General features: G+C 46.6%; 1 protein-coding gene across 1 annotated transcript; it reads right to left on the reverse strand.

The window, feature by feature from the left end:
* Positions 1-110,267: 110,267 nt before the first annotated feature.
* On the reverse strand, positions 110,268-226,129 carry EFNB1 (ephrin B1). Its single transcript, XM_065411156.1, has 5 exons — positions 226,002-226,129; positions 154,022-154,299; positions 120,291-120,383; positions 112,956-113,084; positions 110,268-110,656 (listed from the first exon to the last, which is right to left on the reverse strand). The coding sequence occupies exons 1-5, from the start codon at positions 226,127-226,129 to the stop codon at positions 110,268-110,270; spliced, it is 1,017 nt and encodes a 338-aa protein (XP_065267228.1).
* Positions 226,130-288,358: the final 62,229 nt, after the last annotated feature.

Genomic DNA, 288,358 nt, shown 5'->3' on the forward strand with positions numbered 1-288,358 from the left:
TTGAATTCAGAAGGAGGGAACATGGCTGGATTTTATCATCTATTAGTCCCCATCTCCCACATGCCATCTCATACCACGTGCTCACATGACTGCTTAAAGGGAGCCCTTCCCCTTCAGTGATTCAGCTCCTTTACTAGATGAATTGGGATGATTTGATGGGGGTGAACCATCAAATCAACAAGAAGGGAGGCCATTTACGTATTCCAGGAAAATCTCCTTGGATGCAATTCATTTTCAGATTCAATCAGCTACATTAAGGGATCTGAGCTGGTGTTTTCCTCTATCGGGCTACCCTCCTGCAATGCAAAGGTTCAGAAAAATGGTTCAGTGTCCTACATGAAGCCATCAACTTAGTGTGTCGATGGGAGAAAAGGGGTGCTGGGGCATGTTAGTAGAAAGAGCACAAAACATACAGGCTGCTTAGTAGACTCCATCTGGGATGCTGGCCAGCAATGGTCACCATCTCACAGGGGAGGGAGAGATTGTTGCATCAGTACCACAGCTACAAACACTGGACCCAAGTGGTCTGCACAGCAATGACCATTTGATACAGCTGCCGGACCCTGCTCCCCACTAGGCTATTTCCCGTGCCCCTTACCCTTCACGCTGAGGTTACACTCAGCGCTAGGCCTCGACAGTGAGGCTAGAAAGATGATATACAAATATCCATCTAATCTCCTGCCGAGAAGAGAGAGGCCTTGATACCCAAACTGAAATACCTCACATTTCCTAGCTGCTGTTATCTCCAGGCACTTGAGCAGAAGGAAAGGGGGGAAGTTTGGGAAACCGGTGACCCTGCCAGAGCCTGCGGTATCCCATGAAAGTCAATTTAAACTACTCAAGGAACCATCTGTGAAATCAACACCGTATAGCGGCTCTGCCTTTTAACAATGCTCCACTACGTAGCCCTGTGATAACCTGCCCTGTGCCAGAGACACATGGCCCTGGGAGCATAGCCCCGCTCCATGGCATTCATCTCTAAGACATTGCTCACTCACACCTTAGCCTAGAGTGCCATCAGCAGCTGGAGCAATTGCAAACAGCTAGATAAAATCCCAGATGCCTTCCATGCCCAAATGACCAGGGAAATGTCACGCCCCATGCCTCTCTCTTGTTTTCTTATAGCAGGGACACGAGTCTCATCCTTTATCAGTTGGTGTCACATGGGCACCATGAAACATTCTTTCTATAGAGTTCCGAAAGGCCAGTCTGACCAAGCACAACCATCTTGCAAAGGCTCTCAGTAAGGGACACTGACCCCTCATGCTGGCCGTTGCCAGGGCTCCATCCTCCTGGCAGCACAGTGTAACAAAAGGGGGGTAACTTGATGAAACACCCTGTATTTCTCTCAGAGGAGCTCCCAGTGAATTGGACCAAATGCTGTGAAGGTGACACTTCAACTCCCTTTCTTCCTGCCCTGAATTAATCACCAGTGGGCAGCCATCACAAGTGGGGAGGGCAGCCATGTAAACAAATCCTTGGTTGCGGGGAGGGGAGGGAGGGATTAAATTATTCTTCCGAGGGGACTAGAGAGGTGATCGGAGAGGCAGCCAAGAGCAGCCCATGGAGTTCTACAGTATGCTCTGCAGTTGGTCTCCTCTTGAACACCAGAATGTGGCCTGTGGAGATGACATCTCCCATCAGACAATGCTCCATCTTAGAGCTCTGCATGCTGGATCCTGTAGTCTCTGCGGGCCACACCGCTATGTTAGAGATGATGGTGGCTGTGTTCAGATTGATTTGATGCTTCTGACAAGTTGCCAACACAACCCTCAACTGACCACTACTTAGGGCCCCCAGTCTGGGCGAACGGGAATATGACATAGCCATTCAGTAACCTGTGGGGGTCACTAGCCATCAAGAGCTGCCCACTTTACCTCAGTCAGGAAGAAGGACTTGGGTAGGAGAAATAGTTGTGAGGTAGATTATCTCCCTAAGCAGAGGAAAGGGTTTGAGGAAAAGGTCATTGTCCAAAGGAACATTTCCAGAGAGGGCTGCCAGCAACCAGCATGTTGGAAAGCTTCTGACCAAGGATGCATCTGCCCTACTGAGAGTCAAGTGGAGACAGTTTATTTTTTGCAGAGCTAACAGAAACCTACCAGGCTAATTGGGGTGAGTAGGAGAATGACATCACTCTCTCCTGGAGAACGGAGACCTACTAATGGGAACCAGGTGGCAATGCCCCCTCCAGGCCTGATCCCAACTCTCTCTGGAGTATGACCTTGTCTGTGGGATGAAAGGAGCTATCCACTGTCTCTGCGTCACCCCAAACAGCTCTGTCTAATGCAAACAGGTGTGGGTTAGATCCATCCCACACTAGTGCAACCCCCCTACAGGCCAGGCCCTGGCGTAAAAAGCATCTGTGTCCTGAGGCCAGGGCACACTTCCCTAATGGATTCCAGGACAAGCAAAATTGCCAAAAGGTCATGGCCGGAGACAGGCTGAATGGTTGTGCTGGAATTTCAAGGACAGGGTGGGCAGATGGTCTGTGTCAGTCAAAGAACAATCTCGGACCTTGGCCTCTCCCCCCAACACCGGGTACAGAGATTTTCTTTCCACCCAGATAGCTGCTGTATGAACTGCAAACAGCTTCAGAGCTGAGAAATAGCTACTCACCACAGCATGGATGGGCTCACCCCTGCTCCTAATGGACAGGTGGTCACATCTCAAATCCCATTATGATCATTAGATCCCTCGTTGTCAGTCTCAGCAGAAAAATCAAGGACTGAATAGATCATACAATACAGACAGAACTCCTCTCCCGCCCTGAGGGGGTATCAGGGGACACCTTCCAGGGCAAACGTAACAAAACACTTCTCCCAAAGCAAGCCCTTCAAAACATCCTGCCTTACTGTAGGTGCTCAGATACCCAGGAGAGAGAGATTCTATCCCTCTATCTGTCTGAAAAACTGAGGTGGAAGCTTCAGGCAGGACAGACTTGAGTGAGGTTTGCCAGATTTCTTGTGCCAAGTCAGGCCAGGCTGGAAACACAGATGCTTTTCAACCAGCGGAGGCTTTAAGATAAGGTGGCAGGGGTCCCAGTGTATCAGTGACTAGAGGGGCGGGCATTTCCATTGAGCCCAGTGCTCCCCTTCCCAGGCCTTGGGCCTGATGTTACTGAGAAGGAGGAAGCCACCAGTGTTCTGGTTTTATTCCAATCCTTTCCCTTTGGTACGTGCTATTCAGTAGGGAAGAAGGGTTGCTATTTCCCCATGCCCTGTTGATAGGCACCAGTGTGCTGTTTCTGCAGTTGCCCGGAGTATCCTGTCAGTCAGTGCAATAAATATGGGCCCAATCTGAAGTCCATTGAAGTCATTGAGAATCTTTCCATTGACTGCAAGGCTTTGGATGTAGCTTTTGCATCTTCCTGTGTCTGGAGACCTGAGGTCCATGCTCTATACCAAAAGGAATTATTTCTGTTTCTTTCTGGAGACTCACTGTTTGGTTTAAAGCTCTTACCCTCACGCTCCCTCTTCCTCTAGAATGACGGCTCTGGCTGCTGAGTGAAGGGAACTCCCTCCAGGCATCAGAGACTGTGAGATGGCATTGAACCAGACTCCGTTCCGCTCCTGGCCCCCGGAGCTGTGGGTAACTGAAAAGTGCTTTTCTTACCACTATTCCTGCAGGTATAATGCTCCAAGAATAGCATTTATGCATAAAATTGGAATCCTTAATATGGGCTATATAATACCAGACCAGCAACCAGCACCATAAATCGGGCCTCGTAAATCTCTGAGAATGCATGACCTGCACTCCGGCTGCAGAGCAGCTACAGGTAACTCAGCTCTGAGAGGAACCAAACTTGGTGACAGCAGAGAAATTAGCGATGGAAAAGACCTAATAGGGCCAGCCCCAGGAGCCAATGTAGGCTTGTTCCCTCCCATTATTCCCAGCCAGGGCTTTGTACAGACTAGTCTTTTACCTCCTCATGAGCAATGGGTCTTCCACCCCTTCCATGGGGAGACTGCTCCACAGCCTAACAGTCCTCACTGTTAGGAAATATTTCTTGCTATGCAGCCTAAATTTTCCTTGGCTCAATGCCACCCCATTTCTCATGATCCACCCTAACTAACTCCCCTCCCTCCTTGGTGTGAATTCTAGGGAAGAACTCTGTATCTGCTGTGTGTCAATTTCCCTCGCTCACACAACTGTCACATCCTTCATATATCTGCAGATGGTTACCACATCCCTCTTAGTCATTTTTCAGCCGACTGGGCATACTTAGCTCGTTCACTCTTTATTACTCCTAAATCCAGTCTCTTGGCCCCTTAATCATATTTGTTGCTCTTCTCTAAATTACTCTAAATCTGTTGGTCTCTTTCTGGTGCAGAGGTGCACAGAAGTGAGCTCTGTATTCTGTGTAGCCTCACCAGAGCTCTACTGAGATGCACTAACCTCGATGCCTCTGCAGCCCCAAATTCTCTCTCTCTGCGCTCAGATCTAATTTCATATTGTACCAACCTTCCAGTTTTGTACTGTCTAAAAGACTAATAAAAAAAGAAGACAACGCTAACAAGATCCAGCTATAACAACAGCTTAGCTCATGATCTTTCACCAGAGGATCATTCACCCATACCTCTCCCCCTCCCCTTTGCTCAGTGTCATCCCTTCCTCAGTTATTGCTCAGGCACAAGCTCCATAAAGCAGGGGGCTCTCATATTTTGGTCTGGAAAGCACCATGCACATGTAAGGCACAATATAGTTTGCTGTTAAGTATCAGATTGGGTCAGAGAACAGCCGCAGATGGAACCTCTGAACTTTCTCTGAGTTTTAGTTTTGATACTGGTGTCCTGGCCAACTCTAGGTTGGAATTCTACTTCCCTAGATTGCCCCTGCAGTCTCAGTTGGAGATGAGTCTTCTTTACTCCTTTCCCTAAGCTGCTGTGTAGTGATGTTGAGCACTGTTAAACAGCCATTGTTCTGCCCCCTAGAGGCAGCTGCATTTCCCAGGTGGCCAAGGGGGGGCTCACAGTATGCAAAGTGCTTCAGGAGAAAGATACATCAGATTCATTACTCAGGACACAGGTCTGTGGAGTGAAATCAGGAGCAGTGAGGAGGGCTGTATAGAATCCTATCCCCTGGCTCCGCTCTCTCAGGGCTTGAAGAAGAGATTGTAATGGCTCTGTTGAGCTTTTGTTTTTTGGATTATCAGTGCACTCCTGTGTAATTCCTCTTTACTTGCTTGGCTACTATAGTCCCCATCCTTCAGTAGTAAGGCACATCTAGCCTCGCTATTATTATTATTATTATGGTTCCGATTTTATTTCTGGAAATCCTTCCTGCAGCTCTTGGCAGTCCCTGCAGCAGCCTGGCTCTGGAACTTGGCTCCCTGTATTTCCACAGGGGGCTCGCAGGGCTGCTGTTGTTTGCCCTCTTCACACGTGCTTGCCTGTTACTTTAATGAAGGCTGAAGGTGCAGGAGGGACATTGGAGGGGAGGGCTGGTTTTATGGTGCCGTTGGAGCCTGTAAGCAAGAGGCTGCTGTTGCTATTGGCCTGGCTATTGGTGTGCTGCTGCTATTCCCATGAGGTAGGGTGACCATATTTTCCCAAAGGGAAAACGGGACACGCCACAGGCCGGCCCGAAGCCCCCTTCCCTCTTCCCCGCATGCGAGCCTGGTCCCAGGCCTCCCTGCCTCCCACCTGCATGGGGCCAGCCTGAGCCCTCCCCTCCCCCCCCCTGCAGCTACCCTCCCCCTCATGCGCAGGACTGGTCCGAGCCCACCCGAGCTGCCCCACCACCTGTCCATGCATGGGGCCGGCCTGAGCCCCCCGCCACCCGCCCGCACATAGGGCCAGCCTGCCCGAGCTGCTCTCCCTAGCCCTCCCTCCAGCACGTTGCCACTCGCCCCTCCCGCCACATTCCTCCATGCCCCACTGGGGTCGCACCCCACTTTTTGGCTAAACTGTGCATTTGTCCAGTTTGCTCTTGCCCATTGATGATCAGTTGGCAAGAACAAATGGGCCAAATGCACAGTTTTGCCAAAAAATGTCAGGACAGCTGGGACAGGGCCTAAAAATGTGAATGTCCTGGCCAAAACGGGGCATATGGTCACCCTACCATGAGGCAGCCAGTCATGAGCAGGCTGCAGAAACAAACGCTGAGGAGGAGAATGGAGGAAGGGCAGGTACGAGAGAGGAGGGCTGAGATATGGAGGGAGAACAAAAGATATTGAAAGGAAAAGCGGTTGCAGTGGCTCCATGGGATGCTAGAACTGTTAGGCTCTAAGGGGAAGGAGGGTGCTGACCTCAGCATGACTCTTTACAAACCACTGCCAACTGAGCAATGGATCTAATTCTTGGCCACTCGCCTCTCCCCCTTCCCCAGCTGGATAGGGTCTCGGGTTTCTCTGTGGTTCTACCAATAAGGATGTTTCTCATAAAAGAGAATTGGGAGCCCTTGGAATGGGGGCTTGTCAGGGACGAGAGAGAAGACTCATTTTTATTTCCATTCACTTCTGATTCCTACTCCGGCCCCAGCACCATATATGTCTCTGGCTATGCGCAAGATGCTGCAGACCTTCGTTTCATTTGCCTGCATAGTGGTCTTGCCCTTTATTAATAAAATGTCATGGGAACAAGGACATGCTGGTGAGTGCCAAAAGCAGGAGGTCTGGGTGAAGATGCTAAGCTTACAGGCCCTGAATCAATGAGGGGTTCACCATTCCTGCTTGTACAGTAATTCCAGAGCACTGGCACTTCCACATGGCCCTCTCAGAGGGAAAGATGAGGGGAGCTTTCAAAGGTTCAATACAGAGACGCATCCAAAATCTCAGGGGCCCATTCAGAGCTTCCTCTGAACCGATTTGGTCTGGAAATTGTGCTTGGAACCCTGTGATACTTCCAGCCATATCAGAAATACCATGAGCAAAACCTCCCCCAGGACATTTCAGCTTCCAATCAGAGCCAGGAAACATAGGAGAGGGGATAAATGAAATGCTCTTCTCCAGACCTCAGGGAAAGACTCAGGTTGAGTTCTGAGCAAGGGTTCTGACCAGTTTTAATCTTTCCTGGCCTCAGCATAGCATGCAAATGATTCTTAGAATCATAGTATCATAGTATATCAGGGTTGGAAGGGACCTCAGGAGGTCATCTAGTCCAACCCCCTGCTCAAAGCAGGACCAATTCCCAACTAAATCATCCCAGCCAGGGCTTTGTCAAGCCGGGCCTTAAAAACCTCCAAGGAAGGAGACTCCACCACCTCCCTAGGTAACGCATTCCAGTGCTTCACCACCCTCCTAGTGAAATAGTGTTTCCTAATATCCAACCTAGACCTCCCCCACTGCAACTTGAGACCATTGCTCCTTGTTCTGTCATCTGCCACCATTGAGAACAGCCGAGTTCCATCCTCTTTGGAACCCCCCTTCAGGTAGTTGAAGGCTGCTATCAAATCCCCCCTCATTCTTCTCTTCTGGAGACTAAACAATCCCAGTTCCCTCAGCCTCTCCTCATAAGTCATGCGCTCCAGACCCCTAATCATTTTTGTTGCCCTCCGCTGGACTCTTTCCAATTTTTCCACATCCTTCTTGTAGTGTGGGGCCCAAAACTGGACACAGTACTCCAGATGAGGCCTCACCAATGTCGAATAAAGGGGAACGATCACATCCCTCGATCTGCTGGCAATGCCCCTACTTATACAGCCCAAAATGCCGTTAGCCTTCTTGGCAACAAGAGCACACTGTTGACTCATATCCAGCTTCTCGTCCACTGTGACCCCTAGGTCCTTTTCTGCAGAACTGCTACCTAGCCATTCGGTCCCTAGTCTGTAGCTGTGCATGGGATTCTTCCGTCCTAAGTGCAGGACTCTGCACTTGTCCTTGTTGAACCTCATCAGGTTTCTTTTGGCCCAATCCTCTAATTTGTCTAGGTCCCTCTGTATCCGATCCCTACCCTCTAGTGTATCTACCACGCCTCCTAGTTTAGTGTCATCGGCAAACTTGCTGAGAGTGCAGTCCACACCATCCTCCAGATCATTAATAAAGATATTAAACAAAACCGGCCCCAGGACCGACCCTTGGGGCACTCCGCTTGAAACTGGCTGCCAACTAGACATGGAGCCATTGATCACTACCCGTTGAGCCCGACGATCTAGCCAGCTTTCTATCCACCTTACAGTCCATTCATCCAGCCCATACTTTTTTAACTTGGCAGCAAGAATACTGTGGGAGACCGTATCAAAAGCTTTGCTAAAGTCAAGGAATAACACATCCACTGCTTTCCCCTCATCCACAGAGCCAGTTATCTCATCATAGAAGGCAATTAGGTTAGTCAGGCACGACTTCCCCTTGGTGAATGCATGCTGACTGTTCCTGATCACTTTCCTCTCCTCTAAGTGTTTCATAATTGATTCCTTGAGGACCTGCTCCATGATTTTTCCAGGGACTGAGGTGAGGCTGACTGGCCTGTAGTTCCCCGGATCCTCCTTCTTCCCTTTTTTAAAGATGGGCACTACATTAGCCTTTTTCCAGTCATCCGGGACCTCCCCCGATCGCCATGAGTTTTCAAAAATAATGGCTAATGGCTCTGCAATCTCATCCGCCAACTCCTTTAGCACCCTCGGATGCAGCGCATCCGGCCCCATGGACTTGTGCGCGTCCAGTTTTTCTAAATAGTCCCGAACCACTTCTTTCTCCACAGAGGGCTGGTCACCTTCTCCCCATATTGTGCTGCCCAGTGCAGCAGTCTGGGAGCTGACCTTGTTTGTGAAGACAGAGGCAAAAAAATCATTGAGTACATTAGCTTTTTCCACATCCTCGGTCACTAGGTTGCCTCCCTCATTCAGTAAGGGGCCCACACTTTCCTTGACTTTCTTCTTGTTGCTAACATACCTGAAGAAACCCTTCTTGTTACTCTTAACATCTCTTGCTAGCTGCAACTCCAAGTGTGATTTGGCCTTCCTGATTTCACTCCTGCATGCCTGAGCAATATTTTTATACTCCTCCCTGGTCATTTGTCCAATCTTCCACTTCTTGTAAGCTTCTTTTTTGCGTTTAAGATCAGCAAGGATTTCACTGTTTAGCGAAGCTGGTCGCCTGCCATATTTACTATTCTTTCTACACATCGGGATGGTTTGTTCCTGCAACCGCAATAAGGATTCTTTAAAATACAGCCAGCTCTCCTGGACCCCTTTGCCCTTCATGTTATTCTCCCAGGGGATCCTGCCCATCTGTTCCCTGAGGGAGTCAAAGTCTGCTTTTCTGAAGTCCAGGGTCCGTATTCTGCTGCTCTCCTTTCTTCCTTGTGTCAGGATCCTGAACTCGACCATCTCATGGTCACTGCCTCCCAGGTTCCCATCCACTTTTGCTTCCCCTACTAATTCTTCCCTGTTTGTGAGCAGCAGGTCAAGAAAAGCTCTGCCCCTAGTTGGTTCCTCCAGCACTTGCACCAGGAAATTGTCCCCTACACTTTCCAAAAACTTCCTGGATTGTCTGTGCACCGCTGTATTGCTCTCCCAGCAGATATCAGGGTGATTAAAGTCTCCCATGAGAACCAGGGCCTGCGATCTAGTAACTTGTGCTAGTTGCCAGAAGAAAGCCTCGTCCACCTCATCCCCCTGGTCTGGTGGTCTATAGCAGACTCCGACCACGACATCACCCTTGTTGCTCACACTTCTCAACTTTATCCAGAGACACTCAGGTTTTTCTGCAGTTTCATACCGGAGCTCTGAGCAGTCATACTCCTCTCTTACATACAACGCAACTCCCGCACCTTTTCTGCCCTGCCTGTCCTTCCTGAACAGTTTATATCCATCCATGATAGTACTCCAGTCATGTGAGTTATCCCACCAAGTCTCTGTTATTCCAATCGCATCATAGTTCCCTGACTGTGCCAGGACTTCCAGTTCTCCCTGCTTGTTTCCCAGGCTTCTTGCATTTGTGTATAGGCACTTAAGATAACTCACTGATCGTCCCTCTTTCTCAGTATGAGACAGGAGTCCTCCCCTCTTGCGCTCTCCTGCTTGTGCTTCCTCCCAGGATCCCATTTCCCCAGTTACCTCAGGGCTTTGGTCTCCTTCCCCCGGTGAACCTAGTTTAAAGCCCTCCTCACTAGATTAGCCAGCCTGCTGGCGAAGATGCTCTTCCCTCTCTTCGTTAGGTGGAGCCCGTCCCTGCCCAGCACTCCTCCTTCTTGGAACACCATCCCATGGTCGAAGAATCCAAAGCCTTCTCTCCGACACCAACTGCGTAGCCATTCGTTGACTTCCACGATTCGACGGTCTCTACCCAGGCCTCTTGTTCACTGTTCCTTTTTACTCCTCATTCTTCCTTGTTCACTGCCCGTTTTACTCTCCTTATGGAGCCTGCTCCTGCAGCTGTTCTTGAGGAAACTCACTCACTGACGGCTGGAGAGTTTGGCTTGGGTAAGGACTACAAGGCCAGATTGTTTGTAAAATGAAGAAGAATCACACATTATTCCCGCCTGATTTCTCTTTTCCTGTTTGTCTATCACAGATTATTTTCTCCCATGTTGTTCTTATGGGTACAAAATGGACACGGACAGATTCTCTTCTTTTTTTTATATCCTTGTTGGTGCCCCAGCATAGTCAGTGATCAGTTTTTTCCAGTAGGGCATGTTGCAGAACTGCTCCTACAGGCCGGTAGGAAAAATATCAGAGCACAATGATTTGCTTTTGTCTAGGTCCTACATATAAACACTGGGTATTATTTTTATTAGTTTCTCAATACAGTAAAACCTCAGAGTTACGAACACCAGAATTACAAACTGACCAGTCAACCAGGGTGAAAATAGGGTGACCAGACAACAAATGTGAAAAATCGGGACAGGGGGTGGGGGGTAATAGGAGCCTATATAAGAAAAAGACCCAAAAATTGGGACTGTCCCTATACAATCGGGACCCTGGTCACCCTAACCACACACCTCATTTGGAACCAAAAGTATGCAATCAGGCAGCAGCAGAAACAAAAAACCCACAAATAAACAAAAAAAGCAAATACAGTACAGTACTGTGTTAAACATAAACTATGAAAAAAATAAAGGGAAGGCAGCATTTTTCTTCTGCATAGTAAAGTTTCAAAGCTGTAGTAAGTCACTGTTCAGTTGTAAACTTTTGAAAGAACAATCATAATGTTGTTCAGAGTTACGAACATTTCAGAGTTACAAACACCTCGGGAATGGAGGTTCTGCTCTGAGGTTCTATTGTAACCCAGTAGTGGGATTTTGTATTAGCTATGAGGAGTCCAGAGGCCATTCCCTAGCACAGGGGTTCTCAACCTTTTCCTTTCTGAGACCCTGCAACATGCTATAAAAACTTCACGGTCTACCTGTGCCACAACAACTGGTTTTCTGTATATAAAAATCAGGGCCGGCATTAGGGTGTAGCAAGCAGGGCAGTTGCCTGGGGCCCCATGCCTTAGGGCCCCCCATGAAGCTACTTTGCTCAGACTTCGGTGTATGCCCTGGGACCCAGTGAGTCTAATGCTGGCCCTGCTTGACGGACCCCCTGAAACCTGCTCACAGCCCTCCATGGGGCTCCGGACCCCAGGTTGAGAACCACTGCCACAGCAGACCAGAATAATTTGAAGGTAGGTCAATTTTTCAATCTTACCTTCCTGACAATACACCCTTTCAAGAAGAAAAATGTATCTCCCAGTGATGTATGTAATCGCATTAACAATTCATTTTGATCACACATTTTGGCCCCAAAATCTGCCACACATACAGAATAACGAAGAAGAGGGCTTTGCGAGCAATCCCTGGGGCTGGCAAATGTCCCCCTTCCCCTCAGCGGTCACATTCAGACAAGAGCCAGCCACAGGCATTTAGTATGGTAATATGGTAATAAGACTAATCGATAAACAGCCCCGTAATACAAATCGATGGTTGCAACTGGACCAAGTGTCTCCGGTGACATCATAAAGCAGGAGAGCGGAGCTCAAGGCACCAAAAGCCCTGGCTGGAATTTCCTTGCATTGCACTGTTGCGCATATTTGTTATTTTTTATAATATGAGGTTAGAATGTTTCCATTCTGGCTTCCAAAAAAATCACATTAGCATCGGCAGAATGTCGCGGTGGGGCTAAGGGGGCTGCTCAAGCCGTTCAATGGGAATTTCCCGAAACTGGAGAGCCTGTAAATATATTCTGTACATACGCGTGTAATCGAGTTGCACTCACAACGCTCCAGGTAAAGTCCTGTCAGCTCTCCAAGAATAAAGACCCAGTGGCAGCATGCTTCCTCTCAGACTGGAGGTTGAGATAAGGGTTACCAGGAGCTCAGGCTTTGGATTCTTCGGGTACAGCCTCCCCTCAGCAACATTTTCCCTGTACCCCATCCGGTACCTTCCTACTGGGGAGCATGTGTTACAGCTCCCCCCCCCCCCAATGAATTTCATTGTGCTTCCTTTCACAAACATATTTTGATTAGCTGGATGGAATACAGGTATGACAGCTGTTTGGTGACCAATGTGAAACGAGATGGGGGGTTTTTCAATCCACTGCCCCATGCACGTGTCAGCCCCAAAACAGCATCCAAATGGTCCTCTTTGTTGGTGGCCTCCTCAGCGAGACCAAAGGCTGATGGGGCTGCTGCCCTCTCCCTCCTTTTGGGAAGCCCTCCTGGTCAGAGACACATCCTCAGGTGGAGATAGGCCTGTGCTGCCACTGCTTGTGCTGTAGCTGGTAGCTAGTCTTTGGATAACAAGAGGATCCAGTCTCCAGCTCAGTTAATCTGGTGCCTTCCATCAACACCGAATACATTTTCCTGCCCAGCTGAGCTCTCTAGATGCAGGACATTCTGCTCCTGTCTAATGTGTACATAAAGCACAGAGATGGAATGGGAGAGTAACACCCTTCAGACAGACCTGCCAGCTTCCTAAGAGAGGAAACACACAATCGTGGGGTGTTGGGGAGTCTGGGATGGGGGCCGTTACGTTTATTATTCTTCCTCCAGGCAAATAAACGGACACTCAGTGTGGAAAATTCTTGGCTTCTTTGCCAGATGTGCCCCATTCCTGTTATCATGTAATATTAATCAGCAGGCCTGTGTGTAATTTTGGAGTTTTGATTAGAGAAATCTCCCTTACAATAATAATCACACTGGGGCCTGTATAAATACCAACGGCTCCAGGTTTGTTGGCTGGATAAAGTGGCATGTTGATTGCTGCGCTCGCCTGTTCATCAATCATTCAACGTTGCCCCTATGGTAGTCATCCTCCCGGAAAACTCCCTTCTTCCACACTCCCTCAGTGCTTGTCCTTTCATTAATAGCCTTCTTCCTCCTTCCCCTCCACCTCCATCCCTGCCTTCCTTTCCTTGCACTTTCTTCCCCGTTCCCCCCGCCTCCCCCGATCCCTGCATTCATCTCAGATTATATAGTTTGGCTGCCTGGAGTAAAATAAATTGCAGGTTTTTGAAGGGCTGGGGCCATGTATATTTTTACGGTTAATGAATCTTCCTGTTTGAGTTGGGAAGATGGGAACATTTCTTTCTAGCTGCCATGTTCAGCTCAGGCCAATTAAATCCATGGGGGGGCATGGGGGCGGAAACATACTTCCCCCACTAGCTCAGAAAATCATTGGCTGACTACAGCCACCCTGTTTCTACAAGGGGCCATTAGCAACATACTTGTCACACAAACTTCCCAACCACAGAAGAACAGTTCTGATGCTCCACAGCAAACTCTCCATTGCAATAAAATGAGATCAATGAATAAACAGATTTCTTCTGCTGCAACCTATTTTTTCCTATCCTGCCACATGGAACATGGATCAAAAAAGTGCTTGCAGATATTCAGCCAATTGCTGAATTGTATGAATTCAGAATATACATCATTCACCTGTATATCAGGTGTATCCAATGGCCTGCAGTAGGGGACCTAAGTTACAGTTACTGAGTCAGCACGTTCGCAGCACAAACATGATGGTGTCTGTGTGCACACGCACACACACACACACACACCAGTGTATGGAATCACACCTGCTCTAGCATTTGTAATAATGTCACCCACTAATGGGTAGAGTTTCACTGAGGGTAAATGTAAAATAATTCACAGTGACTCATTTATTTGATGAATTTTACCTTTTTTTCCATTTTTGACTGGTCTGTGGACAGATTGCAATTTTCTCTAATTTATTTAACATTCAAATTGATTCACCACCTACTTTTTATGACTGATTTCTTGGCCTATAGATTGTTCACCTGCAGTCTGTTGAGTATAGTTGACATTTAAAAGTCAAGCTATGCTGGTTAGTTTTGATTGGACAGCTGCCATACGTCACATGGTATTGTTTCTGTTCCCTGACTGGCTGAGCGTAATTCAGGTTTCTGGTGTGAATGCTCACACTTCTGAATTCAAAATTCGCTGTCTGGAAATATTTCCCACTGTTCTCTTAGAATTCACTCTGTTTCTGTGAGCATTCTGCTCACTGCAATATTCATGGAGAGTGACAGTCTAAGTGAATTTATTTAAAAATGCTAATGGCTAACCACATAAAACTAGGGCAGGGGGTTGGGAATGAAGATGGGAAGAACTTGCCAGTCCTGCAAATTGGAACTGCTTCCTTCCCCCAAATGTCTGAACTGTAGTGAACAGCGGGGAGTCTCCTAATGCAAACTTCACCCTTTCTGCATATACAGTCTGTGTCCCATTGCTGGGCTCCCAGAGAGGGACACCAAGAAGACCCTTGGGGTATATTGAACTGGCAGTGAGTCCATAGCCAGACCTGTAGCTACTTGGAGTCAGTGCAAACTGGCCTCTGCCATGTGACATATTGGATTGTGTAACCCTGATGCAGACCAGGGAACAGAATTCATTCTCCTATCAGCACTTCTGTGTCTCACACCCTTGTTACATTAACCCCATTAACACATACCAGGGACAGACAAACACAAACACAGAAAAAGAGCGAGAGGGTGATATGTTCACAAAATATGTATTTGTTTTTCAGATTCTAAACCAGAATTGCATCCAGATGGGATTGGGGTCATACACTCTGACATTGGCTTCCCATTACACTGGTATTCAATGCAGATAGTTTTGCAATTATCTATATAAAATATAACACATAGTTGTTTGGGGTTTTTTTTTAAATCCATTTCCTTAGTTGCTCTCCATTGTGATGTACTTCCTATGTCTCAAGTTCCCTGCTCCTTTTCTCCCTCTTAGTCTGTTGTTCCCGCATCTGGCTCCCTGCATTTTCCCCAGATGGACAGTTTAATTTGAGAATGATTTCCTTCCCCCCAAATGCCTGGTCAGGTTATTAGATGCTGCTGACTCTTCTAATTGCTGTGTCAGTGACAGTATGTTTCGCAGCCTTGTTGTGTTGTTTTCGGACATCGGAAATGTTCATAATGATAATTGTCAGGGAAAGAACATTATTTAAAAAGCAAACCAGACTTCTTCGCCTCCGGCATTATTTGTCAGTCTTGAGGGATAAAAAACAAAACAAGAATAATTTAATAATATGGCCAGATTTGTAGGGTTTAAGTACGATATGAAAGTGTGGCAATAAAAATGTACAGCTATTAATGGTGTCATTCCTCCTCCAGGGGCTTCTGGTGAGTCAAGCCTTGCTCTTGTGTTTTATGGCTTCACCACGACACCTCAATGAAATTACTGGCACATTATAATAATAATAATAATAATAATAATAATGAATTTTATTTCTATCGTATTTCTTCTGACAGTCCCAGGGTGCTTAACAATTAGATACACGGAAAAGCAACATCAAACAAATGGCTCTGCAGTTTGATATACTCTTGAAAAGAGGAGCCATCCATTAGGTACTGCACCGGGAAAGGAGTCATCATCCCTATCTTATGGAGTTCCCTGACATCTCTTTCTTGTGACTATATCCTGGGTGCAATGTCATAAGGCTATAAACCCTCTTTTGCATAAACTGTTTACAGTCCGCTGTGGATTATAGAATTTGCTCTCCAGCGCACCACCATATAGGGCACCAACAGGTTTCTTTATCATCCCATAATTCTGGGCACAGGAATTCTATGTAGTAAACATTGTTATTTTAGCATTTGGAGACAGACCAATGCTATGGACAGGACATCTGGGTGATCCAAGTTCATCTCCCTGGCCTGTCTCTAGGACACCTATCAAAGTTTCTTAGGGCAGGGTGTCTCAGACTGTAATCCATGGATCACTAATGCAGAACCTTTCCTGGTGCCCTAGAGAATGAAGTGCCAAGAAACAAGGAGGATTGGGGAGCTGGAAGAGGATGCGGGTATGTGTACAAATCTCTTATTGGCTTGAAGAAAGGAAACAGTGACAATCATTGCTTGCTATTGGACTTCTGGAAATGCCCGAAAATGTCACATCTTAATGATTTTAAAGTGGAAGCAATGCTGAAACTATATCCCACCTCACTGCTTTTTACCAAGGCTTTGGAGCTGTGCTCTGGCTCCGCACCAGCTCCAGGCAAAAACCTGCAGCTCCACTCTGCGCTCCGCTCCGAAGCCCAGCTTTCTACCTCATCCTAATCCAGCTGCTTCGGGACTTGTGGAGTTCCCAGCCTCTCTTAATTGAAATAGTGTCTTTCAATGGTCTCGTGCTTCAGGATGCCCCTGTTTAAACCAGCATTTTCCCAAACCACCAAGTCATAGGAAACCAGCTGCAGAAGGAATCAACGGTCTCCCCCATCACTGCAAGACACCAAACTCCAGGGAGAAGGGAGGAGCTCTGCTTTCTAAATTTACTGATGTGTTTTCAGTTCTTGTGAGAAGTTCAGATACAATGGAGATGAGCACAGCTAAGCAAGGTACTTGTAGCACATAACTTATTCAATGGAATTTGCCTCCTTTTCTGTTTGTGAATTGGCTATGACCAGAACAGTGTTCTCAAATGTATTCATTATCCAAAATGATTTGGGGGCCTAATGCAGAGGTACCTTTCTGTTGACTTAAATGGACCCTTAATAATTTCTGCAAATAATTCTTGGCCTGTGTCTTATTCACAAGCAGATCCCTGCAAGTATTCAAAATTCAAGCTGTTTTATTAGCTACATAGGTCACAGAATGCTGCTTCTGATACCTGGCTGATGAGCCTCTTAGCATTGGGTTTCTGATGCAAACACTTCTGACTACAAATTCAAAATTTGCTTTCCATTAACATTCTGTGAGATTTACTTAAAATTCACTGTTTCCACAACCCTTCCTGCCAGTAGCTCATTGCACTTGTTAGAACAGTAGTCAAAGGCAAACACGAAAGGGGCACAAACACAGTCCGAGTGAGTTTGTTTAAAAATCGGAATGATATGTGTGGGAAAGGTTTTGCAGCAGTTGACCAACTCTAGTGATGAGTGCTTTAGCAATGTTTAGGAAAACGCTCCCCATTTCTACCCCATTTCCCTACCCCAACTACAAACCATCTGTCAACATTTTATTCCAGGAAAAAGAAACAGTAAATTATTTTCAACTGTTAACATGCTCCATCCTTCTTAACCAGAACAGACAAAGTTGTGGTTTACAATACTGGCAAACTATGTAAATCTGAGTCACTAGGGAGTTGTGGTCCTCTTGTTTACCTTGCAAATAATCTGCTATTAACACTATACCCATTGAATATACTAATATGCACCACCTACACTCACATTACACATGCATTGCAGAGTATGGATGTACATGTATTGTCAATCATCTTCCGTGTACAATGTCAAGTGTACAATGCAAGACAGTTATTTCCATATGTATGCACCCCTCATCTCCATCCCTCTGACTTTTCCACTGATGGATGCATGAAAAATAGAGAGCTAACAGTAACTCTTGTATATTGGACTCACCTCTGTTGAGAGGGTCTGTAGTTGAATTCAAAGCCATCTAAAGCCACCCCAGATTTCTACCACTTTCCATATTCTAGAAAGGACACTGATTGAAGGGAATGGGACCAGAGAGGCAGAGACACCATCCCAATCCCAACAGCCAGTGTAGGAGACAGAATCCATGGGAATGTTACCCCATAGCCACTTTTGGCTTTGTCTTGATGACCTTAGCACGGACCTTATTGGCTTTTGAGCTGGAAGAGCTGCCCCAGAGCAATATTCCCAAGGACTCTGTCCCTTATGCTGGGGGTTTAGATTGGGAGTGCAGTGGGAGGGGAATCTAGTGGAACAAATGTCCAAGTTGCTCCTAGACCCTGGGACTGGTATTAAAAGTCCTCTAGGCCTTCCCCAACATGACCATGTTGGTAATCTTACCTAGGAGAACAGGAATTGAACTGAAAAGAGACTTTTTCTTGAATTCCCCTCCTGATCAGGGGAAGGCTAATTGGCAGGGGCAGCGTGGTGTACATGTAGGAAGCTTGTATTGTTGCTTCCTGTCCTGTAACTGTTCTGGGATTCCACTGTTAGTTATAGCAGGGCAAATCCAGAATAACCCCATTAACGTCAGTGGATTTACTCCAGATTTACACCAGTACATGAGAGGAATCTAGACCACAGCGTCCAGGGCTGTCAAATACATCACCTTCCCAAGAACTACAATTCACTTTATAAAGCAAACAAAACAAGAAAACACATGTTTCTTCCATGTCATTTAGTAAGGAGCTGAGAAACGGCACAGCTCTCTGATTGATTAAATGTGTACTACATTTGGACTAAAGATTCTAATAGATTCTGATGTGATTCTTTGATTCATACCAGGCCATCTGGATTTGTTTCTATGAGATGCTGTTTTAATACACTTAAAATTTCCCATTGCGTCTCATGCACCAAAAAGAGAGAGAGAGAGGCAAAAAGGCAAATTTAATATCAGAAAGACCTGAAATCTATTAAATATACATTAAAATACATTTGGCTTCCCAATGGGTGCAAAATGCCATAACATTTTCCTGGGTTTATGATGCTGGCAGAGGCTCTGAATGAAAATGGAGCAGAAAGCCCAGATCCCTGCTCAGTAGTTCATGGTAGGGAGAGAGAGTCATCTGCAGTTTGCTAATGCAGCAAAAATGGGAAAGGCTTCTCAGCTAGGGCCACGGAGGACACATTTCACATGTGTTTCTCTTAAAGATGTGCACAAAACCCGAACAGCAAGAGACATCCATATTCTCAAATTATTCAGGTTTCTCTCACCTACTCTCCTTCTCTACATCCTCAACCTAGGCCCCCAACCTTGTCTCTAGGGGTACGTCTACACTGCAATTAAAAACCCATGGCTGGCCCATGCCAGCAGATGGGCTCGCGAGGTTAAGGCTAACGGGCCGTTTAATTGTGATGTAGACATTCAGGCTCAGGTTGGATCCTGAAAGGTGGGAGGGTCCCAGTGCTTGTGCTGCAGCCCAAGCCGGAATGTCTGCATGACAGTTAAACAGCCCCTTAGCCCAAACCTTGCGAGCCCGAGTCAGCTGGCACTGGCCAGCCATGGGCCATCACACCCCTCCTTCATACACCTCTCTCTTTAAGAAAGGCTGTATTGCAGCACCATTTCCTTAACTAGACAGTGTTATCTACTGGTTAGAGCAAGGGAAGGACTCCTGGGTTCTGTTCTCAGCTCCACGAGTGAATGGGTTTGTGGTAGAGAAAGGGACTAGAAATCAGCACTACTAGATTTTATCCCTGACTCTGCCACTGACTTGTGGTATCATCTTGGGCAAGTCAGTTACTTTCTCCAGGCCTCAATTTCCCTATCTATAAAACAGATTCTGAACATTCAGAGAACGTGCTACAGTTATCACTGGACATGCTTGTGTCTTAATCCCTCTGCCCACTCTGTGTCTGTCCAGTCTGTTTAGACTGTAAGCTCTTTGGGGCAGGGATCATCTACTCTTCTGTGTTTGTACAGTGCCTAGCACAACGGGCCCCATTCTCGGCCGGACCTGAGGCACTACCATAATAAACATGTTTACTAATAGTATTATTAAGCGATTATATGTTTCCTGCTTTAATAATAAGACAATCTAAGATCTTTGTATGACAAAGCATTCTCAGTGCTAGGTTTGGTTACCAGTCATTTGTGATTCACGTTGCATTGCATATCTGTCATGACAAGGAAGGAGACAAGGTGGCCACCCAGCTGTGCCAATGCCCTTCTGTCCTGCCCTGCAGCTGTTCCCCCTGGCCCTCCCCACGTTACTCCAGCCTTGGGCTCGCACACAGCTCTGCCAATGTGTCTCAGTCCTGAACTGCAGCCGCCAAAGCTGCAACTCTTCATAATTTGGCAGGTCTACACTATGAGGTTAAGTCAACCTAAGTTATGCAACTCCAGCTATGTGAATAATGTAGCTGGAGTCGACGTAGCTTAGGTCTACTTATTGCAGTGTCTACACCGCGCTGGGTCAACGGAAGAAACTCTCCCGTCAACTTACCTTACGCTTCTCATTCCGGTGGAGTACCGGAGTCGACGGGAGAGCGATCTAACGTTGATTTAGCAGGTCTTCACTAGACCCGCTAAATCGACCCCCGGTGGATCGATTACCGCAGCATCGATCCGCGGTAAGTGTAGACATCTGAATATCTGAAACCGTTGGTCTAATGCTCCTTTCCCAATCTCGCACCCTAACACACCAGGCAAGTATATACAGCAGGGTGGAGAGATGTCAGGCAAGACATCAAACTCCATCACAGCACAACAGCTGCTGCAATAGCTGCCTTTTGCCCAAGACTGTTACCTTGGTCCATTGCCAATGTTTGGGTTTAATTTATATTTGCACATCAGATGCCAGTGATCCTTCACCTCCTCTCCATGTAGGGATTTCACTTCTGAAGTGGTTGCCAAAGGTTAAGAAGTGCAGCAGCTTCATTTTTCCTGCACACTTTGGTATTAATCTGTGAGCTCCTTATGGGCAGGGACAGGGTCTTACCCCATGTCTGTGCAGTGCCACGCACACTGTTGGTGCTTATGAAATAGCAAATAATTATAATAATAATCAGCTCACTGGGCCCAATTCATACTTGGTGAAACTCCATTAACTTCAGTGGTATGCCAAAGATTAGTTTGGCCTGTTGATTTTGGCCTTGGGGCTTGGATTCTCAGTGTGCCAGGGGCAAATAATTGCTTTCTCTAGAACAATTCTGAGAATCACTGGAAGTTTTGGAGAGTGGATCTTGTGTCCTGTATTTGCATCCAGGCCGGGGCAAGGTACTGGCGGTAGCGATGGTGAACCACAGCATGGAGTTGCCATGTGCATAAGCTCCTCCCAATATTGAATTTTAATTGAACTATCCTGAGCTTTGGAAGCACCAACACTAGGTTGGGATCTCAAGAGAGCAGACTTATGGTATTTCAGCCCTTCTGCTTCTTGTCCAAGTCACAACTGGAACATGCAAATGTGCACAGTGAGAATTAAAGTAATGAGAGGAAAATTTTGCCTAAGCTAATTAGGACCTCAAAGAAAAAAAAAAGATTGGTTTGGGTTAATTTCAAGCTTGAGTCACTAGTTATTTTATCTGAACCATCCAGTTCATCCATCCAGAAACTAAAGGAGATCAACTCCACATTGTGCTCCAGAAAAACAGTACACGTGTGTGTGTTCATGCGCAAGTCTGTGTGTGACTCAGTGAGTGTGCATGTGAATATATTTGTGCATGTTAGTTCAGTGAGTGTATGTGGATTTTTGAGTGTGCTAACTGTGTGTGTTCTTCTTTTTGAACGTCTCCAAAAGTCATAGCTGGTATGCAGTTTACACTCCCACTGAACGGCAGATGTTCAGGGTAGACTGAGCCAGCATCAGGCCAGCTTTCCATGCTGTGAGAGTCTCTTCATCTGCTACAGTCAGGGGAAAGCTTCCCCAAAGATAGAGTCAGCCAGCAGCCTGGAGATAATGGGAAGATGTTAAGGCAACACAGCTGGCAGCCATCAGTGCACTGCTAATAGCTGCTGAAGTCCATCGCGTCATTGTTCTGAGAGGAAGAGAAATGCCGACCTCTGGCCACCTTCAGATCCAACTTTCACTTGATGGGTAAAGAGTGCAGGAAGCCAGAACTGCACAGGAACCGGATGGGCTTCAGAAACAAGACCAAATGCAGCCCTGATTGGTCACAGATGGCTAAGCACACTGGGAGCAGTTCTCCCAATTTCAACACCTACAAGAATCCCAATACTAATGAGCTGGTGGATGAATCCCACCACATTTGAACCCTAGTGAAAGTCTGGATAAGAACCATACAAATCTTTTGCGTTTCCAGAGCCACATTCCTTATAAACTCCACCTAATTTCACCATTGTCTTATGGATTTTTTTTTTTTTTGCAAGATCACAACTTTCTGGGGCATTGTGGGGAGGGGGTAGAAATTAATTTCCAGGATTCACCCTCTTTATCTTCCCTTCTTGCACAAGTCTTACTTCAAGCTGACCCACAGCTCTAACAAGGCACCTCACCTCACCTGCAACACTCGCTGTTTTTCCAGTGCTCTACGAGTGAACCCAGACCTAAACAGAAACTTACAGTCATGCTAAAGCTTTACCCATGATCTGAAGAAAATATAAAATCATTGCTGGTAAAACTTGAAGATGATATAAAAATTGGTGGAGTGGTAAATAACGAGGGAGGCAAATCAGCTAAGCAGGCCGATCTGGATCGTTGGGTAAGATGGGCTCATTTGAATAACATGCATTTTAGAACAGCCAAATGCAAGGTCATACATGTAGGAACAAAGAATATAGGCCATACTTACAATATCCAGTATCCTGGAATGCAGTGACATTGAAAAGGACTTAGGGGTCATAATCAACAACCAATTGAACATGAGCCCCCAACATGATGCTGTAACTAATAGGGCAAATGTGAGCATTGCATGCATAAGCAGGGAAATAGCAAGTAGGAGTCCGGAAGTGGTATTACCCCTGCACATGGCATTATTGAGACAAAACTGGAATAAGTGTGTCCAGTTCTGGTTCCCACACTTCAAGCAGGTTTTTGAAAAATTACAAAGGGTTCAGAGAAAAGCAAGAAGAATCGTTCAAGTAATGGAAATATGTATTGTCATGACAGACTAAAGAAGCTCAATCTATTTTGTTTGTCAAGGAGAAGTTTAAGAGATGACTTGATCAGAGCCCACAAGTACCTACATGGGGAAGAGATTTCTGATAGTAGGTGGTTCTTTAATCTAGCAGAAAAAGGCATAATGGGCTCCCGTAGGTTTAAGCTGAAGGTAAACAAATTCAGATGAGCAACAACAGACCTATTTCTAACAGTGAGGGTAATTAACCACTGGAACATCATCTCTAGGAATGTGGTGGATTCTCCATCACTATAAGCCTTTAAATTGAGTCTGGACATTTTTCTAAACGAGATGTTCTAAGCTCAAACAGAAGTTATGGGCTGATGTAGAATTTACTAGGTGAGAGTATAGGGCCTGTATAATTCAGGAGGTAAGACCACATGGTCAGAATTCTCCCTTCTGGCTTTAAAATCTATGAATTGTGCCATGATTTTATGATGTGGACAAAAATTAGCTAAGGACTAGGCTGAGACACACTTAATCCATTTGCATTTGTCACATTCAGCAACAAGATTTGCATTCAGGTTTCCAGAAGGCCAAGATTACTTCTGTAGCCTACTGCGCTGCTGAGCCCCTGCCAGACTGCACTGACCTGTGTCCCATGGAAAACTAGGACAGTTAACTAACAGGGCAGGTAAGAGGTCCAACAGGTACTATGCCCAGGAACCAGTTGGATGTTCCATGGACTCCACAGAAGACTCAAAGGGCTCAATTGTGGCCTCACAGTTCCCTGCCAAGAGAAAGAGACCCAGGTGTTTAAAGCCCGTCATGGGCTGGGGAAAGCAGCCACTATCTCAGTCAGGCTTTTTATACAAGCTGGACTATCTGAGGAGGAGGAAGAGGGAGTCTGAAGGAGGCTGGTAGTCCAGGTCTAAGAGAAAGGACCTTGTGATACAGTCGCCTGCCCAAAGTGAGGTAAACCCAGATGGAAAACCTGCCAGGGCTGGAAAAAACAACTTTGAAAGGCTCTTTTTAAATTAATTTAATTCCATTTTAAATAGTAGTTTAAAGGCAGCCTTTAGCCAGTAACAAAAGGAGCTTTAAAGTGTCTAGGAACACTAAATGCTATGAAAGAAGCTGGGGAGCCCAAGGGACTTCATTAGGAATGCCAAAGACAATCATAAACCAGCTGCCAAATACAGCTTGCTGGCCTGTAGGGAACAGAGCTTTACAATGAATGTTGACCCACCAGAATCCCTCCTTATTCCTGTACCTGCCTCTGTCGCACCAGAGTAATAGACACTGTGTGAGAATCCACGACATGAGAACTGACAGTCCTCAGTGAAGGCTTCAGCTCAGTTTTGCTTCTACTGTTAAAACTGAATCCTGTGTTTGTGACAGCGAGACCATTGTTGTTTGGAGCAGTGGTTCCGCAGACTACGTCTAAGATTTCCAAAGGGGTCTGCACCTCGTTTGAAATTTTGTAGGGGTCTGCAAATGAAAAAAAAAAAAAAAAGTTGAAAACCACTGGTTTAGAGCCAGGCACAGCACAGGATGGTGCTAATGCTGCCCTTCTCCCCACAGCTCTATCAACACACCTCACTCCAAAGCTCCAGATAATTAATATCCCAAACCCACCTCCACTAGTCCAATCCTGGTTGCCTACAGAACTCTGCCAAGCCCCTCACTCCTGCCCTGTAGCACCCCTCCTTCTACTCCAGCCCTCAGCTCCCCACCCAGCTCTTCCAATGCACCTCATGCCTGCCCTGCAGCACCTCACCTGCAGCCTGGGTTTCTCCTGAGCTGCCTGTAGATCCAGGCAGTTGGTGGAGCAGTTTTGTGCCAGACCAGAGATAATGTATAACTGAACTGCTCTCCCATTGAGAAGCTTGTCTTCAGACAAATCTCTCTAAATACATTCCAGTGCCCTCGGGTCACATGTCTGACAGGTTTGCATTGTACAATGAGATCACGTGACCATTTTTACAGCATTAAGTTCCAGACACATCAGCAAAATATGAAAACAGCTGAATCTAATAAACAATCTCAAGGCTGGGGATAACATGCAGCTACAGATAAGGAGACTCTCAGATAAACACACAGCATATGTATACATAATGCTGCTGCACAGAAAAAGAGCATTCCTGCTCTTGGCAGCTCCCCCAGACTCAGTAAGATCCAAAGAGCTCTGAGCACTAGCTGCCAAGCCCACAGCCATCTTGATAAGAACAGGTCATTTACATTCAAGAGCCCACTAGAGCTCCAACTAGCCCCTGGTGTGGGTAGCCTCTTAGAACCCCACTCAGAGATGTTTGGCCACTGATATCACTAGGCCTGATGGATAGATGACTCCACTCTGGGGCTCAGTAAAGGCTGAGCTATTAAAACACCAGGGCAGAGCACTAGTGAAAACCACCCTACAGCAGGGCACTGTCTATGGCTTGTTCCTAGAAGCCGCGCTACGGGCTTTGCTGGACAGTTGCTAGGATCACTGCAATTGGCTTATCCTAGATAGAAAACATGATCTAAAGGGCAGGCTCTCAATATTCTTCCTCTCTAGGTTGGAAGTTTGAGTGGATTTCTCTGTGTAAAGTGTCCACATCTGGGCTTAGATACATGCTGCAATTTCTACGGTATTATCCTGTGACAGTCTTTGAAAAGGAAAGGGATCGATGTCAGAATCACCGAGTCCACACTACCGTGCCTAATCAGACAGAAAGATAGATTTGCAACCATAATATATGGAGCCAAATTCAGAGCTGCTTTAACACCATTGATTATGGAAAGACAAGAGATGGATCTGGTCCCATCAGCTAAGGGTCTCTAGACATTGGATACATTATTACATTTTTTGGCTGATCTCCATAGTCTTTAACTGCATTCATTATAATTAAAATGTCTACAAAGGAATCTGGCTGTAGGCCAGGTTCACTAGTGATATCAATGACTTTCCAATACATTTGATAGCTTTAGCCAATGCCAGCTCTAAGGTCTCCCCAGGTCTGTTTTCAGAGGGCAGAACTGAACAGCGGTGAGATCAGAGACAAAAAATACGAGATTGTCAAAGTGGACAGGACCAGGAGAAATAAAATAACTTTAACAACTCTTTAACCAATAGGCTGGCAGCGTGCAAATTACTGAATGCAAACTGTGTGCCAATTGGCTGACGCACCTCGATGTCATAAATCCATCTGTAACATGGATGGCAATACTCAGCATTTATCTAGCCACTTTTTCCTTCAAAGCATTTTATAAATATTAATTAAGCCTTACAATCCCACTGGGAGATAGGTATTATTCCCAGTTTACAAATGGTGAAACTAAGTGACAAAGAGGGAAAGGCATTTGCTTAAAATCACAGTCAGTGTCAGAGCTTGGAAGAGAACTGGGGAGTAAAGCTCCATAAAACATTTTTTGGACAAAATATATTTTTTCAGTGAAAAATTCAGATTTGCGTTGACTGAAACATTTCACAAATTAATATTGAATTTGTCAAATCGTTTCAGCTGAAAACACACAAAAAGTCCAAAAAGACTAAATGACTTGTTTTGAATTTTACTTCCATTTTATTTTTTTAAAGGTAAAAACACTGAAAACTGAACAAACTGTTTTGTCTTATGGTGAAATGATTTTTTTTTCATTTGGCCACTGAACCAAAAAAATTGGTTATTGGCACAGCTCTGCTCAGGAGTCCTTAAAACCATTTCCCCCTCAAGGCCGGAACAATGGCTGTTCCAAAATCATGTGTCAGAAAACAAATCTTAAAATAGTTTTCTTCTGTAGCAGGAAATTTCTGGTGAGTAGAAGCCAAGAAAACATGCCTAACGATGAGGTGAAGTGCATGATGAGGCCCAAGGGCTGTGGGAAGAAATGGGCCCAGGGCATTTTTTTGTCCAACATTTGTTCACTGACATAATGACAAGGACATTATAATAACATATATCTGCAGCACATCTCACCATCTCACAAGCTACGGTGGTGCTGCCCCCTCTGGAAGGAGGCAGTCAGATAACCAGTCTTTAATGGATCTTAAATGTTTAGGCAGAGCTAATGATGTTATGGTCTCTACTTGCATAGCACTAAGTTAATTTAAATCAGAAGGACAAAAAGCTGAACTGCCAGTCCCTGTCAATGTGCCAACAAATCTATAAAATTTAGGGAAACTGACTAGGGCTTTGAGCATATCAGAGAGTTCTAGGCTTGCAGTTTTACTGATCACTATATTGTGCAGAGGTGTGCATACCTGAATGCAGGTGGTGTTTGTGTATATAATCCAAAACACTAATATTTAGAACTTCTATGGCACTTTGCATGCACAGATCTCAAAGCAGTTTACAATGGACTGTTACTATCATTGTCCCCATTTTACAGATTGGATGCACCTGTGCATGGGGAAGTCTATATGCATGTCATTTTCTTTTGTGCACCCAAATACATGCCAGGCACCTTCACAATATAAGTGAGAAAGCAATCCCAGTCCCACAGAGCTTACAAAATAAATGCCCCCTGACACACAAACAAAGATTACAAGAAGACAAAAAAAGAAAGGAAAGGAAGGTAAGTAAACAGGGGTAATTAATATCAGATGGTTAATCAGTGAGGCATGGATACATCTGGAAGTTTCCATTAATTAACTTTTAAATGTGTGTGTGGGGGGGAGGGGGTAGTTATTATCTGTATCAGACCCTAAAGTGTTCCAGGTGCCTGCACATAAAAAAATATGTGGTTCCCCCCCCCCATACAAAATTGGGGAGGAGGGGAATAAGTGATGTCAACAAACAATGGAGTGGTGAAAGGGAGAACAAGGATAAATAAGATAATAATGTTACTCAGTCTGTTACGAGCGCATACCACAGATTCACCTTTCTCTCCTCCCGAACCCTAGCACTGTATTCTCTTTAACCCATTGCATCAGCTCTGAATCCTCATTCTCCTTTTTTGCCCCCTGAGTTGCACTGAGGTTTGATACTTGTATCATTTGCTAAAGAGCAGTAGAAAGACATAGCAAAAGCAGATCTGCAAACACTGGGGTCTGCTTAGGAACCCATGGTACCACTGGGCTCTGTGCAAGAGGGGCCATTGCAGTAATGAACAGCTAGGGATGGAACTTTTGGATTTATAATGACAAAATACAAAGTGATTTAGAATGTTTGGGAAGGCTAATGCAAACCGGTCATAATTCCCATCCCTGGGAGGGCATCGATCAGCTCCGCCTGACATTGCAAATGCACTCAGAAGCTCTTTTGTTACTCTGGGGCACCAGTTCTCCAAGGATATGAAATGCACAACCAACTAGCCAGTGTGTGAGTCATGCAGCCTCCTTGGTTATGGATGTGGAAAGTGCCTGTGCCTCATTGGGGGAAGTCTGCAGAGGCCTTTGACACTCAAAGGTTGCTCAGTAACAATGTCAGCACTGCGATCAGTCTCCCCTCCCTTCAGACAATTCTTTTATTTCCTCCAAATTATTACTCAGTGGTTAATTTCACTCTGCCCTTCAACAACAAAGAGGTTTCACCTCACGAGTATACAAATCCTGTCCCAGTGTGGTACTGTTAACCTGAAAGCAAGAGGCATAAAACTACTTTCAGATCCAAATACAGAAGCAAAGCCAGACAAATTTACACAAGAACATTTTTGTGGTCTCGGGAGAGGCAGAAAATGTCTCTCAATTGAGTTTTGTGGTTTCATTTGGGCTTTGTGATGAAATGTGTGGCATGGTGGGTTTTCTCTAACAAAACTCAAGGAAGTCCTCACAAAGCTCACAGGACCTCTGGTACACCTTCACCCTGCAGAGAGCTTCGCAAAACTCGCTGCTTTCACTTCAGTTTCACCTTGACCATGGTGGTTTCAAACAAACCCTATATTTAAAGTGAAACACCTGGACTGAACCTGATGCAATGTTTGCAGAAATGAAGATGAGCTGAAAACAGAAATTTTCCCATGGCCTTAAACACTGCATTTGAGGTGTAGTATGCCCAGAGGGAATATCTGACCCATATGAAGTATTCACATTTCAGGGAGGGTTTGGGGAAAGACATATTTAAAGTTCCCATCACTTGTCCCCAAAAGGAGACATTGCTAACCCCAATTTCTTGACCAGATTCCAGCTCAGATATTTACACTGTCCCCTTCCTTACTCCCACACTCTCCTTTTCAGTTTCCTCTGAGTAAAAATCTCCTCTTTTAGCCTGGCATTTCTCAGCAATACTGCTGGTGACTGCCTGGTGTTTCACCAGGGTGAGGGAGGCATTTCACTGCAGGAGGTGAAGTGATTCCTTCATGAGGCATATTCTGCCAGCATTTTACAAAGCAGACTCCCATTGAACTAGGGGTGGGATGTGGGCGTGACCCCATAATTCAGAGCCTGCTTCAGTTCATTGAATAGCCTTAGATTATGGTGTTTGTCTCCACTGTGTCTTCAAATCCCTTTATTCCTGTTTCTAAAAGAAGGGCTTTCTGGTTTCTGCACTAGTGCTATTTTTCTAGTCAGATCCCCTCCAGAGAGCTCCTTTCGGGGAAGTCAGATTCTCTCATTCCTGGCTAACCTTTCCAGTCCCCGTGTGTGCTCAGCCATGCCTTTTATTGCTCATGTGTGTGGAAACAACACAGCCCACATCCGAGCAAAGTCAAGTCTCCTGTGAGAGTGCTCACAGGAGAATAGGAGTAGATGGGACTTCTCACCTCACCCACAGAGAGGAGAATGGAGACTTGTCACATGCTTCATTCCATTTATTGCACATGAATGGGACAGAGATCTGGCCATGTCAAAATGATCTTATTTAAAATACACAGCAGGGCACTAGAGGAAATGGCATCTCTGTTCCAAGCTACAGCTGCATCTCATCCAAAGGGGATTCAGTTGATGTTTCTGAGCCATCTCCCAGAAGCACTGGATAGAAAAGCAATATTAGGGTTTGGGGGGAGCAGTTATTGGTGGGCATTTATCATAGTTTTGCCAAAGGAGCCTCAAACATCCGGGGGTTTAATTCAGCTGACTCAGCTGCACAGCATCAGCACATCACCTTGAGACCCAGGGCGATAGCATTTGGAGCCTGGTGTCATCACACTGTGATGCAGCCCTGCAGGCGTCATCCCGCCCCCCCCCCCCCCCTGCCGGAGTGTGGGTGACAGCTGAGGATTATCCACGGCTTCCACCCAGATGGCAAGCCAAGCAAGAAGTGCCCTGGGTGCTGAGTCCTACACTGCCTTGTACCTTGTGCATCATTTTTACCTGTTCAAAGTAAGTGCCCAGCAGCTGTAAAATGCTGCCAAAAGACAAGGTGCAAGGCAGTGGAGAATGAGACTACGAATTCTCAGAGTCTATTCCAGCAGCATGGGGAAGGAGAGGTCCAGGCACTTCTTCATGGGCACAGCCCCACCAGCACTTCATTCCTGGTATTGTCCTCACCCTTTCCTTACAGACCCTTAGTACATTGTTGGGACTGGGGATACTGCCCATTACTTAGGGGGGAGGGAGAGGAGACGAAAGGCTAAGGATCAACTGCTCCAGATCTAAATGAAGAAGCAAACTTTTCAATAATTCAGGCCTCCTTGCATCTAGGAAGGACCTAATGTAGCGCTCACTTGCTGTGCCCTTTGCAGTGTGGCACAATGGAGCAGGAAGAGCAGCACAAAAATTAGTGGAGCAGGAAATTCCAAATGATGTGGAAATGATTGTGGGGAGGGAGAAATCCTGGACTTCAGTGACACAGGGTCTCTGTGCTCCTGATATTAAGTTAATTAGGCCAAGAAGAAGTAGAACACCTTAGAAGTCCCCATGCAAAATGGGTGAGTGGCCACTAAGAGGCAGAGAGAGTGAATGCAGAATGAAACTCAAGGTGGGGAGGTGCAATCTTAAACTGTTCAAGCAGATGCTGTGCAAGCTTCCACCACACAGCTCTGTCAATGCACCTGGTTCTGGCCCAAAGCACCCTCTGCTTTTTCAGTCCACGCAGCTCGGTCAATACACCTCATCCTGCTTTCCAGCAGGGATACCTGCACAGCTCTGTGTCCTGCTTTTCCCGGTGTGGGCCTCTCCTGTGCAGGGACTGTCATCCATGCTCACTTGTGCTATAGGTTGGTTTGTTTACCATCCAGGGACGATGAGTGTCCTTTTAACATGAATGCTAGTCAGCCATCTGACAAATGCCCATTTTTATCTTCTGGTTGAGAAGCCACTAAGCTAATGGTGACTTTTGAATTCAGGTCTCTAGAGAGAAAATATAATGGTTATAGCCCACCCTCCTCAGCGCCCTCCCCATATCTTCCCACTCATAAAGCTGGCAGCCCCTCCTCCTTCTCATTCACATGCTTTTGCCTTTCTCAGGACATTTGTCAAATATGACGTTTGAAGGCTGTGGTTTCCCCTTGATGCACCCCCACATCTCTCTGCAGGCGGGGGTGGTAGGATATGTATTTTCACTGTAACTGCTGCAGAAAAGGAGACTTCAGCAGACACAGACACACCCCAGTTGAATTACACTGTCAGTAGCACAAAGTATGGAAAACATTGTACCAGAGCAGGGGGTGCATGCAACAGAGGCACAGGCAGCCCTTTAGCAGCCCCCAGGAGGAAACAGCCCCATGGTGCCTCATTTTCTTAATCCCTCTCTAGGTGGTAGCCAGAGATAACTAATCACCCACTAATTATTAATCAATTCCCTGTGACTTTATCTTAACTGGCCTCTTTTCCAGTCACCCTTCCCCAGGACCTTAGGCCAAGATCCACAAAGGTACTTAGACTCCTAATGTCCATTCAGGTCAACCCCACATCTGCTCATTCCCTACTAGCCTCCCAACCCCACTCTTACCCTGTAGCCTCACTCCTCCTTCCCCACATTAATGTCTCCATTTTTGACAGTGTGGCTAATTGGCCAGGCCTGGCCAACCCAACCCTCCCAAATTGCTTTCACATGGGCTGCCCACTGACTCCAGCTGCAAACAGAAGGCTGGGCGCTGCCCCAGCACTAACTATGTTTATTTAATAAGACTTAAAAAACTAATTGAGCTAAACTGAAACCTAACAGCCCGCAGCTGGGTGGCAGCAGCTGGTGGGGCTCACCCAGCGCCCCCTTTTATCTCACTTCCCTCCAACCCCACACTGGTCATCAGGAGAGGAGGAAAGTTAGCAGCCTGCCCGGCTGTGGAGAATCGTATCGGCCTGTGTAAACCCTGCTGGTGAGGCTGGTCTGCCTGCCTGCTTCTATCTCAGCCAGGCAGCCTGCACGGTCACCCTGGGTGTTCCCTGGCAAGCAGAGGAAGGGAGGCAATGAGTGGATTGCTGGGATTAACACATGCCCCATAGCCACGGAAATGAGGCGGGTGCTTGCTGGGCTCTGCCTGCTGCTGGGGCAGCACTTTTAGCTGGGAGCTCCTGGCTGGAGAGAATGGAAGAGGAAGAATGGAAAAGGAGGAGAAGAGAAAAGGGACTCTGTAAAGAGGGGAAATGAAGAATAGATGGAGTAGAGCGGGAAGGAGAGAAGAAACGAATGAAAGGGAGTGACAAGGAGCGTGGGGAAGGAGGAGCCAGGTGGATACACAGCTGGAGAGATGAGTGACAGGTCGCAAAGAAGAGTGGGAAGGGGAGAAAGCCACGACAACAGGAGAACAGAAAATAGTAGCCTAGAGAAAGACAGGAAATGGAGGAAAGAAGCGTGGGGGTGGCCTACAGCTCCTACAGCATGGCCAGAGGATCTGCTCTCACTGTTTGCTGGGCAATACTCTGGTCCCTGCGCCACAGCTCTGCACTGCTCGCTCTGAGTATGTCTACACAGCAAGCCGTGATGTGATTGCAGCCAGGCTAGCTGGCACTTTGTGCCCTTGACATGTCTGAGAGAGACGCTGCTGCCCCAGAGCAAGGCAGATAGAGAGAGCCGCTGATTATTTCCCAGCATGAGCAAGTGAAGGCAGAGTTGGATAGGCCAGCCTGTCACTGGAGATGCCAGCCTGTGTCACTTCTGTGTGCTCTACCATGAGCCCAGCTGCTGGAAAGTGATGAGCCAGTGGGAGTGATAGGAGAGAAAGAGCAGCTTCCCATTATGGAGCTGCTGTGCTGGCGAGGTGGCAATGGAGATGGGAAAAGGAACCTGTAAAACAATTAGAGCCATCAGATTCATTTATAGGCGCAAAGCTCCTCTGGGCACTGATCTGCTAAGTTTATTTGCCTATAAAATGCCCTGAGCACTTATGGTGTAGTATGAATAATAAATCCAGATGCCTAGTCGATAATAGCTACTCATATGTCCGGTCTGCCCTGGGGAATACCTGAGTGCATCTTGCCTTTCTTTGAATCCCTCCACTGGCTTTCTCTTCTTCACCACATCAGGTTCAAGCGGAACTCTGTAATTAGCTGTCCTTGCCTCTTTTTGCATTGCTCCTCATCCCCTCCATTCTGCCAGGCATGCCAGACCTGTGGCCCTATTTGTTGAATTCTTCCATGCCAATTCCTGAACATGGAATGCTGTTCCCAAGCTGCTACTCCAGGTCACCATGCTCTCACCCTTCAAATCTCTCCTCTAGACATTAATCTCCCTTGAAGCCTTCAAGAAGGAGGATATATAATTACTAAGAAGAGGCTGCAACTGAGGATAGGTCATGCAAATAAACAATCACTGTGAAACTCTTACTCCTGTGCCAGCATCGCCCCGACCACTCTGTATAATGCAGCGCTTCCTCTGTCACTCCATTTTGTCTTTAAGATGCTTGGGACGGGGACTGTCTTCATGTGAGTCTGTACAGTGCCCAGCATAACAGGGCCTCAGTGCTGAGTGGGGCCTTTGAGTATTCCTGCAATAGAAATAACACTCAAAGTAAAGATAAAGAATTGCATGGATCTGGCTAGTGAAAACTCCCTGTCATGCGTTTCAGGGCTGGGGGGCAGAGCTCCAGGCCACTAATGAAGTATCTGCTGGTCACTGGAAGCAGACAACTAGTAAGAAAGGGGAACCTGCTTCTGAATGGCTTGGTATTTACTCAGTCCTGGACACAGACCTTCAGCTAAGACTGAGTAACATAGAAAGTGTGAGATATATGGATACCTTTTACCACACACTATATCAGATATACAGCCAGTCAGGTTAGGGAGTCCCCCAGAGGAGGTCCACTATTCTGCAGTGGGGCCAGCCCAGAAAAGCATATGCTTCCTCCTAGAGAGATCACAGCCCCATACCCAGATTGATCCTTCAATACATCCTACATCAGACAAGGAAAGGAGAGGGTAGGGACATCACCTGGAAATTGCTACCTTAGGCTTAAGCTCCTTCCAAAGCCCCTACATTTGGCTGGGGATTGCATGCAATACAAGGTAAGAGGGAATCCTTGAAAAAAATCTTTTAACTGATTGATTCCTATTACAGGTATTTCAATGCATTCGCATTGAATGTTAAAGTTAAACATCTGGGGGGAAATAGGAGGAAAATCTTCCAACCACTTTAAAGGGAGGCTTTCAGTGAGGAAAAGCAATAAAGCTTGCCATGTTTAAACAAATCCTTTTTACCTTTCATCATTTCCCTCCACAGCCCTGGCTAATTATCAAAGCTATTCATGTTCCTGGGATGGGCTGACATCCCTCCTGGGCCCCTTCTCCCGTCCTTCTGTGTAATTGTAATCCAGAATCTATGGTATCCTAATCAGTGACAAGGAAATAGGAATAATGTCAAGCAGGGTTGATCTGATGATGGCTATTTGGTGGCCTTTGCAAAAAGAGTTTGCAGAGTCTCAGGCCAGTTCCTAGTGGACATATGTCCACATCACACAAACTACCAGCCCGCTTGGCCCCAACTGGCCTTTTTGTGGGCGTGTTTGACAGCCTGAACAACAACAAAATGGGTCCTGGAGAAGCAACTCCCTGCTCAGTTGCTTGAGGGGTCCCTCTTGGGAGGAGGTTTGGCATTTTGGAGAGGCAGCATGTATGGGAAACTTGCACTGCCGTTCTTTGTGCTCTCTCTCCTGTGGGCAACAGAGGCCTTTAGTCTCTGGCATTGTCAAACTGGCACTTTCCAGAAGCACAGAATTCACCCTAAAAAATGTTTTTTAAAGGAAATAAAAATGAACAAAGAAAGGAATTTGACCTTGCTGCAGGGCATAGCAGAAAGGGAAACTAGACAGAAAGGCTGAAGAGCGCTTATTCATATTTCTGTCTCTGGGACAATTCAGTGTTGAGGAAACTACAGTTGAATTAAGCTGCCCTTTTGTTGGTGTGGTCTTTTTCATGTTTATCCCATGTTGTAATGGGCTTGCTCACACACTCTTGAGTGGCTGGAGGGCTGAATGAAACTTTCCTAACATTTCCCACTGGAGCAGTTCTACCCACGGTAACAACAATGGGTGCCCAACTGTAGATGGCTACCTGTATTTTAACCACAGGTTTAGAAATCATGATACTTGAAAGACTGATAGCCACCAGCACCTTGTCTACGCTAACTCTTCCAGCATTGCTATCAATTGCAGGAAATATATCTAGTGTAGACAAGACTCACTACTGGCCAAAGGAGATTCCCATTCCCACAAGTGCTAGAGCAGATGCTCCTGGATTCAGTGGTTCCCACTTAATGGCATGAAAAAGTTTATCTTCGCCACCTGTTCAGCTCACAAACTCTACCTGCTTGTATGTTTCACACAAAACATGGCTGGAAAACTGAGGAGGGAAAAATTAGTAGCATTACTAAAATAGTGATAAAGTTAATGCAGTAGCAGGCAAAATGATTTTCAAATAGTAAAAAGTGAACAAAAAGGTCTTGTTGGGGGCCTAGGTTTTCCCTTGGAGATCCCAGATGACACACACACACACACGCACTGTATGGGTACCTCCTAGAGGCATACAAGAGCTGGAAACAGTGCTGTTTTTTTTAAAAAGAATAGTCATTTAGCAAAAAGGAGGCGATGATGGATTGAAGCTAAGGCGGGAATAGGTTGGACTATGGAATGAAGCAGCGAGGGAAGGCAGTGGTGTACTGTAAATCAATGTAAGGGGGAGCTGGAGACATTATTGGAGAGGAGGAATCTGAGGGTATGTCCATAAATGAGATTTGAGAGGGGCGAAAATGGCAGTATCTAGGCTAATTTGTGTTTCCTGGGCCCCGTGATGGGCCAGATGGTCTTTCCAAGCCTTAACTATGTTGCTGTGTTCTGATGTAATCAGCACTTTGTTCCTAATCTCTAGGGAAAAACAAAGGGTGGGGGGAGGGGGAAATGTTCTATGAAATTTCCCTTTGTTCTTAAAAACAGAAACAGCTGCTGTGATTTATGAGAGGCTGATTGGCCAAGGCAGTAGCTAGGGCGGAGACTCCATCCTCGGAAGGAGGAGTTACTGCAGCCAATGGGAATAACTGCTGAGAGTTTGGCAAGAGAGAGACACATAACTCAAGTTGTCAAAATAAAGAGTTGAAAGGGACAGGGAAGTGGAGAGAGAATGGAATTGCTATTGTAAGTGAAGGAAAATAGCTTTACCCTTTGTGTAAAACGATTCTTGAATCCATCTCTGGCTTTTGGAGCAAGAAGAGCTACCCGCAGGATGAAGACAAAGTAAGAAATTTAAAAAAAAAATAAAAAATGTAAAAATCCAAGTGCAACATTTTCAGAATCCAGCAGCAGCAGCCACCTGCCAGGCAGGGCCGGCTCCAGGCACCAGATGAGAAAGCATGTGCCTGGGGTGGCACATTGTAAGGGGCAGCATTCCGGCCAATCTTGGGGCGGCACATTCCGGCCGCCCTGCCGTGGTTCTTTTTTTTTTTTTGCTTTGCTTTTGGCCGGCTCCCCGCACTTCGCCCAGCTCAGCCCAGCCCTGCAGAGGCACGGACCCCGGCCCAGGGGGGGCAGGAACTAGCGATCCCCGCCACTCACCATGCCGCCGGGCTCCCCAGGACGTGCCACTCCCCGCTGCCTGCACCGGCCTCCGCTTCCCGCGCCGCTCTGAGCCCGGCCCAGCCGAGCCGCCTTTAAAGAAGCGGCTGAGCCAGCACCTCCTGCAGCCCCCGGGGGCTCTGCCTGCCTGGCCGGAAGAGGCACCCCAAGGCCGCCCTTCACCATCCTCCACATGCTCCCTGCAGCTGCCGGGTTTTTGGGGGGTTTTTTTTGCTCTGTCCATCTGGCCTTTTTTTTTTTTGCTTGGGGTGGCAAAAAAGCTAGAGCCGGCCCTGCTGCTAGGACTCTAGGGATTTCCCTTCCCATTTCCAGAGTCAAATGCAGGAGTTATTGATCCCAGATGAAGCTTCTGTTCCCTAGGGAAAGCTGCTTATAGTCCACTCGGGTACACGTTGGCCACAATGACCCATAGAATGGCAATGGTAGCACATGTGAAGAAGTGAGAGAATACACGACCTTTACCTATTGAGACCAGGGTTAATATTAGGGTTGGGAACATCCTTATCTCACTGTGCATGGCAGCCAGGATTGGAGTAGCAGCGGGTGCTGAGACTCAGGAGTGAAGTGCATTGACAGAACTACAGCTAAGGAACTTGCACAATGCACACTGTCTGCTTTCCCCTGTGCATCTTGCAGCTATCAGTGCTCTCAGCCCCTCACATTTGCCATAGTACCAAATTCACCTTACCATGCTAATCCAACATGCCAGGATCAAAGAGACTGAAACCCATTGGTAGCACAGAGAGGGCTGACAAACTCTCCTTCATGGAAGAAGCAAAGGAGCAAGGGAAGTATAGCTGGAGTTGGGAGGGAAGCCCATATTCAGGGACCGGGTCCCACTCCTAAAGATATTTACAAATGAAATAAAGTAAATGTAGCTTGCAAGGAGCCCCTGCTGACGTCCATGGGGTTAGAGCACAGTGTAAACTGGCCCTCTTCATGCTGCTAACTGGAGGCCTGAATTGAGACGGAGGAAAGGGAGTGCCCCTCCCTGCATGTGACTCAATTAGGGCTGATGGGAGGGGAGGACAATGTGCTGCTGCAGGCAGCATGGACACTAATCCTGCTTGCAGTCGGATGCCTTTACCCACACCTGGAATTGTCTCTCAGCGGCAAGTGCCCACTTTCAGATAGCAGCCATCTCTGCTCATTACCACAAACCCAAACTGCCAGAGGGGAGGGGCTGAACATGACTTGTCTTCTCCTCCAGTCCCACTGTCAGGAGGAAGCTGAGCCAGGTCCTTCTATCAGAGGGCAAAATGGGGCCCTCCATGGGCTACTATTGGTATTGGGTAATTAAGCACTTCTGCGGCTTTGCCTGCCCAGCACTCACCTCCTGATCCCAGTGCTGATCATGTCCCTCCAGTTCATCGCCCCTGACCTTGCCTGTTCATCCCTACGTATCATTGCTCAGACACACTCTGCCGCAGTAGCCCCACTGCTGTGCCATTCACCTCCCGCCCCCACACCAGGCCTTGCCACACACCTTCAGCTGTTCAGCCCTAAGCTAAAATTGCTCTTTCCACGGACGCCGCTCAGGGCTCCCAGGCCTGCAGCCCAAACGCACAGCGCGGAAAGGAAGGAGGAACGCTGCTCTCCAAGTCAGCACGTGTGGGTGGTTTCTCGTCTGCAGCACTAAGAGACTTTTGGCAGGTCAGATCTGTGGACGTGCCAGCACGACAAGCTGCTTGCCAGCTGTGCACTTGCCACTGGCTGCCTCCCTCCCGTGCCGTCTGGTTTGAGTTACCCAGGCTGGGCACATTCCAGTGTAAAGTGCATTCTTCATCCCTGCCCACCCCGTTGGATTTAGTGCTTCCGAACAGTTGCAGGATGCAACCTCAGAGCCTGGGGGCTGTGGCTCCGATACAGAGCCACGAAGTAGGTGTAACCCCCAAGGAGATTACCTAGATTCCTGGGGCTCTGTCTGCTGGCAGCTCAGGGAGGGGGAGCCAAGGCAAACTCAGAGTCTGCCCGGCAACCAACAGGGAGTGAGATGCCCCTCCCAGGGAGTTCAGGAAAGGGGAGAAGCCATTTTGGGTCAGTCTGGAGCCAGCCAGGGCAAGGGCAGGACTGGCTGTGTGGGGAGCTAGTAAGTCCCAGGCCTGCATGCAGGGTTCCCCCTGAAAACTGGCCTCTAGGGACCTGAAAACAAGATCCCTCAGCTGGGTTTTTCCTTCTCCACTGGTGATTCCCAGTTTGTAGAGTTTTGCTGGGAAACTTCCCCAGCCAGGCTGAGTTAGCCCTCCAGCTCCCTAGGTCTGCTAGTTCAGGTGTGTGTGTGTGTGTGTGTGTGTGGGGAAAGTCACAGGTATTAGCAGCATGGGCACTGGTGAACCTAACAATAGTGTTACCCTATAATGTTATATTTGTCTCCTGTTTAATATAACTATTGTGTTAAATATATTGTATGTATTTGTGTTATTTGTTGGAAGTCCAATTATCTGGCAAGTAAGTGGGGATTACCCTGTGGTTAGAATTTTCCTCCCAAGCTGCCCTGGTGACCCTGTCAGGAAGGAGCGAGGGGGGGTGGAGGCACCACCGAATAAATTAATTGGAAAAAATAAAGAAGATATACCCTGCTGAGTGGGTGGTGGGATCCAGAAGAACCCAGACCTGTCCATCAAAACCTGTGAGCAGATTGGCATTAAAGAAGGTAACCGGGTGGAGAGGGGGTGCTACATAGGGAGCACAGCTCTTGCTGGGCTACCCTCTCCCTGGTGACATACCTTCAGCATGAACAAGAAGCAAAGAGCTGTTTTAGGAGCAACGTGAAAGAGATCATTTTCCATGTACACTGGCACCTCCGCTTGTCTGCAGCGAACCAACTGCATCTCCTCACACTGATGCAGGTGTGCAAAGCCATGCAAAATTGCAGGGCATTTGCTTCATTCAGTGACACACTTGTCCTGTTTGTGCCCAGACGGCACAATTTGGGTGGCCAGCATGCTTTGTAAAGCAACAAATCACACTGTGAAATGCAGTGACTCTGGGGGTGAACACAGCCACTCTTCTGGGCCCAGCAGCAGCAAGCACGCGGTCTTAGGTGCTGGGTGCCATTTTATTGAGAGAGGGGGTGTTAGGCACGAAGTAGGATTATTTCCTCTAAACCTTCCAGGAAACGGCCTGGCATATTTAACCTCCACTGGAGTCAAGATGGTGCAAGCCAGCATTGAACTAAATTGATGGAGACAAGCCCACGTTCTGGTCCAGGGCTTGAACTCTCAGGCTTCAGACCACACCACGAGAGGAATCATTAATGACATTGTTTGGGGGCTAGGGGAAGATCAACCTTGTGACAACAGCTCCAATGGGAGAGGACATTGGGGGCTTCCAAAAATTCTGCAGTACCTGAGAATGTCTTTTCTGGTGGAGCCCCACCAAGCGGTTGTGGCATTTTCCTCTTCATTCCAGGCGAAAAGGCCATATGACAGCCTGGCTGGGACAAAGCCCAGTGAAGATGGGATGAGGAAACAAGCCTGCAAATAATAAAATAAACCGACTCAACTCTCTGTTGAAGCACAAACCAAAGCCATTCTCTAAAACGGGGGTCATGTGAGACTATGGACAATTATTCATGACATTTTCCACCACTTAATCTCCCCTCTTCTTGTGTATCCAACATTTTGTGATTTTTGCAAAATTGCCGCAAAACTATGGGAACTTGTCTGTAGAAATGTAAGAAATCAATAAAAATTACCTGTGCCTGCAGGGGAAAAAACTGAACTATGACCTAATTATAAAATGAAGTTTGCAAAAATGGGACCAGTTTTGAATGGGCTCTATTTTGAATTTGCAACAAAATACATCAAAGCTTACATTTGGAATGTTGCAGCAAATATTTCGCCTCCTCTGTCAGCAGCCCTTTGTGTGCTTCCAAAAAGTTTGGGTTAATGCCATCTGCCTCCACCAGGTCACTGTAGTTCCAGGGCCACAAACAGCCGTACAGAGGAGACTCTCTTTGGGCCTGCATGGAAGCAGTAAGTTCTGGCATTTTTGCTTTTCTCCCAAGTGGGCCTATTCTCATGAGATTTCCAGCTCAACTTTAAAGCCATAAGAGGTTGGCAAATTCCAGAGAAACAAACGTACGTTGGGGTGTTGCTTCGCGCTGTTTGAAATTCAATCGCCCCTAAGGAAAATATGGGGAAACTGAAAAAGAAGGACTAATGCGAAAATAATAAATTGCAAACATTCCTGTGGTGGAAGCAGATTCCCTGCCTCCTTTTATCCCTGTGTATTGTCTTCTCAGCAGTCATCTGTGAAATTATGCTGTTATTGAAGTAATTCTGGGTGTAATTAGAGTTAATAATTTGGTATTTTATTTCTGTCCTCCAATTACTGCAGGGGAAAAAAATCAAAATCCAGGAAGCAAAAGCATTTTTCTCCTTTTCCTGGTAAGAAATATCCCTGTCTGTGTCAGATCCCTCGGTATGCCTAGCACTGCATCTCCCCTGCCTCCCTCCAGTCCCTTGCTGCGCCCATCCCTGTGCTCACCACTGTATCTTCCCCTCAGGATCCCTCGCTAAGCTGACCCCTGCCTGCACGCTCACTGTGACAACCCGTGTGCCCCCAGGATCCATGTCTGTGCCCATCCCTGCAACTTTGCTGCATCCAGGCTTGGGCCCATTCCAATCCCTCGCTGTGCCGGCCCTTCACGTGCCTGGATCCCTCTCTGTGCCCAGCCCTGTGCCTGCCCAGATCCCTCGCTGTGCTCACCGCTTACCCTGCTGGTTCAAGTTGGAAGTGACGGAAAGTCATTCTCGTCTGACAGCTGGCCTGAAAGAGCTGGTGGGTTTCAGTCCAGTTCTTAGTAGACAAGTGTCCCCATCTCCTAAGGAGCGTTATGTGGCACACTAATGTGCCAATGTTGACAGTCTCGGCAGAGATGCCAGGCACCGACTGGGCCTGGAGCCTGACAGATGTCTTCTCCATGCTGGCAGGATGGCCTGTAGGGACCTTGCCCTGCTGCTGCCTGCGCAGTCTCTGTTCTGGTGATTCACAGAGGAGGTCAATCTCCAAGACTTTGCAAAGGCCGGAGGTGGGCAGAAGGTTTCAGTGATACCAGTGGGTGAGGAGCAAGGTGTGATGCTTTCTAAATTCCCCTGTTATTTGCCTGGCAAGAGCACGTCCCCCATTAATATAATCTACCAGAGTTAACCCTTTAGCAGGGCTAGCTGCGGGCGGTCTCCATCCAGCGAGTACGTGTGCGGCATGCACACTGCTGAGCTCAGCCTCCATTCTTCAGTGGCATTTCTAAAGTGCCCTTGGCTATTCTTGATTTTATTGCATTTACCTGTTTGAAACATTAAAGAACTTTTCTGTTAAATTATTTTGAATTAAGTTTGGCAGCTGAGACCCTTAGGAAATCAGTCCAATCCCGCCTGTGTGAAATGAGTTTGGAGGACTCTGTCTGGTTCCACAAGCTAATTATCCTGCACAATAATTAAGAAGTCATCAGTTTGGGGGGATGAAGCTGGGAGGAAGAAGGGAGGTGAGCCCATGCTGGGGGGAGGGGGGATCTACTCAGCCCTAAAGCTGGGCTTGGCCTTTCAAAACACGGTTAGGGCAAGAGACACGCATACAGCGCAGGAATTATTAGAGCAGGAAATTTCAAATGATATGGAAATAATCTTCTGAGTGTGAGTTTATTTTGGAACTTTAGACTTAATAATTCAGCACTTCTGGGATTTGGAAAGTGAAGTGACAAAGATTAAAGGCATATTGTGAAGTTCACAATCCTATATTTTCAAACCCCACGTTTCCTTACCTGGCTTGCACACACAGGGGGATCTCATTCGTACTTCACTAATTCCCATACTCCAAGATTCACATGGACAAAACCTCCATCTCTCCCTGCTGTGCAGCAAAGGTGGAATAGCTGGGACAGTGCTTTAGTGAGGTCTCAGATTACTAAAACTAAAATATTCTTCAGAACATGTGCTAGCACATTACGAAGTATAATCATGAATAATTAAAACTTAGCCACACTTGTCAAATAAATGAACAAAGTAAATCTTGTGATGCATTATCCTTGTTTTCTCTTGACTGTGTTTGTCGCTCGTTATTAGAACTGGGCAAACTATTTTTACCATTTTTACATGCGTCTGACGAAGTGGGCATTCACTCACGAAAGCTTATGCTTCAATACATCTGTTAGTCTTTAAGGTGCCACAGGACTCTTTGTTATTTTTACCAAACAATTTATTCAAGGCATTTTGCCCTTTCCCCCCCCCCCCCCCCGCCCTGTTTGTGAAATGTTCATGAACACACTTTGATTCCTCACTAATTTGTTCGCTCTTCATAATTGTTCAGAAACTGTTTCAAGCTGAAATTCACACGCATGTAGGTAGCTCCCAACTGTGTCCACCACATCTATTCACTCTTGTTATTCCCGCTCTGTGATTGGGCACTCTAGTCACAAGGCGTCTGGTTCTTTGCCACACTGTGCCCTCTTGGGCAACGCCTGCTGCACAAAAGGGCCATAAAGCCAGATTAACTTGCTACCTGGGATTTCCCTTAACAGAGGGGTTTCTCAAGTGGCATGGTGCCAGAGTTGATCTGTGGGAGAAGGAGCCTCCAGCACCAGTTGAGACCCATTCCTCTAAAAGCTGTATGGACAAGGAACTGACCTCTGAGGCAGCCTCCCTCAGCAGATGGGACCTGGGCTTTGTTCAATCTTGCCATGAGATGAATCTGTCCTCCCCACTCCCCCCCATTCCATTGGGCTCCATTCTAGAGAGGAGTCCCCACCTGTTTATCTTTAATTTGAAAGGGAAGTCACCTAATCCCTGCCCATTCCCTGTTATTGGGGTCTGGCTCAATTCACCCTCTCTCTCCATGCCCACCCAGTGCAGGCTAGAGAGACAAAAAACTCTGAACTCCGCCAACACTAAAGAGGCGCGTCCAGCCTGGAACACACCCAAGAAGAAAAAGCTTCCCCAAGAAGTCAAGGCGTCTGGGGCAAGGCTGCTCAGGGGCAGTTCTGACTTGGACTTTGGCCATCGGTGCAAGATTTTACATGACCAAACAGTTGTTCTTTGTGACTGGTTTTATGAGCAAATAAGTGGAACAAGCTACACAAAAGGGGATTTCAGAGCAAGTGTTTAATATTCACGTTGTTACTGTTTCAGTGGTTGGTTTCTTTGTTCATACACAATGTATTGCTTTTTTTTTTTGAAGATTCACTTTAACAGCAGCATTTCTGTTAGCCCACTGCCCACCAAGATCCTGCATGTTGTAAGCCCACTTTGCAACAGGGCAGGAGGGAGCCCTGGCTCCTCACAGATAAAGGTGAGTAAAAAAGACACCCACTAGCCCGTTGGCCTCACTGCACCATTCCCCAAAACACCCCCTCTGCCAGAAACATGACAGCACCAGAAAACTGGAGGTATCTGGCACTGAACCCATACCGTAGCTGGCAATGCACAGATTGCTGGGTTGGGATTAGCCTCCCAGAGACCGAGATGCCCATCTGAAATATATGGGAAGAATGTTAGCCTAGACACCTCATGAGAACTGGCTTCTACTCCCACCAGTGTTCTGAATTTCTTCAAGGGCCAAAGCACTACAAGAAGAGCCTTTCTATATGATGGCACCTAGGTGCAAGGGTGATGAGTATGGTTGAAACACCAGATGGACCTGCAGACCAGAACAGACTGCAGCTGGGCTTTATTTTTAGTTTTAAATTTAGTAGGTAAAAAAAAATAACCCCGAATGAATGTTTGAACTGTAACAATTTCCAGCCAGGGATCAAAGCCCAGAAGAGAAATACTGCAGGTTGGTGGTTAGAACAAATTGTAGCAATGTTCCCATGGGCACTAAGTGCATGACAGCAACTCCAGTTCCCATCTGTCTGAGGTGTGCCCAGGTAGAACGTGCCACTACTCTGTGCACCCATCACGCCACCAAAACTCCCTCCAATTCACTGAGAGTGTGCCAGCTTCCACATGGGGGATAAATAAGGCTGTAGCACTTCATAACCACACTTGTTCTGCTGGCAAAATGCTTTCCATATATTGCCCAAGAATAGGCACAAGGGAAAGAAGGAGCTACGTGATTCTAGTGTGGAACAAGCAGAGGTTTTGCTTAGACTATTCAGACACTTGGAAAAAGACACAGAAGAGCCTAGAATGGGTTTCTGTGTCCCTTGGACTCTGGGTGAAGGTCCTAGAAGGAAGAGAGAAATCTGAACCTGGCGTGAATACCAAATGGCCTCTGGGAACTCAACAAATGACTACCCAGCTTTTGGTCCAAACCCACCATTTAGAAGTTGAGTATTTAGGGAATGACTACTCCCAAAATATGATTACAAAAGTTGGCATCACTTATAGCAAGAACCAATCAAAACTCTGACATCACTTCCTGAAAATACCCCTTTCAACTGTGGAACTTCCTGGTGTGACCACACTCAACATCATCATGGGCCAGTCTAGAGATAGGCGAGACAATCAGATACCAACACTGCCCACCATGATGTTTTTCTCCAAAATCAAGTGGGCCTCTCTCCAGTCTTGATAACTGAGTAGGTCAGAAGCAGCTCACATCCAAAAATGGAAGGTGACTCAGTAAGTACTAAGGTGTCCTTGCCTCATCTTGCACCTTGGGGTGCAATGGCTGGAATCTTTCCGGCTTGGAGGCTGTGATGCAGGGGTTGTCCCATGCAGATAATCCATGAGGTAATCCACTCACCAACCTCCATTCATGAGAATGTAGCTGGAGGCAGGAGGTGACTAGACAGTAGCAGTCTGATTGAATCGACCCCAGACATCATTGAGCTGACACACCCAGACCTTGGTTTCCGGCCAACGCCGTGCCCAAACAAAGACAAAGAGACAGGGAAGGAATTTGGCTGGAGGCCGGTGTCTCGTCATGGCCCAAGCAGTCTGGCCCAGTCTGGTGCCGACAAGAGAAGCACCCAACCAGCAGGAGAAATTTCCAAACAGAATAGCAGCCAGATCACCAGAGGGCATCCAGTTCCTGGCTAGTGCTGCCTCCCACACAAGTACAGGACAGGAAGCTTTAGCTTGGGTAAGCAAGGAAATAATCTGAGTTGCTCTCCCAGCACCTCCGAGTTCTTGGCCCAGGAGCATCCCATACTGAACTCCTATATTCTTCTGCATCCCTCCTTATAACTCTGATAGCACCCTTCCCGTCCCCCACTCCCATCCCTGTATGCAGTTCCAGGATTACAGCTGTAATGCTATTGGTATCTGATGTGTTTTTTGCCCTGAAGGTTCTGGGGACCTCCCAGTTCTGTTCCAGGTGTGGTTAGTCAAGGAATTCAGTCCAGTCATCTCAGCCAGTTAATACGCTTATTAACTACACTTCAGCTGGGAATTTCCTGCTTTGGGGATGGGAGGGGGCTAGAGACATGTAGGGATGCCAGGAGGGAGGGCTGGAGGTTCCTTTCAATCCAAAACTGATGGCAGAAAAGGAGAAGTGTTTCACTATCTGGCCAAGGTTTGATTGTTTCAGCCTTGCCTGACACAAAGAGCAAGTGAAAACTAAATAAAAAGCTACTGTTAAAACATTTCAGCATTGCCAGCTCCTAGTACTCAAAAATTATTAATCAGACACCCCCTCCCCCCCCCCCAAATTACAAGATTGGCTTAAAAATCACCAGATTTTAAAAAATGAATGAGTTTCTGAGACTTTAGGGTGTCTCACTTCACATTTTCAAGTTTGTCTGCACCACAAGGGGAATTTTTTCTTTTTCGGTGGCGAAGGCTGAGATTCCCATGCAATCCCTTGGCTCCAGAAGCTGAGGCTTTAAGAGAAACATCAAATATCTCTAGTGTTGCAAGATTTGGCAACACTGCAGTTATAAAAAGATGCTAAAACAACCCAAATGGCAGGCGGAGCAGACACAAGTAGGCTTCACTGGGTAGCATCTGTTTGAGAGCACGGGTGACTCCATCATGCTTGCAATGAGCTGCTGTCTGAGCAGCCGTCCCGTTGCATCCCTGCAGACAGAGGACTGAGATACAGCATGGACAGCAACAGTCCAAGCTGTCCACACAACGTTCTCAGCCTGTGTCCCTCCACCCTATCCAGAATGGATCCCCTTGGCTCCATGGCCTGTTCAGTCATTGGCTTCTCTCCCAGATGGCCCACATGGGGGCCAATTAGTGCAGTAAGTTTTGTGATGTGGACACTGCTCGCTAGGAGATGGGCTGAGACCAACTTAATTTCACTTCCTTTCAGGCACTAGCTTCAACTTTAACTAGTAGCCTAGAGATGAAAAGCTCCATCTTTCATTCCCCATCCCTCTCAGCCATCCTTCCCTCCATCCCCCAGTGACCTCTGATTCCTTTGAGTGAGCATCAGATGGCTCTGAACCCCCTCAGTAATGCACCTCACACAGCCTTTCTCTGCCAGTTATCCTGCACTGAAATTTTAAAGGCATTTTTCAACATCTCTGGTCTAACTGAGAATTACTGAGGGACTGTCACAGACGATGCCTTGCCCTGCTAGAAATTGGAGATCAGACTAGAGAGAGAGACTCAAGCCATCCAGGAACCATCCAGATCTCAGATTCCCCAAGGTTCAGACATGGGGAATTGCATTAGCCCATTATAAAGATATGGGGCTAGTTGCAAAATTAGGCTCCAGCTTTGGGTTTGGATTCCAAACACCCCTTATGCTCAGCGATATTTGAGCCAGAGTGCTGGCTCAGGCCCATCTCTAGCTGAAAACCTGGATAGGAGGTGGGAGGTTCTTGGCATCCTAGTCCACAGGGGCTGTTTATCCACAGTACAAAACCACCACAGGCTGTAGAACACTTAGCCCATCTCTGCTCTGGGCTGGAATAATACTGAGGGCTTTTGGAGGATTTTAGACCTTTCTATGTCTTTTCCAAATGCGGAAAATGAAGAGGTACTTAAGAGCCTGCTGTTTATATTGAAAGCTAAAATCCCTTTAGAATTTAATCTCCCCGTGATGGATTTAAAACTGTTACAGACAGTCGAGTTCTTATTTCATCACTGGAGTTGTGGTAACGCTTTGAAGCAGGATTTTATTGAAAGCAGCATTTTAGTTTCCAAGCCCTTGTCAGTGCGATGTCCATGCTTGCATCTGTCTGATAGATATTAACTGGTAACTTCAGTGAGGGAAGTCCCGTTCTAGGGAATTCCTGTTCAGTGACACCATAATGAGGTGAGTGATCCCACTTTAGGGTAAGTTCCAGCCCAGGATCCTACCAGTAATAAGATTGCTACAGATACATGGCCTCTTTCATTGCAGCTCACTTTACATAATATACCTACCCAGGAATCAATTCACCCAGCTCTGCGGCCCATTCCTGTCTAACAGCACATAGCAATCAACGTAGGGAAGAAAGTAAAGAAAGGGGGACTGAAGGAGAGAGAAAGGCGTTTCCCAAACTGGCACTTGGCCTGCTCTGGGGTAAAGTTGCATGGGTTCTTTAAATGGCCACAACGAGGCAAAACCCATTTTCCACTAAATCAAAAAGCCAGCACTTCCAGCAGCATAACCCACCTAACACCGCACTGAGGCCTTGGTTTAATTCGGACTCAGAGAAGAAAGCACCACCTACTGAACCACCAGCACCAGTGCCCGCAGCTCCCTGGATGCTGCCTGCTGGCCTTCCATCCCGATGCTGGGCTGACCCAGCTCCTGCTTAGCTTGTTAGATCTGGCAAGATCACAACCCATCATCCTCTTGTAGCAGCCCTAAAACAAGCCTGTGAGGAGGGAAATACCAGGATCAAATTGCTCTAAAACAAAATAAGGGGAAGGAAGAGGTGAAACCTTGAAATGTTGGCTTATATTAGCTTCAGGAGAGCGTTTACTTGGCTCTCCCCTGTGGCTGAAGCCTTTCTTGGGCTAGCTCACCTAGAACGCCCTGTGGTGGAAATGTCCAGGCAACATGCTCTTTCACCCAACATCGCTCTGTCATTTGCTCCAGCAGCTTTTGTAACTGAAGAGATGAGCTCTCCCAAAACCATCCTTAGTGACAGCTAACAGGTGATTTGTCCCAGAGAAGTACCAGTGCCTCCAGCATTCCCTTTGCTAAGCGAGCTACCCACCTAGAGGGATCAAATCCCACAATCTCTCAGTTCCCCATGATCCTACAAGGCAACACAACGACTGCACTTCACAAATGCACAAGTCTTCCCTAGTGTCTGGCAGCAAAAGCAATGCAGTGCTGGTGAATGCAGATGGCAACTAGGTGCAGCTGGGAGTGTTGGGCTGCTGGGAACTCACACCCACAGGTTGCTGGTACCCCAGGAACTAGCTGATGTGGGTGGCAGGCCAGTGCCAATAATCTTTCCTTAAGAGAAGCCGGGAGAGTGAGTATGGAACACTTCTGTGGGAGGATTCATGCTGGAAAGGGACTCCTGGCCTCTACTTCCATCTCTGCCATTGACATGCTCCAAACCCCTGGGCAAGTCATGTAATCAAGCTTGAGTCCTTGATCCCTTCCCTGCCTAGGCCACGGATTCTGGCTTCCTACCAAGTGGAGGGGTGGGAGAGGCCAGCTATAAAGTTCCCTAGAGCTGATGTGGGTGGCAGGCCAGTGCCAATAATCTTTCCTTAAGAGAAGCCGGGAGAGTGAGTATGGAACACTTCTGTCCTGGCCAGTCAGAGAGGTTGGAGGAAGCAAGGCTGAATCATAGGACTGGAAGGGACCTTGAGAGGTCATCTAGTCCAGTCCCCTGCACTCATGGCAGGACTAAGTATTATCTAGACCATTCCTGACAGGTGTTTGTCCAACCTGCTCTTAAAAATCTCCAATGACGGAGATTCCACAACCTCCCTAGGCAATTTATTCCAGTGCTTAACCACCCTGACAGTTAGGAAGTTTCTCCTAATGTCCAACTTAAACCTCCCTTGCTGCAATTTAAGCCCATTGCTTCTTGTCCTATCCTCAGAGGTTAAGAAAAACAATTTTTCTCCCTCCTCCTTGTAACAACCTTTTACGTACTTGAAAACTGTTATCATGTCCCCTCTCAGCCTTCTCTTTTCCAGACTAAACAAATCCAATTTTTTCAGTCTTCCCTCATAGATCATGTTTTCTAGACCTTTAATCATTTTTATCACTCTTCTCTAGATTTTCTCCAATTTGTCCACATCCTTCCTGAAATGTGGCACCCAGAACTGGACACAATACTCCAGTTGAAGCCTAATCAGCGCAGAGTATAGCAGAAAAATTACTTCTCGTGTCTTGCTTACAACACTCCTGCTAATACATCCCAGAATGATGTTTGCTTTTTTTGCAACAGTGTTACACTGTTGACTCATATTTAGCTTGTGGTCCACTCTGACCCCCAGATCCCTTTCCACAGTACTCCTTCCAAGGCAGTCATTTCCCATTTTCTATGTATGCAACTGATTGTTCCTTCCTAAATGGAGTACATTGCATTTGTCCTTATTGAATTTCATCCTATTTACTTCAGACCATTTCTCCAGTTTGTCTAGATTATTTTGAATTTTAATCTTATTCTCCAAAGCACTTGCAACCCCTCCCAGCTTGGTATCTTCCGCAAACTTTATAAGTGTACTCTCTATGCCATTATCTAAATAATTGATGAAGATATTGAACTGAAGATATTGGACCCAGAACTGATCCCTGCGGGACCCCACTTGTTACGTCCTTCCAGCATGACTGTGAACCACTGATAACTACTCTCTGGGAACGGTTTCTAACCAGTTTTGCACCCACCTTATAGTAGCTCCATCTAGGTTGCATTACCCTAGTTTGTTTATGAGAAGGTCATGTGAGACAGTATCAAAAGCTTTACTAAAGTCAAGATATACCGCATCTACTGCTTCCCCCCTATCCACAAGGCTAGTTACCCTGTCAAAGAAAGCTATCAGATTGGTCTGACATGATTTGTTCTTGACAAATCCATGCTAACTGTTACTTATCACCTTATCATCTTCTAGATGTTTGCAAATTGATTGCTTAATTATTTTCTCCATTATCTTTCCAGGTACAGAAGTTAAGCTGACTGGTCTGTAATTCCCTGGGTTGTTCTTATTTCCCTTTTGATAGATTGGCACTATATTTGCCCTTTTCCAGTCCTCTGGAATCTCTCCCATCTTCCATGACTTTTCAAAGATAATCACGAATGGCTCAGATATCTCCTGTCAGCTCCTTGAGTATTCTAGAATGCATTTCATCAGGCCCTGGTGACTTGAAGACATCTAACTTATTAAAGTAAACACCTATCTTTCCAGCTCTCGAGGGAGACCTGAGGACAGGAAGGAGCTAGGTATTCAGAGAGCATGAGGAACAATGGGCAGTGGAGCAGGATGAGATATAGTCAGAGCCATGGAAGGGAGGAAGGTTCAATGGAGGTGAGACTGCATGTTGGAATCTAAGGGCAGGTCTACACTACGGGCTTAAGTACACCTAAATTATGCAACTCCAGCTACGTGAATAACTTATTAGGTTGACTTATTGCAGTGTCTACACTGCGCTGGGTCCGTCGACTTACCTTATACTTCTTGTTTCGGTGGAATACCGGAGTCAACGAGACAGTGATCTGTGGTCGATTTAGTGGGTCTAGTGAAGACCCACTAAATCAACCCCCAGTGGATCCATCACCGCAGGGTCGATCCACCGGTAAGTGGAGACAAGCCCTAAAAGGGGCAAGGAGCTGGGTGCTGCAGACAGGAGTGAGGAGTAGGAGTGATGTCATGATTACTGAAAACTAGAGGAAGGGAGACTGGCAGTACGACTCTAAGGCCAGAAGGGACCATCATGATCAGGTGAGGGGACTTAACCGCAGATGAGCCTGTCAAGCACAGTGGAAATGGGGGGTGGGGGGTGTGAAGGATTTTTACAGACCTTACTTCTGCATCCTTTATTCATCAAAGAGGAGCCCACCCTGGAGCTTGGCCTCTGAACATTCAGATCCAGATGCTAATTCTCTAGCTGGCCCCACTTTCTAACCCCAGCTCCCTAGAACCTGGGGACATTTTGGATCCCGAGTGGAACTTGGCAGCTGAGCTGCATTTCTAACTCTCAGCACGGTCAGTTAGTTTTCACTTTCTCTGCGTTCCTTCCTCAGCCAGGTAGAGGCTTAGGGAACATCCTGCACTACTGCTGAAATGTAAACCTGGAGACTAGCCTCGCTCCTCCCCATCGATAAAGCTGCCGGCAGGAGTCACTGACCTTGTCCCTGTCTTTCAACTGCAGTTTCAGGAGACTCAAAGGGGAGACACAAGGTCACTGTCTTTTGCCTGAAGCTGGCTGAGTAGCTGTTTCATCACCATGGAATAGCCTGGTGCTGAAGAATGTCTTGGCGCTGGGAGAGGAGCTGAAAGATTGGTGGTATGCAACATGCATGCAGCGTGCTGGGCAGGGACGCAAGCAGGGGGCTGGGAAAGGATGGAGGGCAAGTCAGCTTCAGAGAGAAGGATGAAAACTGAGACCCTTTTTCTTTATCAATAGGCCCCTTTACTTCCTGCCCCGTTGTTGCCCCTTTAATGACTTGGAGGGACCACCCTGTCCTAGGGTGCAAGGGGCTTCAATCTTCACAGCAGCTCAGTCCCCGCCAGGCCTCCCATGAACACAGCCAATGCCTATTCTACCAAGTCATCATGTGTCCTGAGTTTATATGTGAAAGACTGAGATGAGGCCATCAAACTCACTCACGTCAGCTTTTCCAACACAGCTCACAGGGCCAGAATTTGCAGAGACATTTTAACAGCCCACTGCTTGCTGCAAAACTTTTCTGATAGTTTTATCACTTTTAATTTTCGTTAATATCCAATGCCTTAAACCTTACTCTGTCCCAGCACCTTCTACATCATGCTGAGGAGTCACTGAGTCATAGGGCACAGCGCCTTCTGCTTGGAGATAGTTGCTATCAGGTACCCTATAAAGATTTCTTCCTGAGTAACAATTGCTGGAGTCACTAAAGAAAATGTATACACCCTTAGGAAGGAGTCCTGAGCTGGAACCCCTCACTAACTCTGACATCACGGATAGTCACGATGAGTTTTGGCCAGTGAGGTTTTCCTTGTATGCAGGGAGCAGATTTTTGAGGTCAGACAATATTGTGTGTGTTGTTGGTTTTTGACTCTAGTGCTCCTGCGAGTGACTAGAGAACACCACCTTTGTCTTCCCCTCACACTGCTCTGCCAGGGCACTTCAGTCCTGAGCTGCTGCACCCCCTGCTATTTCAGTGCTGGGCTTCTTCCGCGCAGACCCTACCGTTGTGTGCTGTTAGGGAAATGGGCAAACAGCCACCTACTGACTGAAATAAGACAGTCAAACCCCCCGCTCCCCCCGTCTCGCTGGGACCCAGTTAGGATTTGAACACTGACCTTTTGCAATGAAAAGCTAATGCGCTGATCCATTGCAACGCCAATGCCCTAGGGCAGCAGGGCTATGATGGGGACCTGTCTGAGAAAAGCACCAAAACGGGGCACAATTTACCAGAGATTGTGAGCTCTTTGGGGCAGGGACCGTGTCTTCACATACATTAGCGCAGCACCATGGTGCCCCGTTTCTTATGGGAGGCCCTGGGAGCTACTGCAAAACCAATATTCTGCAATAAAAAATAATAATTGTAAATCTCAGTTTAGGAAAAACCCAGTCTGGAATAGCAGGAGGAGGGAGCTGTGAGCCAGGCTGGGGATGCCTGGCAGAGCTGGTTCCCTGCACAAAGCCTGCTGCTCCCTGACCTGTGCTATTATCTTCCTCCATTTCAGGAGCATCAAATTCATCCCTTACTAATTTAAAAATCATAAACGCAGCCATCATTCCCATGGAAGAAGCTCCTGAAACATTTACAAAAAGAGCAGGAGCCAGAGGAATGAGCGGCACCACCTGAGCTTAGAAGTCTTTTAGCAGCTGTCATCAAGGACAGAAAGAAATGCTCAGCATAAAAGCCTGTTATTTGATAACAACCACATTAGAAGTTAACCTTCTCCCCTTCCCCCATTCATGGCAGCAGGATTTGTGGAATGCTAAAAGCCTACGACCATGCAAAGGAGAGAAGCCTCCGCTTCCTATTGTCTGGGAGCTGCATAGCGAGGCCTCAGTGTTTCTGCCCTGCCAGCATTCTTTGTGCTTACGTTCTCGCTCGCGCTCTCTTTCGTACCCCTGACTTTCGTTCTGCTCTGGTGGTGCTGCTGACAGAGTGGAGCTGTGTTACAGCGGCGCCTCCGAGGCTGGGAGCATCAGAGAATGCTGGCTGCACACTGGCCACTGAATGTGTGGGGTGCACCCTCCCTTGGAGGATTGAACCTGCCAATGCTCTGCCTCTTTAGGCACGGGTTCACAGGACACCTAACAGGCATCCAGACACCCAGGATGAGATACAAAGGGTTTGCTTTCATGGCAGATGGGGTATAACAGGGGCATGATCACAGAATTCAGAAATCCAGGGAAATCTTGCAAGTGAATTAGTTAAACTGAGCCTGACGTGCAAGAACTGCTATGACCACTGGGCCCTTTAGGTAAAGTGCTGGAAGACAGCCTGTCAGAGCCAAACCTGCACTAGACCCTAGGGTGGGGAATGGGCCCTAATTTTTACAATTTGGTATTTTGCAGATGTGTCCCCAGGGTCCTACTTAAATTAAAGATCCAGGCAGAATGTGACTTATCTGGAGTCAGTGTCTTGGCCTTTCTGAACAAGGAATGTGGATGTAACTTGCATTTTACAATGCACCCAAGAGGCACAGGAAGTAGAGCTGGGGAATAGCAGGCAGGGCTGGATTAAGGCAATCTGGGGCCCTAGACACACTCTGAAATGGAGTTCCCTAAGACTTAGCCCTGCAGATCCACCCCCACATCATACCCCACCCCCATAACACAAGCACACCCCAGAGCCATGGGTGGCACTATAGGTCTCCCTTCTAACTCCTGGAACTTCTGGCTCCTGACTCCCCTCAGGAGCAGATGGAGTCCCCTCTTTCCCCACAGAGAGGCAGGGGTCACAGCAGTGGGGCCCAGTGGGGATTTGAAGCATCCAGATTTCTGAGAGGTGAGCCAAGTGCAGCTAAAGAGGTCAAAGATTTTCCTATGTCACATTCAGGCTAATTTCATTACAGCTACTACTATACTACATCCATGAGTGCTTGCAATGTTCTAGCACCTCTCACATAGAAAACACAACCCAAGCCCTGCCCCAATGGGCTTACAGTCTAAAAGGCAATAAAACAGACAGCAGGCGTGAGGCAGGCCACAACGTAGCGGTAAAGAGGCCAAGGTGAAGATTGACCACTTTGGTGACTTATTCCATTGATAACACAGATCCAGAATGTATAGAAATCACTTTGGATTCACTTAACAACAAGGAGGGACTATTTGAAGTCCTCAGACTAAGAAAGGCTCCCAGGGCACAGCAATGCAGGGGTGACAGACTTCAAGAAAGCCAATTTGGGGAACCTAGGGAACCTACTGAACATGCAGCAGTTGGAGGAAGTATTAAAATCTATGAGTATGGAAACAGTCTGGAGAATCCTAAAAGACACCCCAGTAAAGGGATATGAAGTCCCTTTGCAAAAGAAGTAGAAATGGTCAATATGTCTTCAAAAGGAGCTGTTCCAAGGTCGGCGGGGAAGAAGACTTTATGCACAATGGGAAAAGGGTGAAGAGGAACAAAGAGCTTTGACAAGTATCTTAGAGGGAAAGGACACAGAGAGAAAGCAGATCATAAGAACTGAGGAGGGAGAATCATTTACTAATCATTCTAATATAGCTGTTATTAAAACAGCAGAGGCATGAACAATGACAGTAGCTATTTAAGAAATAGGTGTCAGCTTGCACGCCTCCTGTTGTGTGAACACATTCCATGTGCATGCACAGTTAGGGATCTGTGCATCCACATGGCCAGAGAAGTGTCTGCCTAGTCGTGTGCACACACCATAAGGTCTACTTGCACGAGCACAGGCAGTACACTGCACACTCAGAAGTAGGTGCAGTCCTCAGGCCTTGGTTTATGAAAGTCAGGAGCAGAAAATAATGAAGACCTGGTTGTCAGCACAGCTGTAGGTTGGGGCACTGGATGGCTCGTAGGCTTATTAATGGAATTTGTAGCCTTTCATCTCAAACTCAGCAGTTCAAATCCAGCCCAGATCAGTTGTGAGCAGAAGTTGCTACCATCTGGCAGTGCTTTGTAGCGAAATGAACTGGAATTTTACCCCAGTGGTTGGAGGAGAGGAGAGTTGTTTGTCATACAAACAACCATCAGCATGATCACTCACTCACCATCCTTCTTGACAGTCTCAGAGAGGTGAGTAAACTTCACTCTCACTTCTACAGCTGGTCCTTCCAAGAAAGCGTTGGGGCACATTGACAAGGGGTGATATGTAGTGTTCCTCCTGTTTGTTCTGCAACCATACTGTGGTCAGAGAATGTCAGTCGCCAAGGGGAGTCATTCTGGCATCTCTCACTTGCAGAGAAAAATCACTTAGAATATTCCAATAAACTGCATCCTAGGGTGGGATAGCTGAAAAAACTTCCAGGGGAGAGGGTAGCCTTGCAAACACTGAGCTATGGAACACGCAGCCTAGAAAGAAACACCTGTGCTGTGTGAGCTTTCACAGGAGCACAGCTCGCCATCTGCCTCCCTTCTTTAGCAGAGAGTTGAGTACAGAGGTGAGAAGCCATCAGTGACTCCACACCAACTTCACACAAATGGGAAGGGGTAATAGCAAAAGGCATGAAAGGAGCGCTCCAGCAAGGGGCCTTTGCTGGGCATGCAGTTCAGCTTCTTCGTTAGCAGCACTCTGCAGGTCTCCCTGTCACTACCCTGGCCCTGTTTCAACAGAAACAGTCACAGCTTTTTGATCTCAGCGACAGCTGCTCGCCTCTTATCTGGTTCCTGAAAGTGATTTTGAGCCAAAAGGTCAGCCAGGTACTTTTAGCCCCGTCTTCATGGCAAAGGAATGACAGGGCCTGTTAAGTCTCTGCCTGCTCACCTGGGCCCTAGCTCATTGGAGGTCTCTGCATCAGGGCAGCCGCACTTCCCTGAGATGAGGTTGTCAGTCACTTGCAAGAAGGGAGGTGGACTAACATCTCCCACTACAGCAGTAGCATTTTCCAGGGATACCTTCCCCTGCCTTCCCATTGACCAAGGCAAGTTAAAAACTATGCCAGCCCCAGAAAGGAAGTAGAGGTGTGGGGGGGTGTCAATCCATGTTAAACTGTCATCTGAGATGCAGCTAGTTCTAGTGCCTCCATGCAGGATAGGAAGTCATCAATCACATAGGGTATCGTTATTTCAGGAACATACAAACAGACCAAGCATCACTTCAGAGATCAATCGGACCTGACCACTAAATGACCTGATCTCTTCAAGGTGCATGATGCGATCACTTCAGGGTCATACTGTTATAGGATCCAACGGGGCCAGGGGCATGCAGCCATGGGGCTAATGATAGAGCCGTTTGACTCCTCAGGAGCCAGGGCCCTGGCAGCATAAAACATATGCCTGAAGCTCTTAGGGTACTGTCACTCAGGCTGCTTTTCCATGGTGGCTTTTCCCAACCTGAATGCACTGAAAGGGCAGGCAAGATTAATCTCGCTCCAGAGAGGAGCAGGTGGAGCCAAACTGAATGAGGGGACCTTCGGCATGTGCTTCAGCAGAGGAGGAGGAGGAACTGTTCCCCATTTGCTTCACGGAATAGGGGCTAGGCTTGAGTTGTCCCCTGCCCCCAGAGCAATGTACATGCATTGACCATCCCCACGGCCAGATGGATGAATACACCCAGCCCGAGGTCTGGTGACACTGCCTTGTCCTGGTACAGATCACAGCCATTTCTCGGAGACGATTTTTTGCATAGAAGTTACAGAACTAGATCATCTCCCCCTTCCCCCAGGCTCTCTGCCCTCGAGTGAGCACCCTTGGTCTCACTCCCCAGCTCTCCTCTGTACTGTTTAGTAAAGCGCTTCACAAGCATGAAGCCAGTTATGCTGCACAGCCCGCCCGGCAGGAAGGTCACTATCACTGTCCTCATTTTACAGATGGGACAACTGAGGCTATGTGAGTCAGTAGCAGAGCTGGAAACCGAACTCCCAACCCCCTGCTCTAAACGCTAAACAGTGCTGGTGATACCAGGGTAAGGGCCAGGTTTGCACTGAGGCTTTTGACGTGTGGGAGGGACAATCCCCAGAAGCCGGATTTATGACCTATTCACACTTCCATGTAGGTAGTTCCTTTATGCCTATGACTCTAGCATCAGAGAGTTGCCCCACTCCCCAGTGCATTTGTGGATGGCGAATGGCAACATACACACATTCCAGTTTCTAGATATATATCCAAGAAAGATTCCTGATACTCACTTGGAAACAGAGACACTGCAGCTAAGAAGAGACCTGAGCTAAGTCCACAGTGCTCTCTGCTCCAGCGTAGAGATGTCAGCGTGGGATCTGAATCTCCCCCAGCTCCCATTGACTTCAAGGGTAGTTATACGTTCTCTGCAGGGGTTGAATCAGGCCCGTGTTATTTACATCAAGCTGACAAAGCTGTGAATAAAGACAATTGACTGTGCCTGCTGCCTTCGGCTAGGGTCAGAGTTTAAATCACATGCAACAGGGCAGTCTCTGAGTTGTGTGAGAGAGCAACATATTCTTGCTCCATTAGGTCTGATCTGTGCAGCAGAGATGCAGATTATTCATCGCCACCTCACCAAAGATGGACACAGTTGTTAGCAGATAGTTACTGTCATTGCCAAAGGAGACCAGCAGTAGTGCCCAAGTACTATGTGATGGTGGTTGGCGTCTCAAGAACTAACCCTCCGCATTTATAACTCCTACTGCACCAGGACTACCCTGCTTACACAGAACTTGGAGGGTGAGGGGACAGCTGTCCTGCCAGCTCATATCTCTGAGCAGCTCCCAGAGAGCTCCCATCTGATCCAAACAACAGTGAGCGTACGGCTGGATCAAGGCATCACCCGGTCTGTACTGCATGAAGACACTGGTTGCAAGTGCAATTGCTCTACATTTTCCTCAGTGCTGGTTATAAGGTTTCTGCAAGTTGGGATACAGTCTGGGCTTCTTGTAGCTCCCCTAATCCAGTCTTTTACAAGCCAGAGCAGTTTGGATTAAATTGCACAATGCTTTGGGTTATGTTTACAGACTGTGATTAAAAAGCCTGCCCAGTAACTGCATGGCTCCGCACAATGGTGTCTTTGTCTCATCCAATCTGTAGATCACAGAATGAGGGCTCAGAAGAGGCTGGCCATTGTACAAGCCATACACTGAGTGAGAAGTAGCTCTCCCAGCTCCATGACAGGAGAAGAGCAAGGAGCCTTTCAATCGTTGACTAATGCTGCCTGTGCAACCCACTCACCGTGCCAAAGGTTTCCCTTTAGCCCAAACACAAGTGATCCACTGGAGCCTCAAGAACTTTGCTTCCTGCTGGATATTTTTATGAACCCTCATGTCTTTCTGCTTCTTCTGTAACGTACCTTAGCACACCACTGGGAGCAGTAACAATAATGAATAATCAGTGTGGCCCAATACTGTGTGTTGATATATTTCAGCCTATGGATGCCTCACAAATTATTCCCTTTCAAACACATCTTTGATTATTCGTTATTCAGGATGTGATCAGTAACTTAGTGCAAGTCACATGAGAATGTTTCTGTTTCCTGATTGGATGATCTAAACTTATACAACTAGGGGGGAGGAATTAGGGAAATCAATCAGACTTCAAGGTGGCCATGCAAACCCTTCACATTGCAACCATTGTGCAAATCTATGTTCACACAAGACTTCCACTCATGAACAATCCTTCCAAAACGTAAGAGATCCTTGTCAAGAATGCTCATAGAACATGAATAAAATGGGACAGAGCTGGAATGAATTCATGTTCTGTATTCAACTGAATCCTCACTAGTGCTTTTTGTACTATTCATCCTGCTTTAGCTGAAAGGATGGGATCAGCCTATGAGATGGGTCAGGATCTCAGATTTCCCCCCACAAAAAAAGAAATGCAGCACATCGTGTATTTACTCCTGTGATTAGTTTCTTTGCCAGTGCCTCATGGTCTCATTATGTACTTGCCTGTCAATAAGACTAGATCCATCCTTTGTTAGCCCTGCTCAAGGTGACCCCAAGAGGATGTGGCATGCTTCAGGTGCACACTTAATTCTGACTGGCTCTTGCAATCACACAAGCCCAAACTCACTGGTGCCACTTTCCTTCTCCTGTCAGGTCCTATGCCCGGTTCCTTTGCAAGCTGATAATTACATTGTACTAGATGTGATAGTCATAATGAGACCAGGTGCTGGTTTCCCATCTAAGCAATTTACACTGTGGATCCTCCAGCAACAGATGAATCCCACCGAAGGATCTGGGGTAATGGCTGTGTGTGAGATAAATGCACAGAGGGTCAGAGCAAGAATAACCCCTCAAGCAAGGACGAGACAAGAGAGAGGGAAGGAAAGTGGGAGAGAGGACTGCAAAGAGGAAGGAAAGGGAGCGAAAGAAAGAGACGAAGGGTGGGATGAAAAGGTAAGAGAGGCAGAGAAGAGAGATGGGAATAGAGACCTACGAGCGAGCTAGAGAAAGAGAGACATTGATAGATGTTGTTTTGTGGGCTCCTCATGCCTAAAGCCCTCTGGCGCCTTAGCAAAAGGAGCTGAAAATAGAATTCTAATAAACAGAGGCCATATGCCTATAAAAATACCAAAGCCAGAGAGTTACAATAAACATAAAAGCCCAAAACAAAGGAACACAAAAGAAAACAAAAGCATCTCAAGCTGCACCCAAAAGCTACCTCAGAGATGCCCTGATAGATGTGGAGGGGGCAGCATTCTGTAGGGAGAAGGGGTGGAGAGAGAGGGGCTATTGAGAAAAGGCACGGTGAGAGACAAAGAGAAAAGGCAGCAGATAGGAAGGGCACAAGACTTAGTGACCTAAAACAACTTTCAAAGTTCTGTTATTAGGGGAGGAAACTGACTAAAATAGTTTCTTTAAAAAAACCAGAACTTATACCAATGCTGGAAGTCACCACCATCCCTGTCAGTTCTCATACTGGCTGGCTGGGGCCCTCTCCAGTCCCATCTTTCCCCCATGCCCTTAGACCAAGCAGTTCAACTCAGCACTCAAGGGCCTGATCCTCCTGCACCACTGAAGACAACGGGAGTTTTGCCATCAACATGAATGGGTGCTGAATTGAACTGCTTGTTTCTCAAGTTGTCATCAGACGGGACTTTCTGCTGGGAAAAATCAGTAAAATGGCAGCTCCCACTGTGAGAGATGTGCACCAGTAGGGTTACCATACGTCCGGTTTTTCCTGGACATGTCCGGCTTTTCGGCAATCAAACCCCCGTCCGGGGGGAATTGCCAAAAAGCCGAACATGTCCGTGAAAATGCCGGCCGGGCACTTCCCCTCCCGCGGCTGCTCTGCTCCTCCCCTGACTCTTCGGCTCTGTTTAAGAGCCGAGCTGCCCGAGCGCTATGGGCTTCAGGCAGCCCCCTTGCCTCCGGACCCCAGCCGCCGGCCGGGCACTTCCCCTCCCTGGCTCCGGCGGCGCAGGGTCTGGAGGCATGGGGGCTGCCCGAAGCCCGAGCGCTACCGGCTTCACGGTTTGCTGGGCAGCCTCCAGACCCTGCGCCCCCGGCTGGGCGCTTCCCCTCCCGGGCTCCAGCTGCGCTGGGGAAGCGCCGGCCGGGGGCGCAGGGTCTGGGGGCTGCCCGGCAAACCGTGAAGCCGGTAGCGCTCGGGCAGCCCTTTTCGCGTGGCTGGGAGTGGGAGGGAGGAGGGGCGGAGTTAGGGCAGGGTTGGGGCGGGGAAGGGGCGGAGTTGGGGCGGGGCTGGGGGTGGGAAATGGGCGGGGCCAGGGCCCCGTGGAGGGTCCTCTTTTTTTATTTGTTAAATATGGTAACCCTATGCACCAGGCACAGTTACAAAATGCATGAAACTGCAATGGATATTCCTAAAAACTGCTTGGGGGGAAAAAGTGCTGCCCAATACCTTGCCTGACCCTGGTGCCCACCATGTGGGGGGGTCAAAACGCTTTGCACACACAAGCTAATCAAATCTCCCCTCATTACCCCATACTATACTGAGCAGAGAAAGAGGAAATCACTTGTCCAAGCTTACATCGTGAGTCTGTTGCAGAGGTAAGACTAGGTCTCAGGAGTCCAAAATCCCAGGTCTGTTCTTTAGTTGTAGTTAATATTGATTTAGCTCTCCAAGGAGTGTGGGGAGGGGAGGGGGCTTCTGGCTGAGGTTTCCTACAAAGGCAGCTTTCTTAGAAGCTGGGTTTCAAGATCATGCCTTTATCTCCAGGAGAGTGAGAGTTTACTCAGGTTGTGAGTCTCACTCAAGAGGCTTCACTTCCTGAACCGTCCTCTTTGAACACCACTCCTCTTATGCATTGGCTATAGTTATAACCACGTCAGGAGACCTGTTTACAGCACAGTTGTCCTGGGTTTTAACCTTGTTACAGAGCCATTGTAAGTTCTCATCTCCACTGCACCTTTGAACCCTGTCTTTCCTTGTCCCCGGATCGGTTATAATTGTAATGGCGACAGTGTCACAAAGGGAGCTGGCTGGGCCCCTCTCCAATCCCATCTAGGTTTCCATGACACCTACAGGCTTGCAGCTGCTGTAAACTACTAGGGAAGGATGCTAGTGGGAGAGGAAAGGAAAATAGCCCTCCCCAGCAGCAGGGAGTGGGGGGCTGATGGTGGTTACATTGCCCTACTTGGCTTGCAAAGCAATGGGGAGACCTGAGGCCACTTGCAGGTGAAGGCCTGTAAAAGCCTGCCTCCCTAGCTATCACCATGGCAACCATTCACACCTGCGCTCAGCTCTAGCTCCGCCAGTGGAAGTGGCAGCTCCCATGGTGGAGACATTTGGGGCAGGACAGAAAGCAGCAAGCAACATCCTGCTCACTCCAGAGAGACTCCGATTTGGGTTCACTGGTTATGTAGCACTAACCCCTGAACACACAGTCACTGCCCTTTATAAGGGCAAAAAGAACAGGAGTACTTGTGGCACCTTAGAGACTAACAAATGTATTAGAGCATAAGCTTTCGTGGGCTACAACCCACTTCTTCGGATGCATATAGAGTGAAACATATATTGAGGAGATATGTATACACACATACAGAGAGCATGAACAGGTGGGAGTTGTCTTACCAACTCTGAGAGGCCAATTAAGTAAGAGAAAAAAAACTTTTGAAGTGATAATCAAGATAGCTCAGTACAGACAGTTTGATAAGAAGCAAGTGTGAAAATACTTACAAGGGGAGATAGATTCAATGTTTGTAATGGCTCAGCCATTCCCAGTCTTTATTTAATCCTGAGTTGATTGTGTCTAGTTTGCATATCAATTCCAGCTCAGCAGTCTCTCGTTGGAGTCTGTTTTTGAAGTTTTTCTGTTTTAAGATAGCCACCCGCAGGTCTGTCATAGAATGGCCAGACAGGTTAAAGTGTTCTCCCACTGGTTTTTGAGTATTATGATTCCTGATGTCAGATTTGTGTCCATTAATTCTTTTGCGTAGAGACTGTCCGGTTTGGCCAATGTACATGGCAGAGGGGCATTGCTGGCACATGATGGCATATATCACATTGGTAGATGTGCAGGTGAACGAGCCCCTGATGGTATGGCTGATGTGATTAGGCCCTATGATGATGTCACTTGAATAGATATGTGGACAGAGTTGGCATCGGGCTTTGTTACAAGGATAGGTTCCTGGGTCAGTGTTTTTGTTCAGTGATGTGTGGTTGCTGGTGAGTATTTGCTTTAGGTTGGGGGGTTGTCTGTAAGCGAGGACAGGTCTGTCTCCCAAGATCTGTGAGAGTAAAGGATCATCTTTCAGGATAGGTTGTAGATCTCTGATGATGCGCTGGAGAGTTTTTAGTTGGGGGCTGAAGGTGACAGCTAGTGGTGTTCTGTTATTTTCTTTGTTGGCCCTGTCTTGTAGGAGGTGACTTCTGGGTACTCGTCTGGCTCTGTCAATCTGTTTTTTCACTTCAGCAGGTGGGTATTGTAGTTTTAAGAATGCTTGATAGAGATCTTGTAGGTGCTTGTCTCTATCTGAGGGATTGGAGCAAAGGGCAGTCCTTGTCACCAAAGCATGGCGGGAAGCACATCTAACTGCAGCCTGCTGTGAAGGTGCAGTGACTGGTGCTGTCTGTGAGCAGAGGTGATACTCCCCTTGCATGGGTCTGTGGGATTTAGCCATGTGCCTCATTATGTTCCTGATCTTTATCAGGTGCCAGATAAGAGGAGTGCTTGGTGGCTGCCCACATTCCCCAGCCTTTCTGCCCGTGCTCAGTGAGTTGTGTTGGGTGTGGGGGAGAGAGGTTCTTGCATCAGAGTTTCACAAAATCATGGCCATACAGTGAGGCACAACTGCAGTTTTCTGCTCAAGAGAAGCCCAGGACTGGAAGAGCAGGAGGGCTGCAGGGCAGGATTGGGGCCCTGGGCAGAACTCAGGGGGCTGGGAAGGATGGTATTCACAACGAGTGCTGCAGGTAGAGATTGAGGTGCAAGGCAGGGTTGTGTGAGGAGCTCTGGACAGGTGAGGGGCTGCAGGTCAGGGATGAAGGGCATCAGCAGAGTTATGTCATGTGTGCACACACGTGGGTGGGTGTATTTAGGACATTTGCTGCTTGTTAAGTTCATGCAGCAACAAGTGACAAACAAGGTTAGCATTTGTAACAGAAAATGCAGTCGGGGTGGTGAATGTGCCTTGAGCAGAGTGGGGCTTGGGCAGCTCTGAGCATCATTCTGCTCAGATTCTTCTCTTACAAGTTACCTGATTCCAGCTCTTGATTAGTGACCTGGCATTTTAGACAAAAGTTACCGTAAGCCAAATGTTCTGTTCAGCTCCCACCCTCCCCCTAGCTACTATGCTTCTAGTTCTCAGAATGGGATTGGGATCTCTGAGGAGTCAGGGAGACCCAGACAGAAATAAAATAACCAAGTGATCTAAATGTTAGGGAGGGGGGAAACATAATAAATATGAATCTATTTTTGTTACATCTGCTGAAAAGGAGCTTTATGACAGATGCTTTCTGTATCCTATTTAATCTTGATGTTACTGTAATGAGCTAAGGTCTGGGGTCTGAGCTGATTTTCTCCAGAGACAAATTCTTAAATGAGAGTGAAAATTCTGCTTCCAGCCAGACAGGCAGCTATTCCTGGTTCCCTTTCTCCCATCTGCTGGAGAGTAGGGGACTTCAGTGGGCTTCAAAGAGCACCCCCTGCTGCAGCAACTAGGACAGAGATGGAGGGAATTCATCTGTTCCTTGCACCGCTGGCAAATCCAGGAGTGTGAACTGTGCCCCCGCAGGACAAGCAGGTGGACTTTTCAAAATTTGGTTGGGTATTTAATTGCTCAGAAAAGACCTCAGACAACGATACAGAAAGGGAAAAGACAGTGACCAGGGTGAAGTTCAAGGGAGAGTTCAACGCTAAGCTCTAGGGCAGGTAAATAAACCACCCTGACTCCACTGTCATTGCCACGCTGATGAGCCTCCTAGGCTTGTTATGAAAGTGTAGAGACCAATCGTCCTCTTGCAGCTTGGTGCAATGGTGTCAGTCTAAGAACATGGCCCAATCATAGCTCATTATTCCAGAGACCCTACTACACAAGAGACACCAGCATCAGCCAGTTAGGAAAACTAGCATAAAGGTCCCACACCTGGCCTCTTTCCCAGCATTGTGCTGACACATGCATGCATGGGCCTGGCTGTGGAATCCAGAAAATGATAAAGAGAAGAGATAGGCCCAAATCATAACCCCAATCAAGCCATGCTGCTCCATCCCCTCTTCGAGCCGAACTTTCTCTCTCCCATCTGATTCTCTCCCTCAGTTGCCAGTCTTCCTCTCCCCTTTATGTCTCTACTGTTTATTGGGCATAGTTATTACTCTGACCTTCGAGGCTTTGTTTTTAATTTTGTAAATTACAGCATAATTTAGACTAATTATTGCTTTGTCCCTCTGATCTTATTAAACCTTTAATCCTCCAGAGATTCCCCACCCAGAGCTCAATCTGGTTTTTTCACATTCATTCCTGAGCTGGAGCTCGTTTTCCCATGAGGGGCGCCTCCTCCCTAAGGCAGCCTCACCTTGCACACATTACAGCCCCCCAGGATGGGCACACTCCAGCCGCTCTGCACTGGAGTACAACTGGGTGGGAAGGATGAGGGCAATATGTCCAGAAGCCTCTTCCCTTTGGCCTATGTCAGGGTGAAGTCTCCAGAGGTAGAAATGACTGACCTCTGCTGCCATTAGAGACCCTGCTCACTGTCCTTGGAAGCCCAGGGACATAGGACACAGACAGCAGAATAAATGACTCCAGAGAGACATTAGAAGCCTTCAGAACAATGTTCTGTGCCTGTTAAACTGGTGAAAGGCTTGATTCCCATTCCCAGACCCCCCAAATCAACCTGCCCTATCCCTTGCATGCTCTGCTGACTCACCACCCTGCTGGCTTTATTACCAAATATTTCCCACCATTGCAACTCCACCAGGGGGAAAGCTCATTTAGGTACCAGTGGCTGCAGGCATTTCTATGTAGCTGAAGTATCCAGCCCAGCCATACAGTGGCTCTGACTATTCCTCTCCAACAGGACTTGGAGAGAGATGAGCGACTGCTGCTGTTCAAAAGCCCGCACCTGCATAGTGGCCCAGGGATACACCCTGTTGCTTTACCTTGTCAACTCTCTCCTGTTCTTTTACCAGGCCATCTCTGTTACTGCTCTCCAGTGATGGTCTAACTCAATGAATAAAAAGCGTCATCCGTTCTGGAGTGACACGGAACCCGGGACAAGAACCAGCCTTGGCAAGCAAAGTCCCCAAGCAGCTTTGGGAATTCCTGCCTCTCTCCACCAAACACCAGTTCCTGTTTCCCTGCCTGCTGACACGCCTGGTATCCTCCCTGTGTGAACCGAGTCAAATCAAACCCAGACTCTAATTCATATTTACCCTGTCCCGAAGGCCTATGTGTGTGGGAACCCCCCACAGTGTTGTTCTGCTGGCAAGGGAAATGAATGCACTTTCCCTGCGCTCTTCAGGCTCCTGCAAAGCCCCAAGTGACCCCGTTATCCAGCTACGGCAAAACCACTTTGCATAATAAACTGTACCCCACGGCATGTTATTAGAACCCAAGTATTCATTAAGCAGCAGAAATGAGAAGGGAGCAAATCAGTGGGGAGTTCAGGGATCATTAGCCCTCCCCAGAAGGGGTGAGCAAGCAAGGAATAAGGTTCAGAGATATTGGACCAATACTGGCATGTATCCTACAGCTATCCCAGTCCTGGGCCCCACACCGCTCTACCTGTGCCCCTCAATCCCAACCGACAGCCCCCTCCACTATTCCATTCAAAATCCACCACCCAGCTCCACTGAAGCACTTCAGTCCTGACCTGCAGACCCCCTGTAATTCCAGTCCTGAGCCTTCCATCTGACATCTCTCAGTCCAGACCACAGTGCCTCCTATTGTTTCCATGCTAGGCAGCCTCCTGAGCAGAGGCTGGTGATGACCCAGCCAGGCTGCAAAGTGGGTTTTCTGATGCAGACAAATGCCTGGGGATAGAGCTGGATAAACCCATTTGCATTGTGAGATGTGAAGCTGGGGTCTCGCAGGGCAGGAGGCAAGTGCATTATCCAGCCAACTGTACCCTGTAAGAGCGAGACCCCCTTACTCAGGTGCTCACTTTAGTGCATTTCAGCAGATCCAAAAATCAATACAGCTAAGAATCCAGCTGTGAAACTCTCATGTTAATTTGCTTGGGCAAAACAGATTATAGAAATGTACTTTTTATAGCTACCAAGTTAAAGGATTTTCTGACCATCAGCTGCAAAAATCCCCTTAATGAAGCCCCGTAGCTCTCAAGGGCTTTGGGAAGAGCTCTGGCCCACGTCCGTCCCCCCCCACACACACACACTTGAAGTATTGTTTCTGTCGTCCATCTCCTGCCAAGAATCTCTTCAGCTCTGCAGCTGGATTTGATACAGGGGGGAGGGGAGCTTAATCACAACAATAAAGAGAACAGGAGAGGAGCTGTTCGGGGGAGTCTTTCAAGGAGGTGGATTTAAGAGTCCCCAAGTGCGAAGGGGGATCCCAGATGTGCTACTCAAAGCCACAAAAACAGAGAGGCTGAACAAAACCTCTCCCGGCCCTTTTCTGTCTCTAATTTATCCCAGCCCCAGGATTCAAAGTAGGTCACTAAAGCTGCTGCAGGGAAAGGGTGTGGGGAGGGGAGGGGGCACGCGGGTAGCACTGTTAGTGTCTATTAACCAACGGTAAATCATTGCCCACAGTCTATATGGAAGCTCACACTTTCTGGAATTGAGCCTAATTTACAGCGGAGTGTGAGATGTGCCACAGCAGGATGGAGTCCCAGAGCAGCAAGGGCAGAGCTAGGAGAGAGATGGGAAGAACAAGAGCAGTACGGGAGCCAGGGAGGAGGGGCGGCTATTACCTCCCTCCCTGAACCAACACGCTCCTGTTGAAATGGAACACGAAGGGCGAGACAAGCTAGAGAAACTAGGAGACATGAGACCTGGCTGCTTTAGGAGAGAGGGAGCAGAACGAGACCCCAGGAGTCATTTTTCTTAGTGGAATTTATAACAGGATCCTGCTCCTTCCCAGGCAAGTGCCTCTGAGCAAACAGCCTGTGCCCCACCATTGACTGTGTCCCTACCAGCCATGGAGTGCAGCATCTGCTATGGCCTGCATACCACTCTGACCTCCGGGCATCATGAACAACAACATTTCATGGGCATCTGATTCCAGAGAGACTGTGGCTCTGGAGCAGAACTTCCTTCATCTGCTGCAAGGTGTCAAGCCGTGGAGGCACTGAAGTACAAACGAGACCGACCTGTTTGGATAAAATAAGAGCCAACCCTAACCTCCAGTCCCGAACCATATTCATTGTGATTAATGGTCACAATTAGTATTTGGATGTGGGTAGCGCTGAGCAGAATCAGGGCTCTATTGTGCTGAGCTTTGTAGAAACTATGAGGAAGTTCTTTGGGATTCCAAATACTCGGAATGCCGTTATTGTTCATTTTTGTGCTGCTTCTGCATTTCCTGGTCCCAGCAAGCCTGAAAGTGCCAAAACAGGCCAAGAAAAGCTGCTTTCCTGGTATCTTCCGACCAGCTGAGGTAGGAAGTTGTGGAGACCTTATAAGAAAGTCCATTCTCCAGAGATTCCCAACCTAGCTCTGCAGCTCTAACCCTTCAGACATTCTCAGAATCTCCCAGAACAGCTTTTGAGCTATCTAAGGAGGCGTGACTAGGAGCACTGCACATACCCATTTCCCTCCTCACATTAGATGATAGGCCTCCAATAAAATGATTATAGATGAATCCAGGGCCCCCGCTCTAATTCTCCTCCCCTCTCAGGCTTGCGGTGCCAAACAGCTGATTGGTGCCACAAGTCTGGGAGGCGGGAGAAGTGGAGCGGCGACGGCGTGCTTGGGGAGGGGACGTAGCAGAGGTGAGCTGGGGGGGGAGCCCTGCGGCAGCTCCCCCCCCCCGCCCTGAGGCACCCCCCACTGCGGCAGCTCCCCACCCTCCCACCCCGGCCCGGGGAACCATGCGGCAGCTCCCTACCCCAGCTCACCTCTGCTCCGTCTCCTCCCCGAGCACACCGCCCCCGCTCTAATCCTCCTCCCCTCCCAGGCTTGCGGCACCAAACAGCTGATTGGCGCCGCAAGCCTGGGAGGCGGGAGAAGTGGAGCGGCCGCTGCGCTGGGAGAGGGAGTCTGAGCCGCACATGTCAGCATGCCGCCGGCAGCCCAGCCCAGGAACGCTGTAAAAAATAAATTGGGGGCACCGCTTTTTGGCACCCCCAAATCTTGGCACCCTAGGCAACCGCCTAGTTTGCCTTAATGGTAGCACCGGCCCTGGATGAATCCTAGCAGAACACCTGGATCCAAACTGTCTCCAAATGTAAGGGCGCTGGGATATGGAAATATCTCCTGACCAGAGATGTCCTTCATGTTGTGGTTTAATAAGATGTCCACTAGAGACTTATAAATTGAGGCCGCCAAACTTATTTAACTTTTGAGACCAAGACAAGATACTAACTCTTGTCTCCTGAAGGGAAAAGTTAGGCTGTGAACCCACCTCTCCATGAAGCCTCCAGCTTTCTATCCAGGTATGTAGTATATAGCATAGATACACAGAGCAGCAGTGCACGCAGGTCATGGGCTGATGATGCGAAGGGGCTGACTGGTCACCATTAGCACAAGCACTAACCTGCCTGGGGGCATTGCTTGCCAAGGCAGATGCTTGTCCCATGTGCTGAGCTATGAACCTCAAGGCAGCTTCCTGGGCCCTGCAAGCAAATAACCCAGTCAGAATGGTAAGGGAGGTAAGTAACAGGTGACGGCCCTGTAGGTTCATCTCACAGCACAGAGAAAGCTTGAGTCATCATGTGAAATTTTGCCCTATGAAACCCTTAAAGGCCCATAGAAAAACCATCCCTGGAGAATGGTAAGGAGTCAGAGAACCTCATCCATATTAGAAGTCACATTGTTTGAAGCATTTAAGTCTGGAGTAGAGAATGTTCTGTAGGAACCAATCTTGCACTGGCCGTTGGGTGACAGGAAGGGTTGGATGCAGAGAGGACTACACGGACCCTCATGCTGGAGGACTTTCCCAACTCTGATTTACAGGGTTCTAAATGTTCCTAAAAGCTCATTGTTACACATTAGTTAACAGAACCGCTTCCCAAACCAGCCCAGACATCCTTTCTCCCACACACGTACCACCTCCCCCTTCGTGATAGGCTGAACCTGCAGCCAGACCCCCCCTCAGCAACATTGGGTCTAAAAACAAAATATTGGCAGGAGGCTGAGCTGGGCTGTTGCCTGTCCCATCTCAGCTCTGGTGCCACAGAAAGCATCACAGTCCAAACCACTGACAAACAGGCAAAAGCAAGACAGCAGCTTGCTGGGATACCCTAATAGGGGCATGACAGCACTGACACACACTTCTGGACATATTGCCTTTACCCATCCCACCCAGCTGTACCCCAATGCACTCTGCCTCTGCTGGCCTCCCGATAGACTGCAGGACTGAGCCAACCTAAACCATCTCATGGTGCAAGGATCCTCCCACATGGGGAGATTTCTCCCACCCACAAAAATCTGATTTTTATTTGTGCAAAAAGGATCGAGTTGGTCATGAAAACCCTTTTCCTAGGCCCACATGCAAATAAGCACAAGGAATCATGTGTGTATGCAAGAAGCCTACAAGAAACTCTCCTGCTTTCTGCATAGTGTGAATCAGAGCGTTCACGGCAGCAAATGAAGTGAATGTTGGGACGTTGCAAATGATCCCATGCTCCTGGAGATCAGAGCAGCACAGGTCTCCCCCCCACTCCTGCAGCCATGCTGTACATGGAAGGAATCCTTGCAAGTGTTTCCAATTACCATCTCTGGAGAGTCAGAAAGCAAGATACACCTGCAATTACCAGGCAAAGCGCCTCCGAGCACGGAGGACAGCGAGCTCACATTGCTCCCGACTCAGCACAAAGAAACCCTTACATCAACTCTGCAGCCGACATGCTTTGGAGAGGGGAACAATTATATTTCTATTCTCTCATTTGGGCTCTTATTAACATTCCATAAGACAGCAGTGGAGGGCTGAGCTGGAGCAGACGGGCGTGGTTGAAAAGATAGATAGATAGATAGATAGATAGATAGATAGATAGATAGATAGATAGATAGATAGATAGATAGATACCAAAAAGCCAAACTTCTTTGACAGTCTTTCAGAAGGATTATGATCATCACTGACTCATCCTCTGCAAAATCACAGATTCCAGTCTGGGGGGAGCCCATATACCTGGCCCTTCCTTCCCCAGCTCCCTGAGTGCAAGCTCTCCTCCATCACCTGCTATCCAGCCAAGAGAAGGCCTCCATCCTCCTTCCCAGGTGCAGAGACTCGTTAGCGGTGTGGGGTCACATTCACCCAAGAGGTCAGGGGGTTTATGTATTGTCCTCACATGCTGTCACCTTCCCACAATCTCCCCTCTGTGCAGGTGAGAGCCTTCTCCTCTGCGTCTCCTGCCTTAAAGAACAGGACAACCTTATCCCCATCTGTCTCTCTGACTTATCCACTCCATCTATGTAAGGTCTCATCAGATCTTTCCTCTCTCACACATCCTGCCTGCCTTCATCTCGCTCCCTCTGATTGGCCTTAGGTCAGGATGCTGTAATTTGTTCACTGCGCACACACTCTCCTAGTTTGCACTGCAGCCTGCTGTGACTCACACCATACAGTGTCTGCCCTGTATTGTCAGACTCGAAGTTTGGATGAAAACTGCCGTTCAGAATAAAGCTCTATTGGATTGGGTAATTCAGGGTCCACTTGGATTTAAACATCTCCCAGCCCCAGCTGTACAGTACGCTATGATTAACATGCAGCTCTCCTCTGGAAGGTGACTAGAAAAACCCCTTAATAATTTCCAGGTCAAATTTGTTTCATTTACAAGGCACTCATATTGTGAGCCTCAGCCCTGCAGCTCACCCTCATATGTAATGCCTCAGGACGGGGCACAGAGATAAAATTAATGACCACTTCTTGGAGCAGCTAGTCCTGGAACCAGCAGGGGAGAGGCAATTCTTGATTTAGTCCTAAATGGAGCACAGGATTTGGTCCAAGAGTGAATACAGCTGAACAGCTCGGTAATAGCGACCATAGTGTAAGTTATTCCACTTTAAGTACATAATTGAATAATTAAGTGTGAATTGGGCCAGAGATAGCTAGAATAACTCTACACCCTAGTGCAGGGGTCGGCAACTTTTCAGAAGTGGTGTGCCGAGTCTTCATTTATTCACTCTAATTTAAGGTTTCGTGTGCCAGTAATACATTTTAACGTTTTTAGAAGGTCTCTTTCTATAAGTTTATAATATATAACTAAACTATTGTTGTATGTAAAGTAAATAAGGTTTTAAAAATGTTTAAGAAGCTTCAGTTAAAATTAAATTAAAATGCAGAGCCCCCCGGACCGGTGGCCAGGACCCAGGCAGTGTGAGTGCCACTGAAAATCAGCTCACGTGCCGCCTTTGGCACATGTTGCATAGGTTGCCTACCCCTGCCCTAGTGGTTAGGGCACTCTCCTGAGAGGTGGCCAATCACTTAGCACCATCAGGTGATGGGGAAGGGGGACTTGAACTGGGGTCTCTCACCCTGGGCGAGTGCACTAACTACTAGGTTAGAAGTTATAAGGGAGCTCCTCCTCCTGCCAACCCAGCTGTTTTGTGGAGTTAGGCAGCCTATGAGCACATCTACCAAATCAGGCCCTGCCCATCTTGGCTGCCAATCTTCCCCAGTTTGTGAATCACACACAGAGCTACACACCACCTGGAAACCCAGACTTAGGGGCCTATCTCTGGGGGAGGGGAGGTGCAGGGCTTAGCACACATCTCTGACATCAGCATCTCCCATTGGCTAGCTTCGGCTTGCACGCTGGGCTTCGTGGGCAGCAGTAAAAGGTGCATCAGTGCTCAGGAAATCTAAACTGTCCTAATGTCAATCCATGTTGTAAACAAGCAACTCGCTGCAGATCCCTGAATCAGCCGTTCCTGAGCCCGGGGTCTGTGTGCTGTCTGCAAAACCCAACTGTGTAGGAGCGGCTGTGTCCAGCCCATTGGGTCAGTCCACAACCACAAGCATTTGGGCTGGTGGCCAGCAGGCTGAACTGCTTTCCTTAAGGAAAGAGGCCAGCAGGGTCTGCGGGCAGCCACGCCTGGCACCGGGTACAGAGTTGGTTCCACTGAATTCTGCAGAATGGACTAAAAACAAACAAACAGACAGAGCACAATAGTCCCCTAAGGGCCGCTTCCCGACTGCCTCTCAGAGCATGCAGAGCTCCGGGGGTCACCAAGTGCCTCCATCTGTTCAGGGGCTCCTCTGGCAAGGGAGACTTGGCAGCACAATGCTGCAGAAGAGACCAAGGATGGGACACTAAGCAGAGCAGCTGCACAGGGCCTTTGAGCCTGCAGAGTACCAAGCTGTACATTAAGGAATGAAGCAGGCTGCAGAGGCTGTCAGGACAGGCTGCTCAGAGAAATGCCAATGAGAGGGGCAGAATGAAAAGCAGAGGCTTTGGATGGGAAAGGGCAGGTGTATGACCCTCATGGTCACTGTGGGCAGCACACCAGCAAGGGCACAGATATGCCTGGTCATATACACATGCCATACGCATATTATGGCATTGACATACAAAGCATAGCTTCATCTAGAGAGAGAGACGCATGCACACACCCTGATGCACTGAGTGACACGCACACCCAGACACTCTGACACACATATACAGCTATACACAGATACCATTTGTGTATGCACACATACTCACACACATAGCTGGACATGGTACATTATGGAGTCTCTCCATTTGTGTCTCACTTGGGGCTCTTGTGCAGGGTGACTGCACACCGTGGCCTTCAGTCTTTCTTAACCCAGGATGGAACATCATCTACCTTGTTCGGAGGCCCAGCCAGAGCCAACTAGGAGTGTGAGCATGGCCTAGGGTGACCAGACAGCAAGTGTGAAAAATCGGGACGGAGGTGGGGGGTAATAGGTGCCTATGTAAGAAAAAGCTGCAAAAATCGGGACTGTCCCTATAAAATCGGGACATCTGGTCACCCTGCCATGGCCTCACCCCTAGGGAAATAGAGGCATACTCTTGCCTGGGGTCTCCCTGGAGCTCCTTATTGTCCAGCACATGAGAGCTAACTATGGTCTTGAGTCAGAACCCTGGATCTGAATCACCGTCCTCCCAAAACTCCTGGGGAGTTCATAGCCTGCCTCCAAACAAGGTGACCTGGGCCCACTTCTGTGCCGAACTTTAACCCTAATGGGCTCTTTCCTACAGACTGGCAATGGAACAGCTCATGGATGTGTCTCATTCCAGTCATTGCCAACAGAGCTTTTGTTTTATGGGAGCAGTTTGAAATAGTGACATTTTTCAACTTGAAACACAGACAGTAGTGTACTTGCCCTTGACCACTGATGGAAAATGGCACGTTCTCTCCATGTGCACGTGGAGGACTTCAGGGCCCGTAGAAGACCAACGTTTATCAAAAGCAAGCCTTGTGGAGACAATGCTGAGCAGTGGGCACAGGCTGTGTTGGATGCACATGGATTGTCCTGCGTGTTATCATCTCTGTGCTCCTAAAGACTGAAGGGTGCAACACAAAACCCTGAAAGGAGGAAAAAGAAGTGGGGGTTCTAATGCTAGTCTCCTGCCTATAAATCATTGTAAAAGGTGGCCTTTTGCATCAGCTTTAAAAGCAAGCACAGGTTGGAAACCATCTTCTGCACACCATGTACAGTACTGCATGGGGCTTGAGAGCTACCCCAACCTTCTACAGGCCCTTCCCTTCCCTCCAATCCCCGCAGCCTTTTCACTATATGCTGTGGCTCATGGATGATTTCTCATCTAGAGCTCTCTTTGTGCTTGGAGATTTATGCTGAAGACACGTGGCTGTCACTTTCATAGTCTTACCTGTGACACTGGCAAGGGCCTGTACAGGAACCGGTCACTGAGCTGCAATATGGTGCCATCTGGTAGTTCCCATGATTTCTCTTAGGCCACCTTGCTGAAAGGTGATGTCATGTCTGACCCCAGCAGTGGACGGACAGAGAGCAGGCATGGCAGGGCTTGGGAGCCAGTCACTAGGTCAGCGCAGGAGGATCTTTCCTGTCATGTCCACACTCAGGGGGGTTTTATGTATCTACACACTCCTGCTCAATGACATGGGGGGTTGCTTTGTGACACACACACTAACATGGGGCAGAATTCACGTAACTACATTTTTCATGCATGCTCACAGATGTGCCCAATCACCTTGATGCTCAGTCATGTGCAGAAAGCTGTGATTTGTACATGATTCCCATTGCACATCACCTCCCCAGTCACGCTGCAGTGGTGGGACTGGTTTAAGAAGAAAATCTCCCATTAAAACGAAAGGTTACATTTGTAAATGCTAAGTGTTAAATAACATCATCCGACTCTTAACCCAGAATTAAAGGCAGAGTGGGGAAAAGGTTTCCAGTCTCTGACCCTGGGGGAGCCCCTTCCCCGCAAACACTGTTGGGGTCACCACTCAGGAAGGTGGAAGCCTCCAGCAGGGGACTATGAAACAGACCCTTTTCCCCCAGCCCCTCTCACAGTTTACTCCTGGTGGAAAACTCTGCCCCCTTCCTCTCCTGCCACTTTCAAGCTGCTCTGCTAAGCAGAAGGGGTGGGTTCCCTTTCAAGCGCAATTCTCAGACTTGAGCAAACTTGGAGGGACGGGGCCAGGGTTACACAAAGAGCCATTTACTGGGCTGCGAAGTCCATCCTGACTCTATTTGCTGTTATTTCTGATCTTCATATTGAGTCACTGCTGGTCTCCTTCCCTGCCTGGCTTCTCCTGCTGCCAGAGCAGGCAGTATGATCTCGCTCACCTGCCCACGTACATGGGCATGAAACAGCACGGACATGGACAGACTCAGAGAGGCATAAGACAGCATGGACATTGGTGTAGATACAAGAGCAACATGGACCTGGACATAGACACACCTTGGCACAGAACAAGCAAGAGTCCTGGAGCAGAGGCCATTGGTGTTCTGGAGGTTGCCTGCCTCTTTCAGACTTGGGGCCATGGACCCTACCTAGGGCTACGTTCCCTATCCAGCACCCACCCCTGCAGTCTCTTAGTTCCTAGGCCATGGTCTGCACCTAGAACCAATCCTCCCTGATGAACCATCTCAATTCTGCCCAGGGCCTCACTGGGCTGACGAGGAGAATCCAGTGACTCCTCCCCATGGGCTTCTTCAGGGGTGTTACTGAACGTACAAGGCTGCAAGAGTATTTAGATTTCACCCCTAGCTATGGCCATCTTTGAGTGTCACAAGGGACAATAAGTGAGGGCTCTGAATGGGGCAGGTGCCAAGCTGGGCGACCCACTGCATGTGCCAGGATCCCCAAACTTAGGGGACATTCAGCCGAGAGCAGACAGGTGGTGGGAGGGGCTGTGGGATTGGGTGGGTGACAGTCCTTTGTAAAGAACCCATTACTGCATCGCACTTGTTAAACATGCAGAGAGAGTAAATATGCCAGTTCTTTGTGCCACTTCAGGGCCTGGCTTGTCCCTGCTGGCTCCGTTTCACTGCACAGGCTTTCGGCGGGGAGAGCCAGCCGTGGCAGCGGGAGCCATGTGCCCAACCACAGCTCCATTCCAGAAGCAAGCCAGAGCCCTCTCGGTCCACAGTGGGGCTCACATTCCAGGGACCGGGTGCTAAGCTCCAGCCGCAAGATGCCATGAGGTTGCTTCATGGGAGTTTGGGGGTGGGATAAGAAAAAACTTCAGAATAAAGAAAGAGGAGACAAAGGGGGACCCTCCACCCCTGGGCTGTCCCACCGACTCCCCCTCCGCTCTCAGAATCACAGCAGACAAAGACAGTCACTATCGATGGAGCAGGCAGAGGCATTTCCTAGCCCCTGCCCTATCGCACTGCCCACAATCACCATCTCCCTTAATCTGACCTGACAGAGTCATCACATCACCACCCAGTGGCAACCCAACCACCATGATGACCAGGTGCTGTCACACAACATCCCACTGAAAGATAATGTAGGGCTCCCTGAACAGCCTGCAGGCCTGATGGGCTGGAGAGAAAGCAAAGGAGCCAGCTGGGAGGATTGGGACCATTCTGCAAATGCCAGGTCAGGTGAGAAACAGCCGCAGGTGAATTTCACAAGACTGGGTTCAGATAACCCCACCCCGGGGGGCCCTGAGGGCCCGGGACCCAGCTGCCCTGCTCTGGGAGGGAGGCCTGCAGGCCATGGGGCCAGCTGGTCATATCTGTTAGCCAGGACCCATTAAACAAGCTCCTCCCATTCACAGTGCTGGGGCAGGCAGCATAAGGACCTCCTCTTCCCCACAAGGGATGAGCACCAACCCACCCATCCCTGACCCTTTTCATTATTTAGAGCCATCAGCAGATGAATCTTTCCTGCAGCCTAGCACTGAAGAATGGGGGGAGTGGGGATGGTGAGCTCCGGCCCCCTGCACTTACCCTAAGCAGCCCCATTATATAACATGGCTGGGATGTCAGGCTGAATCACATCAGTGAGCACCACGGCTTCCCTCCAGGGAGGAGGCATCAGCAGCTGCCAAGTCACATTAGGCAGCACTGCGTGCACTTGGGGGAGCTTAGGAAGACGAAGGCAGAGAGCAGGGGGTGGGGACTTACGGAAAGGGGGACCCGTGCCCAGGGCAGGGGAGGGCTGCTCCATCTCGGTCTGAATCCTTCTCCTCTGGGGTCTTACAGCCAAGCACGGTGCCACTGACATTTCCTCTCCTTCGTTCCCAGCCAGCGAGTTGCCCCACCCGCCAATCTCCTCCCTATCCCTGGAGAGAGCATTACCCCTGCTCAGCTCCCCCCGCCCCTCCCCCACTGCATTGCTGCTCAAAAGCTGCATGGGCTTTTCTTGGCCAGGAGATGGTGCACCACTCCCAAAGCTCCTCCCTGCAGAGCCCAAGGACAGAGGTTTTCAGGTCAGTTGCCCTGCAGGTACAGTTTAGAATCAGGGAGAAAGAAGGCAACACTCTCTCTGCAGTCACAATAATGCATCAAGCCAGTGCCTTTCCCTGCTGTCTGATGCCACGCCCATTGGGAATGATGTGATAGCCCCACAGTAACACTGATTGGCTACATCCAGAAGTCCTGCCTTCCGGGGGGCAGGGCATTGGGAAATGACATCACTCTGCCTGTCTCTAGTACCTTCCATTGGAAGATCACAAAGTGCTTTACAACATTAATGATTAAAACTCACAGCCCCCTTGCGGGTTCTGTCAGTACCATTATCCCCATATTACAGATATGGAAACTGAGGCACAGAGGGATTAAGTGAAATGCCCAGGGCTCCCTAACAAGTCTGTGGAGGAGTCAGGCATGGAACCAGGAGGCCTGACTCCAAGTCCTTTGCTTCAATCACAAGATCTCTCTTGCATTGTTAAACTTGGATACAAAAACATTTTCAAAGTTTATAAAAATGTTTTGCACCAGAGTAGGCAAAATCCCCTCTCTTGCTGTAAGCTTCCAGGGTGGGGTGGTGATGTAAAAACAAACTCCCTCCTGACTCACAACAAGGCTAGTGCCCAGCACAGAAGATGCAATAAGGTCCAATCTGTGCAAACTAAGTAAGAACAAAACTATCACTAACAAATGTATGTCCAGCCTTTTTCTTAAAAAAAAAAAGAAAGAAAAAAAAAAAGAAAGAAAGAAAACTCTAGTGGAAACAACAGTTTGAACAAATAACCTTCCCGTGGCAGTGTTTGCAACCTAAATAAGGCAGCACTGCGTTAGTGCAAGAGAATCTGGGAGGCAAACTGACTAGAAACGTTCATTATCCCACCTGAGAGAAATGAAAAAAGTATGTAGACAGCATCAAGACTGGGAAGTAAATCAGCTCTTTATGCTTTACTGAGGTGGTTAGTGACACAGGGAAAGGAAACTGGTGGGATTTTTTAATATATAGGATTTATAACGTGACAGTGTCTCCTTCAAAAGCCCATAGTGATTGAAAAGGGGGTCAAACAGGATAAATTCTCAGCTGTCTGCTTTCCTGTTTGTGAGAAACAGACTACGCTGGACTCCTTTGGGTCCTCTCCACAGCTCACATGCACCCCAGTTAGACCCCTGCTCTGGAGCTCCCTCTCAACACCTGAATTTTTGCTTGAGAGAAGCACAGGAGCAGTTCTATTTCCTGGGAGACATGACTGCCCAGGAGCAGAGGATGTGTGGGTGTCAGTGTGTGACAACTGTGTGCATGTGAAAGGTGTATCTGCTGGGGGGGTGAGCAAGCTGTGTATGTGAGAGAGAGTGCGCAGTATGATTGTGTATACATGTGCTATGGTGTTTGTGTGGGAGGTGTGGGACTGGGACATCATGCTGTCTAGTCCAACTCTCCCAGGCCCATCAGAGTAGTCTGTGCTGTGTACCTCAAGGCTAGTACCCCAGAGGATTACTGTGGCAGGGAGGTAAAGCTGGCAGGATTCGCCCTGCAGCATTTTGAAACTCACTTTACAAATTAAAAGTGATTCAGAATTCACTTGGTTCAGAGCTCTGACGAGACAGTGCAAACAACAATGAAACAACCTGCTGTCTGGCCAGCGTCTTCAGTGTGTGAGACAGGCTAGGGGGGAGAGGGGGAGTCGAGGTCTTGGAGAGCCTGTGAGAACCTGCCAAAACTCCATGCCTGACTGGCCTTTACAATGGAAACCGACACTGAGCTTTGGCAGTTCACACTGGAGCCCTGTCTCTCATTTGTTCGGTTTCCAGAACCGCCCCAGAAGCTGGAGGGGAGGAGAGTCACTCAACACCCAGGCACTGGCTTTGCAGATTCAAAGAATGATGATAAGCAGAGCAGAGATGGGCCCGATCCAGAGCGCTGGAACTTTGGGAGAATACAGGTCTGGTCTGGATCCAAACTTTGTGCCTCAGGCCCTTCTCTGCTAGGTGAATCTGAACCACAACAGCAGATCCACATTCCTCAGCCTCTAGGGCTGGGCCTGTCTCTCTTTCAGCCCAAACCTCTGGTGAGTTCCCCTGGCATTTGGGGAACTTCATTTTGCCCTGGTATGTTTTTACTGTTGCGGCTGCCTCTGTGTGTCTGAGTCACAGACTGGCATGGAAGGCGAAGAGCTGAGATGCACAGAAATTCCTAGAGAAGCTCTTCCCTCCAGCCCCAACACCAGACCCTTGAAGACACTTCAGATCATCCTCCAAACTGCAAAGCCCCAAAGAACAAAGAGAGAATATCCCAGAGAAATAATCCTAGACACAGAGCAGGCTCTTCCTGACAACAGTCGGGTGTTTGACTGGGACTGGAGGGAAAAAAGTTCGTCTCACAGTGAGCTACAAATGGTCAGGGCATATGCGTTTGAGTGCTTGTGTGCTATCTGGGGGCGGGGCGGGGGGATCCTTAACTGAGAACTTCATGGCTCTCAGAGGAACGGGGAGCTGCCTGATGCCCTTAAAGAGACAGAATCAGAGAAGAACAGACCCTGCATTGTCCAGGTTTCTTTGGAGCACAGGCTTCCCCCTGGATTCGGAGATGGGATAGTAGATGATAGGGTATAAAATTTACAGTGAGAGGAACACAGCCCACACTGTACAGTAATAAAAAAAGCCACCAGTTACAATCAACTCAAATTAATTAGCTTTGATCTTACTTTATTCTGGAATTTTTATTCACTTTGGGATGAAAAAGGTTGTTTCTCTCTCTCTGCCCAGATACTATACTGCAAGGGGGAAGGATTAAAAATAAAAACAAGGGGATGGGTGCACAGCCCAAAGGATGGTTTGTATTCATCACGACAGCCTCATACTCCATTTTAGGCCCCCAGGGGCTTGGGTGTTAGAGGATCTCCTTACACCAGCCTCCCTGAGGTGGGGGAACATGCAAGTCTCCACCACACTAACGGCCTCTTCTTTCCAGCTCAGGATTGCCACACCAGGGCTCACATTGTTGCTCCACCCAACACAGGTACCAGCCTCCCTGCCCCCAAATCAGCCCAGCAGGCCTCTTCCAAAAAACAGCGAGAAAACCAAATTTGTGCCACTGTCTATTTGGGCCTGAAGTAACAGGAGTAATGGAGATGCCAGGCCACATCAGACAACTGGGGCATCTAGTTCCCATGCAGCAAGGTCTAGTGCAGTGATTAAAGCACAGGACTGGAAACCAGGAGATCTGGCTCCTGTTCCTCACTCTGACAGCTCTGACACTAATCTCTCTGCATTTTTCCCAAGCTTTAAATGGATCTAATAATACCTACCTCACAGGACGGGCGAGTGAGGATTAGTTCAAATGCTTCAGTGTCTGTAAAGCACTTTGAGATCTTTAGATTAGATGGCAGGTATTAGAGAAGAGCAATGTGTCATTAATCCAGTCTCGGCTCCGGGCCATATTGGATGGACATTGGCCCAGTGCTTCTGAAACCTGTCTCCTGCAGAGGCCAGTAGCTGATGTTGCCAAGGAAGGTGAAAAATCCCCATTAATACTTGGATACTGTAGTACACGAGGCAAAAATTTCATCCTGACCCCACAGACAATCAGCCCTGAAGCATGATATTTCATTGCCCTTATTATCTTAGTTTGCACTGTGGGCATGAAATAAATCATCCAGCAACCTTATCACCCAGTCTTAAAGAAGAACTAACCCTTCTATCCCACCAAGTCTGCAATATGTTGTAGGCTTGGCGCTTGACACAGGCAGCTCAGGGGGTTGGTTCGAGGCCCCAGCAGAACTTTAGGAAAGCCATCTCTTTGCTCCACTCAGCGAAGACTAGAGGATTCGTTTTCCCTTTTTATTAAGGGCTAATTATCCCTCTATTAGTTTGGGGAAGGATACTGCCAATGTTTGTAAAATCAGCATTCATTAACCCTTTCACCCCAGCCTGGGATTAATTTCCCCTTGACCCCATGCTAGGCGATGCACTTCCAATGGGAGAGCTGGCCATTGATGGAGACAGTGCAGGCTTTGTTCAGCTGCGCAGGCTGCGTTTGTTGACAGAGTATTGCCTTACTTGTCAAAAGTTCCAGCTCCACTCCTGGCTTCCAAGAGCAGCAAAGCCCAGCAGGCAGGAGGATTATTATTGAAAGTAATGGAGGAGAGGGCAGAGGCGTCAGGCTTTGGCAGGGTCGCTCTGATGGGTCTTCTCTAGGGGGAATGTGGGGTAGGGGCTTGAGTAGGTGTGAGGTGGGGAGAAGGGGGAAGCAAAGAGAGAGAGTGGGGCAGCGAGAGGGAGAGGAAAAGACAGAGACCATGAGAGGGATGAGGATGTGTGAAAGAGAGAACAAAAGGGAGAAGGGAGAAAGGAGAAGAGACAGATGGGCTCAGAGAGGGGTGACTTGAGGAGGGAGAGGGAGAGAATAGAGTGGGGGGAATAGAGACAGAGAGGATAAGAAATGGTGTGAGGGGAGACAGAGAGCTCCGCAGCCAACCCATCAGCCCTGTATTCCTCTCAGCCTTGTTGCCGGCAGGCTGTCCTGGGCCTGGTGAGGGGACTTTCCCTCTCACACCCAGCCAGGATCACGTTTCTCATTTCTATTTCACCCAATGGCTGGCACAGAACATTTGTGACACAGGCCCGCATTCATGCCCTGGAAATGCAGCCAATGGCACTAGATATAACACACTACATGAGCCTGACTCCAGTCCCCTTTCAATATACTGCAATTTCACTCTAGGCACAAATTCAAAGTGGGGCTGGGCTCGTTGCAATGAAAGGCCCAGGCCCATTCCTTACTCTCTGGCTCCTTTCTTCTGGGAGGAGGGGGCAGAGCTCAGAACCGTTCCCTTGTGAAGGCTTCTCCCCACCCTGCACAGTCTCCTCAGCTCGCTGTTCACACGTCTCCATTCTCCTCCTGCTGGGGAACAGGGGGAGCTCATCCCTGCTTAGCCAGCAGGTGCCTCGTACTGGAGCAAAAGGCCTGGCTGGGTAGATATTTGTCTTCTCTCTTTGTCCCTCTGGAGTATCCTGCCCTTGCTCAGCAGTTGCTCTGTTACTTGGCACCACTCATGATGCATTCATTCATTACTCAAGGTCCCTTAGCAAGTTTGCCTTTTAAGTAAATAATTACTGGAGTCCAAATTCTTTATTGAATTAAGCAGCTCTTTGCTAGGCTGATCAGAGGCTCCAAGTCATGTCTTTTTTAGACTCCTGCTACATAATATGATAACGTAATTGTGGAATTAATTCTACATGTCACTCCTGTAAGTCAGTATTTTATTTAGAACAAGTCCAAAGGTGCGGAAGGGAGTGGTGCTGACGATTCAGCAGGCGGCCCTGTTCCCTGTGAGTTACTGCTGACCCCAGTGCCCCTGCACTGTGCTGTGGAATTTGGGGAGGAGGGGAGGTGACACTTGGCTAGTGGAGATGCTGTCTTAGATATAAACCTCAGGTTCTAACTGGTCGTCATGGGAGTTGGCACTTTTTGGAAGAGCAAGTTAGTGTCTTGGGCAGATCTCATTCATTCTGCCTCCTTAAGTGCCCCCTGCAGCTTCACTTCCCACCCTAAATTCTTACTCGGTGTTACTTTGGGGCTGTTCAGAAAGGCTAAGATGCTGATGTGTATGGTTTGGTGTGTGCCCCGAGTGCACTCAGTGCCCATTTTGTTGCCATGGAACTTTGCTGAGGGCAATGGGATTATCCCCAGAACAATAGGATGTTGCACCCAGGGACCCGAGAACACAGTACACATTCGTGTGTTCCTATATTTCAGAACTACCAACAATGCTGATGGACCAGTGGTAATGTCTGCCCTCCACATGTATGGAGCCAGCCCTGAATGTGAATGATTAGTAAGTTCATGAGCAAGGAATGTGGCATCACCACTGAGCAGCTGGCTGGATTCTGTGGAGGCAGGATGAGTTTCACCTGACACCTTTGCCCTCAGATCCTTGGACACTGAAGTAATACATTTGCTGGCTGAGCCCTAGGAACAGGGCAGCTCCCTGACTGTCACTGCCAGGTCCATGTCCCAGGTCAGTTCCCAGAGTCTCCATTCACTTGCGTGCTAAGGGAAGGCCAATCATCCACAGATTGACAGGTGACTAGACACACTTTCTACATACACACAGACTCACCTTTATCCCAGATGGGGACTTCATCATTGCCCAGATACTATGGTGATGGGCACAGTAATAGTAGGCAGAAAATCCTGCCACAAACTCACCTGTCTTGCAGAAGGGACTCTTGAGCAAAGACCATCCTAAAGGAGACGGAGCTCCTGTGGCTGAGTTTGGAGGACTCTTGAGCCTTTGGAATGAAATGCACGCACACACGCACAAAATGCAGACAGTTGTTTCATGCAAGGCACTAAGAGCCACGTTCCTAGAGTGCTGGGCAGCAGGGCACTGGCATCCACACAATGACCAGGAACTGCAGGTGCTTTCCTCTCATTATTGCAAAATGAAATAAACCGCACAGCCGGCCGCCTTCGTGTTTCTGGCTATGGCTGAGCTCTCCCATCTTATCCACCGCTATCACTCCCTCCCCCTCTGATTTTTTTCCTCTCTCTATTCTGCCCCCTTCTTTCTCCCTCCCCCTCACACCCTCTTTACCTCCCAGGCACACTCATTTATTTGGTTCTTTTCTCTCCCTATTTCACTGCCATTTCTCTCTCCTTTTGCCTTTCATCTCTTCAGGCTGGATTCAATTTCTGATTTTTCCTCATCCATCTCCTCCTCTCCTTAACCACCCCACAACACACAGACGCTGCTCTTCTTTACTTCTTGATTTCCCCGCCTTGCTCTCTGCTCTGAATTTCCCTTTGTCCCCTCTTTCCTTGTACAGATGAATGGGGGATGGGTTTTTGTTTTGCAAAATCTCATCTTGATAGAATTTTGCTTTTTCTGGTCCAGGGATGGTTCTGATCTAGGTTCCATTTCATCTGAACCATGATAGGGTGCCCTGGGTGAAGGGAGAATAAGATCAAAGGTTCCAGCTTGGGCCCATTGCTTTATTCCAGGGACACGCACAGACCAAGTTTCCGAGGAGAGGAGCATCTCCGTTCCCCTCAGCACTGTTCTGGCAGCTTCTGAGGAATGGCAGCTGTCCCCTGCAGCAGTTCTTTCCCTGACACACGTTTTTGGGATGGGTTCAGACACAGTCTGAGCTCACTGTCAGGATTCGGGGCTATTTGCCCCCTGCATTAGACGCTGTCTGGACTGTTTTACAGCCCAGGGGGCTACCCCGCCTACCTCCCCCCAACCCTGATGAAAGAGACCGGAGCCTCCCCAATGCCATTTCCTTTTGAATCGCCGTCTCTCTTTTCTTTCTGGCTCAGCAATGTTGCAAAGACCCCAGAGCCACAACAAGAGCCAATTTCCAGCAAGAACCTGGCGCTCGGCTCACTCAGGAGGATTACACCAGCCTGCAAGAATTAGAAATGAAAAAAACTCGGCTGAAATCTAAGACTCCTTCAGTGCTTCCCACCAGGATTGGGGAGGGTCTGAGTCCAAAGGAAGCCAGGGTAATTACAGCTATTTGAGCCCAGCTCCCTTCTCCACCCTGCACATCAACAAAGGAGACCAGCCCCAGATGGATTTGTTTCCCCCCAGGGAATGGGCTCTGGGTGCCACTCCTGGGAGCAGAAAACCTGAGCTGGAATCTGGGTGCTGCCCAGGTAAATAACTGCCCTTCACAACGGTGCCCCAACCTCTTGATACAAGAGTGGCTGTGCCCTGGCCCCGAGGGGGTGGAGAGAGGCCATCAGAGAAGCAGTTCAGGAGAGGCTTTGCATGATGACCACCCATAGGCAAGCACATCTGGTATCCTGTCTGGGAGCTGCTGTGTGCTGGGACAACAGGCCACCCTAGCCTGTTCAGTAGAGTAGCCCCTTATCTCTCAGAGAAAAGCATGGGCACAAAGCCAAGCGGGAGACTGGCACCAGAAGGAGGGTCTAGCTGCAGCCCAGAATGAGTGACATCTATTTATGGAACTTATCTATGGAACCCCCATTGCTGTCGTATCTGAGCACCCCACAATCTCTACTGTATTTATCCTCATGACACCCCTGTGAGGTCGAGCAGTGCCATTGGTCCCATGTTACAGAGGCAGGACTGAGGCTCAGAGTGACTGAGGGCATGTCTTCACTCCAGACTTAAGTTAACAGGCCACACCAGGAACCCTTCCACCCATTGAAAAGGGGCAGTGTGGGGTGCTGACAGCCAGGGCTCTCAGCTCCACGCAGCTCCACGCCGGGAGCCCAGCTGCCCCCCGGGCTCTCGGGAGCAGGAGCTGGGTGGGGGGCAGCCACCCAGGCTTGTCGCCTCCCTGAGTGGAGAGCTGGGAGGGCGCAGGATGGCTGGGAGCGGGGACCCGGGATAGCCGGGATCTAGCTGCCCAGCTTTCTTGACAAGACAGCCAGCAGCCAGTGTAAGTAATGCCATGTCTCTGTAGACACAGTCTGTGTAGATACTGTGCCACCCTAATTACAACGACATAAGCCCTACACCTCTCAGGGAGATGGAATTATGTCGTCGGTGTAGTACGGCACTTACATCGGCAGGACAAGGCTGTAGCGTGTACACTGACATAATTAGGTCGACGTAAGCTGCCTTACATCAACCTCACTATGTAGGGTAGACCAGGCCTAAGTGACCTGCCCAAGATCACACATGAAGTCTCTGGTGCAGCAAGGAATTGAATCAGGGTCTCCTAATCCCTAGGTTAGTGTCCAATCACTGGACCATTCTTCCTCTATGGGAAATGAGACTCATGTACACCATGGCTCCCTCCACACACATACACCCCATGCCAAGTTCCTAGGCCTCCTCCCAATCCTGGCCCCAGTCCTTTTGCTTCTAGCGACACACTTCTAGCATTTGCCTGAAAGCATGAACTGCAGAGGGAATCAAACCGGATGCGAGAAGAGCTGGTAGGGAAATGGAATGTCCATCCCGCAGGGAATTCTAACATCTCAAAATTTCCTTCTATCCTGAATCAGGGTGAAAAAAAATCAAATTTAAAAATTGACCATGGAATGGAAATCCTGAAATATTTCATTTCAGAAACATTGAAACGACTATCAAAATATTTCATTTCAATAATAAGATTGAAATATTTAGATGTAAATGGGAATTGTGTGTATCTAGAGATAAATTAAAAGTCTAAAAAATTAAGATAAAGCGAAATGAAAAGGCCAATACCAAATACTCCATTTTGAACTTTTTCCCATTGAAATGGATACATTCCTGCTAAACATTGTGGAGCAGCATTTTCTGCTAGAAAACTCTTCTGTTGAAAAACTTTCGACCAGCTCTAGACAATAACAAAGGCAGAACACGGCAGCCAAGGGGAGAACCCCGCAGGGCGCAGCCTGCTGGCACCACTGACATCAGCCATCCCTCCCCTCCATGCTCGTTGCAGGTATAGGGGCTGCTAGGAGTGGGGCCCCATTGGCTCATGGGCTGGCTGCAAACACCATCTCCTGACCTCTCCACAGGTTCCTTGCCCAGCCCATATCCAAGTAGAGGTGGGGGGATTCTCACTCCAAGGAGCTGCCTTCCCAACCAACTGATTTTGGGGGGGGGGAGGGTTGGTATTAAAGGGAGTGCCGTGTTGGTGAAAGATGCCAGATTGACAGCCCTGAAGACTGGATGGACCCACAGAGCAGGTGCAGTACAGATGGTGGCATGGCCAGCCTCCCACAAACACCATCCCTCAGCAACAAACACCATCCCTCAGCAACATACCTCATCGCTAAGCCGGGTCAGTGCTGACACTGGCTCAGGCTTTGCATGACAGGATTGATTCTGAGGGTGCTCTCTTGCCTCCGGCCAGCCGTGCTTATAGGCCCTCGGCTTGAAGGTCATGCAGATACCAATGTCCATAGACAGCGTTCAACATTGGATCATGACACCACCATATAACATGTCAATAGACCATTGCATGATGACACATCTTGGTGCACGAGATGGCTCCAGAGTGAAAGCTGTTAAGGTGGCTTCCTGCCCCCTGTGGACTAGGATTGGGGAGCTCCATTCCCACAGCCCCATCAGTCCTTGGCCTGTCTGCTCAGACTGGCAGGGAGGAGGCAAGGGCTATGGCTAAAGAGATAATACTAATGTCACAGTGGATCATTACAGCACACTACATGGACACGTCTGATCTGCTGAGGGTGTCGATCTGCAAGTCTATGTACCCAGGAACAGAGTACAATCACAGCACCACATCCCATGGGGCTCCCACATCCCATACAGCGCTGGATAAAGCACTACATTTTCCTTTAGACTGGTGATAAAGAAGGGCTTTCTTCTATGCGGTGTATGTTTCACTGGGACCAGCACACCTGCTTGAAGGATGCTTCATAGGGAAACTGAGCTTGGTAACCCAGCCCCAGGCCAGCAGAGACTGCAAGGGGCATGGAGTGATATGCTCATCCCCAAAGAAAGGGAAGCACCCCACGTTGCTCAAGTGACCTTCTCTGCTCCCAATCTGAGTTGCTCTGAGACACATTCAGCCCTTCTTGATTAGATGGATAGGTTTACCTGATGCAAGACCATGAGGGCCGGGGGAGGCGGGGAAGGGGAGGGACTAAAGGGAGGACATTGTGGGGAATAAGAATATTCTCTGGGATCCCCTAAGGAGCCTGACTGACTGAGGATCCCAGAATCTGTGAGATGCACTCACCCCTGAGGTCCCATCCCTCTTTTCACCACTCCTGCATACTGCCTACACACAAAGACCTGACCGGAAAGGCCCCAGGCGCTCCAGCCCCAGCACTGCAGAAGCTGGAGTATCCATTCATCTTCCCCTCAGCTGTTCCCTGACTACTTCACACCCCACACCCCTCCGAATGGAAAGCCCATCAGAAAGAGAAACAGCCTCCACCCCAGCCTTCTCCTTACCCCAGCTAAGGCAGGCCAAGGACACACAGTGGCCTAACCACCATAGGATGCCTGATTCTGTCAGTCTCCAGCCTCACACAGTGGCTGTTCCCAGACAGCTCTCCACAGAGCAAGGAGCTTCAACAAGTAGCTGCCATCCAGCAGAAGCAGCAGCAGGGCTGGCTCTGGGGTTGGGTTACCTGGCCTTCCCCTCACAGCTGAAAGGCTAGACAGACTTGGCGCCTTATCAAGTGAACAAGTAATATAGGAAGGAAAACAAGAGACCAGCACCTGATGGTGACTCAGGAGGAACCCCTTGGGCTGGGGTCCGCTTCCATGGCTGATGTTCCCCCCTGCCTGAGGTGAATCAAAGGCAGTTCAGAAATAGTGGCAGCAATATTTCTCAGTCTCCACTCATTCCGTAAGCCATTGGTTTTCATCCTGAGGTGTAGGTGGATGGGCCTCAGTCCCGGTTGTTTCCTTCACCTCCTCAGATTAGTCTTCAGCTTCCTGAGGGCATTTTGGCTATAAAACTAAATCTAGAGGGAGAGAAAGCTGAGCAGAATCATTATTACAGAGGTTGGAGGAGATTTGGTTAAGCTGGGCCATGCTCTAGGATGTTCTGAGCCTGCCTCACAGCCTTCACCAGCACTGGAGGGCTCCACCCAGCCTGCATTTTATGGGGCAGGCCCCTTTGCCATGGCGCTGTCTGGCCTGTTGGCAGGGTGCTGAAACCCCCAATCACAGGGAAGGGGGAACGCCTCTGGTGGGCATCACGACTTTGCACAGGGGGTCAGGTTTTGTCCTCTGACAGAAATCTCTGGAAACAGCAGCTCCTCTGGGGCTTATAAATATGTGTGGAATTTACCAGTGCTGAGTCCCAAGAGAGACAGGAGTAGGGAAGGCTGAAAGGTTAAATCAAGGGTGGCCAAATACTGCTCAGGCGAGGGGTACCTGGCAAATTTTCCACGTGGCCAAGGAGCATGTCTAATTGTACTAAATGGAGCACATTGCAGCCAGGATGCCAGTAGCCTTCACTCAGCACATGATGGTGCATTTCATGCTGGGACTCGTGGTGCATGGGTCACACAAGTAGGTCATTGGGCCACATTGTAGAACACTGTTTGCTGATTTTAGCATATCCTGATCTCCTCTCCTTCTCTTCCCTACTTTCAAATGCTGTTCTGTGAATTTGGGTAGAGACCACCAACAAATCCAGTTATCAGCAGCAAGGGTCTGAGAGAGCCTGCAGGACAGCAAGGGAATCGGGCATGTAAAAGAGGTAGTGCCCTGCAGTTTTCCCTACAGCAAAGCCTGAGACACGTCATCCCATTTGAATTCAAAGGGGAAGATTCTGTCCCTTCTCTAGGCCTAGATTAACCAATGCGCACTTGGTGCACTTGCACAGGGCCCCATCTCGGGGAGGCCCCAACCACTGGATTTTGGTGGGTGGCAGTGTGATCTGGTGCCTCGGGTGAGAACACCACTCAGGTTTGACCTGGCCATTCCTTCGTCATGACCGGAGGTGGGGGAGGATCGGTGGTGCCCAGTCCAAATTTGAGTGAAGGTAGAGGGGCCCCCAATTTCCACAGTGCAGGGGCCCAAAATTCTTTAATGTGGTGGCCTCTTCTGTCCTGCCCTGCCCTTTCCTCCTTCCCCTTTCTTTACTGACTTGCCTCCATCCTCTTCTGGCCACATCCTTCTCCCACCATGCATTAGTGGAGAGCTATCCCTGATGGCAATGTCAGTGTTGTTGGGGATGGCAGGAGGTATCACAGACAGTAGCATTGGTGCTGATGGGGATGTTGGTAGATGAAGTGCTGGTGCCAGCTAACTGGGGAGGCTGGTGTTATGGGCTGAAGCGTGGATGTTTTTGCTGATAGTAGTGGAGATAGTCGGCCAAGGTGATGTTAGAGAAGGTGTTATACTTAGCAGTGCTCACTGTGGCTCCAGCATTATGGGCTGCTGGGATGTGGAGGGTCTCAAAGGCAGAGTGGGTGGAGACTGAGTTAGTGCTGGCTTTGGTGAGGGCCTTATTGGCAAAGAAGGTCTTCTTAGGTCTTCTAAGATATTCTTATTGCCATGTTGGTCCCAGAATATGAGAGAGACAAGGAGGGTGAGGTAACATCTTTTATTGGACCAACTTCTGTTGGTGAGAGAGACAAGCTTTTGAGCTCCACTAGCTCTTCTTCAGGTCCTGTGTCTTTCATTAACTGAAGCTGGTTCAATAAAAGTATTCTGAGTAATTTCCCAGGAGTTTCTTCAGCATAGATTCCCTACCACATTCCCCATTTATGCGAGGCTCCTTTCTAATCCCCTCTCCCCTGTCAGACTGTTGCTATCATAGTGCTCTTACTCCAGTTTAGAGGACAGGGAGGCAGCCTCTGTGTAGCCCAATGCCAGCAGCACTCTGGGAATTGTCACCTGTTCGACAGCCATTTGCACAGGGCATTCAATTGGCACCTTCCCTCCAGAACCCTTCAGAAATCCAGCAGCACGAAGGAGGCAGCTCCTGAGCTCTGGGTCTCTTGCAGCCACCCCTGCCTAAACAAATGAATCTTCAGATGGGCCTATGAAAAATAGCTCACCAGTGCATTGCAGTTATTACTCTAATTACTTGGCCTATGGGACTAGTTGCATACCACAGCAGGTCTAATGGATCTTCCAGGTTCTTCCTTGTGCGAGCTTGGAAACCAGGTGCAGCTTAGCTGGTGCAGGTTATAAGAGGCTTTGCATGTGGGAAAGGCACATGGCCTCAACCAGTGGAACCTGTTATTTATTCTGGAGATACCTCAGGGAAAACAAGGATAAACTTCCTAATCCCCACTGCAACAGCTGGCCCAGGCAAGATTTATTAGATGGCGTTTTTATTATATAATCTAATGTTCCTTTTTGAGCTAAAGTGGAAACATTCAAAGAGGTGGCTGGACAGGTTAGGAAAGGCAGCCGCTTTCATGGAAAAGCAGATAGTGTGTGTGTGTGTGGGGGGGGGGGTGGTAATGGGTGGAGACAGGAGGGCTAGGCTAGCTATGATGTGACTGAGGGGAGGGAAACCCTCAACACCCCAGAGGCTGGAATGAAGCAGAAAGGGGAAGAGAGAAAAGAGAGACAGAGGACATTGAACATCCCTGTTAACTAAAGATTAGAAAAGCATTTTAGGTCAGTTGCTGCACACAGGTTGCTATGGTGACTCACTCAACCTTTATGCATCCAACATCCAAGGCAACAGAGGCTGTCAGTGCCTCCCAGTGAAGCGAGAGACCTTCCCCTCAGCCCCCCAGCACCCGGAGGGAGGTGATTGTGGGACGAGCGCTGGGGGCAGTGGGGGCCTCCACCTGCTGCAGCAGAAGCCAGCTTCAGCTGGGCACACAGCCAGAATTCTGTGGCACTCCCGCCACTGGTTTGTGTTATCCAACAAAGAATCTTCACCTGCCTTTGGGGCCCTCGCCAGAGCCTGAGGAACTGAAGAATAAAACAAAGAAAGGAGAAGTCCTCAGGAGGGCTTTGTCTCTGGGACACAGCTGTCAGGAGTCATTGCTCAGAGCAGCCTCGCATACCAACACTTTCACTAAATAACCTCCGGAGATTTGCCTTCCTTCTGCCCTCTTGCTGCTGCTTCTTGAGGATCTGGTTTATCCCTGCAGACATAGACCGGCCTCCACCGCTCCCTCTGTCAGGGGAGCCGATGATCTGAGGTGTGTGAGAATTTAGATACCCTGTGTACCCAATGCCTGGCCATCATGTGGAGACAGCACGCTAGGGCTGTGTGATGGGAAGATCAAGGTGCAGGGCAGTGGATGAACATGCCAACATTTCAACTCTTGGAGGCATAAGTTCAGAGCCAAGTCAGGTGCCTGGTAGATATTTGTCAGCTGAGCTTTTCAGTATGATCAGCATCTGTGCGTCACAAGGCCTGTTACAGGTCTGGATGGAGGGGCATTGGCAGAGCTGGTCAGGAATGCCGAGCACCTGCCCACACTATGCCTGATTCCAAGCAGCACTGTCGGTCCTGGGCTAAAGCTGATCCCAGCATTTTGGAAACTGACACGAGCTAGTGGGATCTCCAAGGGAGGCCATGTTGTTGCTCAAAGCATATAGGGAAAATAGACTCTGGGTGAAGCCACACTAGAGGCTAGTGAAAAAACTCCTGGTTTCAAGATGCAGGGGACTGGACCAGGTGAGTCTGTCAGTCCCACTCTGATTGCATCACACCACATGTGAGGAGTCTGTTTCATCTACAGCATGTAGAGCTTATCCCTGCAAGTTATGGAAAGAGCAGGACTGTGAGCCCTAGCTGAAGTGGGTGCACATAGACATTTGCCAGGGCATCCCTACACCCACAAAAACAACAGTGCTGGTGATGCACAGCTACATCCCTGACTACTAGAAGCCACCCTCTCTGAGTATAGCCTCCCTGTCTGGGACCGGTAAATTACACACATGCACACACACACCTCTCTGAGTAAACTGAGTATTCCTCAGGAGGCACTTACATAAACGGAGAGATCAAAATACACCAATAACATCTGAAAAACATCAAGTCTCTCCTTGCGGTCTGCTTTCGATTCGGGGAGGTTATGGCTGGGTTACATGGATCTGCTGGTATGCAAGTGCATGGAGGCAGGGCCAAAGGTAGCCTGAGAAGGCTCTTTGCTTGGATCTGTCGCATTTATAATAACCTGACCCTTAAGGAAGCGTAGGTATGCACCCCATGTGCGGCAAGAGTGAGGGTATGCGTGCTACAGCAGCGAAATAAATGAGCTATGCATGCAACATGAATAGGTAGGCAGCGAAAAGAATGCACTCTGCATACAAAAGGCATTGTCACTCAGCTTCCTCTGTGTACTCTGCATGCAGCAGATATGGCCTGTATGCTCAGCTTGCAAGATACTGCACTTTTCCCTGCTGCTTGACACGTGTATTAATACATTATTTGTTATTCACGCACCATAGGTGAGCAGGGTTCAGTCAGTACATTTGCTGGTTCTTCCCAAGGGAGTGAAAGGTGATTTCCAATGAGTCTGACCCAGCATTATCTCTGCTGTGACAAAGAGGAGTCTCAACGAACACTTTAGGCATAATCTGGGTGTGGCCTCAAGCCACTAGAAATCTTAGCCCAGTTTCTTCTTAAATGGAAACTAGAAATGCAGATCTCCAATTCTCCCTTAACTCATCTGATAGTCTGTGGGCCATCAGGGGCTGGTTTGATGCTTGGTTGGTTGTGCGCTCATGCACCCTGCCCACCCTTATTCCCTCCCACCCCAAGTTCAACCATGAGTTAGAGTCACTGTCTGGCTACTTAGTACCATCTAATCAACCTATACAATTATTTCTCATTCTGGGCCATACCATTAACTCTGCACTGAACACTAAGTAAACCACTAAGCCCCACACTGGGACAATGCATTGAAGTTTAGAGGCTGCAAATGCAGAGGCATGTTATCACAACCTCAGCTGGACAATGGGTTCTGGGCACTTCATTACCAGAAACCTAAAGATAGAACAATATTGACAAATTAGAGTTTGAGCTACAAAAATTAACCGGGGGCTGGAGGAATTGATTTATGGAGGAAAGATTGAAAGAGCTGTAACTGTCCAGCTTGGGTACATGGGGATGTGAGAACAGTGTTATGTTTATAGCATACACAGAAAAGTTAGATAAAAACATAAAATACCCTTGCTGGAAGGTTGCAATGTAACACTACATAGTGTCTGAGAATTCAGAATACCACCATACAAGAACCCTAAAACAGAGAGAGACAAAGCAGACTGCTCCCTAAAGTATCAATGCACAACTCACCATGTTCTAGGATGGCTCTGCAGATGGGAAGCTCAAGGCCCAGATGGCGCACAGCCTCCAGGTCTGCAAGCAAGACCAGGAAACCCCTTGCAAACTTAAAGTGATAGCTTAGAATTTTAGCACACTTTTCAATACACTACAAACAGTCTGCAACTATCTGATGGGTGCAAACATGAAGGAGGGAGATGAGTCATTTGTGGTGGTACAAGGGGTTGTAACTGGAAGGAAAGGGATGGAATTTAGAACAGGAAAATTTAGGCTGAATATCAGGACTAACTTCTTGTGAGCGAGATGTATCAGCTGAGGATGGAGTTGTCTCCTAAGAAAAAGGATGGAAAGCCACATTACCTGGGATGTTGAAAATTAGTGTTGAAATCATTATTAACTATACAACCAGTAACAACACTGCATTGGCCAGGAGATGGTTTAGATGGAGCCATGTAGGACATTTCTATCCCTGACATCTATGATCAATAATTTGTGTGTTTGGTTTGGCCCGCTGTGAAGTTTTGTGGTCAAGAACAGCACTTTGGCTGCCATTGCAATACCCAAACATACACAGCGGAATGAGTTAATTCTGCCAAACTACATGTGAAGGTATGGGGGAGAAGGGGCAGTGCAGGGTGACTCCTCCAGCAGATCCCAGGTTTAGTCATGCTGGGCATAAAAAGCAACTCTTATATCAAACTCAGAGGTAAAAATATATCTGGGTCCCAGTGGTTTTCAAATGACATGAACAGCCTGAGGGAGTCCCAGCCCCATCTGACTCCCCAGTTTGATGGAGACTGCGACGTTCCCCTCTGGTTTTAGCTGGACCAGTGATCTGCTAGGTCACTCCAATCCTTGACTCTGGGAGCCAGCCTTCCCTGCTCTGCTGTGAGAACCCCCACTCCTGGGCTGTTCATGCACAGCCTCTGGCATGTAAGCTGCTCCTTGGATTGTGCAACCAAATGACACTAGCCAATACCCCCGGTCCCAGACACAACCCTAGGAACCTCCGTCTTGCAGTGTCCAGTTATGCCCACTGGACGCTGCAAGTTTATATGAGTTCATCAATTTAACAAAGAAATTTATATGTACCAGGCTTGTTATCCCAAGGGGAGCCTCTGACACACTGCAAACCAAACATACTGCTTCAGGTAGAATAAACAAACAAATTTATTAACTATAAAGATAGATTTTAAGTGATTATAAGTCAAAGCATAAGTCAGATTTGGTCAAATGAAATAAAAGCAAAATGCATTCTAAGCTGCTCTTAACACTTTCAATGTCCTTACAAACTTAGATGCTTCTCACCACAGGCTGGCTGGTTGCTCTTCAGCCAGGCTCTCCCCTTTGATCAACGCTTCAGTTGCTTGGTGTGGTGTCTGTAGATGCAGGTGGGAGAGAGAGGAAGAGCATGGCAAATGTCTCTTCCTTTTATCATGTCCTTTCCTCCCTCTTGGCTTTGCTCCCCCCCCATACTTCAGAGTCAGGTGAGCATTATTGAGGGCATGGCTACACTTGCAGATGTAGAGCACTTTGAGTTAAACCAGCCTTCGTAGAGCACAGTAGGGAAAGCGCTGCAATCTTCCACACTGACAGCTTCAAGCACACTGATGTGGCCACATTTGCGGCACTTGCAGTGGCATTGGGAGCAGTGCATTATGGGCAGCTATCCCAGCATGCAAGTGACTGCAATGTGCTTTTCAAATGGGAGGGGTGGGGTGGAATGTGACAGGGAGTGTGTTGTGTGTATGTGGGGGGAGAGAGAGTGGGTTTTTGGGGGGCTGAGAGCATGTCAGCATGCTGCCTTGTAAGTTCAGACAGCAGCAGACCCCTTCCTCCCACCCGCCTCTCTCTCACACACAGCATTCCACAGTAAGGGCTTGCATGCCGGCTGTCAGAAACGGAGCTTTGAAAGGGCATTTCCGCATTCCTACAGGAGTCCAAAACAATGACAAGAGTGGCCACTTGACTTAAGGGGATCATGGGACGTTTCCAGAGTCCGATCAGAGCGCAGTAATGCAACACCTCGTTCACACTGATGCCTGGGAATTGTAGCCAAGGTGCAGCAAACATTATTCCACTCACCGAGGTGGAATACCAGCAGCGCTGTAGCCGCGGAGACAGAGCGCTCTACGTGCCTTGCCAGTGTGGACGGGTAGTGAGCTAGGGCACCTGGGTCTCCTTTATTGCGCTGTAACTCGCAAGTGTAGCCAAGCCCTTAGTCTCTCCAAGCAAGGTTGATCAATTCCTCTGGTGTGGCCTCATGCAGGTGAGTCATTGCATTGTAGCTCCCTTGCTGGACAATGGCTATTGATGGGTTGTTTGACACCCCACCCAGGCGTTGGTTACTTTCCTTGCTGTTGCCTCTGGAGAACTAATATCTGGCTGATTCCCCCAGTTTACAGCATGTTTTAGTGACAACCATACTACACAATTCTCATAACTTCATATGTATTAATGATATACATATATGGATAGAGAAATGACTTTCAGCAGATCATAACCTTTCCCCTGATACCTTACAAGGCATGCTTTATACATAAGATCATGATTATATGAAAATGAGGAATATGGGGGTTACAGCATGCTCCCCCAAGGTATAGAATGTCACAGAGACCTTTTGACAACAGTTGTATAGCTTCTCATGCCAAATAGCATAAAGGAGACAGGTTGCTCAAGTGTTGGCTAGAGGTAGGTACAATTTACCCCAGTCAGGGCTATCATGGGGCCCTTTGTGGTCTCCCTGAGTGCACCTCCGCATGTGTCAGGCCTTGTGCCATTACCTATTAGGGGTAGAATTCTGTCTCTCTCTCAGACCAAGCCCTGGGCTTACAGTACTCTAGACCCTATATATTACTGTGCATACCCAACAGGTCCAATTGGATTCAGCATCTGCAGTTCTTCCCTTCAGTAGCCTGCGACCAGCAGTGAACAGAGTGACCAGACAGCCTTCTTAAAACTAACAGTACTTCGGTTTTAACAGCTAGAGCAAAGAATTTGGAAAGAGAGAATTTTAAACCGTCTACACACATCTATCTTACCTAACAGTGTACCATTCCCTGATGGTAACTTAGGCAGGCCTAACTTCTTCAGACATCCTACCAGGGTCCTGTGTCTCTGTCTGGTTCCCCATCCTCTTCCCTCCCAGAAACTGTTCCTGTAAAAATCTGCCACAGTCCCATTGATCTTCAGGGAATTTGGCCCTTTACCTGGTATTGTCTCTTAACAACCCTCAAGTGTTTGCTGAGAAGTGTCTTATCTTGAACCACTGTTTCTCCTTCCTGTTTGTTTTATCTTATAGCCCCCTATTAAACACATATATGCATACAGTAAACATACCAACAACCAGACTAACATACAGTATTAATAAATTATTACAGAGCTGCTTGGTTAGAGGTTAATACAACTTACCCTATACCCTCTGTGGTTGGGGGTTTGACTCCTGTGTCCATTTGTCAGCAGCATCCATCCCTGATCTGGGTGCAGATTGGTAGCATTACACACAACAAAACTTTTGTTCTCTCACTTCTTTCTCCCTGAGATCAGGCAGTTTCCCCCCCTGTTGGTTTTTGCTGAAAAGCCATTTACAATTCCAGTAATTTGGGAATGTCTCTCTCTTGCACCCCTTGTATTTTGGACATTGAGACACAAATACTTTCCACTCCAGACTCTCCATTGTCAGAGTGTCCATTGCACAGCTTCCATTAGGGAATGCTGCTCATGCAGGACAGTCCAAGGAAATCTCAGCCCCAGGAACGTCCCCTCCCTGTCTATCCCCAATGTAGATCCAACTAGCAAACACTGCTCCTGAGGGATGGTCTCAAAGGAATCTCTGCCTGGGGTCACCTCTTCCTGGACTCACACGCAGAATAAGTAAGCTCTGTTCTTAGCTCACATCCTATGACCTTAAACCCCTGCTGGCCGCTTGGCTTATCCTGTTGCTTCACAACCATGCACAGTGAATGCGCAGCAGGTTCCTCTTTTGGCTAACATCCAGCCACCATGAACCCCAAGCTGCTCCCAGGCTCCTGTCTCAGCTCACACCAAGTGCTTTGCATTCCCAGCACATACCCTGACCCTGACTCTCACTCTTCCTGCTTCTCCACATTCCTCTCTGACACTCCACAGAGCCATGCTCCTTTCAGTCAGGCCCATGTTTACCCTGGACATAGTGGGAGGTGGTTAAATTAGCAAAAGAACTGGGAAATGGCTGTTTCTTTACCCGATACAATCTCTCCCCCCCCCCCCCCCCGACCTCCCTCCCCACCTGCCATCCCTCCCTCTGCAGTTAGATCTCCAGTACATCCTGAGGATACATTCTATGAGTGGAAGAATCCCTCCCCAAGGGAGAACTATCCCAGGAAAATACAGCTCAGATTCTAAAAAGGACCCAGAGCAGATAGTGACTGCAGGCACAGCAATTCCAAGGCCAGGCCTCCCACAGGCTCCATTAGGGAGACATCATGAGGTTTCACTCTCATTTCTTTCTATAAGAGAACTCTCTGTCTGTTAATTAATCCATTCATGAATGTGTTCATGAGGACACTTTTCTGCTGAGTCAGACCTGGCCAGAGCAGAGCCACAGTGGAGTTCCTGGCCCACAGGAAAACGTGTGGTCATGATAAATGGACAATAGTGCTGATCGACTGGACAGAGTTAGCTGCCTTATTGGAATTCCGATGCTTTGTAGCAACAGCTGGTCAGAGATGGACTTCAGGAGGTCTCCCTAAGCTCTGTTTCTGTGCTGAAGGAACCTTCTGAGGTCAGTCCAACTCCTTGGCAGGGGTTCAAAGACAATTTTAGGAAATGAATCATGGCCCTCAGTGATCCAGCTGCTCAAGGAGTTTTCTTGACATACATGGATCTACAGGATGAGAGATAGATGACAAGCATGACTGGAATATATGGTTAACAACTTAATTCCTCCTGACCCTCAAAAATCAGAAAAAACTATCCACACCTCTGTTTAAACTGAAACAGGCTCCACCTAGTTCTGAACTCCACCTAGAAGCTAAAGAAAATAAGAAAATGATTCATTTTGTGTTGGACACTTTGTCTAAGGAGTCACAGATGAGATCAAGAGAAAAGTTCCATTCCCCCCAAGAATAGAAAGTGTTCACGCTTACAAGGGGGCAACTGAACAAACTTTAAACCTATATATCGATTACCTTCACCACCTACCCACCATCACGACCAGAGGTGATCACTGCAGGGAGAAGTCAGGCACATCGGTGGAGTTGGATGTAAGGGATGCTTGCATTCCACAGGCCATCTTGTACTTATGCAGTGTAAAGGGGACTTTGCAGTTCACCGTGTCATCTTTCTACAGCATGAAATTCACTTCAATCTTGTTTTAGTGAACTTCACCCTCCCCCAGCCCCTCTTTCCCATTCATTGCTAGTTAGCACGGTCAATGTATAAAGAGCAGCTCTTTCCTTTCTAACCAGCCTCCTCCTGCCTGGGTCATGCAGTGTCTCTGATCATGACATTATACTTCTCTGGCACCTTTCATCCCAGATGATCCCAAATGCTTCAGACTTCAAGTCCCATATGAACTACACTGAGGGATCCCTTCATTCACCCTGACGTCTTCTCTGCATCTTGGGAGGTTGCTAAGCCAGCAGGTTTTGCATATGGCATCTTTCCCAGTAAGAAGGGCCAACCCCAGATGTCCTGATTCCCAGTCCAAATCCCAAGAATATACAAGAGACCCTCTTCTAAGGTTTGGATTCATCCATAAAGAATCAGAAGCAAGCGCTTTCCCTTATGAGGGCTTCTGTCTTATGGAATCCCACAGGCATCTGCCTGGAGAGCATTAAACACGCCCCACCAGGAACTTCCTTCACAGGAAATGAATTCGACATTTCACATTCCCTTGGATCATTTCTGCAAAGATTCTATCTGACATAAATCACAGTCTTTGTATTTCACATGTCGAGTGGCTTTTAATTTAGCATATGGAGGCAAGTGGAGCAATGGCAGAGGGGCTCTCTGCAGAGTTGCTAGGGAGCAAGGCAGTCAAAGGTTTCCAAGTTCTCCTGAGTATACAGTCATCTCTGCAGGTTAGTGGGTGGAGGGAGATAGCAACATCCTTACACTTTCCATTCCACTTGGAGAGAGGGATCTTCCATTTCTATAGTGCCTTGCAGGTCAAAGGGTCCCAACTAATGAAGTACAGCTGCGTTCCGAGGTGGAACGTGGCTGAACAGAAAGTCCTATTAAATACATGTTCACAGTATCACACAGCAGTGCTACCCTACAGTGTAGGACAAGAACTAAAGACTACCAAAGCCAATCACTTGGGAAGTCCTGGACAGTTTTCCACTCAGGAGCAGACAGCTCATTGTGTAGCTGGTTTCCCTATTCTCCACCCGGGGGAAGGGAACAGCATGTCTTAGATTTGCCAAGATGATGCATAGGCAGTGAGTACACAGACTGGCACTTGGCAATAGACTCACACAGGAGGGGCAGTACTGGCCTCAGAACCCACCCAACTTGCAGTGAGAAGTGACCAAGCAAAGCAGAGGGGCTTCATGCTCAGTGGATCCATTTTGCTAATGCTGCTCATCTATTATTTATTGCATTTTGTGGTACTTTATAGTCATTTAAAATCCTATATTAAAGCAGGTTATAAATAGGCAGATCAACAGCTATGGTGGAGCCTGCTTCGGAGCTGGTTATGGCACCATCTGTTAAGGATTTATTACTGCCATTTCCCAGAATGACTTTTTAATAACTTATTAAATGACGTTATATGGAGGAATGATTCAATAAATATCAATAGCGAAAGGGGGCCTATGCTTCCAGCCACTGGGCAATACCCCCAGAGATTATGTACAATCTCAGGGCATTGTCTTCAGCACAGGAGCAGGGTGCTTGTGGTTCCTGCTCCTGCTGCCAACCCCCAACTTCAGGCAGATTCCACTGGCTGGGGTTTCACAAGGCTTCCCCACAGCAGCCAAGGACAATGGCCCCGGCAGAGGGTGCTGATCTCTGATAAAGTATTTGTGCTAAGGAACAAAGATCCTGATTTCACGAAAGCATCCCTAGGGTGGTGAACGAGGCACGGAGAGCCTGACTTGTTTCCAAACTGAAAAATCACTCCCAGTTCTTTGACGCGTCTGCGACTTGGTTTAATATTTAAGGGCGCTACTCAGTGCTGGTGGAAGATGCTGGGCTGACAGCCCCAGTGACTGAAGTTCTGTGTCTCTACAGAACATGAGCTTCCCCTCTGGCTGCCCTCGGCCAAGGTCCTATAGCCCTACCTCAGGGAGAGAGGAGAGTTCAGTCATGGCACATTTGCTTTCTGGCTGAGACAAAATCCACTGGCACCATTTACACTGGCCATTTGTATTATATGGATCCTTACCCCACTAGCACAGGACCAAACCTATTTACCAGAGGGCCAATTACGGATACGCAGATAGAAAAGCTTTGGTGGGTTCTAACTTGGACCTGATTCAAAGCAGTGGCAGTTTCATGTTGCAGTCAGGCTCAGAACTCCATTGTGCTTGGAGCTGTACAAACACAGAACATGAGATCTCTTCCCTGAGGAGCTGATAGTCAAACAAGACAAGTGAGAGGGGGTTACAATTGGGTATATGCAACTATATGTGTGACCTTTTTTTTTTTTTTTTACAGTCAAAATAAAGAAACTCTCTCCAAATGCTTCTCAGTCTAGCACTCAGCACCTCAAGGTGCTGCTTCGTAGCCCATTATCAATTCCCTGAGTTAACCTGTTCCTGGTTCTTTTAAAACAACATTATTTCCAAAAAGAGTCTGGGGCAGGAACAAAAACACACCGAAGACTGCTAGGTTTCCATAGGAAAAAAATCTTTTATTTAACAATATATCAGGTTCCATCATGGCTCCATGGAATTCAGATTCCATATTACTGATTATTGATGATATGATACTGGGTGAAAGCAGCTGTGTAAAAGGCAAAGGAATAAAAAAAGGAACATGACAAGAACAAAAGAATACATGGTTTGGGTGAGCATGACCAATAGGATTCCAGGACTCTGGGCCGAGGCCCAGAAGCCAAACCAAAACTTAACATATGGATGGAACATGATTAGAAACCAAGAGATGATCAACCAGCCAGTGAGATGCTTGCCCACCGACTATCTTGCTCTAGGGCAGGGAGAAATACTCTGCACCTTGCAATTCATCATGAGGGTGGGAAGGGAAAAATCATTCATGAGAAGAGGCACTCTCATTTTGGAGTGTTTCTCAGACCAAGTCATCTGTTGCCTGCCAAGGAGAGGCCTGAGTGGATGGGCTCTCTCTGGAGAGGCTGGAGAGAAGGTGAGTACTTTAATTCTGCGGCTGGAGAGCATCTGTACTCTCTGCATACAGATGAGGACATCAGTTACAGCAGTAGGGCAGCACAGCACTGGCAGCCTGACCACTAATCTAGTCCCAGAATGTGTTCGTGAATCACCCTCCTTTGTCTGGTTCACTGACACTCCAGAAATGCACGAGGATGACTTGCTACCTCCGATCTTTTACAGTTGGGAGTATCCTGCTGGCAGCATCAGCTGTAGGGGCAAGAAAGAGCCTGAGGTGCAGGAAGGAAAGGCGAGAGCATGATCCAGCCAGAATACCTGTGAGACCATAACTGACTGTTACTGCTCCAGCATAGATGGGCAAAGGTGGCCGAGGCAGCAGCGCCACTGGTTGATCACATGACTTAAGGAGGTCCCCAACTTAGGAAAATGGAAGGAAGTTTAACTTGCTGCTGAATACTGGATTGTGGTGTTTAATGAGATGACCCAAATGTGCACATGGCTGTGATGCATGGGCTCATCTGTCATGCCAGAGTGTATTTGCATACACACCGTAGGTACACCCCCACGAACGTGTACCTGTTGACATCTCTGAAATGTGGGAGCACGCCACGTTACGGGGTGTGTTTGCGCGTGCACTGCCATGGAGACAATGGGCTCCCTTGACCCTTTTCACCTCATCAACTTATCTTAACATTCCAGAGAACCTGGTACTGCAGCAACCACCTCACATGAACTCATTGTGTTGATATAATGCAGAAGGTTTTTGGCATAACTAACTGACCAGCAGCTGTAATACACAGGGCAATCACCACAGACTCAGACCTTGGAGACAGACCTACTAGTCCTCTTCCATCCCTGAACCACCTGCAATTCGTGATGTGACAGCAGAGCTGGAAATGGCTTCCATGAGGCACGTGCACATCTCCCCCCATGGCACTAACCTCTGGTGCTTCCCTACTCATTCACTTTAGTTAGGCAGAGTGCACTTCTTTGACATGAAGGCATCAGGCACAGTAAGGGGTGGGTGGGGAGAGTTTAGCTTTCACTTATCAATTAGAAAGAAGAGGGGGTGGGTTAACATCCCACCCCAGCACTGACAACTCCCACATCACGAGGTAGGCCCCCCAAATACATGAGTTTGGCTTAAAACCTTTTTTAAAAATGGGGGGGGGGGGATTTACCAACTGCTTTTAGAGCAGTGGTTCTCAAATTTTAATGGGGTCACCAGGGCTGGCTTAGACTTTCTGGGGCCCGGGGTTGAAACCGAAGACCGAGCCCTACTGTCTGGGGCTGAAGCCAAAGCCTGAGGACTTCAACCCTGGGCGGTGGGGTCATGTTACAAGCCCCCTGCCTGGGGCTGAAGCCTTTGGGCTTTGGCCCCCCACGTGGGGTGGTGGGGCTTGGGTAGGCTCAAGCTTCAGTCCCTCTTCCTGGGGTCATGTAGTAATTTTTCTTGTCAGAAGGGCGTCGCGGTGCAATGAAGACCCCATTCCCTAATTCTCCATGGCTCCACCAAAGTGCGCGCGCACACACACCCTTTAGCTGATGAGACTCCTGGATTTGATTGCGGTATGACAATGTTTTACACCCGTTCTTGCAGTTATTTTTTTTTTTTTTAGTTCTCATTTCTTTTTCTAAGAAAAAGCAACCAGAAAATAATTCAGAGTTTATACAAAACATCTTTACATTATTTCTTCCAAAAAAGACTAGTATTTACACACAAACAAAACAAAAACAAAACACCTTCAATTCTTTCAGTGAAAAGAACAAAAGGGACACTCAGTTTTAGGACCCAGCAGACTGAGGTGCGCAGCAAGATTACAGTTCAAATTTCACCCCTGGACATGGTTACAAGTTTTTCAGCTGCCCACAGCTAGAGGAGTTAGTTACGTTTATGGGGGTTACGAACAAGCAACCCACATTCTGTTGATGATGGGTGGTTTTGCCCTTTCATTAGCAGTAGACTACTAAGATTTAAAAATCCCAGAAAAGCAGGGGAGGGGCGAGCGGACAGTCACTGCATTCAGGGGGCAGTAATCACATTGGAGAGCTAACAATAAACGTTGGAATAATTGTATTTATCTACTTTTGGTATAAACATTTGGCCAGGCCCCTGGCGTCTCCTAGCCCTTCCCATCAAGCATGGCCCCAGCTTGACCATCGAAATCTCAAACCACTGCCAAGCACGCCTTTTCAGGCTGGGAGGTGAAACTCCTCGTAAACAAACGGCTCTTTAACAATGCACACAGGCTGGGCTGCTTCTCCAGCGTTAGGAATCTCGATTGTTTTAGTTGCACCTGGAAACAGGATGCTGATTTTTTGGGGAGGGGGGGGATTTCTTTAAGATTAGAATCTTTTCGCAATTTTACACAACAGACTCAGTCAATCCTCTGTGGAGTCCTGAAAAACATGGACCTTGGCCGACGACCTCAGCCGAGCAAGCCTCAAAGTGCACTCTTGTCTAAGCCCTTTAGAAACACCTTGGCAAAACACTCTGCCCAGCCTGGCAGCTATGTGGCACAGCACGGCATCCTGCACAGACCCCGCAGCGGGGAAGAAAAGGTGCATTTGGGGAGGGAGCAAAACTGAAAGGTGCAAAATGAAACCTCTTTCCATCCTGCCATCTCTCAGGGGCTGGCAGCTGACCAGTGTCCCTTCTGCTGTGCCTCAGCCCGGAGCCCGAGGGAGGGACAATGGGATCAGGTTAAGTTCCCTGTGATTCTAAGGCTCTTCTCCTCCCACTGGAAAGGCAGCCATGACTCTAGCTGGTTTATTGCCTTGCACTGTGCTGAGAAGTGGAGGGTGAGGGGCATCCTGCTTGTTGCCCTGTCTGGGATTGGAGGGGGAGAGAGAGGAGAATGCTGCTCTGCTCGACCCCGAGCTCTCATTTTTCCATTTCTAAAAAACTAAACAATTGCTCTTTGATGCAGCCCCCAGGAGGCCATTTCCACAGAGCACAGTGCCCGCTTTCCCCTCTGGAACTCAATGGGCCCCATATCCCTCCTGGTTTTACAGATGCCTTATGGAAATAAGTGCCCTGGGATAGAGGGAGAAGGCACAAGGCCAGGATTCAGGAGAGACTCCCTGTAATGAGATCAGGACAGCGAAATCCCCCACTGTATGCTGTGCTTTGTGTTCCCTCTCCCTGCTTACTGGGCTGTACCCGGAGTTGGGCCACATCTCCCCTTGCTGCCTGCAGCCACGTGCTCATCACACCCAGCCACATTGCATGGTGGTTCTCTCCAGCTGTGCACTTCCAAACAGCCAATTCTGGGGCCACCAGTAAACATGAACAGTTGGAGTCACATGAAAGAAACATGCAGGGAAAACAGAGGGAGCGCTAGGGCACTAGCCCAGCACCTAAAGCAGAACCCAGCTTGGAGGTTGACGTGGGTGCTGTGGCCCCTGCCATGTCCTGATGGCCTCTGGTTCCCATAGTGCAGGTCTCCACCATGCAACAGTTGCAGCTCCAAAGATAGTTTAAGACACTGTGCTCTAGCCAATTCCTTTCATGGATTTACAAATGGGATCCAGTAAACTAATAAAATGACTAATCCCTGCCCAGAAATGGGATTGGGAAAGGCAGATGGCAGCAGCACACATGCTCTTGGGGGCAGCCTCAGGCTGAGTCCAGTGGACTAAATGACTCCTAAGTACCATGCCCAGCAGAGCAGGACCTGCATGGGGGGAGTGATGACTCTTCCCCTGCTCCATACCTGAATCTCACAGAGAAGACAGGAGGGAGAAGGGACTTTCTGTCTCTTGGGAATACCTTCACTATTTGGTTCAAGGATAAGTTAAGGGACAGGCTTCTCACCACAAGTTCTATCCCTCACACTGTATTTCCTCCAAAGCAGCCACTTCCCAAAGGAAAAGGCAAGCAACTCTCTCACTCCCCACCCATGCTCATGCATGAGGTGGAGGCAGCATCAGAAGGGTCAGAAAACTCCCCCGTCCCAGGGACAGATGCCAAGGCAGCCACACAAGGTCACAGAAGCCCTGGCTCTCACCTTGTTATCACATCACACTCACTTAAGACAATTATTCTTTTAGGCCTCAGCTGGAGAACTGTGTCCAGTTCTGGGCACCACACTTTAAGGAAGATGTGAAAGTCCAGAGCACAGCAACAAAAATGATAAAAGGGTTAGGAGACCTGACCTATGAGGAAAGGTTAAAAAAAACTGGGCTTATTTAGTCTTGAGAAAAGACGGCTGGGGTGAGGGGGACCTGACAACAGTCTTCAAATACGTGAAAGGCTGTTATAAACGGGAGAGGGAACAATTGTTCTCCATGTCCACTGAAGTAGGACAAGCAGTAATGGGCTTAAACTGCAGCTAGGGAGATTCAGGTTAAATATTAGGAAAAATTTCTTAACGATAAGGGTAATTAAACTCTGGAATAGGCTCCCACGGGTGGTTGCGGAATCCCCATCATTGTCTAATGTGTTCCTAATAGTCTCTGAACACCTGTGAGAGATGGTCTAGGTTTACTTGGTCCTGCTTCAGCAAAGGGGGCTACACTTGCCCTCTCGAGGTCCCTTTCAACCCTACATTTTTATGAGATGTTGGGAAATCCCCCCACAGGACAGACTGGGAATGTAGCCACCCTCCCCTTGGACACAACAAGGTCAGCATGGCAGGACCTTCTCAAAGATGCTCCAAGATTCCAGTCATGGCCTCAAACACTGCCACTCAGTCATGTTACTACTAGGTCTGGGGCCATAACTGCAAGAACTGCAGTATTCCTGTGAAAGGTTCCTCTCTACTGCAGGACACAGCCATTCCCGCCCTGTGAGGTGGGACGCATGCATACACAGAAGGGAGCCAGATAGGGTGAGCTGTTACCTGGTAAATCAGGAGGATGGAGCAGGGTCTTTGACTGGTGCTCATGCCATGACAACAGCAATCAATAGGGTTTGCTGACGCCATCGAGGAGCTAAGCCCCGCTTCTAGTGCTGAATCATAGAATATCAGGGGTGGAAGGGACCTCAGGAGGTCATCTAGTCCAACCCCCTGCTCAAAGCAGGACCAATCCCCAGACAGATTTTTTACCCCAGATCCCTAAATGGCCCTCTCAAGGATTGAACTCACAACCCTGGGTTTAGCAGGCCAATACTCAAACCACTGAGCTACCCCTCCATGACTGGCTTTGCTCTTAGAGGCCAGCCAATCATAGGATTTGTTTTTCCCCCTTCTGCACAAGATTCCTGCAGTGGTAGCATGGAACAGACTGCTGCTTCCAATGCTAATAGGTAGAGGCCTCAGTACTGATGATTAAGGGCTACTCTTTCAGGGTTAGGCTACCCCTCCTACCAAAAAAGTATCTAGGAGTGACTCAGCAATGGGTGGAAAAAAGCCAGCTCCCAGAACACAAGAGGAAAGGACCCAGCTTGGATAAACCAAATCCTTGCTTTTCAGAAACGGAAGGGAAAGGAAATGAGCCAATTCAGCCATGAGGCTTGGTGTAGGATGTGCCACAGCAAGAAACTTAGCAAGTCTCTGCCTTCCCCACCCGAAGGGCCTGCACAAAGAGCATGACCAGCCAGGGTGACCGTACAATGGTTAAAACAAGCCTCATGCCTGGCAGTCACTGAAATGTGTAAGAGTTCTAGAACCAAGAGGGTCAGCGGGAGAAGAGGCCCAGCTGCTCTCTGTGGAAGGGGTGAGGCTGCTGGGGTACATGGGGGCCTAGACGGCCTATGAGCTTACTCAGAATACTGACCTCCCCAGCTCAGCCAAGGCCAGAACAGCCTAACTGCTGTGGCCACTGAACATCTGCCCCACCCCCAATATCGATGCAGTTTGCTTTCTCTTCCTCTTAGCCACCTCCTCCTGCTCTCTTCTCACTTGCTCTAGCCTCCTGAGAACATGTCAAATACGGGCTTCAGAGCAGGCATGATTCATTTCGTTCCCTGTCCAAATGGAAGCACTGTGGCCTGAACCCAAAGAGCAAACCAGCTTCAGGATCTGCTGAAACGACAGAGCCAAGAATGAACCTTGTGACTAAGTTACTCAATGCTCCCACCCTTTTCTCTCAGCCCAGTCCCAGATCCAGCCTGACTGAGGCTATCAGTGAATGCTGTCCTACTGCCCTCTCCCTGATGTTGGAGAAACTAGCTCAGCCTCTGTCCTAGGAAAAGAGATCAGGCGAGGGACATGCTATGAGGAAGACACACCTTTGGAGGAGTTCCCACAAAGGTTACTGTCTTGTGGAAGGGGAAGAGGCTCCTGGCTCTGGGTGGCTTGGGTAGAGCCCTGGATTCTCTCTCATGCACTGACCATTTGAGTTATATTTTTCCTCTTCTTCCCGCCCCGTTTAAGCAGATAAACAAGAGTCGACTGCTACACACTGAACACAAAAGTTTAAAATGGCAAGGACAGCAGAAGATGAGAGTGTGTGTCCTGGCAGAGCATGGCCAGGGGATTGGCATGGCAGAGGGAGAAGAGCATGCCAGAAGGCTGCAGGTGGTGGCTCAGAGTCCCACCAATATTTCACAAAAATAAAAACGTTACAAAAGTTAAAAAATAATTATAATAATAATAATAGTAGGTTGGGTTTGTCAGCCTCCCCCCTACACAGGGTCTACGTCCTTGGCACGCCTACGCAAAGTGCTGCCGCAAGCTGCTCATTCCTCAGGTGAGTGGAGGTTCTTCTCTAGGGCCCACAAGTTAATCCGACTCCTAGGACAATCCTGGACCAAAGCAACAACCGGCACAGCCCCAAACACAAGAATACTTAACATAATATAGATGGAAAAGCTGAAAGGGACATCTCCAAATCAAGAGGGGGCAGAGTTTTGTGGTATCGCCAGGGGCATCAGAGGAAAGGCACAGCGCCCACGCACAATGGGTGTTGCGCGCAGCTAGGGCCATATCATGGCTAGATGTGTCTAGAGCCAGGATGCAGTCTGAAGCAGGAGGAGGATGCTGAAGGCCCACCCTCGAGTCTTGGGATTACAAAAGCTGAGAACTACAAAACTAAATACAAAGGGGAAAACAGAGCGAGAGCGTGCGAGCGGGTGATCCACTATCTGGTGCGAGACCCTTGCGCTCCCCTGGTCTTGCCATGGGGTTCATTTCACTTCCTCCCTCACAGAGCGAGCACACTAGTGGGGAGAGCCAGCGGCTGCCCCCAGGGCCCTCAGCTCTCTAGTGCTCTTGCATTGGTAGGTTGCCGAGGCTGCTCCTCAGACCTTGTAGTAGATGTTGGCCGGGCTCTGAGGGGGCATCTCCTGGACAATGTAGACGGGGTGCCCATAGTCCCCGCTCACCTTCTCATAGTGAGGGCAGTAGTTATTTTCTGTAGTCCGTAAGGGGATGATGATATCGCTGGGTTCTGAACCTGCATTTCCGCTGCACTTGGGACTGGCCAAGGTGCTAAGTGACAAGGCTGCTGCCCGCTGCTGGGTGTGCTTCCGGTGCCGCTTGCGGATCTTGATCAGGAGGACAACAAGGAAGATGATGATGAGGATGAAGATGACACAGCCAGCACCAATTGCAGCAAATACTGCCACCTTAGAGCTGAAGAATCCATCATTGCTACCTTGGGTGTTCTGCCCATCTTGGTTAACGGAGCCTGGGGGAGAAAACAAGATGGATTAAAGTGAGGAAATGACCTTCCTGACCAAACATTTAGTCATTCTCCCTTCCATCTCGGGGAACCTGGGCTCTTCTCTTGCTTAAGCCACAAAAATAATTTACATGGTCTCAGCCTAATCCCCTTGCTCCACTGCAAAGCCACCACACCCAATTTAGCAAGAGTGGTGGATGGGAATAGCAGGGGGAGCTGCAAATCAGGGATGAGGTACACTAGTAGAGCTTTGGGGAAGAAGCTTGTACGCCTACCAGCACTTGGCCCAGCTCCAAATTCACCCATCTGCATAAGGAAAAGGAAACTCAGTTCACTAATGTACTGCAATGGCAACTGAAAAGTAGCTATTATAAGATGGGACAGAAGAGACGGTTAAGATACAAGACTGGGCAAGAGATAGAGGAAGAGCGTTTACCAGTTGATTTGAGGGGATAGGGGTTGAAGTTCAGTCTAAGGCTTTGTCTATACTTAAAAGTTATGTCAACGTAGCTAAAATGGTCTAGGGTGTGAAAAAAATCCCTGACCAACATAATTATGCTGACATAGCCCTCAGTGTAGACGCAGCTATGTCGACAGCAGAGTGCCTCTGTGATTATAGCTAACATCGTTCTGAGAGGTGGTTTTCTTACAACAGAAAACCCATCTGCCGGTGTAGGCTATGTCTAGCCTGGTATAGTCCCCATAGTGTAGACATACCCTATGCTGACACAGGCTATGTCTAAACTATGGAGCCTAAGTACCTGGGTTCCAGTACTACACCCAGATTTGAGGACACACCAAGGAGCTGGCAAGATCTCAAGGGCCCCCACTCTGCTGTATTTGCATCTCCAACCCTTACAGATGGTAGTCAGCAGCACAGCCCTTCCTCCGAGTGAACTGAGATAGAAGAGGCAACAGTCCGGCTAGTGGGAGCATCAGACCCATTGATTCCAGCAGGAGGAATGGGTATATTCTGGAGAGACCCCAGCACAGCAGTGTCCACAGCATATCTTCTTTTACTTTGCATGTACTGGGTTCCCCTTGTACATAACCCCTATTACTCAGTCTCAAGAAGCAATGCAATCTCAGGATATGTTTACACTGCACGTGAAGATGTGATCGTAGCACGGGTAAGAATACCCGTGTTACCCAAACTAGCTAGATTAAAGCTAACAATACCAGTGTAGACATAATGGGACAGGCTAGCAACTAGAGTAGAATATTTACCCAGGCTCCCAAGAGGGCCTGTACTCTGGTTGCTAGTTTGTGTTGAAGCCTATGCCACCATGTCTACACAGCTATTGTTAGCTTTAATCTAGCTAGCACAGGTAACGCAGGTATGCCTGCCCATGCTACAATCACAGCTTCACTGGCAGTGTAGACATACCATAAGAGAGAAACCTTGGACACTCTCAGACACTGTCGGCCCATTGTTGCCCCCTTTCCTCACCCTAATCTGACATCCTCTCCTTTCACATTTCCCTACTGGACTGGAGATAGATGGCTGTTCATATCCAGTCTGTAATCAGAATGAACCCCAGGAGTCCCTGCTCTCCCCAGAAGACTAGAGAGCTCTACTGAAAGTGGGTTCTGATGCCTGTAGACCTGCCATATCCTGTTACTGCCCCTCACCTCCCTCTAGCCACCCAGTCCAAGGCAGCTCCAGACCCCTGAGGGGAGCAGTTTGGCTGCCTGTCTATATCACAGATGGAGAAACGAGCAGCTTTCCCCCACTTCATCGGATTCCACTGCTTTCTCTCAGTAGGGACAGGAACTCAGGAAACCACCTTCAAAGGCCTTTCACCCAGGCTTGGCTCAAAAATCCAGGCAACCTCTATTCTTCCAACCCCCCCAACTCTGCCTCAATAAACCGTCAGATAACAACCAATGCAGAGGACAGCAGCAGGAGAGTGCTAAAGGAAAACTCCCCCTGCTTAAGACAATGGGGAGCTGAAAAGGCAGCTCCAGGAATTATCCTTCAGAGTCCAAGTCCATTCTGCCACTGCGCTGGACTTTGGCAGCATCTCACTGTCTATGCCCCTACCAAACAGAGGCTGAGCAGTGACATCAGGAGATGCATGGTGAGGGAACCCCAGATGATGAGTTTGCAGGAACCCGTGCAGAGAGCTTGCAGATGTCTGATCTAACTACCTGCTCTAAGATATCTCGATTTCCCTGGACTCTTAGAACTGAACTGGGCTTGGCTCCTCTGGCAATCAATAGCTGGTCCCGGCCCCACTTCCCTGGCCCCACTAAGAGCACTACTGTTTTTCCTCTCTTTCCTAAAATGCACAGGCAAACCTACCTGGCTTCCCAGGATCCTCCACCACAGGGACCTTGTGGCGTGGACTCTGTGTGGCGATTTTCACTGTATTGTCAGATTCCTTGCTGGGCCGACTGGTTGTCAGCTGCTCTGGGATCACAGCATTTGGATCTGTGAAAAAGAAAGACTGGATGAGAAATCTGCTTCCAGGTGCTAGATTACAACATCAAGAGCTGTAGCTCTTCCTCCACCGTCAATCGCTTAAACATCACTCCTTACCCTGGTATCTGAGGGCCCATGTCAAACGTTGTTCAGAAAGGTGGTGCAGCACAGCACTCTGCATGTGCCTAAGTGCATTGCGGCAGGAGTCTGGGCTGGCCCTGTGCAAGGGCTACATGCTTGTATGGGCAGGAGGAAGGAATCAGAGGCACAGGGGCAAGGGATTGATGGGTAAGAGTGGGAGGCTTGGTAAAGAGGCTTAGGAACACTGGGTACATTTCCCTACTATGTATGGAGGGGCAAGCATTCCCCTTGGTTTTAAACATGCACTCTGGTTCTTGTGTCCCCCAGCTCCAACACTGAGTGCTAGGCTAACCACATAGAAAAAGGGCCGGAGGGAACCAGAGTGATACAAGGCTTCTCTCCCTTGTTCAAACAACCAGTGTCCAGGACTCTGGGCCTGAACTGCCCCTTGTGTCCTATCGCACCAGCAAGCATGATTCCTGGAGGCAGGCACAGGTCCTGCCTTGGTTTTGCATTTGAGGCATTTCCTTTTAACTAGAGGATGTGTGATGGTTTGAGGTTAAGTCCCACATTTGAAAGTCATTCTTTAATCAGGTTTCAGAGTGATAGCTGTGTTAGTCTGTATCAGCAACCCAACCACTCCCAGTCTTTATTCAGGCCTAATCTGATGGTATCCAGTTTGCAAATTAATTCCAGTTCTGCACCTTCACGTTGGAGTCTGTTTTTGAAGTTTTTTTGTTGAAGAATTGCCAGTTTTAGGTCTGTTATTGAGTGACCAGAGACTGAAGTGTTCTCCTACTGGTTTTTGAATGTTATGATTCCTGATGTCAGATTTGTGTCCATTTATTCTTTTGCGTAGAGACTGTCTGGTTTGGCCAATGTTTATGGCAGAGGGGCATTGCTGGCACATGATGGCATATATCACATTGGTAGATGTGCAGGTGAACGAGCCCTGCATGGTGTGGCTGATGTGGTTAGGACCTATGATGGTGTCCAAAAACAGACTCCAACATGAAACTGCAGAACTGGAATTAATTTGCAAACTGGATACCATCAGACTGTAGGCCTGAATAAAGACTGGGAGTGGTTGGGTCATTACAAAACCTGAACTTAATTTCCCCAATACTAATTTCTCCCTACTGTTACTTACACCTTCTTGTCAACGGTCTGTAATGGGCCACTCTCTTAATACGTCAAAAGTTATTTTTCCTCCCTTGGTATCCTGCTGTTAATTGATTTCTCTCGTTAGACTGACCTCACACTTGGTAAAGCAACCCCCATCCTTTCATGTATTTATACCTGCTCCTGTATTTTTCACTTCATTCATCCGATGAAGTGGGTTCTAGCCCACGAAAGCTTATGCCCAAATAAATTTGTTAGTCTCTAAGGTGCCACAAGGACTCATCATTGTTTTTATTCTCGAATCAGTCTCTGTGGTTTCCTCCACACTACCCCTTTATGCAGGGAATGCCCTCCCTGAATTAATTTGTAAGGCTACTACTGTTTCCTCCTTCTAATCCCTCCACTAGACTCACCTCCGCTGTGACACCCACAAGAAACTAACCAGGCAACAATGATTTAGTTGTAAGTCGAGGAGAGTGATTTGATTGACATTTAAGACAATTGAGAACCATCAGGACCACCAAGTTGTGCAAGTCACTAACCTAATGCGAGGCATGATCTTATCTTCATTATGCTCCTCCCTCACCTCATTTCGTCCTCTGTGACATTCAGTAATTCTTTACAGGGAGGGCTCTTTGAGGCAACGCCGTATCTTCCTGTGTGCACAAGGCACCCAGCACAATGGGGCCCCAATCCCAAGTGGGGATTCTCAGTGTGACCACAATACAGCATAGTATCAGCTGCCTCCCGAATCGACAGAGGTGGGTGGAAGGTGGTTTCACACAGGCACCCCTTCCCAAGAGCAGTACATGTTAAACGGTAGGACTGCAAGCTAGGTTGCGTTTCCCGAGAACACTCAAAACCAAACATTTCTCCTGAACTCTGACCGGAACCCAGCTCTGCCTGGAGGGTTCTGCACCTCACAGGGCTGGTCCAGGAAGCCAAGGGGTTACATGCTGCAGAAGGAGGCCTGGACTGGGCCATATCTACCCCTGGGGTAACATCACTGACTTCAGAGGGCTACACCAGGCATGAAACTGGCCCAGTGTGTTGTTCTACACATGTCAAAGGTGACCAAATAGAGATGAAGAGAGGAGCAGCTCAGAGTTTTGTGGAAAGAGTGTGCATATGGGAGGGTGCGGGGAAGTAAGGAGTCAGATCCTTCCTATCTGTTGCCAGAATGCAGGCATTTCCATTAGATTAAGTGCGACCCACGGATAGCTTCCTTTCAAAAGTAATACAATTGTACAGCCTGGCCCTAGACATGTACAGTGTGCTGCAGAACACTGCAGTACTGGCAGCACAGGCCCTGCCCTGAGGAACTTACAATCTACGTGGAGAATGGCAGACACAATGCTGGGAAAACAACAGCAAGCAAAGAAGGAAGGCGCACAAAGCTGAAATGTGATCCTGGCTGCTGAAGTGACACAGGGAGCATTGCATCAGCTGCCATATTTAAAGTAATTTTGTTGGCTTGAGTAGAATCTGTTATATGGGTCACTGTCTGAGGGCCTGTGAGCAAAGCTGGGTTTGAAGGAGGGATCTGCAGGAGGGGAGTGAGGCTGCGTGTTGTAAGACTCAGAGAAAACATTCCCTGGACAGCCTTGGAAACGGCATAAAGGAATTTTTAGACCGAAACAGAATTAGCAGAGGGTCCAAATAGGAGGGCAAGCAAGTGACCAGTGACAAGACATAGGTCGGGCTAGGACCTCAAGCATAAGAGTGAGACTTTGAATCTGATATGGAGCCTGGAGAGAGAGACAGAGAGAGAGTATGGACACTGCAGATCATGGCTGGTAATGCTCCGTCCTCAGCCAAAGGCCTGTGCTGCTTTTGCATAATATCCTCAGACCTCTAATCTCAGTGGTGAGCAACAGAGACAAGCTGAAGACAAGCGCCAGCAATCTGTTTCTTTTTAAGCCCATTAGGAGTGACATTGCCTGAATAGCTTTTAGTTTGGGGGAGTTTAGGCAATACTCTTGGCTTGGTGGGTGGGAAATCCTGCCATCCCCTTCAAGGCCAGAAGTACTGGAGCACAAACAGCAGTGAGTCAGATAAACATGAAGCAGAGGTAGATTCCTGGATGAATCCTATACGCACCAGGATCTCCTCTTTGGACATTACAAACTGCATTTTACTGTAACCAGTTGGGTGAAGCTTGTGTGGGCTCATTGCCCATGGGCCTTTTGGACCATAGTAAAGCCTTAATATTAAACACTAACAATATGTGACAAGCGCCATTAGGTATTTTGTTCCCCCAAAATGTTTCCACCTAGGGTTTAGGAACAATCGCCTGAAGCTGGGGTATTTTGGCTGCCTTCTTGCCCTCCCCAGAAAGGGAGCTAATAAATGTGTCCCTCCACCCCAGTTTAACATAGTCATGGAGTTTTAAACCCTTGTGAGTATCACACAGAAATGAGCCTGTCATGGGTGCTGCTGGGAGAACCCAGAGCTCCAGACCCACCTCCTGCCATCTCCAAGGCATTTGTTGCTCATTGATGAATAATGCAAGTAGCTCCCCTGGTGGTAGCAAAATGTCACGTAGCAGGGAGGGCATTTGACAGAGCAGAACAAGATGGCTTCCTTGGTGCCTCATTGGCAAGACAATGGTCTGTTCAGCATCAGTGGAGGGCGGGCAATACAGACAAGCCAGCTTCACCCTAGATGCAGCCATATCCCCCATCCTTCCCCTTCATGTCCATCTGATTATGTGCCCAATTTTACATTGTAAAGTGACCACATCAATCACAACACAGGGAGCAAAGATGCCTCACCTACTCTGGCTGGCACTCTACTAACAAGCAGACCAAAGGCATGCATGAGACTTGACTGAGTGTGCGAAACCAGGAGCAGTCTGAGAGCCGAGCAATTCCTGTTACTGCCGCTCCCCTGGTCTGGGAAGTGTGACATGATGCAGAAAGGAAAGAGGCCAACCCACAGGAGTTACTGAAATAGCAACATCAAAGCTAGTCCTCTCCTCAAAGGAGCATTAACAAAACAGGCAACAGAACCAGACAAACTGCCAAATGAAAACCACGGAACTAACAAGCCATATGCTAACTTCAGCTTCAGTCAGTGGCCGGCTGCTGCCTCCCATCCCCTATTTTGCTGTCTTCTACTTAGAGTGTAAGCTCTTCAGGACAGGGACCTTGTCTGCCTCTTTGCCTGAAAGGCATCACTCTAGAAAGCACACACGAAAGGGCAGTCATAAAGCAGCACTGTCTTTAAGGGAGGGCAGAGGCATCGGGAGGCTGAGAGAGAGGAGTTCGGGGACATCACAGGCTTGGAACATTTCAGTACTTTGGGGGAAACAGTTTTTTGTTGGTGGGTTTTTTAAGATTCCTTCTGAGCTCCAGTGCATGGGTCTGTGCATATTTCCAACAAAGGCAGCTGGGCGAACAAAAAGGAATCTAACTTTCCAGGGCAGCAGCACTATTCCTTTTCTTTTGTTATAAATACTGCTCCAAAAACATCAAACAAAATAACGAAAAGCAGCCACTATGAGCTCTGCATCCAGGGAGTGAGCTGGAGTCAGGCCTGTGGCTTCACCGGGGCCCAGAAGAACTCCATAGATTGGGGAGAGAATATTTACAGAGAGCTTCGACCATCAGAAAAAATTACACAGCAGAGCACAGTTAAAGGATTCAGACAGGTCATGGCTGCACTACAATCCCTTATTCTGGGGGCATTTCCCAAGGAAGCATCAGATGTCAGAAAGAATTCGGTGCCTCAGCCCTGTTCCCACAGCTGCCCCTTCTCCATTCCAGGAGCCATGACCTCCTTGTAGAATCCCAGCATGCACTGGGAAAGCTCATGGAAGGCCAAGGAGGCTGGGCCATGTGGTACCTCTTGGAATTAAATTGCAGCTCCAGAAATGTCATGTAGATGAAGCTGTGATATCACTCCCAGAATATCTCACAGCACAGAAGGTGAAATTCATTAGTATTAGGGGCAAAATCGCTCTCCCCTGCACACACGGAAGGGTCCAGGACAACAAAATGACAGACTGATATTGCCTACAAATATGCAGGGGACTGCTCAAAGGAGAGTCAATGGGGGAACAGCCATCTATGCCTTGGGTGCCCAGGGCCCTATGCAATGCAGTGGGTTTTGTAACAAGACCTACAGCCACCTTCATTGTTAATATTCATGAGCATGTAGTGCACTGTGTTGGTAGATGCATTATCACCTTCAGGATCTATCCCACAGAGAAGATAAGGCTTCTGCCGGTAGTCACCTGAACTGCTGATACTGAATGCCCAGGGGTCTAGTTGAGGCTCCCTGGGTCGGCTATCTGCAGAACATGGATTCCTTGAGGGTGGCCTGCAGAAACTGCAACTGCTAGAATGTAATTCTTAGTCTGGGCAACATGGCTTCTAGGATCTGTATTCCTGACTGGTTGCAATAAATTCCATTTTATGCAAGCTAGGAGTAACTATTGGGCTACTAGCAACTTGCCAATGTGCCTTTTGCCTGCTAAGGTTGGAGGGATCCTTGCTTAGAACTATTTCAGAGGGAAAGCCCCTGAGCTCTAGCTCTCTCTTCTGATGGCCATCTCTCTCTCACTTCAATAATGGAGCAGGTGGGGAGAGATAGGAAGGCCCCATTTTAGTTTAAGAACTGGATTTTCTTGCAGAACGCAGTTTTTGCCGTCTTACTTTGGAACAGAATAGTTCAGATTTGAAAGTTGTGTTTAGTTTATATATTAGGCAGGAACTGAGAACAGGCCAGTTCAGCACAGGCTAAACAACTTCAGCTATTTCTAGAGAGACCTGCAGCATCCAACATTCAGATTTGTTCTGCCAGCAATGAGGAACACGGCAACTCCCTTTATGTACTGCACTGAGGAAGCTGGAGGACTCTGCCTTATCACAGAACAAACCAGTTTCAGTTGACCATCCATCTCAGAGTCTGAGCTAGTTTCCAGCGGAGTCATAAAACCAAGGTGGGGTGGAACTGACACTTACTGTAACTTGGGCTCATAATGCTGTGTGTGCACAAATGTTGGCCAAAAAAGGGGCCTAAAACTCAAACTCTGCTGAACAATTGGGAAACATCACTGCTCAAATAACAGTTGCCCTGCTCTCTCTAATCATCATGCCAGACTATAGCCAGTAACTGCACTTTGGGCCTAGAGAGGAAGAGGTTGCTATAAAAAGTTGCTGGAACTTTCTAAAGTGTTAGCACTAAAGGGAAAAAAAATAATTCCAAATAGATCTCTGTTTTGGAGAGACCACCCCCTTGTGGGAAAGTAATGATGGAACATTCAATTATTAGATGGAAACATCTCATTCCATCAGCAGCCAATCAGAATATCTGTTGCATGGGCTCTCCCAGACAAGGCCATGAATGCTTCACAATCTTGAACCATGACTGGCTGCTAAACTCAAATGATTTAATCCTCTTTATTATCTAAATGGCATTCTAATAATTTGGGGCAGGGGTGGGGGGTGTTCACAACCAGAGGTGTCAAGTCTGGGGCACTGGAAAATAAAGTGTAGGAAACAACTCTGCACTGCCCCTTGGATTACAGGGGACTTCATAGGTCTTCTCTCTCTCTCTGTTTCTCCAGTATGCCTGGAGCAAAGATGGGGCAACCCAAGGGCATCAACATCACCTGTATTTTACAGCATCAAGTGAGCCAAAGGCTTCTGGGAACCGTAACATTTATTATAAAATTGATCAACATAAGTTAGTGATCAAATACAAAGACATCAAACTAGCTCCTCCCTCACCCACTCCCCACAAGATGTCACAATTAGGATAAACAACTCAAGCAAAAGACACCAAGTCTTCAGTCCTGCCCAGCTCAGTCCCTTCATGAGAAGCCTCCTGTAGTGTTGAGGCTGTCCCAATGGTACTTTGTCAAGCTCCCACGAAGGGTTCACTAGCACTTCTCTCAGCAAGTCTGGACTGCAGGCTTAGGCAGCTATGTAAAACGTAGCACATTTCATTTCAATACTGATTTCATGTCCAATGGGAAAACTCTACTAGAGTACTGGAGTGACTCACCCTGCCCCACTTTCATGACAATCTTCATAGAGCGTGTCTGGCAGACTCCACCTTCTCTATTCTCCAGGCCTTCCAGAGTCCCATTGGAAGTGGCTGCAGGGAAAAAGAAGACTCGGTTAAAGAGCATTTATTAAATGGAAAGGTCTTCAAGAAGGCAAGGAAAGAGGCATAGATTAACATGGGGGTGGCACCCCAAAGAGTGGTTCAACAGTTACTCTGATCTCATGTCTGTGCTGACCTAACCTAAAGGAATGGGGAGCAGTTTAAAGATGATTGCTTGTGTCTCTGCAGAAACACAGAGGGCTCCATGTCTCTTCAGCTGTGTTCTCTTTGCTAAGCAGTGGGATGCAGTGTTTTAGACCTTTATTCAGTGGTTGGTCACCTCAGGCTAGTTGTTCAGAAAGGTCCCAAGAAAAACCTCGAGGGCTTCTCCTAACATTACCATCACAAAATTCTGTTTACAAACATCAGAGTAAGAGAATGAAACTGAACAAAGGAATTCAGGATACATATCAGGAAAACCTCCTGAGAGCAGGAGCCAGTCAGGCTACAAAATAGTATTATATATGAGTCCTAGTAAGAGTCTTTCCATCTCTCTCCTGATGTGTGCATTCATTCCACAATGTTCTCACCTCCCTCCCCACTTCTAGCCTTGGGTCAGGATATTTATGGGCTTCCTCATTCTACAGTCCTGAACACACAGTAAATGTTTAATACACCGAACTCTAGTCTTCTCCAAATCCCAGCTGCTCCGCCCCCCAATTCCATTCACTCAAACCTCCAGCCCATTAAAATAGTTATCCTGCTGCTTGAACTGGTTGCTGAGCTGCTAATTAGATTGTACTCCAAGGAAAAAAGAGAGACCGAATCTGACAAAGGCCAAGGCTCCCACTCCACAGCCACAGCACAATGGGGATAAAAGCTGCAGAGAGGCAGCCAGGGCACTGGAAGAGAGGAATGCTCTGGAAGCTGAACTTTCCAAGCCATAAACCAGAGAGATTCTCTCCATCACTTTGTCTCCCCTTAATAGGGAGCTTGTTAACCCCATGAGGACAAAACATGAAATGTTCTTTTCACCAACCTGTCGCTCTCCCCCTCTTAAGGCTGGTTAATGGCTTTCTGAGCAGCCTGGGGACTAGCCTAACACTTAAAGGGGCTGCCACGGCCCAGAAAAGCTGTGGCAGCTGATGGACAGACCCCAGCCGTCTTATGGAATAGGATCTACAGGCATCTCTCCCCTCCTTATTACGGTGTCTCCTTCTGACCCATTCCCCTGCTCCAGCCCCATAGCAGCTTCTCCTCCAAGAGGCACAGTGCAGCACTTGCTGAGCTCAGATGATGTCGAATATGGGCTGCTACAGCAGCACAGACCAGTGGTCTGTCTAGAACTTGATTATCCCTCCTCGCGACACTTGATAAGACTGGTCCATCTGTGCAGCATGGCTTCAAGGAGATGCCGCAGAGGAAGGAGACAGTTCTCGCTCATGCTCACTCACCTCTTCCCACCCATATTAAAAGGCTGAGGGGAGATTTCTTCCTGCCCCCAGCTGCTGCTGAGTTTATGCTCTGAAGCCTGAGGACTTACAGCCCTGAAAATGTTTACCTGAGAGCATGTCACAGTAGATGCTATTCTTACACCAAGTTTTTCCTTTAATTTTTTTTTTTTTTTAAGGAGGATTGGGGGAGCCACTCCACACATGAAGTGTAAGCAGAGTCAGAATGAGCTCTCCCCTGGTGGTGAGCTGTGGAAAAGAACTTCAGGGGCTGATCTCATTTGCATGGGCACACCCACCTTGCCTAGCATGATGGGACTGCTTGCCCAAATAGTCACTTTGGCTGCTGTGGGATCCCCAGTCTCTTTATTATTGGGGCAGGAGTAACAAAGTGTTGTTATCTTGGTTATGTGAATCAAGGACAGAAGAACTGTACTTGGCATTTTATGACCGAGGGACTCACCCTCAACTAAGCAGCACTTGCTAGGCAAGGGACATGGATTCCAAAGCCCAATGAAAGGAGAGAGATTCAGAACAAGTATTTGTACATAGAAGTGGGGGCCCCTTCTGAAGGCCTTAAACATCAATTTGACCCCTCCGCTCTCCACTGTGTAATAACAGAGCTAATTTTGTCTCCATTAGGAGTCTTGTTACAGGCTGCAGAGGTGAAATCGCTGGGCTGGTGGTTTTGATCAAGAGGACTGTTCAGGTGCACCAGCACTGAGGCTCCCCTCATCAAGAGCTGAAATCACTGAGAGCTGTGTTTGGGGGCCTGAAGATATATTGGTGAGTGGCTAGCGAAGAAGTGCAGCCATCTGGGTGGCTAGTGGTGAAAGACTGTAGCAGAACCCACAGAGAGGCGTGGCAATCAACCTGAACAGCCAACTATGTAAGGTGCCCCCATACCTTCCACCCACGCTGGGAGGTAAACTCTGCAGATGAACTTCTGAACTCCGGGGTTGCACTGACCAAAGGATAGAAACTGTGGGTAGGGTGACTGTTGGGTTGCTGAACTTAAGACCCTGAGGGGAAAAGGACACTGCCAAACTTACTTGGGGTGGGTCTTTTGCTCATGGTTTCTGTTATGAATCCTGTTTGTGGTGTTTCCCCAACATAATGCTGCATTGTTTCCCTCTTTTATTAAAAGGCTTTTGCTACACTCAGACAATGTGCTTGCGAGAGGGGAAGTATTGCCTCTTAGAGGCGCCCGGGGGTGGTGGTGGTGGTATATAATTGTCCCAGGTCACTGGGTGGGGGCTCGAGCCAGATTTTATTGGGTTATTGAAAAGGAACCCCTAGATACTGAACCCGGCCCTTGTTGCTGCCAACTCTGACGGGCAGAAGGGTTACATGAAGCATAAACAATTCAGCACACAGTCAGGAAGGGTGGTCTTTCAGTTAAGCACAGGACTGAGATGGAGAAGATCTGGGTTCAGAACCCAGGCTCTGCCACATAGGCTGAGAGACCCTGGCAAGTTCCTTGATCTCGCTGTAGCTCAATTCCCCGTCTGTAAAACAAGGACAATACCACCTCCTTTCTCCACCCTTTATCTGTTTTGCCTACCTAGGATGCAAGTTCTTTGGGACAGGGACTGTATCTTACTATATATCTCTTCAGTGTCTAGCACAATGAGGCCCCAATTACAGTTGGTTTCTACAGGCACTACCATAATGCAAATCATAAATAAAAGTATCTGGGAGACATTTTTATTGCCAGGAATAAAGCTTTGCTGGTTATTTTTTGTTTTGCAACCATTTCATACCAATAAAGTACAGTACACAAAGAAATTACTTTACGGACCACTTGAACACACTCATCTCTGAGCGCAGAAGAGAAAGTGGCTGTTTAACAGCACACAGCAACGTCAGGGCCACTTAAAAAGACAATGTTTCCCATGGTAAGGAAGCAGTTCTGAACCAGGCCCTTCATCACCCACACCTCATCCTTAAGGCTTATGGGCCCTTCATCGCCTCCTCTGCCCCCAGTGGATAATTCCCCTTACTCCTTGAGATGCGTGATAGGAACATGTATGTATGCACAGCGTAAATTATAAATATATAATTACACACTGTGCATCAAAGAATGTAAACTCAGAGCCCCAATGGATTCGAATGGCTATAATTTCAGGGCAGAAGTCAGTTAAACTCACATTAACTTTTTTTTGTTTTTTGGTCTATGCAGATTTTAAGTCTCTTTTGTTCCTGTGGGACTGAAGTAAGGCACACACCTCTTGCTGTTATGGAGGAGAAAATGACACACCAACATGCTCAAGAGCCCCCTCTCGTGACTAGAGCTGCTCTGATATGCCTGCCTGTGTTGTGGCTAGGACTGGGGTTCATGTGTGGTTAGGAGCTTGATTAGACTGTATACAATCCTAACAAGCACCATATAATTATCAAAAGAGAAACTGCTGTCTCTCTGAATTTAGAATGATGCCCCAGGATAATCCTGGCCCTCCAAGAGTGGGTGCTGTGGGTGGGAAGTGGAGTCCCTTGATACGGATCTTTTCACCTTTGCCTTCTGATCCCCGACCTGTCTGTTATATGGACGGCGCCATCGTAGTGCAAAACAGAATTTGGCCAGGATATCTGGGCTAATCCCCATCCCTAACTCCTGCACAGAGCACCATGGCATATTGAATAGTCAAAGAACAGGATAGGAGGTTTGGGCCTGAGCCCTTCTCTCCCTCTGTAGCACAAAGAGTCTTATTTTAAGGGGAAACACAGGAAACTGATGACATGTGGCTGACTGGAATAAATGCATCAGGAACGCAAGGGAATCTTTGGTGTTACAAATCTGATTCTGTCTCAGCTAGGATGTAATGGGTAGCAGCAAGGGCCTGAAACAAGGTCTCTTTCCTAGTGAACCAACCCAAACAAATAGGGTTCCAGGATTGTTCAGTCTGGTGCCTTGGTCAGAGGATTCCAGTGATTCACAGGAAGGTACAGGCCTTCCGTAGTGTACCTAGTTAACAGCGCAATGCTTTGCACAGAGAAGGGGAACTGCCTGATGAGCCCACAGGAATCTGCTGATGCTCTGAAGCAGGTGATCAGATACTTCCTTAATATGAAATAGCTACAAATGTTTTTAGTGATCAGAAAGTTATCCAGTCACAGGGTGCCTTGATCACCCTCCTGTGGCACCAATTTCCCAGGCCACCAACTCTGCATTGCCTGAAGTCTTATTTCACTGTGTGTTTGGGATTCACAGGCTGTTAGTTTCATTAGGGACTCTGTCACCATCAGCCCTGAGTCAACTGGATGGAAGGGCCGGGGAAGTTTCCCTTTGAGAACCATGCTAACTATTTCCATCTCTTGGTCAGGCCCTGAACTCAGACCCCTCACAGCATCATTTTAGGGAGATAATTCCTCTGTCAGGACAAAGGAGTAGCTCCAGAAGAAACACGGGTGCTGGAACTATTTTTATGGTAGGAGTGCTGAGAGCCATTGAACCGAACTGTAAACCCTGTATATAATGGAATCCACTTCAAGGCAAGGGTGCAGCAGCACCCCCAGTCCCAGCACCTATGGGGACAAGGAGAGATATGGTTCCCTCTATGCCTTCTCACCCTGCCATGTAAATTCTTCTAGAAAATGTGAAGCAGATAATCAGTGTTACTGGCCTCTAGCCCACTTTTACCAATTTACTATCCATGTTGAGAACTGTCAACTCAGTCCACCACTCAACCGCATCTGACGAAGTGGGTATTCAACCACGAAAGCTTATGCTCCAATATGTCTGTTAGTCTATAAGGTGCCACAGGACTCTTTGTCACTCAACCTTTGCGTATCAAAAATTACAGTCAACATACACAATAACATCCTGTGTTCCATACACAGGAGAGACAGGGTTCCCAATAAAACAAAGGGTCACTAGTGAGACAAGCAGGCCCATAACGAGTACTCTTCATTGAACTGACGAGCAGGCAAATGAGAGAACGGTGTTGGCGAGTTAGGGAGAGCTGTTCATTTCTCCTCAGAAACAGCAAAAAGAAGCTGGGTTCTTTGAAATCATCTGATCTACAAATCCTGAACTGCCCCTTTGTTGTGGGAAGACAGGACAATTACCCTATTTAGAGGGCTGGAGGGTCCACAGGACAAGTCAGTGGGCACCTTTATGGACTCCATGATGCCATGGGGATGGAAAGATGCCCGCACACTCATTCACCCTGCTGTGTCTAGGGTCCAGAATAAAAACAGAACTGACTATTGACCAAGAGCACAATTCTAAAACAGTTTCACATATAGGAAACTACACACACCCTAGCCTACCAATACAAGCAATGGGGCTATGGGAACGCAGCAAGTGTAAACTGTATTCCATACACCCATGGCAGTCAGTTCATCTCTGGTGGGCACAAGGCAAGATATTTTGTAAGATAAAAATCAAGGAACACTCCTTTCCCCTGCCCCCCTTGTGACTGGTTTATGGGAAGAAAGGGGGATTAGAAACAAAAGAAAATTTAAAACTGTTGGATACCTTTCTCCATCCATCGATTTCTACCCAATTACAGAGAAAACCATCCAGGTTCATAGGGTGCTCTACTCTGGTCCTTAGATCTAGGCAGTGAAAGCCCTTTAGATACAGGAGCACAATGGCCAGAGAAAGCTGCATCAGACGGCACCCACCAGAGCCAAGGCAGCGGCTCCTGACAGAGAAAGAGGCTCACGGAAAAGATGGGTGCGAGCCATCTCTCTGGAACCAAAGAGAGCATTGGCAGGCATGGTGAAGGCAGGCGCCCCACTCCAGTCCTAAGAAGCACCATCAGCAGCCAGTAAGAGGAGATCAATCTGACCTGCCAGTGTAAACCACAACAAGGAGCTAGTGCTATGGCAGAGAAGTGAAGACCACAGAATATTTCGAAGTCGTGTAAGACATTCAACTACATGGTGTGTTTGTATGGCCCTGCTGTGATGAGCATCACCACCATGCCCTCTCCACAAGAGTATCAGTGCCACATCCTCAAGCCAAAGCAGCAGCAGCTGTGATGAGGAGACTGGATTAGTATCATGCCCTACCATGTTTTTTGCTGCAATAGGAAAAGTCCCTTAATTAGGATAAGCAGGAGCTCAGCAAAGCCAGCCTTAGTGGTACTGGCCATACCAGCATTTTCTTTTAGCCACATCAATTTCTGCAGGATTTTTCCTTCATTTGCCAGGGCAGGGAGTGGGAGCCTCCACTGTGCAAACTCTCTTTTCATGGACTTAAAGGGAGTTCAGCATTTGGTTTTGAGAGTTGTTAGAGGTCTCCATTCATCTCAAGGGAGAGTTAACCCTCAGACCCAGTGATAAGAACGTAATGTCAATGCTGTTAACTACATCACTGCTAATCAATTTAGGAGAAACAATCAGCTAATACAGAACTGTGAGCAGAGCTTGGGCTGTTGGTGGAGCATGCTTATGGCTCCTAAGCATACGACAAATGGAATGTTGAGAGATGGCTGAAGCTCACCAATTGGCTCGTATGTGGGGTATTAACATACCAGGTGGAGGTGAGGAGAATCCAGATACACAGGATTCTTCCTCTGTGTTCAGGTACTAGTAGCAGGAATGTCCTCTGTGTAGGGCCTTTCCCTGGGCCCCCTCATTCCAGCTGGTTCTGTCCTGCTCTCCAGTGTAAATGCTTAAACGGTGTACAACAATTTGATTTTGGAGGATCTGAAGCCATGGAAGGCGTACCTGTTGGCAGACAGACGCAGGAGTCTTTTAACTGGTCAACTTTGGATGGAATAAGATGTTTGATTTCTCTCCTGATTCCCTTTAGCAGGTCTCTGTTATGATTTGGGCCCCAATGCACAATCAACATGCTGAGACTGTAGCAAATCCAAACAGTTTTCCTTTTATTATTCTTAAATACTCTGCCATCTGTGTACAACAGCCTGACGCTACGTGCAGCCAAACACAGCACAGATACAATATGCAATCTGGCTCTGCAATCCCTCTTCCTCTTCTCCAGAAGTGTGTCCCCAACATATATAGCCTTCAGTTAGGGCCTTTGCTTTCAGTCACAATGTTTTTCTTTTCTTTTTAAAAAGGTGATTCCCCCGTCCCTGGCAGAGTAAGATCTGATGAGCTCCCACCTCAGAGAGCTTAAGAGAAGCTCCAAGTGTAGGAACATTAGGCTCTTCAGCCACAAGTGGCCCTGCAGCTTGGGAAGGGGAGGCTGGAGCAATTACACTCCAAGAAAAGAGCCCATTATCTAGCCAGATGCTAAGAAGTAAGAAGTAGGTTCCCCAACGCTAAGCGCCTATTGATCTTATGGTTAAGGGAAAAAACAGCTGCACCACAGCAACCCCACTGCCTCCCTGCACCCTCCCCCCTCCATTGGTTGTTCTGAACAGTGCGAGAGCACGTCATGGGGAATTTCAAAAAAGAAAAAGACGTGACTCCCAACTACACCCAGACAAGGACAAAACCCTCTAGAACAACTTGGGTTGTGGTTTTGTTGTAATTACAGGGTCTTGGAGACTCAGGATTGAAATTCTGCCTATACGAGGCAGCTAATGAGCTATGGACAAGGCAACAAGACGGAGACCAGCCCTTCACCAACACCCAGAGGGAAGTGGAACCAACACATTTTGTCTAGTAATTTCTCTTTACACTTTTACTAAATTATCACAGATGGCTATTGTTTCAGCAATAGGTTCCTTCTGTCCCATTCCACCCATTAAGATTCCCCCCACCTTCCCCATCTGCCCCTGTGCCTCATCTGTACCAGTCCTGCCCATCCCTTTCCAGTCTGGGAATCTAAGGAAAAGAGCAGCCAGCCCCTCTCTCTCTCTCTGCTTCCATCTACCTAGCTTTTTACATGCCCCATATCAGTATGGTAACCAAGAGCCTCTGTCACCTTCAAGAAGGCTAATCCGGAACTGCACCAGGCAGCCTTTGTGTTACATTTAATACATCAAATTCTTCATTTCTCTCAAGATGCAATTGCCTCATTACTCACTTGGGAACCCTAAGCTTTCCATAGTCAAGGCTAGCATCAGCAGCTCAGCAAGTGACCAAGGCTTGTATCTAATGTATGTTGAACAGAGCAGACTTTTATTGTTATTTTAAATATGGAGAGGCAGGCTGGGGGTCTTCAGATCCCAGCCTGCAACATCCCATTGAGTAAGAAGCAGCCTGACAAAGGCAATGCTTGTAGATCTACCCCTTCAGAGCAAAGACAAAGGTAGTTGTCTGATCTAATCCAGGGGAGACTACAAGCATTCCACAGCATGCTAGTTCTGGACAGGATGGCACCTGAAAAGGAATAACCTGAAATTAAATTGATGCCTGCACCTAGATGAACTCTGGTGGGAGAGGGCAAGATGCTACAGACCAAACCTAGCCTATAAATCTCACTCCAAAGCATAGCTGCCAAGGTCCCCCTGGTGCTCTTTCTTCCAGTGGCATGGTGCCTCTCAAACAGAGAGGGGTCTTCACTGAGTGGCAATTAGAGATGGGCAAAACAATTTTGGATGAATATTTATTCAACAATAAAAAATGCAGTTTTGGTTGACTCAGAACTGTTTGTGAATTTGACCCAAATAAATTGGCCATTCACAAAATGGCCAGCAGTGATGGTACTGGTGGTGCTACCATCCCCTTATAGCCTTTAGCACAGTGGTTAGGGCACTCGCCTGGGATGGGGGAGACCCAGGTTCGAATCTCTGCTCTGGAACATTGACATGCCAATTACTGAAAATGCTATGGCACCTCAAAAGACAAAAGCTGTAAACTAGTCTGCACTTGTCTTGGTCGAAAAAGATTAAAAATCCCTAGATTCAAATAGTATTTCTCAGGGCCAGAAGGCTCTGGACGGGCCAGTGCACACAGACTCAGAACAGGGATGGAACAGGCCTGAGAGGTTTCTATACACTGTAACCCTTGACATTTAAGGGCTCCCTTTAGGAAGATGTAATTCCTGGATTAAAATGCCTGAACCACGGACCAAGCTTCCATGGAGTGAAAGCCGGTGCTGAGCTGGCACTGGCTCCAGGTTGAAGCAGGTAGTTGCAAGCCAGACTTGAGTTACATTCTGCACTCCCCCATTGTCCTGAGCAGACACTAAAGATGCACGATGCACACACACAGGTTCCCAGACAGTTTGTCCCTCTAGTCTCCATTGCAACAATAGCACCTGGCAGCTGCCCTTTTGGAACTGATTCCTGTCAGCTATAACAGATAGCTTTTTTGCAGATGCTAAAAGGAAACTTACTAAAGAAATGGGTCAGCAGAAACAGTCACTGCACCATCAAGTTTCAATACAGATGCTGCAGAGTGAAGAAAGTAGGATCTTCTCAACAACCAGAGACAGGAAAGACCTGGTACACTAAACTAGTTCATTCTCCTACGCAAGAAACAGGGCAAGATTGTTACCTGCAGTGTCTTCACCAATCCAGTTTTAAATATCCCCAAGTCACACTCCTTCCAACACCTCCCTTGAGAGACCCACAGTCTAAGCACTTTAGTACAAACTGGTTCCACATTGCCAACTCTGAGCATTCAGAAACCATAAGTCGCCCCCGCCCCCACCCCCACCCCCCACCCCCCAAAAAATTAGCTAATCATGTTTTTAAAATGAATACATTTTGGGTTCTTTTTGTTTGCTTCCAGGGTTCACATTTTCAGGCTTTCCTACACAGCCACGAGGAATAATGAAAACTGAGACTCTCAAAAATCAGAGGACTCCAGAAGCGAGGTCTTTAAAAACACTGACTATAAGAGTTGGCCACACTGCTATTTCCCAATATTCAATCTAACATTACCTTTGCTTGATGATATCACCATACCTCCTTATTTGTCCATGAGAGTCCTGTGTACCCTGCTTCCATATGGGCCCCACTTGGAAGATGCAGTCTTAATAAGGAGTCTTAATGCTGGAGGCTCCATCAAGTCTTTATATTGTTCAGTTTCTCTTGCAAAGGGCTAAGCAACAGCCAGTATTTTACTACCAGGACAGTAAATTTTCACTGGGAACAGACATAGCAGCATGGCTTGGGGATATACAGTTAGTGCATTAGCCATTTACCTCCAGAGACCAAGGCTCAAGTACTCCAGCACTTGAACCAATACACAGCAATTTAAAATAACCAAAATAAAGATCTCTGAATATTTCAAGAGGCTGGAGTTGAGAGGAAAGTTCTTTATACTAATTAATACTCTATGTTGTGTGGCACTGGATAATAGGCTCATTAGAAATAACCTACATACAATACAAATCCTGCTTAGGGCACATTTGAACTAAATTTGGTGGCATCTGCCTAGCTTGTTCATGGAAAACACTACAAATCACCACCACCTACTGAAAATCAATTACAGAACAAGAGAAATAGTTAGAGGTGCCTCAGCAGAGGTCTAAGGACAACACATCAAAGAATCCAGAGAGTAAATACACAGTGTGGCAGGGAAGGGCAGAACACAACAACAGTGTTGGTTCATGAGGAGCTGGGGATAGGCACCAGAGGTCCCAGGACATCTATGAAACTTGCACTTCATTGAGGGCCCCAGCAGCAGCCTCCTAGCAGAGTGTTCTGGAAAGCAGGTTGGGCTCTGCTGAGCTCCTGGTGTGCTCACCTTTGCTCCAAGTGGATATAGTTCCCTTCTTCACAAGAGGGCTAATGTTTGGAGCGTCTCCTGAACGATGCACACTGGCTGCTAGATCTCCTGACAGGCACCTCTCAAACAGGAGGTTAAACTTGCCTGCCTTTTATGACATATTGAGATGGACTGCCTCCTGGCAGTCTGGAGAAGGCCTGCAGTGCAGAGACAGCCCTATCCCTGTGCTAGGAACAAAGATGCAAGTGGCCTTCTGCTGCCTCCACTATTTCCAAATAGTTTAATTCCCTCCGGTCCCCAACTATATAGCACCAGAGCCAATTCTACAAGTGTGTATCTGAGGTGAGAGGTGTGCCACCCCAGCTTGGGTTGAAAAAGGTTCCCTTTTGTTTTCACAGAAAGCAACGAATTCTAGATGGAGATGGAAGAGACTATTAGGTTGTACCTAGTCCATTCGTCAGTAACAAGGAGACCAAGGCACGCTCATTCCTGTAGTGTAACCTTCAATGATTTGACCACATAGCCCAACAGCTAGGTTCCCACTCCTTCCATTGGGAGACTACTTCCTAACAAAATGGCATCTCTCTTGCTTAGGAAAGGCTTTGGTATGAAGGAAATGGGAATAGCCAGGGACAATCAAGAAACACATCATTTGTGTTACACCATTAAGAATCCAGGCTCTCTTTCCAGCTTGTGTTTATAGCTTCAGCAAGCTGCAAAACATCCCACAAAGTCACAGTAGCCTAACTTACAGAAAAGTTAGTTTAGATAAGTTTTGAAGACAATCCTAAAAGTACTGAAGTATACTGTGTAAAATATTATTTCACCTCCCCTTATAAAACAAAGGAATGAAATGTCAAAGTTACCATTAATGCAATGTTATTGTAAACACATGTACAAAGGAGTCAGGAAATTCAAATGCTGGAGTTCTCATACATTAACTCGGTCACATTTCTGATATGCGATATGTTCTGTTGCTGTTCTTTGTTACACGTATACCGTGGATTAGAATTTTATATCAGCCACAAACTGCACAGTCCGTACAATGTGGAAGAGTTAATTTTATACCCAAAATATTAAATTTTCTTGTTTGATTTCTTAGCCTTAACATTAGATATTCCTCACGTTCCCATTCTCCTGTGTGTGCTAAACTCCCTGGTTGGACCACATCTCCCATAATGCATCCGGGGAGTTGTACCCTAGCCAGGAGCCTGGCCCATAGAAGAAAAGAGGGACATGAGGTAATTGAATTATAGCTCCCAGGAGGCACCACAACAGCATTTCACATAAAAATATTTCTGGTTTTGGCTGTTTGTTTTTTTGGTGAAAAACTGACATTTGGTCTGAAAAGCTGACACTTCACAGAAATTCTTGTTTAACCAAAAACCCCATTTCCCATCAAAAACAGTTTAGATGGAGAATTTTTGACCAACCCTAATCAAGAGAAACAGCTACACTGCCTGTACTCTCACTAAAGCCAGAAAGGCTCTTTTTAATTGGCTCTGGGATCCTTGATCTGTTCAAACACAAGTCCTCAGCAACACTCAGTGCAGGAGAAAAGTCCATGAGGCTGGGCAAGAAAGGCCTTGAGGAGTCCCCGTAACCTTCGCCTGGCTATCCCTAGCAGCACTGCACGTACCTGTTCATTTTAAAGCACTGCTGGGAGCGGGGCAGAAAAATAAAACCTTTATTGTCTTTTTAAAAGAAAAAAACCCAACAACAACAGAAGAGACATCAACTAAAGAGAAAGGTTACTCACAAAAGCTCTGTGGTGGCCCTGAGCAGTTATATGTCAGAATAAAGTGCCATATAATCCTCCACCTGATGCTCTGCCGGAGTCATTTGCTGGCCCCACAGGGACCAGGAGAGGAGGAAAGCACTTACTGAGTTTTCACAGGGTGTAAATCTCTCCGGTTAGGTAGCAAAACATCTAAGAGAGTGAATAAGAAATTTGCTATTAAGGGAACAGAAAGATTCGTGTGGGGACACTGTCAACCCCCCCAGTTAGGCTAACGACTGCTCTTTGTGCGCTTTAATGTTAATAGCCTGCATAGAAGGAGATGCAGACATACCAACCATGAGCGACACTTTGAGACTGCCCTTTGAGACTGCAGCTGCAATACTGGGCTCGGTCTGGCCACCTCATTACCGGAAAGATACCAACAAACTGGCGGGTGTTCAGCAAACAACCACAGTTATCAGGGGGCTGGAAAAACTGATTTATGTCCAGAGATGCAAAGAGCTAAGTCTGTCTAGCTTGGCTAAGTGACAAATAAGGGGGAGAAAGTATGCAATTCTCTGAAGGGTGTAAACCATGAGAGGGGAAAGGAATTTAGGGGGGAGAGGAGACACAATAAGGAGAATTCAAATTACAATTAAAGGGAAAATTTTGCATGAATATCAAGAACCACTTAGTGACAATGATTTATTTGAAGAGTCATTGCCCAAGGGAAGGGTTGGCAATCCCCTAATTTGGGACATTTGAAACTAGACTGGATGATACATAAAAAAGCATGCTGTTGGAGCCAGTCCTGCCCTGGTCCCCTTAGCGGAGCAGGATGGGTGTATGAATCAGACAGAAGTCAACACCCATCCTATCCTCCCCACAATGCAGTGTTCCGTTTAGATCTTGATAATACGTTATACAGTAACATCCACCACAGTAACATCCACAACACTTGCGCCTGAAAAGGGGGGGAAGGGGAACAGAGGCTGAGTAAGCATGAGGAGTGTGTTTACTCCAAGGGTGAATTGGTCAGATATTTGACACCTAAAGCATCAAGGCATTATTATCTTGACTTTGAGGGGCTGTGCAAGGTGGTCCTTGGGGAACTAAATAAAAAGGCAGCTGAGAACTCTCTCCCCAGGGAGCACTCTGGGAACTCTACACTTGTATGGACTCAACAACCCACTTGCAACCTTCACCTCGTTTTGTGTGTTATGGAATTGTTTGGTTCTCTTAAATCCGCCCTAATCAAGCTCCTGGGGTGTACTTAACCTGAACAGAATTGCTCACTTGCCGTGTGTGTCTGAAAGGCAAGAGAAAATGTGGGACAGAGGAGACAGGCCGCTTCTTTCCCAAAATTAATACTTGATACCACACAAAAATCTTTCCTTCTCTCTTTTGGTCAGTCAGAAGAGCTCCAGGGCACATGGGATATCACATGGAAGAACATAACCACCCAATTCATCCTGTCTTGTGCTCACTTTATGGGAAGGAGAACCTAACCACCCAATGCACCCTGTCTTGTGCTCATTTTCAGAAGAATGTGGGGAGCCCTTCATTCGATCCCTCCATTAACCTTGCTGTTTTGCAGACAGCCATTGCTGCCATAACTAGGGCTCAATTAGCTGTGTTAATACCAGCTCTGAGCTTCAAGCCTGGATCAAAGAGCACAGTCATTACATAGCAGCAGCAGGAGAAAAAATCATCACTCCTAGGGCAAAGGAACTTCAAAAAGCAACTAGGACTAATTCTCTCAGGAAAGACAAGCTTTTAAAGGCAGAGCACACAAACTGGAGAGTCCTCAGCAGGACACACACACAGTTTGAGAGGATTTCAAAATATAGATTATAGCCTCTACCCATTTTGGTCACACACCACATTAGCATCCACATCAACCAGCCTCCAAATGTGATAAGACTCCTCAGTCCCACCCCACCCCTTCAGTTCCAACATGCAACCGCCCACAATGCACACATCCAATTTCCCTAAATCACTCACACACACACACCCTTAACACAAACCTCAGAAGGATATAGATCTCAGCAGACCAACTTATTGTAAAGCCTGACATTTCTATATAAGGAATTTTGAGGTCAGGGTTAAGGTTGGGCCTTAGAGTGAGACTCTGAGGAACTAGATGTGTGCACTGTGGGTGGTGAAACTGATCCAAGTTTGTCAAGAGAGGGTAAGAATCAGAGTGCTTGTTTGGATGTGTTGCTTTGTGAATCGAGGATGGGGAAGATCATAGAATCATAGAAGATTAGGTTTGGAAAAGACCTCAGGAGGTCATCTAGTCCAACTCCCTGCTCAAAACAGAACCAACCCCAACTAAATCCCAACTAAAGATGTTAGTCATCTTAACTGACTAGCTTTAACTGTTATGCTTATAAGAAGCACACGGGATCTTTTTCAGGGGAAAAGGCAATACGCCGCATTTATTGAAGATACAACAATTAGCATATGCAGTCAATCACAACACACACACACACACACACAATCTTGCCAGTCGATGTTATAGTTACCAGCCCAGAGTCCGGATCAATCTAGTGGCCAGCTAGGTTGATCACGGGTAGGGAGGAGCTGGGTTCTGTCGGTCGCGACACGATGCTCCGGGGAAGTCTTGGCAGGACGAACCCAAAGTTTCATGGCAAGACACCCTTTTTATATAGTGATTTTTTTCATTGGGACCAATGAGTTTTGCACTGTCATGCTGTAATTAATTGTTGTTTGACAAGTGCTTGTTTTTTTAAAATTGTCCTTCTCATACTTTATCACAGCTATTTTGTCCCCATTGATAGGTGCCGGTTTTATTTTTAGAGTCGTTAATCTGCCCTCCTCTGACATTTCAATAGGGGCATGTTGCAGCCTCCTGGCGCCCTTGCGTCTGTTTTTGGTTTCTTCCTTGTACATTTGGCTCAGCGATGGCCTTCAAACTTTTTTTTTTTTTTTTTAAACACATACATTCCTTATTCACACACAAAACAGAATTAATTTACACAGAACATTTTGAATAGGAACATCAAATTGCAATGTACAAGAAAACAATCATGGCATTCTTTTACTTATTTTAAAATGCTAAACCTACAACAAAATAGTGACCTTAAAATGTCTGTTACTGCCTTGAAATTAGCCCAGACACAGATTCCGGCTGATGCATCTTTACCAAATGGCCCATTAAGCCATTCCTTTCTGCTATTCAGAAAGGGTGGCTGGCAGGATATGATTAAGTCATACACCAATACATTTAATACATATTACATTATTATATTATTTTTTATTTTAAATTATACAAAATACAAACAAAATTCTACTACTACAACTGAACATTAGCACGTTTGTGTGGGAATGCCCCTGACTTTTTAAATTAACAAGAGTCTAAATGTATTTGGTATATAGAGAGCAGCCTTGTTCTGGTAAAGTCACCTGACAAGCAGAGACTCCTTTGCTAAGAGGGCAGCTTTTCTGACAAACTTCCTACAGAGAACAGCCTTATTCTGGGGGACCATACTAGGTACACCAAGCCAGGGCTGTCTGTGCTGACCTGTCACAGGCCTCCACAAGATGAAGGGGTGATAGTCACATAGGGCAGGAAAGGGATAGAGCCAGGAGGACTAAAGTAACTTAAGGGTCTAGGTGCTGGGAAGCCAGCACTGAAGAATGGAAGTTCTCTGTGAAGTCCAGTGTTGTCAGCCTCTGCGGCTAGAAGCAGAAGTTATGACAAACCAAGTAGCTGTCTACACTTATATTTCCCCATAAATTCCCCTTGAAGGCCTCTTCAAAACTGCAAGCTTTTATCTTGAGGCTGTAAATGTTACAGGAGCCCAAAAAACATCAGAAGCTCAGTCCAAAAGGACAAAAACAACAAGGAGTCCAGTGGCGCCTTAAAGACTAACAGATTTATTTGGGAATTAGCTTTTGTGGGTAAAAAACCCACTTCTTCAGATGCATTGTTTTTGTGGATACAGACTAACATGGCTACCTCTCTGATATTAGTCCAAAAGGAGTAATTTTTCAACCTTTCCAGTTCTACTCAGAAGGCTCTGAAGAGCATGAAAAGCACCTGGAGAATCAAATCCAGGCCTCATGAAGTAGTGAGAGTTTAAAAAGGGTTTCTGTGAATTTTCATGTTTAATTAAGGGACCACAAGCAATCATTCTGGTGACTTCAGTTTTGTCCTCATCATGAAACAGCCATGCAATTGGCAATTTCTGGTTCAGAGAGGCCCACAACTGGAATAGCAGGAGGAGCAGTGGGAGCAGAGTGAGGCGCAGAGCTGAGTCTCAGCTCAAGACTGAAATAGCAGGGGAGAGCAGATCAGAGGTAAGTGACTGAAGTTTGCATAGTGCCCTATCTGCTGCATTATGCCTAACTACAGCAAAGTGCTATGAGTCATCTCAACTGTCATAAGCACTAAAAATTATATTTTTCTACCTAATGGGATAAGTCATCAGCTCGGTCTACAGAGAGCCCCAGCTGCAAGTTGGAAGCATTCTTTCTTGGAAATATTGAGGCTTCAGAGTGAGCAGAGAAGAGTCTGCACCCATAACTGAATCTAGATAGATTTTACTTTCACTTAGAACTGCACCAAACATTGTGGCATCAGGAAGAGAGGTTTCCCCATCAGGAATTTCATGGAGTCTACAAAAATCTCACACTGAAAAAGCTTCCCCTGAGAGCAAAGGTAAGTGTAGGAAAGGGCTAGTGAAAACTCAGTCAAATCTGCCCAGCTCCTAAAGATTTAAAAATGATGGTGCCATTACCATTCACTCTGTTCTGCGCAGAAGCCTCCCCTCCTTCCCAAGCAGTAGATCAAAGTTCTGGGTATTTACCTCCTGGTTGGGTGCAGGGACACAGTCCCTTTCTGATAGGGCTTTTCATCCCTATTAGTGCTATGAAAGGCTCAGCTATGAGATCAGCTGCCAAGGACTGTACAGGGACAACTCTGAGCTGGAAAGGTCAGGAGGGAGGTGGAGAAGAGAAAAGAGGCAGAGGCTTAAGGGACAGGGCTCAATAAAATCACATTTACTCTGGTCACGGTCTTCAGACAAGCTTCCAAGACAAGTAACCATGTGTCATCTAACAGCCATTATTTGGGTTTGACACATCCACCGCATACATAGGCTTTGAAATTCTGAGACAGACACTAAACAGGCCATTTGTCTTCACGTCAGTAGATTGGGCACTCCCACGCATTCGATCACAGCACCTCCAGGGGGAGAGGAGAAGTTGCAAGCATCCTATAGCCACTGCTCCATCACTCACTCCCTATTGCAGCGCCTGATGGGACTGGAAAGGCTGCAGGTCCATCCATTCAACACCACACAGCTACTGCTCCTACCCTACTCTCTAGAGTCTTCCTGCTGGGAAAAAAGCGGGGTAGCAGCCCTCATTTGTGACTCCATAACAAGGTCCATGGTGAGAAAGTAAACAATGTCATCTCCTAGGTACCAGAACACTATAAGGGGTAGTGGATATCTTGAAGTATCTGGAGAAGCACTCAGTGGTCATAAGCCTTGTGGAAATGACCACGAATACATTAAGATTCAATTAAATCAAGAACGGTTTCAGGAACCTAGAGAAAAAACTTAAATGACTTGGAGAGATCCCTCTGGCCCCAAGCACTAGTGAAGACAAACCAATACTGGAAACCAACTGATTGTGCCACTGGTGCATAAAAGATTTTGATTCACAACATTGCAACGCCTTCGGAGAGAAGTAGTAACTTTAGATTAGTCTGCACTTCAATAGGGTGCCAACCTCCTAGGGTCAAGCTGCTTAGGGGGCTTTATTTACAGAAATCTCCATTTACAATAGACTCCAAGCACTTCAACTTTTAACTTGGAAAATGAGGAGCTTTTAACTTAATTAATCTGGCATGTACCTCCACCATAGCAAACAAGTTGTTGTGGAATTGAAAAAGGAAGAGTACTGATATATTAAGGTATGTAAACACATGTAATCAGACTGGGAAAACAAGCAAGGAGAACGGTCACTGAATGACAAACTGACACCTGCTGGGATGATTCTATGTAACTTGAATATTGATATAAACAGGTGCAATCTATTTAGGAGAGACAAAGGGAACGTAAGAACGGCCATACTGGGTTAGACCAATGATCCATCTAGCCCAGTATCCTGTCCTCCAACTGTGGCCAGTGCAAGATGCTTCAGATAAAATGAACAGAACAGGCCAATTTATCCATCCTCAGTCCCAGCTTCTGGCAGTCAGAGGTTTAGGGACACCCAGAGCATGGGGTTGTGTCCCTGATCATCTTGGCTAATAACCACTGATGGGCCTACCCTCCATGAACTTTCTAGTTCTTTTTTGAACCCAGTTATACTTTCGGCCTTCAATGCATCCTCTGGCAACAAGTTCCACAGACTGACTGTGTGTTGTGTGAAGTACGTTATGTTTGTTTTAAACCTGCTGCCTATTAATTTTATTGTGTGACCCTGGTTCTTGTGTTATGTGAAGGGGTACATTCACTTTCTCCACACCATTCATGATTTTATAGACCGTTATCATATCTTCCCGTAGCTGTTTCTTTTCTAAGCTGAACAGTCCCAGTATTTTTTTTAACCTCTCCTCATACGGAAGCTGTTCCATAGCCTTAAATTAATCATTTTTGTTGCACGTATCTGTACCTCTATCAATTCTAATGTATCTTTTTTGGAATGAGGTGACCAGAACTGCAGATGGTATTCAAGGTGTGGGAGGTACCATGAATTTATATAGTGGCATTATGATATTTTCTGTCTTATTATCTATCCCTTTCCTAATGGTTCCATAATATTTTGTATGTATAGTTGGGGATTATGTTTTCCAATGTGTATTACTTTGCATTTATCGACATTGAATTTTATCTGCCATTTTGTTGCCTACTCACCCTGTTTTGTGAGATCCCTTTGTAACTCTTTGCAATCTGCTTTGGACTTAAGTATCCTGAGTAATTTTGTATCATCTGCAAACTTTCCAAGTTTACTGTTTACCCCTTTTTTCAAGTATCAGGGGCTAGCCGTGTTAGTCTGTATCCAAAAAAACCAACAAGGAGTCCAGTGACACCTTAAAGACTAACAGATTTGGACATAAGCTTTCGTGGGTAAAAAAACCTCACTTCTTCAGACCATTTATGAATGTGTTGAACAGCACTGGTCCAAATATAGATCCTTGGGGGCACCCCATTATTTACCTCTCTCCACTGTGAAAACTGACCATTTATTCCTGCCCTTTGTTTCTTATCCCTTAACCAGTTACTGATCCATGAGAGGACCCTCTCTTATCCCATGACTGCCTACTTCGCTTAAAAGCCTTTGGTGAGGGACCCTGTCAAAGGCTTTCTGAAAATCCAAGTACACTATATCTACTGAATCACCCTTGTGCACGTTTGTTGACCCCTTCAAAGAATTCTAATAGATTGGTGAGCCATGATTTCCCTTTACAAAACTTGTGGTGACTCTTCCCCAACAGATCATGTTCATCTATCTGTCCGATGATTCTATTTTTTACTATAGCTTCAACCAATTTGACTGGTACTGAAGTTAGGCTAACTGATCTGTAATTTCCAGGATCGCCTCCGGAGTCTTTTTTTTTTTTTTTTTAAATCAGTGTTACATTAGCTATCTTCCTGTCATCCGGTACAAAGGTTGCTTTAAGCAACAGGTTATATACCACAGTTAGTAGTTCTGCAATTTCATACTTAAGTTCCTTCAGAACTGACCTAGTGTCTTATTACTGTTTCATTTATCAATTTGTTCCAAAACCACCTCTATCGAACCTCAATCTGGGACAGTTCCCCAGATCTGTCACCTAAAATAAATGGCTCAGGTGTGGCAATCTCTGCAGTGCAGAGTGATACAGAAAAATTCATTTAGCTTCTCCACAATGGCCTTGTCTTCCTTGAGGGCTCCTTTAGCAGCCTGATCATCCAGTGGCCTCACTAATTGTTTGGCAGGCCTCCTGCTTCTGATATATACTGAAAATTTTTTAAATACATCTTTTTGCCTCTAATTACCACTTTTACCCTGTTTAGCCACAGTGGCGTTTTTTTGGCCCTCTTCATGTTTTTTTTTTTTTTTTTTTTAAAGTGAATACACATAAGAGGCTCAAACTATATGGGGTTTTTAAAAAGTTTCCATGCGGCTTGATGGCATTTCACCTGTGTGACTATTCCTTTTGATTTCCATTTAACTAGCTTCCTCGGTTTTGTAGAGTTTCCCTTTTTGAAGTTAAATGCTACTATGGTGGTCGTCATTGATATTCTCCTCCCCTCTCTTCCTCCCCCCCCAAAAAAGAACGTTAAATTTAATTACATTATGGCGACTATTACTGAGCGGTTCAGCTATGTCCATCTCTTGGACCAGATTCTGTGCATCACTTAGGACTAAATCAAGAATTGCCTCTCCCCTTGAGGGTTCTAGGACTAGCTGCTCCACGAAGCCATCATTAATGGTATCTAGAAATTTCATCTCTGCACTCTGTCCTGAGGGGACATGTTCCAAATCAATATGGAGATAGTTGAAATCCCCCATTATTATTGAATTTTCTGTTTTTGTGGCCTCTCTAGTCTCTCTGAGCATTTCGCAATCACTGTCACCTTCCTTGTCAGATGGTTGGTAGTATATTCCCACAGCTATACTCTTATTATTCAAGCATATAATTTCTATTCATAGACATTCTATGCTACTGCTTGATTCATTTAAGATTTTTTACTATATTTGTTTCTATGCTTTCTTTCACACATAGAGCCACTTCCTCACCAGTGCAACCTAGTCTGTCATTCTTATAAAAATAAATTAAATAATAATAAATTAATGGAGATATCCCATCTCCTAGAACTGGAAGGGACCTTGAAAGGTCATCGAGTCCAGCCCCCTGCCTTCACTAGCAGGACCAAGTACTGATTTTGCCCCAGATCCCTAAGTGGCCCCCTCAAGGATTGAACTCTGGGTTTAGCAGGCCAATGCTCAAACCACTGAGCTATCCCTCCCCCCAATATATATATTTATATATTTTGTACCCTGGTATTACTGTGTCCCATTGATTATGATCATTCCACCAAGTTTCTGTGATGCCAATTATAACAATATCCTCATTCAATACCAAGCACTGATGTTCACCCATCTTTGTATTTAGACTTCTTGCATTTGTATACAAACACTTATAAAAGTTGTCAATATTTAGTTGTCTGCCTTCAGACTCTTGTTTGACTGCTTCTCTTCAATTCCTACCTGTACAATATCAACTTCTATCCTCACCTCTTTATTAGGATACAGAAATGTCTCCTGTAATAAATCCTCCTCGTGTCTGTCTGAAGCCTGTGCTTCTCCACACCTGCAGCTTTCCTCAAGCCCTTAGTTAAAAAACTCTGACAATTTTAATTTTATATGCGAGCAATATGGTTCCATTTTGGTTTAGATGGAGCCCATCCTTCCTGTATAGGCTTCTCCTTTCCCAAAAGGTCCCCCAGTTTCTAATAAACCTAAATCCCTCCTCCCAACACCATCGTCTCATCCACTCATTGAGACCCTGTGGTTCTACTGGCTGTGTGTGTGGAACTGGAAGCATTTCAGAGAATGCTACCATGGGGGTCCTGGACTTTAATCTCTTACCTAGCAGCCTACATTTGGCCTCCAGGACTTCTCTCCTATCCTTACCTATGTCACTGGTGCCTACCACTACCACCGGCTCCTCCCCGATATCACACATAATTCTGTCTAGATGTCTTGAACAAGGGGAAGAGGAAGCGGAGAGGACATGCTTGCGTCAAAAATACTGACGATTCAGAAACAGAATGAAATAACTGTGATGTTTTGATTATTACACAAGAAATTAAACAAAAGGCATCTGAACATCTGGGCTGTAAAAAACCAAGAACAAACATTCTTGGCCCACCTCTAGAAGTACTCAAAGTCGCAATGCGACTCTCATGGGGAATTTTAACTACCCAGATAGCTGTTTGTGATCTCCAACAGCCAAACATTCTTGAAATGTGCTTAAGGTACAAAAGACTACTTTGTACTCCAGAGACTCCAGCCACAGAAGAAACCACCCAGATCAATGCTGATAAGGAAGAACCAATTGAGAATAATACACAAGATTGATATCAATGGCTGTGAGCCACTTACATCACCACAGGAAAGAATGGATACCCCTGCATTGCTTCATTTTGTGTATTAATTTTTCAGGATAGCAAATCTGGGGTAAGTTAAACAATTTAGTGAGAGATGTGATGGGAAGTAGTATTGAAATGTGAAAGTGCAGAATATTGGGATATCTTAGGACATCATTAAAGTAGAGACTACAATTTGTCTGAAAAAAAGAAGAATGACCCAAGTGGCTTCATGAGGGGTTGGTTTAAAATTTGGAAGGAAAAAAAAACAACACACATATAGGAAATAGAAACAAGTGGAGGCAACTGAACTAGAATACAAAATTAGTTAAGTCTTATAGGGGAAAAGATTAGGGAAGCATAAAAGAAGAATGTGTTCATGGTAGCTAAAAGAATTAAGAAAAGTAAGATGTTTACAGATTAACTATTGATTAAAAACAGGTAGATAAATACCTGGGAAAATGTTAACATAATGAGTTTTTCTGGACGAACCACATCCTAATATGCTAAAGGAGCTGATTAAAATCTTTGTGAGCCAATGCAAGAGAAGGTAAAGCACATTAATTACATTTACGATTGATACTAAATTGAGAAGAGCTGTAAACATCAGTGAGGACAAATATACAACACACAAGTACTTAAGACATTCAAATATAAGGGAGAAGGCAAGAAATTTAATCTGGGGAAAGGCAGCTAATACTTCTAGAACAATATAATCCCAAACTCAAGTAAGGGGATACGGTGAGGGATAAGGAAAAACTTGGAAAGTAGCAAAGGCTGAAAGAGGCCTGCATCAGACCAAGAACTGTCTGACTCTGTTCAACACCAAGCACAATTCCTCCAGAAATCACTACACTAAAAATAAATAGATAGGGTGAAAGCGGAAAGCAAATTAAACAAATACTTCTAAAGCTAAAAGAGACATTACAGACTGAAAAGATTCAGTACATTGAAAATTATCCAAATTGTAATCTATCACTTTAAAGGCTATGGGGTTTTTCCTAGCCTCACTTGCAGACTCCGGGATCTGTAGAAAAGTGTGATCCGGGCTTAGCAGTCAATTTTGCAGGCAACCTGGCCTCGAGCAAGGTGGGGTGAGTCATGTCTCTTTGCCTAATGGAGCAGCCTGCTTTGCCCTGTCTGCTTTTGGTTACTGTGTGTTCTCGTTCTGGATTCTAAGGATGAAAACAGCATTATGTATGTTGGAACCTTCCAACGAGAATATTTGATGTTTCTATCTCACTTCTCTGAGAGCATGCCATGAACATAACAAAAGGACATCTCTAGTCCATCTCCCTACAAATGCATGTGACAACAAACGAAGCCAATGCATTTTTGGGCTGTATCCACAAAGACATTGCATCATGGGACAGAGCTAGTATTTCCTCTCTCTATACAGCTTTGGTGCCAATACACCTGAATTAGTACACTTATTTCTGGGCACCTCTTTACCAGAGATTTCCAAATTGGACCAAGTTCAGAGGAGCAGAAAAAATAATTAAGACTTGGAGTAAGTTAGTAAGATAAAAACTAAAACTGAAAAGCTGTCCTGGTGTTTACTGGAGGAGGAAACCATAAGGGTCTACAAATATTTGAAGGGTGTAAACACCGGAGAGGAAATTATTTAGGGTGACACAGGGGTGCAAGTAGGTGAGGTGGGCTGGAGTTAACAAGACACAATTTAGGCTGAATATAAAAGTTCCTGAGAGTGAGATCTCGTATGCTGCGGAATATAGTCTCCCAAACCAAGTGGTGTAATCAATGTGTAATAGTAAACCAAAGCACTAGTACTTGCCTTAGGCTCCTGCTGCAGAATCTAACCCCTCTGCTGGCTTACCAAAATGGTTTACCAAACGTTTGCATGGCAGGGGCTGTTTGCTAATCCATTATTTGGGACCTCAGCAGTAAAAATGTTATTCAGAGTCAGCTGCTGCACAGCTAGAACCAAGATGGCCATGCCCTGCTACAGCTTCCTCTGGATCCTGCACTTCCCTCCACAACTGACAGATTCCCTGTCTGGATTCTCTTACAAGTAGAAGACAGGAGTTAATCACTACTGGATTACAGGTCCTACCTTCCAGTTACAATGGAGAAAGGGGCTGGGACAGGGGAAACTAGCAAATGCCACAAGCAAATCTGCACCCATATCTTTCATTCTGCTGTTAGATGGTGTGAGTGGTGTATGCTTTACTGTAGGGCATGGCCTTTTGAGGAATTTTCTCCTCCTTCAGAGCCAAACCACCTACCATAATCGCCACACAGGACCCCAAGGAGGTCCCCTTCTTTCATTCCTACTTCCTGGTGTATCTCAGCACTGGGGCCTCTATCCCCACTGGCCACATGGAGGCGTGTTAGAACGGATGTGTTTCTTGTCTGTGCATCCTCCACCAGAAGGGGTGGGAGGGGGAAAAAATCACAGCTACCGAGGCCACACCCTTCAACTCTTCCCAAAAAGCCACCAGCTAGAAGAGTTGACCCATGACTAGAGGAGTCAGAACAGCTTCCACTCATACATTACTGCCCTGTGGAAACTAGGGTGATTTTGCATGGAGGGGACAGGACACAAGACGACAAAGGACTTCCTGCCAAGGTAGCTTCCCACACCTACACCAATTGTTGGGAACTTGCCATTTGTTTGCAGGTGTTGAAGAGCTGCATGCCCCTTTTCCACCCCCAACAGAAATCCAACATCCCATAAACTCGAGCCCCCGACATGCAGAAGTGTTGTGCCATCTGCTTACTGAAGCACTTACAGAACAAAGTGGGAATTAAAAAAAACAACCCTGGTTCATGTTTGTTCTCAAGGCTCCAGTGCTATAGGCTGGGCCCAAGATGCTCAGCTCAAGGTGCTGCTCTCCTGTTGCAGCCCCAAGGAGACTTTGGCCAAAGTGTGGACACACAGACGAGGGTTCTCATGCCTTATTCTTTCAGAAAAGGATTGGGAGAGGAATCTTCTTCTCTGCCTAACCCTTAGAGAAAAGATGCTTTTAATGAAAGCCTTAAAATGGTATTCGAGAGCTTGGCGCTGGGAGTCCAAGGGGATGGAGAGAGGTTATGTTAGCTTTCAAAGGCCTTTTTGATTGCTAAGCAGTCTAAGCTCAGGGCTAGGCAGAGCCCCCAGATGATGAAAGTGGCCCTAAACGAAGCTTGGCATATCCAATGCGGCTGTGAGGGGGGAAAAGAAGGGGGAGCAGCCACTGAATGAGGATGAACCCCAGGAAGCTATCTCGCTCCAATGGCGAGGATTTTCCAGCTGGCCTTGGGAAGCCAGTGCCTGGGCAGCCCACGTCATGCTGCTGTCCATGCTCCTTTCCGTTTGAACACAGCTTCCCTAAGGCTTAAAGCCGCCAGTAAATGAAAAGGAAGAAAAAACCTTTTGTGTCTCAAGGCAAGTTTGAAAGGAAAAAAAAAAAATGAGAACATGTGGGTGGTCTGCATGGGAGACTTTTGACTTTGTTTTTTTGGCTATTTTATTCCTTGGCAGAGTGAGTTCCTGGGGTTTCTCGGCAGAAGGTACAGCCAGATCACAGGAGCATCTTCAGCCCACCCAGGGGCCAAAGGTCAGTTCACAGCAGACACAATCCTGGAGCCGAGGAGGCTGCTTCAAAGAGTGGAGAAGTCAAGAGAAATTAAAGTCAGAAATGGTCTTAGGGCCAGAGGGGGTGTCAGGCTTAGGGCTCTCCCAGATTCCTTAACTCCCCTGTTAGGGGCCCTTGGAGCGGGGGAAATAGCATATTAAGCGAAGGCCCTTTAAACAGGATTCTGAGGCACTGGCAAAATCTCACTTCCACTGAGAGGCAAAGCCCCGATTCCCACGCTCCCCAACATTCCTCTATTGCAAGAAAGCTCTTGTATCGGATGCGAGTTACTGGGATATGCAACAACAGATCAAGAAGCCAGGAAGCTATATTTACCACTTCCACTTACAGGTAAAGCCTGATTTTATAAAGGTCTCTGAGGCCATCCCAGACATTGGTAAAAAGCGGGATATGACAGTTTTTTCTTTGATACATGATTCAAATTTTGTGTAATAGACTCCAGTTAGGTCAAAATTAAATCAGTTTAACACCTTGAGCCTAATTCCTGACTGATGTATGTGCTCAGATTATGAAAACAGCAGACTGTACGATAGCAACAGGTGATGCAACAGGTCAGGATTGAGGGATACTGGCAGAGCTGCAGAGGGGCCCAGGTCTGGAAGAACTGGAGTGATACAGATGTGTTGGCAGAGCCAAGGCAGATCCTGCCTGCATGATGGCAGACAAGCTCAAAGTCATTCCTCCTTCATGAACAGTGTTTATATTTTGCAGCACACTTTTCCATCACTGTTTGTGGAAAAAAGCCATTTAGAGCTAAAGGCAAAAGATTTAAGCAACGCGCTTCTGTGATATGAAACACCAAGTACAATTCCTTGAATTTGTGAAAGCCAGAAGCTCGAAAATCTTTGTTTTCCTCCCCCAAAAAGGAGAGGGAAAAAATATATGACCCATCCCCACTCTCTGGTTTCCTCTCATTAATCTGGGGGTGTCAAGAGCAAGAGCATTTTCCTTTGAGAGTTTGGAAAGGATCAGTAGCAGAGAATGGAAATCAAAGCATTTATCAATTCCGATTCTGGGAGTACAAGATGTTAAGCTAGTGCAGTGCTTCCCAAACTAAGACATGGCTCCCTGAGGCAGCCACGAGCATCTCAGAAAAAATGCCATCAATATGCTGTTTGTTTTTTTCTAATTAAGAGTATTAAAACTAGTCTTAAAAATCACTTGTGTCTTACCTGTGGGTCTGCGTCTTATGCTGCTGCTGGCACTGGGAACCTCTCTGCAGTCTCTGCCCCTGCAGGGGGCCTTCAGCAGGAAGACTTCCTGCTGGGGGAAGCAGCTGGTGGGAAATCTCTGTACTGAAAGCTCCCTGCTAAAGCAGAGGACACAGGGAGGCTCCTGGGCCCAGCAGCAGCACCACCTGCTCTAGCAGATAGGGGAAGGAGGCTTAGGGAGAGACAGTGCATCTTATCTTTATAATAGAACAATTTTTACCAAGTGCTAAGCCTACAGGTAACAAACGATTGACTGAAGAGGATTTTAATGAAGTTAAACAGAAAAGGAAAAAAAAATAGACAGCACAATGATAGCTGTGTTATGTTTGGATTTTCGCTTCTCAGTATTATGGCAAAAAGTCTATAACCACAATGTGTCATTTCTTTTCAAGGGTTAGTGAAAGAAAGTATGAGGCCAGAGAAATTAAGAGACATTTAGGGTACGTCTTCACTACCCGCCGTATCGCGGGTAGCAATCGATTTATCCGGGATCGATATATCGCATCTCATTAAGACACGATATATCGATCCCCGAACGCGCTCACCGTCGACTCCGGAAATCCACCAGAGTGAGCAGCGGTAGCGCAGTCGACGGGGGAGCCGCGGCCATCGATCCCGCACCGTCTGGACCCCAGGTAATTCGATCCAAGATACTTCGACTTTAGCTACGCTATTCGCGTAGCTGAAGTTGCGTATCTTGGATCGACCCCCCCTCCCCCCCAGTGTAGACCAGCCCTTAGAAACCAAACATCCAGAATTCGTAAATAAGAACTGCAGTGTTTTCCTTCAGAAAGGAAAAGAATTAAAGCAGCAAAAAAAAAAAAAAAAAAAAAAAAGAAGTCAGATCTGAAGAAGCAACTGTTCTTTTGTTCTTTAAAAGCATCTTACACGGTGGCCTTGCGAATTGCAAAATACAAATAAGTACACTCTATCTGCGAGACCCATCTACTTCCATCACCAACAGACATGTAAAATTATGACCGGGTAAGAAGCAACAATGGCACTAAATACCATTCCTGTGTCAAATAATAATTCCATTGATGCACTGATGACCTTGCAGAAAATGCCCAGGACCAGCTGATAGAGTAAGTTAAGAAGAGTAAATATTTTGCACTGAACCTTAATGAATCCATAGACTCAGCCAACATGGCTTAGCTTCTGCGTTATGTGAGATTTGTCAAAGCAGGTACAATAGCTTTAAAATGTTTATTTTGCAAAGAAAGGCCAACTGAAACACTGGTTGGGAAATATTAAAGATCTTCAAATTTGTAGTGGATGAAGGTCTTAACTATGCCACGTCTGTGGGCAGCAGTGACCAGAAAGAACAGTGAGGTTGCAGCGTGAGTAAAGAAGTGGCACCAGCAGCAATTTGGACATATTGCATGACTCATCACCAAGCTTTGGCATCGAAGAAGCTGCGGTTTGAAGTACACAAAGCCCTCAACATTGTTATAAAAATAGGGTGACCAGATGTCCCGATTTTATAGGGACAGTCCCGATTTTTTGGGTCTTTTTCTTATATAGGCTCCTGTTACCCCCCACCCCCGTCCCGATTTTTCACACTTGCTGTCTGGTCACCCTATATAAAAACTGTCAATTTTGTAAAATCCTGGGCACAGAATATGTTTTAATATGCTGTGCAAAGAGATGGACTCTGACCACACTCAGCTTTTGTTTCACAGTGAAGTCAGATGGTTGTCACATGGAAAAGTGTTACAAGGTGCCTTTGACTTGCATGACAAAAATCAGGATTTTCCTCCTAGAGAAAACAAGCTTTGAAGGTTACATATGAAGTGTGGACTTCAGGATGATGCGAGCTGGTGGACTTGACTGGCAAACCTAACATGTTCAGGTCGGAATACAAACACATTAGATATCAAAGAGAAAAATCAGGGGATTAACGAAGAAATTTTGTTTCTGGAGATGCCACACTGAAAAACGAGTTACTAAGATGTTTTCACTGTTATCAGACTTTTAAAAAAGAACAAGGTGAAAGTGATCAAAATGCTATTAAAGGCCAAATATTAAACTAATTTGCTTGGATTGTACTCCCATTTTGCTGAATATTTTCCTGGAGTTGAACATGAACCTTCAGATGCCAATTGGATTTGAAAACCATTCTTGGTAACAGCTAATTCCATTTCAAGATCAAGTATTTTGGCTCAAGTAAATCTTAGAATTACCAAATGATCACACATGGAAGACCACGTTTTCAAATTTAACAAACCAGGAATTCTGAATTTACGTTAAAGGAGAGTAAGACGAACTCAGTGATAAATCCATGAAGTGCTGCTTTCATTCACTTCCAGTTATCTCTGAGAGTCTCTACTTTCAGCAACAATTTCTGTGAAAGCGAAACTCAGAAATCATTTAAACTTGGAAAACGACTTATATCTGGCACCATTAAAAGATTCAACCAAACACTGCTCTACTGTGCAGTCCGAGACAGGCCTATTCTTCTCACTAAAAATTTTAAGCTGTGCCTGAACATGCCAAACAATTCATATTTTCAAATTATAGTTTTAGACACCTGGATTAGATTGGATTATATAATTAAATTGTATATAGTTGAATAAAGTTGAAAAATCACCAGAACTCTAATGTCCCTCTTGAATCTACTGTCCTGAACACTTGGATCTAATGTCCCAAGTCAGTTAAGTAAACAGCACTGGTTCTGGGGAGCTATCACGTTTTAAAACATCTGTAAAGGAACTGCAGTACTAAAAAGTTTGGGAAACATTGAGCAGTGATTCTCAAACTTTTGTACTGGTGACACGTCACATAGCAGGCCTCTGAGTGCGACACTCCCCTTAAATATATAAAAAAAAGTGTTTTTAATTTATAACACTTTTATAAATGCTGGAGGCAAAGCGGGGTTTGGGTTGGAGGCTGACAGCTCATGACCCACCATGTAAGAACCTCATGACCCTCTGGGGGGTTCCGACCCCCAATTTGAGAACCCCTGAGCTAGAAGGGCTTGTTCTGGTGCATGAATTGTCATCAGTCTTTCCCCCCCGCACATCCCCTCCCCAGTTACAGAGGTCGGTGGGTTTCTTGCTCAGAACTGCTGAAGTCAGCTCTGGTACAAGAATCCCTGATGTCCCATGGGGTGTAACACAGAGGCCCCGGTTGGGACCCCTGCTTTCAATCCTCATTAGTTTGAAGAGTCGACTTCTGCTTGAACTTGACCTGCAGTGACCCTTAACATGGAAAAACCAGTGACCGAGTGCTTCAAGATGTTTGCCCGGGATATGAAAGGCTGACTCGTTCCTTTGCATTTAGCCCCCTCAACTCCCCCCTCTTTTGCCCACTGCAGGGAAACTTGCAGCTCAATCAGATCTTCCTTTGGCTGAGAAGCTGTGGAAAGGACTGAGGTGTGACCTAGCTGAGATTGACAGCTGCCATGCTGGAGAGGGCAATCTGTGTTTGGGCCCTTGATAGCATGCAGCAGCAATGGCTGGCTGCACATGATGGGGGCCCCAGGAATGAGCTTCCAATTCTCCATTCAAGGTTCTAACAACATCCTGCAGAAGCAAGTGGTGGTTGGGAATTAAGAAGCATGTGAATAAAGCATATGCATGTGTGATTGGGTGGGTAGGGGAGTTAACTCAGGGTGAGACGATGGAACCACAATCCCAGCTTAGAACCTGCAACTGTGAGTGAAGATGAAGATTAGTTCGGGAGTCAAGTGGCAGGCTACTTTGCTGTTGGAAAAATTAGGAAGGACAACTCTCAATGCTGCCACCCCTATACCAAGAACACCCTGTTTTAAAGCTGTTTCTATCATTGTTGCCAAAACCCCTTGACTCCTCTTGGCACCCTTATAACAATGGAAAAGGGGTGGGAGAAACTGAGTCTCATCACTGACTCCCAAACCTTAGGCCTCACCAAACAAGTGTGGTGCTGAGCTGGGAGACATCAGCTGATCTACCCAAGAATGGGGGGTGGCAGGAGTAGATTCTTTGACTCCCCATTCTCAGGAGAGATTGAGGAAGGCAGGTCAAAAAACAACAACTGGTAACGCTGACTTGCCAACATCTGGTTTCTTCCACCCCTAACTTTGAACTGTTCTTGAAAATTAAACCATAATGAGCTGGTTGTAGATGAGTTGTTTCAGGCCCTCCCAGCACAAACCATGGCTGCAAAGACATCACACTCTGCACCTTCAGATGACCAGTTCAGTTTCTGCTTGCTAGTCACATCAACAGTGTCAACTTTCTGTAAGTTCCAACACCAGCCTCTGCTCCCACCAAGAATTAGAGATGGGCCCAAGCCAAAGTCTAGATTCATACAGTCCCAAAAGTGGGTTTGTCTGAAAATCTGTATCTGGCTCTGAATCTTGTAACCTGAGCCCATCTCTACTGCTCTCTGGGCACCAGGTTCTGTTCAGTTTAACCCAAAGCAAATGCAGACACTCCAGGAAGATTTGGATCTGGCTAGCTAAGATGAGCAGCACAGCCCCACAAAGAGCCTGTAAGCACCTACCACAAAGGCAGTCACTGTAACCAGGCAATTGCTGTACTTGTAGCATACAGTTAATGTTGCTTGGTAGACTCCGTCCCCACCCAACTGCCAAGATGAGATATGTGGGCTAGAATAGATTGCTGAATAAGATGTGCCCAATTACATGTCTCTGAGCTCGACTCTGGCACCGCAGGCTGACCTTTGGTCCAGGCTGCTGATTGGCAAGTTAGCAGCATGTGACAGCAAGCAAGCAAACGGGGAGCCAACGATGCATGAGGTGACAGATGAGTTGTGGCGGGGCCGCTGTGCCCTTTTCCTGCTTTCTTGCTATTGGGTTATAGTGCAGTGCGCCAAGTCGAGTGGAAACAGCAAAGTTCAGGAGAATCCACAGGAGAAAAGAAAGAGAAGCCTAGCTAACAGAATCCAGACACAGCACACTGAACCCCCAACATGACCAAACTGACTGCAGGAGATGAGGTGATTGCAGTGCCCTTGCATACAAAAAAAAAAAAGGTCAACATATGGAAAGAAACCCTCCCCTTCTTCAGGGCAGATCAAAAGGAGTCCTAGCTATACAGGGGTAGAGGCGTCTCCTTCTTCTAACAGCAATGAAGAGGCACGATCGGATGGGCACATCCAACATGGTCACTTTCCTGTGTCTGCGAGGACCTCCAGGCTTTGGAGAACCTCAGTCCTTCCCCCTCCTCATTTTTTATGAAGCAATGAAACAATGTCAAAACTAAGGCAGTACCAGTAATGTTGCAAATATGTTTTGTTTAAATGCCAAGATCCTTTGTCAAGGGCTGCTTCTCCAGGCAACTCTGTGGTCAATTTCAACAAGGGCAGCTCCAAGCAGCCAATGTGCTTAATTTTAACTTCTGTCCAGAAGGGAAACTGAACAGCTGTTTCCTACACTGGGCCAATTTCTCACTGTTACCCTGAGATCCATTAACTACAAAGTTCTTCCTACTTCCAGAACAAGCCCTTAAAAAAGATCTCACATACTGACCTCTTTCCTGCCCCACAGAGATCACTGAACACACATGCTCCAAGGAGGCTGCAAAGAAGTCACTGAACATGGCTCTTTCCCCTCCCTGGTCCATTTGGAATTTGAGAAAATACTCCCTGCCCCTTTAACTAAACAAGAGTATGTTGTGGTTTTTTTGAGGGGGGTGGAGGGAAGATGAGGGGTACTTAATCACACAGCACACTGGCAGGATAAGAACCATACACCAACCCAAGAGGCAGCTTACATTCCACTCCTCACCACTGTTCCCCTTCCCCTTGATCCCCCACAGGACAGGATCAAGGAGAGTTTCCATATGTGCCAGCCATGAGCAGGGCCCAAATCAGAAACACATCCCTACGCGCTAAACCTGTCTGTAAGCCTCCTCTTGATCCTCTAAGCAAGACAATGAAGTATGCCCTCTTGTGGTGAAGCGAAGACATGCCCTAGCATTGGCCCAGACAGCTACTAAAAGGGAGTTTAATGGGGGAACAAACATCAGGCCATTGAAAGGCTTTGGAAGTGCACGGAAAGACAGCTGTAAGCTGGGGTAATGAGGAAGAGGAGGAGGAGGACTCACATGTGATGAAGTAGTCCTGCTGCCTCTGGAACTCCAGGCCCATGTAGTTGGGGCTGAACTCCTGGAACTTAATGGTGAAGCGGATCTCCTTCTCTGGCCGGTTGCAAGTCACCAGCACATTGGGATCCATGACAGTGCTGCAGGACTCTGCCTGCTCCCGCTTCACCAGGTACAGCTTGTAGTATTCATAAGGTCTGGAAAGCTCCGCCTTGGGACAGATAATGTCCAGTTTGTCCCCGATCTCCGGGTAGATGACAAGCCCTTTACCAGCCATAAATCTAGAGAGGAAAGAGAGTAAGAGATTAGATTCATGTGCCCTATTTGGATGCAGCTGAGCGGGGAAGCTCCACATTGTGCACCAGGGCAGCTACAAGTTTCTGCTTGGCTGGGGCAATGTTCACAAATTTCATCCTGACCAGAACTGTGTCCCCCTCCCTCCTGGAGGGAAACCTAGAGCTTGCCCCAGGTGGAACTCCCACCATTTCCACGCCACAAAACATTTTTTATGATGAAACGAGTTTTCCTTCTCATGACAAATGCCTGCAGTGAGGGTGGCAAGTGCCGTTGTCTGAAGGTTCCCTTCTACCCCCACATTCAGACACGTATCCCCAATGCCAGGGTCACTGCCGCTTTGCTGCCTACAGTACATTATCCAGGGCTCGGGCCAGTCTATTTTTAAATGGAGACTCATTCTCCTCACTCTAACCTTCCTGAACAGTCGGCCTCACACAGCTGCCAGGGAGAAGTCTCAATCTCTCGCCACTTCCAAATCTCGAAATGCCACAATATGGGTAGCACAGTGGTTAGCCTATGAGAGAACTACGTGGTTGCTGCTGGGACCACTTGCTCTCTTCATGGAGTGGAGTACTGTAAAGACGGTGCTCTTTGCGCCCAGGAGCAGAACACAGAGAGCCTGCTGGGTGAAGGGAAGAGTACCTTGTCCAGATTTCCATGACTGGGAAACTGTGGTTCTGCCACCGGGTTTCATTTAGAGGAGGATTAATTTGGGGGGTGGGGGGCATGAGAACTGGTGAGTGTGAAGAGCTCCCTCTCACACCCTCACTGCGAACGGAATTTTTATTGCTGAATAGGGAAGGGAAGAAGAGCTCTAATTCAGCAGGGTGCCTTCTGCCAACACACAAGAGTTGCCTCAAAGTCCTAAACTCGGCAGTATGCCCAAGGGAGGATTGGACAGAAAATGGCAAGGAGGGGTAAAAGCTATTCAGGGCTGGAAGGCAGGCCATTACTAAGCAAAAGGAAGGAACGCAATGTGGCTAACACTCAGGCTCCATTATTACAGGGCAATTACTCAGCTGAATTTTAAACAGCAATTAAAGAATTGGGGCAGCAGAGAGGGGAGGGGCAGAACATCTACTTAGCATAATCTCTTCTTGATGGAAGATAACCTAGGAATATATATTAACCCAAAATTTTCTCTGCTGTGCAGCCATGACTCCACTGATGTAATCTGGGTGCTCTGAGAATTGGATGGAGCTCCCAGATGGGCTACACCTCCATTCATTTCTCCTGCCCCTCCCAGATTTAATCAATTCCTTCCCCCACCAAATTGCTAACCAGAAGACATCACTCTGAGTATATGCCCAGATTCTATTCTCCCCTCCTCCATCCCAAAGAGATTTGCACAAGTCAAAACTACAGGCGTCAAAGAAACAAGATCAGACATACAAGATCAACCTGCTCTGTGGCTCTCAAACAAGTCTCAGCAAGAAGCCAAAGGGCTGAAGCCAGAGCCAGCAGCCTGGTCTTCAAAATTCCCATCACATGAGCTCCACAGAGAGGATTTACAGGCCAAGTTTAGAGGAGGCAGGCAGGCAAGGTGGAGTCTGAGCCCACACACTCTTGGCAAAGATTCCAAGTTACATTCCAGCTGCAGTTAAGGCAAAAAGACAGCCAAAAAAGATCTCACCTGCATCTATTGCTTCAGAGACCAGAGTAGCCCTGATTCTAATTGCCATAGCCCAGATTCTAATTGCCATTGCCCTCTCCCCCCCCTCCCCCCCCCACCTCAACTAGCCCAACAAGACAGGGTGAGGCTATGGGGCAGCAGGGACATTTACTTTTGATAAGAGCCACTCCCTGTTCTAGAATTTGATTCAGATAATTTGCATTGTATCTGTATCTGCCCAAACTCTTCCCAGCAGCTAGAGCTCAGCTGGAACTTAAACCTCAGTAGCTAACAAGTTCCCAGTAGCTTAACTATAGGGCCCCCATCAGGCCCTGCCCATGGGAAGTCAGCCACCCACTGGAACTCTGACTGGGCAGGTTATCTCACCTGTCGGATTCCAATACCAATAGCACATATCAGTTTAGCTGACGCACTTTTACCATGTAAGCTGTGGGGAAGTAATGAAATCTAATAAAAGCTATGACTCCTAGAACAAAAGATACACAGTAAGCTTAAAAGGGCAAGAAACTTAACACCTAAGTGACTGAGCTCTGTTGCTGTAAACTGCAAATAATGAGAAGAAAAGAAGGTGGGGAAAATGACTATTGCACTAGAGTTTCCAGCGCCTCACAAGGCATGAAGTGAATGATGCAGCTGTGTTCCAACTCATCAGAGCTGCTGGCAGGTAAGCTAGATTTGGCACTCAGAGGGGTCACCTCACAGCTATGCCACTTGTCTGCTAGCCAGAATGCTTTTCCCAAGGTGGTGCAAGTGATAAAGGCTTGCCCACCCACCATCTGAGCTCTGAGGCAATCCCCTGAACATGCTTACATGCTTACATCTTGTACAGAACTGCCCCCTCTTTACCCACCCTGTGACAGGCCACAGGTGTGCACATTTGGTCCAACAAGTAAACACTTGTATACACACAGGTTTCCACCCCAGGAGGAAGCAGGATCTAACATCCACCTCTCCAAAGCTAGTCTGACTCACGCATTTTCTGGTGAGATAACTCCAAGTGACTCAAATTCCCTGCTTCAGCCTCTGCCAGCTCCTTCCTAACCAAAAGATTCCAAACAGGAAGCTACAGACAAAGCAAAGCAGATATCTTGAGGTTTTGGGGCAAAGGAGGAAGAACGCTACATATTTCCCACCTCAGTGGGACCCCAGCATAACTCTTTCTCCAGAGGGGTCTTTACAGTGACACAAAGCCCCTCAACAATACCCTATCTACCCAAATGGCACCATGCAATAACCATATAATTATGATTAAGGTATAACAGGGTGTGGTCTCAAATAAGATTAACCTGAGTTATGAAGACATTACCTTTGATTTTTATATTTCCTCCATGTCACTATAGGACAGAGTTAAGGTTCTTTGGGTGCCCTAACTGCATCCCATACCTCAACGTGTTTGGATTTCTAATATAGTTTGAACCTTAACTTTGAATTTCTTGAGGATAATCGCAATACCGCTGTAATGAATAATACCCTGAAGTACTTACATACACACTCAGTCTTAACATAGCTTTTAGCTAGGAATTTCTTCAGTGATATTCTCTGAGTTTCGTATTTGCTGTTCATATGTGAAATTACTAATTAAACCACGTGATATTTCCAATGATTGAAAATACACAGTATGTACCTGAACCCTTAAGATTTTCAGAGCTAGATCCAGATCCACCACTTTGCTCTAGCTCAGAGGTGCTAGAGGGCCACATCTGGGAATAGAAATTGTATGGTGGGCCATGAATGCTCACAAAATTGGGGTTGGGGTACGGGCTCTGGTTGGGGGTGCAGGCTCCAGGGTGGGGCCAGAAATGAGGAGTTCAGGGTGTGGGAGGGGGCTCTGGATTGGGGTGAGGGCTCCGGCTGGGGATGAGGAGTTTGGGGTGTATGAGGGTGTTTCAGGCTGGGACCGAGGGGTTTGGAGGGCAGGAGGGGGGATCAGGGCTGGGGCAGAGGTTTGGGGCATGGGATGAGAGGTTTGGGGTGCAGGAGGGTGCTCCAGGCTGGGATTGAGGGGTTTGGAGGGCAGGAGGGGGATCGGTGTGTGGAATGGGGGGAGGCTCAGGGGTGCAGGCTCCAGGCAGCGCTTACCTCAAGTGGCTCCCGGAAGCAGCAACATGTCCCTTCTCTGGCTCCTACGTGGAGACGTGGCCAGGAGGCTCTGCACACTGCCCTGTCTGCAGGCACCGCCCCTGCAGCTCCCATTGGCCGTGGTTCCCGGCCAATGGGAGCTTCAGGGGCAGCGCTCGGGGTAGGGGCAGTGTGCAGAGCGGAGTCCCCTGGCTGCCCCTATGCATAGGAGCCGGAGGGGGCCATGTCACTGCTTCCGGGAGCCACATGGAGCGGTCTCTGACCCTGCTCCCCAGCTGGAGCACCGGAGAGGGGCAAGCCCCAGGCCCCGCTCCCCAGCGGGAACTTGAGGGCCCGATTAAAACAGCTGGCGGGCCAGATCCGGTCCATGGGGCGTAGTTTGCCCACCCCTGCTCTAGCTGCTTTATTTCACTCAAGCAATGTAAATCAGCCAAACCATAGGGGCCACGGAAACTGGGTTTACGTCTGCTTTGCAGCATCAGACCGCCACCAAGCAGCCAGTGTGTATACCCGTTTTGCCTCATGTCCTGTCCCCCACATGCCTATATGCACATGCATTCACTTTTCCTCTCCTTCCCGTTCCCCTCATATTTCCCCAAACCTTCACCCCTCTCCATTTGCCCCTTCCACATAGCTTTGATGAGTAGATCTGGTATTTTAAATAAGTAGGAATAATGGGAATTTGTTGACTTTTTCATAACAGAATTCTCTCTCAAGCAAAGACTGACAATATCTTCAGAGAAATTCACAAAGAACTGAATCCTTTCAAAATGGCTGCCAACTTCCATTGTTCTTAAAAAAACTGAAACCACAGGTTGCAGTCAGTTAAGATGCTCTTTTCCAAAATGCCCACCAACTCTTATTGTTTCAATAGCAGTTCCCCAAGCTGCTTTCAGGGAAGATGGCGGCTCCTAATCTATAATGAGGCAGAGAAAAGCAGGCAAACTGTGGGAACTACATTTGTTAAGGGGTAGCTTGTGGTCTCCATTCTGTTGAGAATAGCAAATGGCAGACATTTTGGAAGAGGTCAGTTCTTCATGGAATTCCCTGAAATAAAGTTATTCTTCATGCTCTGCTGAAGTTTTTCAGTTGTGAACAACAGCAGAAAAAAAAAAGTACTATTAGCCCTAAAGAAATTCTTCATATGTGGCTTATACAGACTGTGGTAGTGAGTTTTAACCATGAGACATTTGAAGAGTACATTATTCTACTAAGCTCACTTGGGGGGGGGGGGTGGAGGGGATCTGACACAGGGTGCCCAGTCTCTCCAAGGACCCATTTATAAATTAATTTGATCTAAAACTAGTGACCAGATCTACTTGTAAATTATCAGAAAATTCATTCTGTGCCCTAAGAGTATGTGCTGTAACCTCAGGGAGGATCCGCTGTATTTTTCATACATAAAAAAGATTGAATTCATTTTGTTAAAATGCACAACTCAATTCAGCCTTAACTATGGAGCCATGACATACACCTCCATAATAAAGCACTTCAGGATGCAGGTAGTATGTACTAGGGTAAAGTAGATTAAGACATAGGCACCTGAGAAAACAGTAAAAGTGGCAAAGCATTGTGTAAGGAGACCATTCCCCCGCTTACAATTGGGTAGGAGGGTAGCAAGGAGAGTACAGATCAGTTGCTTGAAGTGCTAATCTACCTGCCCATCCAGGATATAGCTCAAATGGCACCAATCAGTACAGACTAGCTCCGGAAATATGACTGGGCCCACCTTATGGCCCCATGGAAAAATCGAAGACCTGGATTGTGATCTACAAATGTCTCCTCCCCACATGGTTACACTCTCGTGCCATTTGGATTGGAAGGACCTGGGAGAAGACAAGAAGCATGGAAAGCCTAAGAGCACCCTCTGGCTGCCTATCCACGCTGATGCACATTAGTGCTATCAGCCAATTGGAGAACAGTCTTGTATGTCAGCAAAGCCAGAGCAGAAAACAGGGTTCTCAGTGAGAGTGGACCCAGCACAGAGACCCAATATTTTTTAATCCAGTTTCCCAAAAAAACTGCAGCTTTTAACTCTATCGTCCCATATTTAGAATTTGCAAGCACTCTGCATTAGACTTCACAGTGAAGTCTTAAATTAGCTGGCAGCATTCCCTGCTTTGAATTACTACCTTTGGATCCCCCAAACTGACCGAAGGGCAAAAGCCAGGCACTGCCACATGCAACTGCAGCACCAAGGAGACCCAGGAGCTTGGTAGGCCCCTCACAAACAAAACCGGTAGTGAATCGGTGAGAGATAGCCTGGAATCCACTAACCCCAGCCAATGATACCGAAGAGTATTTGTAGTCTTAACCCTTTCACTGCTAATCCTTCAGTGCACCTGCTGAGCTGCTGCATTCCTTAGACAGCCCATGGAAACCAATGAACAGGCCAGCCCAGCAGGGAATTTCAGTTATTCTTGTTTTGAGGTAGAGCGCACACACACACACACACACACACACACACACACACCCCTCTGTTTTCAGTGGCCATCCAAGGGACCAGGGCTAGCAAAACAAATAAAAGTAAGTTGCCTAGAAGAGGCTGCCCTAACAAAGTTATATTCGAAACTATAGAATTCTTTAAAGAGAGGCCTTCTAAGTGGAAGTGAGGCCTTTACTGCAGTTCTTACTAACATATAGCATCTTTATCTCAAGACACTTAAAGGTACATATCCCAGTTTTGCAGATGGGGAAACAGGCTCAGAGATAAAGTGTGATTACCCTAGCTTTAGTAGAAGATCTATATTCATTCATCCCTGCAACAAAAAGGAGTCATAGAAAAATGGGGAAGGAAAGATGCAGGGTCTGTTAGCCACCCATCAAATTTCAAGGTAGTGAAGAGAAGGGCAGACACTGATTGCCCACTGCATGCAATCCCTCTACAAGAAGGGGTGGCTTTTTTATGCAGGATCCCCCTGATCAGAGAGCCTCTTTGTACCATGACCAGATTGATATTCTGACCAATCAAGCAAATTAAAGCAGAATCCACAGAAAACTGAAGAATGTCCTCAGCTACAGTCCCCCTCCTCCTCTCTTGGCACTCCACACAGCAAAGCACCAGCGGAAATCCTCTCGTTCCATTCACAACTTACTTCCCCCTTAATTTCCCCACAGCTTCCCAAATCACACTGCCCCCTTTGGCGTAGTCTGTGGCACTACATCTTGGGATGCAATGCAGAAATGCAGCAGGAACCAGGCTGGGGTGGGCAAACACTGGTGTAGAGCAGTCTCCTCTTCACGGTGTTCCTCCTCCCACTCCCACCCCACAAGTGTGTTCTGGGAGTGACTGTCAACTCTAAAGCCATGCAGTTACCAACAGCCTCCCTACAGGTCCCACCAGATCTGGTTCCATAAACCAGACTTAAAGCAATTGCTGGCCTCTAGGCCAGCTTTACTGTGAAGAGAGGGTGCACAAATAACTTAGTAGTTTTGCTTGGCTTTCAGGGGACCAGTATACTTCAGAGGAAGCAAACATTTATAGAGAAATGTAAAAGTACAGGGTGCTGCACAAAAACCTCTGTCCTGAGGGACAGTTTGAGGGCATCAGCTGGAACAATCCCAGTTACTACAAAAAGGGCCAAACACTCAACTGATGCAAATCATGAAACTGTTATCATGCTTTGCATGGCTATATCTCCTTTCGTTTGAAAAATGAAGTCCTTCATGAACTTGGAGCCTCACAACCACAAGAGATGGTTAAATAACTCCCTCATCTGCCCCCAAATACCAGTTTTTTTGTGACTGGTGTATTGGGCAATGGGCCAGTTTGTTCACTGTCAGACAGTTGCTCAGTGTGGGACCCCATTCCACTGCAGTTTATGCCACAAAGGCCGGTACATCATTGATATTAAAACCTTCCCAGTTGCCCTTAGCACCACACTGGAGATCCACCCCTCAACTCTCACATCCACAGATTCCCTTGAAGCTCCTCTCCCAGCCCAGCTTTCTCACCACACCACAAGGGATGGTGGGGAGGACGTGTAGTTTTAATTTTACAGTCAGGTAATGGAGTTAGTCATTAACTGCAGATAGCACAGACTGAAACAGCTGCTGAAGATCTTTTCTTGGCTGTGGGAAAGATGAGGCAAGTCATTTCAGTTCAAGAAATCTTTACTGGCACAGCAAGCTGCACAAGTTTTCAAAAATACATCAGGATGGGAGTATTCATGGTATTTATTTGCATTGTTAGCAGGAGGACTATTTATTCTAAGGCCCTGGAGTTGATTTTTGGATAGAACTCCTAGTACTGCCCCCCACCCTGAGACCCACAAAGCCTCTCCCGTGCTGGGCCACTGAATGTCTCAGTATGCCAGCCAGCTGGCCCTCAACGGCCAGAGTACAAAGGCAGGTTTCGCTGTGGTTCTTCTTGCAGGGCACATACAGAAGTCTGTTTGCTGAGTGAATTCCTTGCTCTGCAGGTTCCTTGGGAGCTATCAGGTGGCAGCATCCAATTTCCTCATTGTTTCGGGAGGTGTTTTCTGATGGGAAAGGTGAAAAGGGTATTTGTGAGGCTTGTAAACCGATTCCTCAGAGTTGGGTAAACAAGGAGAGCTCTGTTGGCAGCAGGCCTCAGGGAGTCAGAAAGATGCCCGAGCTGAGAAACTAAATTAAAGAGCAGTCCCCTCTCCGGGAGAGGGGGGCCTCAGTGGCCCCCAGAAATAGAGTCCAAAAATCAAAGGCTTCCATTGCAAGCAGACAGGGCTGCATAGGCCAGTCAGCATGGCAGATGGGCAGGAGGAGACCAGTCAATGCTTTCTGCCTGGCTCAGTGCACTCACCAATGCAGGGTTAATCCAGGCTCTCTATACAGAGTTTTAAAGATCCAAAAGGCTTAAGTGGAACTTGACCTTATGGCATGAGTACCAGAAATGGCCTGTTACTCCTTTGGCTCCAGTGGTGTTTTGAGTATTCTAACACCACTAAGGTAATTCGACTGAAGAGGGAAGGGGGTTGGGTGGAGAAGGGATATTCCCCCCAAACATGCTGCTGGAAGTTGTAGCTGGATTTAAATGGTAGTTTGCCCCTTGGTCCTAGCATGATGCATCTGAGCATGGATTTAAAACAGCAGTCACCCAACACAGTGAATTCATGAAGTAGAAGACTAAGATGGACTGCAGACTGCCCATTGCCCCCACCTGAAAATCCTAGGGAATGGTTTGGGACATATGCCAATCCAAGTGTGACAGATAATCCCTGCTTAGTTCTCCAAAGGAGGAGACAGGGAATCCCAGTGCACAGAGAGGCTGGTGGAAATTGTCTGGCGCACCCGTGTGGGAGAGAGTCAAAGGTAAGTATGCTCTTGCGCAAGGAGCCAGAGCAAATTATGGAGGTGGCACTCTTTAGCATGTGAGAAACATGCCCAGGAGCGATCACTACCTCTGCGACTCAAGCACACCATAGCAGCAGGTGTGACTGAGCAGATGTGGCTCCATCCAATTCACTGGTGGGATCAGCTATCCAACTACATCAGAGCAAATCTCAGACAGCATAGCTCCTAACACGAGCTCAGAGCCTAGACTCTCCCCAGCAGGTGCCCCCAAGCACAGCCCTGCTTCCTCTAAGGACAGGGAAAGTCAGTTGTTGGATACAGTCAGCTGGTTTTCCAGTCTTGCTGCAAACAGATCAGTTGTCTCCCTGGAAGAAATAATCTGCTCCTTCAGCCACAAGGTTTACTGCAGCTATGGCTCAAGCACCTAGGAGACTGCAGGAAGCTGAAACAGGAACAGCACACTAGAACAGAACGTGTGAAAACACGTCCTATCTCCAAACCCCTGCTTGGACCAGCCTTGAGTCCCTACATTTGAAATGCTAGAGCCTGCCATGGCACTTAGGCATATAACCAGACCAGGGGCCAGCCACACAATAACTTGAGTTCTTAAGCACTAAAATAATCAAGCCTAGCTAGCATGAATGGGTTCTCAGAAAGGACTTGGAAGTGATCAGTGCAAGCAGCACCATTCTGTCTGCTGCCTGGAACTTGACTTAACAAGGGTTAAACAAAGCAGCAAGGAGCTAAGAATCAAACTAAGATAATAGGTTTGCTTAACCCCAGAGTTAACTAAGGAATCTGCTGAGTGAGTGAGTCCTTCCCCCACACCCAGACCCCTTTTTATTTGGTATGGCCATGTCTAGACTAGGAACACACTACACTTTTTTAACATGACCTAGCTAGCATGTTTTAAATAGTGTTTTTAAACACTTGTGTAGCACAAAAAGGATACATCATCTTTAGAAAAATGCCAGCTGATCAGGAAATCATCCCTCAGAGGGATCCCAGAGTGACCATGACAGCTAACCTGTGTTTAATTTTAACACCCACATCGTTCGTGAGCTCTTTGGGGCAGGAACCTGTTTTTTTACAGGTCTGAAATGCAGGGCACACTCATGGATAGTGTATGTATTCCCACATTTGCACTTCTCTGAAGAAAACAGATCAGCATTTAAACATACGTCTCCTTGTATAAACTGCCGTACAGTTCTAACTGTGGCATGCACAGAAGATGCTATATGGTCTTCTAATTTCTTCAAAGAAATCCCAAACCAGTAGTATATTGCCAAAGGACATCTACTTTTAGTTCTTGTATGTATGTGCAGTTAAGGCTGCATGGTAGTTTAGGAAGTCTTGGGTGTTAATGTGTTGTGGAAGGAGGATAGTCGTAAGAGTGAATATGTTTTATGTTGCTGCAGGTAGAGAGAAGTGTGGGGCTGTTAACTGTATCTGCTAGCTTTTTAGTGTAGAGACTATAAACTGAAGAAATGCTGACATTAGACTGAATGCAGTCATTGCAACTTGGTGAATCTGCTGTCATGTGTAAGAGACATAGGATATTACCAAGGAAAGAATGTTTTGTCATTAGTTAACACAATGCTTTCAAATTGGCAATGCTGAAGTCAACATTAGAGAGAATGAGGCCACTGGAATTTGACAAATCTGCTGCAATGTACAGACACAGGTCATTGCCTAGCAATCAGTGTCATCATATTAATGTGGTGCTTTCAAATTGGCACAGCTCAAATCAGTTATGAAATAGTCTTCCCCCACTCAAATTCCAAAAGAGAAATGTAACTACTATATAGATATTCAGTAATCTAAACTGGAAGTGCAGTGCAAGATCACAATGTGTATTTATTTTTGCAAAAGGATTCTGAAAAAAGTGAAATGCTAGAGACCCAATTTCAAAAATCATCTTATTTCCAAAATATTTGTAAAATACGTTACTCTCCTACAACCTCCAACTTCACAGAAAATTAAAAAGCCTTCCTACATTATTTTGCAGGTTTCTTTTTTTCCTGGAATAAATCATTTAGCAATTATTCTTTATTATTTTCCCGTTAAACAATTATGATACAGCCATAACAACTGTGGCTTTACTATTACTCCACCATAAGTTCCCCACCTCTAGAATCACTCCCTGCTTCCCCAAGCTCACAACCACAGACTACAGGAGACTTCAGGGTTCTTCACTTCTTCCCTACTGAGGGAGGAATCCCCCAGAATCTGCATACACTGTGAGATTGTTCCTTTCTCCAGAGGACATGGGCTCCTTCTGGAGCCCACAACTGCTGCCCAGCTCTATACAGTGCAGTCATCGCAACTTTAGCAAGCATATTTATTCAGGCCTACTAAGATCAAGGGGCTGATATCAGCAGATTGTGGTACATCGGATTAGGTAGTAGCACAGTCGAGTAGAGACTGGGAATGACAGCCCCGGCAAAAACAAAAAACAAAAACAAAAAAACCCACCAGTATAACCAGATTTAGAACAAACCAGAGGGGAATGATGGGGCCAGATGGTCCATTTGTCACCCATAGTAACCTGCAGTTTGGTTTGTGACACCTGAGTTCCTTCTTTATGGAGAAAGTCACAAATTAACCAGAATCCAAAGTACAGAGCTAAATGGAAAGCCCTGCCCACCCACCTCATCTATCTTGAGGAATTACGAAGTCCATCAGTTCTGCTCACAAGGACATTTTTACAAGGCGGTTCCCCAGTAAGGCATACAAGACACCCATACTTTGAAGGCCTCTCGATGGAGTTAACAGCTTTTGTCATATCATAAGTCTCCCACCTTCCCTTATGCCTCAAAAGGGCCAGTAAACTAGGACACAGGAATTCATACAGAATCAGACTAATGGTCCATCTTAGTCCAGTATCCTGGATGCCAATGTCCTGTATCAGATGTTTTAGAGAAACATGCAAGAAACACCAGAGTGGAATCTTAAGTTCTTTGACTCAGTGATATCACTGGTCTACAATTTTTGAGAAGTCGTCTGCTTCAGAGATAAAATGTGCTATTTATTATGTATTTTGATGTGCTGAATTCAAATATGACAAATTAAAACAACTGATTGGCTACTGTTTCTAAGATATTTAAGTTTTTACATTTTATGTCTATGTATATTGTGTAGATAGTAGAGTTTTAATCATAAATTGTAAACCTAGGTCTTTTCATGTGTTTATGGTTGCTTTACATGATAATATTTCACCTGTCCTGTTTATGTAACACTTTAAAAATCAGCAAAAGGGTTATATAAATAAAATTTATTATGAAACAAAAGGCAAAAAACTATTCTGTACATAGTTTAGTCCTATTCAGTGTCTACTCGGCGCTTCTTGGCTTGTCTCTTGTATTCATTAAATGGAGTATCTCTTGTCACTGTCCAGCAATAGTCTGCAAGTATTGATGGGCTCCATTTGCCCTGATAGCGTTTCTCCATTGTTGCAATGTCCTGGTGAAATCGCTCGCCGTGCTCGTCGCTCACTGCTCCGCAGTTCGGTGGAAAAAAATCTATATGAGAGTGCAAAAACTGTATCTTTAGTGACATGTTGCAACCAAGGCTTTTGTATGCCTTGAGGAGGTTTTCCACCAACAACCTGTAGTTGTCTGCCTTGTTGTTTCCGAGAAAATTTATTGCCACTAACTGGAAGGCTTTCCATGCCGTCTTTTCCTTGCCACGCAGTGCATGGTCAAATGCATCATCTCAAAGAAGTTCACGAATCTGAGGACCAACAAAGACACCTTCCTTTATCTTAGCTTCACTTAACCTTGGAAATTTTCCACTGAGGTACTTGAAAGCTGCTTGTGTTTTGTCAATGGCCTTGACAAAGTTCTTCATCAGACCCAGCTTGATGTGTAAGGGTGGTAACAAAATCTTCCTTGATTCAACAAGTGGTGGATGCTGAACACTTTTCCTCCCAGGCTCCAATGACTGTCGGAGTGGCCAATCTTTCTTGATGTAGTGGGAATCTCTTGCACGACTATCCCATTCGCAGAGAAAACAGCAGTACTTTGTGTAGCCAGTCTGCAAACCAAGCAAGAGAGCAACAACCTTCAAATCGCCACAAAGCTGCCACTGATGTTGGTCATAGTTTATGCACCTCAAAAGTTGTTTCATGTTGTCATAGGTTTCCTTCATATGGACTGCATGACCAACTGGAATTGATGGCAAAACATTGCCATTATGCAGTAAAACAGCTTTAAGACTCGTCTTCGATGAATCAATGAACAGTCTCCACTCATCTGGATCGTGAACGATGTTGAGGGCTGCCATCACACCATCCATGTTGTTGCAGGCTACAAGATCACCTTCCATGAAGAAGAATGGGACAAGATCCTTTTGACGGTCACGGAACATGGAAACCCTATCACCACCTGCCAGGAGATTCCACTGCTGTAGTCTGGAGCCCAACAGCTCTGCCTTACTCTTGGGTAGTTCCAAATCCCTGACAAGGTCATTCAGTTCACCTTGTGTTATGAGGTGTGGTTCAGAGGAGGAGGATGGGAGAAAATGTGGGTCCTGTGACATTGATGGTTCAGGACCAGAAGTTTCATCCTCTTCCTCGTCTGACTCAACTGAGAATGATTCTGGTGCATCAGGAACCGGCAGTCCTTCTCCGTGGGGTACTGGGCGTATAGCTGATGGAATGTTTGGATAATGCACAGTCCACTTTTTCTTCTTTGACACACCTTTCCCAACTGGAGGCACCATGCAGAAGTAACAATTGCTGGTATGATCTGTTGGCTCTCTCCAAATCATTGGCATTGCAAAAGGCATAGATTTCCTTTTCCTGTTCAACCACTGGCGAAGATTTGTTGCACAAGTGTTGCAGCATATGTGTGGGGCCCACCTCTTGTCCTGATCTCCAATTTTGCAGACAAAATAAACGTGATAGGCTTTCTTAACCATAGTGGTTATACTGCGCTTTTGTGATGCAAAAGTCATTTCACCACAAACATAGCAGAAGTTATCTGCACTGTTCACACAAGTACGAGGCATCTCTGCTCACTTTGGCTAAACAGAAATGTGTCCCTTTGCAAAATCAAACACTGACAAATAAGAGAGCACGACACTGTATGATTTCTAGAGCTGATAGAGGGCAATTTGTTCAGCAGAGTGATGTAAGCTTCATTATGATTGCATCATCCATGACTTCTAGGATGAACATGATGCAATTCATATCATGTATGACGCAATACCAGCTTCAGATTGCATCATTCATTGTTTTGCCTAAAAAGCAAGTACTGTCCAAACCCAGTCATAGATTTATTCATAGATCCAGTCAAAGATGTATTTTAGTCATTTCTGGTTTAAATTGAGATCCCTTCCCTTTATAACTCACTTATCCTCCGCCATTCCCAAGTCAAGGGTCGTATATACTGACCCAATAGCATATCTTGAAAACTAGAGCCAATCAACAATTTTAAGCACCATTTTCGTTCTCAATGACCCAGAATTAGTAAAGTTTGACTACATTTATTTCAGAAGCATTTTGGCTGTAGAGCAGTGTATCCTGTGAAAGTGAGTTCCACAAGATAAAAAAATCTTAATCAGTTTTACCTCTGCTGCCTTTTTATTTGTTAGGCTGAGCTGTTCATTATGAGAAATGGTAAACAGCAGCACCCGATTCACCATCTCTATACCATTTATTAGTTCATATATTTCTGTCATGTTCCCGTTTATCATTTTTCTGCTTTCTAAACAGCACTAAATCTTTTCTCTCTAACCTGAGAATGTCTAATTATTTTCACTGTCTTTCTATAGACCTTTTCTATTTCTGCTATGTTATCCTTTTTGAGATATGAGGTAATCAGAAATGAACACAGTATTTAAGAGGAGGCCGCTCTTAAAAAATACTATCTCGTTTGCTCCTTTGGCCTCAGTGACCCAGAGGAGATTTTTTTCTGAGTTATTCACAATGGCATCTAGGTCTTTTTCCAGAGCGACTGCAACTGTTCTTTCCAACGTGCATTACTTTGCACTTGTCTACAATGTATTTCATCTGCTGCAGTATTGTGCAATCACCTCATTTTGCTAGGGCCTTGCAAACTTGTGTTCACAAACCTGTCTTGACAACCTTAAGCTCTATAGGGATAACTCTGAATTTTACCACCTCAGTGTTCACCCTTTCTCACAGATCACAAACATTAACTTAACACACAACCTTGGAGCACCCTAAGGCTTGGTCTACACTTACCCCCCAAGTCGAAGTAAGGTACGCAAATTCAGCTACGTGAATAACGTAGCTGAATTCGACATACCTTACTTCGAACTTACCGCGGTTCAGACGCGGTCCACACGCGGCAGGCAGGCTCCCCCGTCAACTTCGCGGTACTCCTCTCGCTGAGCTGGAGTACCGCAGTCGACGGGGATCACTTCCTGGTTCGATTTATCGCGTCCACACCAGACGCGATAAATCGAACTCGGAACTTCGATCCGCAGCCGTCGAACTACCCGGTAAGTGTAGACTAGCCCTAAGTGTTAGCCTCCTTCCATTTTGAACACTATTACATTCTTGTTTTCATCTCTTACCCAGTTCCAAATCCATTACAGAACATAACTTTTCACCCAATCTCTACTTAATTCCTCCATTTTTTGGGAGGAAATCCATCATAGGCTTTATTAAAATCCAAACAGATTCTGTCCAACACTTCTGCTTTATCCATTAGCTTGCTGACTCCCTGAAAGAATTCTAATAGACTGAAGGAGCACAATTTTCCTTAACAGAAGCTGTGATGCCTTGTCCCTATTGTAACTGATTTTATCAAGTAGTTTACCCAGTTCTGAAGTAAGGCTAACTGGTCTGTAATTCTCAGAATAATTCCTAATGCCTTTAACGATAAGCACAGTATTGGCTATCCTCCAATCCTCTGATTTTAATGATAGATTACATCTTGTTAGCTGCACAGCCACTTTACTTTAAATGCCTTCAAAATTCTTGGATGAATACCATCTGGTCCTTTTGACTTATTGCAGTTTAACCCATGAGTTTGTTCCAGTACATTTTTATACACATATACATATATACAAACACCTCTGACTGTATCGCATCTTTATTATCTGCAAAGCGTAGGTCCAGGATAGGCAGCATCCTTTTTTATGAAGACTGATATAAGGAAGTGATGTAGCATCTCTATAACGTCACTTTTCCGACTGCTCCCTTTACTCCCTGATCAGCCAGCAGATCTCACAGGCTTTCCACTTCTGATGTACTCAAGGAATTTATGTCTAAAACTACTTAGTCTTCAAATTTCCTCTTACTACTTTTACTCCAGCCTACATTTTGCCTGCCCTTACCATTTCTGTCTTTTGCTGTCACTTAGGATGGATTTCTACTTTCTGAAGGATGACTTTCACTTAAATTAATTCTTTTATATTGCCATTTAGCCATGCTGTTTTTCTTTGCTTTGCCATCCTGTTTCCTTTTTTTGTCTAGGGGAAGTTTTGCCTCCAAGATGCTTACATTACTGTATGCTTTTGAGGCCTCTATGCTAATTCCAAAATTTTGATTACTTAACTTTTATTGTTAAATTCTTTTTAGCCAGCTTCCTCGTTTCCTTGGTTATTTTGTCCCTACCATACCAAAATTGGGAACTTCCATCCATCCCCTCCCACAAAAGAAGTTAACATCCTCACAAACCCCAAATTACAGCTACCCAGCAGGTGACCATGTGCATGCAGCAAGCTCATGAATATTAATCGGTGCCATTAGCATAACCATATGGCCTTGGGAATGTATCCCTAAAGGGAAAATGTGTGATGGCTGGAGGGGGAGGGATACCGACTCAGACAGATGCCTTCAGCTTGTCTAATCTTTTCATGTCCAAGGGAGGAGAATCCTCACACACCGTATTTCACGCCATACTGTATAGAGCACTCTAAACATGTCATCTCTTTACACGCTTCGCTCCAAGTCCACCACCACAATACCACCTTATTTGCATACAAACAGTGGCTCAAAGGAAAGCTTCCACTCCTCCCCCCGCCCCAAGATCCCACCCTGGAGCCCATTTTAGGAGCTACGCCTCGTGGATTTTATGTTCATCTTGATAAACAGCTAATCTGAGCAGCAGATGTCAATAAACACAGAATGTAAACTTCACGTGCCAAGCACTTCTCAATGCAGGGCGATTTAGAGAGACATGAGATCCAGGGAACACAGCCAGGCCTAGGCTCCATTGACAGGGCCTGCTTTCCACAGCGACAAGTGAGGAGGGAAACAAGGGAGGGAAGATTCTGTAAAAGCACCACGCAGTGGACAAAGAATGCAGCACACAAAGATGTGAGATAAAGAGTCTTTGAATAGCTGCTGACAATGAGGCAATAAGCTCTCAAGGGAGATTCGTACAGCTAGAGAGCACCACATCCCTAATTTGTTACATAGGGCAGTTTGGTCTAGTTGAGAGCATGTTAGCTGGTAGGAAAATATAGCTTCTACTCACACATCTCTCGCTGGCTCATATGTGACCTTCAGCAAATCATTTTAGCACAACCTGTGTCAATTTCTCCCCATTTCTAAGGCACTCATGCTCAGGTGAAGAATGCTATAAATGTCCAATGTTTCATCACGTAGAAAACCCCTGCTGTTCACAAGGAGTAGCTGTGCCTTTTATGCTCTCTGTGAAAGTACTGAGCTGGCGCACAGGCCTGGAGAGAAGAACTTGGACAGACAAGCCATTGATTTGTGATAAGATGTGAAGAGGTATTTGGGCAAGAATCCAGTCTCTCACTCCTCATCAGGGAAGATCAATTTCATTATACATAAGCCACTCTGAGAGCTAGCCTCCATTTGTCCACCTAGAATGTTTCCAGGAGAGGAGATTCCACAGCCTCCCTGAGGTGCTTGTTCTGCTGCTCCATGTTCTTCATGGAGTTTGAAAGTATTTCTTAATATTGAACCTAAACTCTTCCAGAGGAAGAATGAAAATGCCCCATCCACCCCAGTTACTTATAACGTCCCTGCCCCATGTTTGCAGGTAGAGGAGAGCCTGGGAGGATAAACTGGGCATCTACAGCTAGAGTAACAGCCATTGGCAGCATAAGCCTTAGAACAATGAAGTAACCCCTGTCACTGAGTTATTACAAAAACGGAAAGGATGATAGTCCAGCTCATGGTCTGTCAGCACCAACATTCCTGAGAGACCAGCCTGCTCTCTTGTACCCCTGACAACTTCCCCAATCAGAAAGTCTAATGGGAGAGGCTGCCAGTGTTTGGAGTGGTGGAATAATCTAATAAGGCCCAAGTGACCGGGCCTTTCCTCACTGCAGGGAGAACTCCCTTTAATTAAATTATGTAAAATCCTGCCAGGTGCTGCACCATGGTGAGATGCTCTGAGAAGGCCCCTCCTCTCCTAGGGCCCCCAATGGACGCAGCCCACATCAATTGCCAGGGGTTAAAGGCCCCTATTAATAAAGTCTGAGAGATAAGCAGCAACTTGAGAGCTTTTGTTGGCTGCCCTCTTCACTCCTTCCACTCGACCCGTCCCCCTCCCAGACACACTTTAAGGGCATTTTTTTCACATTTCAGGTTTAATGAGGCCCATTCAAGCCTACCAAAGACAAAAAGCCCTTCTCGTTTCTAAATGGATTTACACAACACATCAGTGAGGCATAAACAGGTTGTCATGGTAACCTCAGCTCCCCCAAAGCAGTCCCATTCCTCTCTCCTGTGCTTAACACAGAACAGTTGAGAATTGAGAAGCCACCTCCACAGATAAAGTCCATGGTCATGGTTAACCCCAACCCCCTGAACTCCCAGCCCCATCCTCCTTGAACAGCTGCCATTTTGTATCTTCACTGCTCCAACAATACTCTCCCATTGTGTTAGGTATGGCTTTTACATTCCAAACAGTTTGGAAAAAACAAAAAATGTTAAACCCCTTTAACACCCCCTCTCTCTCCTGGTGCCAAGAGGGACAGGAAAGAGGACATGAAGCCTACAGCCCAAAAGGAAACAAACTACTGATACTACTAATACTCCATGCAATGGAGCTATGCGAGAGTTCCCCTCAGCCTGTGCAAGAAATGCTAGGAGCAAAACACACAGACAGATGGAAGTTCAAACCCAATCTGTGTGTATAAAACTACAGTTGGAGTTACCACCACCTCCCTAGAAAGGGTTCCCCTTTGCAGACAATCCCTCTATATTCCAGAGTCTATTGCTCCCTTTTGCTCTTTAGCAGCAGCATGGATATTGTGATGAACATGGCCTCTGTTTCTCAAGAGTTCATTTACTACAGTTGTTTATCCTTCCTCGGAGATCACAATCCCATCTGTGGCACAGTCATCTTCACAATAACCAACTGTGCTGCCACATACAGAGTATTCTGCTCTCTGATGCAGACTCTTTACTGATTAAGAATTAAAGAGAGACACCAGCCTGTAAATGGGAAGATTCCTAAGACATAGCAAGAGGCCTCTATACTCCCAAATAGGATATGTTCTCACTATAGAAAAACATTCTTTCCAGCACAATCAAACCTTTGCCATTCAAATATTAAAGATGCCAGTGCCTCAAAGTTTTAGGACTCTTCCTTGGTCGGACATAGCCCTAAACCTCTCTGAAGAAAACCTGGATGAGGGTTTGAAGGGACAAAGCAGGAAAATAGTCCCTGTTTTGTTTGCCTCCTGAGATTTTTAATTTACTATTGTTCCAGCATCACAGTTCTGGTGTCACATGGCAAGGCTGGCTGCTAATATTTGAGGGCATCCCCTTTTTGGTTGATGTACAGTGGATTAAGACTCACTTTCTCCCCTTAAAAGTCCTACTGCATAGAAAGCACTGGGTTTATGAAACAGAAGTCTAACTGAGTCTCTCTGTTTTGGCAAAGCATACAAAAAAGTCTTTGCTTTTCTTGAGGACTTCATAAATAATGGTAGGTCCCACCACAAACTCTGACACTGAGAATGGCCCCTTTTTGGAGCTTGAGGGATACATCTAATTTCTGCTAAGATATTTCCAGTGTGCCCATCATAGTTTGTAAATCATATTATCAAATATGTTATTATCAAAACAGCCAGCAATACTCTATCTGCATATTTTATTGGAGGGGAATAGAAGTTACTAGTTTGAGTTCACCATCAGGGACAAATCCTAAGGCTACTGGAGGACAGCAGCACACTAAAGCCTTTGCCTGTTAAAAAAATCATTAGCGTCCACACACCAGAGTTCTGAATCTCAGATACAGCAGACCTGAGGACTACAGTTTAGGACTTCAGGAACCACAATCTGAGCACCCCCAAATCAGGGCTGAAATTTTCTAACTCTGAAGAGAGATGGAATAAAGGTAATGCTTATCCAGTATATATATGCAGCCATCATTACTTTTGTATCAGTGACTGATTCTCAAGTTTATAATCAAATTTAAGTTAAAACATACGCAAAACCCCATGTAAACACCAACTGCTGAAAACCATCATTGCCTGGAAAGAGGTTTTAATCTTAAACCTGGGAAAGTGCTAAACTGATTAAAAGCCAGGTAGTCTTTGATCTGCAGATAATGCAGGGAGTTTGCTGGTTGTGCTCCTGGGCATTGGACATCAACTCATACATACAGCTTTCTAACCATTAGCAGCCATCCACTACTATACTGGTCTAGTAAATACGTTCAATAGCCTCCACTACCGCCAGATTATTCCTACCTAAATATGATACTTGAACTTCCTTCCCCACCCCCAGCAGGTTAGATCAGGAGTTTAAGTTCCCTATTCAGACACAGCTCTGTCTCTGGGCATGCAGCAAGGGCTGTGAGCACTACAATTCCATCATTGCTCACTAGCAGTGGTTATCAAACTTTTGTACTGGTGACCCCTTTCACATAACAAGCCTCTGAGTGCGACCCCCCCCCCCTTATAAATATATTAAAAAGTGTTTTTAATTTAACACCATTATAAATGCTGGAGGCAAAGCGGGGTTTGGGGTGGAGGCTGACAGCTCACGACCCCCCATGTAATAACCTCCCGACCCCCTGAGGGGCCCCAACCCCCAGTTTGAGAACCCCTGCTCTATAGTCTAGTGCACATACAGACAATCACGCTAGATGGGGCCTTGTTCAGTGTTTGCACCCAGTACAGATAAATGGAGCAATGAGACCCATGAGACCCCTACCTGCAGGAAGGAGGAACAGGATTTCCCCTCTCTTCAATGTTTGGAGACTAGGTTCATTTTCTAACTATAATACCTAGTAACAATGGGCACCTCAAGACAGGACAACTCCCTTTATCTAGCATTGTCGTTCAAAAGCCAAGCAACCACTCCAGTTTATCCAACAGAAGCCTCACTTAGCCAACACAAGGCTGGACTAGCCGCAGATACCACTTACAAGTTGCACACCTTCCATTCCCAAATCCCTTCCGGCTTCAAGGTCTGGGCCTAATCTTTGGAGTCAAGAACAAGGTACCTCTGTGCTTGCCGCCTCAATTATGGCCTTCCTAGACCACTTAATTTTTCATATACCTGATAAACAAAGAACTAGGAATGAGACAAAATCCATTCTGGTTCTAGGCCCTAAACTCGGACACTTTACCAGGGGAGATCAGCATTACGCATTCTAAACTGACCAGCTTCAGAGCCCAATGAAGAACTCACTTCTTGGCCAAAAGCTACCCACAATAACAAAACCTAAGAGCATAACTAAAAAAATTCCAAGTAGAAGCAAGCATGTCCTTGGAAATGGAAACCAACACCCACTTTAGTTTTAAGGTTCTGCCTCATTTTACTATATTTCAACAACTACATGATGCACTGACTTCCTTCCCTATAAATACCTAAGGCAGATTTTGGGGAGTGACAGGAGAAGATATTGTTGTAGGTCTGAGACCAAGGCATTCACACTAAAGAAGGGGGAGACCAAGTGGGATTTCTCCATTACCCTAGCTGCACCTAATCAGCAAAAGAAACGAGATCAGAAACTTATCTTTAAAAGACTATACTCACTCCCAGATTTCCACAATGGAACACCAAATTACAGCTGCAAAACCATACTTGAGAGTGCGACAAGGAAAAACCAGGAGCTATGCTTTGTTAATATTATTATATGTTTGCTGTTGAAGAAAAAAATCCAGAATACATAACGTTATTGTTTTAATTAAATAAAACAATTTAAATCTCTGTCTGGTGATGTTCTCCTACTAATACAGCATGGCAAGAAAATCCTCCAAATATTAATGATTAACCTGTTGAATTGGAGATAGTTCACCTCCCAATGACTTTATAAATAACTGCTTCAATTACCTTTGGTAAATGAAATAACCAGTCATTCATTTTCTGATATAGCTGTAAAACTAATCTGAAAAGTTTTCAAACTAAATCACTTTAAAAACGTATAGTGTGTACCTTTTAAAAATGAAACCTACATCTATCTCTGAGTTGTGAAGAACATGTATTTAGGTTATAATAATCAACAAGAATGCACTTTTATGTAGAAATCCATGATTAAATCGAGTCTTCCTGACGAGTGATTTAAATCATAATTTAAATCAATTTGATTTAAATCAAATCCACCCTGAAACCAATTGAAATCTATTGAATATTTTTGGATGTTTTTCTACATTTTCAAATATATTGATTTCAATTACAACACAGAATACAAAGTGTACAGTGCTCACTTTACATTATTTTTATTACAAATATTTGCACTGTAAAAATGATAAAAAATAATATTTTTCAGTTCACCTCATACAAGTACTGTAGTGCAATCTCTTTATCGTGAAAGTGTAACTTACAAATGTTGATTTTTTTGTTACATAATTGCACTCAAAAACTTTAGAGCCTACATATGAACAAGCCCACTCAGTCCTACTTCTTGTTCAGCCAATCACTAAGACAAACAAGTTTGTTTACATTTACAGGAGATACTGCTGACTCTCTCTTATTTACAGTGTCACCTGAAAGCGAGAACAGGCGTTCATATGGCACTTTTGTAGCCAGTGTTGCAAGGTATTTACGTGCCAGATATGCTAAACATTCATATGCCCTTTCATGCTTCGGCCAACATTCCAGAGGACATGCTTTCATGCTGATAATGCTCGTTAAAAAAAATAATGCATTACTTAAATTTGTGACTGAACTCCTTGGGAGAGAATTGTATGTCTCCTGTTCTGTTTTACCCACATTCTGCCATATATTTCATGTTATAGCAGTCTTGTATGATGACCCAGCACATGTTCATTTTATGAACACTTTCACAGCAGATTTGACAAAACACAAATAAGGTACCAATGTGAGATTTCTAAAGATAGATACCGCACTCAATCCAAGGTTTAAGAATCTGAAGTGTCTTCCAAAATCTGAGAGGGATGAGGTGTGGAACATGCTTTCAGAAGTCTTAAAAGAGCAACACTCAGATGCGGAAACTACAGAACCCGCACCACCAAAAAAGAAAATCAACCTTCTGCTGGTGGCATCTGACTTAGATGATGAAAATGAACATGCATCGGTCCACTCTGCTTTGGATCGTTATTGAGCAGAACCCATCATCAGCATGGACACATGTCCTCTGGAATGGTGGTGTAAGCATGAAGGGACATATGAATCTTTAGCGCATCTGGCACATAAATATCTTGTAACGCCGGCTACAACAGTGCCATGCGAACATCTGTTCTCACTTTCAGGTGACATTTTAAACAAGAAGCGGGCAGCATTATCTCCTGCAAATTATAACCAAACTTGATTGTCTGAGCGATTGGCTGAAGTAGGACTGAGTGGACTTGTAGGCTCTAAAGTTTTACATTGTTTTATTTTTGAATGCAGTTATTTTTTGTACATAATTCTACATTTGTAAGTTCAAATTTCATGATAAAGAGACTGCACTACAATACTCGTATTAGGTGAATGGAAATATAGTATTTGTTTTTTACAGTGCAAATATTTGTAATAAAATATATAAAGTGAGCACCATACACTTTGTATTCTGTGTTGTAACTGAAATCAATATATTTGAAAATGTAGAAAACATCCAAAAATATTTAAATAAATTATTGTTTAACAGTGCTATTAATCGTGATTAATTTTTTTAATCGCTTGACAGCCCTAATTAAAATGGAATCAGAGGAAATGGCAGAGGAAGCACAGATACAGGAGACTGACACTGAGCATCAGCCAAAAAGGCCAACTCCCTTCAATCTTGTGTTTCTCTGTCCTCCCTGCCAGTTCATATTTCTGCCTGAATTCTAATCATGCATCCAAACTGCAGGGACCTAAACTGCACTCATACCACCCCAGGCTCTTGCCACACCCTCAAAAACACCCACATCCTTCCCCTGATGCCACTGAAGCCGCTAAACTGGATCATGCTATTAATCCCCCTTGTCTGATATTCTGCCTCCGGCAAGGGCAAGTACCACATTATTCACAACTATTCTGTTGACCAACTGTGCAGTGACAATGTAGTGGAAAAGACGTTTCTTCCCAGAGTAACATAAGCAATAAAAGTGTGGGGGGCAGGATCAAGTTGGAACTGTGCTGTGAACTTTGAACCTAGGAGACCTGTGTGTGTGTGTGTGTGTGTGTGTGTGTGTATATATATATATATATATATTACTAAAAGGAATGACCCTGTAATGGAGATAATCAACTACTGGTTGTTCAGAGTTAGTTGCTATAATGATTCATACTAGGAAAGGAACCCAAGGAGAAAAGTTCGATATAGGGGGTATGGCTCTCACCAAAGAGGCACACAGACTAGTATTTTCTCTCAGGTTTGAGATTGCTGCTTCCAGCTGCCCCTCCCTGAGCCTCAGTTCCCAACGGCCACCCACCCTCCTATTCAGTTGCACCCACAGCATGCAATGGAGTGTAAGCTGCTTCAAGCTCAGTTTTATGCAAGTTAGAGCGAGCAAGAGCATCTGACTAGGAGGTGAGGGCCACTGGTGAGACACTACTGAAACCGCCAATTCAGGGCCCTGAGATACAAATACTGCGGTCCCAACAGGTCCAAGGTTTTCTCCCTGTCACAGTGCTGTTCTGCCCATCTATACTACCAGTTTTGACCATTTGTAACGGTGTTGGGGCCATCCAGGCTGTAACTTGTCCCCTGACTCAGTTGCTTTTACAGTGTAAATGGGGTGTCGGTCTGGTGAAGTGGTACAGTTTCCAAAGAAGAGTTGGGAAGCAGATTATGTGTAGTTGGAACTGGATTGACCACATGTGTATTTCACCCAAGAAGCTCTAGGCCAGTGGTTCTCAAACTTTTGTACTGGTGACCCCTTTCACATAGCAAGCCTCTGAGTGCAACCCCCCATATAAATTATAAACAAACATTTTTTTATATATTTAACACCATTATAAATGCTGGAGGCAAAGTGGGATTTAGGGTGGAGGCTGACAGCTCGCAACCCCCCCATGTGATAACCTCGCGACCCCCTGAGGGGTCTTGACCCCCAGTTTGAGAACCCCTGCTCTAGGCTTCTGTTACAGTCTGCATTGTACTTCTGAGCTATACAGAGACTGCAGGTAGGGGCAACTCTTACATTTACAGAGAGATCTTTATTTTCTAGTATCAGGGGGTAGCCGTGTTAGTCTGTATCTACAAAAACAACAAGGAGTCTGGTGGCACCTTAAAGACTAACAGGTTTCAGATGCAACTGAAGAAGTGAGGTTTTTACCCACGAAAGCTTATGCCCAAATAAATCTGTTAGTCTTTAAGGTGCCACCAGACTCTTTATTTTCTAAACCCTTTGATGTGACAGTTTGTTTATTTACAAACATGTACAAATTGGTTATTTCTATGTCTGCAACCTATCTCCAGCCATGGGAAGAACAGAGGTGCTTGTCTGTCTACTTAGTAGCTAGTGCTTAAGTCTGTTGTTTTCCCTTGCTCGCAGAAGGGCTGCTGACCATGGAGCACTATACTGTGAGCATACTATATACCATTCTGGGGGTCAGCAAAGTGGATGGGGGTTACTTTTCATTCAGGATTTACAATTTGGTATCTGGCCTTGGCAGACCCCTTTCCGAGAACTGCCTAAATGCAAGATTAAATGTGAATGGAACTGAAGAGTAAAAGATGGATCATGCTCCGTCTGCACTGGGAGGGCCCACCATGCAGACCTTACTCTTTAAGGCTGGATTTATTCTGCAGCTCCTGATTCATGTCAGGCAACATGTGCTTGAGGTGATGGGGAGCAGAGGAAGATACCAGACAGCTCCTCAAACCAGTGCCTCTAAATTATACTTATTTTTTGAAGTGGCACAGCAGAAAGACTAGTCAGAGCAAACCCTGTGTGGTGCCAAGGGCATACAAAAGAATTCTTTCAGGCTTTGAAGTGTGATCTACTGCCAGTATGAGACTTGCTTGACTCTACAGATTTCTACAAGTAGAAAGCTGTTAACCTAAAGCCAACAATGAAACACTGTCAGCCCTTCCTCCTCTATTCATGGCAAAGGGGGAGCCAAAAGGTTTTCTGGGAGCTTACTACACTTACACCGCTCCAATGTTGGATGAGAAGACTGGTTATTGTTCTCTCCATTCACCAGACCCCATGGATGGATGCAGACACCATCTAGTGAAGTTACAAGAGCCAGTCTTCGATGCTAAATGCAGCCAATTTTAAATGTTAGGAGAGATCCCAATCCAGCACAAAACAAGTTAATCTGCCTGTATCACCCTGTACCCAAACCAGATAAGAAACCAACATTAGCCCATAGCCAATGAAAACTGTTAAGTCAGGCCATTGGGAAGAGATTTAACTGGGGCCTTGATTACCTCAGCATGTTGCTAGTGCTGCCACCTGCTGTGTTTTGGTAGCTGTGAAAGAAAGGGCAGTTCCAGTGGGGCTATGACTAACACAATAACCTTTTGCCACTACAGATCTAGGGCACAAGATATATTTAGGTCACAGCTGAAGCAAGTCTGATTGTCTCAGCCGCTAATAGACATGTTCTACATCCACTCAGAAGAGGCTTGAGGTCCAGTAAATAGGGCACTGGATTATTCCTGGCTCTGTCTGCTCAAGGCTACACAGGTTAGTGGCAAATCACTTCACTCTCTGTGTTTCCCCTCCCATCCTTTGTCTGCCTTGTCTTTTTAGATCTTTAAGCTTTCAGACAAGGACTGTCCCACTGCATTCATGCAGTACCTAGCACAATGGGGCCTCAATCTCAGTTGGGGCCTGTAGAGGGGTTTGGCCGGGGCTCGTCCCTCTCCGGGGTGTCGGGGAACCACACTGCCTCGCTACTTCCTTCCAGTTGCTTATGGGGAATTAGCCTGGCCGTGGGAGTCTCTTGCCACGGCAGCAATAGAGGCAAAAAGACAGTTACTCGCACCCGGCCCATGGTCCGCGGGCAATAGTGAATCAAGGGCTCAAGTCTTCAGGCAGGAGCTGAGCAAACAGTATTTATCTAGCAGGCCCAGGCCCTGGGTCAGGGTGGGGCAACAGAGAGTCAGTGGCTCAGGCCCTCAGGCAGGGGCTGAGCAAAGGCAGGTAAACAACAAGCCCAGGCTCTTGGCTCAGAAGGGCCCATGGAGAGGGGGAGACTACCACCCGCAAGCTGGGGTGGCAAGGGGGACGCAGGCCCACCCACTCCACTGCATCCCAGCCCGGGGCCCTAGCAGCAGAAGACCTGCTGCTACGTCAGTGGGGATCCTGGCCGCAACACACTGACATAGGCTCTGGCAGTGCTGCAGCCAGACTAGGGTCGGCTGCCCACCGGGCTACTTCTGAACTCCCCCTCTGAAGGTACCTGGGTCCGGACCGTGTCCTCTGGGGGGGGAGGGGGGGGTCAAGCACCATGGGGTCCTCTGGGTAACTGGCAAGGGGCAGGCTGGGAAGCTCCTCCGGGCTCTGATCAGCATCAGGCATAGGCAGGTCAGGCCAGTCCTCGGGTCCACTGTAAGTTGCCAGGGTCTCCCAACTGGGAGCTAGGCCGGAGGCGTCTGGTCTCTCTGGCAGCTGCTCCTCGAGTGAGCTCTGGGGTCGGGCTTTTATACTTCCTGTCCTGCGCCTTGACCTCTGGGGGGCGGGCGCAGGACTCGCTGGCTCCTCCCACTCTAGTGTTGGGAGGGGCTCGTCCCTCCCCAGGGCAGCAGGGAACCACACCGCCTCACTACAGGGCCTCTAGGTGCTACTGTAATAGGAGTTCAGGTGCAATATAAGGATCTCTCACCATGGCTACTGCTACTTGTTTCATGAGTGTTATTGTTCACCCTGTTCTTGAACAAAGAGCTGCCTTCATGAGCAGAGAGCAGTGGTCAGACAAGTCAGTATTCCAGACCCTGCTCAAAGCACACTGATTCCCTTAACCCACCTGATTGAGATTCTATACAATGGTTCCCCAAATTAACGTTAGAAGAGCCTCTTTTCAACCCTGCAATGCAAATTCCTGGTCATATTGCAATGAATAAGGGCTAATGAACCAAGATTGTACAGTCCAAGCTCCCAACCCCCATTCTCTAGCCCACAAAACCACCACACAGACCCCCCCTGGAAATTCTCTTTCAGGCACAACGAGTAACTCTGCCATTAGAGAGAGGCAACATGCATGGAGAGTTTTGAAAAATGATATATTTTCCCTCAGAAATGATATTGCCTCCACCTCCGTTCAAAGAGATCAAGGCAAACCAAGTTATCTAATTAACGCTGTCAAGAAGGGCTGCTGTGTCGCTGCCACCAAGCGCATGACCTGGCATTCCGCTGGCCCCGAGGGGCTTGCCAGGCAGACCACCACAATGGAGTCCCGGGGAGCAGTCTCCCTGCCTCCTCCCACTCCGGCATGTCAGTGCTCATATCTCCATCAATGGGCCCCCATGCTGGGAATGAGGTAAGATGCAATTCAAAGAGGGGTTTGTAAGAGGTTTTGTTTTTTAAATGGGGGAGGGGAAGGGAACAGTGCTTGACAAGAACTGACAGACAACTGAACAAAACCATAAGGGCTATGAATGGCAACACGGTGCTTTAATTGGCGTAGGAATGGAGAGAAAAGTGAGACAATGAGGCGCAGGCTCTGATTGCAGGGCCCCAGTTGGCAAGGCTGTACTAGATGGGGGCTGCCTTAGGTTGACAAGGGCAGGAGAGGGTGGGAGAAAGCGCTCCCCCCGCCCCTTCTGTTTATAATTAGGAGAGAGGAGGATTTTTTTTTTAAAATGGGGTTTCTCAAGTGGTTTGATAGGGGTCGACAGCTGTATGCTCAGCATTACGTAAGAGCTCTCCCAGCAGCAAGGGGAGTGGGCTGGATTTGAGCCAGGAAGAGAGAGGAGACACCCCCAAAAATGCAGAAAAGCTGAAGAAGAGAAAAAGCCATGAAAACAGGAAAGCAGTAAAAAGCAGAGCACCAAGGGGCTCTCTTTCTATAGAGCTTCAAAGCTCAGCAAGACCACCTGGCTGATCAACTGATCTCTGCTCCTTCTGCAACCCCCACTTACCAAGCCCAATAGAACTTGATACACACACACACACGGCTCACTCAGAACCAGGGGGCTTCCTGCCTTCCAAATATCTAAGGTTCTTCTTGCAGGAGCCCAGCCAGAAAAAACCTCCAGCGGCCAAGCCCTGTTCACCACCAGGAATTTCAAAAGCTAGAATTCATCAGAAACGGCATGAACCAAAAATCCAACCCCTGGATGCTACAGACATTAAATGATCTGACGGAAGCAGATCAGATTCCCCGCTTGGCTCAGTTTGTTTTTCTATTTTCCTTTGGTTTGGGGGAGGACCATGAATGCCTGTGTCTGCGTTCATGCTGCAGCCCTATTCTTTCTCTATTCACTTGGAGGATGGGGGAAATAGGGAGAAGGTTAAAAGGGAATGAGATTTGATCAGCAGGTGTCCCACTCCGTCCCTGACCCCTTGAAAATAAGACTGAGGAGATTTCGTCTCTTCGTTCCAAAGCAAAGAATTACTTTGGCCTGGAACACGGCAGCGGCTGCATGCCCACTTGGAAGGGAAAATGGCAGCAGCAGTAATACACCCAGGAAACCTGAGAGCAAGACCTCCCAGCCAAACCCCACTAATTGTAATGCAGATTAATCCTGAGTGAGAACACAGAGGAGGCAAACTACAGCCATCTACAACGTCATAGTGGACCATTACACAGGAAATCCAGAGCCTGATAGAGGGTATGAATGGAGTTCGTGTTCACTGCTACAGAATCCCTTGCCCCCCACCAAGAGCAGGAGACATGGAAGGGGGAAGAGGAGGAAGCACCCTTTGGTCAAAGATCTGACACCATGTAGTATTTTGTCCTTTTATCTCCCAAAGACTCCCTTCACTCTCCTGCTCTCCCCGAAAATTCAGTTTGAAGAATTAACTAAAAAGACAAAAGCAAAAAGAGATAAAATTAGAGGCCGTGGTTAGTCACTTTGGGGCCAGAAGAATATGTTTCCTCCATGGGCCTTAATCTCTATAGCACAATTTAGGGACTTGACAGCACACAGAACCCCAGGTGAGACTAAGCCACACCTCTGGATCTGAAGGCAGGTACATCTGCCCCTATACCCACCCTGCCCTTGCAGTTAGCTGGGATCCCAAAATACAAAGGTAATTCATGCATAGTTGTTCAGTCAAACTCCTTTTAACACACTCCAGGCCCTGCAGGGAGGGTGAGGGCTCTACATGTCCCAACATCTCAAACTCATGGGTGGGAGGGAGGAATGGTTAACACCATGGTGAAAGCCATTCCTTCACATGGCAACTGGTACAAGGAAACATTCGTAAATGATACTGACCAAGAGGTCACACTAGCAAGCCATGCCGCCATCACACAACTACAGGAACGGAGATAGGCCCTCTTCCCTTCCCACCACCGCCAGCTCCACTACATTGCCACCTAAGATGGGAAAGGGATGCAGAACCAAGTCTAACCCATCTTTACAATAACTCCCATGAACACAACACAAACCTACTTATAACCTATGGCTGCACTCAAGCATTCTAATCTCAGCCAGACTTCCTGGAAGCGCCAAGCAGAAAACCTTTCCACCTTTAATTCAGACGAAGTTTCACCAGCCAGCCTTCCAAACTGTCATCCCATCAGTGATTCCCATGTGGCTGAACAGACCTGGGAATTTCTAAGGCAACTCTCACACCTTGAAAGGAACAGGTACCATGAAGAGTTCATGGATCCAAATGCCAAGGTAAGCGATCACCAATCCACTGTGCCCCAAACTCATCCTCTATGGCAGGGCAAGTTCATGATGCACACTGAATTAGGGCTTTGCTAATTCTTCACTGAACTTTTTCAGGAAACCATATGCCACAGTTACAGGGCTAGCTGCACCTCTGATGGTCTCTGAGTGCACCTTCTCAGGTGATAGGCCTAGTGCCTTCACCTCTCCAGCAGTGGAATCCCACAATTCTCCCACTCTTAAACCAGGCCTGGGCTACAGTATCCTACATGCATACTAACCGTGCTCACCCAGCAGGTCCAACTAACTTTGGTACCTGCAAGTCTTCCCTTCAGGTGCTTGTGACCAGTACACTGGTGACCTGACAGCTCTCCCAAACTGAAGTACTGTTTAATCTTAACAGTAGGAAGAAGATAAAGTGTAAGAGAAAAGGGTTTTAAAACAAGAGGGTTACACCCATCCTATCTTACCCTAGCCCTACCACCCTGTAGTAGGAAGTCAGACAGGTTTTCATTCTTCAAACAAATCTCTGGCCACTGTCTCCCACATCCTTTCCCAGAGTGATTAACTATTTAGTGTCCTTTTGATTTTTTGGCTCCTAGCCTTGGCAAAACAATTCTTGTTAACTTGGCTGGGAAGATGCTACTTCTATACTCCAACCAACGGCTCAGCATTGTCTCTTACTGGCCCCTGCCATGTTTACTAGGAGTTGCTTATCTAGAGACACTTGTCTTCCTGCTAGTTTCACAACCCTGCTATTAAACTAAATAAATGTATATGCACAGTAAACATTCCAATAACCCAATACAGCTATACAGTAACCATCTCAATAACCAAACCAATATTCATTAATTACAGATCAGCCCCATGTCCTTCACACCATACATATGGGACCCATCTGCCTTTCACAACAGGCTGTTTTAGATGGGCTGGGAAGAAAAGCCAGATCAGACTCTTAACAACTCAGAAGGCTGCCACCAACTCTCCATGCACAAAAAGAAACTAAGGCCTGGTCTACACTACGACTTTAATTCGGATTTAGCTGCTTTAATTCGAATTAACGCTTGACCCGTCCACACAACGAAGCCATTTAATTCGAATTAAAGAGCCCTTTAATTCGATTTCTGTACTCCTCCTCGACGAGAGGAGTAGCGTCAAAATCGGTATTGTTAATCCGAATTAAGGTTAGTGTGGCCACAATTCGATGTTATTGGCAATTCAATGTTATTGGCTACCCACAATGCAATGCTCTGGAAATCGATGCTACTACGGTAGCTTGGACGCACACCACCGAATTAATGGTGCCTAGTGTGGCCGAATACATTCGAATTTATAAAATCGGTTTCCTAAATTCGAATTATATAAATTCGGATTAATCCCATAGCGTAGACATACCCTAAGAGTCCAAGGGTTCTGTATTGGTAATTAAAGCCTGGTGAATGTGCACCCTGAGAAAGAAGATAAAGCCACCCTCTCACTCACTGACTTGTACCTAAAAGTCAAGAAGATCACAGAGTTGGGAACAAAAGGTTTCCCAAAGCCTCCTCCCATTGTGGGGAGCAGCAAGTATTTATTATTTGTATTATCATAGCACGCAGGAGTCCTACTCATGGACCAGGACCCAATTTGTATTACAGCAATGCCTAGGGGCCCCACTCAAGAGATTACAGCCACGCTGGGCTAGACACTGTACAAACACAGCAAAGAGACATCCCCTGCCCCAAGAAGCTTGCAATCTAAGCAGCAGTGAACCCCATTGCCCCCTGTATGTATTCCTGCACTGCCCCCCGTTTCCCTGGCTAATAAATGCGAGAGTCAGAATAATGATCATAATATGAAGAACTCAGCAGAGAGGCAAGAGATACAAGTTCACTGTTTTGTGTAATGTTCCAACCCACCTCCTTCTGAACAAGATCTTATTCACTCTTGCTTTTATGTTTTTAAACCAGATATACATATACATGAAGTCTATGCAAACCTACAGTCATCATTTGAAAGCATGAGAAGCACAGGTGAGTGAGGAAGACTGCCTATTAACTTCAAGCCAATAACAGCTGCAGCATATAGAAAGACTGGAGACCCAGCACATACACCCCCTCCTCTGAGCAAAGTCCCTTTGAGACAAAGCCTAGAGGACTGGGTTCCAAAGAGATGGCACAAATATACTTGCTATCCCTCTGTACCCAGCAAAAGTTGAAGCTTGAGCAGTGCCCAACACCACATGCAAGACAACAAGGATGCAGAGCAACTGATATTAATGGCAACTTGGAGCATTTGCTCTGGTTCTATCATGTTTAAATACAAAAACTACACAGCATAACCCAATGGCTAACTCCCGCTGCAATCATTTTATCAGATCCAAACCAATGACAGCACTTACACGATACAGCTTTTTAGCTTCCATGGCTTCCTCCACTGGTTGCTTACACTCTTTGTGAACATCAAATCACACTGTCTTGCTCACTACCAAACTCTGGAAGCAAGTTACATTGGGGCCAGTCCCGCTCATGGCAGCTGTGGTTAAAATCAGAGAGAGCATAATGGCTCAAGAGCCTGGCACATTGTAAGGCATTATGCAAACGAATAAAAATAACCTTTGCATTGGAAACTTTTGTTAAGCTGGATCTTGCCTTCCTGACACTCAAAATAAAGCAACTGCTAAATGATGAGTTTTACTGCTTCCTTCTCGAAGGTACAATTACTTAGGCTCAAACCCTTCCCAGTATCAAAGATTCACTCCTTCTGCCAGCAAAAGGGCATGACAATAGAGCAAGAGATTCTAAAAGATGATCTTGGGAGCCCACGACCCACTCCTCCTACCTCCACACTGGCAACACCTGCTCTCGGGATAGCCTTTGAGGGGCAGTACATAGGGTTATATGTTAGCTTTACCCTCTGGAGACAGAATGTAAGCCAGGACTAATGTGTACAGAAGTGTAATGAGTTTGTTATTCTTAGCCTAGTCCCTGTGGACATTTCTCACAGTTCCACAAGATTGGTGGCCCCGGTAAAGGACGCATTTTGCGTGTCAACTCAAGCCTACATGTCCCTAGGCCACACTAAAGAGCACTATAAATTTCTCACCAATCTAGGATGGGCTGGATCACTTCAGAAAAAACACATTCTCTTCCCCAAGCCACACCATAAATCTCGCCTCTTGGCTGGCTTTTTCTTCAGGCTAGTCTACACTACAATTGCTACAGTGACACAGCTGTACCGATGTAGCTGCGTTGCTGTAGCACTGCTTGTACAGATGCTTTACGCTGACAGGAAAGAGCTCCCAGAGTGGCCGACATAGCGCTGTGCACGCCAGCACTTAGGTCCATGTAACTTATATTGCTATGGGGCTTTTCCACACCCTTGAGCAACTTTAAGCTATACTGAAGTAAACGCTGGTGTGTCTGGCTATGTAAATAGCAAATAAATAGTAAATAGCAAAGAAGTCTATAAGTCAGAAGCTACCAACTTTCTTATGCTAAAGCCCTTCCTTATTTGCCTGAGGGGAGGGGACAGAAAGACACTGTCTTCCTGTTACAGGTGGTCAGCTTCCCCCAGTTACAGACTAACATTTCTACTGCACTTCCCCAAGTATCTTGGGTCAGCAGCACCATGGATTTTATGCTATCCCTGCTGAAAGACCTTTCCCACTCCAAGGGTCTGTGAAAGGCCAAGATAACTAAACTAAGAGGGAGATCTCTCATGGGACTCCCAGGCTCGTTGTTGGCAGAATAGCAAGGGTAGAGGATTAAAGTGGTTAGTGCTCAAAGAAGTGCATTAAATAAAGTTAATTCCCAATTTTTCCTCTGCTGCCTTTGGAGGGCTCTGACTCTGCCCATGGGAGTGGCAGCCCAGGGACCCACATCCCAAGGTACCCTGAGAGAAAAATAACATTGTCAATACCCTTTGAGATCAATGGCAAGAGCCAAGCCAGAACATTCACTGTGCAAGGAAGCCGTCTGATAACTGCACAGAGCTCAACATTGTGAGGCAAATACAAGGCCTGCCACACACACCCCACCATGGTCCAGTGCACCACAACGTGAAGGGTTCTAAGAAAATAAATGGAGAAGAATACAAAGGTTAAGCATCAGCTCACAGGGCCCATGAGTGAAGTCAGGGAACTCCCCAAACCAAAATGCCCCTCAGAAGACTCCACTGTAGAGCCATGTACATTAGCCACCAGTTATGAGCTGAAGCTGCTAACCCACCTCCATTCCCCCCCCCCCCCCCCCATATACCCACACAGGGCCAGCAAAGTAGGCAGTGCCTTGTAGCAGGACTTCGGATCATACAAAGAGGGCTAACCAAACTGTTGCCATGGTGCGTGTTTAATGAATACCAGAGAGCCCTCTCCAACTGTCTTACTGCAACACTCCCCCCAAACCACTCCCGCCCTGGTGAAGTGCCAACAGCTGTGCTATGCCACTGAAACAGTACTGCAGGAACTCTACCCTGGGATACTGGCTCCCACAGAGTTTGCTGTCTCTCTTTGTCCCAGAACGTGGCATTCCAGAACCCACACCACACCTGACCTCCTCCCCCACACTGGTTTTGTAGAAAGCAACTTAGCCTTCCCCAGTTTCTATGCAACAGCCTCCATTTACTAAGATCACAGTAACTAGAATGCATTGCCCACAATGCAGAAACTGACAGCACTATGCACATTTATGATGCTAAACAGACTTATTCTGGACAGACCCCTCACTTATGATGGCAGTAAGTGGAGAATAAACCTGAACCCGGGGTTGCAACTTAAGAGGAGGAGGGCAGACTGACTATTCTGAAATGCTTACCAGTGCCCTCAGCACTATTATTATGAGGACTTCAGAAGTAAAACAGAAATCAGCTGCTCACCTTACTGCTACAGTTCACACTCAGAGGCGGATACAAATGTAGGAGATAGATTCATTTCGGGGCAAGTGGAAGGAAAGGGAGTTTAATGCCCTTTCAGAAAAAGACTAAGCAAACAGCTGTTCCCAACCCCAGATAGACAACCCAGTTCGGGGGCGTGGCGGGAGGGGAGCAGAAAGGGACTCTCCAACTTCAGACAAAGCCTAGAAATTGCACAAAACTTTCCTCACTACAGAAGAGCTCTGAACACCCCCTCTCCTCCTCCTCCCCAGGATCCTTAGCCTTCCGTTCTTTCTGTCTCCTTCTCACAGCTCATGAAAGGCTCTTTTGAGGGGCTCCCAGCGTCCAACAGTTCCAATTTGCATCCAATTACTCCAGGTCTGTATAGAACTCATCAGCAAATGGGAAAAACTTTCCGCAGCGTCTTTGAAGGAGGGAGGGGCATACCGAGTGGAAGAGCCATCCCCAAATCTCAGGACTTGCTACTCCTTAGGGTGACCATAATTTTCCAAAAGGGAAAATGGGATACCACATGGGACTGGCCCGAGGCCCCGCACCCCCACCATGCACGGGACCGGCCCGTGCTCCCCCTGCATCCTGTCGGCACGGAGCCGGTCCAAGTTCTCCCTCCCCCCAGCACATGGGGCATGACCGAGGCCTCCTTTTCCCCCCTACGTGCAGGACTGGCCTGAGCCAGTTGACAAAAGCAAACTGGACAAATGCATAGTTTTGCCAAAAAAGTCAGGACAGCTGGGACAGGGCTTAAAAAAGCGACTGTCCCGGCCAAAATGGGACATATGGTCACCCTACAATTCCCCCACCCAGGGCAGTTGTGTGAGCAAGCCCTCCTAAGGAAGGGGATTTTGAAGACAAGAACTACAACAAAGGAAGTTATTTGGAGCTCAGGGAGAAGAGAAAGCAGGGCTCACCAACTGAAAGAGGCTTGCTACTTGCTTCCTAGATTCCTTTACTCATTATGTAAAGTGCTGTGCACCATTCTGGTGCTACACAGTGTAAACTGAGAAGTCATCTTCACCCCAATACTGAATTGAAGTCAGTGAGGAAGCCTGTTAGGGTGACCCCCTGCAAGAGGAGATTGCAAGTTAAGTCTGCTAAGGGTAGGGTTACCATATTTAAAAAATAAAAAAAAAAAGAGGACACTCCACGGGCCCTGGCCCCGCCCCTTTCCCACCCCCGGCCCTGCCCCAACTCCGCCCATTCCCCGCCCATTCCCCAAAGTCCCCGCCCTAACGCCCCCTCCTCCTTCCCAGCCATGCGAAAAGGGCTGCCCGAGCGCTACCGGCTTCACGGTTTGCCGGGCAGCCTCCAGACCCTGCGCCCCCGGCCGGCGCTTCCCCAGCGCAGCTGGAGCCCGGGAGGGGAAGCGCCCAGCCGGGGGCGCAGGGTCTGGAGGCTGCCCGGCAAACCATGAAGCCGGTAGCGCTCGGGCTTCGGGCAGCCCCCATGCCTCCGGACCCTGCGCCCCCGGCCGGGCACTTCCCCTCCTGGGCTCCAGCTGCTCTGCTCCTCCCCTGACTCTTCGGCTCTGTTTAAGAGCCAAGCTGCCCGAGCGCTACCGGCTTCGGGCAGCCCCCTTGCCTCCGGAGCCTGCGCCGCCGGAGCAGAGCAGCTGGAGCCCGGGAGGGGAAGTGCCCGGCCGGCGGCTCGGGGTCCGGAGGCAAGGGGGCTGCCTGAAGCCGGAGCGCTCGGGCAGCTCGGCTCTTGAACAGAGCCGAAGAGTCAGGGGAGGAGCAGAGCAGCTGGAGCCCGGGAGGGGAAGTGCCCGGCCGGTATTTTTCCCGGACATGTTCGGCTTTTTGGCAATTCCCCCCGGACGGGGGTTTGATTACCAAAAAGCCGGACATGTCCGGGAAAAAACGGACGTATGGTAACCCTAGCTAAGGGGCCAGGACGGTCAGCCAAACATTCTCTTTGGGTTGCAAGCTGGAGTCTAGGCCAGCAGAGAACCCAGCACCAGGAAATCCTCAACTGGAATTAAGCATTGCTATTAGTGTATTCTCTTCCAGAGTCAACCATTGCCCTTTGAAGTACTTTCCGTTCACTGGTAACTAAGGAGGATGTTAAACAACATCTACCAGGAATAAACATTTTTAAGTCAGGAGGCCCACTTAACTTGCACCTAAGAGTCCTAAAAGAGTTGGCTGAGGAGATCTCTGGCCTGCTAATAGCTTTTAATAAATTTTGGAATGTTGGGGAAAATCTAGAAGACTGAAAGAGTGCTAATGCTGTGCCAATATTAAAAAAAATAAATTACCCAGTTATCCCGCTTACAATCAGCCAGCTAGCCTGACATAAATCCCAGGCAAAATAATGGAAAAAAGATGATATGGAATTCAATTGATAAAGAAATAAAGGACAGAAGTATAATTAGCCCCACTTGACATGGTTTTATGGAAAATAGGTTTCAAACAACAAACCTCATTTAATCCTTTGAGATTATAAATTTGGTTGATAGAGGTAACTGTGACATGTGATATACGTAGACTCCTGTGAGGTGTTTGACTTAGTACCACACAGAATATTCTGATTAAAAATTAGTACTATACAATATCAATAAAGCACACATTAAATGGATTAAGAACTGATAGATCTGAAACAAGTAACAATCAATCAGGAACCATCAAGTGAGTGTGTTTCTAATGGAGTTCTGCAGGGATTAGTACTAGGCCTGACACTATTCAACATTTTCATTAATAATCTAGAAGTAAATTGCTAATAAAAATTTGCAGATGACAAAGATTGGTGGAGTGGAGGGGGACAGGGCAGTCAGAGCATGCTCTAGATCACTTGGTAAACTGGGCCCATTGAAACAAAATGCATTAATACAGCTAAATGCAAAGGTATATATCTAGGAATAATATATGTAGGCCATACCTACAGAATGGGAGACTGTATCCTTTAGTGGTACTGCCAAGGCTTTAGGGGTCATTGTGGACAAGCAGCAACTCAACACGAGGTCCCAGTGCAATGCTGTGGTGAAAAGGTCTAATGCGATCCTGGACTATATAAACGGGAAGGAGCGAGTTGATCTTGCCTCTCTGCAGCATTGATTAAACCAGTACTGAAATACCGAGTACAGTTCTGGAGTCCATGTTTTAAAGAGGACGATATAAAATTGGAGAAGGTGCAGAGAAGAGCCACAAAAATGATTCAAGGGCTGGAAAATGTGTGCTCACTGCTATACACTAAAAGCTCAATCTGTTTAGTTTAACAAAAAGAAGACTGAAAGGTGATTTAATTACAATGTATCAATACCTTCACAGGGAGAAAATACTGGGTACTAAAAAGCTCTTTAATCTGTAGGAAAAGGGCATAACAAGAACCAATCGCTGGAAGCTGAATCCAGACAAATTCTGTTAATGTGTGCCTTATTTCTGATTAGAACGGATGATTAACCATTGGAACAAATTACCAAGGGAACTGATGAATTCTCCATTCTTGGAGAGTCTTCAAATCAAGACTAGATGCCTTTCTGGAAGATATGCTTTAGCCAAACAGTTCTGAGGGTAATGAGGTGAAATTTAATGGCTTTATATACAGGAAATCAGATTAGATAATCTAATGACCTAATACTCCCAACTGTATATATTGTCTGGTCTTGTATTTAGATTGTAAGGTCCTTGGGGCAGGGATTGTCTTTGTTCTGCATTCATACAGTGCCTAACAGTGAGGTCCTGGTCTATGACTAGGTCTCCTAGGTGCTATGAGAATACAAATAAATAATAAATAGCGGTCCCTTCTGACCTTCAACTCTATGAATCTATGAGGAAAAGTCTCTCTGCCTTTTATATTGGTCACGGATGCCCTCGTAACCTAGGCATCCCACAGAAATGCTAACAAGATTCCCAGGCCTGCCCTTTACTACATTAACAGCCTATTTGTTCAGGAAGGCAGGGTGCAGAGACCACCAGCCACCAGGACCGCACTCTCCCCTGCAGCTGGAAAAGCTACAATTCCAGTATTTAATGGTTTTACGCACATGCACAAGCACAAGCTATCTGGGATGCATTGGACAGAATGTTTGGGGATCAGACTGTATGTATATTCATTGTGTGTAGTCCCCCTCCATACACACACAGATGGAGAGTGCAGTGACATAGGAAGCATGGGCTCAGCAAGGCCAGGACCATGCATGGGACATTTTCCACTCTTCTCTCAACAATGTCATAAGAGTTATGACAGCAGTGGCAGGGGATTTACAACTCGTCTATCACTTTCCTACTGGCTTAAGAGGGATATATTTAAAGCATCCTTCCTGAAACACACGGTCTCTATTCTCTAAACCAATTTCAGTTACAGGACAAAGTTATTCTGGGGCAGGCGGAGGCTCTTACATGTTACCCCGTATCCTCAGGTTTTTAAAATCCTACAGGGTTCTTTTGTCACTATGGACAGTGCCTATGCTCCTTCTCCTGCACATTTCATGTGTGGTGGGACCAAAAGTTGCAACAGCGTGAAATGAACGTTCTGCTGCTCCTGCAAAGTCTCAACAGAGGGAGGCAGAGGAAAGCACGCTGAGGAAGAGCAGCACTGGTCACTACTTCTGAAGATGCACAGTCTGAGCCAGAAACAGGCTAAAGAAAAGGTTCTAAAATGGACTACTTATGAAAATGGGGCTTTTTCCAACCTAATACTTCAAGTGAAGGAAGTGGAAGTAAAAAAAGATATTGGAATTAGTGTGTGAACAGCCATGAGTTTAAAGCGATAAGAAAGACAAAGGAGACAGCAAAGTGAGGAGTCAGATGCCAAACTGAAAAAACATGGACTGATTATTTTATTTTCTACTGACAGTTTCAGACACAGAGGCCAATAAATCCAGATTACAGATTTTAAAAGTGCTTCCTCCAGACACAGACTATCAAGGCAATTTTGGATTCCTATAACTTCTGTTTATGATGTTCATACATGTCAACATTTTACAGAACCCAGCATTTCAATAAAGATGACCATAAATCTAGATTAGAGATTAAAAGACTGAGTCAAAGAAAGTTATGTCAGAGGCAGAAGCTAGTTTGCCTGAGCTCGCTCACAATTTTTACTGACTTTTTTACTTCTACCAACAGTCAGTTTTTTGATAGTTTTATGTTGGCAGTAAATTTTCTGACTGTTGGCAACTGAGTTAGCGACAGCAACTGAAGAGGGGTGAAAGCAGACCCCGCATCTGGTAGCAGTAGGAGAAAGCTGGCTTGGCAGGAGTTGGGAGGAGTAGTAGCCAAGTCGAAGAGCCAGAGTCAAGTCATCAGCACCTGGAGAAAAAGTCTGAAGAGTTTCAAAATACTGTGGAGGGAAAGAGTACCACTGACAAGGAATTCCTGTGCTTCCCTGCAGAAAACAGCAGGGAAGCCGCACAGGATTGGGGGGGGAAGGGAGAACAACCATGGGCGCAGTTTTGGGGGGACTGCCCCCCCAAACAGAGGTGAGGCATGGGGGTGGCACACGGAGTTATGTGCCACTGCCACCTCCTCATTTCTGCAAGCACAGAGCTGCCCATCTGAAGGAGGCTGCCTCTCAGCTCCGCTGCCTCTGCAGCTGAACGCCGCCTCCTAGGTCCTAGTGCCGGTCATGCTCTTTCTGTATGCTGGGAGCCTTCCTGTTTTCTGTGCAATAGTCAATGCCCATGTTGAGGCTGAGTAAAGGGGGTGAGGGGGAGAGAATGAGAAAAGGGGGGTGAGGCAGTGGGGAAGGAAGGGAGGTGGAATAGGGCAGGGGAGGGGAATGTGGGAGGGAGGGGAGGTGGATGGAGAAGAAAGGGGAATCGTGGGGGGAAGCGGGAGCCCTGCATGCAGCATCCCCTCAACAGCAGCTGGGGCTTCCCCGTTAAGCAGGCCCATCGAACCCTCACCCTGACAAGCCATACCCGCCTACACTTGGACCCCTCTTACGAGCTCCTCACACCCAGACTCTGACCCCACTGATCCCCAACCAGTTGCACCTGGACCCCCCACTCCATTAAGCCCACTCCCACAGCACCCGGATCCCCCCTGCTGAGCCCCAACCACCACCACCTGGATCCTCTGCAGAGTCCCATTGTCCCTGCACCCAGAACCCCCCAATGAGCCCCTGTGCATCCAGATCTCCCTCTGAGCCGCCCACACCCAGATTGTCCCACACAGAAACCTCTCACCCCACACCTGGATCCCCCCACACTAAGCCCCTCCACACTTGGATCCTGCTGAGCTGAGCCTGCCCAGCCACACAGCCTGGCACAGAGGGTATTTTTGGGGCAGGCCCAGCCCTTGCACTGTCAGGGTCAGGTGCAGCCTCACTGCCAAGTCCCTGTACCGGGGGAAGTGGGGGATTCAGGGTGATCTCCTACCTAAATGCAGTCAGTAGCCTGTGTTCCCCACTGCCAGGCTAATAAATTTCACAGAATTTGGCAGAATTTAAAAATATTGTGCGCAGAATTTTTAATTTTTTGGTGCAGAATTTTTAGGCGCAGAATTCCCTCAGGAGTAAAATAGTTGTTTTCTGTCTGCAATCGGCAAAAGAAAACAAAACTAACTACAAGCAATACTAGTTGGTTTCACTTTGCAGCCAGATCAGTGTGTAAAGACCGTTCCCTGGCTGCAGCTCCTGGCCAGCTTGCCACTGCCCAAGGTGTGTCCAGACTGGCAGCAGACAACCAATAAGGAAGCATAGCAGCAATGTATGGCTGGCCTCCCAACACCCCTCACTCCTGACACGTAGCTCTCCCCACTTCATTAGCTATTCCAGTCTTGGGTCCCCATGCAGCTCTGCAGATGCACCTCACTCCTGCCGTGCAACTCCCTACATTTTCAAGTCCTTCATCTCTCCTAAGCTGTAACACCAGTTGTGACGGAATCAGAGCTGCTCTGTAATAATTTAATAGTATGTTGACCTAGTTATTGTGATGTTTACTGTATGAATATATTGGTTTAATTAATAGAGCATAAGGAAAACAACCAGGAAAGAAAAAGTATGACTCAAGACAAGCCATTTCCCTGCAGCCTCTTGAGGGTTAAGAGAATGCCAGGACAGGAAAAGGGCCAGGTACATGAGATCAAAAGGACTATAGCAGTTTAAAAACAGACCCTTGGGGATGGGCGTTCAGAGGAACCTGACCTGCTGGTTTGCCTGAAAAAGTTAGGCTTGCCTAGTATCAGAGGTATCAGGGATGATAAGTCTTAAAGTTAGACAGACGTGAGCAGACTTATTTCAAAATCCTCTCTAAATGTTTGGTTCCTACGGTTAAAAAACAAACAATATTTTAGTGTTAAGAAAGCTGTATAGTCAGACTCCCAACAAGGAAGAACCTCACATGCTGAACCCGCCCCACCCCTTGGGTTAGCATGCTGGCTACACAAGATACTGTAGCCTACAGCTCAGTCTAAGGCCTGGTCCACACTAACCCCCCACTTCGAACTAAGGTACTCAACTTCAGCTACGTTAATAACGTAGCTGAAATCGAAGTACCTTAGTTCGAACTTACCGCAGGTCCAGACGCGGCAGGCAGGCTCTCCCGTCGATGCCGCGTACTCCTCTCGCTGAGCTGGAGTACCGGCGTCGACGGCGAGCACTTCCGGGATTGATCCGGGATCGATTTATCGCGTCTAGACAAGACGCGATAAATCGATCCCAGAAGATCGATTGCTTACCGCCGGACCAGGAAGTAAGTGTAGACCTACCCTAAGAGTGGAAGAATTCCACCCCAGGAGAGGTGAAGGCACGAGGCCCAACACCTGAGGGGGTGCACTCAGAGACTACAAAGGGGACAGGGTGCAGCTTGCCCTGTAACAGCGACACCAACAATGCAGAGTCTACATTAAGAGCAAATTCATTTTGCAAAGTCTCGTTTGAACGCGAGTCTCTGGAGAAGAAAATCAAATTTGTTAAGCCAACCAGGCCTCTGTTCTTCCTCAGTTAAACTATTCTGCACAAAGTTTTAATTTTAAAACCCTAGTCTGTTCCCAGGAAGGCAGGGAGGTGGAGAGCGGACTGTCAAAGGTTTGTCCTGCACCTTTTCAGATGGGAAAGGCCCCTAACTCAAAGGCTCCTCCATTGTGAGGGAGCAAGAGCGGCTCCAATCCAATTACTGTTCCTCCATTGTCTGAGGGGAGGAGCTCCCTTTAAGGCGGACACGGGAGATTATAAAGATGGGGAAGAACATTAGATAATCTTAGGTGCACCCAACAGAAGAACCCATTTCATTGACAAAAAAAAGTGCCCTTTTCCTGACAGAATGAAAGGGCCAAGAGCTCAGCACAGAGCCCCGGGGAGCTCTCCACACTGAAAGGAGACTGATGCCCTTTCTTGCTGGTGTCTCTCAAAGTCCATCAAAAAGTCCTATTTACATCAAAATGCTCTTCCAGAGATGCTCAATTTTACTTTTCCCCTTTTATCTGGCTCCCTACCCCCATCTTCAAGAACCATTGTGCACACAGTATTTGTGGCATCTTACACAGCAGATGAGGCCAAGAAAGCTGCCAGAGTAAAGGAAATGGAACAAAGAATCCAGCTTAAAACCAGTCAGGAAACCAGAATCACTCTTGGTTTTCCTAGAGTTCTGATCTTTTTCTCCTCTCTTCCTCCCTCCCAAGGTCTCCAAGGGGGTCCCATTGTTCAGAATTTGCCTCTGGAAGGGTGAGGCTGTGTGTTGCTGACAAGTCCTAGATTTCTGCTGTCACACAGTCTTCCTTGTCAGTGTCACTCCAGCTCCCAAGTCAGGCTTTGGTAACCACAGATGGTTTTAATGAGCTTTAACAAAAGCCTCAAGCAATGGTTTTAGAATTAACACTTCTACATTTTGTACAGAGCCATTTTTTGCACTTCCTTTGGTGCAAGAATTCCTTGGCAAGGCCTCTTGCTAAGAAGTCACCTGGCTCTTTGCTTTGCCAGTGGTACCCCCCCCCCCCCAATAACCTGACACTGCTTTTCCCGTAGAAAGCAATGAGAAAAGCAATGAGCCTAAACTGCCTCTGAGACACCCCTATCCCAGGACCTACATCCCATATAGTAGCCAACCTCAAGGAACACTCATTTTGCAGCTGCTTCATGTAATGCTGTAATCACACAGCAATTCAGTTTGGCTAAGCAGGGTAACTCCTAACAAGGAAAGAGCTCTGCCACTGGCACAGTTTGACAATGAGACATTTTACAACAAAGGTTTTGGGGCCATCTCACAGGTACAAGCATAGCTGTGAATGCCACTGTGAGACCCAGATGCCTAGTTGGGCCCCAATTTGATCTGAACTCCTCTCCCCCCATTGGTAATAAAAGCGTTGGAGAAGCTGGAACATTTTTCTCTGCCAAGTTTTCCTTTTCTATTTGGCAAACCAAATATTTCCCACCTGCCCTCCTTACACAATTAGGGTTTAATGAGGTTCTCCCCATCTAGATTCTTATAAGCTCTCTGTGCCACAGCAAGTTGCGCAGCACTCAGTGTTAAGTGCCAACAGAGGGAGCAAGCATTGTTTTGCTCTTGACCCTACAAAAACAGTAGCTCTGTGTGCTTCTTGACTTCTAAACCTCTCTCAGTACCTTCCATTTCAGATAACTATTACAAATTATGTTTCATTTGGGGGCTAAAGCATTAAAGCCAAGCCTCAGAGATGCAGTATAATTCAGATGCCTTTTGCCAGGCTTCTGTCCACTTCCTTTAAAAGAGCTTTTTCAGTCATTCCTTCCTATTGTTGAGTGTCTATTTTTAACCCCATGTATTATTTCTCCCTGCATGGCTTCAGTAACTCTCTGGGGATGATACAGAATTGCTGAGCTTGTACAAGTCAAAGTGACTCGAGTCTCACCTTCAGAAGCACTGCAGAACCCAGGGGACTAATAAGTTTCTCTCCATTCACATGTCCTCTCATAGGTGCTGGAACTAGGGGTGCTGCTGCACCCCCTGGCTTGAAGTGCTTTCCATTATATACAGGGTTTACAGTTTGGTTCAATGACTCTCAGCACCTCTCCTCTCCTCCCCACCGAGCTTTTCCTGGTGCCAGTGTTTAGAGAAACCGCAGAGAAGTAAAACCTACATTCATTGGCATGCCAAAGTGCACAAGCCATCCAGCCCCCTCCCCTTTCTCTGTACCCTTCTTACCAGCAAGCCTGATGTTTCTGCATGGACTTTTCCTTGGGAAAAGTCACAACAATATCTACTACCAGGGTGTTTCTACCAAGATTGTAAGTGTGGTTGCAATTTATAAGTAAGCCCCTTTGTTTTCAGTTTAAACTGTTTTTCACTGAAACACATCCCAGGTTTTACAAAAATTAATCATTTTTTCCTGATTTTTACCCTACTTTTGTATCATTCAAATATATAAAAAGTAACATGTTTTATTAGGAAATACAATACATTGCAGAAGATGTATGAATTGTGATAATAAATTAGTCTGTGCGTATATGCAAAGCTGCCTGCTGAAGTAAGGCTATGTATTGATCTAGAAGATGCACACAAACAGGCATGCACACAAGCTCTGAAATGTGTGCGCACCTGAAAGTATTGATGAATTTCACACCCACCATGTACACATTTTAAGCTGTTAGCAGATAACAGTTTAGAGATCTGACACTCAAATGGGAAGAAAACAAAAATCTGTATCAGAATGTGTTTCAGAACACAAGGAAGTATTCAAAAGTTTTAAATAAAAAAAAACATGAGAAAAGTACGAAGTTGAGTGTATGCACTGCAAATGGTGTGGCCCAGTTATTACATGTAAATATTTATAGCTTGATAGTAAGTCTACAACAGTAAACTGTTTATTCAAATGAAATGTGTTATTTGGGGATTAGAGATGTATAGTTTTCTTAAACTCATTGTGGCATTGTGTTTTGAGTTCTGTTTTAGTTCTGCAGCAAACCACATTGAATTCCTTTCATCAAAGCATTAATAAACTGAATACTTTTGTCCTGTCCTTCTGTCCACCAAAATAAAACCTGATATTTACCTAGAAAAATTAATAGTTTTTTCCACCAATTTTCACCTGTTTTTGTTGCTGTAGTAATAAACACCAAAAAATTCTGGAGAAAATTAAAAAAAAAAAACCTGAAATGAAGGGTCCTATTTATAAGTTACGATGGCTGTGAATTTAAGGTTTCGCTTGATAAGTGTGTTTTTGAGCAGTTTACATTGGGAACAAAATAGACGTTATATGTAAATACAAGAACATACTTAAAAGCCTCTGCAAAAATGAACTTGCTCTTTTCCCAGCACAGCCATGGATAAGTTAAGAAAACTTAGAAGGTCAGTGAATAAAAGGATCCGATTGGCTGAAAGTGAGGTAATGCCTTTAGTGCTGCAAAACTACAATTAGCAAAAAGAGCAAGAAATATTTTAAATATCGATATCCCACCACAAGTTTATCAAAATGAAACCCATCTTCAACAGCAACAGCTACCCCTTAGATTGATTCATAAAATGCTCAAAAAAGTATATTGCCCGTTTAAGCCAGTGTCCTAAATCCTCAGAGGTGACTGTATTGTGTTACATTATGCTGGTAACATTTGTGTTCCATTAGCCAGATGTTTACATTATTTGGCATTTTCAACCTGCTAATACTAGTGTTAAATTGATGCCTTCTGCAAAAGATTGTGCCAAGATGCCAAAGAAATGTGGTCTCTCTCACAATTCAAACATCCCACAGATAGGAAGTTGGGTTGGGGAAAAATCAGAAGATTAAAATACAAGAGACTCTCACCTAGATTTTCCATAGATCACAGTCTGCAGGACACAGTGGAATCAGTGTTGCCGACTCATGATTTTATCACAAGTCCCATGATATTTGATATTTTTTAGAAAGCCCCAGCACTTGGATTATGTAATTGTGAGAATCTCAGCTCTCTTTTTTAAAAGTTTCTAACACCAATGGTTGTGGAGAAAAGTTTGAAAATGTAACCAGAAAACACCCTAAAAAGGTTCAAATACCAAGACAAAGTGAACCCAAAATGAATTTATTTTCAATCATGATTTTTCTAAACCCATCTCATGATTCTTTTAGGCCTGACTCATGACTTTTGAGCTGATAACCCTTTGGAACACACCCACCCACCCAAGCATAGATGTCCATGCTATTTTGTGGGGCAAGAGTTTGTCTGGAAGTAATTAGCCCCTTACTTTTTGTATTTGTCACCCTCTTTGTATTTGGGTAAGGAAATAATTTGTACTATCAACCAACCTGTTTATCTTTAATAAACTAAGAAAGTGATTCCTTCTCTCCCTGGAGAAAGTAGGCTGCAAAGGCTTAAAAAGGCTTATGGCTTTCCTGCCAGTCACAAAGCATGTGGGGCATGTGAACAGGATGCATCTTGGGAACAGGGTGGATACAATCATGTGAAGAGAGAGAGACATGCTTGCATAAATGGAGAGGGGAGGTTGGAGATTACTAATAGCAATTCAGGGGCGCTGCTCTGTTCAGTGTTAGCAATGATCTAAAATTGCAGCTTGTTAATATTTTACTTGGCTACCCTTTTCTCCAAAATCCTCAAATTACTTTACAAACATGAATTAACCCTCACAACTCCCACAGGAAGCAAGCTGGTGTTATCCCATATTATAAATGGGAAAAGTGGGGCAAAGAGAAAGGAAAGGATTTGTCCAAGGGCAAAACAGCAAGTCTAGAGCAGTCCCAGGAATGGAATCCAGGCTTCCTGTGTCTCAGACTTGCACTCAGCCTCGAATACTGTACAAACACAAAGCAAAGACAAGGTCCCTGCCCTGAAGAGTTTACAATCTAAACTGAAACTGATGCAACAAGTGTTAAACAGAAGGGAAGGGAGAGGGAGGACTAGGGTAGAGCAAAATCAGTTCCACAGATTAGTTAGGAGCATAGTTTATGGTTCTGAATCATGTGAAATGGATCCATCTTCCCCCCACACCCTTTAAGACAGTTACTGCTGACTGAAGTTCAATCTAGCTATCATTGACTGGTTGACTTCTTGTCAGGGCAGCAGAGCTGGAGCCATGAGTTACAAGCCTAGGGTGCACACAGGCCCTGATGAACATAAGGCTGCCCACCTTCAGAATAGCTTCTCCTCCAAAACAGGGTAAAGGCAGGTGGTTTGGGAAGATTGTTGTGCCTCTCCTAGATGTTATGAAGCAACATGAAGCTGCCTAAAGAGGATGGGGACACCAAGGGCTATATGAACAGAGATCTGAAATATAGGGAATATAGGAAAGTTGAAATATAGGAAAGTTTATTTCTCATTCCCCTCTCCTCCCAGGAAGAATTTTTCTACAAAAAGCAAGTTAAGCATAAATACCCAGAACAGCCCTAGACAGAGGGGCAGTTAGTGAAGCAGCTCCAGTCACAAAGGAGAATTAGTTTTGCTGTTCCCAACCAATGCATGGACAAAGCTTAGAAGTGCAATGTAAGTGATAATTTAACAGCCTTCTCTCCAGGAGGAGCTGAGCCACAATACTGGCTGTTAGACTCACCCCACTGAAACAAGGGTCTGCCTCCCATTGCAAACTGCTGAAAACTAACAGCTAAGGGCCTCTTTTTGGGAGTTCTGTCCCCAGCACAGTCCCTGCCTGAGCTGACAGAGGAAGAAATGCAGCTCAGTCCAGTTCCTGATCAGCCAATAAGCCCATCTCAGGGAGGGAAGAGCCTGCACCAACACAAGGAGGGAGCGGCAGGTCTATACATTGTTCACTGGCAGGAAAGTTCTAAGCACATTGCTCCCCACCTGTAAGCTATTGGGTGGTAAGACTGGCCCCAAAGCTGCAGTAGTAATAAAGGTTACACTTGCCAGACCCCAGCCGCCCTTCATGTTGTGAGGCATCACGCATCACGTTTAAGGCACCAGGAAACTTACAGATTTCACTTCTCATGGGAACTTTGAAATAACACTGCCCTAGAGCCGAGGCACAAGTTCTCCCTTCCCAAGCCCATCAAGGAGAAAGGGGAAAGACCCACATATGGCCAGTCAGCTCACATACATGGGACTGTCTCCCCCTGAACTAAGACCATTAGCGGAGGAGAAACAGCTCTCTGAAAGCCTTGCGTAGATTTTTATCCTTTCCCTACTACACTCTAGAAAAGGGTAACTGATGGGGCTATTCTCACACATCCCATGCACAAGTGAGAGATCAGGAAACATCTAATGAGCTAGTGTAACCCACACACCTCCTGGGTGTGGTGTTCTGTCCCAACTAGTGGCACCAAGACCACTTAGAGAGAGAGAGAGAGAGACATAAAATGAGTCTGCTCTACAACCTTAGGGTCTGTCTACACTGGAAACTTCAAAGCACTGCTGCGGGAAAGCTCCCACGGCAGCGCTTTGAAGTACGAGTGTGGTCGTGCGCGAGCACTGGGAGAGAGCTCTACCAGCGCTCGTGGTAATCCACCTCCACAAGATTAGCTAGCGCTTTAAAGCGCTCAGACTTGCTGCGCTCAGGGGGGTGATTTTTCACCCCCCTGAGCCAGCAAGTTAGAGCACTATAAAATGTAAGTGTAGACAAGCCTTTAGCTAACAGTTGGCTTTTAGCTCATGTGGTAGAGGCTCATGCACTAAGCTCCAGAGGTCCCAGGTTCGAACCTGCCTGCCAGCGACTGGGGTCTGTCAGCATTACACTAACATTTCCACATAGAGACCAGTTTGAGCTAGAGGTCTGGGCTGGCTTTCTTCCTTCCTTCAGGGGCCCCATACCCACTTCCAATGTCCTTCACCCTCATATAATATATTGCACTGGGACATCTTTCTTCAATGAACCCAGGCCCACTGACTATAAGATGAAGTCTGCAGGAGAAGAAAAGGCATACAACCAGCCTTGGAGTGAGAGCCAGTACCCTGAGCTTTCACACAAAGGGTGGGGTAGGGCATGTGCACAGGGAGAGAGACTCATTTAATGATTAGATCACTCTGAGCTGCTGCACAGGAACGCAGAGCTTGAAAGGCACAGCTGTACGATGGGCTCTCCATTGACCTCTGGCCCAACAAAATTATCCTGACAGGTTGTAGCTGCCCCAATTATTTCAGCAATTAGTTATAGACGACAAACTGCTAATGGTGGAGAACAGGAGAGGGGAAGAGTCCTATCTAAGAGCACTTTGTTCTGGATGCACATGCACTGGTGCGCACGCGATCAGGACGTGTCTCCAGAGTTTATACAAAATAAGAATAATAGAAGTTTAAAAACAAACACAGCTGAAGGGGAAATTCCAGCCGCCTTCAGCTCTTAGCACCTCCAAACTACTTCCTGAAACTTTAACCCAACCGGGCCCAGCTTTCTACAACAGCCTTTCCCTCATCAGCTGCTTCGGCCTCCGATCACACTGAGAAAGCAGCTCTTTGTGTGTCTGCCTGGGAGGGTGGTGCGGATCACAGGACATATACAATAACTTCAGCCAGGCCCTGCTGCCAAGGCAGTCTGCTTGCCTTCAATATCCAAGGCACTACTGCTCTGCAGCAAATGCACGCACACACCACCCCTCTTGGCCATTTCCTCCATCAGCCTCACTCCTCCAGGTACAGCTTGTTCCCAGCTCTGCAGGGATTAGGAGGAAGAGCAGCTCCTTTGAGGCCAGGGCCAGAGAAAGGAGATGAGTGCAGCACCTAAACTGCCTATTCCCCAGCATCACTTGAACACCAACCTTTGAAGTGGCAGTGCTGCAAGAAGAGGTAGAGAGGCACAGAAAGGAGCAGCTACTGCCTACGTTGTAGGTTTTAGATGTTAGAACCCCCACCAATGTTCAGCTTCTGCCTTTTTCTGCAGCAGTCAACAAGACACAAGCTAGAATCCAGGCTTCTACAGAGAGTTGTTCAAGCTGGAGTTTAAAAAAAAAAAATAAGTTGGGCAACTCTGCCCTGGGCTTCCCTGCAACGCAGCAGTGACTCTCCGTCCTGACACAAAACACTTCTTACCATTCGAGTCCCACACTTCTGAACAGATCACTAGTGCGCAGCAGTTGCATGCTCTGGACCTACCTTTATTACCATGAATTTCATTTCACTCTGACCCCAGTGGTTCCCAGAGGAAAGAGGCTATTCACTGATGCATTAGCCAGATCAGCCCCTCCCCACTTCAAGTAAGATTTTAATTCTTTTTTTATTACTTATTCTAAAATAATTGACTAATTGGCTGAGCCCCAGTTGTGCACTCCGAGTGAATTCCAGATTCACTCTTGCATGAAACATTTATTAAATACACCAGAGCTAGAGATTACAATAAATCAACACCAGGCAAGCCAGAGAAACTGGGTGGTGTCCTCCAGGAGTAGACTACAAGGGATGGAAACTTCCATTGTACCCAGAGAGGGGAAAGCCTGAGGTTAGTCCCAGTTATAGCCCACAATGCACTTCTGCCCTGAGTAGGAGTGTATTTGAGTCAGACCAAGTACAAATATCTATTGTGCAGGCTAAGCAATGTACCTCAACCTTGATCTACATCTTCCACCAATGCTGTCCCTGTTTTTCGAGTCTGTCACAGAGAAACCAACTCTGGAGTACTATGAAGGGAGATGAGAAGATGATTGAAGCAACCTCATGTAAGGAAGAGAAAGAAGAACCGAGGGCAGCAGCTCATAAGCTCTGCAACTGGCAGCCCATCAGATGACGGGGAGCCTGGACTATCCTATTATCTCTGAGGGAACCCTCTCTTCACATTTGTATTGCACATAAAAAAAAAAAAAAAAAAAAAAAAAAAAGCTGAGCAAGCCCGGCACAAGTACAGCCCACACAGACTTGGTGCCTCTCAAAGGACAGGAGTTCATTACTCCTCACAGCCCATTTCTAAAGGGTGGAATCTGGCAGGGCCCCCTTTTCAATTTCAATCCATCACCACGAGGCTGTATACAGAAAGGAGCTCTCACAAGCATGCACACTTTCTGGGGCCTTCCTGCCCAACCCCAGCCAGGGGCACTCTTCTCAATGAACAGCTCCAGAAGGGGGACACAACTCCCACAAAATTGTACATTCAGAATAAAAGCTCAGGTGGGGAGAGAAGAGCTTGGTTAGTGCACGCAGTAGCTTCTCACTGCACGGCATGCAGATTTTTTTCAGCAGTCACTATGTGTCTAGCTGGTCTGAAGGGAGACAAGCACAATACCATATAATCTCTATTTTAGAGATAGGGAAACTGAGGCACAGAGGAGCAGCAACTTGTCCAGAGTCACAGGGAGGCCACATTACAGCTGGGAATGAAATTGAGGGGCTCTCAGCTTCCAGTCAATAGACCATGCTTGAGGCCCTACTTGAATCACGGGAGGATTGTCAAAAAATTGCAGGTGACTTGCAGACGAGCCATGGAAAAATCACGGAAAAGTAATAATGGACCTTATTATTTGCAGTAATTTGGAGAAGGGCTGAGAGCAGGAGCTCCTGCCATCAAAACTGTGGTGGAAGCCTAATTGCGGGATCCGCAATTTCCACATTATTGCAAATCAGTAGGGTCTTAAGCATGCTGCCTCATATAGTGTGTTAGGAATGTGCCCTGTAAAGCCAGACTGCTCTCGCAGTGGGTGCACCTATTTATTATCAGAGAGGTTTTCAAAGGGGCTATGGTTTTCCTAACCCCTAGAGGCAGTGAGCAGAGTTTTCATCCAGGAGGAGGGGAGGAAGGCAATCCCATGTCCTGGCCTTGCAGGAGGCTGCCACCCCCTGGCTGCACGGCAGGCTAGCCTTCCCTCTCCTTTGCTTTCCTTTAATCCCAAGCACTGCAGCAGACCCCTTTTGGTGGAAATGCTATGCAATACCTGGAAAGTTTCACCCACCACTCTTTGCTACCTGCTGTCAAATTTAAAACATATTTGATGCTCATCAACGGAGAAACATAACCTGCTCCCTAACATGTTTACTTTTGAGACAAAGAAAACATTCACACACTGTCACTCACCACATTTTCCCTCTGCTTACAGCCTACAGCCCTGCGAGTGACAGCTGCCAAAAACCTGCGTAGGATGAACTGCGCATGCCCCATGGAGTGAGGCTTGAGGTAAAAGGGCCATATTTCATATTACTCACCTATCCACATTGGGGAGTGAAGCCCCAGCACACCAAAACCAAGGCAAACCTGTGGCCTAAGAGGAATGGTCCTGCTTTAAAGTTAATTCTCAATAGCAGAATGGGAGTCTAACCAGTGTGGGGGTATGAGTTACGCCAGACACCCAATGGAACACGTGTGGCAGACCAACAACAGGATACAAAGCAGGTCTAGAAAGTCCTGAACTCTCACAATACAAGGCATGATGCAGCTCAGATTGATAACATACCCCACAACTGTCCAGGACAATGAACACGATGAGATCCTCAACACCATATCAAACTAGGTAGAGTCAGGTGGAAAATGGACATTTGAACTGGAAGCTGGGTTTACCAGGAAGGGAAAATTGGATGGGAGAGGAGATCTAGAGGCCTACGTCTGAGACAAATGGCCAACTGAAATGCCCATTCTGAGGAAAAAGATGGAAACCAGGGCACTGCTTTTCTCTCTCTCCAGTCTCTGGGGCACATTAGATACTGCTGGATGCTGAGGAGGGGAGGAACTTTCCAGCTCCTTAGAAACTGCCCTTAAGTCCCCAGGCTATTCAGACTAACCAGGCCATTCACTTGAGTGCAACTAGCAAAAGCCTCAACAAGATAGCCATATGATGCCATTAGTTTCTGCAGGAGGCAGTCCCAAAAGGCCTCTCTGCACCTGCAGCAGTCAAAAGTGACTCAGCCCCACCAGTGATGCTTTGCAGAAGAAATGCCAGTCCTAAAAAAGCCCTTTTCCTCCCTTTGCCTGAAGAATGGTTTCTGCCCAGGGCACTCGTGCCCAAGGAGCTGCTTCTCACTTCATTGGAGGTGCTTCCACTAAAGCAGCCCTCCCCTCTTGGCCTACCCCAGGGCAGGACCTGTCCCAATTGCCCAACCACCATTCATCCCCCAACCAATAGCAGTATGCACTCACCTCTGCTACACTCAGGCATTCAGTCCCTGCTGGGCCCCTTCACAGCTTAGGCCAGTCTAATGAGCCCATGAAAGCCTCCGTCTTTCCCTGAGCAAACTGTCTCATCATTAGGATTCCAAAAGGCTCCAAAGTAAAGAAATTTTCCAAAGTGGCTTGGTTCTTAAGCAGAAACATGAAGCAGTGGAAAAAGCCTGCTGGAAGTCCGGCACGGCAGGAGTTTAGGGCGGAGGAGAGCACAATGTGTATAGCAGATTGAGCGATCCGACAGGGCCCATTAAGAAAAAAAATGTAATACATTAGGTTGTTTCTGTGGACTCTTTCCTAAACCTCTATTTAAACAGCTAAAGCAGAGATGGGCAAACTATGGCCCGCGGGCCACATCTGACCATCCTGCCCGGCCCTTGAGCTCCCAGCCGGGGAGGCTAGCCCCCAGCCCCTCCCCTGCTGTCCTCCCTTCCCCGCAGCCATGCCGCCGCGCGGGCAGCGCTCTGAGCAACAGAGTGGCGTGCTCCTGCTGAGCAGAACAGCAGCGTGTCTAGCTCCGGCCAGGCAGCGTGGCTGCCAGACATGCTGCTCTGAGCGGCATGGTAAGGGGGCCGGGGCCGGATAAGGGGTGGTTAGGGGCGGGGGGTCCCAGGAGGGGGCGGTCAGGGGACAAGGAGCGGGTGTGTGTGTGTGGATGGGTCGGGAGTTCTGAGGGGGGCAGTCAGGGGGCGGGAAGTGGGAGGGGGCGGATAGGGGGTGGAGGCCAAGCTGTTTGGGGAGGCTCCATACAGTTTTGCAACCCCAATGTGGCCCTTGGGCCAAAAGGTTTGCCCACCCCTGAGCTAGAGCCTTGACATGCACATATAACACAGACCTGAGCTGTAGTGCCTACATGTGTAGAGATGATATCGGCTATTTCTCCTGCTCATTACACATACCCATGCTAGCTCTCACTGAGCTAGCAGGAGTATAAATAGCAGTACAGCAGCAGCAGCTTGGGTAGCGGAGGCACGGCTGAGCTACAGAGTACAAACCTGCCTGAAACCAGCGGCTATGTACTCTGCCACTACCCTGGTTACCACCACTACACTGCTGTTTACTCATGCTAGCTCAATGAGAGAGGAGATGGGTAGTGTACATGGACATGGGAAATCACACCTCTAGCTTACAGTATGGACAGAGCCATAGACACAACATGACATGCTAAGAACGTCACTCCTTCCACTACCTGCCTGAGATGAGACAATGGCTAAATCCAGGAGCTGCAATGTAACCACAGGGAGAGGCAGTGTTAAACCCCTCCCTCTGTCCAGCGAGCCATCCCTCCTTTTCCTGGGTGTACAGCCCCCACATAGGAAGCAACAGAATGGCAGAGGACATTCAAAGAATTGCACGAACATTTTATTACATCTAAACTGTATCTCTTGACCAAAGACATGAGACAAAGGTTTTTTTAAACTCATCCATGATTTTCCTTGCAGCCCATAACAAATATAAATCCAGCCCTGCACAGAAGAGATCAGATGGATGCTGCAAACACAGCTTCATGTGGGCCAGAAAATGGAGACAGAGACTCATGTGGAAAGAGCTTCCTCTTCATATTGCCAGGCACTGAGGTGACGGACTGCAGACCCCACTGATATATGCCGCAAGAGGGAAAAACAAGTACCCCAATAATGTGCATCTTGGACCATGGGGAATGGCAAAAAGATATGCCGGACTGTCCCCACCCCCTGTTGCATGGACACAAGACCACTATGAGCTTTTGAATTCTTCAGCTGGTGCTAAGCAAGAACGTGCGTGTGTGTATATGTGTGTGTGTATATATATATATATATATATTGGGGGAGGGAGGGGCGTGACAAGACACCAAATAAATCTGGCAGCATGTGTTGAGCAGCTGAACGCTCCTAGGTCTGAATGAGGGAGGGTACAGTCCTGGCCATTCAGAACCAGACAAATGAGCACTCAGCAAACACATGAAATTTAAAGACCATGGGCAAGGCAAGTGGGAAAGCGACTGGTAATAAGATTTGCAGACACCTGGAGGGGTACAGCTTGTCTTACAGCCCAGGAATTCAAAACAGAGGTAAGCTCTAATAACCCTGGGATCCAAGAGGAGTGAGTAATCCAGCACCCCCAACACTAAAACGCTGCATGAAAAGCAAAGTCACAGGCCACTAATCACCACAGACCTGGGATAGGCTCTGAAAACCCTGCAGAAGAACAAACACGCTAGTAGGAGCAGAGCTACCAGGAGGCTGGACCTTTGCTCCCGAAGCAGCGTCGCACTGCTTGCTGAAAGCTGGATTTGTACAGTTTATATAACACCCCAAGTGAGCATGGTGCTTTAAAGCCCTCTGTAGTGACAAGTCTGTACTCTGAACAGTTTGCAATCTGCAGTCAGTGTAACACAGAAAGGATGAGGCAGCACAAGGCTAAAACAGCAGGAGGTCAGAAAAGAAGCTCTTTGCTATGAGTGGACACATTTTATCAGGATATTTTTATCTTCAGCTTTGGGGACGATATGGTCTGTAGATTGGACTAGATCTCATTGTACATCAGAAAGCATCATCCATGGCTCCTTTCATGGTCAGCACCCAAGAAGCCAGCTCCAATGCTTTCCCAAACCCACAGATACAAGGAGGCATCTGATGGGCAATCAGACACAGAAGCACATTCGTCTCTTCAGTTTGCTGTAAGTCATGAGGCAGTGCAAAAATTGAAAAAAATCTTTCTATATTTATGTTGCATTTTACATTTGCAAGATGGATTCTTCCCCGAAGATGGTAAAGTCTCACTAACCCCTCCCCTTCTCCCACACCTCCAACAGAAAATAAACCTTCCTTGAGCCAACTCTAAGCTGTGCCCCTCTCCGTTCAGACCCTTTTTAATTTACATAATCATCTAAAAATCAGGGGGCACTTACTGTTGGCACCCCTGGGTCTTTGCTCAGAGATGGCCTTGGAGCAGCTGCCTTTGTTAGATTCCCTGGCACTGCAGCTTCAGCCCGACTCTGCAGTGGACTGCTGGCCTCCAGGGAGGGTGTTCAGTTATGGGGTGGGGGCCACGTTCTGGCAGCAATAGTTCTATCTGCAGGTCTCCTGGCTCCTGCTGACTCTGCTTTTGTACTCTGAAGTTCTCGGCTGTACATCTGAAGAAGAAGCTAACAGTTGTGAACAACAGAGCGAGAGAAAGAGAGAAAGAAAGCAACACAAATCCCCAGGATAATGAGCCCAGAGGAGGGAGATGGTGGGCTCTATCTGAGAAGGGAGCCTTGCTTTTATTGGAGAGGCCTAAAAGGGCTATAAATCCTCAGATTCAAAGGCAAACTCAAGCTCTTTCAAGTCTGAGGAAGGCCTGGGATGTGTCAGCCTGTGAGGACTAACCACACTGCGTCCCCTGCTGAAGTGGCCTCTTCAGTAAAGCTGTTCTGCAGCTTGGGATATTACACTCAGATCCTTTCCATATGCTGCCCTTGCGGCTGCAGACAGGGTACCTCCTTAATCCCTCCCCTGGCTTCCAGGGGAATTTCTCCCTGCACAACACAAACTATCTCACACTCACCTCTAAAAGAGAGGCCCACTATCCCATAATCCTGAAAATGCCAAAAGATGCCTAACAATAGCCCAAGGGTCCCCCCTTTGCAAAACTCCAGCCATCATACTGCTTTTTAAAGGGGAAGAGTCACCATTCCACAGATCCCATATTCACAAACACTGCATCTAAAATTGCTCCTTAACTCCAGATGGGGAATGGACTTACACTAACGCTTTGTGGGAAAACAGCAGGTCTCCCCTTTGTGTTCAGTTGGGTTACTACAAGAAAGCTAAACAAAGGAATTGCATCCAACCTTTACAGCAACTGTATTTACAGGCAGACATCCTTCAGTGCAGTTCTCTCAAGCCAAATCGGGCACTCGTTTGTCTCATTGCTGCTGTAATGAGGAGCTGAATGTCTTCGCTTAATAGTCTCACACACAATACCGTACATGCAAACACACTTTAGAAACCCATTAAAATACAGAAATCGGTAGCAAAAGGAATGAAACGTAAAGTCTTGCACTCACATTTAACGTGACCAACCACAAATAGACTTCTCAGCTTTAATGAGGAATAAAATATGCAAATCTTCAGTGATCAATACTAATGGCATAAGTGTATTTATAGCTGATAAGTGGCAAAGACATTTTGCTTTTTCTGAAGTATCGAACCAGAAGCTGTTGCATAATAAAAAAAAAAAAATCAAGCAGTGCAGATCATATTCCAGTTCAGATCAAGCTGCAAAGAAGGGAACTTCAGTCACTACAAAAAAAGAAGTAAAGCCCTTTACAGCAGGAAAAATACATTCACATGCTCTAGATAGCGAAGGAATGTGTCAGGCTCATTTCTGTCTCTCCCATTCCTTTCCCCAGCTACCTATGAGTTAGGACCTCAGCCACCAGGGGGTGACACCTGGTCTGCTCTTGAAGAATGTATTCCCCAAACTCACTACCAATGATATTCTCCGGGGATAGAGATGACTAACTTGTATAGCACCTTTCATGCAAATCCTGTCCCCACTTCCTTACAGTGGTTAAGTATTAAGGGCAGAATCCCACTCCAATCTGGGGTGAGTGTGAGAGGGTTAATATGGGGGGCGGGGGGAAGCTTACCATGTCCAGACCTTCTGATACCAGTTGTTAGAAAAGACGTGTATGCTGCATATTTAGTGTACCAACTAAGGTTTGAGCCTCTTCCCCTCCTCCCCACCACCACTACACAAGAGCCACTGAACCATTACAAGCAACACACAGGCTTAAGAATCTACCCAGTCTGATTTACACAGTACACAAAATATCTTGCCTCAGTAATTATTCAACTCCCTCAGCCAAGGGAGGAGAGCCCACACTCAAGCTCCCAAAACATAAAACTCTTCCAGTAACTAGATCCTTGAATAAGCTGAGAAAGGAGTTTGTTCCCCAATACTAGAATAGCAACCACCAAGCCATAGTCAGTGGGAATCCCAGCTGCAGATCATGTGACAGAATGACATTTTAAATAATCTTGTGTTACTAGTTTTCACAACTTGGTGCAAATCTGCTTTTTCCATAATGTGGAAGAGAAAATACAACTGAAAAGTTTGCGGTGAGAGCAGCTCAGGCTCCTGAAATTCCCTCAGGATGTTTGTTTACACTGACATTTTGCAAGCCACCAGCTAGCCCATAAAGCTGCATCTCAGCTCTGAGATTTCAGGAAAAATAAAAAGGGCTTGGAAAAAACAATTCTGGAGCAGGTGCTCCAACACCCTTTCAAACTGCTACACCACATGCTAACATTTTATAAAGGGTTTTGTGAGTAGCAGTCACTCTGACATGACAGCATCACAAATCTAGTTCATGCTTTATCATGTCAATATCTTGTATGCTAATAAGTTGCTTGTTAAGTAGTCAGGCATGCCACACAGCTACAATGCTGGAAGAAGCCTCCTGGAATTGTGGTTGATTAGTTTCCAGTTATTCCTTTGTCCTTTTTCATTTAAACCAGGAAGACAAATATGCAAGCTTTGCCCATCCCTATCTTTTACTGCAGAAGGGGAACAAGCCATCAATTCAGTAGTCAGGGACACTGTACACAGAGCAGATGCAGATTTGCTATTCTGAAGGTACTAAAGACAGGCTAGCAAGCAAATTAAAAAAGAAATCCAGTTCATTACAATTTCACTTGAAAACAGGTTTATCTTATCAGTATTGGGCTGTACGTATTTGCCTTTATGTAGCTCCCTATCCTGATAGTCTATGCAGTGATTTGTTCACCCACAGACTGGTATTTCCTCAACATGGCACAACCTGGCTACTACCCAAAGCAAGCACCACAGACAAAAGCTGACAAAACTGCTGTGGGAAGAGAAGAGAGAAGACAGAGCACCTGTGAAGGGCAGGCTGCAGTCAGGAAAGGTTATTCCAAGCAGAACAGACAAGCCAGGGTTAAAAATAGCTAGCATTTTTTAAGTGCAGCTGCTCGGCTCCAGGGCCCTGGCGGCCTTGCCACGCTGACACCTGAATAATTCTATATTCAGCTCTGGGGAGTGAATGGAGAGAGCTCTGAGAACAAGTCATCGCTAACCAAAGCAAAGCCCTACCTGCCACCACCATCATAACTCTTGAGCCTTGCTTACAGCAGCATTTTTGTTTAATCCAGAATAGCCATGTGACTCAGACACTGCCCAGGCACTCAGAAAATCAGTGTCCTGGTCTCAACTCTGTCACAAATGTCCAGGGGGCCCTGGACAAATCATTTAATCTCTGTCTCTCAGTTCCCCATCCCTAAAAAGAGGATAACTCTTCCTTTTTCTCATCTTTTGTCTTGTTTTAGACCACACTCTCTTCAGGACAGAGAAAGGGTATGTCTTCACTACCCAATGTTGAAGCACTGCCGCGGCAGCCCTTTAACGTGGCTGTGTAGTCGTGGCTCCAGCGCTGGGAGAGAGCTGGGAGAGAGGTAATAAAACCACCTCCGCGAGGGGAGTAGCTCCCAGTGCTGGTACTCTGTCTACACTGCCACGTTACAGTGCTGAAACTTCCATCACTTCCATCCCCGGAGCGAGAAATTTTCAGCGCTGTAAAGTGGCAGTGTAGATAAGGCCAAAGTCACTGCCTATGTGTTTGAACAGCATCTACCACGAAGGAGCCCGATCTTGCTTGGGGCTCCTAGATGCTGCTATAATGCAAAAAAAAAAGGTAAATCTTGCCACTGTTGCCACCAATGGAGCAACACAGGGGCTGGGCCAGTCAGCATAGACAGGACAGATGTTCAGCGCCAACTTGTCTAGCCCCACTGGGATCAGGTTGAGATAAAAACATCTAAACCCTGTCTGCAACTCTGACCAGCACTTCTACTGATGGATAGGGTGACCAGATGTCCCGATTTTATAGGGACAGTCCTGATATTTGGGGCTTTTTCTTATATAGGCTCCTATTACCCCCCACCCTCTGTCCCGATTTTTCACACTTGCTATCTGGTCAGCCTACTGATGGAGCTGCATTGGTGCTAGTGCAATAGCAGGCAATCTTAGAAACCGCTCATGTACACACAGCCTTTAAGGTTGTCCAGTAAGTAGCAGACTGCGCCCTCTACGCGAGGCTGTGGACTTCTGAGTCTCAACTGTAATGACCAACACAGACAGCTAGTGATGAGTGACCATTAATGTGGACAGTCCCCTGAAGGATTAGTGTGGGAAACTATCACCCTTGTGAAGCTGCCTTGCGATCAAAGAGGCTCAGCTTCCAAAACTCAGTCCCTGATACTCTAGGTCACAGAAGGCGGCTTTTTGGTTTGTTTGTCTGTGTTTCTAAAAAAACATTCTTACTCCATGGAGTTAATTCAGAATAGTTAATCTAGAATCTAGAACAACTCCCTACGTAGACAAGACCTAAAAGAAATTAATGAAAGGGGAAACAGACCAAAAAAGCCAAAAAGAGCAAACCTTCTAGAGGAAATAAGACAAATATAATAAAAGCACCACCACATTACTGCATCCTTGCCCAGATGTGACATGATGGCTACTCCTTCCAGTTTCCTCCTATACAAGGAATCATTAATTAGACACAGAGCGGATTTCAGCTTTGTTTCTCCACACCCTGCTTCAGCTGCCAGACTCCAAATACCATGTGCTACTGATCTGTACAAGACGTTTCTCCACTAGGACTCCTGCCCTTCTCAAGCAGATTTGCTTCCAAGCACCAAGGCTTCTTTGACTCTAACACTTTGTAGAATGGCTACTCTGCTAGATATTAGCAGCTCTGAAACCTTTCAAGGAGACACTGGGACAATACTACCCATCTGAGACACAAAAATCCTATAGAAGATTAGTGCCGTCTCCAATACATATCAAAGACTTTTAGAGAACTTTCTAAACTCCACTCAATATTAATCCCATAAAGGGGCAAAAAGCTTTAATTAGACATAGTTTGAAATATTAGCCTTGGTCTTTATAACTAACACAATGAGGATATGGGAAAAGGCCTACACGATGCATGCTAGTATCCACACTCCGTTCCATGAATACACTACCTGCATCTGCTGTACTATGCCTGTTTTGGACAAGACTCATCTTCTGTTTGCTAAACCACTATATAAAGCGCCATGTATATCTGAAATGCTGTATTTAAAAAAATATAAAGGGTAGAGAATATACTGAAGTCACTAATTCCTTCAGATCAAATATGAAATGGGACCCTCTCATCTGAAATGCTGAAAGAAAGAAAAAAAAACACTCCCCCAAAGAAACGAAAGCTTTAATTCTGTCATAATTCCAGACAGTGTTTTAAGGTACTTTAGCAGCTGTTTAGCCACATGAAACTACAGCTCCTTTCACAATCAGTCACCCCATCACAGCTCTTTTTTAAGGAAGCAATTAAATCTGTTTTATAGAATCCAGTGGTATTTACGCAGCTACTGCAACAGTCGCTGCTTCAAATTCAGTAACCCCCCTCTTTTTTTTAAAAAAAAATTTCTTAAGTCAACAGAAGAGTCATTCCCTAAAGACACTCCGTGAGCCCTGGCAAAGGCACGGAGAAGGGAAACAGGACTTAGAGGGAAATGGCTTTCTTTCTTTCTCCAAAGTTGAAAGTTACATTTATTCATCTCTCCCCTGAATAACGCCAAGACATGCCAAACTTGCCATATCCTCACTGAAATGGAGAGACAGGCAAAGTGTAATAAAAATCCCCTCCATCATGCATGAACACAAATTTATGTAGATGTGCTACAAAGTAGTTAGTAGAGTGCTGCACCCCTATACGTAATCACAACACGCAAACAATGTTCTGCATGCACTTTAAATTGAAGCTAGCCAACCTGGAAAATGCACTTTCAACAACCCTGCACAAAACTGAACTAGCATTATGCTCATAATCATGAGGCCAAGCTTACATCTGAACTATTCGAACCGAAGCATGCAATGCTCTGAAGCCCCTTTTCCACCCTCATCTTCCTGGCACATTTGAGAACAGTTCTTTCATTCCAGCAGGAAACATGAACCAGGATTCAGGCTGCCCAGCCCCAGTTAATCCAAACCAGTCTTTGGAGATTAAGAAAACCCCTTCAGATGTGCCAGTTAAAGGTGCATGCATGCTATAAGATCAGTTACGCTGCCATCTGGATATCCCCCACTCAGATTAGCAAGGAACCACAGCAGATAACACCCAACTACTACCAGCAGAATCACTCTTATTCAAAAGGTTCTACAATCAAAATACATTTGTAATTAAAAATAAGCAGCATGTATTCAATATTGCTCAACTCCTTATACTGTGAAGCGCCTCATGTACCCCCAGTACGGTAATTAAATTACATCTGCTCCTACAAGTGTTAGCCCACTGATGCAGAGCTCCAGGCCAACTACTCCCATCAAAAACAGCTTTCCCACAAGTACTTTGTCCCTCATAAAAGACATTAAAAAAAAGCAGAGAGACACCAGTCTTCAAACCCAGTGCTTACAAAATTAAATAGGACACTGTGATGTCATTAAAGACAGAATAAAAATACCACAAAGGATAAGACCTTTTTGTTCTTGGCAAACTTTTTTTTTTTTTTTTAAGAGTAATTTTCTTGCTACAGAAAGCTAATAGTGAGCAAGTCGAGGAATAAAATTTCCGGAGGGGGGGGCAGGAGGAGGAGGTGGGAGAAAAGTATAGTAGGTTATAATCAATTCTTAAAAGCTACATGGATGATGTGTCCCATTTCCCTCTCCTCCCTATTAAAATGCTTTCTGGAAAGCCAAATTCCAGCCTGAAATGAATTTTCCAAACCATATTTTATTAGGAATGTTTCCTTTCAGCGTTCAGCACAGAAGCCCACCAGGGTCAATATTTCTCCAAGATTACACTCATGGGATTTAAGATTTAGTCAGAATTTCTGCGTAACTCCAAGTTGTCTAACAATAGTACACCCCAACCAGCGATCAAAAACACTATCTATTAAATAGCACACAGTCTGATTAAATCATTGAAACCACACTTCAATTTTTGTCCCCCTGTAAACTCAGAAAGCAGTTTTCAAAGAGCCCCCTTCAGAGATGATGGGATAAAATTAGAACCACATTGGTTCATTGAGCCCCCCGTAGAACAACTCTGCTCATTTCCAATGCAAAGCTCACTTAAAGGGGCCCTAATCCTGTCAAAATTTGTCCTAAATGTTTGTTGAGCACACATTAAAAGCTCAAGCCCACCAAAATCATTATCATATTTTTCAGATACACATCCTTATCCTGCATTTTTCACAATACAAGATACAGTAATATCTGATAGTGCAAAGGCCAAAAATGAAACTGACTAAAAACAAAAGGGAAATGTTTCTGCATTTCTCACTCAACACGAACAAAGTAAAATATTTGACAAAGTGGAAAGTAAATGAAAGATTTAAAAGGCTAGGACATTTTGTATCATCTATAAGGAAGTTGCCCTTTTACATCCAATATTTAACCCGATGGTGTCCACTTAATCCAAAGGGTAACCACAGCTACTTCTCTCACCCCACGGAAGAGTCACAAAACAAAATTATAAATTCATCCTTTATATGAATAGTAGTGGGATGCAGGGAGAAAAGGGCATAAAAATACTGACATATTTTAAAGTGACACTATCAAGTCCTGCCAGTCTAAAGTGTAATGCTTTTTTCCTTGTATCTCTTAGAAAATTCCACATGATTTATTCTAAAAACAAGTATTAATTCTAAGCACTTTTAATGACATTTGGATAGAGAACTGATAAGGAATCACTGGAGTTCTAAGTTTCCAAGAAGCATAAGAGAAAACATTTTTTGTGTTTCAAAAATCCTAGTGAGTGGTCTTCAAATGCATCAGCACAGAGGAAATAATTCTAATGTAACAAAAAGCAAATTGTTCATTTTTATTAGGTTGGGGGGCAATGTGTGATGGGGGCTATGTAGGTTTCACCCCACTTTTTAAATTTGCTTATTCAATTGCATTTGCTAGCGAGAGCAATACATAGTGAAAAGGGGGACATGTCTAATTGAGCAGAACTTGCAAAAATCAAAAGCACTAGTGCAAGATAAAAAAAGTGTAGCGTGTTCTATTTGGTAACCAGTCGTCTCCAATGAGACCTGAACCACAGAAGAAAGCAACACAGAGAGGGGTCCCACAGATTTAGTTGTGGCAACCCTTGAAAAACTGGAGTCCAGAAATTAAGAATTTGATTTTCACTCGTGTATTAAAACACAAGAGCAAGGGAGGATATTCCACAAGGGTCCAAGCCCTAGATAGAATTTGATAGACTTCACTGGTATCCACAGCCGCCTTCTATACAGAAAACTTACACAGATATGGATCTGCTCTATCTAGTATCCTTGCAAAACAGAGAAGAAATGCTGTGAGAACAAGTACCCCGAAAAGTTCAACCTATCCATAACTAGAAGACAGAAAACCAAAAACTGAACATTTTCTGTGTGGGAACTCTATCATCATGCAGACATTCCATATTCATTTCAGCCTTTCACCACCACTGAATAACCAGCCAATCTTTAATTCCTATCTAGTTGGCGCTACTTCAGCAGGTTAATTTGTAGAGGGGAAAGAAAGAAAGAATGATTTTCAACATTACTCCCTATTCACCCTGGTAAACCCCAGTACACGCCTGGCAATGGAGCTGTGCCTTTGTTCTCACCCAAGTCCTACACTCTACTCTGGCTATTCAAAAGAGAAATTCTGCTGACACCAGAAGTCTGCTGGCAGAAAAGTAAAGAGAAACAGAAATATGAATATATCAGAGAAATAGGTTCTACATAAGCAAGTGTTCCTACAAACTTTAGCTTCTGAAATCCATACTATGGGAAGTTTGAAGTAGGACCAGCAATTCCACCATACTCCAAACAAATTCCACAAGCATCAAGGAGTGACCATTACCCTCCAATGGTAACTATTCCACCTATTCATCAAACCCACTGTATAGGAAGGAAAACAAGGAACCTAACTAAAGAGGATGTCTCCAAATCCACTCACATATTGATCTTCATAAGCAATGAAACATTCTTTTAATTTGCCCTCTTTCAGTGTTACATTCTAAGGCAAGTACTGCAACAACTAAGGGTGTCTACACCCAGCCGCTAGTTCAGCGGCTGGGAATCGAAGTTCTGGGTTCGACTTATCGCGTCTTGTCTGGACGCAATAAGTCGAACCAGGAAGTGATCGCCGTCGACTGCGGTACTCCAGCTAGACGAGAGGAGTACCGCGGCGTCGACGGGGGAACCGCGGCGTCGACGGGGGAACCTGCCTGCCGCGTGTGGACCGAGGTAAGTTCGAACTAAGGTACTTCGAACTTCAGCTACGTTATTCACGTAGCTGAAGTTGCGTACCTTAGTTCGAATTGGGGGGTAAGTGTAGACCAAGCCTTAGAGTATAAGGGCAACCAGTTTTCCTGTGACAGCTAGGCACTCTGAAAATTCATTGGCATATGCTTGCTTTTGGGTGGGGCATTAAAGAAATATACTCCAAACACGCAGAATAATTGTAAGACTCCTCCCAACCTTGCAGGCATTAACAATTTAACACTAAAAACAATTTAATTAGTCAGGTTTGTCTACTCAAAGTGTACATTTTACATTACCCAGATATGGAAAAGTACCAGAAATGCAACTCAAAGGTATCAGCTAACTCATAAAAAGAAGACTCATCACATAATGAAGGAGGGCGTCTTCTCTTTGCTTCCTAGCACAAATTAGAATGGCAAACACTCTGCACTAAGGAAATGGCTTCTCACATCGGTCCCATGCCAGGTACATCCATCTATGACTTCTCAAGCTAATGCAATCAGTTAAAAATGATTTCTAGTGCCACTCCTCCCCCCCCCACCACCACTTACTTTCTTTCTTTTAAATAAGCTGAGGTGGTCTTTGGGGACGGGGGCTCCTCTTGAGTTCCAGGCCCATGAAGGTATCTTCAAGGGGGGGGAGGGAGTAGGGTGACCAGATGTCCCGATTTTATAGGGACAGTCCCGATTTTTGGGTCTTTTTCTTAAATAGGCTCCTATTACCCTCCACCCCCCGTCCCGATTTTTTACACTTGCTGTCTGGTCACCCTAGGGGGGAGAAAGAGAGAATCTAATACATGCTATCATTTACTGGGATTTTATTGGCCAGAAAAAGTCTCTCTCCTAGTCTTTCTAACTCCTCTGAATCATAATGGGAGCATTTACATCCACATTCGCATGCTGATAGCGAGATAAATTGCTGTTTAAGTGTTAGTGTCCAGCTGTACAGGATGACCAAACTGTTTCAAATTATTTCGTTTTCCCCTTTCCTCCCTCTCCCAGAAAAGCCATAAACTCATTTGATTGTTAAGAGATTTGGAGAGAAAGTTATCAAGATAAAGGCTTTTTTAAAAAAAAATTGAGACGAGATGGGGATAAGATAAACACTCTGATTTACAAGATAAAGTTCAGCAAGACTGCTACCAAAAACATCCTGATGTAATCGGTCCCAAAACGCCTTCATGTCATTAGTACCCAAGTTGGGTTCTTAAACATCTTTTAAAAGCTTTTAGTTACTTTCTAATCCAACAAACATGTTGGAAAAGTAACGTTCATCATCAATATTTTTAAGTTAAGACCACAGTTGTTCGGGGATTCTACCGAATTTATTCTATGTGAAGTTATAATGCCACGTTACAATAAGGACTTGAGGGAAAAAGGAGTGAATGCTGGAATCCCATCAGATATATAAAGTAGGACTTGAAGGAAGTGCTTAAATCTTCCCCTGTCACCCTACCCTGAAGATAAGAATTGTTTAAATTCTGGTTGTTTCAAAAGCTTTGCTGGTAACAAAATCAGTACTATTAGATTTCAGAAACCGGGAATGTAGAAGCAAAGATTTACTTCTCTGTTCATGTTTTAATGCAAGAAAGATTCCTTCCTCTCCGAAATCTTCAAAAAATATCTACTTTTTTAACAAGCCATACCAGCCTTTCCACATCAAAGTACACCAGTACTGAACTGTTAAGACAAAACTATTAATCTTTAATTTTCAGGCAACTCATTCCTAACAGCCTCTGGGTGCCTTAAATATAAATGAAAAACAATTTACAAAGAGGCAACATGTTCCATTAGGTTCAGAACAACCAACGTTTCCAAACAAAGACATTTACAGAAACAGATAGGAAAGTGCCTACCACTTTACACCAGGTAAAACAAACAGGCAACAACAAATTTGCCAGGAGCAAAGGAAGACCAGCTTTTGACTCAGAAAATAGTACTTCCAAGCCATTTTAGAATCAAGGACAATTTGAAGATCTGCTCCAAAGAAGCAGGCAGATGAGCATATCTGGTATTTTATTAAAGTATATACAAAGAGTAAAATTTCTACAACTAGGTGTAATGTGTTTACCATTTATACTAGGTGCAAGCCAGAGGCATTATTAAATAAAGGCTGGCACCAAAGTTTACAATCTTCTCTTGTGGAGCCAATTGAGATCTCTGGATGCTGGCTCCTGTAGTCAATGGGAATGTAAATTGAAGGCAGAGTGGTCTCCCTGGCTCCAGCTTGCAGAGTTCAGGTAAATGATAGAAACCAGGGCTAGTTTTTAAATATTTGCCCATTAGTCAAAATTTATTAAAAAATCCTTTACAGACTAGCACAGTAGGGGAGGAAGAAAAAAAATGGAGAGTGGGCCTAGAGTCAATCTGAACCTAGCACAATGGAAAGGCAATCTGTGCAGTTCTAAAGCCATGGGTAAAAAGCATAGATTACTTTTAGATGATCTAATAAAGATATCAACAGAAATCCTGTTTGCAATAAAACTGAAGTCTTGTTAAGACTGCAAATAACTTGAAACATTCCTAGATCTCATCTGTATCTGCAAAAGCAGCCAGAAAGTTGTAAGTTCACACATTTAAAAAAAAAAAAAAAAAGACAAAGTTCTCACCCAATTTTTTGTGCAAAGGGAACATCGTTTTGGCATAAAACTGACAGAGATGTGATGAGGTTTTGATATATTAACCTCCAGTTCTTTTGCCTCTAGTCCAAGTTTGCACAAAGCATGTGAATTGAAAGCCATCTGCTGGCAATTCCAGACCAATATCTACAGCTTAAGTAGTAAGATTCTCGGTAACCTATTTTTAACAAGCAAAAAAAAAAAAAAAAAAAAAAACCAACCCAATATCCAAATATAGCTATTACATTTTACAAGTAACTGGCACAAGAGGGGCACTGAAATTTGGAATCCCAATTCAACTTGAAATCCCTTGTGGGACATTAAAATTTGATTTTGTCCGTTCTATTCAGAAATATTCTAAAGCACTTAAAGGTTCAAAGATCTGGAGAAAAGTCTGCATGACAATTAAAAAGAAATTTAACCCACCGCCAACAATGATTTTCCCTGAGAAAACGGGGGTGTGTGGGAGGGGGAGGAAGAGAATCTTGTAAAAGTGTGGTCACAAGATTGCAAAACGAAGGAACAATTTGGGGTAATGTTTTAAATGCAGCCAGGGAATCCCTGTGAAAGAAAAAAGGCGCTCCCACCTCCCACAAAAATATTTGAACAACAGCAATTAAGTGAGACACAAGATTTAAAAATACAATATTTCTACACCACTTTAATTGGGCACATCCAAAAACTGGAATATTCTCCTGTAGAAAAGTAATGTCTAGAGCTTGGGACTGAACACAGACTGGCGTAAAAGAAACAGATGGGACTCTAATATTGTACTTCTTGAACCATTCAAGGAGGCAGGGGGGATGTTCTTCTCCCACTGTATTAACTGTTCCACCAGCATGAATTGAAAAATCAAATTAGATAAATAAGAAAATCATCTTTTACGGATACATTTTACATGCTCATTTCATATCACCATTGTCCCTAAATAAGGGACCTATGGTATTGCTCTAAGAGGCAAGAGCATATCAGTAGTCTTTCCACCCTTCTTCTTTGAGGGCATAGTCAGGGGGCATCTCCCCCAGGTTATGATTGATTAGAAAAGTAAATGTATTATTAGGACGGTAAGATTAAGTGAATATATTTAGCTTTATCAAGTCAGATAGCCTAATAGAGGGGGTAAGGGAGAATTAAAGTAAAAATATACGTGTTTAATTTCATCTAAGAGAGAGAGAGAAAATGCTTCATCAGTGATCACTTCGGGCTCTCGCCTCGCCCTATAAATCATTTATGTGCATCTGCGTGTGTGTGTGTTACCTATGGAGTCCCCAGCGGGATGCCTTGCCAGTTTCCTAAATGGGTTTCTGTGGAAGAGATGAAACCCTAGATTATCCAGAGTTAAAAAAGCTAATAAAATATTCATTTTAGTCTATTTAAAAACCTGGTACATGTCATCTTCCCCCCTCTCTAAACGCTGGATCTAGGCAGAGCTGTGTATTTGGGGGAAAGAAGAAATCAGACACAATGGGGCCGGCCCTTTAGGCACGATCAGCCATGGGGAGGCAAAGTCCGCGGGAGCAACGCTGAACTCAGAACCACGTTACAGCCCAACGGGCCCGATTTAAGCACCGGGGCCGCGTTAAACTTCTGTAATTTCTCTCTCTTCCCAAGAGCTGCCCCAGCAGATGCAGCGGAGACTCCAGACGCGTTCGCCGGGCACTTCAAAGGGACGGGGAAGGAGGAGAGGCTGCACGGCGACCCGCAGGAACATGACAGCTTGATCTGCCACCGCGCGCAGCCGAGTCCAGCTTGATCAGCGCCCAACGCCCGGGGCAGTGCACCAGGGCAGGAGCGGGCACCGCACACTCTGGGCGAGCTCAGCCGGCTCAGAATGGCCCTGGACTGCCGTGAGCTGCCAAGGGATTGCCGCGCCCTGGACCCCAGCTCCTGCGCCAGGCAGGGGCGCCCAAACCACGCTGCCATGCCTCCGCCCCGGAGAACCGGCCCCCGCTAAAAGGAAAGGGGAGACGCCCGCGGCGGAGATGGGGGACCCGAGGGTGCGACACGTACTTGGGGTTGGCCGAACTCCAGGATACCGGCTCCAGGTTCTTGGCCAGCGGCGCCGCGAGCCGGCACATGGCAAGCAGGACGCCCAGGAGCCACTTGCAGAGACTGGGGCACCCCTCCGGCAGGGCCATCTTCCCCCTCGCCCGGGGGCGCCGGGGCCGGGGAGCCGCTAATCCTCCCGGTGCTGTAAATCCCACCGGCCGCTGCCCTGGTTCTCAGCCGGTTTCACGCTCCCATCCCCTGTGGCTGGAGTCCCCCGGCAGCAGGGCTCACTCCGCCCGCATTCAGGGCCCCCCGCGCAGCTGCTACGGCTCCCCCAGTCGGGCACTGCTGCACGGGCTGGTCCCGCGGAGAAATCCGCCCTCTCCCCCACGCGCTAGTCCCTCCAAGCCGGGGCCCCCCGCGCCTCGCCCCGGATTAGCTCCTTGGGGCCCCGTCAGCTGGAGTCCAGCTCTCCGCGGGTCTCCCGGCTCCGCTCTCCGGTCCCGCCGGGTTCAGCGCGCCCATGCACTCCTAGCTCCACACTGTAACTCCACGGGCTCAGCCCGTCCCGTCCCGGCGGCTTAGCGCTTCCCCTCCAGCTGCCCAACTTGCACAGCGCCACCGCCCGCCCTGCCACGCTCTGTACTCCCCAGCGCAGGCACCAGCGAGGCCAGCCCCACCTCGCCGACCAATAGCGAAGCGGGATAGTGGGGCCTTCGCCTCTCTCTCCGCCTCTCGGGCTGAGAGGGGCGGGGCAGCCCGGCCTCTTAAAGGGAGGTGCAGCTGCAGCGGCGCGTGGGTTTGCTAGTCTGAGGCACTAGAATGTCTGTTCCATAGAGCGAGTGTGTGAAGTGACCGATGGTGTGTATGTGTACGGCTGCTGGCGTGCAGAGCTGGGGTTGATGCATGTGAGGGAAGAGGGTAGAGCGGTGGTGCGCGGCTGTAGTGAAGTAGGCAGGGTTGTGAGGAATGCACTGGGTTACATGGGGGAGGGGATGAAGCTGGGGGGTAAATCAGCTGCTCTGGGGAGCTGTTGCCTTTGCAGCGTTGGGATCCCTGTGCAGGGCTCTGCTAGGGCCCTTCTCCTATGCCGAGACTCTCCCTGCTCTGGAGATTGGTTGAGCCAAGAACTCTGGCAATAATTGGGGGTAGGCAGCTGCTGCGCTTCACGAGGAATTCTGGTTCCAGCTCCTGGCTCGGGCGCTCCCCCTTGCAAAGCGAAGTGTGTGGGGACAACACGGGTCTGGAAAGGAGAAGCCGCCCCGGGTACAGAGGCCGGGGGCACCCAGATAACTTAAAGCCCTGGCCCGAAATGCTCGCACTCCACGCAGCTCTTAGGAGGCAGGGGAAGAGGGCTCACTTCACTTTCATGAATTGCAAAAGACTCTCCCTGTTTGGTTAAAGGAGAGGAGCGGAGTGAGAGTGGGGCTCGGGGGGCGAGCCCTGTTTGCAGAAGGAAATATCCCCCTCTCCTTATCTGATTTACAAGCCACTCTGTCTCTGAGCCACTCGATAAGGATCTGCAGAGCGCTTCAGAGGCGTTGTAAGCAGTACTGCTCTTCGTAGAGCCGGATGGAAGAAACTGCAGAGGGGTTCGCTCGCCCCTTCTTTACTCAGCAGCTCTCACGCTTCTATAACATCCGGCCGTTTCTTTCACGGGGCAGGCTCCAGGCAGAGTGGGGATATTCTTTCAATTCTCCCTCCTCCCCTCACCACACACTGGGAATAATTCAGTGACTTTTCTGCATCTTCTCTAATAGTGTAAAATTAAATACAGCATTTTATCCACAGGGTCTCAAACGTTATACACCCCCCCCCCCGCTTAATCACGTGTAGTAGACGTCTTCCCATAAAACACAATCACCCTGTTCAACACAAATGAAATAAATCCAAAACAAGTTCTAGAACCCCGCAAATTGTTCAGCTGTTTCCCTACGCAACATCTTTCTTACTTTCCATAACATTAACGTGTCCAAGATAATCTGCTTTTAAAAGGGAAAAAAAGTCAGTGTGCGCGCGCATTATTTCATTGGGATTATGATTATAAAACCCCGATTAAAATTAATCTGTTAGAGTGCTAACTGGGGTGGATTACCTGCTATGTATCTAATGACTTCTGGGTTTGCCTAAGCCTCGGTCACTCTTGTTTTGCCAGACAGTTTATTGCTGTTTTTACAAAGGGGTTGTGAGTTTTGAGCATTAAAATTGTTTGGTTTTCCGTTTGATTGGATTTTCTCTGACTTTGGGGTGGTATTTGAATGATTTCAAGGACATTAGGATACTCGGAGCCCTAGGATTTGAGTTTGGATTTTATAAATTTGTTTTTTCTTCCGTTACAAAAAAGGGATTATTTTTGTAATATGTTGTTTTCATCAGTTACTCTTGTACAACTTTGATCTTTATCTGTGTTTCAATACCAATAATACTGCCCTAGGGTTCCTGTATTACGTTTTTCCCCGCTAAATTACTGAGACATGCTAGCTACGGCATTCAAATATGGACCAATATCTCCCCCTGCTGGCTAATAACTTCACTGTCTGGTTCATATCCATCGCCTGCTCCTTGCTTGAAATGGCTCACCTTGATTTTTAAGTATGGTGTCCCTATTAACTGTTAGAGATAAACAGTCTCCGAAAGACAGTTCTCTCATCCCGCTTTCTGTCCATAGCCTGAGATGCCTCAGTGAGAGTCTATAAAGATTGCTGCAGGCTCAGCTTTTCCTCCTGTTGCTGCAGTCCTGTGGTTGAAGAGATGAGCAGCTGTCAGCACTAAATCAAACTCTTGGGCTACAGACAGTCCTCCGGGCATTTTCTCCATTAGATATTCTTCTAATCTAGAAAACTCCATTTCTCTACTTAAGAGAATGGGAGGGTCCCTTGAGAGCAAGAGGTAAGAGGGAGCTTTCTTTCCCTCACTTCTTCCTTCATTTTGAAAATGCTTCAAGCAAAGTTCTCAAGTTATCTTTCATTGTTTCACATCTGCGTAAGACATGGATAATGTGAGAAAGATGACACTTCAGGCCTGAGTTTGGAGAAGCAGCAGCAGGCCTGTGGAGCCACTTCTTTTTGCTGTTGAGCTCAATGCTAAAAACAGATAGCATTCAAGCCAAAACTCTAGCCTCTTAGAAGTATGGCATTTAACAAACCTGGAAGTAACCTAGTTTGAGATCCTTTGGTATTTGCAAACTGGAAGGTAAAATACTCATAAACTGAAGCTCTGCAGAGATTTCCCTGAAAACACAGGGATATAGCAGTCTTGTATTACCCATTCCCATGCTAGCTAAATTAGGTTGTTAGGCACTTAAGGAGAAGTTAGAATCCTGAACACAAGTTAAAATTGTAGATTTGATTTAAGCTAATGAGTGAGTCCACTTACCATTTTTATTTGATATCTTAATTCAGAAAGGAAGAAAAATGCTGGGGGAAAAGAAGAAAGAGTTATTTTCTCTTTAAGTGGGAGGATTTATAACTTACCACAATGAGTTATATTGCAACAAAAGTAATTATTCTAAGTTGGCTGGGGAATAGAAAATTGCATTATAGCATCAGTGACTTCCTCTTGTGTCTTCCATCATTTGTTCTAGTCAGAAAATTAAGCATAACATCAAGAACAGAGACATTTACAAGAGATTTTATCAAACACGTCACAACAAGCTTAATAACCCCTTTGTCTTTTGTGCCAGGAAGTAGTTTACCTTTAACAGGTACAAGCTACCTGTCTTTTGCATTCTTTCCATTTGCCTATCCCATTTCTAAGCAAATGGGGGAAGTAAACTAGCAATTCATACTTTTCCTGACTTGCATGAAGTGCCCATGGAAATTGGCAGACTTTAATCTCTGCACATGACAACATAATTGGTTGCCATGGACATGGCCAGTGTCACAAGATGATACTTCAGGTAGGAAACAAGCAGCAGGTGAATTCTTAAGAAACATCCCTTGTGAAGAAGAGTAAACAGTGGAAAGAGAAAATTGATCCAACAGAACCAGAATAATTTCTAAAGAAAGTAATTTAACATTACATGAAGGGTGCACTGAAAAAGTCAATGTCTAGAAATGCAAAAGTTAGGATTCCAGCAGCAGAGGTAGGAACATCTGGAGTGTTGCACATCCTGTATCTCTTGTGGATAGCTCTTAATAGTTATTATACACAGTAATGTATGAAGCTACACAATTACAAAGAAAAACAGAACTAGCACACACTACAGCTCTGCAATTTAGCTGAATTAGCACTATCATTGGTATATTAACTTTGGCATTTCCTGACTGATTTTAACACTGCAGATTTCAACCTTAATGTTGTAGTAATTTTTGTATATAATTTTTGGGTTTTGTTTTTTAAAGGGAAAGAGAAGAAAAAGTGGGCCAGCTTGTGCCTCCCAACAGTCTCTGAACAGTGCATTCTTCTACCCATGTGCACTTGGTATATCCATTTCAAATCATGAAGCTTAGAACTTACCAGTATCCGCCAGCCTTGGCCTATCAAAATAACCCAGGAAAATTACGGGTGTGATTTTCAGAGGTGTTGAATTTTGGCTGATCCTACTAATTTCAACTGGAGTTGTGCATACTCAGTACTTCTGAAAATGAGGGCCTAAGGTACAATTGGTCGTTAACAAGCAATCAAAGGCCAGCTGGTACATATTTATTGTTATTGAAGACCGTAAATACATGACCTACACAAAAACATAGCTGTATATTCATGTGCTATATAAATATGCAGCTTAATGGCAGATTTTTACAATTTCTCCTGCTACTGGAATTTTCAGACAGTCACATGGACAAATGCAAAGTCATATATCTCTAACCAAGCAGAAGCACTGGAGCTCAAGGAGGACTATATCTATGTCAACTTGATCAGAATTATCTGCATCGAGCAGCAGTTCTCAAACTGGGGTCTGCGAACCCCTGGGGGTCTCTGACGGTACTCTAGGGGGTCTGCGGGTCCTGATGATCAACTCCTCCCCCTCCCTCTCTCCCTCTCAGCGCCTCCTGTACGCCGGGGAGTGGAAAGAGGCGGGGAAGAGGAGGGGCTGGGGTGGATTGGGGGCAGGAAAAGGTGGGGCAAGGGTGGGGCTTTGGAGGAAGGGGGGGAGAGGGGACAGGGCCTGGGGCTGAGAGGGAGGCTTGGGGGTCTAAGGCAAAATTTTAAATAAAAATGGGGGTCCTTGGGTTACTAAAGTTTGAGAACCACTGGCATGGGGGGCGGGGGGAATCAGGTCACAAGAACAGGAAAGTATATCTTCACTGTTGCTTACAAAATGAATGTCTTCTGCTAAATTTTCCCCTTGGGGAAAAATAAAATCTCACTTTCGGCCTGAGAACAGTACATCTGAACCATCTCCAAGGAAAGGATGTTAGTTATTCTTTAGCAGAAATAGAAAAGATTTGCTATTTTTGATTTGGCTGGGGGGGTGGGAATGAGGATTTATAAGAAATTGCCAGGAGGTGAATGAATTGGGCAGGTGCAGCTAATAAAATGGAACCCCCACCCTTCCTCAGAAAAAGACATTTAAAATCCAAAGCTTTGTAAGCCCTTCTCAGGATTTAAAAAGCAGTTGGAAGTGTGAATGAAGTGGATATTCATGAACACCATCAAGTCCTGCCCATTGCCTCTTGGTAACACAGGGGTGAGAATTAAATCATCCTTTCCTTGCTGTCTCACTTTCTTTGCCTTTCTGCTTCTTAACTTCACTTGCAGTTTTACCACTGGACACACACTTCCGCATGGGGCCACTCACACACCCTTGGGGCCTTGTCTAGGGTGACCATATTTCTGAAAGGGAAAACAGGATGCTGCGCGGGCCTGGCCCGAGCTGCTCGCCCGAGCCCTCCCTTCCCCTCCCCTCCCCTCCCCTCCCCTCCCCTCCCCTCCCCACGTGGGGCTGGTGTCGCCTGAGCCCTGCCTGCCCCCCTTGCGCGAGTCTGGAGCTGGTGTTGCCGCTCACCACTCACTCTGCCCGCCCCTCTGGAGCTGGTGTCACTGCTCGGCCAAGCCCTGTCTGCCGCCCCTCCCTGAGTCCTGCCTCCTCCCTTGCTCAGGGCTGGCATCACTGCTCCCTCTCCCCACCCCTTTCATTTGCACCCCATTTTTTTGACAAAACTGGGCATTTGTCCCGTTTGCCAAAAAAGTCATGACGGCCAGGACAGGGCTTAAAAAAGGGACTGTCCCAGCCAAAATGGGACGTATGGTCACTCTAGCCTTGTCCTTTACATCAATACATTTCAGTGAAAAAGAAGAGGGTCCTGAATTGGAATTGGGGGAGGGGCTATGGGGGAGTTTAAGGGTCTGTCTGTGAAGTTCCAATTTGGTGGCTTCTTCAGCCAATAAGTTTAAGTGCAGTAAAGAGATAAACGAGAAGCCTGATGATTTGTTTAGCATCCACATTTTCAATTCTCCTTAACCAAAAGCGGAGACCAACTTGCTGTGTTCCATTATCTATGGTATCATGATAACTCTTGGCTCAGGAGCACCTGTTAGGAGCAACAGCTAGAGTTCATACATTTTACCATGATAGCAAGAGATCAGAGGCTCAAGCTGTGATGGAACAAGCCCTCCCACCTGTCCAAAGGATTCACATGCCACACATCAGGAAAGACCATTCTTTATATGATTCCATGCCAAGAGCATGGATGCAACACATGTATGGGGTGCAAATATAAACACACACAACACAAATACAGAATTTTATGTAAGAGGTTTACTTATGCTTCACAGATGCAAAAACATGCATGGAATACAGACAAAAACACAAGCACACAGCATGTGTACAGCATAAGGGATGCTAGATACAAAAGAAACGATGCAGAACGTAGCCAGCTCTCAGCTGCTGTGGCAGAAAAAGGCTGTTCTTCTTGCCTTTGAAGTTTTGGGAAAGGACAGCTGGTTTATATATTAAACTAATAGCTGAAAGCTTGTGTTGTCGCATGGGTGTGGCAATTGGACCAAGAAGTAATCCACCATCTGTGTATTCTCCTTCATACACCAACAAAATCATTGTATGCAAATTAGCTGTTGAGTGTGGGTGGTGATTGGTTAAGTTACCTCTGATATCACAATGACCTAGTACTCTTGACATGACAGAGACATACCTTGCTGATACACAGATTTAATTCATAAAGTCAAAATGGCTGAGAACTTAAAAAGTGAATTGTAACAGACCTCAAATCCCAGTGATAATTGAACCTACTGATATTCTGAACAAAAAACCTCTCAACAGCTGTTTCTCTTGCTTCACACTGACTCAACACATATACTAGGCTTCAAAGGGACACACAGTGACAATCCTGGAATCATATAATATATATATATATGAATCAGTAACAAGTTTTTGGGGGTCTCAGCTCCTCTTCACAAAGTCTGTAAAACAGAGCAGTGCCCTCTTTCTATCTGAGGAGTCTTTCTAATCCAGCCTGCGGATTTTCTCTTGCACATATTCAGAAACTTTTTCTACAGCCAGAGGGTAGTTATAAGGACAGACAGAGCTGTCACTTTATTGCCATGTTTCTCAGAATGTTTGTGTTTAGGACCTGCCCTGTGTCACACTATTCTATATACACAGTGGCCCCGTCCCATTCCTCCCCTTTTAATCTAATCAAAAACTCCACTGCTATTCCTGGGTACAGAGTGTGGGAGTTCACCCCCAAATGCCTTTCTATTATTCCTGAAATGTTTTACTTCATTCCAAAGGGACAGGGAAGGAGCTCCCTTACACACTTCAATGGACTCCAATATGCTTGTGACATACCTCTGCCTTCAACTTGCTTCTCCATCTCCTCCAGCATTGTGTAGCCCACTGTTTCCCATAATGAACAAACACTTTCCCATCAAGTAATGATCTGCATCAGGAAATGTATTCCAAAGTCACTTCATATTTAAATTACCAGAGGAATTTTATAGTAAGGGAGTAATGTGATAAAACTGAACAAAAGAAAATTTAGACTGAATACCTGGGGAAATTGCTTAATTGTTAAATCTAGTAGGTAGACTGGAATAATCTCCCAAGGGAAATGGAGAGAGCCCATTGCTTGAGTTATTTAAAGCTCACTTAGACACAGCATCTTAGGGAATCATCCTGAACTGGTCCCAACAGTATGAACGAGATGGGACCTAATAGGTTTTTCCCAGTTGCTGTTTTCTGTGATGAAATGGGTAGGACCTAACACACCTGAACCCTCCTAATAATTCACACAGTACATTTGATCCAATGTCACTTTTCAGTCAATGGTATATAGAAAGAGGAATCACAGCACACATCTCTAAAATACAGCTTCTCCAAAAGGGGCTTGACATGCCATATGGTGTACAATGGGACAGAAGGTGAATTTGGACCAGTACATTTTATAAATCCTACCGTCTTTCATGGGATCTTTAACATTCCTGGACAAAAGACGTGTGGAGATTCAGACTACCTAGGTACTTTCTGGATAACAAGTGTAGCCAGCCAAAAAGGCAGCAGAAAACCAATGACCCAAAACCAGAGGACCAAATTCAGAGCTGTAAGGTGATGTAAATAAGTTTCCGTTACAGTAACTCAAACTTTCTGGCATTAAGACTCCTTGAGACTTACTGATACCCTCTCCATGGATGTGCTGGGTATTGAAGATGATGTAATTTACACACTGATTAACTGGAAGAAGATGTAAATGTAAATGGCCCACATCCTAAGTTAGTGTCCACTTTTTCCTGGCTCCTTGCCATGTAAGTTATACCAATTACACATTGATAGAGTGGGTGTAGATAGATTTAAGGGAGTTTAACCCACACCACCTTATTCATCATCTCTGAATTTGGCCCAGAGACTCCAACCACAAGAGAAAACTTTCCCAATCATCTACTGAGTGTTAGGGAGGAACTGAGTGAGGAGGTGAAAATAATACTGAATGTTGGAACGAGTAGTCATGTGCTACTTGAATCACAAAATTAAGGAATGGAGGGGGGTATCAAATGCAGCAGCAATATGAGGGTATTAGATTCAAGGCACATTTTATGGACGTGAGAAATCTAGAGACTAACGCTCAATGGGAGGAAGTATCAAAATCCATAAGCAGTTTTCAGAGACAGAACGATTAAGGCACAGCTAGCTACAATTCTATTGAAAAAGAAGAATGCAAGAAACAAGAATCGACAGCTTCACAAGGGGCCACTCATGACTTTGAGGTTAAAAATGTCCATATCAGAGAAAGCAAATGAGAAAGGACAACCAAACAAGAGTATAGTCGATTAGAGTTTCCAGAGAAAAAATAAGGGCAGCATAAGATAAGATTAGTGAATAACGTCAAAAGGATTAAGGAGTCTAGGGCACTGGTTCTCAACCTTTCCAGACTACTCTACCCATTTCACCTCACTTAAAAACTACTTGCTTACAAAATCAGACATAAAAATCACAGCACACTATTATTGCAAAATTGCTCACTTTCTCATGTTTACCATAGAATTATAAAATAAAATGATTGGAATATAAATATTGCACTTACATGTCAGTGTCTAGTAAAACAAGTCGTATGAAATTTTAGTTTGTACTGACTTTGCTAGTGCTTTTTATGTACCCTGTTGTAAAACTAGGCAAATAGCTAGATGAGGTGATGTACCCCCCTGGAATACCTCTGCATACCCCCAGGGGTACGTGTACCCCTGCTTGAGAACCACTAGTCTAGGGCCATGATTCAGGAAAGCACTTAGCACATGCTAAAGTTCATCCATATACAGCTCTAAGCACATGATGGCTTGAGTGAAAATTGAACATGTGCTTAAATTCTGTCGAGAATAAGGATGCTTTCTTGCATCAAGACCTAAGAGACACTTTTGCCAATATACTGGGGGAAGAGTACTTGAGGGAAAGTAGGTCATTAATGACGTTTGAACTAATTACTCACAAATGGATGAGAGATACTGAACTCTGTTTTAATCTGTTTTCAGCAAGACAAAATAAGTTTGGACAAGGAAGTAGGGAAGAATTTGTAAAAAAATAACTATCAATAAAGAGCAGGTAAAACAATACTCAGAAAATCTGGTTGTATACAAATCAGGTAGTCTGGGTCATATGCTTCCTAGGATATATGGGAATTAGCTAGCAAAGGAACTGATCCTGGAAAGTGCTAAGCACCCTCGTCTCCGACTGAAGATAATGGGAATTGAGCATAGTAAGCTCAATTATTTTTAAAAAAGTTATGGAGAAGAGAGAAGGCACCAGAAGACCAGAGAAACAGCACTACTGATCTTCAAAAAAGAAAAGCAGAGTGATCCTGACAGTTGTTCCATACATGTAACTTCTATGCCTAATAAAATAGTGGAACAATTATTAAGGAAAAAAACATTAAAATATCCAGAGGTTAACAGAAACATGAGATGAGGTATGGCAGTATGGGTTTACAAACAATTGGCCTTGCCAGATACATTTTGTTTTTCTAAATATAACATAATCAATGAATGAGAAGAAGTGGTAGATGCAATATATTTGGATATTACTAGCAATTGGTACAGTATCTCATGAGACCATTCTCAAATTTAATGTAAATTGGCTTGAATATGAACAGTTGAGGGCTGAATGGAGGATAAATGGCAATATATCACGTTCTGGATAGTGGCTCCTTGTGAGGGCTTAAGAGTGTTGGTTAGGGTATTGCAGGGGTCATTATTTAACATCTTCCTTAATGATCTGGCAGAGGGTATAAACAGCATGTTAATGATATTTGCAGAGGATGCTAAGATGTGAGGCGCTGCATATATTAGCTAGGTCAGGGAAAAAATAAAGACACTGAGAGAGGAATAGGTGACAAGGAATGGATCACTTGATGATTACCTGTTCTGTTCATTCCCTCTGGGGCACCTGGCATTGGCCACTGTCGGAAGACAGGATAACTGGGCCAGATGGACCTTTGATCTGACCCAGTATGGCCGTTCTTATGTTCTTAGAAATGTGCAGAAAATAAAATGATCCTAGTAGAAAAAAAATATGTTAACCTACCCAGGAGAAAAGTAATCTAAAACACACATCTTAAAGGAGGGAGAAACCAAGTATGCTGTAATAGCAAGACAGCTTTAGCAGTGGTAGCGGTCAGCAAATTAGAAAAGAGTTTCAATATGACAGATAAGGCAACAAAAAAGGACAATATAATTTAGGCTTAATATATAGTCATCACAGACCAGAGCGGCACCAGTGATGTCTTGATGTGAATCCATCTGGAATATTGTGTTCACTTCTGGGCACCTCATTATTAACAAGATACTGACAAATTGAAAGAAAAAAGAGCCAAACAAATGAACCAGGGCTTCAAAATGTATATGGAAACATTTAAAAAACGAGATCAAGGACAAGAGAAATGATAATGGTGTACAAACATCTGAAAGGTTTTGGCACAAAGGGTAGGAATTATTGAGGGTGTTACAAGGGGGTGTAAGTAGGAGGAATGGGATGACATTTTTCCCAAGGGAAAATGAAGCCTGAATATCAGCATCAGTTTCCTACCAGTGAGTTGTAACTGGCTGGGAAATAGTCTCCCTTGGGGAAGAGGTGGAGTCTATGTCACTTAGGACTTTTAAACTAAACGGGGCAAAGCACTAGTTCGCATGTACCCAGGTGATGGACTGGGTGGTCTAGCAGGGCTTTTTCCATCTTTAAATTAAAGGATAATCTCCACACAGAGAAGACCAGACCTTAGGTGTAAGGACTCATTTGAAAGACACACACACACACACGTATAGAACATGGATACTCTAAGAGCAGATGAGGAGAGCTGAATGCAGATTCCTAGAGCCTATGCATGGCCTTAGGAGGGGACAAAGAATGATGCAGTCCTTCCCACTATGAGGTTTGAGCATGTATGTATCCTCCCACCACAGCAGGCCCAATGGGCAAGGCAAAATCTCAGATCCCCCAGGTGGGATTGAGGATATGAGATACTTTAATGTATTTAAAATAGATTGTCACATTATATTTGAATCATTACGTAACATTCTCATTGCAGTTTCTATTTGTCACAGGTTTCACCTATATACACAGAAGAGTCTACAGAGACTATAGTACTTTTCCATTTGGGGCCCAGCCCACAGAGCTGAGAATAATAGAGTGAAAGGCAGAACAGAAGCTGGGGAAAAGGTATATTTTATCACAACGACCACAAAAGAATCAACTGACACCATGAATCGCTGCACAGCAGCATCCCTTTTGTGGGGCTGGTAATTTCTGATGCTGAACATCACTGAAAATATCTTAATTAGTGTTTATTTTGATGGCTGGATAGGCTTGAGATGATGTGTTTGGAACAGGGGGTGGGGGGACAGAGGGGCAAAGGGAACAAAAGAAGATTTTTTGATTTGCTGCCCAGAACCACAAAAATACCTTTTAAAAAAATCACTCCCCTGCTTGGACAAACACACAGGAGAGAAAAGAAGAGGTACAGGAAGGAAGAGAGATTGAAGGATAATCAGAGGAGAGGAGAGGCAAGACAGGGGAAGGAGAGACAGAGACACAGTTATTTGCATGTTTTATTGGCCTTTGATTTCAATGTATTTACAATGCTTAATACTAACACCCCAGTGGGAAGTTCTAGAGATTACTGTATTTACCCTCTATTTAGTTTTATATCTTTATCAAATGATCTGCCTGTCTAGCCTCCAGCCAGTCATTTAGCTAGCTGTATATACCAGTCTGAACTAGAGGAGACACTAAACCCAAACCCTTCCTGCCTATTCCTGGGAGTGGTTCAGGTGAAAGTTAAACAGCCCATGCCATGGCTCTTTCCAGAAAGAGTAAGGATCACCCCAGTGTCTTGACCTACAATCCTGTATCAATGAAAATCAGGTTCTAAGATCCAAAGCTGCCTTTAACCATGTGTCACCCCCTCCAAATGACTGTTACTTCCCCTCTGGTCTCTCTAGATGCCTGACTTTTCACTCTATGTATGGCCAAATCTCTGGGAAGAAGCTTGTAATACAAAGGGAAGTATATATAAGAAATATGCAGAGTTGTAACATATGTGCTATCTGGAGCACAGAGGAGCTGCTGCATTTGCTCCTATAGACACAGCCACCGCCTCTAGGACTGGCACCAAGCTTGTTAGGGCAGTTTGAATATAGAAGGAACTAGCAAGATCCAAATTAGATTCTAAGATGCATTTTCCTTGGGCTGTCCCATTCTTTTTTGGTTTTTGTTTGTTTGCTTGTCCAGTTCTAAAGATCTTGCTGGAGCATTTACGTAATCAGACTGGATCGATTCTGGGAGTGCTCAAGAGTCTCTATGACTCACCCTAGTTACCAGAGGGAAGGGGAGAATTTGGGACAGATATATTCATTTCTTAAATGGGTATTATGAAAGAAAGATTCTGACTGGCTGTTGAGGGTTCCATTGTGCATGTATCCGATAGGATTCCAAATTTCCTAGGATCAGAGTGTGACGTTGCACTCTATATGATTTTATGAAAGTATGCTGATGAGTGTAAATATAATGTAACTAAAATATGCTTCATGCAAAAGGTCTTTTGTAAGGTATTATTACAAAGCTTATAATCTACTGAGTATGGTCATCCTATTTGTATAAATGTATCACTCTTGTATCTAAAACTAAAAATATGAAATATAACTTTGAGGGCCTATTGTAATTATGCAAAGTGTGGGCCATTAATGGTGGTTTGGAATCTTGATGGCTCCCATCAACCAGGACAATTGACTGTGGATGGCTCTGTTTGCAGGCAGGCCTTCCTGTGAGTCAGGCTGGGAGCAATGAAGGCTTGGGGTCTTACTGTGACATGTGATCATGTCACCTGAACTGGAATTCATCTTTAACCTGGTGTTTTTTCATTGAGAAAGGGGGGGGGGAACCCAGAGGAACAAAAAAATCCCGCCTTATGCAAAAGATTTATAAGTGGGTGGAACAGAACAAAAGGGGCGGCCATTATGAAAAATCCCCTACCTACCACCTAAGCTGGAACAAGGGCTGTACCAGGGGAAAGGATTGTGCCCAGACTAGGAAGGCATCCAGTCTGTAAAATAAACTTTTTAAAACATCTTTGAGGGTGAGATTTTATCTATATTCAGTTATATTGTCGTACTAGGCTTAAACTTGCGTGTTCTATTTTATTTTGCTTGGTAATTCACTTTGTTCTGTCTGTTACTACTTGAAACCACTTAAATACTACTTTCTGTATTTAATAAAATCACTTTTTACTTATTAATTAACCCAGAGTATGTATTAATACCTGGGGGGGGGGGGGAAACAGTTGTGCATATCTCTCTATCAGTGTTATAGAGGGCGAACAATTTATGAGTTTACCCTGTATAAGCTTTATACAAGGTAAAACAAATTTATTTGGGGTTTAAACCCCATTGAAAGTTAAGCATCTAAGTGTTAAAAACAGAAACACTTCTTAACCTGCTTTCAATTAAGTCTGCAGTTTTGGGGCACGTGGTTCAGACCCTTGGTCTGTGTTGGAGCAGGCTGGCATGTCTGGCTCAACAAGACAGGGTGCTAAAGTCCCAAGCTGGCAGGGAAAGCAGGGGCAGAAGTAGACTTGGTACATCAGTTGGCAACCCCAAGGGGGTTTCTGTGATCCACCCGTCACACAGAGCTTAGCCAATTGTTACAAAAACACTTGAAGTTCAGCTACATTTTCTATTGCCAGTGGTGCTGTGTGGTACCACATCACTGGGTGCACACCAGCATCTTCATCAGGTTCCACCTTACTTAATGTTCACATGAGAACTAGAGAGATGCTAGCCTTTGCACAGGAGAATGTCACGGTTACTGAGTTGTCCCATGAGTGCTCCATGTCTCTTAGCTTCCCTAGCCTATTTCTCCCCATGTTCATGTGATTCTCCTCTTTCTCTGGTTCTCTTTTTCTCATTGACACCTTCCCTTTTCCACCCACTGCTGGTCTATGAGCTGTACTTTGTGAACTGGTGAGACTGTGACATCACAGGTTCCTCCCTCTGCCAGTGCCTTCCTATGAATAACTCATCTCACTGCCAAGTGGTGGGCTGGTGACATTATTGGAGGTAACATCAATTCTTCTCCTGTCCATCTCTCCCCCATTTCCTCCTTTTCAAGTCATTTGCATAGTGCTCTCCTATTAAGTGACATTAGGCCTCCCACTCTAGTTGAATGGATATGACAAAATGGACAGACAGACATATAGTGGCTGTGGTTATGGCATAGAGAGATAATTAAGGCAATTGCTTTTTTGTTTCAGGATACAAGAGCTCCAGCTAACCATCAAGTTCCATGAATAATCCAGTGTTGAAAACGTGATTTACAGCAATCACATTTCTGTGGGAACAGACAATTCTTCAAAGGGATTTCAAGACCTAGTGTGGATCTATCACCTGGACGCTGCTGTTCACTATTCTATGGTTAGTTCTAGTCTCTAACCATTGACCCGCATTAGGTTTAAAGGGCACCATCATCCCAAAACGCACTCACTAACCCCAGTTATCACTTTGGAGAAAGGAAATAATGAGCACGCCTCCTAAGGTCCTTTGCAGCATGATTGGTCAGTAGGAATCTCCTGACCTCCCTCCACCAATCAGTGCCCATAATTCACCCAGGATTTGCATGGCCTCAGATTGTGCTGATTTGTGACTAGGGTACAACAAGTCATTTGAAGAATTTGGTCTCTTTCTGCTTGTGAATTGTCCTCAAGCATCTAAGGATTTTCTCAGTTCTAGTCACCACTCAAAATTATTTGCCAGAACATTTTTTTAGAGGAATTCTCAGCTGGTTTGTGATGTTAGCAGATTGTTGTGAGTACATTTGCTGTTCTAACAAACACAACTTGCTTTGACTGGATATAGGTTACATGGCATTGTTTCTTTTTCATGACTGGATGAGCATAACTCTTAGTAACTCGTTTTCAGCATGAGCATTAACTTTTACAAGTTCAAATGCTCTTTCCCTGAATATTCTTTAATATTCGTTTAAAATTTGAGGTTTTCTCATCCCTCTCTGCCAGAAAACTCGTCCTCTCGGATATTTGTGGGAAGCTGAAGTAAATGCAGTTTTCATTTATGTGAATATTTATGGACATTCTTCTGAGAACTTGCCTAACTCTAGATGTGAAACAGCCTTGAGAGGAACATTAGGAAATCCAAACCTGTCAGGAAGCCAGAGCTTGTAATGTGAGAAGTCTTTTACTTAGGACTCCTTTCTACAATTCCCCTCTATTACTAGTCTGAGACCATGTCTCTTTTTTCTCACCCTGGTAATTGGTATTGTTTTTCCTGACATTTAAACCTTGCTCTTTAATATTTCTACAACTAAAAGCAATTAAGGAGATCAGTGAGCAGCACCTATTATGTTGGTACCTACTGAAGCACATCCAGCTCAGGAGAGATGTTCCCTAAAAGCAGGGTAGAAAGAGGGAGCAGGTAACACAAGCTGAAGGCAGACCAGAGCTGGTGGTATATGTACGAAGAGACATCACACAGCTTGTCCAGTGAGGAGATGTAGTTCTATTGAACCCTTCTGCAGAAAGGAGCTGGATCCTGGCCCAACTTCATTTCCACTTGGGGTAACAGTAATGAAAAGCATTCCCAGATTTTATAATCCTGGGGTATTCCTATAAGTAATGAAGCCAGAAGCATAAACACCTCAGGAGCAATATTGCCCTGCCCAGAACTAAGCAGCCACCCACCGACGGGAGCAGCATCTCTGTACAATATAGCAAACACGCAGTTGTTTTTATACAGCTACAACCCAGCATGTGGTCTGGCTGCAGTTCCAGCCCATCCTGCACTGAGAGACTCAGCAGAGGCTGCTCGCTCGACTTCTCAGGTGGTTCTCACTCGGCATCTCTCTCTTCTCTCACTCTCTGCCTGATTTGGTTGGCTGCCCCTTTCACCTTCCTCTTTCTCTCCTTCACAGCTCACCAGACACAATTCTTCTCCCACACTTTACATGACTCCTGTTAACCTTCCCTCCCTTCCTCAGGAGGTCCTGCTGCTGCCACAGCACTTTCCTCAGACCCCTCCAGCGCTCTAGAACTGCCACAGAACCTTCCAGGCCCTCCACCAACTGTCACAGAACCTTCTCTTGTTAAAGGGGCATTACCTTACACACTCCTGCTTGCTGTACTGAGGAAAATACTGTAATGAGCTGGCATGTGTGCACCCATGCCCTCCTCCTCTCTAACGGACATCATCAGAACTGCTCAGCTATGAGTCATAGGCCCTATATCTCTAACAGTTAGAGGAGACTCTCCACAAGCCCAAATGGCAGGAGACGGTGCCTTAGGGGCAGGAGGATCTCAATTTCCCCCCGTCTATAGCTATGAAGTTGCAAGGGGTTAGTGTGCAGCATAGTGACAACCATGAAGTTTCTGTCTGGCCACAGACTAAGATACTATAGAGAACTGATCATTACCAGAAGCAAGGAAAGCGACCTTGAGAAAATGAGAAACCACCTGAGCGTATAACTAGAACTCCAACCTTTCCTGGAGATTTAAAAAGATCATTTGTTTTTACCGCCAATCCTGCACTTGCTAGTCTCAGCCCCAACCAGACTGCTCAGCGGTCGAGACGTTTTGAGCTATTGGCAAACTGAACAATGACCCTTGAAACATTAAACTCACTGGGATTTGTAGCGCAGTTTTTAAACTGAGTCCATCTGGACATGTCTGGAGAAAAACTGAACTTTGGGATGTTTCTCTGAACAAAACTTGAAATCCTTTGATATTTGTCTATCACCAATTACTGCCCTATTCAGGTGTTTAAAGTCATTCAGCCCTAAGGCCAGTTCTAATGGCCAAGAAAGATGCTGCCTGATGTATGTGTATCTTTCCAAAAGCCTTTAGGGAGGAGAAGGGATCATAAACTCTGGATATGAATTTTTCTATCAGTTATTTCTTCTGAGACTGCTTGTGGGTACAAGGGAGAAGCTGGTGGTTTGATGATGACAAAGACAGTGCTTTCCTGCGGACCAAAAACCCCTTCACAATACGGCACCATTTCCATGATAAATGATGTTTAAAAAGAGACCTGTTCTTTCCAGTGAGGCAGCAGATCAAAGGGGGCTCTATCTGCAAGGCAGATGGTAATTACTAGCAAATAATCTATCCACAGCCATTGCCTGGGAAGTAATGCTGAGTGCGATAAGGTGAATCTGAGGAATGGTTGAGCAAGATTGATTTAGGAACATAAGTAACAAATACAAACAGGGATTCCTTGATAAAAACAGACAATTAACTTTATATACAGAGGAGCTCACTTAAAAGCCAGACCCTGTCAGAGGGCTGGACCTGTGAAAAGAATGAAGCACCCGGCCTATGTATGCACACCCTGAAATGCAAAAGAGCCCTTTCAAAAAGGAAGGCCTAAAATGTAATGTGCTAATCTTCTTTGAGGCGCAGCATCCCAGAGACAGCTGGGTCTCTGACAAGCACAGGGTGTTAAACAAACCAATCCCCTAGGTACCCACACTTCCCCACATCTCTGTCTGTAAAACTACAGAATCACCTGAAAAGTAGAGTCATGAAAGAGGGAGTTTAGTACCATGGAAAACCCTTCAGATGTCTCCAACTTGGAACACCCATCACTTTTCACTGCTGTTGAGTTTAATGAATTGTCACTTTCAAGAAACTCTGCTCCTCCCAGTCCACCAAAACTGCAGCAGAGTCCAGAAGGTAACAGGTGTAAGTGGGCAAGAATGGGGTGTACTCTAGGTATGCATCATACCCATCTTAATTCATCAGGGAAGCCGTGCACTCTAACTGCCAGCATTTTTGTGGGATATTCTGCCTAAGGTAGAACCCTCAGTAACCATCTCAGAGGGAAACCTCTTTCACCAGTCACAGATAACAGTGTTTAGAAGATGTTGTTCAGAATCATTGCCTAATATAGTCCCATTCCTATGGTCACTGCCCTTCTTCCAAAACCACCTTTTAGTCTTAATACAAAAAATAGCGCATCCCACACCCTTATCCCTCCCCCTTCCTGGCCCTGCACATGTACAAGGGCTAAAAAACCCCGATAATCCCATTACCAAGCTCTATCCATCACTGTCAGATTCTCTATAACATTACGGGAAGTGGATAAGGACTTGATCAGATGTCTAATTAAACTCTAAGATATCTGGGCACTTCAGCTGGATCACTAACAGCAGGTACATTCTCAGTCCTGCCTAATGGTCAGGAGATGCCCTTTTAAAGCCTGCCTGCTGTGTACAGCACCTATTGGTCTCTGTGTAAAGAATCAAACGCTAATAACCTTTTGTGACAGTGGTGTTCTTCCTCCATCACAGACTGAGAAGAGAGCTTTCTTCCACTGTTGCTGTAGGAGGTAGAGGCAGTCACATGAGGACTGTCACTTTAAGAGCTTATAGAGAAGCATGTCAGCAGAAAGTACCATGAAGAAGTGAGAGAACCTTTCATTGCCTTAAGAAAAGCACCTGCACATCCATTTCAATAATAATAAATATTGATTCAATAATAATAAATATTGAGCAAGGACAGAATCTGTATACACAACATTTTAATAAAGAAAACACTAAGGAGAGACAAAGGCAGCAGCTGCTGTTTTCTTAATTTAGGCAGTATTCCTTCCACAGGCCCACTGACAGCGGGGGCAATTGCTGTCCCTTTTAAATTGCCCAGGTGGGCCGCAGGGCTCCTAGGTGCGCGCGGGGTGGAACCGGTGGCAGCGAAGGCAGCCGGGTGGACACGTGGAAGCCCTGGCTGTGCTGGAAGAACACGCCCAGCAGCACAGCCAACAGCTCGCTGGGCACCAGCCAGCACAGGTGCCAGCACCACCCAAAAACCTCAGCCATCCCTTTCTAGGGGGCCCATTCACTGTTCTGCCCTGGGGCCCGGAATTGCTGTCAGTGGAGCCTGTCCTTCCATATTACTTAATGACACACCCTCCCTCTCAAGCACTCTCTCTTCCCCCTTCCTCCCACCTAACCCCAAAGTGCAATGTACCAGGCTTGGTTACCCATATGCCAAATTCAACTGAAGCCTAGACTGAACATTTTCATGGAAGAGTTCACCCCTGGGATACAAAGTGTAACTTCCCAAGTGCATGGAAAAGATCACTGTGAAATTAATTTAATTCTCCTTAATTTTGTACAATCCACACCCTTCCCCTCCAAAATCAACCCGGAGAATAGTACCTTCCCATAAACATTCCTAAATGATGTACAGGAACATTCCATTCCCATCTGATTGTCACAGGCTAGAACTGAGGTGCACTGGGCTGCTAGTTAATGAAGGAGGAGGACAGGAAGAGTAGAAGATGCACATTAGGACTGAGGTGCACGGTTAGAGCTGTTAGGGTGTTTGGGGCCCCATAGGCTGACAGAGCAGGGAGTGCTACACGTGAGAATTGAAATGTATTTGCAGGGCTATATACTGGGGAACTGGAATGAGGGGTCTGGTTAGTGTTCATACAATGGGAAAGAAGGTTGCATAAGACCAGCACAATGTACACTTGTGTCCTAACTACCCCTTACACAGAGCAGTGACCACTATGTAGGGCTAATAACAAAGCAGATCATTTTATTCAATAAACATCCTTAAACAAGCTACAAATATTAGACTTGTAATATGAACATTTCCATAATTACTGGGTCCAGAGGGAGTTGGTACTTGAGTCAGTATCATGTTGTCAGATTGCTAGTAACTGGTTCAAGTAGAGGCCTCCTCCTGGCACATTGGTCCCAAAAGCATCCTGACGTGTTGCCCTGGGGCTGGCTCCTCCCATTCTCCCAAGTAACCCACAGACACCTTGATCTGTTTTTTTAAGATAACTCCAGTCTGGTCCAGCTTCTCTCCCCTGGGCAACCTTAGTGTAGTCCTAATTCTCCCAGGGCAGTTTAAAGTTGCCAGCCTTGAGCCAATTGAAGACAGGGAGGAGGACTCTGCCAGCATCTTCCTGCAGCCCTTTTGTAAAGTGTGATGACTAATTAAGTAAAAACTAGTCAAATGGCATGTGACAAATTTTGGTTTTATCATTGCATCCAAATCATTCAAGAACCTCTCGTGTCAGTTGAAAATTGAATCAGTATTTGTAAGAATTTGTTTAATAGTTTGAATGAGTAATTTCCAGTATGCAGTTATTTGGGAATTGTTGCATGTGACTATATGCTGCATATAATGTATGATTAAGCACATGGTATTGTCTCTGCTCCCTGACTGGATAAATCTTTAATAAAACAAAAGCAAAAGATTTATACGATCTGAGGACAAACATGAGAATAGCAAATTGTCGGCTTTCAGGATGAATCTGCAAAGTCGCGGGAGTCATGAACATTTTCCCAGCAGCCATCCAAATGTTCACAAACATCAAAGCATTTGATCCCACCAATAGCAGGAAATCAGTTTGAGCTGTTTATTCATGAGTATGCCCAAATCTGTTTTTTCACTATTCAGCCAGTGCTAGTAACAACAATGGAGCTGGTTGGAAAATGTTTGTTTTTTCCACAAAAGATTTCAACCAAAAATAAACAAAGTTTGTATTTAAATTTTCTATTGAACGTTTGTTTTGTTGGGAAAAAACAACATTTTTTGGCTTTTGACCAAAAAGTTGTTTTTCAGCTGAAAAAACTTTTAGGTGAAAATTTCCATGAAAAACAGACTGACTCTCTTGCACGTGTACATGCGCGCGTGCGCGCACACACACACACACACACACACACACACACACACACACTTTAGCTGAAAACCCAATTCTCCATCAAAAAGAGTTTTGTTGGAAATATTTCGATCAGCCCTAGTAACAAGTGCTTGCCAGAGACAAACTCCAGGGCACCTGTTCACAAACATCTTAATTAGCAATAACAATCCTGTCATCTACAAAATAGTTGCTTCCATGCCTTGCAGATGCAAATTAGTAAACATTCTGTTCAGTTCCTCATTTTCTCCTGGAGGCGGCACCAAAAAATTCTTCTTAGGAGCCTCTGCAGCAGGGGATCTACACCTCTAATATGTAGCTCTTGCCTCCATGACACCTGGTTCTTGTCAGTGCCATCTTGACGGTCATTGAGCTTCAGTAATTGTGGTAACTGGTGTCATGCAAACAGCCTTAGGGAAGAGGAAACATAAATAGAAATAAACCTGGATATTCTGCTCCAGTTTGACCTGCTCTGCTGAGCGCTCAACTCCAGTCCCCAACTCCTTCCATACAAATGAGAGAAGGAAAAGCTAAATATCACAAATTAATTTTCACTTCTCCCCTCTTTTGCTATTACACAACAATCACCTCACTACATCAGTCTATCTAGGCATCATCAGGCCGGGGCTATGTCAAGAGACGAACTATATGGATCATTATTCTGTTCCATTAGCACAATTTCTATGCCAATGCCATTTCTCCTGATTATTTTCTTTAATAGCCCTGGAGATCCCAGCTCAGTTATCGTTCAAATGAGTCCCAGACCCTTTAAGTCTTTCTCCTCACTCCCAGAAGGGGACAAGGCCTAGGCATTTCAGTGCCCCTAATACTCCCCAAAATGGGTGAAAGAGGCTCCAGCAGAGAAGCCGGAATGGGCAAGGGCTGATCATGTCAAAACATTTCAGAATAATAGTCATAAAGCACAGCCAGGCTTCAAAACAAGTTCAAACAGAGCTGCCAAGCTCTGGTCACCTCATAAACTACAGATAACACCAGAAAGGCTTCACTAAAGCAGGTTTGATCTTCCTCCCTTCCTGTATCTCTTTCATAAACATCTTTGGGGGTCAGAGAAGGAGAATCTTGATGAACTCTGAAAACTAACATCCTATGGATCCTGGAAAATGCCAACCAGGATCCCACAGTTAAATTTTTTGCCTCCATGGCCAAACTTAGCATTTTCTGTCAGCTCTGCAAAATATTTTGCCAGCTTGGTACCCACATGTTTGTTTTTACTGACTCCTGTCCTACTATTCCTACAAAAATACCTTTAAACACACTCAATCCCCCCTGCCCACATGCCGTATATTAATAGGAATGAATAACTCCTACTTTTTAATTTTACAGGCTAATTGCAAACCAAGAATGCCCCCATTTTCAGTGCCTGGTGCAGTTGGGTTTATATAGAAAATGGTCCGTTGTTCTGGTTTTTGCAAATCCCAGCAGACTTGCCACCTAAAAGGGCTGTTAGCTAGCTTTGCTTGTGACATTGATAGCAGGCTGAGTGAGCACTTATGCATGTTGGGGATCACCCCAGGTCAGTCATATAATGTTACCACCACTGCCTCCATGAAGCTTCCTAGTGAGCTCCTCTCTCAAGCTCAGTCCGCCTATACACACAGTCAGAGATTCTGGGCACTGTTGTGAGTGGTGAGCTTACTGGCAGCATGGTGCACAAACAGCCACTGACCCAGACTGAGCACTAGCATACACAGTTCTGCTCTCATGCATCACAGGTGAGCACTGGATTGTGGCAGGGCAGTGGGGGTAGATGGAATCTGAGGAGGAAGAGGAGAGAAAGAAAAGACAGAGTGGATAAGTGTAGCAGAGAGAGGGAGAACAAGCAAAGGTGATGTGAAAAGTAAGGCACAGAAAGGTAAAGGCCAAACCTGAATATATAAAGTTGGGTTCCTAAATTCATATTTAGTCTCCAAAATGAATGCAGTGTGATTTTTTCAGAGGTTCTGAGCAATTCTCTCTGAAGTCATTGTGAGCCAGAGGTGCTCAGCATCTGCCTATTTTGTTTCTTCCGACACTACTTTGCTCCTCATCTGTAGTGGATTTGTCCCCTTTTTGTGCCCTGCTGTTAGTCTGCTGAGTGGCAGCTGGGCCAGTGCCTGGAAATTTCTTCTTACACACGGCTGCGTTGTAATACAAATGCAATTAGAGTAATTGACCCCAACTCTCAGTAGACATTTAGAGTAGAAAGAAAATCTGCCTACTCCTTATCTCTGTGTAAGCGGGGGAATGGTCCCGCTATTGTGGGGAACTTTCCTGGCTTCTGCACTACCCCGGTGAAGTGGGCTAGCGAAAGGATCCGAGTCCTCGCTCCCACTTCCTTTACCCAGAGGCCTCCCTGCCCTTGAGGACTCCCCTTCCACTCTCCTGTTTGGCAGAGTCCTCGTAAACCCCGACAAGGCTGGGCCCAGGATTCCTGGGGGGCTTGACCCCCAACCCTGCTGTGGTCACCTAGGACAGGGGCTAGGGTGTCCCCACTCCGGGGTACTCTCTTTGCACTGGGCACCTCCCTGACCCACTGATCATTTTATACAATCTAAAGCAAATACAAGTTATTTAATTAACAATTACTTTTAAAAAAGAATAAGGAAAAATGGAAAAGGTTAAAGGAAACACATCACCCTGCTCTGAGGCAGGGAATATCACAAGCAGTGTCTCTGGAATGTCAGGGCAGTTCACAGTCTGTTCCTTGTAGGTCCCGGGCCTCCTTCTCAGGCCCTGGCTGTGCTGCAGAGACGCTGTGGGTTGGACACTTGCTCTGGCGGTGGCCACACGCTTTCAGGCTCTAGGTGGCAGGACCCTTCTTCCCAGCGTCGCCCCCGCCCTGTCAGGGTTACGATCCCCCTCCAAGTCTGGCCTGCAAGGCCTCTTGGCTGAGGTATCTCCCTGTGCTGGGCCCACTGCCAGGGTCCCCCTCACTCTCCCCAGCTGCTCACCGCACCCAGCTCCGGACTGCTCCAGCCCCAGCTCCAGCCCCACTCTGCCTCAGCACGGCTGCTGCTGCTGCTCTGCCTTCAGCTCCCTGGGCTGCTTCTCTGGCCCCTCTGGCTCTGGTTGCTGCAGCTCTGCCCCCAGGGCAGGTCTGCTCTGCAGGCTGCTTCTGTAACTCTGCTTTGGGGCTGCAGCTCCGCTCCCAGCAACTTAGCTCAGGCCCCTGCTCTGTCCTGGCTGTGCTCTGGCTTTGGGGCTGCAGCTCTGCTCCCAGCAACTTAGCTCAGGCCCCTGCTCTCTCCTGGCTGTGCTCTGGCTTTGGGGCTGCAGCTCTGCTCCCAGCTCAGGATCTGCTCTCCCTGGGCTTTGTCTCTGGCTCTGTGGCTGCGCCTCTGGCCCCTCTGGATCTGGCACGGTTCTGCTCTCCAGCTCAGCTTGGGCCCCTGCTTTCTCCTTAGCTGGGCCCCACTCAGTCTGACCCAGGCAATTCCAGCTCACACGGAGGACGGGACCTCCCTCGCCTCCTGACCCTCTGATTAGCCTGCCCGCCCTGTCAATCAGGCTGATCTGGAGCATTGGCCTCTCCCCATTGTTCCTGGGGACTGTCAGTCTCAGGCTCCTGATTTGCCATCGACCCTTCCCCTTTTAGTACTGGGAGCAAGCCAATCAAAACACCCCCACTGAATGTTAGTAAGGGGGCAACAGTCCCCTTACATCTGCAGGACCCTCCCCACATCACCCTCTGCCCTCACAGACAGCAGCCACAACAGCTTTCTTCTCTCCCTTATTTATTATTTCCCACTAGGCTTAGAATGGTTGTCTCACCCTGCTTCAATTCCTCACACATACATACACAGGAACACTGCTCCTCCTTGTTTCTCTGTCCCTGGGCAGGTCCCAGCACTGATAATGTTAAGGTTAAAAAACAATGGAAGGCAGAAATACCAGCAGCTGGAGGTCCAGACAGAAGGCCAGGACAAGGGTAGCCTGGTGAGGCTTCTTGATGCTGCTATAGACAACATCTTAAAGCCAGCAAGGGCAGTTCCATTCACACAAGGAGTGCCTTCCATGGCTATTGATCAGGCTGCATCACAATATAGTCTTCTCAAAAATTCAGCAATCCATGGAAAGTGCATGCCACGAGCTCCAGCATCAAGCCCTACCGATCTCACCATTTAAAAATTGATAGGGGATCAACATGCCTTTAAAGTAGATATTCCCAGTGCACTAGAGGACAGTTCATCCCTGTGTCTATATTCTACTCAGCCCAGGGACCAAAGAGAAACCAAGGTGACCTTATACCACTCCTATCTTCAAACTACCCGAGGACAGTTCAGCCCTGGTGCAGGTTAGAGCAGCCTCAATGCTTCCCTAACTTGATCCTGCCTGCCAACAGCCCCTATGGGCCATTCCAGCTGCTAGGAATAGCAAGGCATAGAAATACCCCAACCCATGCCTCCTTTCTCCCATAAATGTACTCTGCTACCTCCACTACATTGGGGGAAGTTTCCCAGTGGGGTCTCAAGGCTATCAGAGCTAACATAAAGCATCCATGGGGCAACTATGAATCTGGCCTCTTGGGCCCACACTGAACATCTCAATTCCATGTTCAACCCTACTCTAGAGGAGGAGGATTTAGGCTTGAACTCAGTTCCAACTTACACGGCTTAGCCCATCTGACCTACACATATTGTGCTTCTCAGTGACAGACGCTTTATGGAGAAACCTTGGGAATCTGTTGATCTTTGAGGAAGCCTGGAAAGACAAGGGAGAAGAAGCACACCTGCTTTCCGCTATCTATGGAATGTGGTGGCTGCAACTTTTCAGGGGGAATAATGAGGGAATGAGTGTGGGAGAAGGAAACAGAGACATTTGAAAACAGCAGGGATCTGCAACAACTGACTGTGTTTAGTCTCATCATCATTCAGACACACAGAGCAACATTTGCTAATTTAACAGAAAACATTCACAAATTAAAAACAAAAAACTACATTAATAAACATCTCAGGCATTGCAGTCAGGCAGGCACATATCAGAGGAAGCAGCATGGTTTACATGGCCATTGAGAGCTTAGCATCTGCTAAACTCAGAATAGTCTTTAACCTGATAGGAACCCTAGTAGGCTGGGAGCCAAAATGAAGCTAGGTGACTTTCCAGGTCCTTTTATATGTAATAGGAATTCCCATAATCCCTTCTGGTTTTAAAGAGGCAGCGCAAACAAAGCACAAATTACCATGCAATCAGCTTTATATCCTTGTTACTATCCCTCCTGTGCTTAGTTAACATATATCCTCAGCAACCACAGAAAGAATTACTCAAGGGAAGCAAATGTTTTTAAACTCACAAATAAACAAAATGGTCTCCTTCATTTCCACTCTGTCAGTACTGGGTGCTGTTATGTCCTGGGTCATTTCTTCTTTCCCTGCCTATTCTGTTCTAGTGCAGCCTTGCTGTAACAACTCGATCTCACAACAATGTTTACTCACCCACTCAGTGCTCGTGGTCTCTAATCCTAGCCAAGCCAGTGCTCTTGCACTAGGTAAAAGAAGCCCTTGCCCTGTTGAGTGGAAGACCTGGGTGCAGTAGCAAAACCTATTGGAAACATGAATACTAATATTGGATATTAATAAATAATAGAATTGTTATTCATGCTTTGTATTTCTATAGCACCTTTTTTGCAGTAAGGGTCTCAAAGCACTTTAGAAAATTGATTGACTATTTCCTATAACCGCACTGTGAGGCAGGTAAGAATCATTATTCCCATCTTACAGATGGGGAAACCAAGGCAAAGCAATTCATTCAAGTTAATACAGAAGGTCAGTAGCAGCACCAGGAACAGAACCTAGAGCCCTTGACTCATAATACCACAATGTAACCACTGGACCTGCTCCCTCTTCTATTTCAAATAGAAGCCTCAAGGCAGGAAATCAGACTAACCTCTGAGAGCCCAGATACCCCTCAAAACAACTTGTGTTTGAATTCCTACATGGCCAGTGGAAATCGAATCACATATCACACAAACTAGAGCTGGTAAAAGACTATGGTCACCCACAGGCAATAGAGCATTTAAAGCTATCAGCAGGGCGGGAAAACCCCAAAGCAAGCAGAAAGCATGTGTGGAGTGCTGCTGTGCTGTGGGAAAGTATGTAAGCAAGTGTAGAAAAAACAACAAAAGGTATGAATCAATGTGTGCAATAGGAACAAAGAGAGGCAGGGCCCCTCCCACTCATCTCTGTGTGACTACAGCAAGGCAAAGGGCAAGAAGATCAAAAGCCAAACCAGTAGGCAGCCTACACCTTCAGGAGTTCTTCCAGGTGCCAAGTCTGCTGCTCTGGCACATCACAAGCTAAAAGAAGCTAACCTGCTCCCTCCCTCACAACACCTAGGATCTAAGGGCCTTAAATGTATCAAATGCCAATACAAGCGTTACCTAATTAGGTAAAAGGCTCATCAGTTCCCTGCTGCTGAAATCTTGGGCTGGGGTGATTATGCAACAGGCATAGTTCCTTCCTTTTGAAATGGGGATATTTATAAGAGCAAGGGGAGTGTTGGTTTTTTAATTTTAAAATAAAGGTCACACTGGAACTAGTGATGGATTGACAGCCCTAAAGAGTGAATGGGGACAACCCTGATTGGAGAGACCAATTCCCTGGCTCAGGTGCTTGGCTGGCTGGTTGCTGCTCACATGCTCAGGGTCTAACGTTTGTTTGGTTTTTGCCTTTGTCTGCAGGTGTGGGTTCAGGTCATTTGCCAGGATTATTAATCATTTCCCTGCCATTGAGGGGACCTCAAGCACTCACGCACCTCAGTCCATCCTATTATCTGCCTGTGGCATCACATAATTGTCTAGCCTCCTGTGGGCTGTAATGCTTTGGTCTAATTTTGATTATTGGGTTTCGTGTGTGGTTGCTGGATGGTGTTGGTGGCCTGTGGTATATAGGGGGTCAGACTAGATGATCTGGTGGTCCCGTCTGACCTTAAACTATGAGAAGAACTCAGTGTCCAGGTCCATTCAGTCCTTGGCCTCCCTACTGAGGTTAGCAACAAGGGGTCTAGTTAGTGCCAGTTGTGCTGATGATACCTGTCCACTAGGAATTACACTGAGACCCTTGATTAATTTAACACAGCTCACCAAGCAGCCATTGGGATAGTAACATCTTCTGGATTCTAAGCAACCTGAGCTAGAATGGAAGAAGGTAAAAAGATCCATCTCCCCTGGCCCACCCCGAGCCATCCTGTTATCACGGGTTTATAGAAAATAGATCCTGTCAAACTAACTTGTAATCTCATCGAAAGAAGATATCAAGTTTGGTAAAGGTAATAGTGTTTCGATAATATACTTTGAGTTCTGTAAAGTGTTTGACTTGGCATCGCATGATATTTTGATTAAAAAACTATAACGATATAAAATTAACATGGCACACATTAAATGATTAAAAGCTGGCTAACTGATAAGTCTCAACAATGATTCTTCCTTTCAAACTTACATTTTGAGCAGGAGTGTTTCCAGTCGGGTCCTGCAGGGATTGGCTCTTGGCCCTATGCTATTTAACATTTTTATTAATGACCTGGAAGAAACCTAAAATAATCACTGATAAAGTTTGCAGATGACACAAAAATTGGGGAAGTGGTAAATAATGAAGAAGACATGTCACTGATTCAGAGCAATCAGGATCACTTGGTAAACTGGGCACAATCAAATGATGTGCATTTTACTATGGCTAAATGTAAGCATACACATCTGGGAACAAAGAATGTGGGCCAGGGATCAGTAACCTTCGGCACGCAGCCCATCAGGGTAATCTGCTGGTGGGCCATGAGACAGTTTGTTTACATTGACCCCCACAGCTCCCAGTGGCCACGGTTTGCCAATCCAGGCCAATGGGAGCTGCGGGAAGCAGCAGCCAGCATGGCCCTGCGGCCTGCGCTGCTTCCCGCAGCTCCCATTGGCCGGGAATGGCGAACTGCGGCCACTGGGAGGCCATGCCTGCAGACAGTCAATGTAAACAAACTGTCTCACAGCCCACCAGCGGATTACCCTGATGGGCTGCGTGCCAAAGGTTGCCGACCCCTGATGTAGGCCATACTTACAGGATGGGGGAACTCTATCCTAGGAAGCAGTGACTTTGAAAAAGATTTGGGGGTTGTGGTGAATAATCAGCTGAACCCGGGCTTCCAGTGTGATACTGTGGCCAAAAGGGCTAATGGAGTCCTAAGGTGCATAAACAGAGAACTCTCAATTAGGAGTAAAGAGGTTATGTTACCTCTGTATTTGGTGCTGGTGCAACCACTGCTGGACTACTCTGTCCAGTTCTGGTACTCACAATTCAGAAAGGATGTTGATAAATTGGATAGTGTTCAGAGAAGAGCCACAAGAATGATGAGAGGATTAGAAATATCCCTTATAGTGGTAGACTCAAGGAACTCACTCTATTTAGCTTAACAGAGAGAAGATTAAGGGGTGACTTGATTACAGTCTATAAGTATCTACATGGGGAACAAATATTAAATAATGGGCTTTTCAATCTAGCAGAGACTAGTATAACATGATACAATGGGTGGAAGTTGAAACCAGACAAATTCAGACTGGGAATATGAAGTAAATTGTTAATGGTCAAAGTAATTAACCATTGGAACAATTTACCTAGGATCATGGTGGATTTTCTGCTACTGACAATATTTAAATCAAGATGGATGTTTTTCTAATAGATCTGCTCTAGGAATTATTTTGGGGAAGTTCTCTGGCCTGTGTTATACAGGAGTTCAGACTACATGATCACACTGGTCCCTTCTGGCCTTGGAATCTATGAAAACTCTGATGTGGGTCCAACAGGAGATTAAAGAAATGGAGGGTCAGATCCTCAGTTGGTGCAAATCAGCACTGCTGCATTGACTTCATTGCAACTATACCAATTTATATCAGCTGAGGATCTGGCCCACTGAGTTACATGAAATCTTCTATTTCCAAAGGACACAGCAACTCAGTGGTTCCATGAACTCTCAGAACATGGCACTGAGGCACATGGAGTGAGCAGCTATACATTCCAGATGCTGTAAAAGGGGATTCCTTGCAATGCATATTATTACTGGGGATAATATGCATGATATTGGCTGGGCACCAAGGGGTTAATTAACAAAACTGGTTGCTCCACATATTAGAGAGAGCTAGAACTGAGTTGGGAAATCATCTTTTTGGCGTTAACAATCTGCCATTGCAAATTGGATTCTGTTCTTGTCTGTCCCAAAGAGGGTCATGGGGGGTAAGGGGGTTGATGCTTTTGTGGAATCTCTTCTCCATATCCTCAAAGGCTGTATCTCTATAAGCAGCCCAGACTACCATCCCCACTTGGTCCAGAGAGATCCATCTGTCACTGTCACACTGAGACCCTATTCTGGGCCATGAGCCACACTTCCACTCCTTCTCTCATTCATCATGGCCAATTAGCAGGGCACACATGGTCTCTGGGCTCAGAGACTCTGTTGGCAGCAGGAGCTGTGACAGAGCACATGTGGTCAGATGCTAAGAGAGAAAGAAAAAGCAAAGTTAAGAAAAAGGAAAGAAAAATCATTATTTTAGACACTATTATCCCTGAAAAATGTCCCTCAGCCAGTCAGATTGCTGGAAGTTAATAGCAGGGGTGTCATTTTAGAAAAATTCTGAGGGGGCAAAGTTGTGTCAGCATACAGAACATTATATGTTATATTATATTATCCTCCAAAGTTTTGGGGAGAGGGGGACAAAAAGTGAAAGACGTAATTGAGTATATATATCTCTGAAAAATCTGGGTGGGCAAACCAAGGTCTGGGGGCAGCTGCCCCCCCTTGTCCCGTAGCAAATGATACCCCTAATTAACAGTCATCATTCCCTGAGATTACTGCAAAAATACAAATGCCAACGTTGTCAAACCTGGGTCTTAGGCACTCAATAAGTCACTTGATTTTCAGAGGTGTGGAGCACCCACAGCTCCCCTTGATGTCAGTTGTGGGTGCTCAGGCCTTTGGAAAACCAGACCATTTAGCTAAGTGCTTAATGTGGATTTAGATGCATAACTTTAGGAACCCAATTTTAACAATTTTGGGCAAAGTAACCAATAACAAAATAGATGTAATGCAACTCAGCTGCCCTACCCAGCCAGCTGGCTGAATTGATTTCCCACTCCACCCATAACGGGTGAGGCTAGGGATTGGCTAACTAAAGACTAGTTCAACTGACATTGGCCAGTCCAGATTTAAAATTTTTATTAAAGCTAATGTTTAAAATCAAATGTACACAAGTTAAGAAGGAAGGTACTGTACATCTGGGGTCACGCTTAAGTTAAGAGAGGTTACAAGTATCGGTTACAAGGTTCACAAGATACATACATAGCACATAACCGGCATAGACCCAGATTGGGGTGCAGGAGTTTTTAAAGCGTCAGTGAATAAGTGATCTTGGGTAAGCCACCCATAGAATGTATTTGGAGTCTAAGGCTTGGTCTACACTTACCCCCCAAGTCGAAGTAAGGTACGCAAATTCAGCTACGTGAATAACGTAGCTGAATTCGACATACCTTACTTCGAACTTACCGCGGTTCAGACGCGGTCCACACGCGGCAGGCAGGCTCCCCCGTCGACTTCGCGGTACTCCTCTCGTCTAGCTGGAGTACCGCAGTCGACGGGGATCACTTCCTGGTTCGATTTATCGCGTCCACACCAGACGCGATAAATCGAACTCGGAACTTCGATCCGCAGACGTCGAACTACCCGGTAAGTGTAGACTAGCCCTAAGTCAGTGTTGTTATAGCGAATAGGTACATGGGTGGGGTGCGTCCCTTGGTTCGTCCAGGGAGGAAGTGGGTTATTTCCCTGACCAGCGATCTTGTTTACTCGTCCTAGTACTGACGGTGTCCTGTGATGTGTTCCATGTAAATGTCTCTGGACCACCTGATAGTGTCAGACACCAAGAGCTGTCTCATGAGCCGGGCGTAGTGTTGACCAACTCCACACGCTCTCAGTACCGGCTCGTTGTGGAGGTCCCATGCACCCAAGGCTCCCACGACCAGGGCGTGGATCTGGACCTCGTAGCCCTGGGCTCTTAGGGTGTTGGCCAGCGGGGTGTATTTCAACACCTTCTGAGCTCGGGCCTCGTGGAAGGCCAGGGACCCGTTTTCAACTGGCACCATGATGTACACCATGAGGATCTTCTTCTTTTTCTCGTCAGTCATGACAAAGTCAGGGTGCAGTTGGCTGTCCGTTCCAGGGATAGTGGAGTCGACGGTGATCTTTCCCAGGCACAGCGAGATGGCTTTCACCAGCCGGTTCTGGATGGTGTTGTGGTGGTGCCGCCAGGCTCCGGAGTGGTGCTTACAACCACACAGGACGTGGGGCAGGGTCCCATTGGGGTAGCCGCACTTCCTGCAGCGCTTGTCCCGGTTTCCATGGCGGACGGCTCCGTTGAAGGGAACGCAGGTGAGCCGGGCCCGGTGGACGAACTGCCAGTCAGCGAACCTGGTGAAGCTGCCCCCAGGAAGGAAGTGGTTGCTGGCATCCCACTTGCTGGTCACCTCAAACACCTTGCCCTGGTCCGGTTTCCGCTTGAGGTTCTCGGCATAATGGCAGTGGATGGTGTCTTTCAGGGTCCTTTCCAGCATCGTTCTGGCAGTCGAGGTGATGATGGTGTGGTCCAAGGTCTTTATGCGCGGTACAAGTACTCCCAGCTCCCCGCGCTCCTCGCACCACTTCCAGTGGCAGCCGATCCTCTTTCCTAGACGTCTCAAAGCGTTGCGGGCACGGGATCGGAAAGAGGACAGGTCTCCCCCCTCTCTCCCAAACTCAGCCTCCAGGGAGCCGCTGAGGTAAGTGGTGACATCCTGCTCAGAGAGGGCCCTAGCGATGCGTTTCCTGACCATGTCCCGTATGGCTTCACCTGCAATGCTCCTCACTGTCGGGTCCGGGCATGTCAGGAGGCGGAAGGGATGGGTAATCACCGCCACGTCGCACAGGTCGCCCATCTGAGGCAGATTGGCACCGCCCTGCCTGTGTGAAATATAGATGAGGTCAGTGCTGGCCCTCTAAGAAAAGTAGAGCCATTTCCTCACCAGCTGCCTGATGGTGCTATCAGTCTTGTTCAGGGGGACCTTGGCCACGGCCGATCCCCTGAGGACAAAGGAGATGTGGGGGATCAGGAAGGTATTGAGTACATTGATCTTTTGCCAGGGGACGAGCAGGGAGGAGTCAATTTGGGCTGCATCCCGCAGGATCTCCATAATGGTATCTTCGGGGGTCTGTCGGATGTGGACTCCTCTGGGTGTGCCCAGGTGCTGGTATACCTCTCCCTCCTCGAGGGAGGCCATGGGCTCATCCTGGATCAGGAACTGTGACGCCCGGACCAGAGCCCTGGCGCTGCCGTAGATGTGGAGGGAGGTGCACTTTTTGGGATTGAAGCGGAAGCCCATCCATTCGGCGGCTCAGTTGGCGACATCGAGCATCCGCTGGCCAGTCCAGATATTACACTGCAAAGCTGGTGACTGAGTAATAGAATGATGGTAGGACTATGACTTGGAACATCTCAGGATGGGAAGTCAGACTAAATCACAATTTGCTGTCTCTACCAGTTCTGTCCAGGGATCTAAAAGTGCCTACAAACATTGATGAATTTGCATCTCTGTGATAGCAGGTGAAACTGGGGTACATACAGAGAGGGTGACTTGTCCACAGTCACAAAGCAAGTCAGTGAGACAGCCAAGAGTTAGAAACCAGGAGTCCAAATTCCAGACCAGTGTGTCAACAGACTATCCACAGCTGAGCTACAGAAGGCACCACCCTGCCCCCTCTCTCCACCACTACACACACACAGCCACACCCAACTACTAGCTGCCGAGTCATAATCCAAGCGAGACGGGTGCATTTCTTGTGCAAACATTTTCTGAAATAAAATAGCTGGAGATGTGTTTACTCTGTTTATCTTTCTGATATTATGTATTTCCTACCTGTTGATAAAGGTTTGGAGGATTTTTGGCACTGAAACTTGGCCAAGCAAGCAGCCAGGATCATATTGACTTTGGCAAAGGGACATCAATATGTGAGCCAACGTGCACAGGGCTGGATTTGAAACACTGTCTGGGTCTACAGCGTAATGCGGATAGGGACCGTAGGATGGGAGTGTTTCTATTTTGTGTGGGAATTAGGACTAAACTTCAGGACTCCAGCCAGTGAGGGCTGAAAGCCTCAGGAAAAGATCCCATGTACAATACCCTGATGGGTGGAAGATGGCTGCATGGGTGCAGGGCGCAGTGATAGGTGGCTGTGCTGCAGTCCTGCTCCTCAGTATTGTGGGTTTAAAACCAGAAACACATATAGTAGTGGGGGTGGGAGGAGGAGATTGAAGGAACGTTTGTATTTTTAGTTACTGTCACTTTTGTATGTGAGACTCCCCATCAACTATGTGGGAGAGGGGGAACCGAGTACCACCTTGTTTTGGGGGGTGGCGGGACTCACCCTCATTTTGGGGTAACCTGTCTCTCTCCCCGGTCTCATCACTGTCTGAACAGCCTCAGAGTGTTTGCATAAAGGCCAGGTAGTCTGCAGAATTGGGAAAGCTCATCTTTCTCTGGGGTGGCAGGGTTTCTCTGTGGAAAACAAGGAATTCTCTCTGGGGCAGGTGGATTCAAAGTCACAGCTCTCCTCTTAATTCATATTTAACCAACTGGGTATTTAGATTGGTTATTTTCTAAAACAGAAAAAAATTTAGAAGGACATTGGGAAAGAATGACTCCTCCCCAGAGTCCATATACTGGGCTGGGTGGGCACAGTCAGGGTACTGTACAGATGTTCTGTGCTTCAGATGCTTGCTTCCATCCTCCATTGCTAGTCCACAAGGGTTGCTTGATCCCAGAAGAATTACCTAAAAGCAGCACACCAGTGAACTCTCTGTTTATACTCAAGTAAAGGGGAAGGGGGCCCAATACCGTGAAGGGGCCCTGCAACCTCCCACCATACAGATGGGCAGACATCCATTAAGATGGCTTTGAGTGTTTACAATGACGATGCTAATCAGCATGGACCTTAATGCTGGATTCCTGATGGAAAGGGTAGGAGAGAGGTTCTTGGTCTAGCTTCAGGGCTTCCCATCCCACTCTTCTCTTTCTATGAATAAAGGAGAAGAGATACGTTAAAGGGAATTAATGTGGAGGCACCCTGTGGTATTGAGAAGCAGAATGGGGAGGAACTCAAGGATTTAGATTCTGTTTCTTCCCTGATTCCTTGATGGGAGGGGAGAAGCCCAGCAAAGGTGGATGTCACCTTTCTGTCAGGAAGGAGTTAAAACTACCTACCAAATGGCACTAAGTGAGCATCCCACTAAGGCCAGGGTTTTCTGAGGCATCTGGAGCTTCAGTATTGATCTCCCAGGTTGAGAACATCCAGAAACAGGACCACTACTGAAGTGCCCCAGAGAGAACTGTGCTGCCCAGTTGTTCCTCCCACCTCATCATGGGCATCTAGACCAGAGGTGGGCAAACTATGGCCCGCAGGCCACATCCGGCCCACAGGACCATCCTGCCCGGCCCCATAGCTCCTGGCTGGGGAAGCTAGCCCCCAGCCCCTCCCCCGCTGCCCCCCCTCCTCCGCAGCCTCACCTCGCCTCGCTGCCAGCGCTCTGGCCCACCACTCTTGCCAGGCAGCGCGGGCAGCTTGGCTGGCTGCGGTGGGACTGCGAGCTTCTGCTGCTCTGAGCAGCATGGTAAGGGGGTGGGGTGGAGGTTGGGATAAGGGGGAGGGGGTCCCCGGTGGCAGTCAGGGGACATGGAGCAGGGGGCGGTTGGATGGGGCGGAGGTTCTGGGGGGGCAGTCAGGGAGCAGGGGGCGGTTGGATGGGGCAGAGGTCCTGGGGGGGTAGTCAGGGGACAGGGAGCGGGGGAGTTAATGGGGGTATGGTCCTGGGAGGTGGTTGGGGCGGGGTCCCAGGAGGGGGCAGTCAGAGGACCAGGAGCAGGGGGATTTGATGGGTCTGGGGTTCTGAGGGGGTAGTCAGGGGGCGGGAAGTGGGAGGGGGTGGATAGGGGGCAAGGCCAGGCTGTTTGGAGAGGCACAGCCTTCCCTACCCAGCCCTCCAAACAGTTTTACAACGCCGATGTGGCCCTAGGGCCAAAAAGTTTGCCCACCCCTGATCTAGGCACAAGGGGGATCTTAATGCTCACAGCTCACACTGATCCCCATCCCTTTACTTATTCACTCACGTCTCCTCTAATTTGGGCTCCCATCTGCACTATGCAAACAACATGCAAAATCTCCTTTTTCTTTTTCATTCTGACGATGACTTCTGTAGCCAAGAAAAAAACCCAGCAGCCCATGAAAGATTTTTAATGATGCTGAGATCAAACTGCTATTTAACTTAAAATAGAGACATTTTCTCTCCAAATCCCCTCTAATTCCTCACAGTTATTAAGTGTAGTTTGTTGTAGCCAGACCTCTGAAATAGTAGCTCCTCCAATAGCTCTGAGGCCAATGCCTTCCTGTAGGCTCTATTGGTGGCTAAACTTGGGCCAAATACAACCCTGGGCTATTGTCATTGACTATAATTGAATTTGGTCCCGCCCCAACTATTTTTCTCTCATTTCCCTAAACATGTATCATGAAGAAAACATATGGGATCAGTGGGCTTTATAGAGGCAGATTTGACTGCCTTCTCAAACTTACAGGGACTGTGCGATATACACTTACTGGAGGGTTCCCTGTCTAAGGACCAGTAATTTTTTATTTGAATAAGTATGTGTTAGTGGATTGGACATGATTGTGCTGTTCCTATCATAATTCTGGGTACATCTCCAATGGGAATCTTCAGCCTTTCTCCACTGTTGATCTAGAAATGGCACTGCTCCAGCAGCGATAGCAACAGTGGAAGCATTGATGTAGAGAGAGAGATGCAAGGCACAGACCTTGTCACCACCCTGTCATCTAACCTTCCTCCAAGCAGGTCTAGAGACATCAGAATGTATACATCCTTTCTACAATAGCAATTCCACCATTGCTGCTAACATTGGAACTGGACCAATGGTAGAAGAAGTGCTAGTTGAGAGCTAGTGCAGTCCAGGCCTCTGGGAGTTAGGCCTGAATAGATTTGCAGGGCTCTCTTGTATTTTACTGTATTATCTTTTATGTAAAGCTGCCAACCTCCACTGAGAGGCAGCATCCCAGAGAGAGCTGACCTCAAAGACACAGGATGGGAAATTAACCACTCTCCTGGGTACTATCCCTCCCCGTATGTACTTATATGGCTTCCATCATAATAGTATCTGAGCACCTGACAATCATTAATGTATTTATCCTCACAACAACCAGTGATATAGGGAAGTTCTATTATCTTCATTTTACAGATAGGAAAATGAGGCACAGAGAAGCTAGTTGACACTCCCAAGGTCATGCAGGAAGTCTGTGGCAGAGCAGAGAAACTCCTGAGTCCCAAGCCAGTGCCTTAAGCACTAGAGCCGCCTTCCTGTGTGTTCCTAAAACAATGGAGTCTATTGAAACATAAAACCCTGAGAAAGGGACATTAGCACCATGGAAAAACCTTCAAACACATCTAACAGAAATATTCATCCCTTCACCCTGAGTTATGTGAGATGTCACTGTTTCAAGAAACTGTCTTTCCTACCAAGGCTGAAGTAGAGTCCAGTATTTAAAGGGTAAACAGGCAAGTGCAGAAATGGGATGAGCTGTCACATCCCCCTTAGCTGTACAGGACAGTCCTATGTGCGGGTGGCTCGTGGCTGGAGGTAGGGGCTCCTGCTTGGGCAGTCAGGTCAGCTGTAGGGTTTTGTGCTGATTTTTTTTACCAGTAATGCAACAGAAATTTGAAAGGAAAAAAACACAAGTTGTTTTTTGAATCTATTACAATCAAATCTCTCCCATGGGCCCTGGAACTGTAGAGAGCAGAGAGCAAAGCAGCCAACTCAGAGAGCTTTTCACTCATTCCAGACCCCTTAGATGTGAAACTACATCTGATTTAAGAGCACAACGCGCAACCCTCACTATGCTGAAACATGCACTTGACCTTTAAACAATTGCCTATTGCGGAAAATTGGGTACCAGCCTCACTCACTATCTCCTCAAACGTATTGTTAACCATTCCACACACTCTCCCTCACCGTCACCCCCATTTCTCCCTCCAGCAGTCATTGCTTTGGGTATTGCTTTGCTTTCAGACACTTGCCCCAAAGATTCCAGCTATTTATTGAACTGAATTTTTTTCAGAGGAAAGAGGAATTTGGAAGTGGATCACTGCTCCTTTACTTCAAACTTCATTCTCTGCCCAGAAAGAAGCCTGATACCATATTCTGGGCACTCAGCACACTGTAGGTAGGAAACTGAGGCTCGAGCAGCCCTTATCTATAGCTTTTGTAAGACACATTATTCTCCCAGACCTGCTTCACAGCAGAGCTTGCAAACCTGCCAGTGATGGACAGAGTGTTGAATATTCTATTCCAGAGAATATTAGGAGTGGTGTGGTCAAAGGAGGAAAAAAAGACAGATGTTGCATTTACAGTACCCTGAAATATTGTTCCCTTTAGGGGAACATCCATAACTGCCAGTTAAGCGCAGTGTCAGTGTTATTCATGTGCAGCATTGGCCCTATCTGGTGATGACACTGAAAAGACAGAATTTGCTCAGGATTTCCCATTCTCCACACCCTATGTACCACATTTAACCTGCGCAGACAGCAAACTAAAATAGAAGGCACTTCCAACCAACGGCAATCTAATCGTCCTATTGGGTTTTGAACCTGCAGTGGACTCGTGCCACCCTCCTGCTCAGACAGCTACCTGCATTTGGCCTGCATGTCTTCAGCCTGAGCCTCCTGTATATTCCTCTGTCCCAGACACTCTCCACAGCTACAGGGCAGGTGCACTTTTCATGCTGCCCCATCTCTCTGAAAGCTCTCTTGCTCCACCCTCTCTTCCCGCTCTTTAGCTTTAAGCCTCCCCCTTAGTTGATCTCTGCAGAGCCCAAATGCTTTGGGTGATCGTGTGTATAACAGACACAATCTCATAAAAATCAAAGCTGTTGTATTATTGTAGCAACTACTCTCCATCCTCCCATCTCCTTTGCTTGTCTGACACGAAAACGTGTTCTCTGTAATTGTTTTCCAACATCACAATGGCTTATTCTATAGAACTTCACTAATGAAAACAGTTCACGGGCAAATGTTAACAAGCTCCAGTTTATAAGGAGAATAAAACAATTATTTGATTCAAACATCATGTCCAAGTGGAAGCTGCTATTTACTATACACTTTGTTAGCATGAAAACACTCATGGATCATCAGCGCCCTGGCATCAGGCCAAACCAGAGCCGCGCACTGGTCCAGGGACACAAACACACACAGCATTTCCTTGGCACTGCATGGCAGGGTTAGGAGTGTTTGCACAGAAAGGGGGGAAAGGCTGAGCTTATGATTCAGAAAGCGAGGCCCTTAGGGCACAGAGTTCCTGTGAGGAGAGAGTGCCTATGCTGGCACAGAAGGGGTCTCTTTCTGGCGGCATCCCAGGGAGTGAACCTCTCCCATACCCACACTTTGCTCCTTCCGGACATGAGGCTCTGTGTGTGCAGCGTAGCCACACCCTCCCACCCACGGGAAATTCAATAGTGATTGCTATCAAGCTCACTCTTCACCTACCAGGCTGGATTGTGACATTTGTAAAGAGACCAATATACTCGATACCATCTTTTCTTTCTGAAGACTAGAGACCTCCAGGATTTCAATGGAGAGTGAGAGGGCTCCCCCCAGTTCCAACCCTGTACCACAAAGGAGCTCCCTTCTTGTGGCACATGCACCAAGGAATGTAATTACGCAGATTAGAGTTTTATTAGATTGTATATCCTGCAGGGCAGGGTGTGTCCCTGCTATTATGAGTGTACAGTGCCTACTGCAATGGGAGCACACCACAGTACACACAACAATTGGCCATGATGCTGGACTCACCCTGATTCTTGCAAGAGCCACAAAATCCTTCAAGAACAGGACCCTGGCTTTCTTTGCACATGAAAGATGGTATCTCTGGCAGCACAGTACCCTGTAGCATTTTGCAAACATTGGGGTTAGTACCAATAGAGAGGGAAGAGTACTCCCTCCGCCCCTCGGGCATTACAAACACCACTGGCGGCAACACTTGTGCTTCCCTGGGAGGTTTCCTATCCAAGTGTTGGGCAGCCTGGATGCTGCTTAGCCTGGGAGAGCTGGCACAATCACAGCCTGAGGTTAAAATGCCTTTTGCTGTGAAAGAAAGCACCAAAAGTTTGAGGAAGCAAATGCACCAACTGATTCACTGTGTAGCTATTGGGCAAAAATGGGAGGTCTCAGCAGCTTAGCTGCAGACATATTCATCCAGGCTGCAGTTTGGAAATAAGTGGCGTTGCTTATCTGGCTGTGACAGTGGAACCCAGAAGGTGCAGAAGCTGCACACACTGAGTTCCAGGTTCATCTGATATCTCAACAGGAGTTATTATTCTACAGACACTTTCTAATGCAAACAGAAAGACCCGCTGGGCAGTGCCCTTTTCCCATGATGAGAGACCTGTGTCCCTCTGAGGCCAGGGCAGGCAGGGCCACTGCATGTCCTCAGAAGGCTCAGGCCTGCAGCTCCCTTCTGGGGCAGTGATTCATGGTCATCTCTGTCCAAAGCATGCTGTGAGCATCTGTTCCACAGCCAATGGATGCTAGTCCCACCTCACCGCCTTGCTGGGTCAGGGTCAGGTGTCAGGGGTCACTGTAATACAAACTGGAAGGCACGAATCAAAGCTGATGGGCCCTCCAGACACAGCCCTGGAGATGGAGCAAGGGCAGCTAGAGTAGCAAGTCACCGTGATGTTAGTGTTATAATGTTAGTGAACCTAAAGGGAGAAATGTGAGCCCCGTGCTCTCCCCACAGCAGTGCTGTCCGCCTAGGCAGGGTGCAGCTTAGTCACCCAGACAGAGTCACTCAGAGGGACTGGAGATCAAGCCATGGTGAGACCCTTCAAAGGCTCAGACTCCTCCGCAGCTCTCCATGCAGCCCAGGCTTGGACAGCAGGATAGGATGTGCCAGTGCTATTGCCACTGCCAGGCACGTGCAATCAGCAGTGACACACAGAGATTTACTGTATGTAGAGACATTACACCACAGTCCCTCCCCCCACCCAAGCACATACACGCCCCTCCCTTTGACCAAGCAACATTAATGGCTGCCCTCAACATAGGCGAGAATTCATCCCCAGTGGCTGCAGCCCATCCAGCTGAAGTTGCTACACTCTGCACTTCCTGATTGGAGGAGCCAAGAGACAGACCAGTTACACACAGGCTGAATTGGGAGCCTATGTGCATATGCATGTGTATGTAGTGTGGCTTGTGGTATCTTCCTTCAGCAGTGTCTGCCCATTGCCAGCCCACGGGGCACAATAGCATGATGGCAGGATGAACATGCAGTTCTGAGGCAGGTAGTTGGGGCGCTCTGGACAGAACCTGTATTAAAGGGGCTGTTCCAGTGTCCTATTCTGTTCTATACAGATTCTGGTCCTGCCCTCCTCACCATCGTGTCTTAGCATCTTCCAGAAGTGCATTAAGCAATGTGATTAACATCGGTCACATGTGAGTCATTCTCTCTTGCAACCTCTCCCCAGATGAAAAATTGTGTGTGCAGTGGAGTCTTTTGTTATGCGGGATTTTTTAAATGTACATACTGCTCTGTTTTTAAGTTTGAGAAGGTAGGCTGAAGAAATGTGCCTGGCATTTGGAACAGAAGGTGGTGAGGTTTGGGATGGTCTTTAATCTCAGGCGGCCCCTGAGAAATCTCTGTCTCCTGCACAGATGAACTTGCCCTTGTGGTCCATTGTGCCAGAGGAGCAGAACTGTCAACCATGGTCCTCACCCTAGAGTTCTAGATACATCCAGTGCTGGATGAAGCCATATTTTTGGATGAGCCACCCCACACCCAGTACGCACCTTGATGTACCACAGCCACTCAGAGTCATCCAGGCCTCCCTCACCTTGTGGGCCATGGTCATTCCCCTCCTGCAGTGACTGTGTATTCTCTGGAATGACATGAGCCATTGCACTAAAGGAAGCCCTAGGCCAGACGGCCTGTAAATAACTATCACAGGGCCCTAGGCTACAAAGGCCACAAGGGTCACTGAAATCAAAACCAGGCAACCCCTTCCTTTACAAAGCAGCTGTCCGCAAAAGGGTCACTGCCTCTCCTGTGCCCTGTGCTGCCCATGGAGCTTTCCCTCCCTAGTCACTAATCCATCCTTCCCTCCCTCTCACCTCCTTCCCATGGCCTGATCCCCAGAATTCTCTCTCTTCACATTATTCTTCCCTTACCTTCTGCTCAGGCAGGGAAGTTTAATTGCTTCAGCTTTCATTGTATGAAGTGTATCCCTTCACATGAGACATCTGCACTCAGGGCTTGTTAGAAAAATTCTGCCAAAACATCTTTTCTCAAAATGTATCAATTGATGAAAATGGAACCTTTTTGTGCAGATGGTTTGATTTCAACAAAGTTCAGACAAAACCCAGGCAGAGTGCAGCAGGATCCTGTGTACCAGGCAGGTTTAGAATCAAGCAAATATCCTGCCAGTTTGCCCACCTGGCTCCACAGCAGTCACCATGCAAACAGCCTCTGAGTTGGGGATCCCAGAACGCCAGGATCCACAGCTCTGGGGCAGTCTGCCAGGCAGACTTCCCTTTCAGAGAGAATTTTGAAATGTTTGCTTTTCATTCCAAATCAGAATGAAACTAGGAGGACAGAGTGTGAGTGAGCAGCAGCCCCTAGGATTAAACTGCATTCTTTACTTCAGCAATTTCCCATTTGTATCAGGCCAGCAGCAGCCTGATTCTGTCCCCCAGCTCCCTCTACTGTTCTGTAGTAGAAGCTGCATTTTCTTACTTCTGCTCTGTACAAGTCCCCTTATGGCAGCCGATAGCCCCAGTGTTTGGACATGCTGGGTTGCATTCTCAGCTGGTGCCGATGGCTGTAGTCCATTGGAGTTAATGAAGCTAAGCTTATTTACCACCCACCTCATTATTATTAATATTCCCCTCAGTGCTCTCTTACATTACCTCCACTCAGAGATTTATGATCTTTTTTGTACTACTGTATTAGTATCATGAATATGCCAGCCCCCAGAGCAGCCATTCATCCCCTCCTGGAGCAGACAGCGAAGGATTTCATTCCCCCCAGATTTTATAGTTCTGTGGAGTGGCTGCAATCATGCTGCCAGAAGGAAGGCCAGCCTTGTAGTTAAGGTATAGAATGTGGTCTCAGGAGATCTGAGTTCTGTCCTTGGCTCTGCTACAGACTAGCTGTGTGAGCTTAATTAAGTGACAGCCCCGCTCTTTGCCTCAGTTTCCCCATCTATATAATACTTGTTTTCGTACATGCTGCCAACAGCCTAGGAGTTTTCAGGAGTTCTTTATACTGTATGATGGGATGCACTGTGTCTTGGGTGAAATGGCTTTAGCCATGTGAGATCCAATACTTCCCATTCTCTGTTTAAGAAACGCTTCATCTCCTGAAGAGACAGAAACTCAGAATTCACTATCATAGGAGAACCCCATTCAGTATATAGGGCTTTAATCTACACACACACACACCAGTCTGACCTCTCTGGAGTCACCCTCGCAGTGATCTCACCCCACCATAGCCTAGCTGACCTCTCGTTGTTCATTAACTGCAAGGTATAATGAATCATAAATCAAGCACAGCAATCTGATCAGACTTTAAACACTGGCTCAGGCCCTGAACAATGCTCCTGGGGCAGCCAAACCCCCATACTCTGCAGTCCTTTTAGGTGTACATACAATTCCTTGAGAACCCCACATCCCCAAACCTAATGGCATTAACACTCTTTAATATTAATATCATGCACAAGCCTCCTGAGTTGCATCACCCGCAAAGCTACTGAGGAGCTGCTAGCTGTGCTGTCTTCCTGCTCAGCTTTTCGTAACTTGCAGACTCCTGTTCAATCTTGGAGTAAACAGACTCCTGAGATAACAGAGCCCGGCAACCTGCTGAATCCCTGTTCCCTTCAGTCTGCACGTCCCATTTGTTTTCTCTCTACCAAACACCATCGTTTTAGTTTTACTGGTGTTTATTCTGAGATCAGCCCTATCACACAAAGATGCCAGAGTATCTAATTGTCTCTGAAAGCCTACTGGTATTTGCACCCTAGAAGCTGCATTGTCTGCATAAAGTGAGGGAGAGCAAGTTTTTTATAGCTCCAGGAAGGAGGGTGATGATCTTTATCCAAGGGAACTAGTAAGTCATATGTACATATCAGTACATACATTATATATATATGCAGGGATGGTGTAGGAACACATCCCTGACCTCGTATTGCAACAGTGTGGCTGATCTTTCTTAATACCCACCTGTACCCTCTCCCAGCTTCTATCACATTCCTGGGTAAATCCTAATTAACCCTTCACCATTCCAAAGTACTCTCACACCTCCATAGTTTGCAGCATTTGTCTCTACAGTGAGCCTGATCCTGAGCTCCTTCCTCAGTTTTTGGTCAGATCTCCCAGGGTGCTGGGCAAAACTCCCAATGACACAGTCTTTCTGAGAGCAGCCTGGGAAAAGAGGAATCATAGTCCTGGTTAGAAAATGCTAAGTATCTTCCACTGAACAATTAGGAAGAAAGGGGGAAACAAATTTCAAAAATTTTCAAGGTATTGTTGGGGAAGTTTTGATTTAAAAAAAGTTTTAGTTTTCAAAAATGAAATATAGAAAGAAACAATAAATTCCCATTAAGTTTTTCATTTAATAAAAAAGACTATTTTTAATTGGAAATTTCCCCCCCATCAGCTCTGGTAAGAAAAGACTTCAGAATCTTACCCCGTTTAAAATGCAAAGGATAGAACAGTCAAAGGACAATCAGACAAACAACTTAAACCCATTTCCCCATCAGCTTAATTCAGAACCAGACATTGGGCATCTTACTTCCCATTCACTTCCCATCCCTTCTGCCCTGCCAGTATTGCCAGCCTCAACCCACATTTGTTCACTTCTCACATGACCACCTCTGTGCTTTTTCTTCCAGGCCACTCCTTACACGTGGAGCATCTTCCATGATCTGATCTCTCCTCCTCTTCTCAAGACCCCCATCTACCTGCAAGAAATTAACCAACTGATATTGTTTAGGAAGAGAGGTGAAAATGACACATATTTGATTGTACGTTTAGTCCTTCTCTACCACTCTTCAGTTGTTTGTCTTCTTAGCTTGTGAGCTTTCTGGGGCAGGGACTGTATCTTTTTGTATGTGTGGACAGTGCTTAATATATTACAGGCACTGTCAGAATCAAGATAAATTGTAACAGATCTGAAACTTGCTTGTTCTTCCCTCTCTACATGTTCAGTCCATCAACCACTTTCCTAGGGGCTTCCAAAGGAAGGTGTTTCCCCTCCATCTTAGCTGTTATATGGCTTGTATAAAATAAAATCTCATTTGCATCCTTACTTGTTCAATGGGACAAAAATGTTGCAGTCTAGTTTTTAGGCACCTTGTTTAAGATGATGGAATAAATTCTGCTCTCATTTGCATCAGTAAAATTCCTAGTACCTCTACTGATGGCCCTGAAGTTACTCCACGTTGGTGTAAGCGGGAGCAGAATTTGGCCCCTGGTACTATTAATTGCTTATATGAACAAAGGGGTTTGGGCTGTGGATGAACATTTCGGCAGGAACCATATCCTCATAGAATCATAGGACTGGAAGGGACCTCAAGAGGTCATCTAGTCCAGTCCCCTGCACTCATGGCAGGACTAAGTATTATCTTATCTAGACCATGACTGACAGGTGTTTGTCTAACCTGCTCTTATCTGATGCTTTAGATACAACCAGCTCCTCTCCTAGCGCTTGGATAACTTTTAGCTGTTCTGGGACCCAGTACCATTTGCTATGTGCTGCTCTGGCTGCACAAAGCAGGCAGAAAGCCACCTTAACCCTTCTGTTGGGGACTCCCCAAGAATAGGGGAAACATCAGGCTGTAGCATCAGGAGTATGGCCAGAGCACTGCTGCACTCTGGTCATCCTTGGCTGCCATTGCTGGTGCTACTTAGGTTGAAGCTGCTCTAATTAGTTCCTCAGAAATGGATTGGCTTACAGCTGTGCTGGGAGCAGAAGAGCCATTCCCCAGAATCTGAGCCTCCATATCTGCCCCTTCCACACAGTATCTCAGTTTTTCTCACCTCTTCATTCTCTCTGTTCCATAGCATTGGAAAACAATTGCAGTGCACTCCGTGGCCATATTCTGAGTACCGAGGCCCTCCTTTGTGCCCTCCTATGCAGTGAGCTCGCTGATATTTTCCTATACATTGGTGCTTACTATTACCTGCCCTTCGTGGCTCTCTCTGCTGCCTTCTCTGAACCCCTTCTCTCATTGTTCCTTTAGGCTTCCCAGTCTCACTGCTGTCACAATGTTCTCAGCCTCACCTATTGATGTGGAGCACACTCACATTACCTGGAGAATGTGCCACTGAAGGAAGGAATTGGTAGGGAACCTGCCACAAGTCATTGTAGGGAGAAAGCATCACTGCATTGTGCGCTTAGGTTTCTGAGCCTGCTGGATTCCCATATGCCCCAGCTGCTACACTGCCTCACCAAAATGGGGCTGTTCTTCTCAGGGGCAAGTGCTCCTGATAGGCTCTCTAGCCACTCTACCCTCCCACCCCACACACTGAGCCCCCACAGAAAGTTAGGGTGAGCTGGGATGGAAGGGGCTGTGATGCTATAGCCTAGATGGAGGAGAGGCTCAATTTGGTTAATTTGTGGGTAGCAGCATCCGTCATATATGTCTTTTGCCATAATCTACCTGGTGGCCTAGACAAATTAGAGGATTGGGCCAAAAGAAACCTGATGAGGTTCAACAAGGACAAGTGCAGAGTCCTGCACTTAGGACGGAAGAATCCTATGCACTGCTACAGACTAGGGACCGAATGGCTAGGTAGCAGTTCTGCAGAAAAGGACCTAGGGGTCACAGTGGACGAGAAGCTGGATATGAGTCAACAGTGTGCTCTTGTTGCCAAGAAGGCTAATCGCATTTTGGGCTGTATAAGTAGGGGCATTGCCAGCAGATCGAGGGACGTGATCGTTCCCCTTTATGCGACATTGGTGAGGCCTCATCTGGAGTACTGTGTCCAGTTTTGGGCCCCACACTACAAGAAGGATGTGGAAATATTGGAGAGTCCAGCGGAGGGCAACAAAAATGATTAGGGGTCTGGAGCACATGACTTATGAGGAGAGGCTGAGGGAACTGGGATTGTTTAGTCTCCAGAAGAGAAGAATGAGCGGGGATTTGATAGCTGCTTTCAACTACCTGAGGGGGGGGTTCCAAAGAGGATGGAGCTCGGCTGTTCTCAGTGTTGGCAGATGACAGAACAAGGAGCAATGGTCTCAAGTTGCAGTGGGGGAGGTCTAGGTTGGATATTAGGAAACACTATTTCACTAGGAGGGTGGTGAAGTACTGGAATGCTTTACCTAGGGAGGTGGTGGAATCTCCTTCCTTGGAGGTTTTTAAGGCCCGGCTTGACAAAGCCCTGGCTGGGATGATTTAGTTGGGAATTGATCCTGCTTTGAGCAGGGGGTTGGACTAGATGACCTCCTGAGGTCCCTTCCAACCCTGATATTCTATGATTCTATGACTCCTAAAGCACAAGGTAGCCTATTCCCATGGCAACATTCTGGGTGGGGCACCATGTAGGCTTACTTGTATGCACAATTCCTGTTAACTGAAACATCAGGTATTGTCCTCTAAGTAGGCAGGATACTGGAATGACCATTGGTCTGATCCAATATGGCAAATCCCATAGTCCCATGTTATGATGGGACTCCCATAGGATTTGCCATATTGGATCAGGTAATCAAACCTTCTTCCTTCTACTGTCTGAGAATGAATTCCCACCCCACATCCATGCTCCCCAGTGCAAGCCACTATGCTGCTAGGGTCACACTGGTCTCATTTCAGAGGAGATAAGGATGTGCTCACCCTTTTCCAGTACAAGCCTGGGCAGGAATTGCCCTGCACACGGATGGAATAAGGGACACTGTTAGAGATAGTGGATTTTATTCTCTGTAGTTTGAAGAAGATTGTTAGAAGCTGGAAATTCCCACTTACCATCCACTGGAATGCAGCCACTTCTGGGGTGGAACACAGCAGCTGTTTAACAGCCGATAATACAATGACTCAACAGTTTAGAACTGAAAATGAGGTTGAGGATACAGCAATGGAGAAAGGAACAACAGAGGATATGAGAATGGACAACAAGAGGAAAGATAGTGCCAATACCAATGACAGTAAGTCAGGTAGGCGATACTGGCAGTAAAATGTGTGAGGAATCTGGGCAAAGCCAAGCAGAAACAACTAAGATGTCAGTACACCAATGCAAGGAGCCTGGGTAACAAAATGAAGGAACTAGAATTACTGGTGCAGGAAGTAAAACTAGATATAGGGATAATGGAAACATATTGGAATAGTAGTCATGCCTGGAGTACAGGTATTAAAGACCATGTGCTAAAAAGAAAGAAAGATGGTGGAGTAGCATTTTATATTAACAATGAGGTAGGCTGCAAAGAAATGAGAAGTGATGGAATTCATAAAGCAATCTGTCTGGGTCAAAATCACTTTGTGGAAGAAAGGTAACAGAGGATCCACTGAAATAGTGCTACTAGAGGTCAACAATAGACGCTCATGATCTTATTTGGATATGGAAAGAGACCTCTTTAATATTTTTAATGAAATAAAGACTACTGCAAATTGTGTGATTATGGGAGACTTTAATTTCCAAGATATAGACTGGAGGACAAGCGCTATTAATAAAAGTAGGGCCCAGATATTCCTGGATCTGATAGCTGACAGATTTCTTCACCAAATAGTCACCGAACCAACAAGAGGTGATGCCATTTTTGATTTAGTATTGGTAAGTAGTGAGGACCTCATGGAAGAACAGGTTGTAGAGGACAACCTTGGTATGAGTGATCATGAGTTAATTCAGTTTAAACTAAATGGAAGGATAAACAAAGTAGGTCTGCAACTAGGGTCCTTGATTTCAAAAGAGCAAACAAAAAGAAGGGAATTAGTTAGGGAAGTGCACTGGACTCAAGGACTCAAGGGGGTCTGAATGTGGAGGAGGCTTGGAATTATTTTAAGTTGAAGTTGCAGAAGCCTGCATCCCAAGCAAGGGGGAAAATTTGTAGGGAAGGGTTGCAGACCACATTGGATGAATAAGCATCTCAAACAGGTTATTAAGAGAAAGCCAAAAGCCTACAAGGAATGGAAGAAGGGATGGATCAGCAAGGGTCTCTTGGAGGCCAGAAAGTGTAGGGGGGAAATGGGTACTGCCAAAAGCCAAACAGCATTGGACCTTGCAAAGGAAATTAAAACCAATAGTTAAAGGTTCATTAGCCATATAAATAACAAGAAAATAAGGAAAGAAGTAGGACTACTAAATACAGAGGATGAGGTGGAGATGAAAAATAATCTAGGCATGGTCCAACACCTAAATGAATACTTTGCCTCAGTTTTTAATAAAAATAATGAGGAGTTTGGGGGACAGTGGCAAGGTGGCTAACTGGAGTGAGGATATGGAAACAGAAATTACCACATCCAAGATGGAAGTCAAACAGCTTTAATGGGACCAAAATGGAGGCCTGGATAATCCCCATCCAAGAATGTTAAAGGAACTGGCACATGAAATCAAAAGATCAATAGCAAGTATTTTTAATGAATTTATAGACAGAGGTCATATCCTATGACTGAAGAATTGCAAATATATTTAAGAAAGGGGGGAAAAAGTCATCTCAGAAACTTCAGGCCCATTAGTCTGACTTTAATTGTATGCACAGTCTTGGAACAAATTTTGAAAGAGAAAGAAGTTAAGAACATAGAAGTAAACAGTAATTGGGGTAAAATAAAACACGGTTTTACAAGAGGTAGATCATAACAGAACAACTTGATCTCCTTCTTTGAGAAGATAACTGGTTTTCTAGACAAAGGAAATGCTGTAGACCATTTCAGTAAGGCATCTGATACAGTTCCACATGGGAAATTATTAGTTAAATTGGAGAAGATGGAGATTAATAAAAGTATCAAAAGGTGGGTAAGGAACTGGTTAAAGGGGAGACTACAACTTTCATTCTGAAAGGTGAACTGTCAGGATGGAGGGAGGTTATTAGTGGAGTTCCTCAGGGATTGGTCTTGGGACCAATCTTATTTAACTTTTTCATTCATGATCTTGGCACAAAAAGTCAATGTGTGCTAATAAAATTTGCAAATGACACGAAGTTGAGAGGCATTCCCGATACAGAGGAGAACCAGAATGTCATATAAGAAGATTTGGATAACCTTGAAAATTGGAGTAATAGAAATGGGATAACATTTAATTTTGCAAAGTCATGCACTTAGAGACTAACAACAAGAAATTTTGTTATAAGCAGGGGACATACAAGTTGGAAGCAAAAGAGGAGGAGAGAAAGCTGGGTGTATTCATTGATCATCAGATGACCGAGCCACCAATGTGATGTAGCTGAGAAAAAGGCTAATATAATCCTAGGATTCATGAGGCAAGATATTTCCAGTGAAGATAGGGGAATGTTATTACTATTATACAAGACACTGGTGAGACCTCATCCGGGATACTGTGTGCAGTTCTGGTCTCCCATGTTTAAGAAAGATAAATTCAAACTGAAACAGGGGCAGAGGAGGGCTAGTAGAGTGATCAGAGGAATGTAGAACCTACCTTACGATGGGAGACTTAAGGAGCTTGGCTTGTTTAGCTTAACCAGATATGATTGCTCTCTATAAATACATTAGAGGGATAAACACCAGGGAGGGAGAGGAGTTATTTAAGTTAAGGGCCAACGTTGACACAAGAACAAATGGATATACACTGGACATCAGTAAGTTTAGGCTAGAAATGAGATGAAGGTTTTTAACCATCAGAGGAGTGAAGTTCTGGAACAGTCCTTTCAAGGGGAGCAGAGGGGAGCAAAAAATCTAACTTGTTTCAAGACTGGGGTGATATGATGAGAGTACCTACAGTGGCATATGGCCCATCCGTGACTGCTTTTAGCAAATATCTCCAGTGGCCAGAGATGGGACAGGAGATGGGGAGGGCTCTGAGTTATTGCTGAGAATTTTTTCCCAGGTGTCTGGCTGGTGGGTCTCACTCACATGCTTAGATTCTAACTGATCAGAATAGTTAGGGTCAGGAAGGAATTTCCTCCCAAATCAAATTGACAGAGACCCTGGGGGGGTTTCGCCTTCTTCTGCAGCGTGGGACATGGGTCACTTGCTGTTTAGAACTAGAGTAAATGGTGGATTCTCTGTAACTTGAAGTCCTTGAAAAAAGATCTGAGGACTTCAGTAACTCGGTCAGAAGTTATAGGTCTATTACAGGAGTGGCAGAGTGAGGTTCTGTGACCTGTGATGTGCTGGAGGTCAGACTAGATGATCATGATGGTCCCTTCTGCCCTTAAAGTCCATGAATCTATAATTATAACCAATTGAAGCTGCATGTGAGATTTATGAAGGATGTAATTACACAACATGAAATGTGGCCAAGGCACTGGGACCAACCCTAGGGTTACCATATTTCCACAAGCAAAAAAGAGGACACTGGGGGGGGAGGAGCCCCGCTCTAGCCCCGCCCCTGCCCCACCCCCATCCACTCCCTCCCACTTCCCACCCCCTGATTGCCCCCCTCAGAACCCCCAACCCCCCCCACTCCTTGTCCCCTGACTGCCCCCTCCTGGGACCCCTGCCACTAACTGCCCCCTAGGATCCCACCGCTTATCTAAGCCGCCCTGCTTCTTGTCCCCTGACTGCCCCCTCCTGAGAACGCCCTATGACCCTACCTGTCCCCTGACTGCCCCGACCCTTATCCACACCCCCGCCCCATATTCACACCCCCGCCCCCAGACAGACCCCCGGGGACTCCCATGCCCTATCCAACTGCTCCCCGCCCCCGACAGGACCCCCAGAACTCCTGACCCATCCAACCCCCTCTGCTACCTGCCTGCCTCGACCCCTCTCCACACTCCTGCCCCCTGACAGCCCCCCCAGAACCCCAGACCCATCTAACCCCCCCTGCTCCCTGTCTCTGACTGTCCCAACCTCTCTCCACACCCCTGCCCCCCGACAGCCCCCCCAGACCCATCTAACCCCCCCGCTCCCTGTCCCTGACTGTCCCAACCCCTCTCCACACCCTTGCCCCCCTGACAGCCCCCCCCCAAACTCCCGACCCATCCAACCCCCCCTCCGTCCCCTGACCAGGGCCGGCTTTAAAGAGCCCAGGAATCGGGCTGCGCTCCGGCCGGGGTTGCGGGGCTTGGGGCCGGGCCGGAGGTGCTCGGCCGGCGCTGCTGGGGCCCGAGCCGGGCCGGGGGTGCTGGGGCCCGAGCCGGGCCGGCGCTGCTGGGGCAGCCGGGTGCCGCTCGGCCCGGGCCGGAGGGAGCCGCTCGGCCAGGGCCGCGCCTCCCCGGAGCTCTCCTCCTCGCTCCCCCCTGCCCCAGCTTACTTGCTGTTGCCTCCCGCTTGCCCCTGCTTCTTTTCAGACTTCCCGCGAAGATCTGATTCGCGGGAAGCAGGGGAGGGGGAGGAGCAGGGGGGCGGAGCGTTCAGGGGAGGGGAGGAGGGGGAAGACAGCTGCGGGCCGGACAGCATGGTAAGGCTGCAGGGGATGGGGGGAGCCGGGAAGGGGCTTTGGGTGCCCAGCGGCGCTTGGCCGCCGCTTTTCTATCTATAAATAGCCGACCGGGGGGAAATCCCGGACATTTTTAGATTTTTAAAAATCCCCCCCGGACGGCTATTTATAGACCGAAAAGCCGGACATGTCCGGGGAAATCCGGACATATGGTAGCCCTAACCAACCCTCCTCTTTCCCTGTGTCCCAGCATGCTGTGTCTATTGTGTTTTCTTTAAAAAACCACTTTCCCCCAAACCCACAAACATTGGTAATCCATGTCAGTAAAAATGCTGCTGTCCATCAATTATTTAACAGTAAAAAAATATGCTCTAAGATAGGCCCTGTCTAGTAGGTGTCCGAATGGGTTTTGTATTTCCTGCCTTTAGTTTGTCAATTCTGTAGGGAAGGGGCCATGTCATCCTCTGTATCTTGTATATAATCTTGTGACAAGTACCATGGGTTCTTTGATGAACACATGTCACTAGGACTCTGGCTGAGCACATTAACTAAAAGAGAGCACGTCCCACAGCACAGCACTCCCTACCCCCATGTTGCGGCATTGCTTCAAGACTGACTCAGAGGGAAGAGCATTGCCGACCGAATAACCCCACTCCTTGCAGGGACCTTGGCTTTCCTTGGACATCTCCCATCCAATACTGCCTAGGCTTTCTTCTGTTTAGCTGAAGAGATACAGCTGAAGACAGTATCAGTTTAGCTATAACCCCGTCAGACCTCAGTGCTTCAGTCTAGGTGAAGGAGTAACTGACTCAATACTGAAGATATGCCTGTATAGCAATTAAACACCCACGGCTGGCCCATGTCAGCTGACTCGGGCTCACGGGGCTTGGGGGCTGTAAAACTGCTGTGTAGAGGTTTGAGCTTGGGCTGGAGCAGGCTCTGGGCCCCCCACCTTGTGGGTGTTTAATTGCTGTGTAGACATACCCCGAGTGCCTGACTGTACAGATTAACACACTGAAACAAGCTTGTTTCCAAAATATACATTTAACAGGAAACAAATAAAACTCTGTTGGAACCAAGAATAAATAGGAAATAACTGCCTTCTGCCAGATCCCTGCAGTTTGGATGTTGCGAAATATACCCCATTTATAGAGCAATTGTGGGGTTTTGGCCTTGTCTCCATCTATTGCATTGTAACAAGGCTCTCTGTTACTGCTGCATTTTGTAGTCTGCAGAGCACCAGGGAATCTTATCAGTTTAATGTCAGACAAGTATAAACTTGCAAAGCTTATCAATTGCCCTGGAGGAGACAGCTCCTGACTTCACACTCAGAATTTCAGGCTGTTCAGCAGCAAACGAATCAGCAGCATCTCTGAGTAACTGAAACTAGGTTAGCGCGAGGTCCTGCAAAATGGGTATTTTTCAAGAAGCAATCAGAATGCAAAGATTTTAGACGTGACGATGACAAAAAGGTGTCCATGGTACATCTAGAAATTATATCTATTTGCAAGATGGAGTCAGAGACCAAGTGTAATGCCAGCCTGTGGGAGTGTCTTGCATTTCTGCTCTGAAATAAAACCAGTGATGCGTGTGCACAGCACGCATGCATCCATCAGCATACACAAACTGCCCAGTGCACACACTGAGTACAGAGGCAGACAGATACACATATGACCAGCAAACAACAACAGACGGCCATGCACTCCCCTCCCATGCACCTATACACACATCTGCTCACCAGTGGTTAACTTTAGCTCCAGTCCCATGAATCTTTGTGAAGGCCTGTCTCTCTGCCATGGGTATTTCCCTAACAGGTCACTGGTGTACATCAGGCTACGCTAGGCCTCTCAGCAGCATAGCAGGAAGAATGACTCCAGCTAAATTGTGCATTCCCCGCACACATGCTGCTCATCTCATCACCTCCTTTCCCCCCCACCTCATAAGCATCTTTTCAAACACCCATCTGCCCACTCCCAGATGAGGCATTACAAATGGTTCCAGACGTGGTTCAGAGGTCCCAAGATCTTCTCTAATCCCCCACTGACAGAGCTGCAAAGAAGTGACCCCTGTCCTGTTTCTGCTTCATTCCACACATGGTGCTGGTGTCAGGTTAGCACTTCAGAGCAATCAGTGTCTAAAACAACAAGCCTCTAGCAAAGCAGGACCCCTCTCACTACTCCCAGGGTATTTATTATACAGCAAGGCTGCTGCTTTTCATCAGGTCTGACTCTCCCCTGTACATCTGCCATCCTTAGCCTATAGGATCTGGTGACAGTTCCTATGCAAACACTAACACATCTTAGTGGGTAATAAACAGGTTAACAGGCCTCAGAGGGAGGGATTCATGGTGTTGGGAACCAGGAGTGAGCTTCTTCTCAGGCTGTAGCACAACCCCCTTCCCCCACCTCCAGAGAGAACCTGGACCAAGCCCTGGAATGGCTGGGTAGGCCTGGATCTGTTAGCATTATTGCTATAGCAGTGTGAAAAAATTCCCACTGCCAATGAGAAAATTGATTTCATGAGGAAGTGATTTGCCTCAGATTTCCACAAAGAAGAAAGTGCTGTCTCCCCAAAATAGACTCCGAAATGGTGAGATGCTCAGCAGAAATGACCAGTACCTGCCTGGGCAGGGAGGTTCAGAGGGGAGTGGAATTTTGCCACCATCATTCTGACAGTGACTGGTAGAAATGAAGGAAATCCCAAATTTGTACACAGCTTGCAAACTATCTGCTTTCACCCCCCCCCGTGTGGCTGTGATCTTACTCTTTCTGGACAGAGCAGATGCTGTGGCTCAGCACATTACGTGCTGCATCTCCAAGCAGCTGTGCTGCTCCAGGGTGTGCACTCCCACTGCTCATAGGGCCTTGGCTACGCTTGCGAGTTACAGCGCTGTAAAGCCGCCCCCAGCGCTGTAACTCACTCCCCGTCCACACTGGCCAGGCATTTGCAGCGCTGTATCTCTGTGGTTGCAGCGCTGCATGTCCTCCACCTCCCCGAGAGGAATAGCGAGTATTGCGCTGCCGATGCAGCGCTGCGGCGCCAGTGTGGCCGCCCAATGCGCTGTGAATGGCCTCCAGAATTACTCGGCAGTATCCCACAATGCCTGTTCTAGCCACTCTGGTCATCAGTTCAAACTCTACTGCCCTGGCCTCAGGTAACCAACCATGTGACCCACCCTTTACATTCCCCGGGAATTTTAAAAATCCCCTTCCTGTTTGCTCAGCCCGGCATGGCGTGGAGTGCTATCAGCGAATCTTTCCAGGTGACCATGCCTCCACGCGCCAAGCGAGCCCCAGCATGGAGCAATGGCGAGTTGCTGGACCTCATCAGTGTTTGGGGGGAGGAAGCTGTACAGTCCCAGCTGCACTCCAGCCATAGAAATTACGATACCTTCGGGAAGGTATCAAAGGACGTGATGGAAAGGGGCCATGACCGGGACGCCCTGCAGTGCAGGATTAAAGTGAAGGAGCTGCGGAGTGCCTACCGCAAAGCCCGCGATGCAAACGGCCGCTCAGGTGCCCCCCCTGCGACCTGCCGATTCTACAAAGAGCTGGATGCGATACTTGGGGTTAACCCCACCTCCACTCCAAGCACCACCATGGACACTTCAGAGCCGGTGGGGGGGGGGGAGGAAGAGGAGAAGGAGGAGGAAAACGGGAATGATGGTGGTGGGCCGGATGGAGACACCCCGGAATCCCTGGAGCTATGCAGCCAGGAGCTCTTCTCAAGCCAGGAGGAAGGTAGCCAGTCGCAGCGGCCAGTACTTGGTGGAGGACAAACAGAAGAGCAGGTTCCTGGTAAGCGGGGTTTTTTTCGGGAAGGAATTTTTTCAGTGCGGGCTCTTTGGGAGAGGAGGGTTAGGCATGCATGCCTAGATGCGGAATAGTGCACTGATGTGGTTTATCACATCGCGGTAATCGGCCTCGGTAATCTCCTCGAATGTCTCATCCAGAACGTGTGCAATGCGCTTGCGCAGGTTTATCGGGAGAGCCACCGTGGTCCTTGTCCCAGCCAGGCTAACGTGTCCGCGCCACTGTGCCACGAGGGGCGGGGGGACCATTGCTGCACACAGGCAAGCTGCATATGGGCCAGGGCGGAAGCCGCATTGCAGTAGAAGACCCTCCCTTGCTTCCCAGGTCACCCTCAGCAGCAAGATATCGTCCAGGATGAACTCCTGTGGAAAATGTTGGGACAGTGTTCAGTGTAGGTGCCCCCTGAAGCTGTTGGCTCTCCCCAAGGCACAGAAACCCAGAGGACAGTGCAGCCCTGAAACAATCAGTCCCCCTTACTCACCATTTTGAGGCGCCCGTGGGATATGTGTGCTCTGTTTCGGACGGGAAAATTATGCTATTGTGTAGACCCTGTGTGTTTTCTACTCCTTAAGTGCGGGGGGAATCATTACTCTGTCTGGTATAAACAATGCTGCCTCTGTTAAATGTTGCATTTTGCCTATACAGCTGCATCAACCTTGAGACCTCAGCCGTCCCTCTCATCGCCTGCTCAGAGACTGCAAAGACTCAGGAAGAGACTGCGAAAAAGCAAAGAAGACATGCTGCAAGAAGTGATGCAGCAATCTATTAAAGAGAATGAGAAAGCACATAACTGGAGGGAGAGAGAAAGCCGGATCCACCAGGAAAATGCAGCGCACCGGCGGCAAAGCACCGAGCACCGGCAGCAAAGCACGGATCGGCTCATAAGCATCCTGGAGCGCCAAGCAGACGCTATCCAGGAGCTCGTAGCCATGCAGAAGGAGCAGTACCGCAAATGCAAACGCCACCCCCCCCTACAGCCCTTGTCCCAAAACTCTTTCCGTTGTGCCCCACTGTCACCTCCAACCCACTTTCCCCAACTTCCGTGTTCTTCACGCCACCCGCTGCTTCCAACACCAGTATCTTCACCACCCAGCCCTGAAAACCATGACCCTTACCCTTTGCACTCAACCCCCATCACCATGCAGTATAGCTATCCTGAAGTGCAGCACTCACTGCACAGCACACCAGACAGGACATATGTGAATCTGTGATTGTACCGTTCCCCACTCCACCCCCTTGTTTCTTTTCAATAAATAATTTTTTTTTCTTTTCAATAAATGGATTTTTTGGCTTTGAAAACATTCTTTATTATTGCATAAAGTAAAAGACTCCTTAGCCCAGGAACTAAACAGGCACTGCAAGTCTGCTTGTCTGCTTAGCAAACACTGAATCCTAAAGATTGGAACTACTGCACTTCAGTCCCGTGCAGGGCACCAGATATCACTGCTGGTTTTCAGCCTCAAATTGCTCCCTCAAGGCATCCCTAATCCTTGCAGCCCCGCGCTGGGCCCCTGTAATAGCCCTGCTCTCTGGCTGTGCAAATTCAGCCTCCAGGTGTTGAACCTCAGAGGTCCATGCCTGAGTGAAGCTTTCACCCTTCCCTTCACAAATATTATGGAGGGCACAGCACGCGGATATAACCGCGGGGATGCTGTTTTCGGCCAAGTCCAGCTTCCCATACAGAGATCGCCAGCGGGCCTTTAAATGGCCAAAGGCACACTCCACAGTCATTCGGCATCGGCTCAGCCTGTAGTTGAACCGTTCCTTGCTGCTGTCAAGGCTCCCTGTGTAGGGTTTCATGAGCCACGGCATTAACGGGTAAGCGGGATCTCCAAGGATCACAGTGGGCATTTCAACTTCCCCTACCGTGATCTTCTGCTCTGGGGAAAAAGTCCCAGCCTGCATCTTCCTGAACAGCCAAGTGTTCCGAAAGATGCGTGCGTCATGCACCTTTCCGGGCCAGCCTGTGTTAATGTCAATGAAATGCCCACGGTGATCCACAAGCGCCTGGAAAACCATAGAGAAATACCCCTTCTGATTAACGTACTTGGATCCTAGGTGGGGTGGTGCCAGAATAGGAATGTGCGTCCCATCTATCGCCCCTCCACAGTTAGGGAAACCCATTTGTGCAAAGCCATCCACTATTTCCTGCACGTTACCCAGAGTCACGGTTCTTCTGAGTAGGATGCAATTAATGGCCTTGCAAACTTGCATCAACATGATTCCAATGGTCGACTTTCCCACTCCAAACTGGTTTGCGACCGACCGGTAGCTGTCTGGAGTTGCCAGCTTCCAGATTGCAATAGCCACCCGCTTCTCCACTGGCAGGGCAGCTCTCAATCTTGTGTCTTTGCGCCGCAGGGTGGGGGCAAGCTCCTCACACAGTCCCATGAAAGTGGCTTTTCTCATCCGAAAGTTCTGCAGCCACTGCTCGTCATCCCAGACTTCCATGACGATGTGATCCCACCACTCGGTGCTTGTTTCCCGAGCCCAAAAGCAGCGTTCCACGGTGCTGAGCATGTCCGTGAATGCCACAAGCAATTTCGTGTCGTACGCGTTACGCGGCTCGATAGCATCGTTGGACTCCTCACTCTCACTGTCACTTTGGATCTTAAGGAATAGTTCGACAGCCAAACGTGACGTGCTGGCGAGACTCGTCAGCATACGCCTCAGCAGTTCGGGCTCCATTTCCTGCAGACAGATCGCGCTGCACAGAAACTGCTGAAAGATGGCGCCAAAGGTGGACGGAAACAAAGGGATTTCTGGGATGCGAAGCGATGCATCACGGGGCGTTGGGACAGGACCCAGAATGCCCCGCACCTACGCCCCCTTCCCACAACCCACGGCGCCAGAATGGGAAGAGGTACTCTGTGGGATAGCTGCCCATAATGCACCGCTCCCAATAGTGCTGCAATTGCCGCAAATGTGGCCACGACAGTGCGCTGGGCAGCTGTCAGTGTGGACAGACTGAAGTGCTTTCCCTACTCAGCTGCATGAAGTCAGGTTTAACTCACAGCGCTGTACATCTGCAAGTGTAGCCAAGGCCTAGGTCTTAAATGGCTCTCAGCATTTGCTGGGAGTCGCTGTTATCAGCTGCAAGTCTTGGCCCCAAACAGGTCACCAAAACCAAAAAGTCTGAACTTTAAGATTCTGAAGGGGAAGGAAGGGAGAATCCGGGTTCTAAAACCAGAGATGGGGATCCAGAAAAGGCCCGTTGGGTCACACCATGTGACCCTGCACTTTGCAGTTATTAGGTGCTCCTTAACAAACAGCATTTCAGTTCCTCCTGACCATCCTTGTCAACATCATCACTTCATCTAAGTGCCTCCCTGGCCTGTATGCACAGGGGGGACACAGCTGGCTCTCCATCCCTATACTCTCCATTCAGAAGCTTTTCTAGTTTTCATTCAGTTTCTTGCTCTCCTTTCCCTGCTGCTCATCTCTTCCATAGTTCTTCCCTTCTCTTCCCCTCAAGAGCCAGCATCTCACATCATCTCATTACTATGGAAAAGGGCCAGTGTTGTGTCTAGCAGCAAAGTGTGTGAGCATGGCACATTGCCATATTAATAGCCAAGGGTGCTTGCTGAAATGTTCCCTCACTTTCTACTAGGCAGGCAAGGGGATTGCAGAGAAATGGGGCATGAAGGGGGCCTATTCACCCTTCCACATCTCTCCAGCCTATGCACTCACTCAAATACAATACCAGCCTACTGAAACCGACTGGGTATTGCACTTGGTTATGACAGTCTCAATGGGGACAGTTTGATTGGAAGGCACAGAACTGTTTTCCTATTGCTCAGTTTTGTTTGTAATGCTTGAATTTTGCTTATTGTGCATGCATTTAGCTTCTAGACTGGCACAATATAAAAATCTAAATAAGTAATTAGACCACCCCAACCCTTCACCTACTCAGCAACATTACAACACTCCCACCACAATCACAGTGACCAGGCCTGTCCCTTATCACACTTGTAACAATCCTAACATTCCCATAGGGCTTTCAAGTATATCACAATGCAAAGATGTGTGTAACGAATGATGCATGAGGCAGGTTTGGCAGGAAAGAGAAAGCCCAGCACTTCTGCTAACTGCACAAGCACACCGCTCAATCTGAAGCCACTCATGCTTCTGGAAACTACATCTCCTTCCCCATGGCATGCTCACAGGTTAAAACAGGCATCAGCCTAGTCACTCCCATACTAACATCACATCATTTCATGGGAATTGGCACTCCCATGCTAGTAACTTGAAACCCATTTTTTGAACCTTCCCCCTTTTAAGCCACTTAGCTCCTCTAAGCTGACAACTTTAACACTGAAATAATAACACAATATAACTGCTTGATAGGTGCTGAAATACTTTTCAAAGTTCCTCACTTACTTATTTACACTTTATATCAGCCCTGTGTGTATCTGGCTGGTTTTCTCAAAACACAGCTGCTAACTTTTCGTCCATCAGGCTGATTATGCTGTGGCTTTAGCCAGGTGCTACTTGGGTTGACAGCCTGGACAAAGCTAGTATCTGTAATGACCCAACATTTGGTAACATTGGTCTCTGGAATGATTCTGCAGACCCCGAGACAGATTCCTTGAGGAATCAAGGGTTCACCTTTTTCTGAGAGATGCCTCAAGCATTTAAAGTAAATCTTAGTGATTTTTCTGGTACCTCTAACCATCTGTTTCCATAACCTCTGATTGTGACTCTGCTGTGGTGGGAACAGCTGTTACCAGCTCAGGGGCTCAGGTGAATTGATTGTCAGCCTGGGCTGCAGTTTGTACACCTTACATAATAATATTTTTGTTTTTTCTGTCTTTCTTCCAGCTGTATTTGCAAGTGTGAAAATTCTGTAAGTTGGAGTAACTGTGGTCTTGTGGGAAAGAAAGTCTTTATTCCTTTGACCGTTTGCATCTGTGCTGGGGAAGCTAAATCTTCTGTTGGTGCATTTCTAAGCTACTGCAGGGCTAAATGCAGAATTCTTTATTGCCATTGTTAGCTTTCTTTAAGAGCTTTGTTACTGTTTAAAGAAAGCTTTTGGCCATCCCATTGCTCTGGAGTATCCAGAGGAGTAGATGATGTGGCCAAACATGAATCTTAGTGAATCCCTGAAATTCGGCAAATGAGAAATAGGTTCCATTGTCAGTTCCCAGAACCACTGGCATCCCATGCCTTGTGAACTGTGATTTGATAGAGGTAACCATCAGTTGTGTTTCTTAGTTTTAAAATATCCCTGAATTCAGGGTATTAATCAAATCACAGTAATGGTTTCTTTGTCAAACTCAATTAAATGCCTTCTTTGCCTTTATCATGGTCTCTCAGGGATTTTATGACACTGCATTGGCTCTTTTCATGAAGCAATTATATCACAACAAGGTCTTGTT

The sequence above is a fragment of the Emys orbicularis genome, chromosome 9 (assembly GCF_028017835.1).
Source record: "Emys orbicularis isolate rEmyOrb1 chromosome 9, rEmyOrb1.hap1, whole genome shotgun sequence".
Classification (NCBI taxonomy): Eukaryota; Metazoa; Chordata; order Testudines; family Emydidae; genus Emys; species Emys orbicularis.

What these genes read in the sequence shown, in the direction of transcription:
- EFNB1 (XM_065411156.1), bottom strand. Translation starts at nt 226,129, where the DNA reads ATGGCCCTGCCGGAGGGGTGCCCCAGTCTCTGCAAGTGGCTCCTGGGC. An exon ending in TGGAGTTCGGCCAACCCCAA is followed by an intron (nt 154,300 to 226,001) that starts GTACGTGTCGCA and finishes TTTCCTCTCTAG; the next exon opens with ATTTATGGCTGGTAAAGGGC. An exon ending in TGTCATGAAAGTGGGGCAGG is followed by an intron (nt 113,085 to 120,290) that starts GTGAGTCACTCC and finishes TCTTTTTCACAG; the next exon opens with ATCCAAATGCTGTGATCCCA.